We start from the raw sequence: 288,358 nt of genomic DNA, 5'->3' as shown, positions 1-288,358 counted from the left end.
AGAAGTTTTCAGAGATATTGAGCCCACTGCTGGTGAGGACATTTAATGAAGCAAGAGAGAAGGGAGCCCTCCCCCCAACAATGTCGCAGGACTCAATTTCATTGATCCTGAAATGGGAGAAGGAACCAGAGTCATACAGGCCAATTTCTCTACTGAATGTGGATGCCAAACTGCTGGCTAAGATACTGGCCACAAGGATAGAGGATTGGTCCCGGGGGGTGATAGGGGAAGACCTGACGGGATTTGTTAAGGGCAGGCAACTCAAGGCCAATGTTCAAAGGCTTCTAAATGTTATTATGATGCCCTCAGAAGGAGAGGAGGTGGAGGTGGTGGTAGCGATGGATGATGAGAAGGCTTTTGATCGGGTGGAGTGGGATTACCTGTGGGAGGCGCTGGGAAGGTTTGGTGAGGGGTTTATTGACTGGGTGCGGTTCCTCTATCAGCCACCAGCAGCGAGTGTGTGTACGAACCGGCTCAGGTCGGGGTATTTTAAACTACACCGAGCGACGAAGCAAGGCTGCCCCCTCTCCCCGTTACTGTTTGCTCTGGCCATACAGCCATTGGCCATGGCGTTAAGAGCCTCTGGGAACTGGAAAGGGCTGGTTCGGGGGGGGGGGGGGGCACCAGGTCTCGCTTTACACAGATGACCTGCTCTTGTATATTTCAGACCCGTTGGAAGGGATGGGGGAAGTTATGTGAATCCTGGAGGATTTTGGTCATTTTTCGGGGTATAAATTGAACATGGGGAAAAGTGAGATGTTCGCGACCCAGGCAAGGGGGCAGGAGAAGAGACTGGGAGAGCTGCCGTTTAGAATGGTAGGAAGGGACTTTCGGTATCTGGGAATCCAGGTGGCCCGTGAATGGGAGGCAGTGCACAAGTTAAACCTATCCTGGTTGGTAGAACAAATGAAAGGGGACTTTAAGAGATGGGACATGCTCCCGCTATCACTGGCAGGGAGGATACAGACTGTGAAAATGAGGGTGCTCCCCAGATTTCTGTTTGTCTTTCAGTGCCTCCCCATCTTCATCCCAAGGGCCTTTCTCAAGCCACTGAATAAAATTATTGCGGACTTTGTGTGGGCGGGTAAAACCCCACGAGTGAAGAAAGTGTTGCTGGAGCGCAATCGGGGTGAGGGTGGGTTGGCATTGCCGAACTTTTGCAATTACTACTGGGCAGCTAATATAGCCATGATTAGGAAGTGGGCAGTGGGGGAGGGGTCAGTGTGGGAGCGGATGGAGGCAGGGTCATGTAAAGACACAAGTTTGGGAGCACTGTTTTTTTTATAAATTTAGATTACCCAATTATTTTTTCCAATTAAGGGGCAATTTAGCATGGCCAATCCACCTACTCTGCACATTTTTGGGTTGTGGGGGCGAAACCCACACAGACACGGAGAGAATGTACAAACTCCACACAGACAGTGACCCAGAGCCGGGATCGAACCTGGGACCTCAGCGCTGTGAGGCGGTTGTGCTAACCACTAGGCCACCGTGCTGCCTTGGGAGCACTGTTATTGGCACCTCTTCTGTTCTCGCCGGCCCGATACTCCACAAGTCTGGTAGTGGTGGCGGCTTTGAGAATCTGGGGGCAATGGAGGAGATATAAAAGAGTGGAGGGAGCATCGGTTTGGACCCCGATTTATAATAATTATCGGTTTGTACCGGGTAGGCTGAATGGTGGTTTTCGGCGATGGCAAAGGGCAGGAATTAGAAGGCTGGGGGATCTATTTATAGATGGGAGCTTTCCCAGCTTGAAAGCCTTGTAGGATAAATTTGAATTGGCAGCAGGGAATGGGTTTAGGTATTTGCAGGTGTGAGACTTCCTGAGAAAGCAGCTTCCGGCCTTTCCTCTGCGGCTGCCATGGGGGATACAGGATAGAGTAGTTTCCAGTACCTGGGTGGGAGAGGGGAAGGTATCGGATATTTACCAAGAACTTTTGGATGCGGAGGAAACTCCGGTGGAGGAGCTTAAGGGCAAGTATGAGGATGAGCTAGAAGGAGAGATAGAGGCGGGTCTATGGGCGGATGCCCTAAGCAGGGTTAATTCCTCCTCATCATATGCCAGGCTTAGCCTGATACAATTCAAGGTCCACCAGGCACACATGACGGTGGCGAGGATGAGTAAGTTCTTCGGGGTTGAGGATAGGTGTGCGAGGTGCGCGGGAAGCCCAGAAAATCATGTCCACATGTTTTGGGCATGTCCGAAGCTTAGAGGGTTTTGCCAGGGTTTTGCTGAGGTAATGTCCACGGTACTAAAAACACGGGAGGGGCTGGGTCCGGAGGTAGCGATCTTTGGAGTGTCGGACGAGCCGGGAGTGCAGGGGGCGAAAGAGGCCACTGTCTTGGCCTTTGCCTCCCTGGTAGCTTGGAGTCGGATCTTGTTAATGTGGAGGGACTCAAAGCCCCCGAGTGTAGAGACCTGGGTTAGTGACATGGCTGGGTTTCTCAGTCTGGAGAAAATAAAGTTCGCCTTAAGAGAGTCAATGGTTGGGTTCATCCGGAGGTGGCAGCCATTCGTCGACTTTCTCGGGGAAAATTAAAATGTCAGCAGATGCAGAATTCCAAAGGGGAGGGGGGTGGGGGGGGGGGGTGAGAGGGCCGGATTGTTGTTTTATGGTTGGGGTGCGTGAAGATTGTGATGGGGGTGGAAATGTTTATTGTACCATGTTTATGTCGTTGTTATTGTTATTATTATAAAAACTTGCAAATACCCTAATAAAAATATTTTAAAAAAATAAATAAATACAAGTTGTTCTTGGTAGCAGTCGCTGAACAGGAGCTGACCTCAGTGAGTGAAGTCAGCACTCGTGTCACGCAATCGACGGTCATTAACTGGTCCCAGTCCGGCTTTCAACAAGTAACTTGTGAGCCCTTGAACTAGGAGGTGGAGGACAATCTGTCAGGTTTACGACCCTTGATCATCTCGTTGATATCAACTTGACAAACTAGATCTAACCATTGAGTGGACAATTGGCCGGGTAAAGTAGACTGTTTGGTCTGCCTGGAACTTGCTGGTTCCCTGGTGCAAGGAGACTGGACATTCCAAGGTTCTTCTGGAAGTGGATGCTGAGGACATACAAAAGGCTCAATGGGGAAGGCCATAGCCTAAAGCCCTCCTGCCATAGTACACTGAGGTGCTGGAAACCAGTGTAAAATCTCTCCGGCCGCATGCATCAGAAGATGTATTAAAAGCACTATAAATCATAAATACAACTTGCACTGTGAGCACAGCGAGGGACATTAGGGTGATATACACTGTGTTAAACTAAATTGAGCTGTTATACTCTTTACGTAATGTCGCACTTGAACTGTATTGAAAAATATCCTCTATGGATAAAGTACCTTGGGAAGAACAATCCTTTCATTGAAAGATTGATTCTCACACTAATGAATCAATACAACACCAATACTTTCTTATCCTCACTATCAGCACATGTCTCATTAGTTATTCAGAAGTCCACAGTGGATGCCTGCAGGCCTGGAAGAGTAACAATGGGGCAGGTTTCTGTTACAACAACAACCACTTGCATTTGTAAAGCGCCTTTAATTTTTTTTTAAAATTTAGAGTACCCAGTTCATTTTTTCCAATTAAGGGGCAATTTAGCGTGGCCAATCCACCTACTCTGCACATCTTTTGGGTTGCGGGGGCGAAATCCAAGCAAACACGGGGAGAATGTGCAAACACCACACGGACAGTGACCCAGAGACGGGATCGAACCTGGGACCTCGGCGCCGTAATGCAGCAGTGCTAACCACTGCGCCACCGTGCTGCCCATATCGCGTCTTTAATGCCATAGAATACCCCAAGGTACTCCACAGGAGTGCAACCAGGCAAAAACCGCCACTGAGCCAAAAAATGGGATATTAGGATAGATGCAAATGCTTGCTCAAAGGAAGTAGGTTTTATCTTAACTTGGAGGGAGGCTGCCAGGTTTTGGGAGGAATTCCAGAGCTTCGGGCTACTGCTGAAGGCATGGCCACCAATGATGGGGCAATGAGAATCAGGGATCTGCAAGAGGGCAGAATTGGAGGAGGGCAGAGTTTCTGGAGGACTAGAGGAAGCACAAATTGACTGCTTTGATCCTACAAAAGTAATTAATTGGGACATACCGTCGTCATGAAAGGCACTGTACAACTGCAAGTTTGATCCTCTTGTCTTTGTTTTTTTTAAATTAGAGTATCCAATTCATTTTTCCAATTAAGGGGCAATTTAGTGTGGCCAATCCACCTAGCCTACACATCTTTGGGTTGTGGGGGCGAAACCCACACAAACACGGGGAGAATGTGCAAACTCCACACGGACAGTGACCCAGAGCCGGGATCGAACCTGGGACCTCGGCGCCGTAATGCAGCAGTGCTAACCACTGCGCCACCGTGCTGCCCCTCTTGTCTTTGTTATGAATCCTTTCCAAAAATATTGCTTGGGCACCTAAATCCTTTTGCCTTTAATGCTGTCACCTAGCAACGCTGGTAGCCCACTTTCCATTAACACAGTTTACATCCAGAATTAGTGAGGCAGCAAATCTGTCCCACGATAATTCATTCATTAATATATTAAGGTAATTCTGCACATTCTGACATTGTGTGGAATTCGGAAAATCGGGCAGACAAAGTAAAGTAGTCTGCAATTTGATACTGAGGATCTCAGTAGGCTGTCTGAAAACGAAGGTGGTCCATGAGGAGAGATGTGAGCATTGAACTGCAAATCACTGATAGCTGTCAGAACACATTACCATCACTTGTTTATCCGGGGTCAACAAGAGGCCACAGAAATGCTGTTAGCAATGAGCACCACATAGAATTCAATTAAAAATAAAGAACAACAGCTGAAAATTTGGAATAAAAATAAAACAGATGCTGAAAGTACTCAGCAAGTACGTGGCCAACTGGAAAGATAAGGACCGGGTCAAAATCTCTGAACTGAACAGGGTAGTAAACTAAAGGTCAACTTATTTTGTTGCTAATGAACATCTTATGGATGTGGGTATCTTCTTATTCTGAATAGAAACATAGAAAACATAGAAATAATAGGAGCAGGAGGAGGCCATTCGGCCCTTCAAGCCCGCCCAGCCATTCATTACGATCATGGCCTAATCCCGCTTTCCCCCTTTATCCTTTCATTCCCTTCGTCCTAAGTGCTATATCTATATGCTTCTTGAAACCATACAACATTTCGGACTCAACTACTTCCTGTGGTAACGAATTCCACAGGCTCACCACTCTCTGGGTGGAGAAATTTGATCAATCTGATTGAAATGCTCCTTATTAAAATCACGATTGTATCTAAAGTTAAACAAAGAACATACATTTATAAAGCACCTTTCCCAGCCTCCAGGCTGCTCCAAAGTGCTTTGCAGCCAATGGAGTACTTCTCTTGAAGTGCAGTCATTGGTGCAAAGCACACAGTAAGATCGACAAACAGGGCTGTCATAATGAACAGATAATCTCTTTTAGTGATGTCGATTGAGGGATAAACATTGGGCAGGAAACCAGGGAGAACTCCCTTGCTCCTCTTTGAATTAGTGCCAGGGACTTTCTACATCCACCTGAAAGAGCAAATAGGGCCTCAGTTTAACAGCTCACCCAAAAAATGGCACCTCCGACTGTGCAACACTCAGTCAGAGCTGCACTGGAGCCGAGACCCAATCCCACAACTAAGTCTGGTCTCTTGCGGGCAGCACGGTGACATTATGATTAGCACGGCTGCCTCACGGCGCCAAGGACCCAGTTTCGACCCCGGCCCCGGGTTACTGCCTGTATGGAGTTTCTCCCCGTGTCTGCGTGGGTCTCACCCCCACTCCCAAAGATATGCAGCGTAGGTGGTTGGCCATGCTAAATTGCCCCTTAATTGGAAAAAAAAAGAATTGAGTACTCTAAATTTACTTTTTTTAAAGTCTGGTCTCTTGCTCTTCGACAACTGCAAAACATGGAAGCAAGAACCTGGAATTCCTCAGGCAGCACAGTGGCGCAATGGATAGCACTGCTGCCCCACGGTGCCGAGGTCCCAGGTTCGATCCCGGTTCTGGGTCACTGTCCGTGTGGAGTTTGCACATTCTCCCCGTGTCTGCGTGGGTTTCACCTCCACAGCCCAAAAGATGTGCAGGGTAGGTGGATTGGCCACACTAAATTGCCCCTTAATTAGAAAAAGTGAATTGGGTACTCTAAATTTATAAATAAATAAAAAAAGATCCTGGAATGCCAAGGCCAGACATAGTTCCTCAACAGCAACAACTGGCATTTATAAATAAATACCTTTAATGGTAATAATGCATCCCAGGCACAACACAGGAACATAATCAAACCACATTCGACACCAAGCCACATAAAGAGACAGGTGAACAAAAACTTTGTCAAATAGGAAGGTCTTGAGGAGCACCTTAAGGGAGGGGAGTGTGGTAAAGAGGTTTAAGGAGGGAATTCCAGAGCACAAGGTCTAGGCAGATACTGTACATCATCAGTGCCATCCTGTGAAAAGCAAACCCGGGGCGGAATTCTCCGACCTCGCCCGGGGCCGGCGTCAATCCCGCCCCCGCCGTGTCCCGAATTCTCCGCCCCCGAGATTCGGCGGGGGTGGGAATCGCGCCGCGCCAGTCGGCGGGCTCCCCGCGACGATTCTCCAGCCCTCGATGGGCCGCAGTCCCGCGGCTGACAGGCCTTTCCCACCAGCGTGGTTTAAACCACCTCTCTTACCGGCGGGATTGGCAGCGCGGGCGGGCTCCGAGGTCCTGGGGGGGGGCGCAGGCTGATCTGACCCCGGCGGGGTGCCCCCACCGCGGCCTGACCCGCGATCGGGGCCCACCGATCCGTGGGCGGGCCTGTGCCGTGTGGGCACTCTTTTTTCTTTTGCCCCCACCATGGCCTTCACCATGGCGGAGACGGAAGAGACCCCCTCCCCTGCGCATGCGCCGGTATGACGTCAGCAGCCGCTGATGCACCGGTGCATGCACGGACCTACGCTGGTCGGCGAAGTCCTTTTTTTTTTATAAATTTAGATTATCCAATTATTTTTTCCAATTAAGGGGCAATTTAGCATGGCCAATACACCTACTCTGCACATTTTTGGGTTGTGGGGGCGAAACCCACGCAGACACGGGGAGAATGTGCAAACTCCACACGGACAGTGACCCAGAGCCGGGATCGAACCTGGGACCTCAGCGCCGTGAGGCGGTTGTGCTAACCACTAGGCCACCGTGCTGCCCTCGGCGAAGTCCTTTTGACCCCGGCTGGCGTGGCGCCAAAGGTCGTTCACGCCAGCCGGCGGAGCGGGAACCACTCCGGCGCCTGTCTAACCGCTGGTTTAGCTCACTGAGCTACATCGCTGGCTTTTAAAGCAGACCAAGCAGGCCAGCAGTACGGTTCGATTCCCGTATCAGCCTCCCCGGACAGGCGCCAGAATGTGGCGACTAGGGGCTTTTCACAGTAACTTCATTGAAGCCTACTCGTGACAATAAGCGATTTTCATTTCATTTCATTTCATTTCAATGTGAGGGTTTGGCCCCTCAAGGTGCGGAGAATTCCGCACCTTTGGGGAGGCCCGAGGCCGGAGTGGTTCACGCCACTCCGACACGCCGGGACCCCCCGCCCCGCCGGGTAGGGGAGAATCCCGGCCCTGAATTCAATTAGGTCATTCATTTTTGAAGCAGTATTCAGCCTGGATCAAAAGGTTTTCCTCAGATCCCTGGACAGTAAGAACCAGCTTTAGACATTTTCTTGTCAGCTTTTTCTCCCCTTTTCCTGACAGAATGTGTTCTTTGCCGAACCATAGAATACCTACAGGGCCACTTGGCCTCTTTGAGTCTGTGCCGACTCGCTGAAAGAGCATCCCACCTGGGCCCAATCCCTCACGCTTTCCTTGTAACCCCACCTAGGGGCAATTCAGCGTGGCCAATCCACCTAACCTGCACATCGTTGGACTGTGGGAGGAAACCGGAGCACCCGGAGGAAAGCCACGCAGACGCGGGGAGAAAGTGCAAACTCCAAGGCACCCGAGGTCGGAATCAAACCCGGGTCTCTGGCCCTGCAAGGCCGCAGTGCTAACCACTGTGCCACTGCCCTGCAAAGTACCTGGGGGAAAAGTGCCCTGCCAAAGTGACAATTCCTCAGAGGTGAACGTTGTCAAAAAGCTCATAAAACTAATTGCAAGAGGTGGTCAGGGGTACAGTGAGTGGACATCATTCCATCCTCATTCAGTAACCCGGTGTGAACATTTCTGGCATGGATCATCGGAGAGCAATTAGACACTGGAATTTTGGTCAATTTTCTTCTCTATAATCTAGAGGTGCTGCTCAGTACAAATTGTAATAATAATAATAATAACAATAATCTTTATCACTGTCACAAGTAAGCTTACATTAACACTGCAATGAAGTTACTGTGAAAATCCCCTAGTCGCCACACTCCGGCGCCTGTTCGGGTACACGGAGGGAGAATTCAGAATGTCCAATTCACCGAACAGCACGTCTTTCGGGACTTGTGGGAAGAAACCGGAGCACCCAGAGGCAACCCACGCAGACACAGGGAGAACGTGCAGACTCCACACAGACAGTGACCCAAGCCGGGAATCGAACCTGGGACCCTGGCGCTGTGAAGAAACGGTGCTAACCGCTGTGCTACCGTGTATCACTGCTATTGCAGCCACATCTTAGTTTATCACACATTGGACATTGACCTTCCTGTTCACTATAGCTGAGACAAATTGCTGAGCCATCAAAGAAAACCCAAACCATATTGATTAAACTGCAATTCTTGATGAAGAACCAGCCTATTGAAAGAACCCCTGGGAGTGTGGGAGCATATTCGATTGTCAGGTTATTTAAAGAAAAATAATTAATTAAAGAAAAAACTTGCATTTATATACTGCCTTTCAATGACCTCAGGAAATCTGAAAAAGATTTACAGTGGAGGAAGTAATTTGGAATTGTTGTTTTGCAAGCATATTTTGGACCTAATATGGAAATCGCTTATTGTCACAAGTAGGCTTCAATGAAGTTACTGTGAAAAGCCCCTAGTCGCCACATTCCGGCGCCTGTCCGGGGAGGCTGGTACGGGAATTAAACCGTGCTGCTGGCCTGCTTGGTCTGCTTTAAAAGGCAGCGATTTTGCAGAGTGAGCTAAACCAGCCCCTATGTGAATAGCAGCATTATAAACTATCAGGTCCTGGGTCACTGTCATGTGGAGTTTGTACATTCTCCCCATGTCTGCGTGGGTTTCACCCCCACAACCCAAAAATGTGCAGGTTGGGTGGATTGGCTACACTAAATTGCCACTTAATTGGAAAAAAATAATAATTTTTTATTATTTTATTTTATTTAAAAAAAATAAACTATCAGGCAACCTATTCTGAGCAATGTTGGTTCAGGGACAAACGTTGTTCAGGATACCTCACCTGTTCTCCTTTGAATGGAGCCACAGCCTGCTTCACACCAAACCCAAGAGGCAGAGAGGTTTTTTAAAAAATTTATTCAAGGGATGTGAATTCTGCTGGTTAGGCCAGCATTTATTGCCCATCCCTAATTGCCCTTGAGAAGGGGGTGGTAGGGCAGCACAGTGACGCAGTGGTTATGACTCCAACCAGCAGAAAGCTTGCCCCTTGTTTCCCATTGGCTCCAGTTTAGCTCGGGCTCCTCGATGCCACACTCGGTCAAATGCTGACTTGATGTCAAGGGCAGTCACTCTCACCTCACCTCTGAATTTCAACTCGTTTGTCCAAAGCTGAAATGAGGTCAATAACTGAGAGGCACTGGTGGAAGCCAAGCTGAATGGCAGAGAGCAGGTTACTGCAAGCGCTGCTTGACAGCACTGTTGATAACCCTTTCCACCACTTTGCTGATGATCGAGAATAAAGTTTCTTCCTGTCTACTCTATTTATACCCCTCATAATTTTATACATCTCAATCATGTCCCCCCCTCAATCTCCTCTGCTCTAAGGAAAACAACCCAAGTCTCTTCGTAACTAAAATTCTCCAGCCCACGAACATCCTGGTAAATCTCTTCTCCACCTTTTCCATTACTATCACACCTGTCCTCTAATATGGATCCAGAAATGCACACAACGTTCTAGTTGTGGCCTAACCAACTTTTTATACAGTTCAAGTGTAACCTCCAAGCTCTTAAACACTATGCCTCGTCTAATAAAGACATGTATACCATATGCCTTCTAAACCATTTTATCCACCTTAAGGGATCGGTGTACATGCACGCTAAAATCTCTCTGACCCTTGGTATTTCCCAGGGTCCTGCCCTTCATCATGTATTTCCTTGCCTCGTTTGCCCTGACCAGTTTGCCCTGCACACTTATCCAGATTGAATTCCATTTGCCATTGATCAGTACACCTGGCCAGCCTATCTAAATCCTCCTGCCCGTATCATCCACGGACTTACTGATCAACCCTCCTACATTCAAGTCGAAATCATTTATATAAACCACAAACTGCAAGGGCCCCAACACTGGATAAGGGCTATCATCCAGTCCTCCAGCACCTCCCCTGTGGCCAGAGAGGAATTTAAAATTATTGCCAACGCCCTTACTATTTCCTCCCTTTACTCACTCAGCAGCCTGGGATACTCTGGTGATTTATCGACTTTTAGCCAGACTGCTCACAACCTCCTCTCTGCCAAATTAAACAAGAATTATCACAGTCCTTCGCCCTGATTTCTATACCCACATCGACCATCTCACTAGTGACGCAAAGTATAGAACACTACCCACATCCTCAACTCCACACACAAATTGCCACTGTGGTCCTTGATGGGCCCTACTCTTTCCCTTGTTGTCCTTTTACCCTGAATGTACTTGTAAAACAACTTAGGATTTTCCTTTACTTCACCTGCCAGTATCCTTTCATGTCCCCTTATTATTCTCCTAAATTCCTTTTTATTTCCCTCTTGCACTTCCTATACTCCTCCCAGGCTTCTGCAGTTTACAGCTCTCAACACCTGCCATATCCCTCCCTTTTTCTCATTACCCAATGTCGTTTCTCGCTGGATATCCAGGGCTAGAATCATAGAATCTACAGTGCCGAAGGAGGCCATTCAGTCCATCACGTCTGCACCGGCCCTTGGAAAGAACACCCTACTTAAGCCCACACCTCCACCCTATCCCCGTAACCCCACCTAACCTGGACACTCAGGGCAATATAGAATTACCAATCCACCTAACCTGCACATCTTTGGACTGTGAGAGGAAGCCGGAGCACCCGGAGTAAACCCACGCACACACGGGGAGAACGTGCAGACTCCACACAGATAGTGACCCAAGTCGGGAATCTTTTTTTGTTAATAAACATTTTATTGAGGTATTTTTGGTTTTACAACAACAAAATAAACAATGTAGATGAATCTATAAACATAGTGCAAAAGCCGACTTCCTCCCTTACAGGTCCCACCTTTATTAACCCCCTACTCTAAGCTAAACTAACCCCCCCCCCCCACTTCTGCTGACGATTAATTTTCCGCAAAGAAGTCGACGAACGGTTGCCACCTCCGGGCAAACCCAACATTGACCCTCTCAAGGCGAACTTGATTTTCTTCAAACAGAAAAAGCTAGCCATGTCCGATAGCCAGGTCTCTGACCTCGGGGGCTTAGTGTCCCTCCATGCTAATAATATCCGTTGCAACTGGCCCTAAATCAATACAGAAGGCATTACAAATAGCGTCCACAAATCGAAAAACGAGAAAATCTTTCAACATGAACATTGCAGCAAAGTTCAAAAGTTCTCAGTCCTTTCCTTTTTGCGAAGTCCAGCACTTCCTCAGGCGACTCAAAATAAAAGTGTTGCTCCTCGTACGTGACCCAGAGACAGGCAGTCCAAACTTCACCTTTTTCTTAAAAAGGGTCGACCTGATCTGGTTATACCCCGCTCTTCTCCTGGCCACCTCCGCACTCAGGTCCTGATAGATCCACAGGATACTGTTGTCCCATTTACAGCTCCGTGTCTGCTTGGCCCACTGTAGAATGCGCTCCTTATCCAAGTACCTGTGGAATCTCACCACCATTGCCCTCGGGGGATCTCCCATTCGTGGCTTCCTTGCTCTGTGAGCCCTGTGCATCTCTAAGGGTCGGGAGAATGCCCCACCCCCAGCAGCTTCTCAAACATGTCTGCGATGCATGCCCCAATGTCTGCTCCTTCGGACCCCTCCGGGAGCCCAACGATTCTCAAGTTCTGCCAGCGGGACCTATTCTCTAGGTCCTCCACCTTGTCCAGGAGCCTTTCCTAGTCGGAAATCTAACCCGGGTCCCTGTCAATGTGAAGCATCAGTGCTAACCACTGTGCTACCATGCCGTCCCCAGTGCCCACTGATACTTGAATGCTAATTTTATCATTGTATTTTAGAGACAGTGGGTGGGATTCTCCCACCCCGCGGCAGAGTATCCACGCCGTCGTAAACGCTGTCGTGTTTTACGATGGCGTGAACGGGCCGCTGCCAAGAGTAATTCTGGCCCCTACAGGGGCCCAGCACGGCACTGGAGCAGTTCATGATGCTCCAGCTGCTGATCCAGGCGTGAACTGGGCACCGCGGGATCCGCGCATGCGCAGTGGCGCCTACGCGCACATGCGCCGGCGCTAATGCGCGCATGCACGCTGGCCTCCTTCAACGCGCCGGCCCTGACGCAACATGGCGCAGGAATACAGGGGCCAGCGCGTAGGAAAAGAGGCCGGGGGGCAGAGAGGCCGGCCCGCCAATCGGTGGGCCCCGATCACGGGCCAGGCCACATCGGAGGCACCCCCCGGAGTCAGAGGCCCCCCCCCCCCCCCCCCTCCCACAGGCCGCCACTCGACCCTTGCACGTAGAGTTCCTGCCGGCTGCGAGCAGGTGTGGACGGCGCCGGCGGAACTCAGCATTTTAACAGCGGCCGCTCAGCCCATCCGAGGCCGAGAATCGGCGGACCGGCTGCGTAGAGGGGCCCGCGACCAGTGCCGCGCCAAACACGCAGGCGCCAATGGCGCCGATTCTCCGCTCTGTGGAGAATCGCGTGCCGGCGTCGGGGCAGCGTGGCCACGTCGCGGGGATTCTCCGGCCCGGCTCCGGGCTGAGAGAATCCCGCCCAGTACATCCAAAACTACTGCTCTCTCTCAGGGCTGTACTTAAATGTCAACCTAGATTTGACAAGTCTTTAAAGTGGAGATTGTGCACATTCTCCCCGTGTTTGCGTGGATTTCGTCCCCACAGCCCAAAGATGTGCAAGGTAGGTGGATTGAACACGCTAAATTGTCCCTTAATTTGAAAAAATGAATTGGGTAGTCTAAATTTAAAAAAGAAAAGTGGAGATTGAATCCACAACTTACCGACTCAAAGTTTTTAAAAATAAATTTAGAGTACCCAATTATTTTTTCCAATTAAGGGACAATTTAGCGTGGCCAATCTGCACACCCTGCACATCTTTGGGTTGTGGGGTGAAACCCACGCAGACACGGGGAGAATGTGCAAACTTCACACGGACAGTGACCCAGGGCCGAGATTCAAACCCAGGTCCTCAGCGCCGTAGGCAGCAATGCTAACCACTGTGCCACTGTGCTGCCCTTACTGACTCAAAGTTACCATGGAGCAAAAGTTGGCATCAAGTTAACAATAATAATTTTTATTGTCAGAAGTAGGCTTACATTAACAGTTACTGTGAAAATCCCCTCATCGCCACACTCCAGCGCCTGTTTGGGTACACTGAGGGAGAATTCAGAATGGCCAAATTACCTAACAGCACGTCTTTCGGGACTTGTGGGAGGAAACCGGAGCACCCGGAGGAAACCCAAGCAGACACAGGGAGAAGTTGCAGACTCTGCACAGACAGTGACCCAAGCCGGGAATCGAACACTTCTTATCATTATGAGAACCCTCGCGATTATTGCAAAGTAAGTCTTACGGTAATGCAGTTAGAGGAATTTATATTAGCTAGCTAATAATAGAATTTACAGTGCAGAAGGAGGCCATTCGGCCCATCGAGTCTGCACCAGCCCTTGGAAAGAGCACCCAACTTAAGCACACGCCTCCACCCTTTCCCCATAACCCAGTAACCTCACCTAACCTTTTTGAACACTAAGGGCAACTTATCATGGCCAATCCACCTAACCTGCACATCTTTGGACTGTGGGAGGGACCCGGAGCACCCAGAGGAAACCCACGCACACACGGGGAGAATGTGCAGACTCCGTACAGATAGTGACCAAGCCGGGAATAGAACCTGGAACCCTGGAGTTGTGAGCTGTGAAGTAACTGTGCTACCGTGCTGCCCTAATGGCAATCATGTGTTGTGGAAAAGTTGAAAGTAGTGCTGCAATTTTAAGTTCACCCTCTAAAAGATATACAGTAGTCCCCCTTTATAACGCGGGTATTGGGGTCCAAGACCCCAACACCCGCGTTGTATCCGAGCCGCGGATATCCATGATGGGGGTTTTAAATTTATTTTAAAATCTATGCTAGCACTTCCCATTGTGAGTCTACGGGGGGGCGGGGGGAGAGGTCAGACCCCCGTAGACTCACAATGGGAAGCGCTATCATAGATTTTAAAATAAATTTAAAACCCCCATCGTGGATCCAATTAAAATTTCAGCGGCCGGCTCACTTTGATCCGGAGAGGGAAGCTGCTCTCAGTGAAATAATCAGCCGGCCGCTGAAATTGACACTGTCCGCTGCTCTCTCCCTCCAATCCAACTTTTAAGTTTTAATGTTTCTGATTGGAGGGAGAGAGCAGCCGGCAGTGTCAATTTCTTTTTTTTTTCCTCCGGCTCGCCCCCTCTCCCCCCACATCCTCCAACTAGACCCCTCTCCCCCCACACCCTCCGGCTTGCCCCCTCTCCCCCCCAACACCCTCCGGCTCGCCCCCTCTCCCCCCCAACACCCTCCGGCTCGCCCCCTCTCCCCCCACACTCTCCGGTTCACCCCCTCTCCCCCCACATCCTCCGGTTCGCCCCCTCCCCCCCCCCCAACACCCTCCAGCTAGCCCCCTCTCCCCCACACCCTCCTGCTCTCCCCCACAGCGTCCAGCTCGCCCCCTCTCCCCCCACACCCTCCGGCTCGCCCCCTCCCCACACCCTCCGGCTCGCCCGCTCCCCCCCCTCTCCTCCCCCGTCCCCCAACACCCGCAGGGCCCTCCTCTCTCCCCCAACACCCGCAGGGCCCTCCTCTCTCCCCCAACACCCGCAGGGCCCTCCTCTCTCCCCCAACACCCACAGGGGGGTCTCCCCCACACCCCCAGGGGGGTCTCCCCCACACCCGCAGGGGGTCTCCCCCACACCCCCCCCCCTCCTCTCCCCCCCACACCCGCCCCCCCTCCTCTCCCCCCCACACCCGCCCCCCCTCCTCTCCCCCCCACACCCGCCCCCCCCTCCTCTCCCCCCACACCCGCCCCCCCTCCTCTCCCCCCACACCCGCCCCCCCTCCTCTCCCCCCCACACCCGCCCCCCTCCTCTCCCCCCCACACCCGCCCCCCCTCCTCTCCCCCCACACCCGCCCCCCCTCCTCTCCCCAACACCCGCCCCCCCTCCTCTCCCCCAACACCCGCCCTCCTCCTCTCCCCCAACACCCGCCCCCCCCTCCTCTCCCCAACACCCGCCCCCCCTCCTCTCCCCCAACACCCGCCCACCCTCCTCTCCCCCAACACCCGCCCCCCTCTTCTCCCCCCCCAACACCCGCCCCCCCCTCTTCTCCCCCCACAACACCCGCCCCCCCTCTTCTCCCCCCCAACACCCGCCCCCCTCTTCTCCCCCCCCAACACCCGCCCCCCTCTTCTCCCCCCCAACACCCGCCCCCCTCTTCTCCCCACCCAACCCCCGCCCCCCCCTCTTCTCCCCCCCCAACACCCACCCCCCCTCTTCTCCCCCCCAACACCCACCCCCCCTCTTCTCCCCCCAACACCCGCCCCCCCCTTCTCCCCCCCAACACCCGCCCCCCCCTCGGCAGTGTCAATTTCAGCGGCCAGCTGATTGTTTCAGTGAGAGAGCAGCTTCCCTCTCCGGATCAAAGTGAGCCGGCCGCTGAAATTGACACAACTGACAGTTGGGGTCCATAAGCCCCCCCGCGATATATCGCGAACCGCGGTATTGCGGAGCGCGGTATAACGGGGGACTACTGTATATATATAGATATTGTGATGGTGTCAGCTCCACTTTCCTGTCTGTACCCTCTCCCCCCCCACACAATAACTATTGACTCCCTCTGATGCGACCATCAATTCATTCAGAGACACGAGTTGAAGTAAACTGTGGCTTCAATCGGCTTACAACTGAGCCTGCCTGCGACTATGCTGAACCGAGGGCGGACTCGCAGGACCGCAGCACTTATACTTCCTACTGGGGGCGGAGCACTGTACATGCTCCTCATCTCCCCCTGTGGGCAGAGCCGCGCAACGGCTCACAGATGGAGCCCACAGGGACCCAGTAATGTACAGTGTGAATTATAGTGGTTACACATTCACCACGCCCTCGTCTATTAAAAATCTATCTAACTCGACTTCCGGTGGCGGCAATGCGGAGCTAAGCCGCACGTTCGGCAGCTCCCACTTTAATAGGACTTGTGGGCTCTTTTAAGGGCCCCAAACGGCGCTGATTCGACGATTCCCGGTGGATAAAGGGGTCTGGAGCAAAACCCCCCGGGATTTATGGTGCGGACTCGGAGTGGGGCAAGGAGAAAAACGGCAGCAGCTCCCCTGGAAAAGCGGGGGAAGGTGGACAGAATGGCGGCCGGTGGAGCCCCTGAGGAGTGGAGGCAGTGGGCGGAGGAGGAGCAGGCGGCCCTTCTGCGCTACTTTACGGAGCTGAAAGTGGAGTTTCTGGACTCTCTGAAGGTTACGACAAGTAAGCTGCTGGAGACCCAGACAACCCAGGGTGCAGCGATCCTTGAGTTGCAGCAGCAGGCCTCTGAGTGTGAGGATGAGGTTTCGGCCCTCGTGGGGAAGGTGGAGATACACGAGGCGCTTCATAAAAAGTGGCAAGATCGGTTCGAGGAGATGGAGCTTCGATCACGGAGGAAGAACCTGCGGATCCTGGGCCTCGAGGAGGGGCTGGAGGGGTCGGACCTGCCGGCCTATGTGGCCGTGATGCTGAACTCGCTGGGGGGGGGGGGGGGGGCAGGATCCTTCCATCTGCCCCTGGAGCTGGAGGGGGCCCACAGAGTACTGGCCAGGCGGCCTAAGGCGAATGAACCCCCGCGGGCGGTGCTGGTGCGGTTCCATCGGTTCAGTGACCGGGAGTGTGTTCTCCGATGGGCCAAGAAGGTGAGGAGTAGCAAGTGGGAGAATTCGGTAGTGCGTGTCTAACAGGACTGGAGTGCGGAGGTGGCCAAGCGGAGAGCCGGGTTTAACCGGACGAAGGCGGTGCTCCACGGAAAGCAGGTGAAGTTCGGCATGTTGCCGCCTGCGCGCCTGTGGGTCACCTACAAGGACCGGCATCACTACTTTGAGTCCCCAGAGGAGGCGTGGGCCTTTGTGCAGGCTGAAAAGTTGGACTCGAACTAGAGATTGGGGGCTGTGGGAGTTTTTTCTATTTCTGTATCACTGTTTATGCTGTTGCTGGTTATTCTGTTTGTTTCTGTTTTTTCTCTCGCTTTCGGATGATGTTGGTTATGGTTTTGTGTTTTAAGTGGGGTATTGGGGTTTGTGGTTGATCTGTGTCTTTGTTTGTATGGAGTTGGTGGATGGGTTGGGACTGCTGTTTGGGAGCTGCGTTGGTGGGGTGGGGCAGTGTGAAAGCGCGGGCTTTCCTCTGGTTCCCCGCGCTGCGGGACGAGGGGGGTGGAGCTGGTGGCGAGGGCCGTGGTTATCAGATCCGTTTTCCCGCGCTGAAGCGGTGCCAAGGAGCTGATGCAGGGGAGGAGAGGTGACCTCATATCGGGAGGGGTCGGAGTTAGGGCGGGAGCTGCCGGGGTCAGCAGAAGGCAGCTGGCTCACGGGAGTACTGTGGAGGGAGCGTCGCGGCTAGGAGGGGTCCTAGCCTGCGGGGGGATACCGGGTTGCTGCTGGATTGTCCAGGGAGGAGTTGGTGCGGGTTGGGGGGGTTGGGGTGGGGTTCTATCGCCGTGGGAAACGGGCCGAATGGGTGCTGGCCAGGGGCGAGCAGTCGATGGGCTATGGCTAGTCGACGGGGGAGGGGGGCGGGGTGCCCCCCGATCCAGCTGATTACATGGAACGTGAGGGGGTTGAACGGGCCGGTTAAGCGGACCGGGTATTTTCGCATCTGAAGGGGCTGAAGGCGGACGTGGCCATGCTCCAGGAGACTCACCTGAAGGTGGCGGACCAGGTCCGTCTGAGGAAGGGGTGGGTGGGGCAGGTTTTCCATTCAGGGCTCGACTCGAAGAACCGGGGGTGGCGATCCTGGTGGGGAAGAGGGTGGCGTTTGAGGCGTCTGAGGATGTGGCTGATAGTGGCGGAAGATACGTGATGGTGAGCGGTAAGCTGCAGAGGGAGAGGGTGGTCTTGGTAAATGTGTACGCCCCAAATTGGGATGATGCTGGTTTCATGAGGTGTATGTTGGGCCGCATTCCTGACCTGGAGGCGGGGGGGCCTGATCATTGGGGGGGGGGGGGGAGACTTCAATACGGTGCTGGATCCCCTACTGGATCGTTCTAGTTCAAGGACGGGCAGGAGGCCAGCGGCGGCCAAGTTGTTGAGGGGGTTTATGGACCAGATGGGAGGAGTGGATCCCTGGAGGCCGAGGGCTCGGGAGTACTCTTTTTTCTCCCATGTGCACAGGGTTTATTCCCGCATTGATTTCTTTGTTCTGAGTAGGGGACTGGCCCTGAGGGTGGAGGAGGCCGAGTATTCGGTTATTGCGATTTTGGACCATGCTCCGCATTGGGTGGATCTGGAGATGAGGGAGGTGCGGGACCTGCGCCCGCTTTGGCGTCTGGACGTAGGGTTGTTGGCTGATGAGGAGGTGTGTAGGTGGGTTCGGGGATATATCAATGTCAATGATACTGGGGAGGTCCAGGTGAGGATGGTGAGGGAGGCTCTGAAGGCAGTGATTAGGGGGGAGCTGATCTCCATCCGAGCCCATAGGGAGAGGGGGGAGAGTGAGAGACTGGTGGAGGAGCTGTTGAGTGTAGATAGGAGGTACGCGGAGGCCCCGGAGGAGGGATTGTTGGGGGAACGGAGTAGCTTGCAGGCCAAGTTTGATTTATTGACCACCAGAAAGGCGGAGACACATGAGTATGGAGAGAAGGCGAGCAGGATGCTGGCGCATCAGCTTCACAAGCGGGACGCGGCTAGGGAGATTGGTGGAGTGAAGGATAGGGGTGGGAATGTGGTGCGGCAGGGGGCAGAGGTCAATGAGGTCTTTAGGGACTTTTACAGGGAACTGTACCGGTCGGAGCCGCCGGCGGTGGGAGGGGCAATGGAGAGCTTTTTGGACAGGCTGCGATTTCCAAGGGTGCAGGAGGAGCAGGTGGAGGGACTGGGGGCGTCGATCGAGTTGGAGGAGCTGGTCAGTGGGATTGGCCACATGCAGTCGGGGAAGGCGCCGGGACCGGATGGGTTCCCGGTTGAATTTTATAAGAAATATGCGGACCTGCTGGGCCCCCTGTTGGTCAGGACCTTTAACGAGGCATGGGAGGGGGGTGTTTTGCCCCCGACGATGTCTCGGGCGCTGATTTCCTTGATCCTGAAGCGTGATAAGGACCCCATGCAGTGCGGATCATACAGGCCAATTTCACTGCTGTATGTGGACGCCAAGTTGCTGGCGAAGATCTTGGCCACTAGAATAGAGGACTGGGTGCCGGGGGTTTTTCATGAAGATCAGACGGGTTTTGTGAAGGGGAGGCAGCTGAACACTAATGTGCGAAGGCTGCTAAATGTGATAATGATGCCGGCAGCAGAAGGAGAGGCAGAGATTGTGGTGGCATTGGATGCGGAGAAGGCCTTTGATAGGGTTGAGTGGGGGTACTTGTGGGAGGTGTTGGAGAGGTTCGGATTTGGGGTGGGGTTTATTAAATGGGTGAGGTTGCTGTACGAGGCCCCGATGGCGAGTGTAGCGACAAATGGGAGGAGGTTCGAGTACTTCAGGCTCCATCGTGGGACGAGGCAGGGGTGCCCCCTGCCCCCCTTACTTTTTGCGCTGGGAATTGAGCCTCTTGCCATGGCTCTCAGGGAGTCGAGGAGGTGGCGGGGTTTGGTGCGAGGTGGGGAGGAGCACCGAGTGTCGCTGTATGCGGCCGACTTGCTGCTGTATGTAGCAGACCCGGTGGGGGGAATGCCGGAGGTGATGGAGATTCTTGCTGAGTTTGGGAGTTTCTCGGGCTATAATTTGAACCTGGGCAAGAGTGAGCTGTTTGTCGTACACCCGGGAGATCAGGAGGAGGGGATTGGTAGGCTCCCGCTAAAGAGGGCAGTGAGGAGTTTTAGGTACCTGGGGGTTCAGGTGGCTAGGAGCTGGGGGACTCTGCACAAGCTCAATTTTACTAGGTTGGTGGAGCAGATGGAGGAGGAATTTAAACGGTGGGACATGCTGCCGTTGTCGTTGGCGGGTAGAGTACAGTCCATTAAAATGACGGTGATCCCGAGGTTTTTATTTTTGTTTCAGTGCCTCCCCATTTTCATTCCGAGGGCCTTTTTTAGGAGGGTGAACAGCAGTATTCTGGGATTTGTTTGGGCGCACGGGACTCCGAGGGTAAGGAGGGTCTTTTTGGAGCGGGGCAGGGATAGAGGGGGGCTGGCGCTGCCCAACCTCTCTGGGTACTATTGTGCGGCTAACGTCTCGATGGTATGTAAGTGGGTAATGGTTGGGGAGGGGGCAGCATGGAAAAGGATTGAGATGGCGTCCTGTGGAGGCACGAGCCTGAAGGCACTGGTAACGGCGCCGCTGCCGCTCCCTCCAACGAGGTACACTACGAGTCCGGTGGTGGTGGCTACCCTCAAAATTTGGGGGCAGTGGAGGCGACACAGGGGGGAAGTGGGGGGCTCGGTGGAGGCCCCGCTGCGGGGGAACCACGGGTTGGCCCAGGGAACATTGATGCCGGGTTCTTGAGGTGGCACAGGGCTGGCATTAGGAAGTTGGGAGACCTGTTTATTGATGGGAGGTTCGCGAGCCTTGGTGAACTGGAGGAGAAGTTTGAGCTCCCCCCCGGGGAATATGTTCAGGTACCTTCAGGTTAAGGCGTTTGCTAGGCGGCAGGTGGAGGGGTTCTCTTTGCTTCCCCCGCGGGGGGGTAAGGGATAGGGTGCTTTCGGGGGGGGTGGGTCGGGGATGGGAGGGTGTCTGACATCTACCAGGTGATGCAGGAGGTGGAGGAGGCGTCGGTAGAGGAGCTGAAGGTGTTAATTCCTGGTTAATTTGCTGTCAGTCTAGATTCAATAAAATCTGAGATGGATTTGCAGGTATCATATCATTTAATAATAACTAACTTGCAAGGCTGCATCAATCCATAGAGCTACAGGACACACATACTGTCTTCTGTAGCAGCCAGGAGTAAGAGAAAGAGAGACAAAAGCTTTTCTCCAGATATATTCAAAATCACAGTAAGATTCACAAATAAGCTTCCCTTGGTCATTCTGTACACCTCCTGACCTGGCCCTATATCCTAATTGGTCACTTTGCATTGTAACCCCAGCATCCTTTTCACCATGCTCACCATGCGGTTACCCTCCCCCGAGGATCTCAAACAGGCTTTTGCTTTGTCCTTTGTCTCTTTGTCCTTTGTCTGTGAGCTCACGACCATCAGACCGGCCCTATTATCTATACTATTTTAACTAATAATCCTATTTTTATCACATTCATTTATCCATTTCCTCATTCCCTCCTTTTATCATTTCATGATAACCCATCATTCCTAGCTGTAGTTATGGCCCTTCAACTAAGAAAACTCGTTGCTGCATTGCTAAATCCTACTGCAGCACCTCATCGGCCGCTGCATGCTCGTGGATCCTAACAGTCAAGACTCTAGGGGCGGCTATCTGTTCCAGCGCATCCTGCATTTTACCCATCACGCATTTAAGGATGGCCATGCCCTATTTATCTATACTATTTTAACTAATAATCCTATTTTTATCACATTCATTTATCCATTTCCTCAAAGGCTAAGTGGGAGGTGGAGCTGGGGGAGCAGATTGAGGAGGGGACATGGGCCGACGCCCTGGAGAGGGTGAACTCCTCCTCTTCATGTGCGAGGCTTAGCCTCATCCAGTTTAAGGTGCTGCACCGGGCCCACATGTCCGGGTCTAGGATGAGTAGGTTCTTTGGGGGTGAAGACAGGTGTGTCAGGTGTTCGGGGAGTCCAGCGAACCATGCCCATATGTTCTGGGCATGCCCGGCACTGGAGGAGTTCTGGAAGGGGGTGGCGCGGACGGTGTCGAGGGTGGTAGGATCCAGGGTCAAGCCAGGCTGGGGACTCGCGATATTTGGGGTTGGGGTGGAGCCGGGAGTGCAGGAGGTGAAAGAGGCCGGTGTGCTGGCCTTTGCATCCCTAGTAGCCCGGCGGAGGATCTTGCTGCAGTGGAAAGATGCGAGACCCCCAAGCGTGGAGACCTGGATTAATGACATGGCGGGATTCATTCAGCTGGAGAGGGTCAAATTCGCCCTGAGGGGGTCGGTACAAGGGTTCTTTAGGAGGTGGCAACCTTTCCTCGACTTTCTGGCTCAATGATAAGGAACTAGGTCAGCAGCAGCAGCAACCCGGGGGAAAGGGGGGGGGGGGGGTTTAGGGGGATTGTGTTTAAGTTAATTTGCTTATTGTTAATTTATTTTGTTGTTTATTGGGTTTGGGGGGGTGGGGGGGTTTGTTATATGCGTTGTTACGGGTGCCGGGGGTGTTTATTATTGTTATTATTGTTCCGTTGATATTTATTTTTTTTAAATTCCAATAAAAATTATTTACAAAAAAAAATCTATCTAACTCAACCTTGAATAAATAGTGATCCAGCCTTTCTGGGAAAGAGAATTCCACAGGCAAATGAAAATCTCCTCCCCTCAGTCTTAAAAAGGGAGACCTCATATTCTTAAACTTCTACTTCTAGTAGATTTATCAATCTGCCATAAGAAGGGGGAATTGCTTCCTCCCTTTCTGAAGTGCTAAATCTTGACACACAATGTTTGATAATCAAATTACATGAAAATCAGGACGGGGAGACTTTAAGAGTCATCATTTTTCTCACCTTTATCTGTCAGTCATGGCGGGCAAGGGAGCTTTAGAGGATTAAAGTATTAGGAGCAATGAACTGAGCAAAGTCCTCGACACAGCAGGCGTTTTTAAAAGAAGTAATAGAACCCTTATCGTGTGCAGTTGGAAAACACTCCAGCTTGATTTCCTGTTATACATTAGCAGAGGGTCAAAAAAAATACTCTATGCAAAATCAATCACTGCTCGCTGATGTGTGAATGAAAATGTGCCCTTGGCTGTTAGCCTGCAAAGGAGCCTGAGTGAGGTGGCATGTCAATCCCCTTACTGTCACTGCATGCTATTCACAGAGGTTATTTTGCTAGGCATGGCCAATTCAGAATGGTGGGGAAGGTCAGTCTGCACAAGCTACCGCCTGTCTCAAAGGCATTTCATCCCACATTTCCCACAGCTCAATCAGCTGCTTCAGCTGACATTGATCATGTGACCACCGTCATGTGACTTCACAACTAGCTCTCCAGCTTCGTTAATCAGAATCAGATCTATTCGCTTTTAACTGGCAGCAACGAGCAGGGGATAGATATCAAAGGAACATTAGGTTTCCCGGTTTATGGGCCATTTTTAACTTGCTTGGCAGAGTTAAAGCTCACACTAGACCAAACTGGAATGGAGCAGGGAGACTGGGGGAGGGGAGAGATGAGTCCTGGAGGGCTTTTGAAGGACGCTTCGCCATGTGACTCCTATGAATTCACCTGTTTTGAGATGCAGTTCAGATAGTGCTGTTCAGTTATTTTACCTAATATGGCCTTACACAGCCACCAGGAAGCTTAAGCGGAGTTGTTATGTGATTCATCAAGGGCAGCAGGCACAAGGAAAACCTATACTCCAGCCACTTTTTGCAAACTGCTTGAGTTAGGTTATACTCCTAGGCAAATGCTTCCTCTGTATTCTTTGACCGAAAGCACAATAATTTATAATAATCTTCATTTTTGATCCATCGGAGGCAAAATGAACCAGTAAATCAGGAGGTTCAAGCAGCACGGTAGCATAGTGGTTAGCACTGTTGCTTCACAACGCCGGGGTCCCAGGTTCGATTCCTGTCTTGGGTCACTGTCTGTGTGGAGTCTGCACGTTCTCCCTGTGGCTGCGTGGGTTTCCACCGGGGTGCTCCGGTTACCTCCCCTAAGTCCCGAAAGATGTGCTTGTTAGGTGAATTGGACATTCTGAATTCTCCTATGTACCCGAACAGGTGCTGGAATGTGGCGACTAGGGGCTTTTCACAGTAACTCTATTGCAGTGTTAATGTAAACCTACTTGTGACAATAGAGTGGACGTGGAGAGGATGTTTCCAATTGTAGAAAAAATTAGAACTAGAGGACACCATCTCAGACTAAAGGCACGATCCTTTAAAACAGAGATCAGGAGGAATTTCTTCAGCCAGAGGGGGGTGAAGCTGTGGAACACTTTGCCGCAGAAGGCTGTGGAGGCCAAATCACTGAATGTCTTTAAGACAGAGATGGATAGGTTCTTGATTAATAAGGGGATCAGGGGTTATGGGGAGAAGGCAGGAGAATGGGGATGAGAAAAATATCAGCCATGATTGAATGCGGAGCAAACTCGATGGGCCGAGTGGCCTCATTCTGTTCCTATGTCTTGTGCTCTTACGGTCTAATAAAGATTATTATAAGAAAGATATAATAAACGAATGCGAGGGTAAATTCACCAATCCCTCATTCCTGCTAGGCAGCTAGTTTGAGGGGGCCGGGCTACAACATTGATCCACACTGGCCTTGATTACAATTATCCACTGAGATTGGTGGATTTACCCAATCCGTTTTTTAAAAAATGAATACCTTAATTAATATCTATAGTGCTTCACCAGGTCAGAATGTCACAGAGCACTTCCTGCAATGGATAACTATGAAGTGTGCTGTTATGTAGTCAAATGCAGCAGTAATCACCCACAAACAGCAATTTTCTGGTGGTTTGAGCTGGCCTTACACTTCCTGCTTCATTTTAAATGGTTCATCTGAGCCACCCAAACAAGTAGAAGGGGCCTTTCTCAATCAAAGACCCACGCTGGAATGATCCTCCACTCACTAACTGCCTAGTTGGATATAGAAACATAGAAGATAGAAGCAGGAGGAGGCAATTTGGTCCTTCGAGCCTGCTCTGCCATTCATTATGATCAAGGCTGATCATCAAGTTCAATACCCTAAACCCACCTTCCCCCCCCCCCCCCCCCCCCCCCCCGCCATATCCCTTGATCCCTTTAGCCCCAAGAGCTATATCTAACTCCTTCTTGAAATTACACAATGTTTTGGCCTCGAATTCCACAGATACACAACTCTCTGAAGAAAATTCTCATCACCTCAGTCCTAAAAGGTTTCCCCTTTTTCCTCAACCTATGCCCCCTAGTTCTGGACTCCCCCCACCATCGGGAACATTATTTCTGAATCTACCCTGTCTAATCCTGTTAGAATTTTGTAAGTTTCTATGAGATCCCCTCTCAATCTTCTGAACGCCAGTGAATATAATCCAAACCAACTTAGTCTCTCCTTATGACAGTCCCGCCATCCCAGGAATCTCCCTCCATTCGTCATACATCATTGGGAAATGTACAACTGAGCTGTGACTTTAACCCTGACAAATCTCAATATTTCCACATTTTATTTCGCCCAGGAATGGGGAATTAGCTATCTTTTAACATCTTTTTGTAAGATTAGGCTGTTCTAAAACAAATGCAATAGTATACAATATAAACGTAATGTACTCCAGCTGGAACAAGTATCGCCTCACAAAATGTTCACCAGTAAATGTATATTTAAAAATATTTACAGGTGTGATGACCCACATGCTGGGGAAAGCTTTGCTTTTTTTTGCAATGATCCTCTAAGAACAAAGTGGGCTGGGGAGTATTCTGATTCTGGCTTCCTGATTATTATAGCATTGGTTCCAAGAAATGTCCAGGTGCCCTGAGGTTGCCATGGGAATGAACAACTAAGAAGCGACAGGTGAATGGAGAGCTGTGGGCCAACCAGTGTTTTCTGCCTGGCAGTTCCGAGCTCACTGAAAATTCATGTAATGAGGAAACTAGCAAAGTTCTTTCTGAATGGAATAGTTTTCTGTTTGCCAGCCTTCAAACAGATTAGGTATTGAAGCAGATCACCTGACAATAGAGCTGAGACTGTGTTATTGGGTGCGATACAATTGAAATGAGAGGAGAGCTGAAGACAGTAATGTGGATTGGACAAGCCCCTCGCTGCTATTACGGTGTTGCCAGAGCCCACCAGAGGGGGTCAGAGGAGGGAGTCTCTGGGGATTCTGTGCCATCAGGACTGCCATGATCCAAGGGAGGGAGAGTTTGTGGATGAGCATCTTGACAGTGGTAACCATGTCCAGGGCCATTAGATGAAATACTGTTGCTGGTGAATGCAACTCAAAGACCAAAATGATTGAGTGGGAAGTGAAAGGCCCTACATAGCAGAGGTCAAGTTGCAATATTTATGTGGTGGATATTCTGAGTGTTCGTAACTACGTGAGGTATATCTATGTTGGATCAGCTATTTAAAGTGAAATTTACCCTTTTATTTGAAATGTCCTTCACCTCTTTTTAAAAAAAATTTAGAGTCCCCAATTCATTTTTTTTTTCCAATTCAGGGGCAATTTAGCGTGGCCAATCCACAGAGCCTGCACATTTAGATTTAGATTTAGAACAGTACAGCACAGAACAGGCCCTTCGGCCCTCGATGTTGTGCCGAGCAATGATCACCCTACTCAAACTCACATATCCACCCTATACCCGTAACCCAACAACTCCCCCTTAGCCTTACTTTTTAGAACACTACGGGCAATTTAGCATGGCCAATCCACCTAACCCGCACATCTTTGGACTGTGGGAGGAAACCGGAGCACCCGGAGGAAACCCACGCACACACGGGGAGGACGTGCAGACTCCGCACAGACAGTGACCCAGCATACAACCGAACCTGGGACCCTGGAGCTGTGAAGCATTGATGCTAACCACTATGCTACCTTTGGGTTGTGGGGGCAAAACCCACGCAAACATGGGGAGAATGTGCAAACTCCACACGGGCAGACACCCAGGGCCGGGATCGAACCTGGGACCTCGGCGCCATGAGGCATCAGGGCTAACCCACTGCGCCACCGTGCTGCCCTCTCCTTCACCTCTTAATTAATGTTTGAATATTGTTGATTTTAGTTGGTTTGTTACAGTAAAAGTTTTAAAGTGAAATCTTGTCCGTTGCATTTCTTTCCATGGCTTCTTAGGGATTCCTTTTTTTTCCAAAATGTTATCAGTCTCTACAGGGATCACAGCACAGGATATCTGGGGGCGGCATAGTGGCACAATGGTGGGCACTGCTGCCTCACAGTGCCAGGGACCCGGGTTCAATTCTAACTTTGGGTGAGTGTGTGGAGTTTGCATATTCTCCCTGTGTCTGCGTGGGTTTTCTCTGGGTGCTCTGGTTTCCTCCCACATAAGTGATTATTATGTGTTGGTTAAGTCGATTAGCCATATCAGATTGCCCCTTAAGTGTCCAAAGGTTAGATGGGGTTACGGGGATTTTGGGGGGGGCGGGGGGGGGGGGTAGGAGTGGGCATAGGTAGGGTGTTCTTTCAGAGGGTCGGAACAGACTTGATGGGCCAAAGGGCCACCTTCTGCACTGTAAGGATTCTATGGAGTCTATATAGCTCTGCAGTCTGGCTTTCCGTGTAAATGTATCATGTGTTGTTGAACTGGTGATGTTAAAACGTTTTCAAAGTTCTACTGGCTGTGTCCTAACTCACACCAAATTTGTTTACCCATCACCCCTGTGCTCATTGACCTACGTTGACTCCTGGTTCAGCAATGTCTCAATTTAAAATTATTTAATCCTTGTTTTCAAATCCCTCGATGACCTCATTGCATCCTATCTCTGTGACCTTACAGTCCTCAGAGTCTCAGTGCTCATACACATGATCCCTGATTTCCATTCCTCTACAATTGACGGTGGTAATTGCAGTTGCCTTGGCTCCAAATTCTGGGATTCCCTCCCTCCCTCTAAACGTCAGCCCTTCATTCACCTCCCTATGATGCTCCCTAAGTCCGACCTCTAAAGCCAAGTTTTAAACATCCTTATGCAGCTTGGTGATAATCTTTGTGTGAAGGATGCTTCACCATGTTAAAGGTATTGTTGAAAAAATGCACATGGTGTTGAAGCTTTTTGTCTTGCAGTCATCAGGACAATTTGCAAGAATACTAAATGCAAAGGGAACAATTTATGCTGCTTGAGAAGGGAGTGCTGATTGCTTGGCAAGTGGACTCTGTTTTCATTTCCATTTCATTTCCAAACATATTGATAATGCTAAAGTGAGACACAGTCCCACGATTTAGCTAGCGTCTATGCACAATTAGATTGAATAGATTGGTAATGAGGTTATTAATTTACGCTAACCCCTACACAGCACTTGTCTGAGGTGCACAAATTTCTTTCATTTTTCAGTTTTACCTGTTTATGCTGCTGTATTGCCTCAGTAGATGACCGCACCATAAACTATATTTGTTTGAAAAATACCTGCACTGTAAACTTATTTAAACGTAAGCAGTTTGGCAATGCAATTAATTATGCTATCCGACATGTAATAAGCCTCTCTGACCATGGCCTCCATTAAAGTGAGGAGTTTGTTCTTGTGCATGGTTTCAATTTTGATGTGCTTTCATCCCACATCAAACAAGAGGAGATATTTGCTGAGTTGGAACTCTACTACTCTCAGCTATCCCACCACAAACCAGAATCCACTGAAGACGCTGAATCCTTAAAAGCCCAACTAGCTGATCCTACAAATACATATTGTAGGATTCCAAATGACTTGGCTGATTTTCACGCACAACACAAATGTCTGGTAGCGTTGTGAAGCCTCAAGGCCAACCCAGGCATACATATCTGTAAACCTGACAAAGGGACTGGAATAGTCAATTCTTAACAAGTGTGACCACATTACCAAACTTCATCCCATTCTTAATGATGGGTCCAAATTTGTACCTTTGGACCAGCTGCTCGTCATAACCCAACAGCCTTGCTCAAAAGCAAACTAATGTAAAGGTTTTAAGGCTGCTGTAAGAGCAACAATATATGACAGGATTCATCCTCATGACTCACTTCATCCGTGTATGTATGGGCTTCCCAAGACACTGAGAAGTGATATCTCTTTACGCCCAGGTCGGCGGTGCAGACTCGATGGGCCAAACGGCCTCCTTCTGCCTTCTAGGGATACAATGATTCTGTGAATGGTGATTTACACCTGGTTCTGATGACTGGTTCTGCACAACATGAATTGGCCAAATGGTCGGGTGAATTGCTTCAACTAGGTTTGAGCAAGTTTTCCACATAAGCAGTGAAGGATTCCTTCACATTTTCAAAGACCATATAGGAATTGCATATCAATAGTTATGCTCTGTCTATGTGCTCATTTGACATTGCTAGCCTATTCACCAATGTGCTGCTGAAGGAGGCCAGAGACATTTCACTGTATTTTAGGACGGAATGGTGGCACAGTGGTTAGCACTGCTGCCTCACAGCGCTAGGGACCCTGGTTCAATTCCAACCTCGGGTGACAGTCTGCGTGGAGTTTCCTCCGGGTGTTCCGCTTTCCTCCCGCAGTCCAAAGATGTTCAGGGTAGGTGGATTGGCCATGCTAAATTGCCTCTAAGTGTCCAAACGGTTAGGTGGAGTTATGGGGAAAGGGCGGGATTGGGCTTAGGTAGGGTGCTCTTCCGCAGGGTCGGTGCAGACTCGATAGGCCAAATCGCCTCCTTCTGCCTCGTAGGAATAGTGATTTACACCTCCGCCATTGCGTGAATCAGCATTAATTGAATGAATAAACTCAGCAACTTGAACAGTTGAGTCGGTTTTATCAGCACCATCTATGACCAAAAAGATAGTGTTAGGGCAGCACGGTGGCGCAGTGGGTTAGCCCTGCTGCCTCACGGCGCCGAGGTCCCAGGTTCGATCCCGGCTCTGGGTCACTGTCCATGTGGAGTTTGCACATTCTCCCCGTGTTTGCGTGGGTTTCGCCCCCACAACTCAAAGGGTAGGTGAATTGGCCACGCTAAATTGCCCTTAATTGGAAAAAATGAGTTAGGTACTCTAAATTTTTTTTTTTTTTTAAAGATGATGTTGCCATTTGATCCCCTCTAGGCCCAGCTCGCGCAAATATATTTGTTGGGTTCCATGAGAATGGAATGGAATTTGGATGTGAGTTACTCAGTACGATTCAATATGATTCATGGATAAAACATTTCTAGAGAGAATCACACACCCAATGTGTGTCAATACTGGCGCCCTCACAACAAACACTGTGGGATGAAGATATACAGGACTTTAAACTGTAGAAATGGGAAAAACACACCTAATTACACACACATGCAGACCATTTCCAACAATACCCTGAATTTTCCTACAAACTGTGAGGATAAATTAAACCTGCTCTGTTAAGTAGAAAGGAATCATAATAAATACTCGATCACCATTATTAATGGGAAATTAATTGATTGGATCCTGTCATGTTGAGGGCCCTGTATATTGGGTTTGGTACTGGATTGTATACAAAGAAGGGGGCTTGCCGCCACCATCAGGAAGCAATCAGGGATGGGCAGTATGTACATTCTTTCTCGTGAGTTCACATTCCAAGAACAACCAACTCTTTTTTGCTATTTAAATTCAAGCCCAATTATAGTATTTAGTTACAATTGAATATATTTGAAGCAGAAGACAAGGGCACAAAGATTAGAGGAGTTGGTGCTCATTAAACCCACCTCTCTCATCTTCACTTATAATAGAAAATACGCTTTGCAAACTGCACAGGACTTTGCAAAGTAGCCAAGTAACCACCCAGTGTTCACAACAACAGTGCAAGAGACAACAACAACTGTTTGTATTTGCATAGTGTGTGTGTAATGTAATGGAACATCCCAAGATGCATCACAAGAGCATTATAAAACAAAGTATGACACTGAGCTACACATTGGGTCAGATGCCCAAAGGCCCGGTCAAAGAGGTAGGTTTTAAGGATTATCTTAAAGGAGGGAAAGCAAGGTAGTGAGGTGGAAAGGTTCAGGGAGCTATCCCAGAGCTTGGAACCTAAGCAACTGAAGACATAGCCACCAACGGTGGAGTGACTATAATTGGGAATGCACAAGAGGCCAGATTTAGAGGAGCACAGAGGGTTGTGGGGCTGGAGGCGATTCCAGAGACAATGAGGGGCGAGGCCATGGGGGAATTTTGACACAAGGGTGAGAATTTTAAAATCAAGATGTTGCTTGGCTGGGACCCAATGCAGGTCAGTGAGCACAGGAGTGATTGGGGGACGGGACTTGCTGCAAGATAAGACAGAGCAGAAGAGCTTTGAATGACTTCAAGTTCATGAAGAATAGAATGTAGGAGACCGGCTGGGAGTGCATTGGAATAATCAAGTCCAGAGATAGCAACGGCATCAATGAAGGTTTCAGCAGCAGATCAGCAGAAACAGTGGCGAGGTTCAGCGATGTTACAGATGTGGAAATAGGCAATCTTAGTGATGGCAGGAATGTGAAGTCGAAATTTCATCGCAGGGTTAAACATGACAGCAAAGTTGTGAACAGATTGGTTTCATCTCAGACTTTTGGCAGGGAGAGAGATGGAAATGGTTGCTAGGGAACAGAGTATACAGTGGAGACCAAAAACAATGGGCTGGATTCTCCGTCGGGAGGATCCTCCCCTTTGCCGGCAGTGCACTCGCGCCGTGGATTTCCCGATGGGGTGGGGGTGCCCATAATGGGGAAACCCCATTGGTCGGCTGTCGGGTCGGAGGACCTCACTGCTGGCGGGGGCGCACCGTACCGGAAAATGGGTGCAGCGGGATGGAAAATCCCGCCCAATGGCCATAGTCATCCCAATATTTAACTGGAGGAAATTGTTGCTCATCCAGTACTGGATGAAGGATAAGGAGTCTGATAATACAGCACCGGTGAAGGTAGAGCTGGGTGTTATCAGCACACCGGTGAGAATTAACACGCCTTCGCATGATGTCGCTGAGAAATAGGAGAGGGCCAAAGAACAAAGAAAATTACAGCACAGGAACAGGCCCTTCTGCCCTCCAAGTCTGCACCAACCATGCGTCCCGTCTAAACTAAAACCCCCTACCCTTCTGGTGACCACATCAAAGAAGAACAGTACAGCACAGGCCCTTCGGCCTTCCAGGCCTGCGCCGATCATGTGTCCTACCTAGACCAACTGCCTGTATCCTTCTAGAACATAGAACATAGAACAGTACAGCACAGAACAGGCCCTTCGGCCCTCAATGTTGTGCCGAGCCATGATCACCCTACTCAAACCCACGTATCCACCCTACACCCGTAACCCAACAAACTCCCCCCCCCTTAACCTTACTTTTTTATTAGGACACTACGGGCAATTTAGCATGGCCAATCCACCTAACCCGCACATCTTTGGACTGTGGGAGGAAACCGGAGCACCCGGAGGAAACCCACGCACACAGGGGGAGGACGTGCAGACTCCACACAGACAGTGACCCAGCCGGGAATCGAACCTGGGACCCTGGAGCTGTGAAGCATTTATGCTAACCACCATGCTACCCTGCTGCCCCCCATGCTACCCCATTCTATACCCCATCTGCCCCCCATTCTATACCCCATCTGTTCATATGTCTATCTAGATAAGTCTTAAAAGGTCGCTAACGTCTCTGCCTCAACCACCTCACTTGGCAGGATCAATCCTTGGGAGACATCAGGGTTAACGGTATAGGAACAAGAAGAAAACCAATTGCAAGTGATTCTCCGACTAGGATTAGATGGGTAAGAATGGAAGCAAATAAGAACAATCCCACCCAGCTGGATGACAGTGGAGAGGCATTGGAGGAGGGTGAGGTGGTCGACTGTGTCAAAGGCTGCAGACTGGTCGAGAAAGAAAACATATGAACATACTGTTGCTCGTTATGCTTTCCCTTAATTTGCTCTGTTTTAATTACCTTTGCTCAAGAGTCGCCAGGTATCTTTCTGATACCACGACAGGGTTCAAAGCCGAATATTGATCAATGACTTGTTACTCCAGTTAGTAAGTTTGAAATCAATACACATTTATTTACACAGTCAATTATTACTCATGCATAAACTCTATTTGCTAAACTACAACTACTACTAAAAGTCTATGCTTAGCTGCGAGTGGCCCACTCAGTCAGAGGAACAATGGCCGTTGTCCGGTTCTGATACTGCTGGCTTCAAAGTAATAAGGAATAGTAGCTAGGAGCGCCTATCTCCTAGCGTGCGTTGACCTTAGACTTACTTGGCTGGTGCTTGGCGGCCTCTCGTCGCTGAGAGCCAAATGCCAAGTTGAAGATGGAGAGGAGTCAGGGTGAGAGACGAGAAGAGCGAACTGACCTTGGGGACTCTGTTTTATAGTCCCCAGGGGTTTCGCGCCCTTCTGGGTGGACCCCGGACTTGGTCCCAATTAATTGGACCATGTCCCAATCGTTCATATTGATTTTCTCCAATACCGGAGTTGTTCCCTGATCGTTGGGCGGGCCCTATGTAACCGTTCGCCTGCCTTTGTTTTAGCTCCCACTGGCGCCGGGGAGTCTGTCCTGGTCTCGGTTGTTTCAATGTTTCCTTTTTGTCCCCGGAGATAGCTCATTAATATGCTAATGGCTATTGGCTTCAGTTCTGTCTGGGTTTTGCAAATCTTAATACACAGGAAACCTTGCACCTGCTTGTTTTCTCTAGTGTTGTCCATTTTTCCCTGCACTCCTTGCGAGTGTCCATTTTGGAATCGGGACGTGGCCACCCCAGGTGGCTACAATACATAGGAACAAACATATGAACATACGAGTTAGGAGGAGGAATAAGTCGCAGCTCCTTGAGCTTGCTCCACCATTCAGTAAGATCATGGCCGATCTGATGTAACCTCAACCCCACATTCTTGCCAACCGGCGATAACCTTTAACCCCCTTGTTAATCAACCATCTATCGAGCAGTGCCTTTAAAGTATTCTAAGACTCTACTTCACCGCCCTGGGAGGACCAAGAGGCACTCGCATTCCATGCCCAGCTCCAAGCCAGCGAGACAGACTTCTTATTTATTTAAAGTTTGAGAACAGGTTGAGATTTTTTCGACCCCAAGACCTCGAATCATTTGCTTTACCAGCGTGTGGAAGAGCACCAGCCATCCTTTTTTTATTTTTTTTTATTTTAGAGTACCCAATTCATATTTTCCAATTAAGGGGCAATTTAGCGTGGCCAATCCACCTAGCCTGCACATATTTGGGTTGTGGGGGTGAAACCCACGCAAACACGGGGAGAATGTGCAAACTCCACACGGACAGTGACCAGAGCCAGGATCGAACCTGGGACCTCGGCGCCGTGAGGCAGCAATGCTATCCACTGCGCCACCGTGCTGCCTCATCCTGAAGGAAACATCGGAGGGACCAGCTACTAGATGGTTCGATTAGTCTTTTGCCCCTCTGTCAAGGTCGGACGACCTATTTGCACATCAGGACCACTGAGGACCTCCACCTGAGCTTCCTCTGGTTTTGCCCTGCCCAGGCATAGTTCATCATCTTTCGGGTCCTCGCACATATCAAGGTTTACCTTTGTCATGGTGGATGTCATTTGTGGCTTTGGTAAGAGCTGCTTCTGTGGCAGGGGTAGATACCTGATTGGAGGGATTCAAGCATAGAGCTTGAGGAATGACAAGACTAGATTTGGGAGAAAGGCAGAGGCTCTGACTTAAGGGACGCCACTCCACATGAAGCGGAGCTGACTGAGTTTCTTCTACTCACCATAGACTGGATTTGCAGGTTGATAATCAACCTGTTTTACCACATTATGACCCACCTTCACAGCTATAAAGTGGGACTTGAACCTGGGAGGCAGGGAGGCTACCTACTGCACCACAAAACCGTACATTTATTTTTTAATTTTTGCCTCGTTTCATCTTGATCCTATTTTTAATTTCCCTCTCATTTTCCTTTCTGCAACTAATTTGGCTCTGATTCACCCTATTTTCCTCTGTCATTTTTGTTTGTCTATCAATCCTTAAATCTCAATGGTTAAGGAGATACACTTTTAGTCCTGCGGCTCATCAAGGTCCCAGAAGCCTTCACTGTTATCAACACACACTTCCAGCAAGTCACATGACAAAATTCTTTTGGTAAAAAATTCCAAATATCAGGACACATTGCTGAACAAATTCTGAGTCATTGTTTTCCAGAAATTAATAATTTGGTCCATCAGCTTATGCTGGCTCTTTGAAAGTGCAGTCATGACCCACATCTGGAACCGTAGCATCATAGAGTTTTATTGCACAAAAAGAGGACCTTCGGCCCATCTTGTGTATACTGGCCATCAAGGACCAATCTGCTCTAAGCTCATTTTCCAGCACTTAGTCCGTAGCCTTGTATGCTGTGGCGTTTCAAGTGCTAATCTAAATGCTTCTTAAATGCTGTAAGGGTTCCCGCCTCTCCCACTCTTTCAGGCAGTGTTGCAGATTGCCACTACCCACTGGGTGAAAACGGTTTTTCTCAAAACCCTGCCCCTTGTCTTAAATCTATGCCACTTCTCCAGTTGGTCCTTAACTATTGTAAGTTACTTGTCCTCAAGTTTCCCTTACCTTTCAGGGGTTGTGGATGGATTTGTTGCCAATCCTGAATGGCCTTGAACTGAGGGGCTTGCCAAGAGTCAACCATACGATGACACGGGGGAGGTCTCAGCGGCGACCCTGTGGGAGGCGCTAAAGGCAGTAGTGCGGGGGGAGCTGATTTCAATTGGGGCCCACAGAGCCAAGGCAGACAGGGTAGAGATGGTAATCTCTGGTAGAGATTGGTCAGGGAAATGGGTCGGATAGATGAAGAGCACACGGAGTCCCCGGGGGAGGTTTTACTCAGGGAGAGGCAGAGACTACAGGCGGAACTGGGGGCACTATCCACGAGTAGGGCCGTGGAACAGCTTAGGAAGGCGAGGGGCGTGGTGTACGAGCATGGGGAAAAGGCTAGCAGACTGTTAGCGCAGCAACTCAGGAAGAGGGAGGCGGCCAGGGAAATAAGTAGAGTGATGGATGGGGAGGGGCGCAAAGTGGAGGACCCGGCAGGATTGAATAAGGTATTCCGGGACTTCTATCGCAAGCTGTATACTTCAGAGCCGCCGGAAGAACCGGAGGGGATGAAAAGGTTTCTGGACGGGTTAACCTTCCCAACAGTAGGTGGGGGGCGAGTGGATGAGCTGGGGGCCCCGATTAGAGTGGAGGAGGTATTGGGGGGCCTAAAGGCCATGCAGTCGGGGAAAGCCCCGGGGCCGGATGGATACCCAGTAGAGTTCTATTGGAAGTTTTCTGAGCTGGTGGGCCCGGTCTTGGCGAGGGTTTTCAATGAGGCAAGGGACAAAGGGACCCTGCCGCAGACAATGTCGCAAGCCACTATATCACTGATATTGAAGCGGGGTAAAGACCCGGAGGCGTGCGGGTCCTACAGGCCAATCTCCCTGATTAATGTTGATGCTAAGCTCCTGGCAAAGGTACTGGCGGTACCTTAAAATGGAGGACTGCGTACCGGAGGTGATTGGGGAGGGCCAAACTGGGTTCGTGAAAGGTAGGCAGCTGGCGGCCAACCTGAGAAGATTACTTAATGTGATAATGATGCCCCCGGCGGGCAGGGAGGTGGAGGTAGTGGTGGCGATGGACGCCGAGAAGGCCTTTGACCGGGAGGTGCTCGGACGGTTTGGGTTCGGGGAGAGACTGGTGAATTGGATCAAATTATTATATCAGGCCCCGAAGGCCAGCGTCAGGACTAACAGAGAAGTGTCGGAGTACTTTAGGTTGTACCGAGGGACCAGACAGTGCTGCCCGCTCTCCCCGCTGCTGTTTGCGCTGGCCATAGAACCACTGGCAATTGCGTTGAGAGCCGCAGAGGGATGGAAGGGGATGGTAAGGGGCGGGGTAGAACATAGGGTCTCTCTTTACGCAGACGACCTGCTCCTGTACGTGTCGGACCCAGTGGCCGGGATGGGAAGTATACTGGGAATATTGAGGAAGTTCGGCAGTTTTCAGGATACAAATTAAATACGGCCAAGAGTGAAATGTTTGTGGTACAGGCAAGGGGCCAGGAGAACAGATTGAGAGGGCTACCGTTTAGGCTGGTTGAGGAAAATTTCCGGTATTTGGGAATCCAGGTGGCACGAGACTGGGGCAGGCTGCACAAGTTAAATTTGGCCAGGGTGGTGGAACAAATGAAGGGAGAGTTTCGGAGATGGGATGCACTCCTGCTGTCGCTGGCAGGGAGGGTGCAGACTGTAAAGATGACAATCCTCCCTAGATTTCTGTTTATTTTTCAGTGCCTCCCAATCTTTGTCCCACAGTCCTTCTTCAAAAGAGTTAACAGGATGATCATGAGCTTTGTCTGGGCGGGAAAATCCCCGCGGGTGAAGAAGGCGATGCTGGAGAGGAACCGCAGCGAGGGAGGGCTGGCTTTGCCGAATCTGATTAATTATTACTGGGCGGCCAACATCGCTACGATAAGGAAGTGGATGGTGGGTACAGGGTCTATCTGGGAGCGGGTGGAGGCGGCTTCGTGCAGGGCTCCAGCTTGGCAGCCCTGGTCACAGCTCCTCTACCGCTGCCGCTGGCCAAGTACACCACCAGCCCGGTAGTGGTGGCGACCCTGCGGATATGGGGCCAGTGGAGGAGGCATGTAGGGGAGACAGAGGCGTCGGTTTGGACGTCAATCTGCGACAACCATCGGTTTGCCCCCGGGAGTATGGATGGGGGGTTTCGAGCATGGCGGCGGGCGGGGGTGGGAAGGGTGGGCGATATGTTCCTGGAAAGGAGCTTTGCGAGTTTAAGGAGCTTGGAGGAGAAATTTGGGTTGGTAAGGGGAAATGATTTTAGGTACCTACAGTTGTGGGACTTTGTTCGTAGACAGGACCCATCTTTCCCACGCCTCCCGCCAATGGGGATCCAAGACAGAATAGTCTCTAGGGGGGAAGAAGGGGAGGGTAGAGCCTCTGATATTTATAAGGTGCTCATGAGGAAGGGTCCCAGACGGAGGAACTGAAACTTAAATGGGAGGAGGAGCTAGGCGGGGAAATGGAGGACGGGCTGTGGGCAGAGGCCCTGAGTAGGGTAAATTCGACCGCGACATGTGCCAGGCTCGGGCTGATTCAATTTAAGGGTCGTTCACCGGGCCCACATGACGGTGGCTCGGATGAGCAAATTCTTTGGGATAGAGGACAAATGCGCTAGGTGCGTGGGAGTACCAGCGAACCACGTTCACATGTTTTGGGCATGCCCTAAGCTGAGGGGGTACTGGGAGGGATTTGCGGACGTCATGTCCCGGGTGCTAAAAACAAGGGTGGCGATGGGTCCAGGGGTGGCAATTTTTGGGGTTTCGGAAGACCCGGGAGTCCAGTGGGAGTAATAGGCCGATGTTTTGGCCTTTGCTTCCCTGATAGCCCGGCGACGAATACTATTGGCATGGAGGGACTGAGTTGTGGCTTGCGGATATGTCGAGTTTCCTGGGTATGGAAAAGATTAAGTTCGCCTTGAGGGGATTTGTACAGAGGTTCGCCCGGAGGTGGGCAACCATTTATTGACTTCTTTGTGGGAGAGTGAGCGTCAGCAGGGGGGGGGGGGGGGGGGGGAGTGAGCGTCAGCAGGGGGGGGGGGGGGAGTGAGCGTCAGCAGGGCGGGGGGGGGGGGTAGAGTAGAGTAGAGTAGGAGGGCTAAAATAGCGGGTAGTACCGGTGGGAGAGGAGCGGGCTTGTGCAGTATGCTACGATTGAACGTGGATGTTTGCACATTTTTGCCTTTTTTGCTTTCTTTCTGTTGATGTCTGTAACTGTTTACAAAGCCAAAAACTACCTCAATAAAATTGTTTATTAAAAAAGAAAAAAAGTCAGCCTTACCGGGCGGCCTGGTAGCACAGTGGTTAGCACTGTTGCTTCACAGCACCAGGGACCCGGGTTGGATTCCCGGCTTGAGTCACTGTCTGTGCGGAGTCTGCGCGTTCTCCCCGTGTCTGCGTGGGTTTCCTCCAGTTTCCTCCCATAAGTCCCAAGAAATGTGCCTGTTAGGTAATTTGGACATTCTGAATTCTCCCTCAGTGTACCCGAACAGGCACCGGAGTGTGTCTGGTTTAGCACAGTGGGCTAAATAGCTGGCTTGTAAGACAGAACAATGCCAGCAGCACGGTTCAATTCCCGTACCAGCCTCCCCGAACAGGCGCCGGAACGTGGCGACTGTGGGCTTTTCACAGTAACTTCATTGAAGCCTACTTGTGACAATAAGCGATTATTATTATTATATGGGGATTTTCGCAGTAACTTCATTGCGGTGTTAATGTAAGCCTACTTGTGACACTAATAAAGATTATTATTATTATAAGTGGGGGTCACCCTGCTAGCAGGTACGCTAGTTAACGGGAGTGGAGCAGGGAGAGGGCTACAGCTGCAAACCTGGGGGAGGGGGGTGATTTCTGTTTTGTTTATGGGGTAAGGTAACGAGCCTAGGTTGGCTGGGGGGGATCCACGGAGGTTTGGATACAGAAGAGAGAGGGAGTTTTCTTTCTTCTCACACATGCACCGTGTCCACTCCTGAATAGATTTATTTGGGTTTTATTTTGTTTTTGTTTTTTAAAAAAATAAATTTAGAGTACCCAATTGTTTTTTTTCAATTAAGGGCAATTTAGTGTAGCCAATCCACCTAACCTGCACATCTTTGGGTTGTGGGGGTGAAACCCACGCAGACACGGGGAGAATGTGCAAACTCCACACGGACAGTGACCCAGAGCTGGAATCAATCCCTGGTCCTCAATGCTGTGGGAATAGATGTATTTGTGGTGGGGAAATTGTTACTCCTGGGTTGGTGGGGGCTGGGTACCAGGCAATTGTAATATAGGACCACACCCCACACATTATGTGGATATGCAGCTGGAGACTGGCCGAGCCCAGTGCCCTCTGTGGAGGATAAGGGGTTTTATGAGAAGGTGGCTTCGGCAATCAGGAGCAATATTGGTTTGAGCAAGAATGGGGAGGTCTCATACTCTCGGAGTTGTTGAAGGTGGTGGTCATTGTGGAGGGGGTGGGGGAAGAGAGATAATTTTGGATAAGGTTCACAGGGATAAGCTTGAAAGGGCAAAAAGACTTGGTTGGAGTTGGTTGACTCCATTCTGGAGGTGGGGCCCGGCAATACTCCATGGCTCTGATGGCAGAGCTGTTAGCGGAGAGGAAGAGGCTACAGATGGAGTTTGAGCAGGTGAGCCAGCTTCATTGTTTGCATGGGGCATTTTCTGAGGACGCTGAGAAGGCCAGCCGTTTATTGGCTCACCAGTTGAGACAGCAGGCGGCTGCACGGGAGATATCCCAGGTTAAGGATGAGGGGAAGGGTTACTGCTCCAGATAAGATTAATGGGGCATTTGAAGCTTTCTACTGGGGGCTGAATAAATCAGAGCCTCTGGAGGGTGACGTGGGGATGGAGCAGTTCTTGGATGGTTTGGACTGTCCAGTGGTAGTGGAGGGGGAAGAAGAGGCAGGGGTTGGAGGCACCGCTGGAATCGGAGGAGATTATGGACTGTATTGGTTCCATGCAATCGAGGAAGGCACCGGGGCAGGATGGTTTCCCGGTGGAATTTTTTTTTTTTTTTTTTTTATTGGAATTTTTTGCAGAAAATATAACAAAAAGTATAGCAAAAAGCAGTAATATGCAACTAACAGCCCCATGACACCCACAATTCCCCCCATACCGTAACATCACATGTATCACATTCCCCCACCCCCCCCCAAACAAGAGAACTTAACCATAAATTAAAATTAGATAAATCAAATTTAAATAAAATAAGCTAACATAATCAACGTCTCCCCCCCCCCCCCCCCCCCCCCACCCCCGGGTTGCTGCTGCTACTGTCCCAGTACCCTATCGTTGAGCCAGAAAGTCGAGGAAAGGTTGCCACCGTTTAAAGAACCCTTGCACCGATCCTCTCAGGGCGAATTTAACCTTCTCAAGCTTAATAAAGCCCGCCATGTCATTGATCCAGGTCTCCACGCTTGGGGACCTCGCGTCCTTCCACTGTAGCAAAATCCTTCGCCGGGCTACTAGGGACGCAAAGGCCAGCACACCGGCCTCTTTCGCCTCCTGCACTCCCGGCTCTACCCCAACCCCAAAGATCGCGAGTCCCCATCCTGGCTTGACCCTGGATCCCACCACCCTTGACACCGTCCTCGCCACCCCCTTCCAGAACTCCTCCAATGCCGGGCATGCCCAGAACATATGGGCATGGTTCGCTGGACTCCCCGAGCACCTGGCACACCTATCTTCACCCCCAAAGAACCTATTCATCCTCGTCCCAGTCATGTGGGCCCTATGCAGCACCTTGAATTGGATGAGGCTAAGCCGCGCACACGAGGAGGAAGAATTTACCCTCTCCAGGGCATCAGCCCATGTCCCGTCTTCGATCTGTTCCCCCAGTTCCCCCTCCCACTTTGTTTTCAGCTCCTCTACTGACGCCTCTTCCTTCTCCTGCATAAGCTTGTAGATATCGGATATCTTCCCCTCCCCGACCCAGACCCCCGAGAGCACCCTGTCACTCACCCCCTTCGCGGGGAGCGCAGGGAATCCCTCCACCTGCCGTCTAGCAAATGCCTTTACCTGCAGATATCTAAACATGTTTCCCGGCGGGAGCCCAAATTTCTCTTCCAACTCCCCCAGGCTCGCAAACCTTCCGTCGATAGCCCGGTGGAATTTTTATTAACAGTTTGCGGCCTTGTTGGACAGTTTGCACTACACTTATTGGAGATGTTTAACAACTCTCTATCTCGGTGAGGTGCTGCCGGCTACGTTGGTGCAGGCGTTGATCTCTTTGATCCCGAAGAACAACAAGGATCCGTTCACTGTTCAATGCTGACGCAAAGATGTTAGCTAAGGTGTTAACTGAAGGAGATAGTGAAGAAATTTCAACTCCCGAGGAGGGGGAGTTGGTTTAGTTATTTGCAGGAGCGAAACATTGTTCTTGAGGAACTGTCTTTGTTCCTTTGGTTACCAGGATGTACACTTATGGGCAGGGTGCTATCTCGAGATGAGATAGGGAAAGGGAAGATATCCAATATTTATGAAGGGTTGTAGGAGAAAGGGAGAAGTGTCATGGGGAAGTGGGAGGAGGAGCTGGGCCTGGATAGAGGGGTGTGGAGTGAGATCTTGCACAGGGTGAATTCCACCTCGTTGTGTGCCGGGTTGATGTTGATACAGTTTAAAGTAGTTCACAGAGCACATTTGACAACAGTGAATAAGTGGGTTCTCCCCTGGAATAGAAGATAGGTGTGAGCGTTGTCTGAATTGGCCAGTGAACCATTCGCACATGTACTGGTTCTGCCCTAAGCTATTTACGTTTGATTTGATTTTTTGATTTGATTTGATTTATTGTCACATGTACCAAAGTACAGTGAAAAGTATTTTTCTGCAGCCGAGGGAACGTACACAGTACATACATAGTAGACAAAAGAATAATCAACAGAGAACATTGACAAATGGTACATCGACAAGCAGTGATTGGTTACAGTACGGAACAAGGCGCCAAACAAAGCAAATACCTGAGCAAGAGCAGCATAGGACGTCGTGAATAGTGTTCTTACAGGGAACAGATCAGTCCGAGGGAGAGTCGTTGAGGAGTCTAGTAGCTGTGGGGAAGAAGCTGTTCCTATGTCTGGATGTGCGGATCTTCAGACTACTGTACCTTCTGCCTGATGGAAGGGTCTGGAAGAGGGCAAAGCCTGGGTGTGAGGGGTCTCTGACAATGCTGTCTGCCTTCCTGAGGCAGAGGGAGGCATATACAGAATCAATGTGGGGCTGGCAAGCTTGTGTGATGCGTTGGGCTGAGTTCACCACACTTGCAGTTTCTTGCAATCTTGGACCGAGCAGGTGCCATACCAGGCTGTGATGCAGCCGGAAAGGATGCTCTCTATCGCACATTTGTAGAAGTTGGTGAGAGTCGATGCAGATATGCCAAATTTCTTTAGCTTCCATAGGAAGTAGAGTTAGGCTTTCCTGACTGTTGCATCAAGGTGAGTGGACCAGGACAGACTGTTGGTGATGGTGACCCCCAGGAACTTAAAGCTATCGGCCATCTCCACTTCGGAGCCATTGATGCAGACAGGAGTGTGTGTCGTGCTACGCTTCCTGAAGTCGATGATCAGTTCAAACATTTAGAGAGAGGTTGTTTTGGGTCGTTTTTGAGATTGTTGGAGATTGTGGGGCTCAGTGACTCATCGGCTCTCCTGTAGGGGAGGAAGGCTGATATTGTGGCCTTTACAAATGTGAGGTTATCCATTTTGATAGTAATAGGTGCAATAGGTGATTAAGAAGGCAAATCGAATTTTGTCCTTCATTGCTGGCGGGATGGAGTTTAAGACTAGGGAGGTTATGCTGCAATTGTATAAGGTGTTAGTGAGGCCACACCTGGAGTATTGTGTTCAGTTTTGGTCTCCTTACCTGAGAAAGGACATACTGGCGCTGGAGGGTGTGCAGAGGAGATTCATTAGGTTAATCCCAGAGCTGAAGGCGTTGGATTACGAGGAGAGGTTGAGTAGACTGGGACTGTACTCGTTGGAATTTAGAAGGATGAGGGGGGGATCTTATAGAAACATATAAAATTATGGAGGGAATAGATAGGATAGATGTGGGCAGGTTGTTTCCACTGGCGGGTGAAAGCAGAACTAGGGGGCATAGCCTCAAAATAAGGGGAAGTAGATTTAGGACTGAGTTTAGGAGGAACTTCTTCACCCAAAGGGTTGTGAATTTATGGAATTCCTTGCCCTGTGAAGCAGTTGAGGCTCCTTCATTAAATGTTTTTAAGATAGAGACAGATAATTTTTTGAAGAATAAAGGGATTAAGGGTTGTGGTGTTCGGGCCGGAAAGTGGAGCTGAGTCCACAAAAGATCAGCCATGATCTCATTGAATGGCGGAGAAGGCTCGAGGGACCAGATGGCCTAATCCTGCTCCTAGTTCTTAATTCGGCTCTCTGATAGCCCAGAGGCAAGTCCTACTTAGATGGAGATTCTCATTCTTCTGAACTCCAGTGAATACAATCCTAACCAATTCAATCTTCTCTCATATGTCAGTCCCACTATCCCAGGAATGAGTCTGGTGGTGGCACAGTGGTTATCACTGGTGCCTCACAGCTCCAGGGTCCCGGGTTCAATTCCAGCCTTCCTATCTGGGTGGAGTTTGCACGTTCTTCCTGTGTCTGTGTGGGTTCCTCCGGATGCTCTGGTTTCCTCCCACAGTCCATAGATATGCAAGTAAGGTGGATTGGATATGCTAAATTGTCCCTTAGTGTCCAAAAGGGTACGTGGGGTTACTGGGTTAAGGGGATAGAGCGGAGGTGTGGGCTTGAGTAGGATGCTCTTTCCAAGGGCTGGTGCAGACTCGATGGGCCAAATAACCTACTTCTGCACTGTAATGGTTCTATGCAACTTTTGCTGCACTCCCTCTAGAGCAAAAACATCCTCTCTCAGATGAGATCAAAACTGCACAAAAAATTCCAGGTGTGGCCTCACCAAGGCCCTGTATAATTGCAGCAAGACATCCCTGCTGTGCTCAAATCTTCTTGAAAGGTCAACATACCATTTGCCTTCTTTACTACCTGCATGCTGTATCTGCATGCTTACCTTCAGTGACTGGTGTACGAGGACACCCAGGTCTCGTTTCACATTGCCCTCTTCTAATTTATGGCCATTCAGTTAATAGTCTGTGTCCTCCTTTTGCTACCAAAGTGGATAACCTCGCATTTCTCAAAATTATATTCATTGTCCCACTCACGTAACTTGTCCAAATCACACTGAAGGATCTCTGCATCTTCCTCACAGCTCACCCTCCCACACAACACGGTGTCATCCGCAAATCTGGAGATATCACATTTTGTTCCATCACCTAAATCATTAATATATATGAATAGTTGGGGTCCTAGCACCACTAGGAGTGGGCCTAGGTACGGTGCTCTTTCAGAGGGTCAGTGCAGATTCGATGGACCAAATGGCCTCCTTCTGCACTGCAGGGATTCTATGGAAGTTGAAATCTTCCATCCTTGTCTGGCCTAGCTACATGTGACTCCAGAAATGGCCCTCGGAGGGCAATTAGAAATGGGCAACAAATGCTGGCAATGCCAGTGATGCCTACATCCCATGAAACAAGAAAAAGAACAAATCAAGTGGATGAGTGGAGTCAGGAATGGGACCTGGGAGCTTTTAATGACTAAGTGGCTGTCAAAGAGACTCAGCTCACAACATAATGAATCACAACAGTTGGCAGTCGCTCAGCAAGTTAGAAGCTGGTGAGAAATGTTTGAAATTCTTGATGACTGAGGGCTGTTTTTCAGTTTGGCCGTTATGTAAGTACAGTACACAGTTCATGTGGATGCGTGTGATTGCAATGGGAGTGCCCTCAGCACATGGACTGAGTGGGGAAATGAATATGCCCCTCGAAGCGCTTCTGCTATGGGGTCTTACTGACGGCATGCCCTGTTGGAGGGTCTTTCAGAGGGTCAGCTCTGTCTCTCAGCTGGAATATTTACCCTTTCAGCTGGACAAAGAAGTTGGATTTAAAGAAGGGGGGGGGGGGATTTTACCCCCTGGAATTCTTCAACCAAGATCAATGAAACAGATCGGATGGCTGTGGTCACAGTTCTGTTTGTGGGATCTTACTGTGCGAGAATTGGCTGGGGTGTTCCTTACATGACAACAGACCTTTCTGGGTAACCTGGCCTACACTGCCTTGAGCAGGCGATGCGCGGAAATAATATTTTAGATGGCACGCCCTCTGCCTCGCGTTGCTACCAAAAGAAGTGAAATGGCGGTGGAAATGAGGCGGAGTTTAGGACATTATGGCCGACTCCGGGTTTAAACTTGCTGCAATCTTTAGGCATTTCCTGACAGTGCGAATCACAGTTCTGCCCCTCCCACTTTGCGGGGAAGGTCATTCCCGAGGGAGGTGAGGCCGTTTAACGAAAGCGCAAATAATTAATTAAACAGCGCATCGCACACGGATATTGTTCGCAATCCTCGGTCTGCGCTGGGCTTGGCCTAATTCCGCAAGTGCTGACTGAGAATGCCCGGGAAACAGTGACTGCGGTAAGGAGTGTGACTACAGAGTGAGTCACTCCCGGAACAGGCCTCTTGCCCACAGGGAACCTCTTTGGGAAGATCACACAGCCTTCATTCCACACACCCACACTGAAGATGGCCATCTGAGACTAACAGGAACTCATGAGTGACTAATCCCCCTCCCGGTGATTGTACAGAAAGGGGCTCCACCCTCCCCACAATTCATTCCTGGTGCATTTTTTTTTCTGAAGGGCATGAAACAAATGCCTTCCCACTTAAATATTTCAGCGCTTACCTTTGGGACCTGAAAGATTTGGACAAGTTGATTGACTTGGAAATGAATGGCAGGTGCAGTATAATGCGGATACATGCGAGCTTGTCCACTTTGGTATCAAAAACAGGGAGGCACATTATTATCTGGCTAGAGATTTAGAACGGGGAATGTGCAACGAGAGATGGGTGTCCTGGTACACCAGTCACTGAAGGTAAGCATGCAGATGCAGCAGGCGGTAAAGCAAGCAAATGGTATGCTGACCTTCATTTCGAGATGATTCGAGTACAGGAGCAGGGATATCTTGCTGCAATTATACAATGTCTTGGAATATTGTGACGTTTTATTTTCCAATTAAGGGGCAATTTAGCGTGGCCAATCCATCAGCCCTGCACATCTTTGGGTTCTGGGGGTGAGACTCAAGCAGACATGGGGAGAATGTGCAAACTCCACACTGGGCTGGGATCGAATCCAGGTCCTTGGTGCCATGGGGCAGCAGTGCTAAACCACTGTGCCACGCTATTGTGTACAGTTTTAGTCTCTTGATCTGAGGATGTATTTTCTTGCTATAGAGGGAGTGCAGAGAAGGTTTACAAGACTGATTCCTGGGACGTTTATTAGGAAATTGAGTCGGTTAGGATTATATTCACTGGAGTTCAGAAGAACAAGGGGGAACCTGATAGAAATCTATAAATTCTAACAGCACTTTTTTTCTAATTAAGGAGCAATTTAGCGTGGCCAATCCACCTACTGTGCACATCTTTGGGTTGTGGAGGTGAGATCCACGCAGACACGGGGAGAAGGTACTAATTCCACATGCGATGGTGATCCAGGGGCGGGATCGAACCCGGGTCTTCGGCACCGTGAGGCAGCAGTGCTAACGATTGCACCACCATAAATTCTAACAGGACTAGACAGGGTAGGTGCAGGATGTTTCCGATGGTGGGTGTGTCCAGAACCAGGGGGTCACAGTCAGAGGATACGGGGTACTCCATTTAGAACACAGATGAAGAGAAATTTCTTCATAATTCATTACCACAGGAAGTAGTTGAGGCCAAAATATTACATCAACTTCAATGTTTTAGATATAGCACTTAGAGCAAAGGATGTGGGGGGTGGGGTGAAAGCAGGATTAGGCTATTGAGTTGGATAATCAGCCATGATCATAATGAATGGCAGGGCAGGCCTGAATGGCCTTCTCCTATGTTGAGCTTCTTCAGTGTTGGAACCCCACTCATCCTCACATATGCAAAGTATTCCACCTCAGCCTGACTTGTCCTCTGGCATCTTTAGGCATGGTTCGGGCAGATTGTGGCACACTGGGCATGGTTCAAGCTGATTCTGGCACTCTGATGCACTTCTCATTAAATCATACGTTCAAACTTAAAATAATCCCCCCCGCCTCATTTTGTAATAGTTAAGACAATTAATAATGTTCAACTTAACTGTTTGAAAGGAAGAAACATGAGTTACAATGGGCAGGATCTTCTGGTCCCGTTGAAAGTGACCCCCATAGCAGGGCGGGTGAGCCATGAAACGCTATAGGTAACAGCGGGACCAGAGATTCCAGTCGGCGGCCAATGGCAAGTTATCTCTGCCACAGGATAACACTTCAAAAGGCGGAACATTGGTCAGGCTGATTTTGATGCACTGAAACTATCCAAATTTGACAAATCTAAGAAAGAAGATCAATGCGAGATGTCCATAAATGCATTTAAGAAAATAGAGAATCCTTTATACCCTGAGCTCTACTTTCCAAAAAAAGATAGCCATAGAGAACTAACGAGTTAAGACATATCAGAACTAAAAGAGAAAGCATGCAAAAACAAGTAGGTATTTGTGATTGGGCAGAGGGTGATAAAACAGACAGTAAGAGCTACAAGTAGAGTATGAAAAGAAACTTGGAAAGATACCAATATACTGCAGGAACTGGCCAAAGCAACACCTATCAAACTCATGACCGCTACCATCGAGAAGCACAAATGCAGTAGGTGCTTAGGTAACACCACAATATGCAAGTTCCCCTCCAAGTCACACACCATCCTGACTTGGTACGGCATCGCCGTTCATTCATGGTCGCTGGATCAAAATCCTGGCACTCACTCCCTAACAGCATCATGTGTGTACCTACACCACAGGGACTTCAGCCGTTCATGAAGACAGCTCACTACCACCTTCACAAGGGCAATAAATGCTGGCCGAGCCAACAATGCCCATATACAATAAAAATCTATGCAAAAGTTCATCCTGGGGCAATGTGGATGCTCCTATGTGAATACTGTCAATGAAAATAAGGAAATAGACATGCTGAATAATTACTTTGTATTTATTTGCAGTAAATACTGATACAATTTTATGTTGGAAGATGAAAACTTATTAAATGTTGCATACGAATTAGGAGCAGGCCACTCGGCCCTGGTGATTGCTCTGAATTCAATAAGATCATGACTGATCAGATTATAACCTCAACCCCATTCCTGCCCAACCCGCGATAACCTTTCACCCCATGTTAATCAAGAATCTCTCTAGCTCGGCTTCTAGTGCCTTGAGAAATCCTCTGGGAGCAAAAACTTATATTCATTTCATCTTCATGATCCCTAGTTCTAGATTCTCCAACAAGAAACGTCCTCACCAAATCCAACCCATCAATACCTCAATGGTTTTGATCAAGTTGCCTCTAAGTATTCAAAACTCCAGTGGATACAAACCTAACCTCTGCTACGTTTCCTCAGAAGACAAGTCACTCATTCCTGGTATTGGTCAATTAAACCTTCTGCGATCTGCTTGTAATGCATTAACATATTGCTTGTAATGCATTAACATATTTCCCTAGATAAGGAGGGCAAGACTACAGTCAGTGGCACGGCAGTGGTTAGTACTGCTGCTTCACAGTGCCAGGGACCCATGTTCGATTCCAGTCTTCGGGTGACTGTGTGCAGTTTGTACGTTCTCCCTCCCAGTCATCGTGGGTTTCCTCCCACAGTCCAAAGGTGTGCGGGTTATGTGGATTGGCTATGCTAAATTGCCCCATTGTGTGCAAAGACGTGCAGGTTAGCTGGACAGGCCATGATCAATGCACAGGGTTACGAGGATAGGGTAGGGGAGTGGGCATGAGCAGAGTGCTCTTTTGGAGGGTCAGTGAAAACACAAATGGGCCGAATCACCTCTTCTGCTCTGTAGGGATTCTGTGACTACACAAACAATGGCATTCTAATAACCTCCCTAATTATGTGCTCTACCTGTGAATAACACACTAGGATGCTCAGATTCCTCCATACCTCTGAAATCTCCCACTGTTTACACATTTTATTCTTCCTGCAAACAATCGAGATCCGGCATGCAGTCCTGGCACGCACACTTCCAAGTTGTTGATGGGCTGATTTTTGCCCTGGATCCTCTACTAATCTCTTCCATGGAGATGGCTGCACTGACCAGCCAGGAGCAAAAGTCCAAAAAGGTCAGTTTGCAGAAATCTTTGTGGACAGTATTGATGCTGACTGGAGCATTGGTAGTCATAGAATGGTTTTGATTTATTGGTGTTAAATAAATTAACTTTGCCTCAAGCAAGTCAAAGGATTTTCTAGCTTGCCCCACTCTGAACTATTATTAGTCCCACTCCACTGCTGACCTATATCCAATATTTTGGATACAACTCACCTGTTAGTTACATTTGTTACTTTTTTTCATTTAAAAAAAACACAAGTCAAACCTCTTTCAAAGTAAGCTTGTGAACATGGACACTAGGTAAATACATGCATATGATACAATGTTGTGCTGTAAATATTTGATTTCCCTCCCTTTCAATTTTAAACCACCAATACATATCCCAATGTCCATGTTTGCAGCACAAGGCATCAAATCACCTGACTGTCAAACCTTCATTACAAGTGCACTGTAAGCAAAAGGTAATTTTCTCAGCCAACAAAATGCAATGGCCACCTTAAACATTAACTCTATGAAAACTATTTATTCACCCACCATAACATCAGCAGCCTTTTCCACTAGCTTACTTCTCAGCCTCAACATTAATCAAAGTTAGAAGCAAAATGTTTCAATAGGACCTACTTAGCAGCCTATTCCAATTTCATGCATTTGCTGGATTCAGGAAAAAAAAAAAGCAGACTGGATCAGCACCACACCCACCTTAATACTTGCTGCCACTCACCTGTCCACAACCTACATTATGCAATGCGGAAACTCAGAGGGTCCTCAACAGCATCTTTTAAACCCACAGTAACTTATAAAGTCAGCTAACTATCCTGAATTGGAATTATAATTGCTGTTCCTGCATTGTCACTGGCTCAAAACCCCAGAACTACTTTTAGTTTACCTACACCACAGGGATAGCAGCAGTTCATCACCTTCAAGGGAAATTAAGAGATGGCATAGCCAGCAACACTTCCAGTAAAGCAACTACAACATCCTATTATTGAAGTTTACCAAAGACACAAATGCTCAACACCTACGCTTCTGCAACTAGGCAGAAACTGATTTTTAATCTGACAAGACCATGACAATTTTGCTTTATTTGGCCTCTGGTTATTTTGCACTTCAACAGAAAAATTCTCTTATCCTTCAACAGATCACTTTGCATCACATGGAAGCTCAAGTAGATGTCAGGAAAGGTCAAGCACTCAACAGTAAATAGTACATGCACAGTTGGTGCTTCAGAATTTCACACCATTCCAAACAGCTAGTTAATCCAAAGCACTAGCTTCTTTTGGCAGCTACAGGTCAAGAAACCTGCCATACACAAGCTTACAGCCAAAGGGATTTTAATCTAATTGCAGCACTAGCATAAAGGCAAAATTAGTAGTAAAAAAGTTTCAATTCAGCCAAGAGGCCATTATATTCACTTAAAAGTTTATTATCTGGATCAGAGACTGGCCATAGGTATACAGCAGAAATCATGTACCGAATTGTTGACATCTAAATCAATGCTTTTCGGCTGTTAAACGTACATAATCATGCAAGTGGAACATTGCAAGATTACCCAGTCTAATAGCACATAGCTGAGTCAGCAATGAGAATCTGGATCTACACAACTTAGAATGCTTACCGAGCTAAAGACAAAACAATCCACTGAATTTTGAGCAAAGCTTCTGGCATGGACTGCTCTTATTGAAGTAGAGAAGTAGCTGACACTGTGCAATATTAACTCTCAACTAGAGTAGACATGTCTACCAACAGACTTACAACACTCCAATACTAACCTATGTTTAGGGTTACAGAATTGTCTTTTGAACTAAACAGCATCTGTAGAACTGCAGCAGTGGACACTCAGGTGAATGTGGAATTCTGGAACAGTACTTTCAGAAACACATGGGGAAGTTAACCAATAAAATGCACTCACCAATACCAGATCCTACTGAAACATAAATAAAGACGACAATCATTTACACTGTCCTTTATTTTCTTTAGTTACAGTAATTTAAAAAGATCAGTTGGATGAAGTGATTTAGTCCCATCAGCATGGAATGACACTAAGTTTAGAGAATGATTGTGGTCACTTACAATGGTCGGTTCACAACCCAAACTAGCAGATAGATACCAGATTGGGCCCCCATAAATAGGTGTAACTTAACAGTCCATGAATGTACAAGATATGTTACAAGTACAACACTGGTTCACACAACATTGACGTCTGTGACCATTTAGACATACTTCTTGAACTCATCATACAAGACTAGCACAAAAGCACCACCCATGCCTCTGAGCACATTGGACCAGGCACCCTTGAAGAAAGCTCGGCCGCCTTCATCTCGAAGGATCTTCTTCCAGCAGTCAATAGTTCCCTTGTACATGATATCAGCTGAAAGCAGAAACAATAATCTTGGTCATCTGTCTACTTCAACATTAGAATTTAGAACTAAGTGCCCTCCAACAATTAAATGTTATATGAATAAAGCAAAAGGCATTTTCAACATTCCAGTGTACTGAGAATTGAGAAAAGCCCTCTGCCACTACAATTCCCTTGGACCTCCAATAACTGTTCCCTCCTCCACTTAGTTTGGATAGTTGAGAAGTTAGCATATATCTGCAACAGTATGATGTCATGACTATTACCACTATTCAAGTCAGTCTTGACATTGAACTATACTGCCACTCCATCACAGGCACTGGGTCAAACTCCCAAGTTCCTTTGTTAATAGCACTGTGGGTGTTCCTACACCACAACTATAACAGTTCAAGGCAGCAGCTCATAACCTTCAAGGGCAGGTTATGGCTGGCATTGCCAATGATGCCCACATTCATTATCCACATTCAATAAAAAGCATCCATGGTTGACCTACCTCCTCTCCGACCAGACTGCATCATCATACGACGGCGAACTGTGTCAAATGGATAGGAAGTCACACCAGCAACAGCTGTTACACTCTGAGCTATCATCCAACTGACCATAATGTGGGTGTTCTGGGGATCTGGGAGCATTCCTGTGGAAAAGGGAAAGATATCACATTAGAAAGAGAACAGTCATCACATTAGAAATATGAAAGATGCAGCTGAAAGTCATGAATACATTTATTTTTAATGTGTACCTTTTGCAGTGTCATAGATGCCAAAGTACGCAGCTCTGTAAATGATGATGCCTTGTACAGATACATTGAAGCCCTGGTACAGCCCCCGGAAGCCATCAGACTTGAAGATCTTGGTAAGACAGTTACCCAATCCTGAGAACTCTCTCTCTGCTGAAGACTTCCCAACATCAGCAGCCAGGCGCGTTCGGGCAAAGTCAAGGGGATAGACAAAGCAGAGCGACGTAGCACCAGCAGCACCACCAGAAGCCAAGTTACCAGCAAAGTAACGCCAGAATTGTCTCTTGTCAATACCACCAAGGAAAAACTGTTTGTACACATCTTTGAAAGCAAAGTTGAGCGCCTGGGTGGGGAAGTATCTGATCACATTGGCCAAATTACCACGCCAGAAGGACATGAAACCTTGCTCTTTTGGGATGCGTACAACACAGTCAATGATCCCTTTATATTGCATCTCTACTGCGATCTGTTTGCTTGCATGTTGCACCTGCAGTGAGATAAAACAAATTGTCTGGGTTACCACAGTGGTCATTAAATCATATGTAATCCAGTTTGCACAGACATAGCTTAGGAGTGAAGTGCCCAGACAGATGCTGCAGAAACAAGTCCAACTTCACTGCCAGCTACATTCAAAGTTCAATAGTTAAGATGGTGCAATAGGACTTTGGGGCTCAAAGGAACTTCTTCAATCAAGACTGCAGGAGAGGCAGGTCATGAGATGCAAGACATGAACTGCCCTCAGGAATTGGTTCAATCAAAAGGCACCCCAACCAAAATGCACTACTTCTGTAATAGTGATTTCCTCATTACAATTAGCGAAGTAGATGACTTATCCATTAGGCTATGGGGTCACTGCTGCCTTGCCCGCCAGAAGATGGTACTTAGCTGCCTTTTTGAACTCCTGCAGTCCCTATAGTGTAGGTATCCCCAGGGGAATGCCAGGATTTTGATCCAGCAACAGTAAAGGTAGATCAGTGAAGGAAGAGCAATACCTCAGGTGTCTGACCAGAGGAATACTGCAGATGGAGGAGTCTCAACGCTGCAGCCCTTGACTTTACTAGAGTGGCAAGGTGACCCTGACTTCCGAGTGGCCTGGCAAATATTATCTTCAAAAATAGAAATGTTGACTTCTTTGCTCCTGGCACAAGATGCATTTTACACAGAATAGACAGACATGAAACTACAGCGCCAAAGGAGCGGGTGAACCCCGCAGTGGCACTCCATCTTCAGGGTGACCTTCGAAGGCGGACGGGGGAAGGGTTGGGAAAGATTTCAGAGAGAATACATCGCGGCTCTTACGCCATTGCGGATAAAAATACGGCGGTATCTGGCGAAAATTTCACCGCGCCAAAATAGCAGAATGTCGCCCTGCCACGATACACCGTGCGAGGGGGACAATTTTATTTCGAAATCCTAACATTTGCAAAGGTTAAGATGTGGGAGAAGCGGTCTAAAATGGATCTGTGCTGACGGTGCGCGCATATCTGCGGAATGGCGGCCTCCGCATCGGATGCGGAATCCGGAAAACAGAGGCCAGGAACAATGGCCACTTTCTCCGAGTGCTTCATCCGTTAGCCCGGCTCTCCCTCTGCTAGGTTAGTCCCGGGGAAACATTCCTCCCAATTTCCGCTCCGGGGGGCAGGCGATGGGCAAAGCGGGGCCTCCTCCCCATCAGTAATCCTCCTCGCCCTAGGCCGCGCTCCTTCTCCTTGTCACGACCTTGATGGCCACCAGCCAGGTTCTTTAATCACCAGTTCTCTATTTCTTTCAATAAAATGTTTGGAACAACAGTGACCCACAATTAAATAATTCATTTGCATTAATACAGAACAGCCGCTGACCGCCCGCACTGGCAGGGGTCACATTCATTCCGGGGGGGGGGGGGAAGAGGAGAGCTCCATTTTGCATCCGCTCCAGATTTGGTCCAGGGTAGGAGATTGGGGGGTGGGGCGGTAGGAGATTGGGTGGGTGGGTGGAGGTGGTAAGGGTAGGAGATTTGGGGGGGGGGGGGGGGGGGGGGGGGGGGTGGGGTGTAAGGGTAGGAGATTGGGGGTGTAAGGGTAGGAGATTGGGGGGGGGGGTGTAAGGGTAGGAGATTGGGGGGGGGTGTAAGGGTAGGAGATTGGGGGGGGGTGTAAGGGTAGGAGATTGGGGGGGGTGTAAGGGTAGGAGATTGGGGGGGGGTTGTAAGGGTAGGAGATTGGGGGGGGGGTGTAAGGGTAGGAGATTGGGGGGGGGGGTGTAAGGGTAGGAGATTGGGGGGGGGGGGGTAAGGGTAGGAGATGGGGGGGGGGGTGTAAGGGTAGGAGATTGGGGGGGGGTGTAAGGGTAGGAGATTGGGGGGGGGTGTAAGGGTAGGAGATTGGGGGGGGTGTAAGGGTAGGAGATTGGGGGGGGGGTGTAAGGGTAGGAGATTGGGGGGGGGGTGTAAGGGTAGGAGATTGGGGGGGGGGGGGTAAGGGTAGGAGATTGGGGGGGGGGTGTAAGGGTAGGAGATTGGGGGGGGGTGTAAGGGGAGGAGATTGGGGGGGGGTGTAAGGGTAGGAGATTGGGGGGGGGTGTAAGGGTAGGAGATTGGGGGGGGGTGTAAGGGTAGGAGATTGGGGGGGGGTGTAAGGGTAGGAGATTGGGGGGGGGTGTAAGGGTAGGAGATTGGGGGGGGGTGTAAGGGTAGGAGATTGGGGGGGGTGTAAGGGTAGGAGATTGGGGGGGTAAGGGTAGGAGATTGGGGGGGTAAGGGTAGGAGATTGGGGGGGTAAGGGTAGGAGATTGGGGGGGTAAGGGTAGGAGATTGGGGGGGTAAGGGTAGGAGATTGGGGGGGTAAGGGTAGGAGATTGGGGGGGTAAGGGTAGGAGATTGGGGGGTAAGGGTAGGAGATTGGGGGGGTAAGGGTAGGAGATTGGGGGGGAAGGGTAGGAGATTGGGGGGGTAAGGGTAGGAGATTGGGGGGGTAAGGGTAGGAGATTGGGGGGTAAGGGCAGGAGATTGGGGGGTAAGGGTAGGAGATTGGGGGGTAAGGGTAGGAGATTGGGGGGTAAGGGTAGGAGATTGGGGGGTAAGGGTAGGAGATTTGGGGGGGGGTAAGGGTAGGAGATTGGGGTGGTGGGAGAGACCCCATTTGCAAACCCACTTCTCTCCGTGTTTCCCATCAGAGGCGGCGTTTTTCACTCGCAGTTTGCGCCGACATTGTAACGAAAGCAGCAGAGTAGCTACATCGAATCATTGGTGAGACTGGGAGGGAACAGAACGGGCTTTACCTGCAGCAGGAGCTTCACTCTCTCGATGGGAGCCACCGCCGTCTTGGAAATTGCAGCAGCCACGCCGCCAGCCAGGAAATCCTTACCGAAACTTATAAGCTTGTCGGTCGCCATTGCTGGTTTTTATATTTCCTCGTTAATTTAAACGCTCGGGGTATTTTTTTTTGTAAATTTGCTTCGCTTCCTTTTTTCTTTCCTCAACCACCTTGGAGCGGAGCCCAACACCCAACTTTTAAACTACTGCCGGCGCCGACGAAATGGCCGATTTTGCAGCGGAAGTGCGGCTTTAAAGCGGCGCAGCTACCGCGAGAGCGCCCGCCTCCCGGGGCGCGGCGGCCGCGGCGCCGATTGGGCGAACCGGCGGGGCGGGGTGGGGGTGGGGAGGGTGCGTCCCCGCCCGGGGGGCTCGCCGCCGCCGCCAGCTGACCCATTGTCCCCCGGAGCCTCCAGCGAGGTGACAATGTAGCAAAATGTAACCCCCGGAGCCTCCCAGCAACTCCGCAACTGTAACAATTTCCGCCAAGACCACTGAATCACAATGTTACCGCGGAGGAAACCCTCAGTCACAGGCTGGATAGGGAAGGAATCAGTCGCACACCCCAAAAAAATCCTTGAAGGTCACATTGCGACCGGGTGGCACTTTTCCTTATCCCCGTTCACTATTCAAGTCAAAGCATCATTTAGCGATTATACGGTGGTAATCTATTTCCATCCAATTCAATTTCACTTGATTGAATTCATTTCGGGTAACATTAGAGAAAGTGACAGAGAGAGTGTTGTTTAAAATACACTTAATAATAATAAAAGAAAGAGCAATTCCTCATCAGAGATCTTGCACCCTTTCCCCTGAACTCATCCAACAATGAAACTGAGATACGGGGTGATTCTCATTGTTCATGGTTACTTTCATCAAAAATCTTGGAGAACAGGTTTTATCAACAAAGATCTGCTCATCCAATATCCTTCCCTAAATAATCTCCGTACCGTTCAAAGGCCTGCTTCCCTAAGGCAACAGTCCAAAGGTGAGACATCCTAAGGGCTCAACTACAGCCGTGGGGAAGATGATTGCAAGATCTACTGGAAAGATTTTAATTTTATGAGATAATGTATGGAATCGCATATGTCCCTTGGCTATCACACTGTACACTGTCCCCCTCCAATTCAATTTATTATCTATTTTGACACCTAGGTACATGTAATGTAGTTAGCCATTTCAATGTCCACATCATTAAGGAGGGTAACTGCAAGAGGAAGTCAGTATTCTCTTGGCCTTCAGTTTTGAGCCACGGGAATAGATAGCTGCTTCAAAACATTTAAAAAAGTCTAACAGTTCAAGTATTGTTTTCTTTTGGTTTACATTCCCAATGTCCAAAGATGTACAGGTTAGGTGGATTGGCCATTCTAAATTGCCCTTAGTGTCCAAGGGGCTGACAGCTGACTTGTAATGCAGAATAATGCCAGCAGCATGGGTTCAATTCCTGTACCAGCCTCCCCGAACAGGTGCCGGAATGTGGCGACTAGGGGCTTTTCACAGTAACTTCATTGAAGCCTATTTGTGACAATAAGTGATTATTATCATTTATTATTATCATTACAAAGGTTAGGTGGGGTTACTGGGTTACGAGGATAAAGGGGATAGGGTGAAGGAGTGGGGCTGAAGTAGGGCGCTCTTTCCAGAGGCCAGTGCAGGCTCGATGGGCTGAATGGCCTCCTTCTACATTGTAAATTCTATGATTCTATAATACTACTGTTCACAAATATGTTTTGTGTGATTATACTTGGCCTACTGAGTCAAGACATGTAACTACTGACCAGCCTTTTCCATACAATTTTATTTTTTTAGTAGCTGCTGCTGTTCCTTGCTCTAATGGGATGTCAGCTTCTGAGGGGTTCTGATCAACATTGTTATTGGCATTCAATCTTTGCACTTTCCATGTGAGTGTAGTCAAAATTCTTATTCTTTTTAAAAAAATATCCAAACCTTTTTTTTTCTCCATATCAAGAGGCAATTTAGCATGGCCAATTCACCTACTCTGCATATCTTTGGGTTGTGGGGGTGAGACCCAGGCAGACACAAAGAATAAAAAACAAAGAAAAGTACAGCACAGGAACAGGGCCTTCGGCCCTCCAAGCCTGCGCCGACTATGCTGCCCATCTAAACTAAAATCTTCTACATTTCCGGGGTCCGTATCCCTTTATTCCCACCCTATTCATGTATTTGTCAAGATGCCCCTTAAATGTCACTATCGTCCCTGCATCTACCACCTCCTACAGGCACCCATTACCTTCTGTGTAAAAAACTTACTTCGTACATCTCCTCTAAACCTTGCCCCTCGCACCTTAAACCTATCCCCCTAGTAATTGACCCCTCTACCCTGGGAAAAAGTTTCTGACTATCCACTCTGTCTATACCCCTCATAATTTTGTAGACCTCTATCAGGTCGCCCTTCAACCTCCGTCGTTCCAGTGAGAACAAACCGAGTTTATTCAACCTCTCCTCATAGCTAATGCCCTCCATACTAGGCAGCATCGTGGTAAATCTCTTCTGCACCCTCTCTAAAGCGTCCACATCCTTCTGGTAGTGTGGCGACCAGAATTGAACACCATACTCCAAGTGTGGCCTAACTAAGGTTCTATACTGCTGCAACATGACTTGCCAATTTTTATACTCAATGCCGCAGCCAATGAAGTCAAGCATGCCGTATGCCTTCTTGACTATCTTCTCCACCTGTGTTGCCCCTTTCAGTGACCTGTGGACCTTTACACCAATATCTCTCTGACTGTCAATACTCTTTAGGGTTCTACCATTCACTGTATATACCCTACCTGTATTAGACCTTCCAAAATGCATTACCTCACATTTGTCCAGATTAAACTCCATCTGCCATTTTGCCGCCCAAGTCTCCAAACGATCTAAATCCTGCTGTATCCTCTGACAGTCCTCATCGCTATCCGCAATTCCACCAACCTTTGTGTCGTCCGCAAACTTACTAATCAGACCAGTTACATTTTGTGACCTCCTCAAAAAACTCTATCAAGTTAGTGTGACACGACCTCCCCTTCACAAAACCATGCTGCCTCTCACTAATACGTCCATTTGCTTCCAAATGGGAGTAGATCCTGTCTTGAAGAATTCTCTCCAGTAGTTTCGCTACCACTGACATAAGGCTCACCGGCCTGTAATTCCCTGGATTATCCTTGCTACCCTTCTTGAACAAAGGAACAACAGTGGCTATTCTCCAGTCCTCTGGGACATCACCTGAAGACAGTGAGGATCCAAAGATTTCTGTCAAGGCCTCAGCAATTTCCTCTCTTGCCTCCTTCAGTATTCTGGGGTAGATCCCAGCAGGCCCTGGGAACTTATGCACCTTAATATTTTTCAAGACGACTTCCGCTAGCGGCCATGACCAGCTAAGTCGCATACACGACAGCTCCTGCCGGGACCGGGATTTCGGGCCGTTAAACGGGGCGGGGGCGGCACTTGAGGGTGGGTACCGGCGTGGGAACAGATGCTGGAGAGGTTCTTCCTGGTGCTGTATGGAGGGAACCAGGAGCGGGGCCGTTAAACGTGCAATTGCCGGGAGGAAGACAGAACGGGTCCGGGAGGACAAAATGGCGGCCGGCATGGATCGAGAAGCGTGGGCCAGAGAGCAGCAGGACCTCTTGAGGAGCTGTTTTGCGGAACTAAAATCGGAGATGCTGGCCCCATGACGGCCTCCGTGGAAAATATGGTGGAGGTCCAGAAGGCACAGGAGAAGGCGATGTCTGAGAACGAAGAACGGGCCTGGTGATCAGGGTGGAGGTGCACGAGACCTTACACAAGAGAGGGCAGGAGAGGCTGGATGACCTCGAATATAGGTCTCGGAGTCACAATCTGCAGATCCTGGGCCTCCCTGAAGGTGCGGAGGGGGCGGACACGAGCACGTTTGTGACTGCAATGTTGGGGACGCTGATGGGCGTGGGGGCCTTCCTGCGGCCCTTGGAGCTGGATGGGGTGCATAATCATAGAATTTACAGTGCAGAAGGAGGCCATTCGGCCCATCGAGTCTGCACCGGCTCTTGGAAAGAGCACCCTACCCAAGGTCAACACCTCCACCCTATCCCCATAACCCAGTAACCCCACCCAACACTAAGGGCAATTTTGGACACTAAGGGCAATTGATCATGGCCAATCCACCTAACCTGCACATCTTTGGACTGTGGGAGGAAACCGGAGCACCCGGAGGAAACACGCACATACAGGGAGGATGTGCAGACTCCGCACAGACAGTGACCCAGCGGGGAATCGAACCTGGGACCCTGGAGCTGTGAAGCAATTGTGCTATATGCTACCGTGCTGCCCTAATGTGGGAGGGTGCACTGTGAGGAGCATATAGCGATCCTTCAGTGTTATTTAAACAAGTTGAGGTGGGTGGGCAAATGAATGGCGGATGCAGTTTAATGTGGATGGATGTGAGATTATCCACTTTGGTCGCAAAAACGAGATGGCAGATTATTATCTGAATGGCTATAGATTAGGAGAGGGGCATGTGCAGCGGGACCTGGGTGTCCTCGTACACCAGTCGCTGAAGGTAAGCATGCAGGTTCAGCAGGCGGTAAAGAAGACCAATGGTATGTTGGCCTTCATAGCGAGAGGATTCGAGTACAGGAGCAAGGATGTGTTGCTGCAATTATACAGGGTCCGAGCCAGGAAGCCGAGGGCGAACGAACCACCGAAGGCGATGGTGATAAGGTTCACCGCTTTAGAGACAGGGAGCATGTCCTGCGTTGGGCAAAGAAGGAGCGGAGCAGCAAGTGGGAGAAGGGCGAGATTCGCATTTACCATGACTTGGGAGCTGAGCAAGCAAGGAGGCGTGTGGGTTTCAACCAGGCTACGGTGGTCCTCCACAGCAAAGGGGTGAGGTTCGGGCTCGTGCATCCGGCGAGACTTTGGGTAACGCACAAGGACAGGTACCACTATTTTGATAGACCGGATGAGACGTGGACATTCATTAGGGTGAAAAGCTGGGCTTGAACTAAGGGGCAGCTGCACGTGGGTGTAACGCGTTGGCGGGAATGTGTAATCGGGGGTTGGCCTGGTGTAAGACTATTTGTAGAATTAAGTTTGTTTGCTTTGCTGTTCTTGTTTTTTGTTTCGGGGGCGGGGTGACACCCGGGTTGTGTTGTCCGGCGCTCCAGAAGGATCCGGATGGCACTAATCCCTCTTACCCTGCAGGGGAGGGGGGGCTGGGGGCCCGAAGAAGGAGACAACAGTAAGATTGGAGATAGAGGCGGGAGCAGCCAGGGTCAGCATGGGTCAGCTGACTTACGAAAGCGCAATGGGGAGGAAACCAGTGCTGAGCGGGTGCGTGGCGGGGGGAGGGGGGGGGGGGGATTTGGGGGGGGGGAAGGGGTGCTGCTTTGCTGACTGATGGGGAGCCAGTTGTTGGGGATGGATGGAGAGTTGGGTTGGGGGGCCTCCGGTGGGAGGGCTGGAGCGAGCGGGGGGGCGCGGGCACGTGGCTGGCCGAAAAAGGGAGATGGCTAGTCGGCAGGGAGGGGGGGGGGGGTCAACCCCCCGTCCAGGCTGATCAAGTGGAATGTGAGGTAACTTATTGGGCCGGACAAGAGATCCCGCGTGTTCTCGCATTTAAAGGGGTTGAAGGCGGACGTGGCCATGCTGCAGGAGACGCACTTAAAACTCACTGACCAGTCGAGGTTAAGGAGAGGATGGGTGGGCTCGGTGTTCCATTCGGGACGAGACTCAAGGACCAGAGGGGTGGCAATTTTGGTTAGTAAATGGGTGGCGTTGGAAGCAGGGAGCATCGTGGCGGACAAGAGGGGTAGGTACATAATGGTGAGTGGCAAGTTACAGGGGGCCTGGGTGGTGTTGGTGAACGTGTATTCCCCGAACTGGGATGATGTTGCGTTCATGAGGCGCATGCTGGGTAAGATCCCGGACCTGGAGTCAAGTAACTTGATTATTGGGGGGGGGACTTTAATACTGTCTTGGATCCGGGGTTGGACCGGTCTAAGTCCAGGTCGGGAAAGAGTCCGGCGGCAGTCAGGGCCCCGAGGGAGTTCATGGATCAGATGGAGGGAGTGGACCCGTGGTGATTCGGGTGGCGAAGGGCAAAGGAGTTCTTCTTTTTCTCCCACGTCCATAAAGTCTACTCGCAGATTGACTTCTTTGTGCTGAGCAGGGCGTTAATCCCGAGGGTGGAGGGGGCTGAGTATTGGGCCATTGAGGTCTTGAACCATGCCCCGCACTGATGGACCTGCGACTGGGGGCGGAGCGGGGGCAGCGCCCTCTCTGGAGACTGGATGTGGTCCTGCTGGCGGATGAAGAGGTGTGTGGGCGGATAAGGAGGAGCATTCAGAACTATGTGACAGCGAATGACACAGGGGAGGTAACAGCGGCAGCTGTTTGGGAGGCTATGAAAGCGGTCATCAGGGGGGAGTCAATCTCTATTAGGTCCCACAGAGAGAAGAGGGAGAGGGCGGAGAGGGAGAGGCTGGTGGGAGAGATGCTTAGGGTAGACAGGAAGTATGCAGAGGCCCCCGAGGGGGGTCTGCTAAAGGAGCGCCGGAGATTACAGGCGGAGTTTGATTTGCTGACCACGGGGAAGGCGAAGGCACAGTTGAGGAAAGTGAAAGGGGCAGTCTGGGGAGTATGGGGAGAAGGCGAGTAGGATGCTGGCGAACCAACTGTGCAGGAGGGAGGCTGCCAGGGAGATCAGGAGAGTTCGGGATAAGGAAGGTAACACGGTGTTGAGCCCAGAGAGGATCAATGAAGTCTTCAAGGAATTTTATGGGAAGCTGTACGAGTCGGAACCCCCGAGGGGAGGGGAAGGGTTGAAGCAATTTTTGGATCGACTGAGGTTCCCAAGGGTGGATGAGGAGTGGGTGGAGGGACTGGGGGCCCCAATTGAGCTGGAGGAGGTAGTTAAGGGGCTGGCAAGTATGCAGTCGGACAAGGCCCCTGGTCTGGATGGCTTCCCTGTAGAATTTTATAAGAAGTTCTCGGAGCTACTGAGCCCGCTCCTGCTCAGAACGTTTAACGAGGCAAAGGAGAGAGGAACCCTCCCCCTCTGCCGATGTCGCAGGCATTGATCTCGCTCATTTTGAAGAGGGAGAAGGATCTGCTTCATTGTGGGTCTTGCAGGCCGATATCGGTCCTGAATGTAGATGCCAAATTGCTGGCAAAAATTCTGGCCACCAGAATAGAGAACTGCATCCCGGGAGGAGGACCAGATGGGTTTTGTTAAGGGCAGGCAACTGAACACAAATGTGAGGAGGCTCCTGAATATTATTATGATGCCCTCGGAGGGAGGGGACGCAGAAGTAGTGGCTGCAATGGATGCGGAGAAGGCCTTTGACAGGGTGGAGTGGGAGTACCTGTGGGAGTGTTAGGTAGGTTTGGATTTGGGGAGGGGTTCATAGGGTGGGTCAAGCCACTGTATCAGGCCCCCGTAGCGAGCGTGTCCACGAACTGGCTGAGGTCGGAGTATTTCAGGTTGCACCGAGGGATGAGGCAGGGGTGCCCCCTGTCCCCGTTGCTATTTGCCCTGGCAATTGAGCCGTTGGCCATAGCGCTTAGGGCTTTAAGGAACTGGAGGGGGCTGGTCCGGGGGGGGGCGTGGGGAGGAGCACCGCATTTCCCTCTACGCGGATGACCTGCTGTTGTATATCCTGGGCCCGCTAGAGGGGATGGGGGAGGTCATGCGTATACTGGGGGACTTTGGGAGCTTCTCGGGGTACAAGTTGAACAGGGAAAAGTGAGCTGTTTGTAATCCACAGGAGGAGAGACTGGGGAAGCTCCCACTCAAGATAGTGGAGAGGAACTTTCGATATTTAGGCATACAGGTGGCTCGGTTCTGGGATGCCCTACACGGGCTCAACTTATCTCGGCTTGTAGAGCAGATGGAGGGAGACTTTAAAAAGTGGGACATGCTCCCACTTTCACTGGCGGGAAGAGTGCAGACTGTGAAAATCACGGTTCTCCCCAGATTCCTGTTCGTCTTTCAGTGCCTCCCCATTTTCATCCAAAAATAATTTTTCAAGCGGGTGAACAGGATTATCACGGGATTTGTGTGGGCAAATAATTTTTCATGAATGTTTTCAGATACCTCCAGGTTCGGGACTTTCTCATGAAACAGATGGGGACATTTTTGCTGTTACCCCCTCCAAGGATACAGGACAGGGTTGTGTCTGGCATCTGGGTAGGAGAGCGGAAGGTGTCGGACATATATCAGGAGCTGCAGGAGGCGGAGAAAGCCTCAGTGGAGGAGCTGAAGGGCATGTAGGAGGAGGAGCTGGATGAGGGCCTGTGGGCTGACGCCCTGGGCAGGGTGAATTCGTCCGCATCATGCGCCAGGCTCAGTTTGATTCAATTTAAGGTGGTGCACCGGGCTCACATGACGACGGCAAGAATGAGCAAGTTTTTTGGGGTGGAGGACAGGTGCGCGAGCTGTGCAGGGAGTCCAACGAACCATGTCCATATGTTCTGGGCATGCCCGGCGCTTAAAGAATTCTGGCAGGGCTTTGCGAGGGCTATGTCCAGGATTTTGGACACGCGGGTGGAGCCGAGTACAACAATAGTGATATTTGGGGTGTCAGAGGATCTGGGAGTGCAGGAAGCGAAAGAGGCTGAAGTGTTTGTAAATGTGACTGAATTCCTCATGCCATTGGGAGGCACAAAGGGAGGCAGCTTCCCTTGTTAATGTGGGGGGACTCGAAACCGCCGAGCATGGAGACCTGGGTTAGCGATATGGCTGCGTTTCTCAGCCTGGAGCAAATAAAGTTTTCCTTGAGAGGGTCCTTGATGGGGTTCTCCTGGCAGTGACAACCTTTCCTTGACTTTCTGGAAGAGCAGTAAAGTGTCAGCAGCAGTGGCAACGTGGGGGGGGGGAGGGCTCAGGTGGGGGGATCTGTTGTTATAATGTGTATTTTCGATTTGTATAATGATAGCAGCCACCTTGTTTTGTTAAATATTTTTCGTTTTCTGTTTTTCTTTTTGTTATGTAAAAATCCCGGTTGAAAAAAGCTTTAATAAAAATAATTTTAAAAAAGATATATTTTTCAAGACGCCAACACCTCGTCTTTTTGGATCTCAATGTGACCCAGGCTATCTACACACCCTTCTCCAGACTCAGCATCCACCAATTCCTTCTCTTTGGTGAATACTGATTCAAAGTATTCATTTAGTACCTCGCCCATCTCCTCTGGCTCCACACATAGATTCCCTCCCCTGTCCTTCAGTGGGCCAACCCTTTCCATGGCTACCCAGGGAGGGCACGGGGAGAATGTACAAACTCCACATGGACAGTGAGCCGGGGTCGTTCGCGGGTCCTCGGCCCCATGAGGTAGCAGTGCTAACCACTGCATCACCTGTCACCTTGAATTCTTATTCTTGATAGCATTCTTGCCTGTGTGTCAGAAAGTTGTGTATTTAGGTTCCACTTCAGGACATGAAACATTTTTCTTTTTTTGTTTTAAAAAAAAAATTTAGTAAACCCAATTATTTTTTCCAATTAAGGGGTAATTTAGCTTGGCCAATCCACCTAGCCTGCACATCTTTGGGTTGTGGGGGCGAAACCCACGCAGACACGGGGAGAACGTGCAAACTCCTCACAGACAGTGACCCAGGGCCGGGATTCAAACCCAGGTCCTCAGTGCCGTAGGCAGCAATGCTAACCACCAGGACATGAAACATAATCAATGGTGACCCCATTGTCCCCGGATAGCCATGAGGTTATACATTGGTGTGCAAATAAATGTTCATAGAGTCATATCAACACTGCAGGAGGCCATTTGGCCCATAAAGTCTATTCCGGCTCTGTGGATGTATCCAGTAGATTTCATTCACCACTATATGATCTCAACAAACTCGATGCATTCAGTGCCTTCCCAAGTAAAGCTCCATTTTCATTTGGTCACAAGCCAGGGGCCCCAATGAGTCAGCAGGGATGTTTGATCTCTTCAGGGATGCTTTGAGGATATCCCTAAAGTGTTTCTGCTGTCCTCTTGGGAATCTCTTGCTCTGACTTGAGTTCTGAATAGAGCAGTTGATTCAGGAGTCTGGTGTCAGGTATAGGCGTGGAGCTGGTTTTGAGTGTTTAGCATCTCAATGCAAGTTGTCTGGGGAGAGGATGCTGCTGTTGGACCACCTTTTTCCAAACAATTCCAATTAAGGAGCAATTTAGCGTGGCCAATCCACCTATCCTGCACATCTTTTACCTGATCATTTATCGTCTTGTGTAGGTTCTTTCTGTTTGTGAAAAGATTGACACATTTGGTAACATAAACAGTAGTGATGTCAAATTCATCAGTCACTCCATAGTGATGTTTATTCAGAGGGATCAATGATTGCACGGTACGGTAGCACAGCACGGTAGCATTGTGGATAGCACAATCGCTTCACAGCTCCAGGGTCCCAGGTTCGATTCCGGCTTGGGTCACTGTCTGTGCGGAGTCTGCACATCCTCCCCGTGTGTGCGTGGGTTTCCTCCGGGTGCTCCGGTTTCCTCCCACAGTCCAAAGATGTGCAGGTTAGGTGGATTGGCCATGATAAATTGCCCTTAGTGTCCAAAATTGCCCTTAGTGTTGGGTGGGGTTACTGGGTTATGGGGATAGGGTGGAGTTGTTGACCTTGGGTAGGGTGCTCTTTCCAAGAGCCGGTGCAGACTCGATGGGCTGAATGGCCTCCTTCTACACTGTAAATTCTATGATTATCAGAAAATCTTTTGTTTTGGACATCTATGTATGCACATATTATAGAATGTAGACATTTAATACTGAGTAAACTATAAGTAAACATACTAATATCTGCTTGTTGATGCTCCAATAAAGTATTTGGAAATGATTTTTGTAAATAAATAATTTCTGTCATTTTGCCCCATGAGTATATGAAATTTAATTCTCCAAGATAAAGCTTTTAATTCTATCACATGTCAAATGATTGTGTAAATTGAAAACCTATAAATAAAGTTGTCTTTGTGCCTTTTAATGCCATCATTTTTTTTCAAGACTTGGCTTCCAGAATAGTGACTGTTGAGCAAAGCCAGATTTTGATTTGATTTGATTTATTGTCATATGTACCGAAGTACAATGAAAAGTATTTTTCTGCGGCCAAGGGAATGTGCACAGTACGTACACATACGTACAGAGGAGACAAAAGAATAATCGACAGAGTACATTGACAAATGGTACATTGACAAACAGTGATTGGTTACAGTGCGGAACAAGGAGCCAAACAAAGCAAATACCTGAGCAAGAGCAGCATTGGGCGTCGTGAATAGTTTTCTTACAGGGAACAGATCAGCCTGAGGGGGAGTCGTTGAGGAGTCTAGTAGCTGTGGGAAAGAAGTGGTTCCTATGTCTGGATGTGCGTGTCTTCAGACTTCTGTACCTTCTGCTTGATGGAAGGGTCTGGAAGAAGGCAAAGCCTGGGTGGGAGGGGTCTCTGATAATGCTGTCTGCCTTCCTGAGGCAGCAGGAGGCATATACAGAATCAATGTGGAGGTGGCAAGTTTGTGTGATGCTTTGGGCTGGGTTTACCACACTCTTCTGAACAGTTGCCATACCAAGCTGTGATGCAGCTGGATAGGATGCTCTCTATGGCACATCTGTAGACGTATGTGAGAGTCAATGCAGACATGCCGAATTTCTTTAGCTTCCATAGAAAGTAATAATAATAATAATAATCACTTATTGTCACAAGTAGGCTTCAATGAAGTTACTGTGAAAATCCCCTAGTCGCCACATTCCGGCGCCTGTTCGGGGAGGCTGGTACGGGAATTGAATCTGCGCTGCTGCCTTGTTCTCCATTACAAGCCAGGAAGTAGAGACGTTGTTGGGCTTTCTTGACTGTTGCATCAACATGAGTAGACCAGGACAGACGATTGGTGATGGTGACCCCCAGAAACTTAAAGCTATCGACCATCTCCACTTTGGATACATTGATGCAGATGGGGGCGTGTGTTGTGCTACTCTTCCTGAAGTTCCTTAGTCTTTCCAACATTTAGAGAGACGTTGTTTTCGTACACCATGCAACCAAGTGATTTATCCCCCTCCTGTAGTCTGATTCGTCGTTGTTTGAGATACGACCCACCACAGTTGTATCATCCGCAAACTTATAGATTGAGTTGGAGTTAAATCTTGCTACACAGTCGTGTGTGTATATGGAGTACAGCAAAGGACTGAGCACACATGCTTGCGGGGCCTCGGTGTTGAGGACTATTGTGAAGGAGGTGCTGTTGCCTATCCTGACAGATATCTGCAGCCTGAGAATGTGCACAATGCCCTCGGATGGAACACTAAGCCAGCCCAATGAAGAAAAGCTTCTCACTAAAGCTCAAACATAACCTCTTTGGTTGTCTCTCAAAATAATCTGAAGAAAAATTGGAAGACGAATTTCAAAAGCTGGCTGCAGGTGAGAATGAATATTGAGTGTATTTTTAAATGTACATGCTCTGCTGCTGCAGCAAGGTGCAGAGGTTTCCTCTGAAAACGCGGTTCTCGTTTCCTGAAGCAAATAACCTGAACAGAATCATGCCTGCAGGCTTGAAGATGATCATTGATATTGCCACAGGATAAGCACTGAAAGAGGGTGGGGGGGGGGGGGGATCATCTTTGTGCCACCCAAGGATCCTGACGGCCAATACGTGGTTCGAACCATGCCGTCGGGAACTCGGCTAGTTTTCCCCAGAGAATCGTTGGGGGGGGGGGGGGCTGTGTCAATGGCCCCCCAGCCTCGTTGCGTAACCCGCGCATGAGCGATTCTGACCGGAGAATCGGGGGAGCGACGCCGGCTACGATTTTCGCGTAAAGATCGATTCTCTGCCCCCGTGCCAAATGCGATTTTGGCACAGGGCTGCAGAGAATTCCGCCCATTGTCCTTGATGGATATTGCAGGCAGACTGAGTCCACTCCAATTCATTAGAATGCGGAACATGTAGCAATGCAAATTGGGGTTAGCCACTTGGGTTGTGAGTTGAAGTCACTTTAGGCTTTGTACTTATTAAAAAGTCCGTTTCACAGTTAAGACAGTTACATGGGCAGGGTGCATATTGAGGGATATGGGCCAAATACGGGCAAGTGGGACCAGCTTAGTGATAGAAACTGGGTGGCATGGACGAGCTGGGCCAAAGGGCCTGTTTCCATGCTGTAAACATCTATGACTATATGACTCTATTCAGGTTTCCAGCCGGTGGATTAAAGATCAATAACATGACAATATGGATCAGATTAATGCCAACAGAATGGGATTCCGATCTGCCTTCCAGCTGAGGTAGATTTGGGGTCTGATTCCTCACCGTACCTATAGTTAAACAAATTAGCACTTTGCTGTGGATTTGTGCATAATTGCTAAGGACATGCCTTTGGAAAGAGAACTCACGAAGACAAGGTGCGGGCAGCACGGTGGCGCAGTGGTTAGCACTGCTGCCTCACGGCACCGGGGCCCCAGGTTCGATCCCGGCTCTGGGTCACTGTCCATGTGGAGTTTGCACATTTTCCCCGTGTTTGCGTGGGTTTCGCCCCCACAACCCAAAGATGTGCAGAGTAGGTGGATTGGCCATGCTACATCGCCCCTTAATTGGAAAAAATGTATTGGGTACTCTAAATTAAGAAGAAGAAAAAAAAAGAAGAGAAGGTGAATGTTGCACTTGGTAGTGAGTTTTAGACTATAACCAGTTCACCTAATGCAACAATGTAATCTTACACATTCTTCTCAAACAAACAACAATATCAAAACCCCTTTGTAAGTAATTACGATCTTCTCTCCTGTCAATGCAGCTCCAAAAGTTTGGAAACAGAATGGGCTTGAATTCTTTTTGATTTACTCACCCTTCCTAAGAGGGAGATCTTCTGGCATCCCTGTCTCTAAGCCACAAGCTCTAGGCATGAGTCCCACCTCAAAACATGACAAAGAAAGGTGTGTTCCTAACATGACCAAACAGGTTGTTTATCAACCTGCAAATCCTTTCAATACATACGTAAGCAGTAAGAGTGGGAGAGATTCCTGGACAGCCGTGTTTCGGAAAGAAAGTTGGAGCCTATACCATCACTATCCATAGCCCCAGACTACAACATGCATGTAAAAGGACATATTACCACAGTAATTCAGACTTCTGAGTGATGGAATACACCATTATATCCCTTCCTACAATGTTCTGCCAGTAAATGAGGAATCTAACGGATAACAAAGTCCTATTGGCACTATTACCTCTCCCACAGCACCAGTGGAAACAAAATTGGTGACAAACGAATGCAGGACAGAACAAAAATGTAGCACAGTGGCTAGCACTGTTGCTTCACAGTACCAGGGTCCCGGGTTCAATTCCCGCTTGGGTCACTGTCTGTGCGGAATCTGCACGTTCTCCCCGTGTCTGCGTGGGTTTCCTCCGGGCGCTCCGGTTTCCTCCCACAAGTCCTGAAAGGCGTGCTGTTTGGTGAAGTGGACATTCTGAATTCTCCCTCTGCGTACCCGAACAGGCGCCGGAATGTGGCGACTAGGGGCTTTTCACAGTCACTTCATTGCAATATTAATGTAATGTGACAATAATAAAGATTATTATTATTAAAACACAAAGTGGAAGCATTAGAACTGGGAAGGTTCAGAGGCAAAATGAGAACAAAATCCCCCAGAAGGTAGTCAGCATCGCAAATCATAAACCTGGTTACACATCATTTTAAAAGTAACACCCAAGCCAGACAGGCTGGGGTCACAAAAAGAACCTAACCATACAGCTAGTTCTATCATAGAAGAGGAATGATGTTTGTGTATTACCAAGGTGATAATTCCACTCTGGTGTCATGTAATCGTCACTGTGCATGTGTAAACTATACAATGTGGCCCAGCCCTGAAACTGCCTGCAGCAAAAATATTACAAAAGAGCTTAAAAATGCTGGAAGCTGTATTTACACTGTACTTTTGGGGGTTGCTAACAGCAGTGACTCCTAATGGGTGGAATCTGGCGTGGCTGGTGCATCACTGCGGAATGAATAAATCCAGAATCTATGCTATGGGGATTCCCTTGCTTGTACATGGTCTTTCTGTGAGTAAACACAATCCAGTGGTATAAGAACTAGCATGGTCTGCACTGAGTTTGCTGAATAAATTGAAAAATGCTGTTATAAACATCAATGTCAATGTTCTTTGAATGAGGGAAGGGAAAATATCAGTCAACATTCATCATGTTGGGTTGCTCTCCAGAGAGATTTCACATAAAGCTACCTGATCAGCGGCACAATGGCACGGTGGTTAGCACTGCTGCCTCACAGCACCAGGGACCCGGGTTCAATTCTGGTCTTCGGTGACTGTCTGCGAGGTGTTTTCACTTTCTCCCCATGTCTTTATGGGTTTCCGCCGGGTGCTCCGGTTTCCTCCCACAGCCCAAAGATGTGCCGGTTAGGTGGATTGGCCATGCTAAATTGCCCCTTGGTGTTCAATGGTTAGGAGGGTGTGGTAGTCACCACTGTTGTATGTATATCACATATGAAGTGTAATACGGTACGGGAGTAGATCCCTGCCTGCTGGCTCCGCCCAGTAGGCGGAGTATAAATGTGTGGGCTCACCGAGCTGCAGCCTTTTCGGCAGCAGCTGTGGGAGGCTCCACATCTCTGCGTAATAAAGCCTCGATTACTCTCTACTCTCGTCTCATCGCAATTGATAGCTCCATCAATTTATTAAGACGAGATTTTTATAGCGATGGACCTACGCATCAAGCCGGATTGCCTGCAGCTGCACCCTCAAGCAGACAACGCCAAGTCAGCCTTAGCACATTGGCTAGCTTGATTTGAAATCCACATCGGATCTGCAACAGAACCACCCTCAGAGGCACAGAAGCTCCAGATCCTTTATACGCGGCTGAGCTCCGATATCTTTCCCCTCATCCGGGACACGCCTACCTACGCTGTGGCCATGGCGCTACTGAAAGAGAACTACACCCAGCAGACCAACAAACTCTATGCCAGGCACCTCCCGTCCACGCGGCATCAAATCCCCGGTGAGTTTCTGGAAGATTTCTGACGTGCCCTGCATGCCCTGGCGAGGGACTGCGATTGCCAGGCCGTTTCAGCCATTGAACATTCCGAACTCCTAGTCAGGGATGCTTTCGTTACGTGCATCGTGTCGGCGTACATCCACCAGCGCCTCTTAGAAGGGGCTACCCTCAACCTCGCGGCGACCAAGAAACACGCAATCACACTAACGGTTGCCTCCCGTAATGTACAAGTGTACGCCCCCGACCGCACGGCCCCAACCCCTTCCTGGACATCATAGACCCCACCAGCGAACACCCCATCGTGGACCCCACCAGCGACCGCCCCCAGCCAACCCCAAGTCTGCGCCGCGCGACAGCCAACCAATCCCGGGGAACCCAAGTGCTACTTCTGTGGACAGACAAAGCACCCCCGGCAGTGCTGCCCGGCGCGGAGCGCGCTCTGCAAGGCCTGTGGGAGGAAAGGACATTTCGCTGCTGTGTGCCAGGCCCACACGATCACCGCTGTAACTAGGCCCATTGTCCCTGCACCCCCCACGTGCGACCCGTGGGCGCCGCCATTTGTGCCCCGGCAACCCTTGTGTGGCCCGTGGGCGCCGCCATCTTCCTCGCCTCAGACCACATGCGGCCCGTGGGCGCTGCCATCTTCCTCGCCTCACTCCACATGCGGCCCGTGGGCGCTGCCATCTTCCTCGCCTCACTCCACATGCGGCCCGTGGGTGCTGCCATCTTCCTCGCCTCACTCCACATGTGGCCCGTGGGCGCCGCCATCTTCCTCGCCTCAGACCACATGCGGCCCATGGGCGATGCCATCTTCCTCGCCTCAGGACACGTGTGGCCCATGGGCGCCGCCATCTTCCCCCCATCAGGCCTCGTGCGGCCCGTGGGTGCCGCCATCTTTAACGCCGCCCACCACGAGCGCCCCGTGGGTGCCGCCATCTTCCCCGCCTCAGGACCCCTGCTCGTCGGGCACCTCATCGGGCCGCTCATTGCCTGCAACCGCCGCCGACCAGCCAGGGGCCTTCCAACACCAGCCACGCCTCACCTCCATCACGATCGACCAGTCCCAACTGCACAACCTCGTGACCGATGACAGTAAAGGTCGATGGGCAAAAGACATCATGCCTTCTTGACTCCGGGAGCACTGAGAGCTTCATCCACCCCGATACGGTAAGGCGCTGCTCCCTTACGGTACACCCCATTAACCAGAGAATCTCCCTGGCCTCCGGATCCCATTCCGTTGCGATCCGGGGGTACTGAAATGAATGAAATAAAATGAAAATTCCTTATCGTCACAAGTAGGCTACAAATGAAGTTACTGTGAAAAGCCCCTAGTCGCCACATTCTGGCGTCTGTTCGGGGAGGCTGGTACGGGAATTGAACTGTGCTGCTGGCCTGCCTTGGTCTGCTTTAAAAGCCAGCGATTTAGCCCTGTGCTAAACCAGCCCCTGCACCGCCACCCTCACCATCCAGGGCGTAGAGTTCAGTGACTTCTGGCTCTACTTCCTCCACAACCTCTGCGCTGCCTTGCTACTCGGCCTGGACTTCCAGTGCAACCTCCAGAGCCTAACCCTGAAATTCGGCGGGCCCCTACCACCCCTTACTGTCTGCGGCCTCACAACCCTTAAGGTCGACCCGCCTTCTCTGTTTGCAAACGTCACCCCGGATTGCAAACTGGTCACCACCAGGAGCAGACGGTACAGTGCCCAGGACAGGACCTTCATCAGGTCTGAGGTCCAGCGGCTGCTACGGGAAGGCATCATCGAGGCCAGCAACAGTCCTTGGAAAGCCCAAGTGGTAGTTGTGAAAACTGGGGAGAAAAACAGGATGGTCGTTGACTACAGTCAGACCATCAACCGGTACACGCAGCTCGACGCGTACCCCCTCCCACGCATATCTGATATGGTCAATCAGATTGCACAGTACCGGGTCTTCTCGACAGTGGACCTGAAACCTGCCTACCACCAGCTCTCTATTCGCAAGGCAGACAGCCCGTACAACGCGTTTGAAGCGGACGGCCGCCTTTACCACTTCCTTTGGGTTCCCTTCGGCGTCACTAACGGGGTCTCAGTCTTCCAACGGGAGATGGACCGAATGGTTGACTGGTACAGACTGCGGGCCACTTTCCCGTACTTGGATAACGTCACCATCTGCGGCCACGACCAGCAGGACCACGACATTAACCTTTCCAAATTCCTTCACACCGCCAAACTCCTCAACCTAAAGTACAACAAGTAGAAGTGCGTGTTCAGTACCAACCACTTAGCCATCCTTGGCTATGTGGTGCAAAATGGAGTTCTAGGGCCCGACCCCGATCGCATGCGCCCCCTCATGGAACTCCCTCTACCCCACTGCCCCATGGCCCTCAAACGATGCCTGGGGTTCTTCTCATACTACGCCCAGTGGGTCCCTAACTATGCGGACAAGGCCCACCCACTCATTCACTCCACTGTTTTCCCACTGACGGCCAAGGCTCACCAGGCCTTCAACCGCATCAAGGCCGACATCGCCAAGTCTGCGATGCACGCGGTCGATGAGACGCTCGCCTTCCAAGTCGAGAGTGATGCATCAGACGTCGCTTTGACCGCCACCATCAACCAGGCAGGCAGGCCCGTGGCATTCTTTTCATGCACCCTCCATGCCTCCGAAATTCGGCACTCCTCCGTCGAGAAGGAGGCCCAAGCCATCGTAGAAGCTGTCCGACATTGGAGGCATTACCTGGCCGGCAGGATATTCGCTCTCCTCACTGACCAACGGTCGGTTGCCTTCATGTTCAACAACACACAGCGGGGCAAGATCAAAAATGATAAAATCTTGAGGTGGAGGATTGAGCTCTCCACCTACAATTATGAGATTTTGTATCGCCCCGGTAAGCTCAACGAGGCCCCCGATGCCCTACCCCGAGGTAAATGTGCCAGTGCACAAGTGGACCGACTCCGGACCCTAGACGACGCCCTCTGTCACCCACGTGTCACCCGGTTCTTCCACTTCATAAAGGCCCACAATTTACCCTACTCCATTGAGGAAGTCAGGGCTATAACTAGAGATTGCCAGGTCTGCGCGGAGTGCAAACGACACTTCTACCGGCCAGTCCGAGTGCACCTTGTGAAGGCCTCCCGCCCCTTTGAACGACTCAGCGTGGATTTCAAAGGGCCCCTCCCCTCCACCGACGAAACCTATTTCCTTAACGTGGTCGACGAATACTCCAGATTCCCCTTCGCCGTCCCATGCCCCGATATGACGTCTGCCACCGGCATCAAAGCCCTCAACACCATCTTCGCTCTGTTCGGTTTCCCCACCTACATCCACAGCGACCGAGGATCCTCATTTATGAGCGATGTGCTGCGCCGGTACCTGCTCAGCAAGGGCATCGCCTCGAGCAGGACGACCAGGGACTGTCTGTGTGCAGCTTACACGTTCTCCCCGTGTCTGCGTGGGTTTCCTCCGGATGCTCCGGTTTCCTCCCACAGTCCAAAGATATGCAGGTTAGGTAGATGGGCAATTGCCCCTCAGTGTCCAAAATGTTAGATGTTAGATGCTAGGGCAGGGGAGTGGACCTTAAGTGAGTTGGGTGAGGTGCTCTTTTGGAGGGTTGGTGCAGACTCGATGGGCCGAATGGCCTCCTTCTGCATTGCAGGGCTTCTATGATTCTATGAAAAGTGAGCAGTGTTACAATATGGGTAAAAACAAGCAGGCTGGGACAGGAAGGGACACAGAGCTAAACAGTAATTCTGCATCACGAGTAAAGTCCATACAGGGAATAGTAGTAAAAAAATGACATTAAAGCCTCTTTATTTGACCGCGTGAAGCATTCACCATAGGACAGAACTAGTGGCACAATTGTGATAAATGCTTTTGCTCTAATTGGCAGTCCAGAGACATGGTTACATAGTGACCAAGGTTGGAACATAAATATTCCAGGATGCACAATATTTCAAACAGAGGGGCAAAATGGCAAAGGAGGAGAGGTAGGTCTGATTGTGAAGGATGACTTAAGGACATTAGTGAGGAAGAATTCTGACCTGGAAGATCATGAAATAGAATCAGTATGCATGGAAATTAGGAATAGCAAGGGTCAGAATACTGGTGGGAGTAGTTTATCTAAACCCCTTCCCCATAGAACATGAAACAAGAAATGGTTGGAGCATGTGACAAAGACAATGTATTAATTATGGGGGACATTAATCTTTATATAGACTGGACCAAATTGGCAAGTGTGGTCTGGAAGATGGGTGGCACAGCGGTTAGCACTGCTGCCTCACAGTGCCAGGAGCCCAGGTTAGATTCCGTCTTCGGGAGACTGTCTAGATGGAATTTGCACTTTCTCCCCATGTCTGCGTAGGTTTCCTCTGGGAGCTCCGGCTTTCCCACACAGTTCAAAAATGTACAGGTTAGGTGGATTGGTCATGCTAAATTGCCCTTTAGTGTGTCTAAGATGTTAGGTGGAGTTACCGGGATAGAGCAGGGGTGTGGATCTACGTAGGATGCTCTTTTGGAGGGTTTGTGCAGAGCTGATGGGATGAATGGCCTCCTTTTGTACTGTAGGGATCCTATGATTCTGTGAGTTTGTAGAACGTTTCTGTGGCAGTTTCCTGGAACAATATGCTGTGGAACCGACTAGAAATAAAGCTATTTTAGATCAAGTATTGTGCAATGAGGTACGGTTAATTAGTAATTTCATAGTAAAAGATCCACTGGGAAATAGTGACCATGGTAAAGTTAAATTCCATGTTAAATTTGAAATTTGCCTGCGCCAATCTCAAACCAGAATCCAAACCTTAAACGTGGGCAATGACATGGGTATGAGGGAAAACTGGCTACGGTTGATTGATTAAATTGGCTAATTTAAATAAACAGTAAATAAACAACAAATAAACAGTGGAAACATTCATAGAAGCTATTCAAAATTTTCAATGAAAATGCATCCATTGAAAAGCAAAATTTCAGGAAGAAAAATCCATCCGTGGTTTAATCAGGAACTTAGGATGGTATTAAGTTAAAAGAAAAAGTTTATACGATAGCAAAGAAATAATAAAATGAGTCTGAGAATTGAGAATGTTTTAGAAACAAGCAAAGGGCCACCAACAAGAGAAATGAAAGCAAACTAGCCAGGAATATAAAAACAGATGAGCTTTTACAAGAATATAAAAAGGAAGAGAGTAGCTAAAGTAAACATCGGTTTCTTAGAAGTAGAGATATTTTTTTATTAATTTAGAGTATCCAATTATTTTCTTCCAATTAAGGGACAATGTAGCGTGGCCAATCCACCTACCCCACACATCTTTGGGTTGTGGGGGTGAGGCCCATGCAGACATGGGGAGAATGTGCAAACTCCAGTGTCCCAGAACCCAGATCAAACCCGTGTCCTCAGCAACGTGAGGCAGCAGAGCTAAACACTGTGCCACCGTGCCACCCTAGAATCAGAGAAATTATTCTGTGGAATGAGGAAATATGCAACATTGCGCAAATACTTGTGTGTCTGTCTTCACAGTCAAAGAGACAAGGTGCATACCAGAAATAGAGGGTTACTGAGGTCCGAAAAAGAGCGAGGAAATTAAGATCAGCAGATAAATAGCTGCAGAGAAAGAGAGTACTCTGGCTATGATTTTTCCAAAATTCTCTTGATTCTGGAAAGGTCCCAGTAGCATGGAAATGAGCAAGTGTAACACAGCTATTCAAGACAATGGGGTGTTTGTGGGGTGGGGGGGGGGGGGGGGGGAAGAGAAATAAAGTCAGTTAGCCTGACATCTGTCGTCAGGAAAGTACTGGAATCTAAGGAAGTTTTAGCAGTTATCTGGAACACTGTGCAGTCCCATTCTCCATATTTAAGGAAGAATATATTTGCATTGGAGGCAGTAAAGGGGGAGGTTCATCAGATTGGTCCCTGGGTTTAGAGGTTGGACCTGTGATGAGGGGCTGAGTAAATTGGGCCTGGATTCTTTAGTTCAGAAGAATGAGAGGTGGTGCCTTATAGAATTTACAGTGCAGAAGGAGGCCATTCGGTCCATCGAGTCCACACCGACTCTTGGAAAGAGCACCCTACTTAAGCCCACTCCTCCACCGTAACCCCACCTCACCTTTTGGACACTAAGGGCAATTTATCATGGCCAATCCACCTAACCTGCACATCTTTGGTCTATGGGAGGAAACCGGAGCACCCGGAGGAAACCCACGCAGACACAGGGAGAACGTGCAGACTCCGCACAGACAGTGACCCAAGCCGGGAATAGGACCTGTGACCCTGCAGCTGCGAAGCAACTGTGCTAACCACTGTGATACCACACTGCCCTTATCTCATTAAAATATACAAGATTCCACAGAGATTTGACTGGTAGACACTGAGAGATTGTTTCCACTGGCCAGGGCAACTAGAACCTTGGGCAGCACGGTAGCATTGTGGATAGCACAATGCTTCACAGCTCCAGGGTCCCAGGTTCGATTCCGGCTTGGGTCACTGTCTGTGCGGAGTCTGCACATCCTCCCCGTGTGTGCGTGGGTTTCCTCCGGGTGCTCCGGTTTCCTCCCACAGTCCAAAGATGTGCAGGTTAGGTGGATTGGCCATGATAAATTGCCCTTAGTGTCCAAAATTGCCCTTAGTGTTGGGTGGGGTTACTGGGTTATGGGGATAGGGTGGAGGTGTTGACCTTGGGTAGGGTGCTCTTTCCAGGAGCCGTGCAGACTCGATGGGCCGAATGGCCTCCTTCTGCACTGTAAATTCTATGAACACTAACAGTCTCAGGATAAGGAGCTGATCATTTCAGACTGAGATGAGGAGAAATGAGATGAGGAAAATTTCTTTTTTGTGAATCTGTGGAATTTAAAACAAAATTCATTTATGGGATGTGGGCATCGCTGGTTAGGCCAGCATTTATTGCCCATCCCTAGTTGCCCTTCAGAAGGTGGTGGTGAGTTGCCTTCTTGAAACACATTAGTCCATGAGGTGTAGGTACACCCACTGTGCTGTTAGGGAGGGAGTTCCAGGATGTTGCCCCAGCGACGGTGAAGGAACGGCGATATATTTCCAAGTCAGGGTGGTGGGTGACTTGGAAGGGAACCTCCAGGTGGTGGGGTTCCCAAGTATCTGCTGCTCTTGTCATTCTAGATGGTAGTGGTCATTGCTTTGGAAGGTGTTGTCTAAGAAACCTTGGTGAATTACTGCAGTGCATCGTGTAGATGGTACACACGGCTGCCACTGTTCGTCGGTGGTGGAGAATTTGAATGTTTGTGGAAGAGGGAGCAATCAAGTGGGCTGCTTTGTCCTGGATGGTGTCAAGTTTCTTGAGTGTTGTTGGAGCTGCACTCATCCAGGCAAGTGGAGAGTATTCCATTACTCTGCTGACTTGTGCCTTGCAGATGGTGGACAGGCTTTTGGGGGGGGGGGGGGGGGGGGGGGGGGTCAGGAGGTGTTACTCGCTGTAGGATTCCTCGCCTTTTACCTGCCCTGGCAGCCACAGTATTAATATGGTTAGTCCAGTTCAGCTTCTGATCAATGATAACCTCCAGGATATTGATTGAGGGGGATTCAGTGATGGTAATGCCATTGTGAATGTCAAGAGGCAATGGTACAATCCTATCTTATAAGAGATGGTCATTGCCTGGCACTTGTGTGGCACAAATGTAAATTGCCACTTGTCAGCCCAAGCCTGGATATTGTCCATGCCTTGCTGCATTTGGACATGGACTGCTTCATTATCTGAGGAGTCACTAATAGTGCTGAACATTGTGCGTCATCTGCAAACATCCCCATTTCTGATCTTACAATGGAAGGGCGGTCATTGATGAAGCAGTTGAAGATTGTTGGGCATAGTGCACTACCCTGGGAACTCCTGCAGTGATACCCTGGAGTCAAGATAATTGCCCTCCAACCACCACAACCATCTTTCTTTGTGCCTCATTTGTATCAAGGGCTGTTGCAGGTTACAACAGGACATTGACAGGATGCAGAGCTGGGCTGAAGTGGCAGATGGAGTTCAACCTAGATAAATGTGAAATGATTAATTTTGGAGGGTTGGATTTGAATGCTGAATGCAGAGTTAAAGACCGGATTAATGCGTGGACGAACAGAGGGATCTTGGGGCCCACGTACATAGATCCCTAAAAGTTGCCATCCAGGTTGATAGGATTGTTAAGGAGGTGCATGGTGTGTTTGCTTTCATTAACAGGGGGATTGAGTTTAAGAGCTGCAAGGTTTTGTTGCAGCTTTATAAAACCCTGGTTAGATCACACTTGGAATAGTGTGTCCAGCTCTGGTCACCTCATTATAGGAAGGATGTGGATGCTTTGGAGAGGGTGCAGAGGAGATTTACCAGGATGCTGCCTGGACTGGAGGGCATGTCTTGTGAAGAAAGGTTGAGGGAGCTAGTGCTTTTCTCACTGGAGCAAAGAAGGAAGAGTATTGACTTGATAGAGGTGTACAAGGTGATGAGAGGCATGGATAGAGTGGGTAGCCAGAGACTTTTCCCCAGGGCAGAAATGGCTGTCAAAGGGGAGATAATTTAAGGTGACTGGAGGAAGGTATAGGGGAGAGGAAGGTTCTTTACACAGAGAGTGGTGGGTATGTGGAATGCACTGCCAGCAGAAGTGGTGGAATCAGAGTCATTAGGGACATTTAAGCAACTCTTGGACAGGCACATGGACAGCAGTAAATTTTTTTTTAAAAATTTAGATTAGCCAATTATTTTTTCCAATTAAGGGGCAATTTAGCGTAGCCAATCCACCTACTCTGCACATTTTTGGGTTGTGGGGGCGAAACCCACGCAGACACGGGGAGAACGTGCAAACTCCACACGGACAGTGACCCAGAGCCAGGATCGAACCTGGGACCTCAGCGCCGTGAGGCGGTTGTGCTAACCACTAGGCCACCGTGCTGCTCTTGGACAGCAGTAAATTGAAGGGGTGTACGTTAGATTGATCTTAGATTAGGATAAATGGTCGACACAACATTGTGGGCCAAAGGGCCTGTACTGTGCTGTACTGTTCTATATAACTCCAACCAATGAAGAGTTTCCCCCTGATTCCCATTCAGTTTAGCTCGGGCTCCTTGATTCCATACTCGGTCAAATGCTGCCCTGATGTCAAGGGCAGTCACTCTCATCTCACCTCTGGCATTCAGCTCTTTTATACATGTTTGAACCAAGGCTGTAATGAGGTCAGGAGCTGAGTGACCCTGGCGGAACCCAAACTGAGCGTCCGTGAGCAGGTTATCGCTAAGGAAGTGCCTTTGAAAGCACTGTTGGTGACTCCTTCCATCACCTTGCTGGTAATGGAAAGTAGACCGATAGGGCAGTAATTGGCTGGCTTGGATTTGTCCTGTTTCTTGTGTCCACATTGCTGGGTAGATGCCAGTGTTATAACTGGAACTGGAACAGCTTGGCTAGGGGTGGGGAAAGCTCTGGAGCAAGAGTCCTATTGCTGGAATATTATCAGGACCCAGAGCCTTTGCCGTATCCAGTGCCTTCAGCTGTTTCTTCATATCAGCTGGAGTGAATCGTATTGGCTGAAGCAGACATCTGTGACACTGGGGACATCCAGAGGAGACTGTGATGGATCATCCACTTGGCACATCTGACTAAAGATTCTTGCAAATGCCTCAGAAAGTTGTGGATATTGCATTGTCAAATACATTTGATGTTGGGATAGAAAGACCTTTGGTGCCTCAGGGAACGGAGGTATATGGAGAGCAGACAGGAAAGTGGAGATGAAGGCCAAGATCAGCCGTGATCGTATTGAATAGTGGAGCAGGCTCAAGGGCCCATATGGGTCAACTCTTACTTCTATCTTTTGTGTTCTTGTGGGTCATATCTTTATCACATTTCAAACACTGGGGGCAAATCAAGTTCTTGTATACAGAATGCATGCAACTCGCATAAATGTCACCATTTCCCAATAATCAAAGCTGTGATGAGCACAGCCGCTGATATGTCAACTTAAGTGTGACACTGACAGGAGAAGTATACGGTCTTGGAAGTGAAAGTTCTTTTGAGCAACGAGGTAAAGGACACGATATGAACAAATATCCTGTCAGAGGTCTCTACAGTTGCGTGGGGGTTTGAAATCCTGAAGGGGAAAATGGTGACATTTTACTTGCCGCCATTTTGTTGGTCGTGTGTGTCCATCGAAGGTTCCAATGCAAGTAAGAATGCCATGATGATTTCAGATTAAACTACCAAGTGATTTAATGGTGGGATCATAATTTAAAAACCACCATTTCCAATGGCGTTTAGAAAATCAGGAAAATGGGAGAGCAAAGTCATACCATGTTACACAAGTGACAAACGTCACCAACTATTGGGCTGTGCCACATCTTGATAATACATGTGTGAGGTGAATGATTTGTGGACTAAACATTGTACAGGTATACAGAGATAATCTGCAATAGACAGCGAATAAATGTTAAACATTTATTAGGTGCAATAGGCATGCAAATTAAAGCATCATTAAAAATGAGGAACGCGATTGGAAAAAATTCTACCTTTGGTCTCATTATGGATATAAAAAAAGTGGTTGACTTGGAGGATTAGAATCTAAATGTAATATTGGATTCAATTCTCAGTCAGTACAGTGCATGATTCTGTTATTGCTTGAACACAAGTGAAACTGACAGATCACAGGGTAATCTGTTCTAAAAATAAAATCTATAATTTCATACTCCTCTGTTACAGAGGAGGGAAGCCTAAATGATTAATTCAAGTTTGTGCAAACAAATGATCAGGATGTGGGCCGATGAGAGTTACCCAGTATTATGAAAATTGCTTATCGTCACAAGTAGGCTTCAAATGAAGTTACTGTGAAAAGCCCCTAGTCGCCACATTCCGGCACCTGTTCGGGGAGGCTGGTACGGGAATTGAACCGTGCTGCTGGCCTGTTTCAAAGCCAGCGATTTAGCCCTGTGCTAAACAGCCTGCATTATGGACTGGTATGAACACTTGCTCACTGTATCAGTCCAAAATGTAATCCTTGTATTCTTTGGTTCCTTTATAATTTGCTTAAGCTTCAGGTTTTGTGCTCAGAGTATCATAAAGTGGAACTCTGATGACCAGAGAAACTAAAAAAGATCATCTACAAACGTGGAGTTCAGTTACTCCCCCTGTACAACTTGGTTCACTAGACAATTTTTTCTGTTGCTGCTGAGTTCATCTGTAAACATCAGTGCTGCGATACAAGAGTATTGCATTCTCTCAGAATCTGGAAAATTGTTACACCTGCATATCTTGGATGTACACGCTCCCACATTCTAATCTCTCTATGGTTCACATCAAATTGGCCATTCTTTCAGTGAAGCGACATTTTTCCATGTTAAGGCACAATGTAAAATGCGAGTTTCTTTTTTTTTTGTTTTACAAATGATTTTAGTGTCACTTCGCCCTCATATCCGTTTTAATGCTGGCACCTTGAATACCACCCCACTGTTTCTTGTTACCAGCTACCGATTCATGGACGCAGTCGACACCCACATTTCATGTTGAGAAGACGAGGATGAAAACTAACTCGTACATTATCATGTAAATAGCTCAGGAAATCACAGGATAAGTCATTGAAGTTTGAGGCTTGCACGTAGATATTGGCCTGCCCCACTCATTCAATAAGGATCCAAGTTAGCTCAGTAACAGATAATCTTTCCGTTATTCAACTGGATGATATGTCAACTTAAGTGTGACACTGACAGGAGAAGTATACGGTCTTGGAAGTGAAAGTTCTTTTGAGCAGCGAGGTAAAGGACACGAGATGAACAAATATCCTGTCACAGGTCTCTACAGTCCGTTTCCTCAGCCCCACCATTTAGTGCCCAGTGCAGACTGGTTGGTCTCAAAACTCTTCTCTCTGATCAACCTCCTCAGTTCCTGGAGTTCCTCGGTCCCCAAGCTCTGGTCCACCCCTGGGCGGGGTCGATAGCTCAGGGGGGACACGATGTAGCCATTGTTGTATAGGCACACCCGCTTGCAGAACTCGAGTGTGCTGAACATCAGACCATAATACGGAATGATCTGTGAATGAAGAGAAGTGATTAAAACAGGCGGGCAAAGGGCAAAGGCTTAAAAATGAATATGACGGGTCTCCCCCCAACAAATGTACATAAAAGTCATGTGTGAGGATGTTTTACACGCTTGCCCATTGCTGTGGCAGCTATAATATTTAGCTTGTAGAGCACGTTTACGCAGCACTGATGGGCACAGGACAGCACGATGAGGGGCTGCTCTTGGGATTGCAAAGAGGCTTCACACAGATAATTCAAAAAGCTTTTGATCCATGTCGCTTTCTATCGCAGCGGCCGATCAGCTGGGCAGCACGGTAGCATTGTGGTTAGCACAATTGCTTCACAGCTCCAGGGTCCCAGGTTCAATTCCGGCTTGGGTCACTGTCTGTGCGGAGTCTGCATATCCTCCCCATGTGTGCGTGGGTTTCCTCCGGGTGCTCCGGTTTCCTCCCACAGTCCATAGATGTGCAGGCTAGGTGGATTGGCCATGATAAATTGCCCTTAGTGTCCAAAATTGCCCTTAGTGTTGGCTGGGGTTACTGGGTTATGGGGATAGGATGGAGGTGTTGACCTTGGGTAGGGTGCTCTTTCCAAGATCCGGTGCAGACTCGATGGGCCGAATGGTCTCCTTCTGCACTGTAAATTCTATGATAATCAGGGACTGCCTTTACGTAATTTAAAAAAACGCTCAAGCCTAATTCGGAACTCCAATCTGGACATTGTGACACCCCTCTTCCCCCCCACCACACAAATACACACGGTAAACTTTCCATTTCCTACAACAGATCGCACCAGAGTCACGCTGCACTTCAGAGTACTGGGCACAGTTCCTATTTCCAAATTATTTATAAAAGACACAGTGCAAAAATAATTTGCAAGAATGATACCAGAACCAGGTGATACCAAATATCTGCAAAGATTGAATAGTTTTGGGGTTTTTCCTCTTTAGAAAAGAGAACACTTTTGATAGAGGTCTTGACAGAGTAGGTGTGGGCAGAATCTTTCCAATTGTGGGAGAATTCAAACTAGGAGGAATGCAAGCTGGATCCAATAAATCCTCCCAAACAGGGAAATGAGGCAACGTTTTCTCAACCCAGGGAGTGGTTAGAATGGAGAGCCCGTTATCATATGAAGCGGCTGAGGCAAACAGCTGATTTGCTTTTAGCAGGAAACCACGTGCATGAGAAAAAGGGGAATAGAAAGAGATGTTGAAATGAGGCAAAGGGAATGGGAGGAGACACGTGTGTCATGTAAACAATGGACTGAATCAGCTGCTTCTGAGCTGCAGTTTCTATGGGACCACCTGTTCCTCTCCAAGACCAACGGTGTAATGGCAACATGAATCAAATTGAAGGTAATTCTATGCCTTAAACTCATTAGGAAAATGAGTTTGAGCCTGTGCTGAAATGGAGTCCTAGCCAAAAGTCCAGGACCCGGAAGCGATAACCTATACCTAGGCCTCAAGTTAGAAGCTTTGCATAAAGAGAGAAAAAAAGTCAACATCAAAGAACAGTTTGTCAACACTCATGCTCGATTATTATTCATTCTGTCAGGTGAGAGTACCTTTAAGAAATGGGTGTTTAAGAAATGTACCTTTAAGAAATGGGTGTTTATTACTGCAGTGAGGTCAGAGAGTGGGTGGAGCTGGGCTCTGTCAGCTTTTTACTTTCATTTTAGGCTGTTTGCTGTAAGGGTGTGTTTTAGTTTTGTTTTCAGAGCTGGATAGCTGCAGTCACAGCCAGAAGGTGTATTAGAGTCTCTCTGTAATCTAAAGACTAAATCGATCCTGGTGATTTAAAACTAATAACAGTAGTGCCTTTAACCTGATGTGCTTCAGGTAAAAGGTGTTTTAAGTCTTATGGATGTTAAAAGGAAAGCTTAAAGGATTACTTGAGGGTTGTATTTGAATTAATGGTTGCTAAGATGTTCACTGTATGTTTTGAAAAAGTTAACTTGAGTTCATAGAATAAACATTGTTTTGCTTTAAATAATACTTTTCCATTTCTGCTGTACCACACCTGTAGAGTGGGCCGTGTGGCCCCCATACCACAATCTATTAAAAGTTTTGGGTCAGGTGAACTCCATGATACACTTTGGGGTTCTCTAAACCCTGACCCATAACAATTCCACCTTCTATATTTCCGTCAGACTCATAGAAAACACTTTTAGATACATTGCTGTTTGCTGTTAATTCCGTGCTGCCTACTCCAATCAGAGGTCATGCAGTTTTTAAAAAAAAAACTCGCCTCACAGATGCAAAAGCTGATATTGACTTGAATGTGGCCTGATATCATCAGTGTAAATCCTCACACAGCAGTTGAAACTGTTGTGGCAATGAACTTCATCCCGAGATTGGTGTCTCACAACAGTGACCTTAATGTGGGCCACTGTGTCCACTTATACAAGCTGCAATTACAATTTTTTTTTTCTTTTTTATTTAGAGTACCCAATTATTTTTTACAATTAAGGGGCAATTTAGCATGGCCAATCCACCTACTCTGCACATCTTTGGGTTGTGGGGGTGAAACCCACGCAAACACGGGGAGAATGTGCAAACTCCACACAGACAGTGATCCAGGGCCGGGATTCGAACCCGGGTCCTCAGCGCCGTAGGCAGCAATGCTAACCACTGTGCCACCGTTTTGTTGTTGCTGCTCTCCATGCCCTTGCCCTGCCCCCCTCCCCCACTCCGCAACTCCCACCGAACGTCTTTTCCAGCTCTGTGACTTTTCACCCATCGCAGAACAGGCTCGAGAGACTGATGGGCCGACTCCGGTCGTGGGGAGAATGGAGAGCGCAGAAAACTACTGTTTCTTGAGGAGAAAGAAATGAACAGAAGGATATGTTGATAAGGTTAGAAGGAGGCCTGTGTGGAGCATTAACCTTTGCTATAGACAAGTTGGGTTGAATGGCGTATTTCTGTGTAATCCTGCAATCTTCCTGCATGTTGACAAACTCCTCAGCTCTTACGTGTATTACAGACAAGTAAAACTCCCATCACGTGCTTTTGAGTTGGGTGGAGGGAAAGGGAGGGCGTTGAGGGGGGGGTTCCTGGACAGTGAACAGGAGTGAAAACCCTGGCTGATTTTACCCCCCTTCTCTAATCCAGGTAGCAATGCCCATCAGTGAACCAGACCCTACAGTGACCAGCAACCACATCATGGACACGCGTGATCCATATGGGTTCAGTTGTGCACCCAGTGCTGCTCTTAGTGACAGAGCATTTGATGGAGCCATCATCCCCCTTCTTCATGTATCAGGCCTTGGCTGGTCACAAGCTGTGTTATTGAGGTTGGTTGAAGGGGTAAATATGGGCCAGGTTACCAGGAGACCTCACTTGTCTTTCGCTCATGACATCTTTTTGACATCCGCCTGACAAGGCAGGCAGGGCTCCGGTTTAACGTCTCATCTGTAAAGTGGCAGCTCCCCCAGCTGAGCACCTGTCAATACTGCAGTGACGATTCAGCCAAGAGTTGGCCTTTTAACCTACAGACTCAAGAGGGGAGTACCACCAAAGCTGAGCCAAGGCTGACACCTTGTTCAGTAACCTTCACAATGCAAGTCCTTGGCGAGTGCCTGAAAACTCCTCAAATTATTAATGAAAACATTTCGATCCTTGCTCTCTGATTTTCTGCCCACACCATTTCTTGGGAGAGTATCAAATCCTAACTTGCATTTGTACAACAAGGTGCTTCATGGCAACGGTATCTAAACAAGAATTTATCAAACCACATCTGGAGATCTTAGGACAAGAGCTTGGTCAAAGAGATCAGTTTTAAGGCGCGTCTTACAGGCTAAAAGAGAGAGGGAGGAGCAAGGGAAACAGGGGGGGGGAGGGTGCGTGCTGGAGCATGGCGAGAGACTGGCCCTCATCTCCAAACCTGTGCAATAAATGCCAGTTCAGAATATACTGGACACCAATTGAAACAACAGAAAGATAGTTTTTCCTGCCTTATGAATGGTTGCCATTTACATGAGGGAGGTGTTATATTGCCTGCAGTAGTTGCATTGAGCACAGAGAAATCAAGGACAATGTGATTGTTGCATTTCAATACAATCAATACATTTCTCCAGCTGCCTGTCCATCTATTAACTGCTGGATTTCCAGAATCAGTTATCACCTTTAGTAGATTGGCTGAGAGACCATTCCAGAGGCTCAGGACCCCTTTCGTCTTCATAATTTGCCTGAAGCAGTCCACAACACCAGTAAAATGAACATCGACACCTCCATAGTGGGGGAGCAGGGAGCTCTGAGCCTATAATGAGAGATAAGGTGTTCATACACTGAAAATATGAATGAACTCACACAAATTGCACTTAAATGTCATCTGTACTGTAACAAAACGCTCCACAGAAATACAATCAAGGAATAGAAGTAATCGAGCTCGGTCAACAGGGCCACAGCTCGGTCAACAGGGCCGCAGCTCGGTCAACGGGGCCGCAGCTCGGTCAACGGGGCCGCAGCTCGGTCAACGGGGCCGCAGCTCGGTCAACGGGGCCGCAGCTCGGTCAACGGGGCCGCAGCTCGGTCAACGGGGCCGCAGCTCGGTCAACGGGGCCGCAGCTCGGTCAACGGGGCCGCAGCTTGGTCAACGGGGCCGCAGCTCCGTCAACGGGGCTTTAAGCAAGTCTGAAAAGGGGCAGGAAAGGTGTGGAATGGGAGAAAGGTTTAGAAAGGGAATTGCAGAGTTTCGAGACCAGGCTGCCAGTGAGGAGAACGGAAGGAAAACTGGAATTCTGGGCGGGTTGGAGATTACAGAGGATGGAAGGTGCAAGGCAGAGGACGGCTCAAAGAAAACTGGAATAACTGTCGTGAGGCGAGGTAAACACAAACAAGGGTTTCAGCAGCAGTCAAGAGGAGCTGAACAAAAGTGAATGATTTCTTGGCCTGAATGAGGTGGGCAATTGAATTCTTTCTGCTTTGTCCATATGAATTAGAGTGTGATTTAGGTGGAAATTATTCTGGTTATTAAACCTGATTAAATTGCAGTTATATTGCAGGGACACCACAGCGACAGATCACAGGCCTATTTTTACCTTAGTGAATAATTAGAGGTCAGCTTGACATGGAACTCCTGTTTGTCACTGCAACGTCGATGGTAGAAAAACACTTTCAGCTTCCAGTGCTTGGAAATTAAATCCATTTAGGTGACTGGGAACATCGAGGCAATGGGGAGAAATACTGTGTACATGTTAGTTTATCGCCCCCGGATATTCCTCAATATCCAAAACTGCATTGCTACCCTGTATGGGTGCGCTGAGTGTTCATTAAGCTACCGCTGGTAGGACCATTTAATTTTGCTGCACCTTCAGAAATGGTATTGATGAGAAACTTGATAGTAATTTAAAAAAAAAAAGAATGAATCTGACTTTGCACCTACATTGACCTCACTAATGAGGCACATTTTAGTTATACTGGCACTGGTTTCAGCACACTAAACATGGCTGCTGTCTGCCAGCTATGACTTGACTGACCTTCAAAGCACTTTATAATCAGGACCCCTGAATAAAAGAGGACCCCTGAGCATGGAATCCCATCCTCCTGATGTTCAGCCAGTGAAGAAAGGCTTCAGCTGCATCACACTATCATTTACTGCAAACGCAGCAAGTAACTAGTTCATAAAACATTAAGCAGCTGCTTTTATTTTTAAAAAAGCCGATGGAACGGACTGTGGGCAGAGGAATGGTCCAACAGCACAGACTGGTGGACGTTGCTGGGAACACATACACACATTTAAAACATAGAGGGCGGGATTCTCTGATCCTGAGGCTAAGTGTTGACGCCGTCGAAAATACCGTCGAGAAACGCGACGGCGTCAACATGGACTCAGGAGCAGCGATTCTGACCCCTACAGGGGGCCAGTACGACACTGGCGCAACCCACGCCGCTCTAGCTGCCGATCCCGGCGTCAGATGGGCACCACGGATCTGCGAATGCGCAGTGGCTCCCTTCTCTGCACCGGCCCCGACGCATCATGGCGTGGGGGTACAGGGGCCGGCGTGGAACAAAAGGGGCCCCCAGCCAGAGAGGCCGCCCCGCCAATCGGTAGTCCCCGATCGTGGGCCAGGCCACAGAGGAGCCCTCCCCTGGGGTAGGACCTCCCTCCCCCCGCACCAGGCTGCCCCCAGGTGCATGCACACCGAGGTCCCGCCGGGTAAGACCAGGTGTCAACGGCGCTGACGGGACTCGGACTTTTTTGCATGGCCGCTCGGCCCATCCCGGGCGGACAATCGGCGTAGGGGCCGTGTAGAGTGGACCCCGACCGGCGCCGCGCCAACCCCTCCGGCACCAATGGTGTCGATTCTCCGCTCTCCGAGGCGGCATCGAGCGATATTCGCGACCGTCCCGGCAATTCTCCGGCCTGGCCTGGGCTGAGAGAATCCCACCCAGAATTCCTACAGTGCAGGAGGAGGTCATTCGGCCCATCGAATCGGCACCTACCCTCTGAAAGAGCGCCCTACCCAGGCTCACTCACTCCCCCGTCCTATCCCACCTAACCGGCACATCCTTGGACACTAAAGGGCAATTTTAGCATGGCCAATCCTCCTAACCTGCGCATCTTTTAGGCTGTGGGAGGAAACCGGAGCACCCGGAGGAAACCCACGCACACAAAGGGAGAACGTGCAGACTGCACGCAGACAGTCACCCAAGGCAGGAAGCGAACCTGGGTCCCTGGCACTGTGAAGCAACAGTGCTAAAAAAGGCGAGAGAATTCACAATTAATGGGTATGAAGGGATGAGTAACTAGCACAAAGAAAAGTGAATTGCTGAAGTTACTGATCAGACGTACCGGGGAAAATATACCCAGCCATACAGTGTAGATTAAGATCACAAGCACGGCTCAGATCACGATTCATTTTCACAATGATAGAAGCACAGCTCAGAACTCACCTGCATCTTTCTTTTTACAGTTTCAAACGGGAAGGATACGGTCTGTGCAACACCTGCTGCCAAGCAGCCATTCCCAAAATTCTGGAGAGGCGTGTGTTTCACGCTGGGCTTGTTCCAGAGTCTATCCAGGTTGATATAGACTAAAAAGGAACCTGCGGAAAAGGGTACTGCGCCTGCAAAAGGAAATACAGGAATTTTCAGATCAAAATTAGAACAAGGTGATCTAATTGAAACAGAAACAATTCATACGGAGCTCGACAAGTTGGATGCTGAGAAAATATTTCCCTTAGCCGGGAAATCTACAACATGGAGTCACAGACTCGGGGTAAGTGGTTGGCCATTTAGGACGGAGATCGGAGAGAAATTGCTTCACTCAAAGGGCTGTGAATCTTGGGAAATCTCTGTCCCAGAGAGCTGCAAATTCTCAGGCGTTGCATATATTCAAGAGTGAAATCGATAAGAATTTTGGATACAAAGGGAAGCAAGGGAAATGGGGATGTGGTGGCGTAGTTGTAATGTCATTGCACTAGCAACCAAGAGGCCCTTTGGTGCTTTTGGGATACAGGTTCAAATCCAACCACGGCAGCTGGTGGCATTTATAATTCAATTAATTAAAATATGGAATTGAAAAAATAGTGTCAGTAATGATTTTTTTGTTTTGTAAATTTAGAGTACCCAATTCATTTTTTCCAATTCAGGGGCAATTTAGCGTGGCCAATCCACCTACCCTGCACATCTTTGGGTTGTGGGGGCGAAACCCACGCAAACACGGGGAGAATGTGCAAACTCCACACGGACAGTGACCCAGAGCCGGGACCGAACCTGGGACCTCGGCGCCGTGAGGCAACAGGGCTAACCCACTGCGCCACCGTGCTACCCTGTGTCAGTAATGATGATTGTGAAACTATCATCGATTGTTGTAAAAATCCATCTGGCTCACTATGATGTCCTTTCAGGGAAGGACATCAGGGGCAGCACGGTAGCATTGTGGATAGCACAATCGCTTCACAGTTCCAGGGTCCCAGGTTCGATTCCGGCTTGGGTCACTGTCTGTGCGGAGTCTGCACATCCTCCCCATGTGTGCGTGGGTTTCCTCCGGGTGCTCCGGTTTCCTCCCACAGTCCAAAGATGTGCAGGTTAGGTGGATTGGCCATGATAAATTGCCCTTAGTGTCCAAAATTGCCCTTAGTGTTGGGTGGGGTTACTGGGTAATGGGGATAGGATGGAGGTGCTAACCTTGGGTAGGTGCTCTTTCCAGGAGGCGGTGCAGACTCGATGGGCCGAATGGCCTCCTTCTGCACTGTAAATTCTATGATCTATGACATCTGCCATCCTTACCCGGCCCAGCCTACATGCGTCCTCAGATCCACAGCAAACTCCCAGCTGCCCTCTGAAATGGCTGAGCAAGCCAATCAGTTCAAGGGCCATGATGTGGAGATGCCGGTGTTGGACTGGGGTGGGCACAGTAAGAAGTCTTACAACACCAGGTTAAAGTCCAACAGGTTTGTTTGGAATCACTAGCTTTTGGAGCACTGCTCCTTCATCTGATGACTTTAACCTGGTGTTGTAAGATTTCTTACTGTTCAAGAGCAGTTAGGGAGAGGCAAGAAATGCTGGCCCAGCGATGCCCACATCCCATGAACGAATAAAGGATTACAAAAAAGACACTAAGGAAGTGCAGGAAGGTAGAGTCAAGACAGATCAGCCATTATCTTATTGAATAGCAGAGCAGGCTCGGAGGGCCAAGTGGTCTACCCTTGCTCTTATGTCTTGGGTTATTAAAATAAGTGATCGGGCAGCACGGTGGCCTAGTGGTTAGCACAACCGCCTCACGGCGCTGAGGTCCCAGGTTCGATCCCGGCTCTGGGTCACTGTCCGTGTGGAGTTTGCACGTTCTCCCCGTGTCTGCGTGGGTTTCGCCCCCACAACCCAAAAATGTGCAGAGTAGGTGGATTGGCCACGCTAAATTGCCCCTTAATTGGAAAAAATAATTGGCTAATCTAAATTTAAAAAAAAAAGGAAAAAAAAAAAAAAAATAAGTGATCAGCTTAAATAAAAACATCTTGGTCTAAGTGGATGCTGAAGCTCTGTAAGATATTCGTTTAGCATTTCAATCCGAGTGGATAGTTGCTGCCCTGTTTGTATCAAGTGGCAGATCTCAAACACACGATTCACTCGTTTATGCATTCTAGCCTTGGGAGGAATCTTTCATGCAGTCAACCCTTCAATGCCACCAATGGAGAACTGACTGGAACATAACTAACCAGACAAAAATGAACAGGAGGATTGAGAACACCTTTGAAAGGATTATTAAGGTTGAAAGTTACTGCCAGTTTATAAAGAAAGGGAAGGACTGATTTTTTTTGATCTCATGACAAACCACATTACAGAAATCAGAGTTCCGGTTGGGAACTGCAGGTAATGCTCCCCACCAAAAAAACTCAGCTTTTCTCGGATTTACTTTCTCAAAATCATCTTCACTTTTCAAAGCATGCCCACAAATTCACACTCACATAAGTTCCTTTTGCATCATTCCCCACCTAAGCAGTGCAGAATCACAATAGGAACCCAAATTTCTTGGAGGTTTGTCGGGTTGGAGAAAGTTACAGAGCTAGGGAGGGATTAAATTAGTTAATTAGCTAATGTCTGCCAAATCTATTGGGTAGGATTTTCCGGCTCCACATGACGTCGGGATCATCTGCTCCCACTGGACATCAATGGGCTTTTGGATGGGCCATCGAATTTCCCGCAGTAGGTCTCTTTCCCCCCCCCCCCCAACCACTCCCACACCCACCCCCCCACCACTCCCACACCCACCCCCCCACCACTCCCACACCCACCCCCCCACCACTCCCACACCCACCCCCCCACCACTCCCACACCCACCCCCACACCACTCCCACACCCACCCCCCCACCACTCCCACACCTACACCCACCCCCAACCAACCACTCCCACACCCCCCCCCCCCCACCAATGGGGCCCCAAAAATCCCAGCCAATGTTTCTGGTCTGGGTCTCTAGTCCCTCACTGTGGAGGACGAACAAGACAATCCTGGGAACGCTCATAAATCCCAGCACACCCCCAAGAACCAACCTTATCCCAACTTCTGGACCAGGGTGTTAACTACTGACAAAAACTCAGTTCTCTCATTGTTGAATAAGTCACAGATTGTTATTGCAGCAACAGAACTAACTCGGTTATAAGCTAATAAATGCGGAGAAATATGGAAAACGCAGTTCTTAAGACACCCGGCTTTCAGTGCTTCTCCTTCAAATTGCCAGATTGCCTTTAATTTCCTCGAGAATACTGCCTCAAATCTGATTGACCAGTGGTTAGCACTACTGCCTCAGGACGCCGAGGTCCTGAGTTCGATCCCAGCCCCAGGTCACTGTGTGCAGTTTGCACATTCTCACTGTGTTTGCGTGGATTTCACCCCCACAACCCAAAGATGCGCAGCGTAGGTGGATTGGCCATGCAGAAATTGCCCCTTAATTAGATTTAAAAGAATTGGGAGGGCAGCATGTGGCGCAGTGGTTAGCACTGGGATCGCAGTGCTGAGGACCCGGGTTCGAATCCCGGCCCCGGGTCACTGTCCGTGTGGAGTTTGCACATTCTCCCCATGTCTGCATGGGGTTCACCCCTACAACCCAAAGATGTTCAGGTTAGGTGGATTGGCCACGTTAAATTGCCCCTTAATCGTAAAAAAAGATAATAAATGGGTACTCTAAAACAATAAAAAAGAAAAAAAGAATTGGGTACTCTAATTTTGTTTTTAAAAATGGAAAAAGGAAAAAAAAAAGTCTAATATACCAACTTGAAAACAATGTGTTAATGTGCACAGAATCAGCAAATGGAACAGTAATCCCATGGTAGGCCAAAGCCTATCCTAAGAGAATGTTTTCTACTTTCTCACCCATTTCTTTTTTCTCCGCACTCATTTGCAAATATTTTCCTCCTCTTTCCTTCTCCCCGACCAGGCTCTGCCTGAGAACCAAGTAGGTGCGAATATTCAGCTGTAACCAGTGGGGATAAAGCTCCATTTGGAGGGGGAGGATAGCTGTGAAACCTTCTCTCTGTGGGGGGGAACCATGTGATGCGGGCACGGAACTAGCTGCTTTACCGTGGTCTCTGCCGCTTCTCAATTTTTAATCCTTCTTTTATCCTGTTTGCCTGTCATGTGCTTGCCCAATCTGGGCCTTAATATTGCATAGTTTTTCCCCAGAAGCTTTTTGTCCGAGTTTTGTGGGCAAAAAATGCTGACGGTTCTTAAGAAGACGGGCGATAAAAGGGAGCAGTCGGATGCAATGGGGTGGAGCTGCCTTCTCAATATGGCAAATTGATCCTCGAGTGGGCTCTTGACCCGGCACTTGCAAAGGCGTTGCAAATAGTGACTGCGAGTATTATCAGAGTAATAGATGACAAACCCAGCTTGTTGACGCAGAATATAAATACTCGCGAGACCGAGCTGCAGAATTTATAAAAGGCTCAATGAAACAAAGGAAAGAATCCTGAATGTCGAAAATGTTGCTCCCTTGGGCAGCACGGTGGCTCAGTGGGTTAGGCCTGCTGCCTCACGGCGCTGAGGTCCCAGGTTCAATCCCGGCTCTGGGTCACTGTCCGTGTGGAGTTTGTAAATTCTACCCCTGTTTGCGTGGATCTTGCCCCCACAACCCAAAGATGTGCAGGGTAGGTGGACTGGCCATGCTAAATTGTCCCTTAATTGGAAAAAATGAATTGGGTACTCTAATTTAAAAAAGAAGAAAAAAAGAAAATGTTGCTCCCTTGGCTGAAGCTCACATTTAACCCTAGGAAGACCAACTGCTTGGTGTGTGAAAAATCCTGGAGATCCTGGAGAACCAAGGCCGGAAAAAGAATGTCCGGGCTGTCGGTCTGCCGGAAGGAGTGGAGGGTAAGATCCCTGTTGTTGAGAGCTGGCTACCATTTCTCCTGAAGCTGGATGTGAAGGCTGGGCGTTTCAAGCTGGAAAGGGTACAACCTATACTGTCTTTCAGACTTAGGGTCAATCAACGTTCCAGGCCCATTATCCCCAGCTTTCACAACTTCAAACGTTGCCAGAATGTTCCGGAGCTAGCGTGGCAAGGCAGGACCTAACTCCATGAGGGGCGAGGATATCATTTTTCCACGACTTCTTGGGACGACACAGCTGAAGTATAGAGGCTTTGATGAAATCAGAAAACCCTTCAAGGCAGGTAGAGTGAATTACGCCCTGCTTTAACCCATGGCCCTGAGGGTTATATCTGATAACGCTGTTACGTCTTTAGCTAATCTGGCTAGTGCCCCTTTACCTTCGTAAAGTTCACAGGTGGCCAGGATTTGGGCTGACAGTTTGTAGATTGATGACATTTGGACTTTCTCCCTGTTATAATGCCGTTTATCTGATCTTACATTGTCATCTATCATGTTTATTGAGAGGTGTTAACAAATGAGCAGTATGCTGAATGTTTTATCCTTGAGAATCTCACGGACCTTCATTTATGATAGCTATGCTGCATGTTAGTTACGGATTCGCATTGGCCATAGAAGCTCTGGCAGAGGCCATTAGATTGGATCCTTTGGTTTTTGGGCTGCATAGTGGAGGGGATGCAACACAAGGTTATGTTTTATGGTGGCGATGTTGTTTGTATCAAAGCCGGACATTACTGTTCCTGTGCCCCCTAGTAATTGACCCCTCTACACTGGGAAAAAGTCTCTGACTATCCACTCTGTTTCTGCCCCTCATAACGATGAGGAGACATGGGCTAATAGATGGGATTATGCCATTAAAATGATGGTATGTTATAGAGTGAAGGAGATTCAGTTCAAGATACTGCATATCAGGACAGTTTGAGACACAGATTTGATCCTGTCATAATTCCCGAGATGCCTCGTGTGTCTGTGAGTCAAGGGTGATTATATACACTGCATATGGACCTGTGTCAAGATTCAATTCTATTGGCCTGGTGTAGTTAAGGAGCTTGAGAGGATATTTGGAAGGGCCTTAGTGCTTAATCCTTTGTTCCTAATTCAGGGTCTTCCAGATGGGAGAATTGTTGATGTTGATGATAAAAAGGCTGTACAACATCCTAACTTTGCAGCTCGTAAAAATATCCTCTGCTCCTGGATCAGTGATATTTTCAAAACTGGCATAATCGTCATGGAGTGTATCCCTTTGGGATTCCTGACGTCTGTGCTCCATTCTAAGTCTGATACATTCCGTAAAGTGTGGGATTCCAATCTCAAATTTATAGGCTGCACTCTGTCTAACCTGCTGCTGCAAAATTTTCCATGAGCCAGGTTGCAAATCTTGATCACACTATATGTAAAGTCGTGCATTTTACTATGTCACTCTATTTGTGTGGCCTTAACTCTCTCTCTATACCTCTACCTACCCCACTCATGCCCCCATTTTTGGATTGATCCATTGTGTAATTAGAGGCACTAGTTCTTAAGGATCATTATTCTGAAATCATCCCGTCTTTCTCTGTTCTTACATTTGCAGAAATAATTGTTCTGTGCTCTACCAGTTTGTGTTTTAAAAGTTTGTTGCGTTTTCTGTAAAAAATTCTAAAACTCTGAAATCTATATTTTTTAAACTTCTCTCCAATTCTCCTTTTCACCAGGAGCTCTTTTCAAGTGGTGTCGCCCACAGGCAGTTTTGCTAAAGACCACAAAGTCATCAAGACCCAAAGTCCTCCCCACCAGAGTGACAGATCTTGTTAGTATTATCAGCGACATGACCCTTCTAGTTTCTTCTTTCAATTGCTCTATTTCCCCAAGCACATTTCTAATCAATTTTCACCCAGACCGTCTCCTCGCCTAGATACAGGTGGCCAAGTGAGTGGTCATCACATGACCACATTGACAGCGAGTGTTGACCGTCAATTTTTAGAGGAGGGGATCAAGGTCAAGACCCATACTGTTTTCACTGTACTTGGAACAGGGTTTGATAATAACAGAGCGTGGGAGCTTCGGCTGAACTACCCATTTCTAATTGATTAATAAAAGGCTAATTGTAGAGTCCCCTAAACATGCCCAGTTGAAAATCTATACACAATTGAGTTCTCTATCCATTAGTTCTGTTCAATATCCATTGGGTGAAACATCAACTTCAGGAAGCAAAATACTGTACACATCCCTGTCTGCATCAATGGGGAGATGATTGACAGCTTCAAATTCCTAGGTGTGCACATCACCAAGAATCTATCCTGACCCACCCACGTCGACGCTACCACCAAGAAAGCACAACAGTGCTTTTACTTTCTCAGGAAGAAAGGAAATTCGGCCTGTCCACACTGACTCTTACCAACTTTTATAGATGCACCATAGAAAGCATGCTTTCTTTTTAAAATAAATTTAGAGTACCCAATTCATTTTTCCAATTAAGGGGCAATTTAGCATGGCCAATCCACCTAGCCTGCACATCTTTGGATTGTGGAGGCAAAACCCACGCAAACACGGGGAGAATGTGCAAACTCCACACGGACAGTGGCCCAGGAAAGCATCCTATCTGGCTGCATCACAGTCTGGTATGGCAACTGCTCTGCCCAAGACCACAAGAAACTTACCATCACACAAATTTACTTCCCATACTATCTACACCTCTCGCTGCCTTGGGAAAGTGGGCAGCATAATCAAAGACTCCTCCCACTTGGCTTACTGACTCTTCCAACTACTTCCATCGGGCAGGAGATACCAGAGTCTGAGAACATGCACAACAGATTCAAAAACAGCTTCTTTCCCGCTGTTACCAGACATCTAAACGACCCTCTTATGGACTGACCTGTTTAATACTACACTCCTGTTTGCTTCCCAATGCCGGTGTCTATGTATTTACATTGTGTACCTCGTGTTACCCTATTATGTGTTTTCTTTTCATGTACTAAATGATCTGTTTGAGCTGTTTGCAGAAACATACTTTTCACTGTACCTCGGTAAACGTGACAATAAACAAATCCAATCCAAACTAAGCGTCTTCAGCAACAATCCTCCTGCTCCTCAGCAAATCTACAAAAACAGGACATTTCTCATTATATTGAAGGTCTTAGTCTACCTACCTATTATTGTCAGTGAGGCTCCACGATAAAGTGCTAGGAATCCCTCCTTAGTGTAGACAGTGAAGAACGCATGGACAATCCCTCTGTAGGTGGGAGCTGCACTGTTCTGAACAATCAGGCGGGTCTCGATCAGTTCCGCTGGGTAAGTCAGGATAGCAGCCAAGATCCCAGCCAGGCTTCCTGCTACAATGGCACTCCAATGGGAGATGTGACCAAAGTCATCCATGGAGAGACTCACAAACCTAGGAAACAAACAATGTCTCAGAAGGGGTGCTGGTAGCAGTTGTCATTTGTGCAGCCTGAAAAACTGATCCATCTAAAATTCTTGGCTATCAATAGGTAGTGGCACAATTAAAAACGGTGTGTGATAAATGTAGGAAATTATATATTTTATTGCAGTAATGTTATTAGAAACCCGAGGTTAAAACTCACAGGCTGTATCTACAAAAGCTGTAATTAAGTGTAGTAAAAGTGAGGTAATTACTAATTCTAATCATTTATTTGTTTACTTATAGATGGTTATTGGAATATTGTTTATATTTGGACAGTTCCCTAGGGCATAGATAATTTGAGGGATGGTGTTTCATCCTAGCTAAGCAGGTCATACATAGGATGCCTTAGTGGGATAGAGATTATGTAATTTGGAGGAGACAGGTCTGTCTGTAGTTTTAAAAAAAAATTTAGTGTACCCAATTAATTTTTCCAATGAAGGGGCAATTTAGTGTGGCCAATCTACCTAGCCTGCACATCTTTGGGTTGTGGGGGCAAAATCCACGCAAACACGGGGAGAACGTGCAAACTCCACACAGGCAGTCACCCAGAGCCGGGATTGAACCTGGGACCTCAGTGCCGTGAGTCTGCAGGACTAACCCACTGCGCCACCGTGTTGCCAGGTCTGTCTGTAGTTTACGATTTGAGTCTGACAAGGCAGATCGATTTGTAGTTTACTGAAAGGGTCCCTCACCAAAGTCTCTACACATAGGACAGCAAGTAAACCTGTTTTGTTAACTTTATTTACAAATGGCATTTAAATTGTATTGGGTTGCTTGGTTGGAATATTTATAGTGAAGGGGTAAGGGTATTGGTTAAAACATTTCTTTTTATTTAAGAACTGTTCAATTGTTAATTGTAAAGCTATTTCTTTGATGATTGCGTTTCTAAATTGAAGTTTGTTTGAACTCAAAAGATACCTACTGGTCAGTGCAATCACTCCTGGGGTGAAGTATCCTTTCCTCGCAGTTTTACAAATTGCAAATTGTTTGAGGCCTGGTCCAGTATCCTGACATAAATTGGGTTAAGATCCGATGTCCTAACCTTTGCCATTAAAATGACACCAGCGATGTGGAACATTAGTTATATGCAGACACTGGAGTGAAACTGGAATTGTTTCCCTTTTCAGGTGAAAATTTTATAGAGGTGTTCAAAACAAATAATGGTGTCGACAAGATAAATAAGTAGAAACTGTTCCCAGTGCCTAAAAGGTCAGTAAACAAAGGACATAGACTTATGGGAATTAGCCACAGGGCTAGATATAGAATCATAGAATCCCTACAGTGCCAGAGGGGGCCATTCGACCCATCAAGTCTGCACTGACCCTCTGAAAAAGCACTCCACCCAAGCCCACTCCCTCGCTCTATCCCACACACCTTTGGATACGAAGGAGAAATTTAGCCTGGCCAATCCACCTAACCTGCACATCTTTGGACTGTGGGAGCACCTGGAGGAAACCCACAATGACATGGGGAGAATGTGCAAACTCCACACAGACAGTCACTCAAGGCTGGAATTGAAACTGGCTCCCTGCCGCAGTGCTAACCACTGTGCCACCATGCCACTCCATTATTAGGGCAGATGACCAACAGCTGGGTCATATCGGTATGTATTAAGGAGTGACTTTAAATAAAATAGAGCACGCGCAAGAGTGAGAGCATTTCAGAGCATAGGCCTGGGTTGGCCATCAATGGTGATGCAATTAAAAATCAGTTACATGCAGAAGGTCAGAGTTGGAGGGATGTAGAGGGTTGCAGGACTTGGGAAGTTTACGGAGATTTTTTAAAAAAGTATTTCATTTCTATAGCGCCTTTCAGGACGGCAAGATGTCCCAAAATGCTTTATAGGCAATGAAGTACTTTTGGAATGTAATGTTAAGAAATGGGGGAAATTAAGATTAAAGGAATTAAATTGGGATGAAAAAAAATAGGGAGTTGATAAGGGCATCTGTCTGAAGAGATTTTGGAGATGTGAATTGGCATGTCAGTGAGAAAAGGAAGTGGTTACTTATGTGGCTCGGGGAAAACAATGGGGTATAGAAGAGGTAACTTCAAAGTGGAAATATAAGGAAATTTACATGTTATGCTAAAAGTTGGATCAACAGGGGGGATAACATCAAAGGGAAAGAATGATATATCCACAGCACAATGATTAGGAAGAGACACAGTAGCGGCTACCTCACAGCCACATCCAGCTGCAGAAAAAGTCTCCCAAAAATAAGTTATTGCTGAACAGGCAGCTGGTTAAGATCGAAACCTTGAACCAAGCAGCTTTTACCATCCCTGAAACTGAAGATGGGTTTTCCCCGAATTGTCCATGCGTGGTAATTATCTGCTGGATTTAACTCAGTTATATAATATTGGATGCTGCTTGTGAACAAAGGGACGTCTCAGAGTTCAGGGAACGTAGGTAGTTGGGGACCAAAGGGGTAACTTCATGTAATACTGGGCATGCATAGCCATCGGTGTAATTAGGAGTTGTAGTGTATTATAATCCTTCTTGTCACGTGTATTTGTTTAAGTTAATAAATATTCTTTACTAATTGTTCACACAACTGGACTATCCCTCCCTGGTTCACATATTTTTCTCTCAGTACACCAAATTGAAAATATACATCACTAAGAACTTGTGTTCCAAGTTACCCTTCTGGGTTTGGGGATACCCTCACATTTAACATCAGCGGGGTCCTTAACAGTAGTCACTGTTGGAATGTGGTACAGATGAGGAATGAGCCCAAAAGATGGGGAGGCGGTGTAGAATTTGGAAATATGGATAATGACTTGAAATTGACACCCCTTTTTGGATGGTGAAATACCCAGGTGGCAGAATGGAAAGTAGCAAGTTCGACATGGAGGCTTCTGAGAATGATTTTCACAGGGTTCCAAAACCCTAGCTAAGCAACAATCAAAGTTCCATTGTTAGTATTAACAGCTATCAGCCACCAAACACAAAGTTATTCATTTTTAAAAGTGATACATCTGAAATGCAAATCCTAGTAGGAGGGAAACCCTTACCACCCCCCTGCAATTTCTCAGAGGCACGGTAAATCCGTATCTGTAATTCTGTAACACGTGTTAGTTTTTCATATCACTGGGACTGTCTTCTGATACTTTGTCACTTGGCTAGTTTTAAGACCATAGACATAGGATCAGAATTAGACCATCGGTCCATCAATTCAGCTCCGTGTCATGTAAGAATACCTTTCAGAAATGGGTGTTTATCAATGGGGGGGGGGTGTATATAAATATCTGTAGTGAGAGTACCTTTAAGAAATGAGTGTTTATTACTGCAATGATGTCAGAGAGTGGGTGGAGCTGGGCTGTCTGTCAGCTTTTTACTTTCGTTTTAGGCTGTTTGCTGCAGGGTGTGTTTTAGTTTCGTTTTCAGAGCTGGATAGCTAAAGTCACAGCCAGAAGGGGTATTAGTCTCTCTCTCTGTAATCTAAAAACTGTAAATTGATCCTTTGGTGATGTAAAATTAATAACTGCTCTCAGTAGTGACTTCTGTTTGAAGGTTTTTATTTAAGTCTTCTGGATGTTAAAAGGACAGCTTACGGATTACTTAGTGTTGTATTCTTTGGGGGTTGTATTTGAATTAATGGTTGCCAAGATGTTCACTGTTTATTTTAAAAAGGTTAACTTGAGTTAGTAGAATAAACATTGTTTTGCTTTAAAAAATACTTTTCCATTTCTGCTGTACCACACCTGTAGAGTGGGCCATGTGCTCCCCCATACCACAATCTATTAAACGTTGTGGGTCAGGTGAACTCCATGATACACTTTGGGGTTCTCTAAACCCTGGCCCATGACAAATTGGGGGCTCGTCCGGGATAAAAGTCTATCTATTGGATTGGCTTTGTGAACTTAAAGACAGTGAGGAATGACATATTTTGGTTGTTTTTCACGTGTGGTATTCTAGTTTAAGTAACGAGTATGTTGTGGTCAATGGCTCTTTCAGAGGCTCTGATGTTTTTGGGGGTGGAGACGGTCACACGCAGTACCCTACGGACAGAGATTAAAAGACTGTTAGATTTGGCAAAAACATTGCAGTTAACATTACCTGACAAAATGCGAAAAGGTGAGGTAATTATGGCAGTGGCTAAGCATTTAGAGTTGCCCGAGATACAGTTTGACTCATTGGAAATGGCAAAAATTCAGTTACAAATTAGACAAATGGAACACGAAAAAGAATTAAAGCAGCTTAAATATGAAAGCGGTAGAGAGGAAAAAGAAAGAGAAAGGGAGATATAGCTCTGGGAAGAAGATAAAAAGAGAGAGTTTGAACTTCAGAAAGTGGCCATGAAACATGACAGTCAGTTAAAATTGGCAGGCGTAAAGGGAAACGTACAGTTGGATGACAGCAAGGAGGATAGTGAGAAAGAGCATCATAACCAAAGGCTTGGTGGGGATCTATTTAAATATGTCCAAGCATTGCCAAGCTTCGATGAGAAGGAGGTAGAAGCCTTTTTCATTTCATTTGAGAAGGTAGCTAAACAAATGAAATGGCCACAGGACATGTGGTTATTACTGATTCAAATAAAGCTGATAGGTAGGGCTAGTGAAGTATTTGCATCATTATCAGAGGAGGTATCTGAGTCATATGAGGAGGTGAAAAAAAATCCATCTTAGATGCGCATGGACTAGTGCCTGAAGCCTACAGACAAAGCTTTAGAAATTTAAGAAAACAATTTGGTCAAACATACATGGAATTTGAAAGGATCAAACAGAGTAATATTGATAGGTGGATAAGGGCTCTGAAAATAGACCAATCATATGAAGCTCTCAGAGAAATTATACTTTTGGAGGAGTTTAAAACTTCAATTCCTGATGTAGTGAGAACTCATGTGGAAGAGCAGAGGGTTAAAACTGTGATACTAGCAGCAGAAATGGCAGATGATTATGTATTAGCTCATAAATCAAAGCTTGGTTTCCGACATCAGTTTCAGCCGGTGAGGGATAGAAACTGGGGACATGAGAAATACTCGTGGTAAAGGTAAAGGTGATCTGATGGGAGATAATAAGGAGAGTGTACCTCAGACTAAAAAAGAAATCCAGGACAGTGGAAAAGAAATGAAAAGTTTCACATGTTTTCACTGTAATAAACTAGGCCATGTAAAGTCACAATGTTGGTGGTTGAAGAAAAGTACTGGGAAGGCTGATGTGGTAAAACAGGATAAGATAGTGGGGTTTGTTAAAGCGGTAAAGGAATGCCCAAAGTGAAGCGAAGGAGGTGCAAAAGATTGTACAGCCTGATCAAGAGGTGATTGATAAGAAGGTGCCAGATGTCTTTAAAGAATTTACTTGTGTGGGTAAAGTTTACTTTTGTGTATCAGGAAGAGCAGGTAAAGTAGTCACAATTTTAAGAGATACGGGAGCTAGCAAATCTTTAATGGTAAGAGATGAGGTGTTATGTTTTTTGGGAAGAATGTTGCCAGAAAAGGTGGTAATATGTGGAATTCAGGGTGAGAGGAGTAGTGTTCCATTATATAAGGTATGGTTGGAAAGTCCAGTGAAGAGTGGTGAAGTGGTAGTAGGAGTAGAGAAACTACCTTGTCCAGGAATACAGTTTATCTTGGGTAAGGATATAGCTGGATCGCAGGTGGGAGTGGTGCTTACTGTAGTTGATAAGCCAGTGGAAAATCAGACAATTGAAGGGTTGAAGGATGAATATCCTGGGATTTTTCCAGATTGTGTAGTAACAAGGTCGCAACGTCACAGGTTACGACAAGAGGAGAAACCAAAGAGTGAAGATGAAGTTGAAGTGCAATTATCGGAAACGGTTTTTTATATCAGATGGTTGAAAAACAACAAGAACAGGTGGAGGATGAGGCAGATATTTTGTGTTCAGGAAAATTGGCGGAGTTACAACAGAAATATGTAGAAATAAACCGAATGCATCAGAAAGCATACACGGAAGAGGAATCTGCGTGTTTACCAGAGTGTTATTACCGAAAAAGTGATGTCTTGATGAGAAAATGGAAACCTTTACATATGCAGGCGGATGAAAAGTGGGCAGAAGTTCATCAAGTAGTATTGCCGGTATGGTATAAAAAGGAGGTGTTGCGAGTTGCACATGAGGTACCAGTGGGAGGTCATTTGGGAAGAAGGAAAACTCAAGCTAAAATACAAAAACATTTTTATTGGCCTGGACTACATAAAGATGTCGTTAAATTTTGTCAATCATGTCACACATGTCAAGTGATAGGGAAACCTCAAGCAGTGATAAAATCAGCGCCCTTAATACCCATTCCAACATTTGAGGAACCTTTTACAAGGATCCTAATTGATTGCGTAGGACCGCTTCCTAAAATGAAAAGTGGTAATCAATATCTCTTGACTATAATGGATGTGTCTGCTAGGTTTCCAGAGGCCATTCCAGTACGTAATATTACAGCTAAAAAGATAGTGGAGAAGTCACTTAAATTCTTTACTAGATATGGACTACCCACAGAAATACAATCGGATCAAGGATCAAATTTTACCTCGAGGTTATTCAAAGAAGTAATGGATAGCTTAGGAATGAAACAATTTAAATCAACTGCGTACCACCCAGAATTGCAGGGAGCGTTAGAAAGGTGGCATCAGACATTAAAGACAATGTTCAGGACTTATTGTCACGATTTTCCAGAGGATTGGGATAATTCGTACTGTTTGCAATTAGGGATGCACCTAATGAGTCAACCAAATTCAGTCCTTTTGAACTCATTTTTGGTCATGAGGTAAGAGGACCACTTAAATTGATTAAGGAAAAATTGGTGAGTGAGAAATTGGAAATTACATTATTGGATTACGTGTCAAAATTTAGGGAACGATTAAATAGTTGAATTGGCTAGACAACATTTAAACGTTGCACAAAATGTGATGAAACAAGTAGCGGACAAGATATCCAAAGTTCGTAGTTTTGCCAGTGGAGATAAAATTTTAGTATTGTTACCAGTGGTAGGTGAGCCTTTAAAAGTAAGGTGTTGTGGACCTTATCAGATTGAAAAGAAATTAAGTGAGGTGAATTGTGTGGTAAAAACACCAGATAGAAGGAAGACTCACCGTGTGTGTCATGTGAATATGTTTAAAAGGTACTTTGAAAGGGAAGGAGAGACAAAGGAGGTTTTAATGATTCTAACTAAAAGTTACAAAACTAATCCAATGACTGTGAATTTGACATACCCCAAATTAAATTGGAAAACGAGGATGTTCTTAAAAATTGGGATAAATTGTTCCAGAGTTAAATAAATTGTTCAACCTTCCAGAGGAAAAACGGACTGACCTCAAAGAGTTATTGATATCACATGGGCAAGTTTGTAGAGATAAATTGGGAAGTGTTAAAATGGCTGTACATGATGTAGATATGCGAAATGCTGTTCCAATCAAACAACATCCATGTAGACTTAACCCTTTAAAATTGGCACAGTTTAACAAAGAGATTAAGAGTATGCTTAAAAATGGCATAATTGAAGTGGGTTGCAGCCAATGGAGCTCACCCATAGTGATTTTGGATAGTCAGAGGCTTTTCCCCAGGGTAGAGGGGTCAATTACTAGGGGGCATAGGTTTAAGGTGCGAGGGGCAAGGTTTAGAGTAGATGTACAAGGCAAGTTTTTTTTTTTTTTTTTACACAGAGGGTAGTGGGTGCCTGGAACTCGCTGCCGGAGGAGGTGGCGGAAGCAGGGACGATAGTGACATTTAAGGGGCATCTTGACAAATACATGAATAGGATGGGAATAGAGGGATATGGACCCAGGAAGTGTAGAAGATTGTAGTTTAGTCGGGCAGCATGGTCGGCACGGGCTTGGAGGGCCGAAGGGCCTGTTCCTGTGCTGTACTTTTCTTTCTTCTTTGATGGTGCCTAAACCAGACGGTAGCCATTGGTTATGTGTGGACTATAGAATGGTTAATGCAATTACAAGAAATTATCCTATAAGACTCTTATCCTATCCCATGTTTGGAGGTTTTCATTGAGAAAATGAGGCAATCAGCTTTTATTTCCAATCTGGATTTACTTAAAGGTTACTGGCAGGTACCTTTATCCGAAAGGGCGAAGGAGATTTCAGTTTTTGTGACTCCAGATGATATATACCAATTCAAAGTTATGCCATTTGGCATGAAAAATGCCCCAGCCACATTTCAACGGTTAACTAACAAAGTTGTTTCAGGATTACCCAATTATGCGGTATACATCAACAATCTGGTAATTTTCAGCCAGACATGGAAAGAACATTTAAAACATCAGATGGAGTTATTCGATCGACTTCAGGAGGCAGGTTTGGTGGTAAACCTAGCTAAAAGTGAATTTGGAAAAGCCCAAGTCACTTTCCTTGGCTCGACAATCGGACAGGGTCGAATGGTCACACGGGATGTGAAATCAACAGTTATTGAGGAGTTTCCGATACCTCAAGACGAAGGGAAATAATGCGATTTCTTGGCATGAGTGGATTTGATCGAACATTTGTGCAAAGGTTTTGTAGCGTGGTTGCTCCACTGATGGACTTGCTGAAGAAACATCAAAAATTTCAATGGACAGCGGAGTTTCAACAGGCATTTGACTGCCTGAAAGCTGTGATAACCAATGCTCCTGTGTTGGAGAATTGCCAGGGACTCTGTGATCAGATTGAACAAAAGTATCTGACTTTAAAGAGAAATGCCGAGGCGTAGAGAAATGGACGGATCGTGCAGAGACCTTATTGTTCAAAGAGACTGTCAATCGAGAAGGATTTCAGTTGCAAGGAAAACAAAATATTAACTATATTGCCGTTCCTGTTTGTGTGTTTTTTTTTAAAACAAAAAGTATATTTACTGTGTGCATTTCTTAAAGGATAGTGAAAAGGTGAAAAATGAAACCATCTTGAAGTTGATGATTTTTTTTTCTTGGGGGGGGGAGGGAGGTATCATGTGAGAGTACCTTTATGAAATGGGTGTTTATCAATGGGGGTGTATATAAATATCTGTAGTGAGTGTACCTTTAAGAAATGGGTGTTTATTACTGCAGTGATGTCAGAGAGTGGGTGGTACTGGGCTGTCTGTCAGCTTTTTACTTTCATTTTAGGCTGCTTGCTGCAGGGTGTGTTTTAGTTTCGTTTTCAGAGCTGGATAGCTGCAGTCACAGCCAGAAGGGGTATTAATCTCTCTCTCTAATCTAAAAACTGTAAATCGATCCTTTGGTGATTTAAAACTAATAACTGCTCTCAGTGGTGACTATAACCTGATGTGTTTCTGTTTAAAGGTTTTTTAAAAAAAAAGTCTTCTGGATGTTAAAAGGAAAGCTTACGGATTACTTAGTGTTGTATTCTTTGGGGGTTATCTTTGAATTGATGGTTGCTAAGATGTTCACTGTTTGTTTTAAAAAGGTTAAATTGAGTTCATAGAATAAACATTGTTTTGCTTTAAAAAATACTTTTCCATTTCTGCTGCACCACACCTGTAGAGTGGGTTATGTGCTCCCCATACCACAATCTATTAAAAGTTGTGGGTCAGGTGAACTCCATGATACACTATGGGGTTCTCTAAACTCTGGCCCATAACATCTGCCATTTAATCATGGCTGATATGTTTCTCATTCCCATTTTCCTGCCTTCTCCCAATAACCCCTGACCCCTATTAGTCAAGAATGTTTGCTTTCCACAATTGGTGGAACTCAATATGGGTGGCACTGTAGTTAGCACTACTGCCTTACAGCACCAGGGACCCGGGTTCAATTCTGGCCTTGGGTGACTGTGTGGAGCTTTCACGTTCTCCCTGTGTCTGCGTGGGTTTCCTCTGGGTGCTCCGGTTTCCTCCCACAGGTCAAAGGTGTGTAGGTTAGGTGGATTGGCCATGCTAAATTGCCCTTTGATGTGCAGGTTAGGCAGGGCGCTCTCTCAGAGGGCTGGTGCAGACCTAATGGGCCGAATGGCCTCCTTCTGCACTGTAGGAATTCTAATAGCTATTGCAACTAGGCTCAAGCAGCACAACAACGGTAAACTCAGCAAATACGCAGCTCTCTCGTGATTCAGAGTGTCTTAATTTGGGATTAATCAAAGCTTGGTTAACCAGGTACTCATTTGAATGAAGAATATATTTAAACATATTGCAGGCAGTGGTGCAGGGTATAAATGGGGCAATTTTAGCTTTCTATTTATAATATTACATGTGCAGGAACAAAAATGGAAAACATTCAATTCCTGTACTGGAAATTGTAGAAGCTAAAAATAGTAAATGTTCAACCATAAAGAAAACATCTTTTTATTCTGATGGGGGGGGGGGCCTGTGTGAATTTATTTTTCTATTATAAAATATTTCTCATAAACCAATGCCAGAGAGATGCAAGGTACATAAGTTGGTTGAATTTATGTTGTCCGAGTTACTGTGTAGCAAGCATATCCCACTCGCAATTAATCACTCACAGTTAAAACAGGGCATAATTATCGGACGATGTGAACCACACCTTTTTTATTCATTTACAGGACGTGGGTGTCACTAGCTAGGCCAGCATTTATTGCCCAATCCTAATTGCCCTTGGGAAGGTGGTGGTGGAGGACCACTGCAATTCATGTGGTGTAGATACACCCACAGCGCTGTTAGGGAGAGAGTTCCAGGACTTTGACCCAGTGACAGTGAAGGAGCGGCGATATATTTCCAAGTCAGGATGGTAAGCGTCTTGGAGGGGTACCTCCAGGTGGTGGTGCTCCCAGGTTCCTCTACTCTTATCCACATGGTAGTTAACTGTGGACCCATTCATTCTCTGTAGTTAATCCCTTCTTTCCTGAAGACTGACTCTTCCTTGGATATATGGGAGCCACTGTATCTTACTATTCCCAGGCGGGTCTCAGCAGGATTTTGACCATGAAGGGTATCATAGCAATGCACAATCTCATCCCTCCCACTTTAAGCAGTAACTTTTTCTCTCCAGCCCTGGCCATTGAAACTAACAAGGAAGTTATCTTCACACAGACCAGGGATTGAACCTATGCCTCCCAGTGTCTGCAATGTTGTTACACCAGAGTGCTGTTTCAATCCAGGCCATCACCTGAAAAAGTATTTATTTTCTTTATCATTTTAGGAGATGTAGATGTCTCTTGCAAACATTTGCTGCCCATTCCCAATTGCTCTTGAACTGAACATTCCAGAGGGCAGTTAAGAATCACTCAAGTCACGTGTAGGCCAGACTAGGTAAGGACGGCAGATTTCCTCCCCAAAGGATATGAGTGAACCAGAGGTAATTTTATGACAATCATGATAGATTCATGGTCACTATTATTGAGGCTACCTTGACATGGACAGATTTATTGATTTAATTTAAATTCCACCAGCTTCCATTGAATTAGCCCCGTGTCATTAACCCGGGCCTCTGGAGTACTAGTCAGTGACATACATTACCACTTTGCCACATCGTATTGTGAGGTTGAATTTTCCCTTCACATATCTGATCATACATTCAACAGAGAGAGGCCATTTGGATCCACATCCTGATGTTTGCACATAGCACAGCAAACCTCTCCCTTATATTTTGTAACTTTAAAAAACCCCAAAATCTGTCTGCTGAACATTTTTAGAGATTATTTTAAAGTAGATCCCTCTAAACTATAGTGGTTGCGGTTGGGAGCAAGCTAGTAAAAGAGAGTTATCAAAAGTGTGAAATAAATTTCTAGACAGTAGTGTAGCAGAGGGAAAAACGCCTGGAATCATTGAATCAATGTCTGGAAGGGATAGGGCAGGTAGGGAGACCCATTCCTCTAGTAGGGGCAGCACAGAATAATGGGAATTAAAACTCACTGGAATGCAATCAGGAAATACTTGGGTCACACAAAAGATAATTGAATTCTCTTCCGCCAACAGATTCCAGCTGCTGGGGTAAATTAAGCTTTTAAGATGGAGAGTGATAGATTTTTATAAAGCAAATTACAGGGGATGCTGGAATCTGAGACAAAAGCAGAAAATACCGGACAATCTCAGCAGGTGTGACAGCATCTGTCAGAAGGGGGGTTAACGTTTCGAGTCTGGGTGACTCTTTGCCAAAGGTAAAGTTGATAATTTTTTGTTGGGCAATGGGATCAAGGGATAAGGAGCAAAGGCAGGGAAATGGCACTGAAGTGTGGGTCAACCATGATCTACATTGAATGGCCTCCTGCTCCTGTTGTTAGCTATGCAGCTGCACGGAAGTGCTGATGGATGTTATGTACAAGACAGGAAGTGTACACAGGAGCGTCAGCACCTGTGGGAAGGCAGATTTATTTTAAGGGGAGGAGAAAGGGGAGGGGGATATTAACCCTTTTGCTGCTATCGAAATTTGAAACCGCAACTTCTCATTTTTAACCCCACCAGCTCGCTATTTAAATGCTGTCTATTTATATCCATTTGCAGATGGGTCCTCCCTACCCGGAAGCTGAAACAATCCGTCAGTATCTGCTGAGCGACAATCAGCCGGGGATTGGATGTGGAGGAAGGCGTGATCACACAGCCAATCCCCTGGCAAAATATCAATGAACGGACTTAACCTCCCAGCTCCCAAACGCTGCCATCTGGAGCAACAGAAAGCAGATCTCTCCAACCCTCCCTTTTATTTAAATCCATTCTTCCAAACAAAAAAAAACTGGCTGTTAAAAAGTGGCAGAAATTGAAAAGTATGTTTGGGTTCGTTGGGAATTAACATGTCAATTGGATAAGTAAAGATCACCTCACCCCCCCCCCCCCCCCCCCCCAGTCGCAATTTCAAACTATGTAACTTGTAACCATTTTTTAAACATTGCTCCCGTTTATTATCCATCCCTAATTGCCCTTGAACCCAGTGGCTTGCTTGACCATTTCAGAGGGGCAGTAGAGTCTGGAGTCAGGTTGAGGACTGATTGGGTAAAGGCGGCAGAATCCCTTCCCTGAAATGGACATTAGTGAAATGGACAAGAAGCTAGTGACACTGAGGGAGGAGGAGGGGGGATATCTTCCTTACTTGTTGTAAGCGGCCAGCTGGACGGTGCTATGCGGGAAGAGCCGCATGCAGGCGATCCAATTCCCCTTCCACAGAGCTCGCACCCCCTCCGCCTGGGCCAGCGTCCAGAAGGTGCTGAGGAATCCCCTCTTGCTGTGGAAGGTCCCCACTTGGCTCAGCACCTTGACCACGTCCAGCGGGCAAGTGAGAGAGCGGCTGAGGAGCCCGGCCACTGCCCCGCAGCCCAGGCTCTGGCAGGAGGTGATCCTGGAGTCCCGCTTACCCAGCACCATCCTCCCCTCCCGGAGCGGCAACTCCAACCAGCCGCCCCCGGAGGCCGCTTGTTTGGACTCATGGGGGCAGGAAGCCGCCGCTGATGATGGGGCATTGGAGGCTGGACTCGGTGACGTTCAAAGCTCGGTCCATTTGCATTTTACATATTTCAGCTGTTAGAGGGGAGGGGAGGAGGCAGAAATGCTAATCCCGTCTACTGCTATTTGAAACGGCGACTCTGAGCAAGTTTGCTCATTCCTGCCAGCACAGCGAAATGTATCAGCTCTACCTTACAGGTAACCGCAGGGAAAGTCCCTGGGTCGGTTTCTGGGACATTGTAGAAATTGTTCCAACTGACAATCTCTTATTTTACTGGTGCAATAACTATTCCATAAAAATACTATTCCATGAAAGAAACATGACGATGTAAATATTTAAGAAAGAATTGTAACGTAAAGAGGGATATGTGTATAATGTCATCCCAATTGAATGGAAGAAAGTCAAGGGAATCGTTCAAAGCAGAAAGCAGATCTCTCGAACCCTCCCTTTTATTTAAATCCATTCTTCCAAACAAAAAAAAACTGGCTGTTAAAAAGTGGCAGAAATTGAAAAGTATGTTTGGGTTCGTTGGGAATTAACATGTCAATTGGACAAGTAAAGATCACCTCACCGCCCCCCCCCCCCCCCCCAGTCGCAATTTCAAGCTATGTAACTTGTAACCATTTTTTAAACATTGCTCCCCTTTATTATCCATCCCTAATTGCCCTTGAACCGAGTGGCTTGCTTGGAGAGGGACAGTAGAGTCTGGAGTCAGGTTGAAGACAGACCAGGTAAGGGCGGCAGAATTCCTTCCCTGAAATGGACATCAGTGAAATGGACAAGAAGCTAGTGACACTGAGGGAGGAGGGGGGATATCTTCCTTACTTGTTGTAAGCAGCCAGCTGGACTTTCATGGAAATGTAGTCAAGACAATTCAAAATGTTCTGTAATGTTTATTATAGATTTTATGAAGAAAGTATATTTTTTGAAAAAAATAACTATTCCATAAAGAAAACAATAAGAGGTCTTACAACACCAGGTTAAAGTCCAACAGGTTTGTTTCGAATCACTAGCTTTTGGAGCACTGCTCCTTCCTCAGGTGAATGAAGAGGTAGTTTCCAGAAACATATATATCGACAAAGTCAAAGATGCAAGATGAGACTTAGAATGCGAGCATTTGCAGGTAATTAAGTCTTTACAGATCCAGAGGTTGGGGTAACCCCAGGTTAAAGAGGTGTGAATTGTCTCTAGCCAGGACAGTTGGTAGGATTTTGCAAGCCCAGGCCAGATGGTGGGGGATGAATGTAATGTGACATTAATCCCAGGTCCCGGTTGAGGCGCACTCGTGTGCGGAACTTGGCTATAGGTTTGTGCTCGGTGATTCTGCGTTGTCGCGCGTCCTGAAGGCCACCTTGGAGAACACTTACCCGGAGTTCAGAGGCTGAATGCCCTTGACTGCTGAAGTGTTTCCCGACTGGAAGGGAACATTCCTGCCTGGCGATTGTCGCGCGATATCCGTTCATCCGTTGTCGCAGCGTCTGCATGATGTCGCCATTGTACCACGCTTTGGGACATCCTTTCCTGCAGCGTATCAGCCTCAGTCCAACGTCGGTATCTCCACATCATGGCTACCACCGACACCGCAAAATCACCCTAGTCCAACGCCGGCACCTCCACATCATAAAGAAAATGAACTTTGATGTAAATTACCCCAGTCTCCCCCCCGGCCCCCTCTGTTAGATCTTCACCAGCAAAAGCGAACTGCCACACGATACAGCTCATTGGACGCAAATGCTGATCTTGTCATCAACTTGTCATAGAATCCCTCAAAGATCTATTGCTCCACAGCGCCAGGGTCCCAGGTTCGATTCCCGGCTGGGTCACTGTCTGTGCGGAGTCTGTACGTTCTCCCCGTGTCTGTGTGGGTTTCCTCCGGGTGCTCCGGTTTCCTCCCACAAGTCCCGAAAGATGTGCTGTTAGGTAATTTGGACATTCTGAATTCTTCCTTTGTGTACCAGAACAGGCGCCGGAGTGTGGCGACTAGGGGCTATTCACAGTAACTTCATTGCAATGTTAATGTAAGCCTACTTGTGACAATAAAGATTATTATTATAAGAATCCCAACAGTGCAGAAGGAGGCCATTCCGTCCATTGTGTCTGTACGGAACCTCTGAAAGTGTACCCTACCTTGGCCCACTCCTCCGCCCCATCCCCATAAACCCACCTAACCTTTCGACATTAAGGGACAATTTAGCAAGGCTAATCCACCGAACCAGCGCATCTTTGGACTGTGGGAGGAAACCGGAGCACCCAAAGGAAACCCACGCAGACACTGGGAGAACGTGCAGACTCACCCAAGGCTGGAATTGAACACAGGTCCCTGGCGCTGTGTCATCTCCAGTCCAGGTTTGCCAACCCTCCAGGATTGGCCTGGAGTCTCCAGGAATTGAAGATTAATCTCGAAGACACTGCTGTGTGTAACCCTGGAGAAATATCATAGGGACAAAAATGCTGTTTGTGACATTTTCTTTGAATATTTCTCATTACCAGATACAAATATATTGAAAACGGTTGTTTGACTGATTGGGTAGTAAGTTTTTTGGGGGCGCTAAGTAGAATGCTGCAGCAGAATCGTGCTGGGCCTGCAATCTAGAGGTCGATGAATCAAAACCATTCTCTGCTTGCTATCGAACAGTACACCTAGATTTACCTTGTAATAAATGTAGGAAGGCCATCTGTCACAAGGATGAATTTGTTGGCCAACTATTGGCTGGTGTGGGGGCATGAATCACGTGATGAAACCTTCCGGAATATATTTAATCACAGTTGGCAACCCTATCTTCAGAAGATGTGAATTTAAGATTCCTGACCTTGATCACAATGATCAACGTTGGCTCTGTAACGTGTCTCTGAGTCAGAAGCTTCGGCGTTCAAACCCCTCTCCACATATTTAAGCACAATATCGAGGCCTGAAGCTTCGGGATTGTACTATCGATGTAGCAGCCAAGCCTGCCCTCTCTGGATTAATGTAAAGAGCCAATGCCATTGGTTTCAAAGAAAGGTTGGTCAATTTGCGCTTACTATAAGATTACACAAGCTGCAGACACAGAAAGACCAAAATGGCAAGAAAGACGTTGGAAGACTTCGCTGATTTACTGCAATTTGGACCTCCACCGCAGCTGGCAAAAACCGGTAATTTAAGTAGCAACTGGAAAAGCATTAAACAAATCTTCGAGATATGTATCGTAGCAAATGATATGAACGCAGTCTCTGACGCAACAAAAATAGCGCTGCTACTCGCAACAGAGGGACAGAAAGCTAGAAAAATCTATAATTGCATTAAACACTTGAAAGGTGAAGACAGCACCAAATTAGAAGTAATACTGAAAAAACTTGAAGATTACCGTAACATCAGTAACAATGCTGCTTTAAAACATTCAATGCCCAGAGACCAAATTGCACAGGGAATGAGTGATGGAAAACTCAAACAATCAAAACCAGAACAGAAAGGGATAACTCTGAAAATCGCGATTAAAAAAGCCAGATTGAAAGAAAAAAAGTAACTTTAATGTCTTACAAAGCAAAAATGCGGAAAAACACTGTAAAATGACGTCAGAGCACATTTCACAGTCTCCGTGGAACAAAAGACCGAAATCTGCGTCTGTGCATGCGCAGAAAACCGAAGCCACACATGTGCAGTGGACACAAAAACGCAGAGTAAAGGAAGATCAATTTGCGCATGCGCAATCGAGCCCCACGCATGACGTAACAAACACCATGATGTCAGAGGACCCAGACCACGCCCACTTAAAAGGGAAATGCCCGTAAATTGAAAACAAGAAACTTAAAGCTGTAAAACCCAATTTCCGTACCTCAAAAGACAGACCAATGCCTGAACTTATACCAGCAGTGGAAGATAACGTTCACACTGGAACAAGTAGTCTGCACCACCCAAAGTGAAGAGAACGATAACAAATCCGAAACAAAAAAAGATGATTTGTTTTTCGAACAATGCTACCCAGACATGGCTGAGTCATTCTGATATGCTGATCACAGCATCAGCAACACGGTTGCAAAGCTCAACACGACTCTACTCGTGGTAGATGAATCCAATACCATGATGCCATGGCAGATCGTCGAGACATTGGATGACAGCCATACCCAAGAAGAAGACGACACCACACAAAGAGCACAGAATGATTCCATTGAGAGAGCACAGATTGACTTCACAGAGAGAACACTGCACAACTCCACAGAGAGAGCGATGAAAGACTCCACAGAGGGAGCAACACAAGCCTCCATGGAGAGCTCGTTGACAGGCTCCAAAAGGGAAGCAAGCAAACACTCCATACCGAATGCCATGCATGATCAAGACCATGACGGTCTACCCACCGTATCTGAGCAACCACAAGCAGACTACGAAAGTCCATCAAGCTCATATAATCAAGAAGAAGACAATGTAAGTCTACCCACTGTATGCGAAAACAGTGACAATGTGATCACAATCGACATACAGGATGTGCAGGATCACAGCAAGACTGACAGAACTCAGCTCATCTGTACAGAAGCACTCAACAATCAGAGTAGGAATACCCAAGAGTCCAGAGAGACCACGTCAATTGCAATCTTGAAGGTTTTGACTCCAGAAGAGGAGCACCAAGAGTCCAGGGAGACCACATCAATAGAAATCGTGAAGATTTTGACTCCAGAAGGGGAATACCAAGACCCACAAGAGAATGAAATCGTGAAGATTTTGACTCCAGAAGAGGAGCACCAAGACCAACAAGAAAATGAAATCATAAAGATTTTGACTCCAGAAGGAGCACCAAGAAAGCAAAGACGAGGAATCAAATCCACCACAAATGACTGATGTCACCAACATCAATGCAACATCAGACCATTCTCTTGAAGAAACGCGCAATGTAACAAATACCATAAAGGACACTCACACCAATGACTATGACAATTACTCAAATTATCCACACGGAACACTCATTGAGCGCAACAAGAAAAACAAAAACCACAAGAAGCACAGCAGAAACAAGAACAACAACAGCAACAACAAAAACTACAAGAACAACAAGAAGCATAACAAAGACAACAACAAGCACGACAAGAACAACGACGAAAACAACAAAAACAGAAACAACAAGCACGACAAAAACAACAACAAGAACGACAATGAAAACAACAAAGACAGATACGACAAAACAGCAACAAGAAGTACAATGAAAACAACAAAGACAGATAAGACAGAAACAACAACAATGAAACAACGACCTGGACAAAATGGTACAACTCTGCACATGAAGGACAATGCCACAGCACACTGCAAAACAATGACAAGTCTACAAACTTGCCATGGCATGACAAAGAATCTCACAAATTCACATCTGCTCCAGAACAAGCAAGCAGACCAGCTTTCAAGGCAGATGACACACTAAATCGATACCACAAGTACAAAAAAATATCCATGTCAGTCAACATCAGTGGTTCGACCATTCAAACACCTCAGGATGACTTGTGGGTTACTTAAAAACAAAAACACCGACAACATTGACAACGGAGTTGCAATATCAATATCACCGTGTCAACAACGAAAAGGAGAAAAAACTCAACAAACAAATTCATCAAGTTTGGACTCATAAATGTTTTTTATTAAGATTGGACTCATAAATATTAATTGGCTTTGTAAAATATCCAATATCATCACTTATACAGATACACGTATCATAAGTAATTTAACTGTTTTGTACAATTTTCATTAACACTCTACAGGAAATATGGAAAGAAAAAAGGGAGGATGTGGTGATTGTATATCTCAGTAGATGTAATACAACTGAGCAAGCACTAGAGGGAACACGGGAGAGGTATAAATACACATGAACAGGAAGTCAGGACACAGTTCACAGGAACGGGAGCTGGTAGCAAGGCACAGACTGGCAGCATAGATGTAACATGGTTTAAGCACTGAAGAGAGAACAAACTCACAATAAAGCATCTACTTCAACTTTAAGACTACTAGCATTATTAAGACACAAGGAACAACACAGAGGAGACCTGCTTGAGACAAACATGTTTCAAACTGATATGGTCTTGGAGAGGACAGTGTGAAACAGACTGGTAAGCTCGAGGAGATACTTGTTAGGAAGGAAGATGTGTTGGGCGTTTTGAAAAACTTGAGGCTAGACAAGTCCTCCGGGCCTGACAGGATATATCCAAGGATTCTATGGGAAGCAAGAAATGAAATTGCAGAGCCGTTGGCAATGATCTTTTCGTCCTCACTGTCAACAGGGGTGGTACCAGGGGATTGGAGAGTGCCGAATGTCATGCCCCTGTTCAAAAAAGGGAATAGGGATAACCCTGGGAATTACAGGACAGTTAGTCTTACTTCGGTGGTTGGCAAAGTAATGGAAAGGGTACTGAAGGATAGGATTTCTGAGCATCTGGAAAGACACTGCTTGATTAGGGATAGTCAGCACGGATCTGTGAGGGGTATGTCTTGCCTTACAAGTCTTATTGACTTCTTTGAGGAGGTGACCAAGCATGTGGATGAAGGTAAAGCAGTGGATGTAGTGTACATGGATTTTAGTAAGGCATTTGATAAGGTTCCCCATGGTAGGCTTATGCAGAAAGTAAGGAGGCATGGAATATTAGGAAATTTGGCCAGTTGGATAACGAACTGGCTAACTGATAGAAGTCAGAGAGTGGTGGTGGATGGCAAATATTCAGCCTGGAGCCCAGTTATCAGTGGCGTACCGCAGGGATCAGTTCTGGGTCCTCTGCTGTTTGTAATTTTCATTAATGACTTGGATGAGGGAGTTGAAGGATGGGTCAGTAAATTTGCAGATGATACGAAGATTGGTTGAGTTGTGGATAGTGAGGAGGGCTGTTGTCGGCTGCAAAGAGACATAGATAGGATGCAGAGCTGGGCTGAGAAGTGGCAGATGGAGTTTAACCCTGACAAGTGTGTGGTTGTCCATTTTGGAAGGACAAATATGAATGCGGAATACAGGGTTAGCGGTAGGGTTCTTGGCAATGTAGAGGAGCAGAGAGATCTTGGGGTCTATGTTCATAGATCTTTGAATGTTGCCACTCAAGTGGATAGAGCTGTGAAGAAGGCCTATGGTGTGCTAGCGTTCATTAGCAGAGGGATTGAATTTAAGAGCCGTGAGGTGATGATGCAGCTGTAAAAAACCTTGGTAAGGCCACATTTGGAGTACTGTGTGCAGTTCTGGTCACCTCATTTTAGGAAGGATGTGGAAGCTTTGGAAAAGGTGCAAAGGAGATTTACCAGGATGTTGCATGGAATGGAGAGTATGTCTTAAGAGGAAAGGTTGAGGGTGCTAGGCCTTTTCTCATTAGAATGGAGAAGGATGAGGGGCGACTTGAAATGAAAAGAAAATGAAATGAAAATGAAATGAAATGAAAATCGCTTATTGTCACGAGTAGGCTTCAATGAAGTTACTGTGAAAAGCCCCTAGTCGCCACATTCCGGCGCCTGTCCGGGGAGGCTGGTACGGGAACTTGATAGAGGTTTATAAGATGATCAGGGGAATAGATAGAGTAGACAATCAGAGACTTTTCCCCGGGTGGAACAAACCATTACAAGGGGACATAAATTTAAGGTAAATGGTGGAAGATACAGGGGGGATGTCAGAGGTAGGTTCTTTACCCAGAGAGTAGTGGGGGCATGGAATGCACTGCCTGTGGAAGTAGTTGAGTCGGAAACGTTAGGGACCTTCAAGTGGCTATTGGATAGGTACATGGATTATGGTAGAATAATGGAGTGTAGATTAATTTGTTCTTAAGGGCAGCACGGTAGCATTGTGGATAGCACAATTGCTTCACAGCTCCAGGGTCCCAGGTTCGATTTCGGCTTGGGTCACTGTCTGTGTGGAGTCTGCACATCTTCCTTGTGTGTGCGTGGGTTTCCTCCGGGTGCTCCGGTTTCCTCCCACAGTCCAAAGATGTGCAGGTTGGGTGGATTGGCCATGATAAATTGCCCTTAGTGTCCAAAATTCTATGATCTATGATTAACCGAGGACAAAAGTTCGGCACAACATTGTGGGCCGAAGGGCCTGTTCTGTGCTGTATTTCTCTATTTACTATGTCTTGATAAAAGACAGGCACCTCCTGCAAAGCTGGGTCATGACTATGCAATCTGGTGAAAAGGGGCTAACATTCACAACCCAGGCATCTGGTAGAAGGAGATTGTAGCCACCATTTGGGTGGATCTCCAATATTTCTGTCGGGTTTCAAACTGAAAAGTCAAAACCATAGGACTACCGCGGGAACCGATCCACAGCAGATGCTATCTCTCTGGCCCTACAATCAACTCTCAAACATCTCGACAACAAGGACACCTACGTCAGACTGCTGTTCATAGACTAAACACCATTATCCCAACAAAACTAATAGCCAAACTCTGCAACTTTGGACCTGACCCCTCCCTGTGCAGCTGGATCCTTGACTTCCTCACCAGCAGACCGCAATCTGTCGGGATAGGTAACAACACCTCCTCCAATAGTCCTCAACACCGGGGCCCCACGAGGATGTGTGCTCAGTCCTCTACTGTGCTCCCTCTACACACACGACTGTGTGGCGTGATTCAACTCCAGTTCAATCTAAGTTTGTGGATGATCCGACTGTGGCGAGTCGTATCTCAAACAATGATGAATCAGACTACAGAAGGGAGATAGATCACTTGGTTGCATGGTGTACCAAAAACAACCTCTCTCTAAATACTGGAAAGACCAAGGAACTGATCATCGACTTCAGGAAGCGTAGCACGACACCCACCTCCCCTCCATCTACATCAATGGCTCCGAAGTAGAGATGGTCGATAGCTTTAAGTTCCTGGGGGTCACCATCACCAACAGTCTGTCCTGGTTCACTCATGTTGATGAAACAGACAAGAAAGCCCAACAACGTCTTTTCTTCCTATGGAAGCTAAAGAAATTTGGCATGTCTGCATCAGTTCTCACAAACTGCTACAGATGTGCCATAGAGAGCATCATATCTAGCTGCATCACAGACTGGTATGGCACCTGCTCGGCCAAAGATCGCAAGAAACTGCAGAGTGTGGTGAACTCAGCCCAACGCATCACACAAACTTGCCACCCCCACATTGATTCTGTATACACCTTGCGCTGCCTCAGGAAGGCAGACAGCATTGTCAGAGATACCTCACACCCTGGCTTTGCCTTCTTCCAGACCCTTCCATCAGGCAGAAGATACAGAAGTCTGAAGACCCGCACATCTAGACATAAGAACAGCTTTTTCCCCACAGTTAGTAGATTCCTCAACGACTCTCCCTTGGACTGGTCTGTTCCCTGTAAGAACACTATTCACGACGCCCTATGCTGCTCTTGTTTGGCCTTGTTCCGCACTGTAACCAATCACTATTTGTTGGTGCACCATTGTCAATGTACTCTGTCGATATTCTTTTGTCTACTATGTACGCACTGTATGTTCCGTTGGCCGCAGAAATATACTTTCTGGGTTATTGCTGGGGAAAGGCAATTATGATGCGATGAGGCAAGATTTAGGATGCATCGCCTGGAGAGGAAAACTGCAGGGGATGGACACAATGGAAATGTGGAGCATGTTCAAGGAACAGCTACTGCGTGTCCTTGATAAGTATGTACCTGTTAGGCAGGGAGGAAGTGGTCGAGTGAGGGAACCATGAGTTACTAAAGCAGTTGAAACACTTGTCAAGAGGAAGAAGGAGGCTTATGTGAAGATGAGACGTGATGGTTCAGTTGGGTCGCTTGAGATTTACAAGTTAGCTAGGAAGGCTCTAAAGAGAGAGCTAAGAAGAGCCAAGCAAGGACATGAGAAGTCTTTGGCAGGTAGGATCAAGGATAACCTTAAAGCTTTCTATAGGTATGTCAGGAGTAAAAGAATGACTAAGGTAAGAGTAGGGCCAGTCAAGGACAGTAGTGGGAAGTTGTGCGTAGAGTCCGAGGAGATAGGAGAGGTGCTAAATGAGTATTTTTCATCAGTATTCACACAGGAAAAAGACAAAGCTGTCGAGAAGAATACTGAGATACAGGCTACTAGACTAGAAGGGCTTGAGGTTGATAAGGAGGAGGTGTTAGCGATTCTGGAAAGTGTGAAAATAGATAAGTCCCCTGGGCCGGATGGGATTTATCCTAGGATTCTCTGGGAAGCTAGGGAGGAGATTGCTGAGCCTTTGGCTTTGATCTTTAAGTCATCTTTGTCTACAGGAATAGTGCCAGAGGACTGGAGGATAGCAAATGTTGTCTCCTTGTACAAGAAGGGGAGTAGAGATAACCCCGGTAACTATAGACCAGTGAGCCTTACTTCTGTTGTGGGAAAAGTCTTGGAAAGGTTTATAAGAGATAGGATGTATAATCATCTGGAAAGGAATAATTTGATTAGAGATAGTCAACATGGGTAGGTCGTGCCTCACAAACCTCATTGAGTTCTTCGAGAAGGTGACCAAACAGGTGGATGAGGGTAAAGCAGTTGATGTGGTGTATATGGATTTCAGTAAAGCGTTTGATAAGGTTCCCCATGGTAGGCTATTGCAGAAAATACAGAGGCATGGGATTCAGGGTAATTTAGCAGTTTGGATCAGAAATTGGCTAGCTGATAGAAGACAAAGCGTGGTGGTTGATGGGAAATGCTCTGACTGGTGTCCAGTTACTAGTGGTGTGCCACAAGGATCTGTTTTGGGGCCGTTGCTGTTTGTCATTTTTATAAATGACCTGGAGGAGGGCGTAGAAGGATGGGTGAGTAAATTTGCAGATTACACTAAAGTCGGTGGAGTTGTGGACAGTGCAGAAGGATGTTACAAGTTACAGAGGGACATAGATAAGCTGCAGAGCTGGGCTAACAGGTGGCAAATGGAGTTTAATGCAGAAAAGTGTGAGGTGATTCATTTTGGAAGGAATAACAGGAAGGCAGAGTACTGGGCTAACGGTAAGATTCTTGGTAGTGTGGACGAGCAGAGAGATCTCGGTGTCCATGTCCATAGATCCCTGAAAGTTGTCACCCAGGTTGAGAGGGTTGTTAAGAAGGCGTACGGTGTGTTAGCTTTTATTGGTAGAGGAATTGAGTTTCGGAGCCATGAGGTCATGTTGCAGTTGTACAAAACTCTGGTGCGGCCGCATTTGGAGTATTGTGTGCAGTTCTGGTCGCCACATTATAGGAAGGATGTGGAAGCATTGGAAAGGGTACAGAGGAGATTTACAAGAATGTTGCCTGGTATGGAGGGAAGATCATATGAGGAAAGGCTGAAGGACTTGAGGCTGTTTTCGTTAGAGAGAAGAAGGTTAAGAGGGGACTTAATTGAGGCATACAAGATGATCAGAGGATTAGATAGGGTGGACATCGAGAGCCTTTTTCCTCGGATGGTGATGTCCAGCACGAGGGGACATAGCTTTAAATTGAGGGGAGATAGATATAGGACAGATGTCAGAGGTAGGTTCTTTACTCAGAGAGTAGTAAGGGCGTGGAATGTCCTGCCTGCAACAGTAGTGGACTCGCCAACACTAAACGCATTCAAATGGTCATTGGATAGGCATATGGACGATAAGGAAATAGTGTAGAGGAACTTTAGAAGGGTTTCACAGGACGGTGCAACATCGTGGGCCGAAGGGCCTGTACTGCGCTGTAATGTTCTATGTTCTATGTTCTGTACTTCGATACACTGCACTTCGGTACATGTGACAATAAATATCAATCAATCATTCAGTCCATCTTTCCTGTGCCAGCCCGAGGAGACCCAGGTGCCCGCTCTAATCCCACCTTCCTGCACCCGGTCCATAGCCCTGCAGCTTACAGCACTTAAGGTACAGATCCATGTTCTTTTTAAAGTTTAGGGTCTCTGCCTCCACCACCAACTCGGGCAGTGAATTCCAGAATCCCAGTACCCTCTGCCTAAAAAAAGTTCTTCCACAAGTCCCCTCTACACCTTCTACCACTATGTCCCCTGGTTCTAGAATTCTCCACCAAAGTAAACAATTTTATCCTGTCCACTCTCCTCATAATTTTGTCCACCTCAATTAAGTCACCCTTCAGCCTTCTGTGTTCCAAGGAAAATAACCCCAACTTATCCAATCTCTCCTCTTAGCTACGCTTTTCTAGCCCTGGCAACATTCTTGTCAACCTCCCCTGCACTCTCTCCAGAGCAATAACTTCCTTTCTGTAACGTGGTGACGAGAACTGCACACAATACTCCAGTTTTGGCCTCAGCGGTGTTTTATACAATTCCAACATAATATCCTTACTTTTATATTCTATACCTCTGCCAATGAAGGACAGCATTCCATATGCTTCCTTAACAACCTTGTCTACTTGAACTGCTGTCTTTAGGGACCTGTGTACTTGTACGCCAAGAACTCTCACTTCATCTACCCCTCTTTTTAAAAAAAATTTAGAGTACCCAATTAATTTTTTCCAATTAAGGGGCAATTTAGTGTGGCCAATCCACCTAGCCTGGACATCTTTGGGTTGTGGGGGTGAAACCCACGCAGACACGGGGAGAATGTGCAAACTCCACACGGACAGTGACCCAGAGCCGGGATCGAACCTGGGACCTCAGCGCTGTGAGACAGCGGTGCTAACCCACTGCGCCACTGTGCTGCCCTCATCTACCCCTCTATATTCCCATTTATTGTGTACTCCCTATAACGTTTTGAAATCCCTAAATACATGACCTCACACTCCTCTCTATTAAACTCCATCTGCTTCTTTATCGCCCACTCCACCAACCCATCTATATCGCATTGGAGATTATAGCTATCCTCTACACTGTCCACCACTCACCCAGATTTGGTCATCTGCAAATGGAGTAGTGGATATCCTCCGGATGCTCCGGTTTCCTCCCACAAGTCCCAAAAGACATGCTGTTATGTAAATTGGATATTCTGAATTCTCCCTCAGTGTACCCGAACAGGTGGCGACTAAGAGATTTTCACAGTAACTTCATTGCAGTGCTAATGTAAGGCAACTTGTGACAATAATAAAGATTATTATTATTATAAATTTCCCAATCGTGCCCCCCATGTTCACCTGGGTGGGAAGGCACTGACCGCCCTCCTGTTGCTCTTTTTAATGAATGGAATACTATCCCTCCAGAGTCAACAATAATGTTGCTCTTTCGGCACCGGAGTAATGTTGCCAAATTAACTAGATATGGCAGTTCTTAGTGACAATATTGCTTTTCAGAGTCACCAGGTATCAAATGATACCACCACAAGGCTTTACCGGATATTGATCAAAGAACCAAACAACCAGTTAGTCAGTTCAAGTTCACAGATAGTTTATTTACACACAAGGATTACTTCGACATGCAACATAAAACACTACAAGTTAAACTACACCTAACAACTACAATAACCTATACTTAACTTCAGGACAACCGGCTCTTTGCAGATGTACAAGGCCTTTGTCCAGATCTTGCGTGGCTGGGTGGAAGAAGTGGCTCTGTTTCTGCTGGGCTCATCCGTCTGGTAGCGATCGTTGGTCTTGAACTTGTCAGTCTGGTCGTTATGCTGCACTTGGGTTGGCATAGGCCTATCCAAGAGAGACCGAGCCGATGGCTGTGTCTCTTCTTATCCCTCTGGGATTTCACGCTCTTTAGGGCGGTCCTTTTCAAAAAAATAAATTTAGAGTACCCAATTATTTTTTCCAATTAAGGGGCAATTTAGCATGGCCAATCTACCTATTCTGCACATCTTTGGGTTGTGGGGGTGAAACCCACGCAGACACGGGGAGAATGTGCAAACTCCACACAGACAGTGACCCAGAGCCGGGATTCGAACCCGGGTCCTCAGCGCCGTAGGCAGCAATGCTAGCCACTGTGCCACCATGCTGCCCTTTGGGGCGGTCCTTAACGTGGGCCCAATAATTCGACACGCTTCGATCACTGCCTTCGATTTTGGCCAATAAAGGGGCGGGTGCCTTGATGGCTGGGCGTGTCCTGAGCAGTCATTGACTTTGGCTGTTTGGGCTTTCTTAGCAAAGGGAGTGGCACCAGTTAGTCTGCATCTGTATCGGTTACCTGAGTACAGTCCTTCTGTTCTGGGGCAATGGGCCATTAGAATGCAAACCACCGGGGGTTTCGATCGCGTCTAGCTATCTGGGTTGCAAATACACACTGATGGAACCATCAATTCACGAGACACGTGCTTTAAGATATGAACAGTGGTTTTAATCTACTTACTACAGAGCCAGCCTGTTACCCGTTGAACTCTTGATGAACTGCAGGCTGGCTCTGGACACGGTTATTTATACAGCAGTCAAGGGGGAGGAGTTGTGGGCGGAGCCAAGGGTGGAGCCCTGTACAAACTCCTGAGCATTCCTAGAGCTACTCCCCCTAGTGGTCGGATAACGCTACTGCGCTTACAATGGTATTGGTAAATACAGTGTGAATTACTACGTTACATTCACCACACACACACAAGCTCTGAGTGTGTCTGAATCCTGGGTTGGCCATAATTCCCATGGTCCTTTGCAGGTGGCCATCTGAGATGGCTACACTCCCTAACTGAGAGACTCAGAACTGTGACTGTAGTTTGTAATCAGTTGTTCCCTGTACGGCAGCACTTGGAGCAGCCTTCTCCAGCACTCTAGTCAAGCAGGACTTTGACCATCAGCTCTTATTAGTTTGCCATCCAGGCTTCCTCAGTAGGTTGACTATCAGACACTGGAGGTAGTTGGTGTTCCAGGCAAACGGCTACAGCTTTTCCAGCAAAGGTTCCGCCCACCTGGAGTTTAGAACATCTTCCCTGATTAATGCCTTTGGAGGACATGGCAGCGTACACTTCCGGACACTCGCACATCCTCGGCAAATTAACAGGAGCGGGGGGGGGGGGGGGGGGTTCGTGAGTATGAGGAGCATGTTACCAGCATGGCCAGAGATCTATACACCAGCTCACAGCCAACCAGTGTTTCCGGAGAGGGATCTAAACACAGAACATTCTGACTCAGAGGTAAACGTACTTCCAACGGAGACACGACTGATGTGGTGATTTTGTTTACAGAAAATAAAAGTTTGCGCTGTCATGTGGCCGGTGAAGGAAAAACTAAAGACTTGCATTTATCTCAAGCCTCGTTTGACCTCAGGGTGCCTCAAAGCACTTTACAGTCAATGAAGTACTTTTGTAGGATAATAAAGGAATAAAGGAAACTTGGCAGCCAGTTTGTGCACAGCAAGATTTCAGCAAATAGCAACACGATCATTTTGTTAGTGATTTTGTTTGAGGTTAAATATTGGACTGAGCTCCTTTGCTTTTCTTTGAAACAGTGCCACGTGATCTATAATATCCACCGGAAATGGCAGGCAGAACCTCCGTTTCGCATTTCGTCTGGAATCCAGCTCCTCTGACAGTGCAGCACTCCCTCAGTCAGGAATAATAGGATGTGGGCCTGTGCCAGATGATGTGTGATCATAATTCAACTGCCTTCTCGATGGAGACGTCAAGTAGAAGGCAGACCACTTCCGAGTGCTGTTGGTGAACAGTGCCAGGGCAATATCAGCCAGCTATAGAACGATGAGAGACAAGGAGGGTCGCGAAAGGTGACAATCACCTAAAAACTGAAATTCTGCCGGTTGCTAATTTCTATCTGAAACGGTGTGGAAAATGGAATTTTAAAGGTTTGACATTTTCTTCAGATTGGGAAGCTGGTTTAGCTCAGTGGGCTAGACAGCTGGTTCATGATGCAGAGCGAGGTCAGCAGCACGGGTTCAATTCCCGTACCGGCTGAGGTTATTCATGAAGTCCCCCCCCCCCCCCCCGCTTCTTAATCTTGCCCCTTGCTGAGATGTGGTGATTCTCAGGGTAAATCAGCACCAGTCAGCTCTCCCCCTCAAAGGGAAAGCAGCCTATTGCCATCTGGGATTATGGCCACTTTACATTTACCTTGCATCAGATGTTCATGGCCTACAATCGGTCACTGTCAAAGCATTTTGGTGAAATTTGGCCCAGGGACAGTGAGGAGGCTGCAGACTGTAGCACCACCTCACCAAATCTTACCCCTGTTTGACTGGGACTTTCCAATTGGCCCAAAGCTTAAAACCTCCCTCAGGAACCTGCGACTCACACTCTGAACCGTCTCACGGAAATCCCGTCAGTGTACCGAGGGGGTTCCTGAACGGACTTTCCTGCCCACTCTCCGCTCCATTGCCCTCGTCTGCTGCATGGATGTGTCCTGATGTTCCATCTCGCCATCCGTGAATGCCCCGGGTTCGGTCCCATTTTTCAGATGCACCTCGGCAGGCCACCTCTGGAAGAAGTGGGACTCTTCACTGCAGAGTCCTCCACGATTTCATTGAGGATCTGGGTGAAGAGTGTTGCATGGGACAGTCCCGTGAAGCCGCTTTTTAAGCTAATTCAGGGGCTCCCAGGCCACGTGTTTCTTTGTCCGTTCCTGTTTCATGGAATGTGGGCCGCCTCAGTCCGAGTATGTGTCCCACCTGAGAGTCCAGGTCTACAATCATGGACTCCCTACAGTGCAGAAAGAGGTCATTGGGCCCATTGAGTCGGCACCGACCCTCCGAATGAGCACCCCACCTCATCCCGTTCCCCCACCCTAATTTAGCATGGCCAATCTACCTAACCTGCACATCTTTGGACGGTGGGCGGGAACGTTACCCGGAGGAAACCCTGTGAGGCAGCAGTGCTAACCACTGTGCCACCTGACAGGGCAGTTCCTCAATGTTTGGCTACATTTTACCCCATTCTGCTACGGGTGTCCAGTTGGGAGAGAGGTTTGATAAATTGAGGGAATGTCTCATGGGCCTGACTAAATCAGCAATCTGTGGGTCCCACAGGAGTCAGCCACAGGGGGCAGTGAAGTGGGGGGATGGTCTGGCTGTCTGTCTCTGTACCTCAGTCTTATCTGTATCTGGGTGGCTCTTGAGAAGGAACATATTCTGTTCACCAGTAAGGAGAGTCTTGCAAGCCCAAACCGTATTGAAAGTATTGGGTAGAATAATAACTTGAATAATAATAATTGTTTTTTATTCATTTATGGGATGCAGGCTTCGTTGGCTAGGCCAGCATTTATTACCCATACCTAATTGCCCTTGAGTAGATGGTGGTGAGCTGCCTTCTCGAACCGCTGCAGTCCGTGTGGTGTAGGTACACCCACTGTGCTGTTAGGGAGGGAGTTCCAGGGTTTTGACCCAGTGAGAGTGAAGGAACAGTGATATTTTTCCAAGTTAGGATGGCGTGTGGCTTGGAGGGGAACTTCCAGGTGACGGTCTTTCCATGGTTGTGGAAGAGAGACGGTTAGCTCAGTTTGTGCTGGATGGCTGGTTTGTGATGCGGAATGACGGCAGCTGCACGGGTTCAATTCCCGTTAATCATGAAGGCCCCTGTCGGAGGGAAGAAATGGTCAGAGTCCGTTTGCGACCGCGTGGTGTTGGTAAAACTTTTGTTTATTCGAAAAATGTTTGTGTGCACGACAGGAGAACTAGAAGCTGCTGCTGCCTTCAGCTCACATCAGTCTGTTCTGAAAGTTACAGGGATTTCATGCATATATATTTTAAGTTTGTTCACAGTTACAGGTAAGCATTGACGTCATCGATCAATTTCATACAATACAATGATCAGGAGGTATCGGTAGAGATGTTTCCTGAGCCCTTTAATGTGAAACCGATTTATTCATACAATGTGTTTTTGCAAGTTACCAGATCATGTTCAGAATGTTGCCCTTAACCTGAAATTACGCCGTTAGTCCTTGATGAGACGTTACTAGGTTTGCGTTCCCTGCTCTGGGTAGAACAATGAATCTCCTGCAGACAAGCTGGGGCCATAGTCTTGTGACGTGGGTTCCCCATTATAATAATAATAATATTAATAATCGCTTATTGTCACAAGTAGGCTTCAATGAGGTTACTGTGAAAAGCCCCTAGTCGCCACATTCCGGTGCCTGTCCGGGGAGGCCGGTATGGGAATTGAACCCGCGCTGCCTTGTTCTGCATTACAAGCCAGCTGTTTAGACCACTGTGCTAAACCAGCCCCAGAGAATGTCCTGTCGGATTAAATTATCCTGAGTGTAGGTTTTTCTTAAGGTTTCCGGCTGATCCAACAATTTAACCCTTTGCCTACCAGTTTTCCACTCCCTATGTGCTGCTTTTAACCTAGAACATCTTTTTATTAATATATATATTATTTTCTTGCTCACAGCTCCGCCTTCTCAACCTTGCCCCTTGTCCGAAGTGTGGTAACCCTCAGGTTAAATCCCCATCAGTGACCTCTGAGATTGTGGCGATATTTACATTTAGTGGCCGTGGTTATGTTATTCTCTAAGTCTGAATAAAGATTGTAGACTTCCAGTTAACACAAATACTTTATTCATTGGGTTTGTTCTGTTTCCAGAGCTTAATTAGATATAATACAGTCGAGAGGTATGACCAGTGAAGCTAAGATAAGCTGCCTATGCTGAGCTGTCTCTGTCTGCTGCTGCTCACTAGCCCTGTGCTTCTGGAAGAGGCGAATCCTCCCTTGGGCTGGACCCGTCCCTAATGCTGCCCTCTAGTGACGCTGTGGCTGTTACATCTGTCTGTAGTCCCTGGTGTATGTACAGCTGTACAGATCATTACTCCCCCCTTTTATTGGACATGTTTTCTAGACTGGCCTCAAGAAAACTGTACATAACAAGTGGTGAGAATATGCAAATCTACACACTGCGAAAATGATAAAAGTAATACAGAAACAATTAACTGTGTTGTGAGTCCATCGTGAGAAATGTCCATATTAGTCTTGTGCGTGTGTTGAAGTGTCGTTACAAATCTAGCCGGTCGGGTGCCTTACGGCTTCTGCTGGAGCATCTTAATGGTGGGAGTAGGGATGATGGTTTGATGCCATAAGAACATAAGAACTAGGAGCAGGAGTAGGCCATCTGGCCCCTCGAGCCTGCTCCGCCATTCAATGAGATCATGGCTGATCTTTTGTGGACTCAGCTCCACTTTCCGGCCCGAACACCATAACCCTTAATCCCTTTTTTCTTCAAAAAACTATCTATCTCTACCTTAAAAACATTTAATGAAGGGGCCTCAACTGCTTCACTGGGCAAGGAATTCCATAGATTCACAACCCTTTGGGTCAAGAAGTTCCTCATAAACTCAGTCCTAAATCTACTTCCCCTTATTTTGAGGCTATGCCCCCTAGTTCTGCTTTCACGCGCCAGTGGAAACAACCTACCCGCATCTATTCTATCTATTCCCTTCATAATTTTAAATGTTTCGATAAGATCCCCCCTTCATCCTTCTAAATTTCAACGAGTACAGTCCCAGTCTACTCAACCTCTCCTCATAATCCAACCCCTTCAGCTCTGGGATTAACCTCGTGAATCTCCTCTGCACACCCTCCAGTGCCAGTACGTCCTTTCTCAAGTAAGGAGACCAAAACTGAACACAATACTCCAGGTGTGGCCTCACTAACACCTTATACAATCAAGAGTACTGTCTGGTGCTGTGTGGCGAGGAACATCCTGTGGACAAATGGACTCGGTCCAGTCCAGTGTGGGAAATTATGGCGTTGCAGGTCGAATCTCTAATTGATCCCATCGGTTACGGCGAAAAAGTACTCCCGCAGACGGTTTGACAATGTAGGACCGCGGTGGCTCCTGCCTGATCACCGTAGCTGACTCAGACCATCCGCCTTCTGGGTCCCTGATTCTGATGGTGTCACCTATTGTCAGTGGCTTGAGTGGGATTGCATGTTGATCGCAGTATAGTTTTTGTTTGGAGCATAGTGCCCGCATGTCGTCGAGAACTGGTGCGTTGCCAGGGTCTCGGAATTGCTTTGCCGGTAGGGTTGTCTGGATGTCTCTGCCAAAGAGCATTTGCGCTGGCGACAGTCCTGAGTTCAATGGGGTTGCTCGGTATGATAACAGAGCTAGGTTGATGTCAGAATGTGACTCGGCTGCTTTGCTGATGAGTCGTTTAATGATGTGGACACCTTTTTCCCCTGTTCCATTTGATTGTGGGTAGCGAATCTGTGTCGTACCGTTGTCTGATCTCGACTTTTTCCTGTGTTTGTGGTAATGATTCTGTGTGTCATAGTTCGTGAAAGCTGTTTTGCTTGTTTGTTCTGGAGCAGATGTGAATTCATGAGATTCTTTATCATGCCATGGCATGTTTGTAGTCTTGTCATTGTTTCGCAGTGTGCTGTGGCATTGTCCTTCATGTGCAGAGTTGTACCATGTTGTACAGGTCATTGTTTCATTGTTGTTGTTTATGTCGTTTCTGTCTTTGTTGTTCTCATTGTCGTTCTTTTTTTTGTTTTTGTCGTTTCTGTCTTGGTTGTTTTCATTGGCGTTCTTGTTGTTGTCGTTCTTGTTGTTATTTTTGTTGCACTGGTTGATTCTGTTTTCGTTGTTTTTGATTTTATTCATGTTCTTTTTCTTGTCGTGCTTGTTGTTTCTGGGATGCTTCTTGTTGCTTTTGTCATTCTTGTTGCGCTGCATGTTGTTTTTGTTGTTGCTGTTGTTGTTCTTGTTTCTGCTGTGCTTCTTGCGGCTTTTGTTCTTGTTGCGCTCAATGAGTGTGCCATGTGGATGATTTGAGTCATTGTCACAGTTATTGGTGTCAGTGTCCTTTGTGTTATCTGCTACATTGAGCGTATCTTCTTGAGAATTGTGAGAATGATCTGATGTTGCATTGATGTTGGTGACATCAGTCATTTGTGGTGGATTCGATTCCTCTTCTTTGCTTACTGGTTCACTTGAATTATCATTGATTTCTTGGTGCTCCTCTTTTGGAGTCATTTCAGGTTCATTTGAATCATCTGTGATCTCTTTGTGCTAATTTTCTGGAGTCAAAATCTTCATGATTTCCTTTTGTTGTGGGTTGTAGTGCTCCTTTTCTGGAGTCAAAATCTTCATGATTTCTATTGATGTGGTCTCTCTGGACTCTTGGTGCTCCTCTTCTGGAGTCAAAATCTTCAAGATTTCCATTGACATGGTCTCTCTGGACTCATGGGTGGCCATCCTCTGATTATTGAGTGCTTCTGTGCAGACGAGCTGAGATATGTCAGTCTCGCTGTGATCCTGCACATCCTGTATGGGAATTGTGATTTCTTCGTCACTTGTCTCACACAAGTGGGTAGACATTCAGTGTCTTCTTCTGGTGGCTCAAATAAGCTTGATAGATCTTCATAGTCTTGTACATGCATGGCATTCGCTATGGAGTATTTGCTTGCTTCCATTTTTGAGTCTGTCATCGAGCTGTCTGTGGAGGCTTGCGACACTCTCTTTGTGGAGTCCTTCATCACTCTCTCTGTGGAGTTTGTCATCGCTCTCTGTGGAGTTTGTCATCGCTCTCTGTGGAGTTTGTCATCGCTCTCTCTGTGGTGTGTCATCGCTCTCTCTGTGGAGTCTGTCATTGCTCTCTCTGTGGAGTCTGTCATTGCTCTCTCTGTGGAGTCTGTCATTGCTCTCTCTGTGGAGTCTGTCATTGCTCTCTCTGTGGAGTCTGTCATTGCTCTCTCTGTGGAGTCTGTCATTGCTCTCTGTGGAATCTGTCATTTCTCTCTTTGTGGAGTTGTGCAGTGTTCTCATTGTAGAGTCGATCTGTGCTCTCTCAACGGAGTCATTCTGTGCTCTCTGTATGACGTCGTCTTCGTCTTGGGTATTGCTGTCATCCAATGTACCGACGATCTGCCATGGCACCATGGTATTGGATTCATCTATCATGAGAAGAGTCGTATTGAGCTTTTCAACCGTGTTGCTGATGCTGTGATCAGGATCTCTGAATAACTCAGCCATGTCTGAGCAATATTGTGTGTATTGTTTGTTGGACAAATCATTGCTTTTTGTTTCGGAGTTGTGATCGTTCCCTTCATGTTCAATGAACAAATCATCTTCTTGTGTGGCTGGGACCCTTCGTGGTGCGTGGACCACTCTCTGTTTCTTGGCATCAGGCCGCAGCATAATCCTGCACTCACGGGATGTCATATATGCTGGGCTGGGCTGAAGGTTCCCTATTCCAAAGAACTCATTGTCGGGGTCTTCACGGTACACCACCTCTAGTTGCAGTTCGGATTTGGTACTGGGGTAGCCATCTCCCAAGATGAAATCTTTGTCTGAGTTGTAGTCAACAAGGACCATATCATCTTCTAGGGCGGTGCTAGCTGCTTGTTCCAGGTGTTGTGAAAGTTATTTTCAACTGCTGGTGTAAGTTTGGGCATTGTTCTGTCATTTGAGGCAAGAAAATTGGGTTTTGCAGCTTTAAATTTCTTTTTGTTCATTTTCGTGCATTTCCCTTTTAAGTGGGTGTGGTCCTGGTCCTCTGACATCATGACGCTCGTGACGTCATGCCTAGGACTCGGTGCCCATGCGCACACCGAGTTTCCTGTACTGTGCCCTCTTTTCGCAACTGAGCATGTGCGGCTCCTTTCTCAAGATGGCTGCCGCTCAGCACCTCCTTCTCTCCGATTCAACCCTGCCTCTGCCTCATGGTGAGTGTTCGTGCCATTTTTACCGATTTTGTATTCTAAATGAAGATTCTGTGTTTTGCAGACACTCAACGTATTGAGTTTGTTTTTGTTTATAAGCAAGGCATTTTTGTATAGCAAGTTCTAAAGTTAGATACTTATTTTGTGAAAGTTCTTCCCTCAAATTTTTATCAGATAGTCCAGAAATTAATTGATGCAGAAATTAATCAATGTCTCTGAAATCAGCATAATCACAGCTTTGTGGTATTAACTTGAGATTTGTAATAAAATCAGAGATGGGCCCTCCGTTTCTCTGACAAGAGTTAAATCTTTCCAGATATCACCGGACTGATTGTTACAGCGTTCAGCAAATTGTTTGAGTATAACATCTACTTTGGTGTTGTCCTCACCTTCTAAATAATTAAAGCAATTATAGATTTCTCTAGCTTCATGCCCTCCTGTTGAGAGCAGTAGGCCTATTTCTGTTGCGTCAGAGGCAGTGCTTAAATCATTAGCTGTGATAAATATTTGGAACAGCTGTTCAAACATTTTCCAGTTATAACTTAAATTACCGGTTGTTTCCAGCTGCCATGGAGTTCCAACAATTTTCATCGAATCAGTTAGTCGTCGAGGATCCATTTGCTGCGACGTCTTCCACAGTCGAATATCCGGTTTAAGTTTTTCTTCTCTTGCTGGTGTCTAGCTAGCTTTCTGAAATCACTCCTGGTATCATGTGTTATTCTCTAAGTCTGAATAAAGATTGTAGACTTCCAATTAACACAAATACTTTATTCAATGGGTTTGTTCTGTTTCCAGAGCTTAACTAGATATAATACAGTCAAGAGGTATGACCAGTGAAGTTAAGGTAAGCTGCCTATGCTGAGCTGTCTCTGTCTGCTGCTGCTCACTAGCCCTGTGCTTCTGGAAGAGGCGGATCCTCCCTTGGGCTGGACCCGTCTCTGATGCTGCCCTCTAGTGATGCTGTGGCTGTTACATCTGTCTGTAGTCCCTGGTGTACCTGCAGATGTATGTACAGATGTACAGATCACTACAGTGGGTTCGGAAGATGGTGTGTAAGGAACCTTGGTGAGGGCAGCGGGGTGGCACAGTGGTCAGCACTGCTGCCTCACGCACCAAGGTCCCAGGTTCAATCTCGGCTCTGGGTCACTGTCTGTGTGGAGTTTGCGTGGGTTTAGCCCCTACAACCCAAAGATGTGCAGGCTAGGTGGATTGGCCATGCTAAAATTGCCCCTTAATTGGAAAAAATGAATTGGGTACTCTAAATTTATTTAAAAAAGGATCCTTGGATACTGTCACTGTGTCGGTGGTGGAGGGAATGAATAGAAACATAGAAAATAGGAGCAGGAGATAATTCGGCCCTTCGAGTCTGCTTTGCCATTCAATATGATCATGGCTGATCATAGAATTATAGAATCCCAACAGTGCAGAAGGAGGCCATTCAGCCAATTGAGTCTGTACTGACCCTCTGAAAGAGCACCCTACCAAGGCCTCACACTTATCCACGTTATGCTGCACCTGCCACGCACTCAATTTATCTAAATCACCTCGAAGCTCAACATGCTCACATTATCACCAAGTTTGGTATCATCAACAAACTTGGATAAATTAAATTTGATTCCCTCATCCAAATCATTGATGTATATTGCGAATAGCTGGGGCCCAAGCACGGATCCCTGTGAGACCTGACTAGTCACCACTTGCCACTCCAAAAAAGACCCATTTATTCCTACTCTCGGTTTCCTATCTGCTCAGTCCATGCCAATCTATTACCCCCCCCCCCCAATCCTGTGTGCTTTAATTTCACACACTGATCTCTTATGTGGGGCTTTATCAAAAGCTTTCTGAAAATCCAAGTACACCACATCCATTGTTTCCCCCTCGTCTATTCTGCTCGTTGCATCCTCAAAAAAACTCCAGTATGTTTGTTAAAAAGATTTCCCTTTCATAAATCCATGTTGAATTTGGCTAATCCCATAGATACTTCCAGTTATCCTGTTATAACATCCTTCATAATAGACTCGAGCATTTCCCCTACTACTGATGTGAGGCTAATCGGTCTGTAATTCCCTATGTTCTCCCTCGCTCCTTTTTTAAATAGTGGGGTCACATTTTTCACCCTCCAATCTGCCGGGACCATTCCAGAATCTACGGAATTTTTGAAGGTGACAACCAATACATCCATTGTACTCTGGGATGTAGATTATGAGGCCCTGGGGATTTCTCAACTTTCAAGCCCATTAATTTCTACAGCACTATCTCTTTAATAGTTCTAATTTCCTTCAATTCCTCCTTCTCACCAGACCCTTGGTTCCCAGAATTTCTGGGAAATGTTTTGTATCTTCCTCCGTGAAGCCAGAATGTGAAGACAAAAGTATTTGTTTAATTACTCTGCCATTTACTTGTTTGCGATTATCAGTTCTCCCGATTTGGAGTGTAAGGGACCCACATTTGTCTTCACCTATCTCTTTCTCTTTATATACTTATAGAAGTTTTTACAGTCTGCATTTATGTTACTTACAGGTTTACTCTCGTACTCTATTTTCCCCTCTTAATCAATCTCTTGGTCCTCCTTTTCAGAATTCTAAACTGTTCCCCAATCCTCAGGCTTGCTACATTTTCTAGCAACTTTATATGAACCTCTTCGGATCTAATACTATCCTTAATTTATTTTGATAGCCATGATTCAGCCGCTTTTCTTGTGTTTTTGCACTGTTGCAAAGCATACATTCTTTCCTTAAATATTCAACATTGTTTATCAATCGCCATGACTTTTAATGAAGTTCCTCAATCTATCTTAGTCAACTCATGCCTTGCACCTTCGTAATTGATTTTTTTTTAGATTTGGGTTAGGGGATAGGATTGAGGTGAGGGCTTAAGTTGGTCAGTGCAGACTCAATGGGCCGAATGGCCTCCTTCTGCATTGTATGTTTTATGTTCTATGTTCTAGATTTAAGACCCTAGTTTCAGGTCGCACTACTTCACTTTCCATCCTAATGAAGAATTCTGTCGTGTTATGGTCACTGTTCCCTAAAGGACCTTGCACAACAAGATTATTAATTAACCATTTTACATACCTGGGAACCCCACCACCTGGAGGTTCCCCTCCAACTCACTCACAATCCTGACTTGGAAATATATCGTTGTTCCTTCACTGCGGCTGGGTCAAAATCCTGGAACTCCCTCCCTGACAGCACTGTGGGTGCGTCTACACCTCAGACTGCAGCAGTTCAAGAATGTAGCTCAGAACCACCTTTTGAAGGGAAACTAGGGATGGGCAATAAATGCTGGCCTAACCAGCGATGCCCACATCCCGTAAATTATTATTGTTTTATGTTGCACAATACGAAATCTAGGGCAGCCTGTTTGCTAGTTGGTTCCTCAACATACTGGTCTAAAAATAATCTTGTGCATGCCCCAGGAATTCATCCGCCACCTCGTTATTACTAATTTGGTTTGCCCAATCTATATGTAGCTCAAAGTCAACCAAGACTACTGTAGCACCCTTGTTACTTGCATCTCTAATTTCCTGTATAATGCCATCCCCTATCTTACTGCGACTGTACGAAGGCCTGTAGACCACTCCCACTCATGTTTTCCACCTCTTGTTGCTTCTTAGTTGTGCTCTGACTGATTCTATATCTCGATTTTCTGAGCCAATATCCTCTCCAAATATTGCACTGATTACATCCTTAACCAACAATACCACCCCACTCCTTTTCCTTTTTGCCATCCTTCCTACATATCAAGTAAGCTTGGATATTCAGTTCACAGCTTTGGTCATCCCGCATGTCTCTGTAATCGTATCGTACTCATTTACATCTATTTACGCTGTTAATTTGTCTACCTTATTGCAAATACTTCGGCATTCAGATGCAGTGCCTTTTGACTTGTCTTTTTAACATTTTTACACATCTTTGTTGTACCATGATCCTATTTACTGCTGGCCCTTGTTTCCTCTGCCTTCCACTTTTTGCTTTCTACTCCTCCGTCTTTCATTTCTATCTTTGTTTCCTTCTCTTGTGTCTCCCTGCTCAGTTTCCAAACCTCCTGCCTCTCTGGTTTAAACCTTTCACAATATCGGCAAATAACCTCCAAGGATATTAGTCCTGGTCTTGCTGGGGGGCAACCCATCCAGTTTGTAGAGGTATCCTCTTCCCCAGAACGATATCAATGCCTCAGGAGTCTAAATCCCTTCCTCCTCCATCACTTCTCCAGCCATACACTCATCTGGTCTATTCTCCTATTCCTGATCTGCACCTTTTTTGCCCAGGACACATTTTTAGCAACCGCCCATCCTTCGCGACCCATGCCGGCCGACCTTCGCGATCCACAGCAGCCAACCCTTCGTCACCCAATGCCAGCCAAGGCTCAGGCCAGCCAACCTTCGTGACCCACGCCGGTCGAACTTTACCATCCACCACTTTTGCTTACCTTTAATGTGACAGGTGAGCCTGCTTGGGCCTCAATCTCACTTGTTTTGTTGTTCAGTGTTACATTTCTGCTAAGGACTTCAGCTGATGATTTAAGATCTCACTGCAACCATTGAAAAAAAATAGAGGTTTGTCCTCGAACTCTCCATGCTTAGTCTTCAAATGCCTTTGAAGTATTGAGGGTTTAATCTGTCATTTGCCAGTACTTCCCTGCATATAACGCACACAATCTTTGCATCCTGATTTGCAGTGGCACAATTAATAAACCCATTCCTCAATATATCATCTTCATGCTGCTTTGTTCCTGTTTTCAGCTTCTTCTTCAAGGGTTGTTCACCAGAGGCCCTGGAGCTCACACCAGCACTGCTGGCAGCTACGATAATAATAATAATATTATTCGCTTATTGTCACAAGTAGGCTTCAATGAAGTTACTGTGAAAAGCCCCTTGTCGCCACATTCCGGCGCCTGTTCGGGGAGGCCAATGTGGGAATTGAACCCCTGCTGCTGGCCTTGTTCTGCATTACAAGCCAACTGTTTAGGCCATTGTGCTAAACTAGCCCTAAAATGTAGGAATCTCTCTCGCGCCCAGAGCACGTGATGCCAGTGTACGAGGCACGTGACCTGCTCTCTGCCGCCACTCAAGGCAGGAAGAATGTATCTATTTAGGAAAAAAAAACTACTATACTCCTTATACTCCCCTACTATACTCCTTATACACCTATGACTGTGTGGCCAAATTCCCCTCCAACTCGATTTTCAAATTTGCTGATGACACCACCGTAGTGGGTCGGATTTCAAACAATGACGAGACAGAGTACAGGAATGAGATAGAGAATCTGGTGAACTGGTGCGACGACAATAATCTCTCCCTCAATGTCAACAAAATGAAGGAAATTATCATCGACTTTAGGAAGCGTAGTGGAGAACATGCCCCTGTCTACATCAATGGGAATGAAGTAGAAAGGGTCGGGAGCTTCAAGTCTTTAGGTGTCCAGATTACCAACAACCTGTCCTGGTCCCCCCCCATGCCGGCACTATAGTTAAGAAAGCCCACCAACGACTCTACTTTCTCAGAAGACTGAGGAAATATGGCATGTCAGCTACGGGCCTCACCAACTTCTACAGATGCACCATAGAAAGCATTCTTTCTGGTTGTATCACAGCTTGGTATGGAGCCTGCTCTACCCAAGACCGCAGGAAACTACAAAAGGTTGTGAATGTAGCCCAGTCCATCACGCAAACCAGCCTCCCATCCACTGACTCTATCTATAATTCCCGCTGCCTCAGGAAGGCAGCCAGCATAATTAAGGACCCCACCCATCCCGGACATACTCTCTTCCACCTCCTTCCGTCAGGAAAAAGATACCAAAGTTTGGGGTCACGTACCAACCCACTCAAGAACAGCTTCTTCCCTACTGCCATCAGACTTTTGAATGGACCTACCTCGTATTAAGTTGATCTTTTCTCTACACCTTGCTATAACTGTAACATTATATTCTGCAGTCTCCCCTTCCTTCCTTATGTATGGTATGCATTGTTTGTACAGCATGCAATACTTTTCACTGTATATTAATAGATGTGACAATAATAAATCAAATCAAAATCAAATCAAAGGGGGCATTCTGAAAGCCGGTCGCGGCCGGCATTTGTAAAAGCCGGTTGCAGCCATTGGGCACTTCTTCCTGCAATCAGGAACGCCACGACCGATGGTCCCACGACCCTCCCAACACCCACCCACGACTCCCCCATGGGTTGCGACCCTGACTTTGAAAATGACTCCACTAGCATGTGGCACTGGGAGTAATCCTGAGATTACTGTCTTTGAGATCCTGCTTTTTTATGTATTTCCTAGCTCCGTCTATCCTGCTCGCAGAACCTCATCCCGCTTTTTACCTATGTTGTTGTTACCAATATGGACCATGACTTCTGGCTGTTCACCCTTCAGAATGTCCTGCAGCCACGCTGTGACCTCCTTGACCCTGGCACCAGGGAGGCAACATACCATTTTGGTGTCACGGCTGTGGGCACAGAATCATCTGTCTGTTCCCCTTACATTAGAATCCTCTATCATTCTTGTTCTCCCCTCCCTGTGCAGCTGAGCAATTTGTAATGCCACACACCTGGTCCTAGCTGCACTCCTCTGAGTATCCAAAACAGAACATCTGTCAGAGAGGGAGATGGACCCATGGGATTCCTGCACTACCTGCACAGTGCTTTTGCTCTTTCTGGTGGTCACCCATTACTTTTCTTTTTAAAAAATAAATTTAGAGTACCCAATTCTTTTTTTTCCAATTAAGGGGTAATTTAGAGTGGCCAATCCACCAACTCTTTTGGGTTGTAGGGGTGAAACCCACGAAAACATGGGGAGAATGTGTAAACTTCACAAGGATAGTGACCCAGAGCCAGGATCGAACCTGGGACCTTGGCGCCGTGAGACAGCTGTGCTAACCACTGCACCACTGTGCTGCCCTTCCCCATTACTTTTCTACCTGTGCACTCTTTACCTGCGGTGTGACCACCTCACTGTCCATGCTATCCACGAAGATCTCATTCTTGTCGATGCTCCACACTGATTTCAGTCACAGTTGGAATTTCAAAATGTGGATTTCGAGTAGCTGCAGTGGAGACATCTAAATGTTCCTGGCTTCCCACATTGAACAGGAGGAGCATTCCTTTTACTTCCTCTAATTTAGAGAATATTAAGGACTGTGGAAATACTCACCAGGTCCTACTTACCAAGGCCGCCACTGCTCTTCTTCCTCTGGAAATGTAGAAAATGAAAGGAACACTTTGCTCCTTCCTCACCAAATTCTCTCAGATCTTTGAAAGTGACAACACAAGTGGACCAGGTAGTCAAGAAAGCAAACGGAATGCTTGCCTGTATTGGACGGGACATTTATGAAAACTGCCAAGTCATGCTACAGTTGTATAGAACCTTGCTAAAGCCGCACTTGGAATATTGCGCACAGTTTGAATACAGCCAAAGACAGTACTCCAGATTTGTGGATAGGGTGCCAATCAAGCAGGCTGCTTGATCCTGGATGGTTTCAAGCACCTGGAGTGTTGTTGGAGCTGCATTCATCCAGGCAAGTGGAGAGTATTCCATTACACTCCTAACTTGTGCCTTGTAAACGGTGGACAGGGAGTCAGGAGGTGAGTTACTCTTTGCAGGGTTCTGAGCCTACCTATTTGTTGGAAAGGTATCTGGTTTTGGTGGTACTTATTTTGGCATCTCTTCAGTTTGATGTGTCCTAAAATAAGCACTTCTGATAATGATTATTGTTTAGCTCCTGTGGCTCAGCCTGCTGTATCACCCTTTAGCCCCTCAAAACAAAGTCTCACTCCAGAGGCAAAAATGGTAGGCTGGCAGGACTGAGACCATGCTACACTGTCAGAGGAGCCGCCCTCAGATCTTTAATTCTCCATCTTCCTGGATGAATGCAGCTCCAACAACACTCAAGCAGCTTGCCACCACTGAGGACGAAGCAGCCTGCTTGATTTTCCCCCTTTCCACCACCTTCAACATTCAATCCCTCCACCATTGACACACAGCGGCAGCAGTTAGTGCCATCGACAAGATAAAAGGCAGCAATTCACCTCCAACAGCACCTTCCAAACCCATTGCCATCACCATGTGGAAGGAGAAGTGAAGCAGATGTGAACATCACCACCTGCATCCCCCCCCCCCCCCATCCTGACCTGGGTCAAAATCCTGGAACCCCCCTCCCTAACAGCACTGTGGGTGTACCTACACCACATGGGCTGGCAGCGGTTGAAGAAGGCAGCTCACCATCGTCTTTTCAAGGGCAATTAGGGATGGGCAATAAATGCTGACCTGGCCATAAGAATAAGAAACACTATTTGACTTTATTCTGGGGCGGAGTTTAAGGTATTTAAGAGACTCGGGGGATTGCAAAACATTCTCAATCACTGTTGAGTTAAAAAAAAACCCACACACAGGAACCTGCTGCGGCAACCTTGGTAAGGATGAAGAAATTGGCAGGTCTGAGAGAAGGTTCCCAATCCTGCTCACAGTGCCTTTGCACTGCAGAGGAGCAGGAAGAGGAGACACTGCGCTTGCTCAGTCCGTGTGCAGTTACAACCCTGACCCTGGGGGGCTGGCTGGCTGGCTGGGGATTTCCTGGTCATTTCTTCTGCCTGTTGCAATCAGCTGGGGAGGTGCTGTTTTATTTGCAGGAGGCCGGTACGAGTTGGTCGCTGAATGTTCGCTTGAGGAACTACAAATGGAGAGAGAATGAAATCCGGCTGTCAGCAGACACAGCCAGTGGCGCTGACCCGGACTGTGGTTCTGTGCAGCGACTGAATCTTTTTTTTTAACCGCTGCACCCCCCCTCCTCCTCCCCCCCTTTGTTGGTTAAAAAAATATATTATTTCTGCAGGCGGTCGCTGGATGCCAGACAATGTGAACAACATCGGGCGTCCGAAGTATGAATGGATTTCTGTGCAAAGGACAGTGAACAAGGGGAGTTATGCTCCTGTATGTGAGTGTCAGGCCTTTATTAAACCTCAGGCAAGTTGCACAGACTTTGCTATAATACGGTAACATGGTGCGTTCACTGATCCGGGTCAGGGCGTTTGGTGTAGGCAACTGTGTCAGCACACTTGCTTAGAAAAGGCAATCTTGTGGAAAGGGTCCTACCAGAGTGGTGGGTTGGGGTTTGGGGGGGGGAGGAGTGGGGTTGCGTGCCCCTGGGTTGGGGGAAAGGCTACGATGCGTGTGGGGCAAGACAGTGGGTCAAGAGGATACAGTATTGACCCGAATAGTCTGCCAACTCCAGTTGCACACTTGAATAATGCCCATTTCGAGGCAAGTCAGCTCCCACGGAAGGATATCCCAGTTAGAAGTCAAAAATCAGGGTCAGGAAAATAAAGAGAAACCTGTTGTTGCGTGACTGTTGTGCATTTTACAATCTGCAGAGCTGTGAAACTGTGTAATTATATTCACTCGTGTTATTTCTGGTATCGTGTAAATTGAAGCCACATTATAATCCAAATAATTATTATTGTCAAGACTGGGGAAGTGTGATCAGGCAAAGTAATTGCTGGGAAGCGGTAGAGTTTTGGGGCTGAGTTCACTCAAAGTCGCTTATTGTCACGGCTTCAAAGACAGCTGTTATGTGTGGTGTAGGGCGAGTTTTTAAAAGCAACATACCTGGCACTGATTTCGAGGTTGCTGTTACACTGGTAGTTTCAAATGGTGCAAAGGTTAAGCAACCATCGAAGAACAAGAGGTAATTATTCATGAATTCCAATCCAGTTGGAGATGGTTACAGCTGGAGTTAGCATTGACACTGGTTCAATGTCACAAATGGCTTCCCCTCTGTACTGTCATTTCCAGGTTGTTGGTGCCTCTACTTTGCGTCCCTGAGAACATTGCAGAAAGTTAAATATTCGTATCAGCAATCGAGTTCAATTGTTATGGGAAATGGATGTGTTACCGATGGAGCCACCGTCAGACAATAGGGTTACTTTGCATTTATTGAATTTAACTTTAAAAAAATGATATATCACTTTTTTTGTACATGGCAATGCCAAATTACTTTTCTCTTAAAATAAGCTTAAATTGGGATATCAATTTTCAGATTTAATTCCCCAAAACTTTGAAATAAAAGTGGCGATAAATTTTTAAAAATCCAGATTGTTTAAAACCACAGTGGAGATATCGATGTCCTGCTTGTGAATGGAAGGATTCAGTCATCTATCAATCCAAGGGAAGTTTATCAAATTTTATTGCCATGCAATATTTACAAAGCACAGGTTATGGATTTATCTCAAATATTTTCAAAAGTATTGTTCCCGAATCTGTTGTACAAATTTTGGATAGGTTTCATATTTTCCAAAGTGTTACAAATGAGCGTGACATCCTGTTGTACATCCTGTTGTACATTCTGTGATTTTGATAACTTGTTTCCTTACAGGAGATAACTTGTTAGTAACTTATTGTGATATCTGGGAATGCCAGATTTTCTGATTTGCTCCTATTGCGATGGTGTTCTCACTTCTGAATTTTCATCTACATTGTTGCAGTATGCACCTCTCTCCCGAGATAGTTCACAGATATATTTTAAAGTGGACAAAAGAATATTTATTCATTCAATGGCAAAGCCAGCATTTATTGCCCATGTCCAATTGCCATTGAGAATGTGGTGGTGACCACCTCTTGACAATTGAGTGCTTTGCCTGGCTGTTTCAGAGGGTATTTAAGAGCCAAACATATTGGACCAAATTATATGAGACACTGGAATCCCCCAATCCACAACCCCCACACCCACTAAAGGTCAGACGGGCCCCCACTGAGGGCAACACCAGATCCCCCTCATCTATTTAACAGCTGGCCCTCAATAGATTTGAGAGCCTCCAGCCAATCTGAGGCTGGCAGCCTTCCAGAATTTTGGAATAAAGATGTTGGTGTTAGTTTGAGGTTTGGGGGTTGGGTTTGGGGATTGGATTGGGGGTTGGGGTTTGGGGGTTGGATTGGGGTTTGGGGGTTGGATTGGAGTTTGGCGGTTGGATTGGGGGTTTTGGATTGGGGTTTGGGGGTTGGTTTGGTGGTTGGTGGTTGGATAGAGGGTTGGATTGGGGTTTGGGAGTTGGTTTGGGGGTTGATTTTGGGTTTCGAGGTTGGATTGGGTTTGGGGGTTGGATTGGGGGTTGGATTGGGGTTGGGGGGTTGGATTGGGGTTTGGGGGTTGAATTGGGGGTTGGGGATTGGGTTTGGGGGTTGGGTTGGGGGTTGATTTTGGGTTTCGGGGTTGGAGTTGGTTTGGGGGTTGGATTGGGGATTGGGGGTTGAATTGGGGTTGGATTGGGGTTGGGGGTTGGATTGGGTTTGGGGGTTGGGGTTTGGCGGTTGGATTGGGAGTTGGGGTTTGGATTGGGGGTTGAGGTTTGGATTGGTGGTTGGGGGTCGGGTTTGGGGGTTGGATTGGGGTTTGGGGGTTGGATTGGGGTTTTGGGGTTGGTTTGGGGGTTGGATTGGGGGTTGGTTTGGGGGATTGGGAGTTTGGGGGTTGGATTGTGGTTTGGGGGTTGGTTTGGGGGTTGGGGGTTGGATTGTGGTTTGGGGGTTTGGATTGGGGGTCGGGTCTGGGGGTTGGGTTTGGGGGTTGGATTGTGGTTTGGGGGTTTGGATTGGGGGTTGGGTTTGGGGGTTGGGTTGGGGGTTTGGATTGGGGGTTGGTTTGGGGGTTGGGGGTTGGGTTGGGGGTTGGATTTGGGGGTTGGGAGTTGGGTTTGGGGTTGGGTTGGGGTTGGTTTGGGAGTTGGGTTTGGGGGTTGGGTTTGGGGTTGGGGGTTAGGTTTGGGGGTTGGATTGGGGTTTGGGGGCTGGATTGGGGGTTGGGATTTGGATTGGTGTTTAGGACACTTGTTTGCTGCCAATTTGCAGACTGGGCGAGGAAGTTTGGGGAAAGTGGGATTTGTGAAGTCATGGAAGGAGGGTGACATGAGGGCATGTAAATCCCTGGTGGAACACTCTTTTGGAGCTTTGGGGGCTCCGCAAGGATGGGCTGTCCCTGCCTCCCACAAGCCCTTACAGGGAAGCCTGTGGGACTGGATGCTTGGCCTCCCGCACCAGAGATGACAGCAGGATGAGGCCTTAAGTGTGAAATAACTGCCCATTCAAGTGCATCAATTGACTCACTGGTGGACAGGTCACACATTGCCACCCCCATCGCTGGTATAATTGTAGTGGAGGCAGGGGTGAGTAGATGGTGGGCTGTCCGCCTGCTGGAGTTAACTAGCCCCCATCAGTAGGGGGAGCGTAATATCCAGACCATTGCACTGGGGCTGTGAGGGCAACAGCGTCCCTTCCATGAAGGACTTTCATGACTCCGATGTATTTTTAATGAGATTCTAATTATTTCATGGTCACCGTAGCTTTTCATTTGAGATTGATTTAATTATCAGAACTTGAATTCCCCAGCTGAAAAGGGATTTGAACTACTGTCTCGGGTTCATTAGTCCAGGCCTCTGGACTACTGACCGCAATTCTACCAATGGCAGCAGTGAAATGTTAAATGACCTGGAGTGTTTGGGACCCTAAAGCATTCTGGAATATCTGATGGATTTGGGAAATTTCACACTTTGAGCATTTGACTGATTCTTCACCCACTAGATGACTTCCTCAGATGGAAGGGTCTGGAATCCAGGAATAAAAATGTATTTTCTGTGAGGCAGCTCAGCATAATGTTTGTTAAACCGATTCAATGCACTAGATATTAATCGCCTTAAATACCTTAGGTGGGTTCAGCTACAAGACAGTGGAGGAGAACACAGTTTTGAGAGCAAAATACTGCAGATTCTGAAAATCTGAAAGGAAAAAAAAAGCAAATGCGAGAAACGCTGAGCTGGCCCGACAGCATCTGCAAGAAAGAAGCAGAGTTAATATGCCAGATTAATGGTGAATGGTCAGATAGCAATTACATGTAGTTCTATCAATTTAGATATCACTCATGAATCACTTACTATCAACATCCTTGGGGCCTCCATTGACCAGAAACTGAACTGGACCAGCTATATATATATATATATATACATGGCCAAGCTAAATTCCCCTTTAATTGGAAAATGAATTGGGTACTCTACATTTATAGAGTGGCTAGGGTGGTGCAGTGGTTAGCACTGATCCCTCATGGCGCCAAGGACCTGGGTTCGATCCCGGCTCTGGGTCACTGTCCGTGTGGAGTTTGCACATTCTCCCCGTGTCTGCGTGGGTTTCGCTCCCACAACCCAAAAATGTGCAGAGTAGGTGGATTGGCCGTGCTAAATTGCCCCTTAATTGGAAAAAATAATTGGGTAATCTAAATTTATTTTTTTTAAAAAGCTCAACACCAGGTCGCACCCCCACAACCCAAAAATATGTGCAGGTAGGTAAATGGACCACGTTAAATTGCCCCTTAATTGGAAAAAGAAATAATTAGGAACTCTAAATTTATTTTGACACCATCCAGGAAAAAGCAGCCCATTTGATTGGCACCCCTTCTACAAATATTCACTCGTTCCACCGACGTACAGTGGCAGCCGTGTGTACCATCTACCAACAGTCCTTCGGCAGCATCCTCCAAACCTACGACTACAAGCGTCTAGAAGGACGAAAGCAGCAGATACTTTGGGAACATGACCACCTGGAGGTTTCCCCTCCAACCCTCTCATCATCCTGACTTGGAACTACATCACCATTCCTTCACAGTTAGAATCTTGGAACTGCCTCCCTACCAGCTCCGTGTGTGTACCTACACCCCAGGGAATGCAGTGGTTCAAAGGCAGATCACCACCACCTTCTCAAGGGTAACTAGGGACTGGCAATAAATGCTGACCTAACCAGCAATGCCCTCGTCCCGTAACTTAATTTTTAAAAATTGTGTTTTACATTAGGGAGACCAAATGTATTCTGGGTGATGGTTTTACAGAATACCCAATTCAGTCCGCAAGCATTACCCTAATCTTCTTGTCACTTGGAATTTTAATTCTCTACCTTGTTCTACTCTGACCTTTCTACCCTTGGCCTGCTACATTGTTCCACAAGCTTGAGGAGCAGCAACCCATCTTTCCATTAATCACTCTACTAGACTCAGCATTGTGTTCAAAGATTCCCTGCATCATGAAATATTTTCTGTCCTGCACTCCCCACCCCACCCCACCTTCTCCTTTGTTCTTTTTCCCACCGTCCACCTTGTGCTTGAAATCTAGAATATAAAAGCAGTCTGTACAAGCTTCTATAAGTATGTAAATGAGAAAAATGAATGAAGATAAATGTAGGTCCCTTTAATGTCTGAAATAGGGGTATTTATGATAGAGATCAAATAAATGACAGGGAGATGAAACAACTACTTTTGTTCTGTCTTCACGGAGGAAGGCACAATCTTCTCAGAAATGCTAGCGAATCAATGGTCTACTGAGAAGGAGGAATTGAAGGGAAGCAGTATTACTAAAAAAAAATAGTGCTGGAGAAGTTAATGGGACTGAAATCTGCTAAATCCCCAGGGTCTGATACTCTATATCCCAGGGACTGAAAGAGGTGGCCATGGAAATAGTGGATGCTTTGGTTGTCATCTTCCAAAATTCTGTAGATTCTGGAACAGCCCCGGCAGATTGGATGGTGGCAACTGTAATCCCGCTATTCAAAAAAGGAGGGAGGGAGAACACAGGGAATTACAGACTGGTTTGCCTCACATCAGTAGTAGGGAAAATGCGAGGGACTATTATAATGGATGAGATAACAGGGCAGTTAGAGAATGTCAACGGAATCCGACAAACTCAACAGTGATTTATGAATGGGTGGCACAGTGGCGCACTGCTGCCTCATGGCGCTAAGGACCAGGGTTCAATCCTGGCCTGTGGTCACAGTCCGTGTGGCGTTTGCACGTTCTCCCTGTGACTGCGTGGGTCTCACCCCCACAACCCAAAGATGTGCAGGCTGGGTGGATTGGCCACGTCAAATTGCCCTTAATTGGAAAAAAAGAATGGCCACTTTAAATTTAAAAAAAAAAAGAAAAAATAACAATGATTTATGAAAGGGACAATCATGTTTACAAACCTACTGGAGTTTTTGAGGATATGACCAGCAGAATTGTTTAGATAGAAACTGTAAATGTGGTGTATTTCAGAACGTTTTTGATAAAGTACCACATAAGAGGTTAGTGTGCAAAATTGAAGTGCATGGGATTGGGGATAATTGGCACGGATTGAGAATTAGTTTGCAGATAGGAAACAGGAAGTAGTAAAAATGGGTCTTCTCTGGAGTGGCAGGCAGTGACTAGTGGGATCCTGTAGAGATCTGTGCTTGGGCCCCAGTTAATCATAATATACATCAGTGATATGGATTCCAAGTTTGCTGAAGACGTGAAAATTGTTGGGAATGAGAGTTGTGAGGAGGATGTTAAGACGCGTCAAGATTTAGGCAGGTTGAGTGAGCGGGCAAATACATGGCAGGTGCAGTTGTGGGTTAGCACAGTGGTTAGCTCTGTGACTTCACAGCACCAGGGATTTGGGTTTGATTCCTGGCTTGGGTCACTGTCTGTGCGGAGTCTGCACGTTCTCCCCATGTCTGTGTGGGTTTCCTCCGGGTGCTCCGGTTTCCTCCCACGAGTCCCGAAAGACATGTTTGTTAGGTGAATTGGACATCCTGAATTCCCACTCTGTGTACCCAAACAGGTGTATTTTGGTGATTAGGGGATTTTCACAGTAACTTCACTGCAGTGTAATGTAAGCCTATTTGTGACACTAATAAAGATATTCTCTTATGTTAATGTGGATAATTGTGAAGTTATCCACTTTGGTATGGAAAACAAAATGGTGGAGTATTATTTAAATGCTGATAGATTGGGAAATGTTGATGTGCACAGGGAGCTGGGGGTTCTTGTAAACCAAGTCACTGAAAGCAAGCATGCTGTGCAGCAAGCAGTTAAGAAGGCAAATGGCATGTTGACCTTTGTTACTAGAGGAATGGAGTACAGAAGCAAGGGTGGCTTACAGCAGCTGTACATGGCCTTGGTGAGTATTGTGTGCAGTTTTGGTCTCCTTGCTTAAGAGGGAATATACTTACCATAGAGGGAGTGCAGCGAAGGTGCACCAAATTAATTCCTGCAATGGCAGGATTGTCCAGAGAGGAGCGATAGGGTCAGTGAGGCCTGTATTCACTGGAGTTTAGAAGAATGAGAGGGTATCTAATTTAAATGTATAACATTCTGACGGGGCTGGACAAACTGGATATAGAGATGTTTCCTCTGGCTGGGGGTTCTGAAACCAGCGGCCAAAGTCTCAGGATACAGGTAGGAGGCCATTTAGGATTGAGATGAAGAGGAATTTATTCACTCAGATGTTGGTGAACTTGTGGAATTCTCTACCACAGAAGGCTGCGGAGGCCAAGTCATTGTATATATTTAAGAAGGAAATGGATAGATTTTCAGACTCTAAAGCTGTCAAGAGGTATGAAAATGAAAATCGCTTATTGTCACGAGTAGGCTTCAATGAAGTTACTGTGAAAAGCCCCTAGTTGCCACATTCCGGCGCCTGTCCGGGGAGGCTGGTACGGGAATGGGGCTGGGCTGGTATGGGGAGAACACAGGAGTATGGCATTGAGATAGAGGATCATTCATGGTTATATTTTCTCTGTTTCTAAATTTTCATAGTTCTGATGGAAGTTTGCAGACCTGAAACATTAAGGGTGGGATTGTCTGCACTACTCGTGTGCTGAGCGCCTGGGACTTCTGCTCCCGCCATTGTCAATTGGGTTTCCCGTTGATGCACCTCTTGCTGCCAGGAAACCGACGGCAGGGTGCACCATCGGCGAGACCGGAAGATCCGTCAGCGTGAATATCTGCGTTGGGGGGGGGGGGGGGGGGGGGCACCAGATAACATTTCAAAATAACAATCTTGGCTGTTATTTCTTTTGTTTTGTTAGTCCATAAGGTCAATGACAGAGACTTGACTGCTGCACCAACATAGAACAGCTAAGTTAGTAGAGCTTGTGTATCATACCTGGGACTCCTGACCAATAAGACTTGCACTAACTTTGTTCTGCTGAGAGAAACATTCTAAAATAGCCAGCAATATTCTTATATATGTTAACAAATGTTGAGCGGTTTAATTGGTAATGTTTTTGTAGATAAACTTGCGTTGCAATGAGAATTGTAGGGTCCTTATTACATAGAATATACAGAACTGAAACAGGGTGTTCCGTCCACCATTTCTATGTTGGTGTTTGAGCGCCATTTGAGCCCCTCTCACCTTTTTCATTGAATGTCATCAAATGTATCCTTCGATTCCTCTCTCTCCTGTTCTTTTCTAGCTTCCCCTTGAATTCTTTTCTGCTATTTGCCTCGACAACTCCATTTGGGAGCAAATTTCACATTCTAAACTTTGTCCTGAATTCCTTAATAAGTTATTTATGTGCTTGTTTCTTTTTTTTTAAAGTGTTGCATTGTTACAAGCGAGATTAAATTGAGAGAAGGTTGAATATCTGGATTAGTATCTAAAGGTCCCATTTAGACAGATGGTGCAGTTATTTAGTACACTACATCGTGAAATGCTGAGCTGTCAGTTCCTAACTGAGATTCCTCTGACACTTTGTTTCAAGCATTAGCTGAGGTCATTGAGGGAAACCATGAGACATAGGAGCAGAAGTAGGCCATTCGGCCCATCGGGTCTGCTCTGCCATTCAATGAGAATCATGACTGATTAGATACCGTCCTCAACTCCACTTTCCCGCCTTATTCCCATAGCCCTCGATACCCGTACTGATTTGTCTCAGCTTTGAACATTCTTCACGACCCAGCCTCTACAGCTCTCTGTGGTAAAGAACTCCACAGATTCACTACCCTCTGAGAGAAGAAATTCCTCCTCATCTCTGTTTCAAATGGGCAACAGCTTACTCTAAGATGATGCCCTCTGGTCCTAGACTCTCCCACAAGGGGAAACAACCTCTCCGAATCTACCCTTATTATGACTCCCTGGGTGGGTGTGCAGTCAATTCCAGCTCCACTTGGCCAAAGAGTCGCAACACAATTGAATTAACCAATAATTCTTAGAAAAATACCTCAAGTCTTTTGACCTTGGCTGCCCAATAATCACAGTCACCAGGTTTGTAAATTTAAACACTATTACTTTCTATTTATAACAAGAACTATAATGAAACATAGAGCAAACGCAATTAACTATTATCTAATTCCTAAGCCACTCATCTTTTTTCTTTAAACTTCTTTTTAGACTACTCAATTATTTGTTTTCCAATTAAGGGACAATTTAGCATGACCAATCCATCTACCCTACACATCTTTGGGTTATGGGGGTGAAGCCCACGCAGACACGGGGGAGAATGTGCAAACTCCACACGGACAGTGAACCAGGGCCAGGATTGAACCCGGATCCTCGCGCCTGTGCTAATCACTGCACCACCGTGCCGCCCCCAAAACCCTCATTTTAACTTGCCCCAACCATATATATATATATAAACACACACACACTGGTTTAGCTCACTGGGCTAAATCGCTGGCTTTTAAAGCAGACCCAGCAGGCCAGCAGCACGGTTCAATTCCCGTATCAGCCTCCCCAGACAGGCGCCGGAATGTGGCGACTAGGGGCTTTTCACAGTAACTTAATTGAAGCCTACTCGTGACCAGAAGCGATTTTCATTTCATTTCATACACGTCAGACAAAGACAGAGGGGAGGGGAGGAGAGGAGTGAAAATCATAGGTAAAAGGAAAAAGAGACTTTGATTCAGATGGTTGCCTTTAAGCACCTTTTCTTCTCTTCACACTTTGCTTTCAATTTGAGGTTTTCACTGTAGATTCATTCAGGTTTCTGTAGGTTCAAATTACATCCACTCAAAGCCTTTTTGGAGAGAGAGAGAGAGGGAGAAGCAGGTCCTTTTCTCTGTGTGACCCGGTCATTCCTTAGGCCTCTAGAAATCATCCCACTCCGGCAGGATCCAATCACCACCAGGCAGAATTCTGCCTTTTGGCCAATTCCTTGATGACCAGCTAATTAATTGAACTGAGTCCAACCCCATTGCTTGCTGCTGAGAAGTCTGCGTTTTGCTATCCAAAGCTAGCAGCACCATAAACTATGTTGCAGCTTCTTCAAATCCTCCTTTCTGCTGCTTGACTTAAAGACACACGTCTATTAAGCATCCATGGATCAAAAATGATAATGGCAAAAATAAAGAAAGGGGCAATAAGAGATCATTGGATCACAAACACATATCCATCCATCCTTCCCCATTATACAAATTCCTTTCCCAGTCTCTACATTGGTAACTGGTCAGCCCTTAAACACGTGACAATGAATCCGCAATCACATTTTCCTTTCCGGGAACGAGTAGAATTTTAATATTGAACTGTTGTAATAATAAACGGCAATGGAATAATCTTGCGTTCCGGGTTTTAAATTTCTCTATAAATGCAAATGAATTATGGTATAAACTAAGCTTTGTTTATTGTCATGTCAGACATATACTTCAAAGTGCTGAAGGGCTAGTAGTACTCCCCCTACCCACCGGGCACTGGCATCTGTGACCATGTTAATGGTCTGCATGGGTCTGGGAGGCCAGCACCGGTTCACCCACTAACATGGCCTGCAATTTCCTTAACTCTACTTGGTGTTCTGTGGACCACAATGTTTCTGTTTCTTTTCACACCATATCCAACATGCACTGTATTTCAGTCTCTAACTGAGCCAGTCTCTGTGGCTTTAGTTGAGACAGATGTGGCTTTATTGGTTCAGAGTTTCTTATGTCTACTATGACTAGTTATTGGAGTTGTCCCCTAGTGTTTTCCTGCAACTCTGTCTGTATTCTTTCAGTATCTTTATTAGCTCTTCTCTCCGTTCTTCTGCTGCTGATAGGTTTGCAACTTTGGTTACTTTGCATAACTGATACCTTCAAACAGTGACTTCTTTTATCTCTTCTTCCAAGTCAAAGGCAATGTGCTTGCCGTTGTCAGGTTTCTGATCGCTCAATGAATGTTTATCCAAAGTTTGAGGAACATCTGCAGCCAAGCTACAAGCAGTATTATCATTGCTGAGGGAAATATTTGGTTCATTTTTAATAAATAAACACAGCTCTTATCTCGATTTAGTAATACAGACTTATACAAGTTGTGCTTTCCTGATTTCTATTTTCCTTCTTTACTTTCAGATATATCAAGGTGAAGACTGTGGCTAGGAGCGTCCATGGTGGGTGTGTCGAATTGAATAGACATTGTTCCTTTTAAATGGTGGAAGCCTGTAACTACTTTCCACATCATTATCAGAATCCAAGAATAGCACCTTATTAGTTCCATGGACTTTCTGTTTTTCGTTAACCAATGTGGTTGCAGAATCACGAGGTGGTTCTCCACCCACCTTCCCCATAAATTTTAAAAGGAATTTTTTGCAGATTTGCATCCTTTTTCCTTCAAGAGGCACTGTGGACCTTTAAAAAGATGTGGGTTAACCAGCTGTTTGCTTGGTGTCACTTCACAGTCTTCGCTCTCCCTGCCCTGACTAACTAATGCCGTGCTATCATGTATATTTTCCTTCAAAGCAGGCATGCTCTGGGAAGTATTTGCACCCGGATTGATTGTCAATGTGTTTACTGCACAAGGCTGTAACAAATTACATTTAGAAAAGTCCAGTTCACTTTCTTCTCCCAATTTGCTGTCTTCTTTCCTAGCTCTAGAAGAATTACTTGCTATTTGTTCAAGATCAGTTAGTGTCAGCTGTTTATCATTATTTCAGAATCAGAACCAAAATTAAATTCAGAACTCCTGTCTGATTCCTTATCCCTGTTATTACTATTAGATTCGGACTCCTCTTTCCTATGGTCACGTGTGGTCTTGGAATTCTCAGAATCCGATTCTCTGCTACTGCCATTTGATAATGTCTGTCAACATTTCTTTCTTTGAGCCATTTAATGCCCAAACAATTTTCCTAGTTCCCACATGCCCTACTGTTGGTAATTCATGTGTTAACTGTATTACTTGCCTCAGACTCTCTGTAATCATGGGTGGAGCTCCAACCTTCACTCCTGCCAAAAGTAAGTCTGCTCTATCCACTGGGAATTTCTTAACCACCCCGATGACTAATAGATGCGTCACTAAATCACATTCCAATTGTACCTTATTCAATGCAACAGGGATATAATCCCCACCAATCTCATTCACTACTACCTCCGTTTTCATTGAGCTCTCTGGCGGGAAAACCAAATCCTTCTCCAGTAAGAGAGTTTGAGTCACACCAATGTCCCTGAAGATAGTCATGGGTTTGGCTACATCAGTTGAGGAAAAGGGAGTGACCTTCCCCTGAGACACCAACCCAGCATATCTCTCACCTATTCCATTCCTCGTACCTACTCCTGCAGCAGCGTTTACCTCAGGTCTCCTAGATCCAGTTAGAGCTCCAGGCTGCCCTGTAGTATTCTCTAAATTTGTTCCCTTTTTATAATCCTCCTTATGAACCCCCACAAGTCCCATGGACTTTCCTTGCAACTTCCAACATGCTGAATGCACGTGTCCCACTTTATTACAGTGGTAACACCTCAGCTTCCGAATCTCACTTTCACCCACTGTACCTCCCTTCCTGGTCTAAGACGGAAATCTCGCAGTATTCCCAGCTATCCATTTATTACCTTAGCTACCTGCCTTCCTTTCACTCTCCCATTTCCTATCCTTTTTATATATGGAAGTGAGGGAACAAAGGTTTAAATTTATGGATTAACTCATACTTGTCGGCCATAATTGCCTTGCAGTTTTCACCCTCTGCTCTTCAACATGGGTTCTTATTATAGAAGGTAGGAAATTCTTAAATTCCTCTAAGAAAGTGATCTCTCTCAGAGCCTCATAGGTAGTTGCAACTCCCAATGCTCGTACCCATCCATCAAAATTATTCTGCTTAACCCTTTTGAATTAGGCATACGTCTAGTGCGCGGTCAATTCCAGCCCCACGTGCCCAGAGTCACAACACAAGTGAATTATGCAATAATTCTTATAAAAATACTCAATGTCTTTGGCCCCTGGCTTACCAATAATTACAGTCACAAGGTTTGTAAATAAATACAATTACTGTTTATTTATAACAAGAACTATAATGCAATATGCAGCAAATACAACTGGTTAACTTGCCCCCATCATGTATATACACAAAAAATATATATATATACACACAATACAGACAAACACAGTGAAGTGGAAAGGGGTAAAAATCATAAATGAAAGGAAGGGAGTCATTGTTTCAGATGATGGTGTTGAGCACACTTTCACAGCAAGTTGGCAGATTAAAGTCTTTGGTTTACAGATTGTAATGATCTTCTCTTTAGGTTTATTCATTCAGGTCCTCTGTAGTTCAGAGATGTATTACTCACAGCTTATCTGGAGAGGCACCTTACTTCTGTTCAAACTTTGCTTTCAGTTTGTTATTTGTATTCAGGCATGTATGGTTTCAGGAATACAGCACCCACAAACTTTCTGGAGAAATATAGCAGGTTCCAGACTTTGCTTGCAAGAGCCCATAATGGTCCTCCTGTAAATAGATTCGTCCAGGCTCTCTGGCAGATCAGAAACACAGCCCACACAGCTTTTCTGGAAAAACCCGGAGAAGAGAGGATAGCAGGACCTTTCTCATCCCGTCAGAGAGTTGTACAGCAGAGAAAAGGCCCTTCGGCCCATCGAGTCTGCCCCAGCAATAAGTACCCTTAATGTCGCGCGAATCCCGCTTACCAGCACCTGTGCCATATCCTTGAATGTGAAGGTGTCTGAAGTGCTGATCCAAGAGCTCTTTACAGGTTGCGAGGTTTCCAGCCTCCATTACCTTCCCAGGCCGCGCGTTCCAGATTCTCACCACCCTCGTGAGTGAAATATCATGGGCAGCACGGTGGCGCAGTGGTTAGCATTGCTGCCTCACGGGGCCGAGGTCCCAGGTTCGATCCCGGCTCTGGATCACTGTCCGTGTGGAGTTTGCACATTCTCCCCGTGTTTGTGGGGGTACCCAAAAGATGTGCAGGCTAGGTGGATTGGCCACATTAACTTGGCCCTTAATTGGAAAAAATGAATTGGGTACTCTAAATTTATTTTTAAAAAAGAAGAAAAATCGTTTTCTCAAATCCTCTCGGAATCTCCTGCCCCTCACCCATGCCCCCCTGTGATTGACTCCTCAACTGCGCTGCTTCCTATTTACCCTGTCCAAACCCCTCATAATCATAGACACCTCAATCATATCCCCCACAGCCTTCTCTGCTCTTTAGAAAACAACCCAAGCCTATCCAGTCTCTCCTTATAGTTCAGATGCTCCATCCAGGTAACATCCTGGTGAATCTCCTCTGTACCCTCTCCAGGGCAATCACCTCCTTCCTATAGTGAGGTGAGCAGAACTGCACACAGTACTCCAGCTGTGGCCTAACCAACGTTCTGTACAGCTCCAACATAACCTCCTTGCTCTTATATTCTATGCCATGACTGATAAAGGCAAATATCCATATGCCTGCTTAACCACCCTATCCATCTGCTCTGCCACCTTCAGGGATCTGTGAACAAGTACTCCACAATCCAGCTGTTCCTCTGAACTTACTCGCGTCCTGCCATTCATTACATACTCCTTTCTCCTATTTCTCCTTCCTAAGTGCATCACCTCACGTTTATCAGGGTTAAAAACCATCTGCCACTGCTCTGCCCACCTGACTAACTAATCTGTATCTTTCTGTAAACTACTACCATCTTCTTCACTGTTGGCCACCTTACCAATTTTGGTGTCATCTGCAAACTTATCAAGAGGAAATTAATTCTCTCCTTCAGAATTTTCCCCAATAGTTTCCCTACCACTGACGTGTAATTTCCTCTTTTTATCTCTAATACCCTTCTTGAAAAGTGGAATAACATTAGCTGTTATCCAGTCCTCTGGCACTTCCCTTGGAGCTGCCAGGGTCAAACTGAAACCTTGGGACTCTGAAAAGCATCTCACTGGGATAGGATCCAATCACCATATATTACCGGGCAAAGCACAGCCTTTTGTGCCAACCCCATCTCTCTCGCTGGTACCGAAAAGTCTGCAACTCCTGCAACACCAGGGCAGCAGGGTAGCATGGTGGTTAGCATAAATGCTTCACAGCTCCAGGGTCCCAGGTTCGATTCCCGGCTGGGTCACTGTCTGTGTGGAGTCTGCACGTCCTCCCCCTGTGTGCGTGGATTTCCTCCGGGTGCTCCGGTTTCCTCCCACAGTCCAAAGATGTGCGGGTTAGGTGGATTGGCTATGCTAAATTGCCCGTAGTGTCCTAATAAAAGTAAGGTTAAGGGGGGGTTGTTGGGTTACGGGTATAGGGTGGATACGTGGGTTTGAGTAGGGTGATCATGGCTCGGCACAACATTGAGGGCCGAAGGGCCTGTTCTGTGCTGTACTGTTCTATGTTCTATGTTCTACCAGCAAGTGACCTCTCCTGTAACTTATAGATTCTTCTGCTTGAGTTAAAGATACAGGCTGCTTGCCTTAAAGCGACATGTCCAAATAATAACAGCAAAACAAAAGAAATAAGGGAATAAAGAGGAAGAACCCTTACACTTCTCTCAGCATCCTTGGCTGTATATTGTACGGTCCTGGTGTCTTATCAACTTTAATACAGACAGTCTATCCAATGCCACCTCCATATCAATTTTAAACCCTTTTAGTGCCCTAATTATCTCCTCTTTCACTGTTACCTGGGTGGCATCACCTTTCTTAGTAAATACAGATGCAAAGTATTAATTTAATATCTCAGCTATGTCTCCTGCCTCCATGCATAAATCCCCCTTTCGTTTCAAATTGATCCTATTCCTCCTTTTGTTATCCTTTTACTATTTAGATGCTTATAGAAGACTTTGGAATTCCTTTCTATGTTGGCTGTCAATCTCTTTTCATACTCTCTCTTTGCTTCTCATTTGCAGGGCAGCATGGTAGCATTGTGGATAGCACAATTGCTTCACAGCTCCAGGGTCCCAGGTTCGATTCTGGCTTGGGTCACTGTCTGTGCGGAGTCTGCACATCCTCCCCGTGTGTGCGTGGGTTTCCTCCGGGTGCTCCGGTTTCCTCCCACAGTCCAAAGATGTGCAGGTTAGGTGGATTGGCCATGATAAATTGCCCTTCGTGTCTAAAATTGCCCTTAGTGTTGGGTGGGGTTACTGGGTTATGGGGATAGGGTGGAAGTGTTGACCTTGGGGAGGGTGCACTTTCCAAGAGCTGGTGCAGACTCGATGGGCCGAATGGCCTCCTTCTGCACTGTAAATTCTATGATAACATTGTATATTCGGCCTGGTTTTCATCTGTATTTTTCTTCCTGACATCTGTCATAAGCACACATTTTCTTCTTCATAATCTCTTACTCTTGTCATCCAGGGGACTCTGGGTTTTTTAACGCTACCTTTCCCTTTGGGGTATGTACTCTTTCCATTCTGGGGAATATACCTTGACTTTGCCCAAATAATCATCTCCTTGAATGTAGGCTGTTGTTTGGCTACCACTTCTCCTGCCAACCTTTGACTCCAATTGATTTGACTCAGATCTGTTCTTACGCCAATGAAGTTGGCCTATTATACTGTTCTTTGTCCTTTTCCACAGCCAACCTAAACCTTATGACACAATGATCACTGCCCCCTAAATATTCTCCAAGACCCAAGAATCATACACACTGCTGCAGCAATGGGATAAGCATTTCACTTTTCTTTCCTCGCTCCAGCCATTCCTTTTGTCCAAAGCATGAACTTGGCGTTTGGTGTAAGTAATGTGCCGTGTGTTTCGACCCACTGGGGTCGATAAACAATAATTCTCGGGATGTGAATGTCATAGACAAGGCCAGATGTATTGCCCTCTTTATTTGCCTTGAGATGGTGTGGTGAGCTGTCTTCTTGAACCGCTGCAATCCATTCAAATTTCAGGAACCTTGGATAACGAGAGATATTGTAGGCCTCGTCAAAAAGAAAAAGGAGGCATTTGTCAGGGGTAGAAGGCTGGGAACAGACGAAGCCTGTGTGGAACATAAGGAAATAGGAAGGAACTTAAGCAAGGAGTCAGGAGGGCTAGAAGGGGTCATGAAAAGTCATTTGCAAATAGGGTTAAGGAAAATCCGAAGGATTTTTACACATATATAAAAAGCAAGAGGGTAGCCAGGGAAAGGGTTGGCCCACTGAAGGATAGGCAAGGGCGCCAGAGGAAATGGGCGAGGTACTAAATTAATACTTTGCATTAGTATTCACCAAAGAGAAGGAATTGGTGGATTTTGAGTCTGAAGAAGGGTGTGTAGATAGCCTGGGTCACATTGAGATCCAAAAAGACGAGGTGTTGGGCGTCTTGAAAAATATTAAGGTTGATAAGTCCCCAGGGCCTGATGGGATCTCCCCCAGAATACTGAAGGAGGCTAGAGAGGAAATCGCTGAGGCCTTGAACAAAAATCTTTGGATCCTCACTGTCTTCAGGTGATGTCCCGGAGGACTGGAGAATAGCCAATGTTGTTCCTTTGTTTAAGAAGGGTAGCAAGGATAATCCAGGGAACTACAGGCCGGTGAGCCTTACGTCAGTGGTAGGGAAATTACTGGAGAGAATTCTTCGAGACAGGATCTACTCCCATTTGGAAGCAAATGGACGTATTAGCATGAGGCAGCACGGTTTTGTGAACGGAAGGTCGGGTCTCACTAACTTGATAGAGTTTTTCGAAGAGGTCACAAAGATGATTGATGTAGGTAGGGCAGTGGATGATGTCTATATGGACTTCAGTAAGGCCTTTGACAAGGTCCCTCATGGCAGACTGGTACAAAAGGTGAAGTCACACGGGATCAGAGGTGAGCTGGCAAGGTGGATACAGAACTGGCTAGGTCATAGAAGGCAGAGAGTAGCAATGGAAGGGCGCTTTTCTGATTGGAGGGCTGTGACTAGTGGTGTTCTGCAGGGATCAGTGCTGGGATCTTTGCTGTTCGTGGTGTATATAAATGATTTGGAGGAAAATGTAACTGGTCTGATTAGTAAGTTTGCAGATGACACAAAGGTTGGTGGAACTGCGGATAGCGATGAGTACTGTCAGAGGATACAGTAGGATTTAGATCGTTTGGAGACTTGGGCAGAGAGATGGCAAATGGAGTTTAATCCGGACAAATGTGAGGTAATGCATTTTGGAAGGTCTCATGCAGGTTGGGAATATACAGTGAATGGTTGAACCCTCAAGAGTATTGAAAGTCAGAGAGATCTAGGTGTACAGGTCCACAGGTCACTGAAAGGGGCAACACAGGTGGAGAAGGTAGTCAAGAAGGCATACGCCATGCTTGCCTTCATTGGCCGGGGCATTGAGTATAAAAATTGGCAAGTCATGTTGCAGCTATATAGAACCTTAGTTAGGCCACACTTGGAGTATAGTGTTCAATTCTGGTGCCACATTACCAGAAGGATGTGGAGGCTTTAGAGAGGGTGCAGAAGAGATTTACCAGGATGTTGCCTGGTATGGAGGGCATTAGCTATGAGGAGCAGTTGAATAAACTCGGTTTGTTCTCACTGGAACGACGGAGGTTGAGGGGTGACCTGATAGAGGGATACAAAATTATGAGGGGCACAGACAGAGTGGATCATCAGAGGCTTTTCCCGGGGTAGAGGGGTCAATTACTAGGGGGCATAGGTCTAAGGTGCGAGGGGCAAGGTTTAGAGTAGATGTACGAGGCAAGTTTTTTTACACAGAGGGTAGTGGGTGCCTGGAACTCGCTGCCGGAGGAGGTGATGGAAGCAGGGATGATAGTGACGTTTAAGGGGCATCTTGTCAAATACAAGAATAGGATGGGAATAGAGGGATCCAGACCCAGGAAGTGTAGAAGATTGTAGTTTAGTCGGGCAGCATGGTCGGCACGGGCTTGGAGGGCCGAAGGGCCTGTTCCTGTGCTGTACTTTTCTTTGTTCTTTGTTCTATGTAGGTACACCCACTGTACTGTTAGGGTGAGAGTTCCAGCATTATGACCCAACGACAGTGAAGGAACGCTGGTATGATTCCGAGTCAGGATAGTGTATAACTTGGAAGTAATCCTTTAGGTGATGGAATTCCCATAGATCTGCTGCCCTTGTCCTTCTAGATAGTAGTGGTTGTAAATTAAGAAGGTACAATTGACACTGTCGAAACTCATTTCCAGGAAGACCCTTACAACCAACTGATGGGGAGGTTATGGTTTTAATATTTAGGTGCAAAGCTGCAAAGATGGAAGGTCCATGTCTATCTCACTCCTCCATTTACCTAAATGCACACAGAATATGTAGCTGTCAGTGAAAATAAATAATAGTCTACAGACCTTGGATGGGTTATGACACGATGTCTACTGGTCAGTGATGATAATTTTATGTGCAGGAGACTTTACGAATGTAATTTTATTTCTTACAATTGTTTTACTCTTTTTTTTTTTTTTCCCCTCCAGAACTTAATATTGCTATGGCAGCCACAAGACTGTTTGATACTTCTGATGCCGTGGAACTCTTTGCTCCCCAGTGTCTTTACTTAAAGCCAATTGCAAAGCTGACAATCAGTGTGGTATTTCCCGAGTTCAAGATATCCCCAAGGCTCATTTCAAACTGGGAAGTGATGGAGATTCTGAAGAAAATGGCGTACCCAGATCAGATTACATCACTCAAAGTCTCACGAAGTACAATGGACTTTATTCGCTTTGAAGCAGAAGTTGAAAATAAGAACCAAGTTCAAACCGTGTGGGAAAAGTTTAACAACAAAACCATTAAGGTGAACGGTATCAATGAGACAGCGAAGGTTCTGGCCGTTGTAACTCAAGTCAACTTTCCAAGCCCGTGTGACTGGGAGTCCTCCTTTCAGACTGCTGACCGCATGAGTGAGGCCTTGCCCGGTGAGAGGCCTGACACTATTCATATCGAGGGGCTGCCATGTAAGTGGCTTTCTTCAAAGCAGCTCAATAGGGAGAAGCCAATGGAAGAGATCCTTCAAAAGGTATTTGGACGATTTGGAGACATTCGAAATGTTGACATTCCCATGTTGGATCCCTATAGAGAGGAAATGACAGGAAAGAAGTTCAATACATTCAGTCTTGGCGGTCTCCCCACCTTTGAAGCATACATCCAATATCAGGATTGTGCGGGCTTTGTGAAAGCGATGGAGTCTTTACGGGGAATGAAGTTGATGCACAAAGGGGATGATGGAAAGGCACTGGCATGTAACATAAAGGTATAGTGTTAAAATACTTGCATTTCTTCTATATGGATGTGGCTACATTATCCCTCAGCATCCAGATTCGATGACCAGTGTCAGCGGTACGTCAGGTGGTAGCAGCCGTCTCTTTGAGTCACAAGATTTCAGGTTCGGGTCCCACTCCAGAAATTAAGCTCAAGAATCAAGACTGAAACTCCAGTGCAGTACTGAGGGAATGCTACACTGTCAGAGGTGCCATCTTTTGCATGTGGCGTTAATGTTCATAGGTCTTTGAAAGTTGCCACTCAAGTGGTGGGGGGATGTCAGAGGTAGGTTCTTTACCCAGAGAGTAGTGGGGGCATGGAATGCACTGCCTGTGGAAGTAGTTGAGTCAGAAACATGAGGGACCTTCAGGGGGCTATTGGATAGGTACATGGATTACGGTAGAATGACGGGGTGTAGATTAATTTGTTCTTAATCTAGGACAAAAGTTCGGCACAACATCGTGGGCCGAAGGGCCTGTTCTGTGCTGTATTTTTCTATGTTCTATACCGTGCCCCCTCTTCTGGGTGTAAGACATCCTATGGCATTGTTTTGAAGAAGAGCAGGGAAGTTATCCCTGGTGTGCTGATTAATAACGATTTCTCAATCCACAAAAAGAACCAGCAGATCTGGTCATTATCACACTGCTGTTTGTGGGAGCTTGTCGTGGGCAAATTGTCTGCATATTTCCGACATAACATCCTAAGACATAGGAGCAGGTCCATTCTGCACCTGGAGCTTGCTCTGCCATCCGATAAGATCATGGCTGATCAGACTGTGGCCAAAGCTCCACCTTTCTATCTGCCCCACTAACCTTTGCCTATCAAAAATCCATCCAACTCTTACCTTTGAGTATCAAAAAACAGAAAATGCTGGAAATACCCAGCAGATCCAGCAGCATCTGTGGAGAGAGAAAATAGAATCGACATTTTGAGTCCGTGTGACTCTTCAGTGATTTCATTTCAGCCTTGAGTATATTGAATGGTGTATCCTCCACTGCTTTCTGGGGAGGAGAATCCCACACATCTTTGACTAATGACAACATCAACCACACTTTAAAAGTATTTTGTTGGTTGAAAAGCACTTTGAGATGTTTTGTGGTCATGAGTAACACTTTATAAATGCGAGTCTTCTTTTTGTCAGTATGAGCTGCTGCTTAAAAGTGCTTTCTTTCAGTGGAGGCTGATTTATATAAAGGTGAAAAAAGATATTTAGTCAAGGGACAGGAACATTATTAGGCTTTGATTCCCTATTGACTGTCCCAAGCTTCCTTCAATTTCATTAATTAGTTCTTCTTTCACCTTTCTGTATATTGGCTGTCGAGGGCCATGATCAGTTTGACTCTGCGCTAATTGGCTGATTTCTTTGTGCCCCTTCTGATGAACAAAACCTTTATCCCTAACGTGTGTTTGCTTTAAGGTGCAGTAACTCGTACAGGGACCAGTCTCCTACTTTCTCTTCCAGGTGACCTTTGACACAACCAAGCATCTTAGCGACTCGGCCATCGAAAAGCGGAACCTGGAAAGGTTAAAGCTGCAAGAGCTTGAGAAGCAGCGGGAAGAGCAGAAACGAAGGGACAAGGAAGAGGAGCAGGCCAAGGAGGCAGAACGGTAAACCAGGATTCCATTTTTGGCAAATGTCTGATAACAACAACATCATTTTTTAAAACTGGGCCCAGGCTGGTGAAGTGCTCAAATAGGAATAAGTATAAAATTAACTTGAAAGAGAAAGGGAAAATGCTGGAAAATCTCAGCAAGTCTGGCAGCATCTGTAGGGAGAGCTAACATTTCAAGTCCAATGACTCTTTGTCAAAGCTAACAGACAGAGAAAGTGGGAAATATTTATACTGTGGAGGGAGAATGAAAGATAAGTCATAGCTACAGAAACCCAGGGGAGAGAGTGCTAATGGAGTCCCCAGAGAGAGCAAAAGGTGTGAGAGGCCAAACAGCAGAGAAACTACCAGAAGGATGTGGAGGCTTTAGAGAGGGTGCAGAAGAGATTGACCAGGATGTTGCCTGGTATGGAGGGCATTAGCTATGAGGAGCGGTTGAATAAACTTGGTTTGTTCTCACTGGAACGACGGAGGTTGAGGGGCGACCTGATAGAGGTCTACAAAATTCTGAGGGGCATAGACAGAGTGGATCGTCAGAGGCTTTTTCCCAAGGTAGAGGGGTCAATTGCTAGGGGGCATAGGTTTAAGGTACGAGGGGCAAGGTTTAGAGGAGATGTACGAGGCATGGTTTTTTACACAGAGGGTAGTGGGTACCTGGAACCCGCTGCCAGAGGAGGTGGTGGAAGCAGGGACGATAGTGACATTTAAGGGGCATCTTGACAAATACATGAATAGGATGGGAATAGAGGAATAGAGACCCCGGAAATGTAGAATATTTTAGTTTAGATGGGCAGCATGGTCGGCACAGGCTTGGAGGGCCGAAGGGCCTGTTCCTGTGCTGTACTTTTCTTTGTTCTTTGTTCTTTGTTTTAAACTAACATCACAGGCTAAACTGTGACAGATGTAGATGTGGGGGGAGGGGAAGGGGGAAGCAAAGGGGAGAAGAGGTAAAGAAAGGTGGATAAGATGGGATTCAATATATATTAAGAAAGAAAGAAATTGTAAGAGACAGTTGAAATGAAATGGGATGAAAACAAACGGGTCAAGGTGGGGTAGAGCTAATCATCTGAAGTTGTTCAATTCAATGTTAAGACCGGAAGGCTGTAGCGTGCCTGACTGGAAGAGATGTTGTTCCTCCAGTTTGCATTGAGCTTCGCTGGAACATTGCGGCAGGCCAAGGACAGATATGTGGGCATGGGAGCAGGGTCTTGTGTTAAAACGGCAAGCTACAGGAAGGTCAGGATCCTGAATGCGCACAGCAAAGCGATCACCCTGTCTGCGTTTGGTCTCTCCGATATAGATGAGACCACATTGGGAGCAGCGAATGCAGCCGACCAAGTTGGAAGAGATGCAAGTGAAACGCTGCTTAACCTGGAATGTGTGTTTTGGGCCTCGGATGTTAAGCATGGAAGAGGTAAAGGGGCAGGTGTTACACCTTCTGCGATTGCATGGGAAGGTGCCATGGGTGATGGGAGAGGTACTGGGTATGGTGGAGTAGTGGACTAGATTGTCTCGGAGGGAACGGTCTCTGCGGAACGCTGACAGAGGGAGTGAAGGGAAGATGTGTTTGGTGGTGGCATCACGCTGGAGTTGGCAAAAATGGCGGAGGATTATGCTTTGCATACGGAGGCTGGTGGGATGAAATGTGAGGACGAGGGGGACTCTATCCTTGTTCTGGGAGGGAGTGGAGGGGACGAGGGTAGTGGCGCGGGAGATGGACCGCACACTGTTGAGGGCCCTGTCAACAACTGAAGGTGGGAAATCACGGTTGAGGAAGAAGGAACACATTTTCAAAGCACCATTTTGGAAAGTGGCATCAATGGAACAAATGTGGCGGAGGCGAAGGAGTTGAGAGAAAGGGATGTAGTCTTTACAGGGTGTAGGGTGCGAAGAGCTGTTGTCCAGATAGCTGTGGGAGTTAGTGGGCTTGTAGTGGCTATTAGAAGATAGTCTATTGCCGGAAATGGAGACAGAAAGATCAAGGAAGGGAAGGGAAGTGTCTGAGATGGACCAGGTGAAAGTGATGGAGGGGTGGAAATTGGAAGGGAAGTTGATGAATTTTTCCAGGTCCGGACGAGAGCATGAAGTGGCACCAAAATAGTCATCAATATACCGGTAAAGGAATTGTGGGAGAGGATCCGGCTAGGCCTGGAACAAAGAATGTTCCACATATCCCATTAAAAAGGCAAGCGTAGCTAGGACCCATGCGGGTACCCATTGCTACACCTTTGATTTGGAGAAAATGAGATGAGTTAAAGGAGAAGTTGTTGAGTGATAGAACGAGTTCAGCCAGACGGAGGAGAGTGGTGGTGGATGGGAATTGTCCGGGCCTCTTTTCGAGAAAGAAGCAAAGAGTTCTCAGGCCATCCTGGTGTGGGATGGAGGTGTAGAGGGATTGCACATCCATGGTGAATGGAATGCAGTTAGGGCCCGCGAACTGGAAGCTGTCAATATGTCGCAGGGCATCAGAAAAATCCTGGATGTAGGTGAGGAGGGAATGGACCAGAGGAGTGAGGATGGAGTCAAGATAAGAGGAAATAAGTTTGGTGGGGCAGGAGATTCTGACACAATGGGCCTGGCGGGACAGTCCATTTTGTGGATTATGGGAAGTAGGTAAAAGCGGGCTGTCTGGGGTTGGGAGACTATAAGGTTGGAAGCCGTAGGGGGAAGGCATCCGGAGGAAATGAGGTCACTAACGGTGTTGGAGATAATGGCTTAATGTTTAGTGGTCTGGTCATGGTCCAGTGGGAAGGTAGGAGGAAGTATTTGAGAGTAGGCACTCAGCATCTGCGAGGTAGAGGTCAATACGCCAGATGACAACAGCACCCCCTTTGTCGGCAGGTTTGATGACAAAGTCGGGGTTGGACCTGACGGAGTGAAGAGCAGAAAGTTCGGAATGAGAGAGGTTGGAATGTGCTCTTTTCTCTCCCTGCAGACGCTGCCAGATCTGCTGAGATTTTTCAGCATTTTCTCTTTCGTTTCAGATTCCAGCATCCACAGTAATTTGCTTTTATAAAATTAACTTTTTCAATATGCAGTCAGAAAAAATTAGCGTTGGAAGCCCATTGTATTCGGAATAGCTCTGTAGGCGGTGGTTTAGTCCTGTGCATAGTCCTGTGGTTCGTGAGCGGCTGCCTGTGAGGTATGGTGCTGGGACGTACGGGATCTGGCAGTGGTTAATGTCGCTCTGCCCTGGTGCCTCCCAACTTTGGCGCTTTGATGTTTAACTTGCCTAACTGCTGGGTTGGAGAGGCTAAATTTTACTTTTGTTATTTAAGTTGACTTTTTTTTGTTGTTGAACCGAACACCAGAGGCAGGGCTGAAGGTTTAGGTGTTGTAGAAAGCAGCGGCTGAACCGATTTGAGCTGGCGGAGGACAATCACCATCGGGTTTTCTGGATTCATGTCAGCAGAAGCCATCAGCCACTTCCAAAATTCGTCAGTAAATGATCCATGATGGCATTTGAGTTGGGTGCCTATTTCCAATCTGCTCCACTGCCAGAGAGCAGTAGAATGATCTATACAGGTTGAGGAAGGACTAAATTACATCTTAAAGCTTACAGTACACACAAACGTACTTAGACCATGAAGCTAAAATCAAATAGCTAAAAAATTGATATCCATTTTAACATCCTTTTTGGTTTTTCTCCTTGTGTGTGGGATATAATTGTATAAATAATAAATGTTGACTGCGTTCCTGGGAATTAATTTAGAGGATTTGTTGGCTAAATCTGGGCAAGTAGGATTTAGCTGAGGAATTTCAAATAAATAGATTCAATTATGAAGTCAAACACCAATTGCTGGGTGACTAAACACATGGATTAATGGGCACTGAGTTATAGAGAGCGGGGCTATGCTGAATTAGCACTCCCCAAAGTGTGGAGAGTTTTCACCTGATTCCCTTGACTCCCGCTTAGCAAGGGCCCCTTGATGCCGTCAAATGCTGCCTTGATGTCAAGGGTAATCACTCTCCCCTCGAGTTCAGCTCTACAATACCAATACCACATGGACTGCCGCGGTTCAAGAAGGTGGCTCACTACCACCTTCTCGAGGGCAATTAGGAGTGGGGAATAAAATTGCTGGCCTAGCCAGTGACGCCAATACCCCTTGAAAGAATAAGAGAGTCAGAAAGGGAATGCGAGAATTAGATTTCACATTTACATATTAGACAGAAAGGGAAATTGGGAAGGTTTCTTTTGCTTCTGATTGCTATTCCAGTGGCTGTTGCTGATAGATGCTTGTGTGGATGTTAGATGAGGACAGAATCAGATTTGGTTTTAGCTACATGTCGAAGAGGCGTAAGTCCACGGGATGCAAGTGAAAGTGGCAAGTTTGCTCCAAAATTGACTCGAGAGGCTGGAAGGAAAGGATAATGGTTGCTGGGGGGGGTTTTGTGCCTGAAAGGCTATTACCAGTGAGGTTCCGCAAGGTTCAGGACTTAGTCCCTTGCTTTTTCTGGCACATATCAAACTGTTGGACTTGAATGTAGGGGATATGATTAAGAAGTTTGCAAACGATACAAAGTTTGGGTGTGGTTGGGCAATGAAGGTAAAGCTGTTGAAGCTATCAATGGACTGATCAGATAGGAGGCAAAATGGCAGATAGGCAATGGCAAACATTGGAGCACATGGGTGAACTGCAACAACTGTTTATTCCTGTCTAATGCAAAACTAAAATGAGAAAGTGTGGCCAATTTCCTTTTCTTTGGACTTTATTTGGACTTCCAAAAGGCTTTCAACAAAGTCCCGCATAAGAGATTAGCATGTAAAATTAAAGCACATGGGATTAGAGGTAGTGTATTGAGATGGATAGAAAACTAGGAAATATGAATAAATGGGTCTTTTTCCAGGCAATAACTAGTGGGGGACCACAGGGATGAATGCTGGGACCCCGGGGGCTTTCACTGTATATATTAATGATGAAATGAAGGCACTAAATGTAATGGGCGGGATTCTCTGACCACCCGCCAGGTCGGAAAATGGCCACGGGGCGGCGTGAATCCCGCCCCGCCGCTGGCTGCCAAATTCTCCGGCGCGGTTTTTGATAGGGGGGAGAGCGTGGATCACGCTGCGCCGGTCGGGGGCCGTTGGCAGCGGCCCCTCCGGGCCCCGATGGGCTGAGCGGCCGCCCGTTTTCGGCCAGTCCCGCCGGCGTTTAATGGACATGGTCCCACACGGCGGGACGTGGCTGGGGGGCCGGCTGGTGGAGGCCTCGGTGGGGGGGTCGGGGGGCTGGGGAATCTGGCCCTGGGGGGGGGGGGGGGGGGGGGCTCCCACGGTGGCCTGGCCCGCGATCGGGGCCCACTGACCTGCGGGTGGGCCTGTGCCATTCCTTCCGCGCCGGCCTCTGTCGGGCACTGCCATGGCCGGCGCGGAGAAAAAAACCCTGCGCATGCGCCGGAACGCACCAGCCGTTCTGCGCATGCGCGGGACCACGGCGGTCCTTCGCCGCCGGTTGCTGCGGTTCCAACCCCTCGCCGTCGGCCTTGTCCTCGGAAGTGTGGAGGATTCCGCGACGCCGGAATGGTTTGAGCCGTTCTTAGCGCAGCGCGGGTCATCGCGCCAAGTGCGGGAGAATCCCGCCCCAGATCTTCAAATTTGCAGATGACACAAAGTTGGGTGGGAAGGTGGGCTATGAGGAGGATGAAGAGATGCTTCGGTTTAATTTTGAGCGAATGGGAAATGAATGGCAGATGCAGTATAATTTGGATAAATGTGAGGTTATCTACTTTGGTAGCAAAAACGGGAAAGCAGATTATTATTTGAATAGCCATAAATTAGGAGAGGGGAATGTGCAACCAGACCTATGTGTTCTTGTAAACCTGTTAATGAAGGTAAGCATGCAGGTACAGCAGGTGGTAAAGAAGGCAAATGATATGTTGGCCTTCATATGGAGAAGATTTGAGTACAGGAGCCGGGATGTCTTGCTGCAATCTTTATTATTGTAGGCTTACATTAACACTGCAATGAAGTTACTGTGAAAAGCCCATGGTCGCCACACTCCGGCGCCTGTTCGGGTACACAGAGGGAGAATTCAGAATGTCCAATTCACCTAACAAGCACGTCTTTCTGGACTTGTGGGAGGAAACCGGAACGCCCAGTGGAAACCCACACAGACACGGGGAGAACGTGCTGACTCCACACAGACAGTGACCCAAGCCGGGAATCGAACCTGGGACCCTGGCACTGTGAAACCACAGTGCTACCCACTGTGCTACCATGCTGCCCTGAAAGCATGTTAAGGGTATGGCCAACTACGGACCAACATGGCAATCTGTTTGTGGAGCCGGATGATGTAGGTGAGGTCTTAAATGAGTACTTTGCATCTGTGTTCACGATGGAGAAGGATGATCGAGGTGTAGAAATCACGGAGGGGGACTAATCAGCTCGGGAATCCTTCTACCACTATGCACACAATTGAGGCATAACCGGTGCTTCATACAGCTTCATCATAGCCTATTGGCAGGCAGCCGGGACGAGGATCCTGCTGCCGGCAAGGGGGGGAGGGGGGGGGGGGGGGGGGGGGGGGGGGGGGGGGGGGGGGGTGGGGGTATGCCACACAAAGTAACATTGAGAGGGGTGAGTTTTTAGTGGGTTTAAGAACTGAATTAATCTCCAGGCCCAGATGAGATGTATCCCAGGCTGCTGTGGAAGGAAAGGGAGGAGATTGTAGAGGCTCCGACAATGTTCAAATCCTCTCTGGCCGAGGTGCCAGAGGACTGGGGGATAGCTATATGTGGCACCATTATTCAAGAAGGGCGGTCGGGCCAAACCACAAAATTACAGGCCAGTGAGTGTAACTGCAGTGGTAGGGAAACTATTGGAAAACATTCTGAGGTACAGAATTAATCTCCACGTGGGAAGGTAAGGATAAATCGAGGATAGTCAGCATGGTTTGTCAAGGGAGATATGGGCGGGATTCTCGGTCCTTCCGCACACGTTTTCTGGTGTGGCGGCACCCCCCCCCCCCCCCCCCCCCCCCCCCCCCCCCCGGCAACGGGATCCTCCTTCCTGGCAGCCTGCCAATAGGTTATGATGGAGCTGAATGAAGCATTGGCTATGCCACAACTGTGTGCAGTTCTGGTCGCCATGCTATAGAAAGGAAGTGATGGCACTAGAGAGGGTGCAGAGGAGATTCACAAGGATGTTGCCTGGGATCAGACAGATTGGATAAGGTGGGGTTGTTTTCCTGGGGGCAGAGAAGACTGAGGGAGGAAGGACCCGATTGAGGTGTAATGGGCACAGATGTGGTGGGGCAGCACGGTAGCATTGTGGATAGCACAATTGCTTCATAACTTCAGGGTCCCAGGTTCAATTCTGGCTTGGGTCACTGTCTGTGCGGAGTCTGCACATCCTCCCCGTGTGTGCGTGGGTTTCCTCCAGATGCTCCGGTTTCCTCCCACAGTCCAAAGATGTGCAGGTTAGGTGGATTGGCCCTTAGTGTCTAAAATTGCCCTTAGTGTTGGGTGGGGTTACTGGGCATGGGGATAGGGTGGAGGTGTTGACCTTGGGTAGGGTTCTCCTTCCAGGAGCAGGTGCAGATTCAATGGGCCGAATGGCCTCCTTCTGCACTTTAAATTCTATGGATAGGAAGGAACTTTTCCCTTTAGCGGAGGGGGCAGCGGAGGGTATGAAAGTTAGAGGGGATTTGTAGAAAAACCATATCACCCAGAGGCTAGTAGGAATCTGGAACTCACTGCCTGAAAATGGTACAGGCGGGAACCCTCGCAACATTTAACAAGGATTTAGATAAGCATCTGAAATGCCAGAGCACGCAAGGTTACAGACCAAGTGGAAAATGGGACGAGAGTAGATGTTTGCTGGCCGGCACATATACATACGATGGGCTGAAGGGCTTCTTCCCATGCTGTAAAACCTCTGACTCTCTATGACAAGGTCACACATCATTCACTTCCACTGCTACATTTCCTTTTCAGCGTATCCTCACAAACGCACTTTTTTCCCTTTTTGGGGAATAGTGGTAGGAGAATCCCCAAGCTGATTATCAATCCGTTGAACCATATTACAAACGCTCCTTCTGTGGCCAACAAATCCTGGCATTGGACTTGAAGCCGGAGCTTCTGGCACAGAGGTAGGGATAGTACCCACTGGGCCACAAGGTGACCCCGCTGTAACACTATGCTGCACTTATAGAATGCCTTTAGCACAGGCAAATGTCCCAAGGAGGCACTTTGTCGCGGTGTAATAGGCCAAAAATGGACTTAAGTCAAAGAAGGAGTCATGAGGAAGAGCAACCAAAGGCCCAGTCAAAGTGGTAGATTTTAAAGAGAGTCTTGAACATTATTTACAGTAACATTCGCCACCATAACTCTGTATGATGTACTGTGTCCTCCGATCTTGCACTTGTCTGCTTAAAACAGAACCGTGCTGAATTTCCTGGATTTTCTTAATTCTGTCAACTTAATTTTAAAGAGCAGAATACACCAGCCTGTAATGTAATTCTTTTTCATACAAGATAAATGTGGTTGCTATGTTAGCTGACATGTACAATTGTGTTCACAAGGTATTTGAAGATAACTCTTCATTGAGGGGGAACTCTCTTTTATGAATTTTTAAAAATATATTTCTTTATTTTCCTCCTTTTTCACATTTTCTCCCAAATTTGCACCCACCAACAATAAACAATAATCAGTAGCAAATATGTCAATCCCCCTATCAATAACAACTATCCCATCCTCCCTCCAAACCCCAAACATTTGCCCGCATATTCACACAAACAAATGACAAAAAGGAATCAGGAATCACCTATAGCCACCATTAACACACACCACCCCCCTCCCCCCAACCCTTCCACCCCCTCCCCCCAACCCTTCCAACCCCCCCTGCAACCAATGTTCGATGTTATCCAGTTCTTGAAAGTGCATAATGAATAATGCCCATGAATTGTAGAACCCCTCTATCCTTCCCCTCAGTTCAAACTTAACCTTCTCAAGAGTCAAGAATTCCAACAGGTCCCCCCGCCACGCCAGGGCACAGGGTGGAGAGGTTAATCTCCATCCCATCAGGATCCACCTTCGGGCGATCAACGAGGCGAAGGCTACGATATCTGCCTCTGCACCCGTTTCCAACCCCGGCTGGTCTGACACCCCGAATATGGCCTCCCGGGGGCCCGGGTCCAGTTTCACGTGCACCACTTTAGAAATTACCCTAAACACCTCCTTCCAGTAATCCTGTATCTTTGGACAGGACCGGGCAGCACGGTGGCCTAGTGGTTAGCACAACAGCCTCACGACGCTGAGGTCCCAGGTTCGATCCCGGCTCTGGGTCACTGTCCGTGTGGAGTTTGCACATTCTCCCCGTGTCTGCGTGGGTTTCGCCCCCACAACCCAAAAATGTGCAGAGTAGGTGGATTGGCCACGCTAAATTGCCCCTTAATTGGAAAAAATAATTGGGTAATCTAAATTTAAAAAAATAAATAAATAAAAATCTTTGGACAGGACCAAAACATATGAACGTGATTAGCGCCCCCCCCCCCCCCCCCCCTCCCCCCTGCAACGTTCACATACATCTTCTACCCTTCAAAGAATCGGCTCATCCTCGCCATCGTAAGGTGTGCTCTGTATACCACCTTCAGCTGTGTCAGCCCCAACCTCACGCACGAGGTGGAGGCATTCACTCTCCGGAGCACCTCACACCAGAACCCCTCATCCATATTCTCTCCCAACTCTTCCTCCCACTTTGCTTTGATCCCTTCCAGTGGTGCCCTCTCCTCTTCCAAATTAGCTCCGTAAACCGTCGACAGTACCCCCTTCTCCAGTCCCCCTGTCGACAGCGCCTCCTCCAGCAATGTGGAGGCCAGTTCCTCCGGGAAGCTCTGTATCTCCTTTCTGGCAAAATCTCAAACCTGCATGTATCTAAACATTTACCCCTGCTCCAGCCCATACTTCGCTTCCAGCTCCTTCAATCCTGAAAACCAAACCCTAAGAAACAAATCCTTTAGTGTCTTAATCCCCTTCTCCTCCCATTTCTGAAAATTTCCATCCCACCTCCCTGGCTCAAATCTGTGGTTCCCCCGAATCGGCATTTCCCTTGACCCTGCCCCCAACCCGCAGTGTTGGCGAAACTGCCTCCAAATTCTCTTTTATGAATTTCAACCTAATATTTAAATAATCATTGTAGAAACTCAAAATGCCCAGGTTGGTTCTGTGTGAACGCGCGTTGACTTTCTGGACTGTTGCCTTCAGGAAACGTAGGGAAGACGAGCGGGAAAGAGAGAGGAGACGGAAAGAGAAGCTCAGGAGGAGGGAACATAGGCAGAAAGAGCGGGAGGAGAGACGCCACCTGCGCAAACAGTGGAAGATAAAACTGGGGAATGAAAAGGAGCAGAAGGAGGCGACTGCATGGGAGGACAGGAAACTGGTGCTAGCACAGAGAAAGCTGGACTCGTACAGGCTTCTCACGGAGCTCTTACACAGTGCAAAAGTAAGTATCTGGTTTTGAGTGAATTTCTCAATCACCCTTGCCTTCCTGTGCCAACCTCTCATTTCTCCCCTCCTGGCATTGTCATTCTCCGGAAACGGACACTGACCTCTGCGGGGTTACCGTTTCGTCACTTGGCTGCTGGTCAAGCAATGGCTTCATTTTTAAATTCACATCCTTGTTTTCAAATCCCCTTATGGCCGACCCCTTCCCCAACCTTTTAAACCCCCCCCTCCCCCCGCAGCGCTACAATTGTCTGAAGATATCTGTGCCCATCTAATCCTGGCCTCTTGTAAACACCTGATTTTTTTTAAACCATTGGTTACCATGTCTTCAGTTACCTTGGCTTTAAGCTCTCAGATACTCTCCGGTCACCTCCCTGCCTCTCTACCTTGATTCTACCTCCTCATGCGGCTTGACATCATTAAAGGCTGTCGGGGGGGCGGGGGATTTTCCACCTTCCCCACGGTGAGTTCTCGGCGGCAAGAGTCAGCCCGCAGTTGGCAGGATCTTTTGCTCCGTCACAGTCAACGGAATTTCCCATTGAATCTAACCTCCGCCGCCGGAAAACGCACGGCAGGGGGATGCACGATCAATTACACAAAGACAAGAGTTGGATGCAATCGAGGCTTTAATACACTGAGATTCGTGGCCTCTTGCAGCAGCTGGCGAAGTGGCTGCTGTACTGGGAGCACACATATTTATACTCTGCCTACTGGGCGGAGCCAGCAGGCAGGGAACTACCCCCATACCTGTAATACAGGGCCTTACCACAAATCACTTAATATATACATCAGTGGTGACTACCACATTCACCCCCTGTTAAAATTGAGTCCAGCGGGGTGGAGGAGAATTATACAGAAGGATGATGTTTCAAGACTCCCGATCAAGTTACAGGTTCAGTCGGTCCGGAGCCTTGAAATGCCGCTGGGAGCGCCGCAGTGGTGATGGTGATTCCGGTGATGGTCTGGTCCTCGGTGACTCTGGGAGCGTGCCGAAATCCTCGTCATCCTCGGGCGTGGGCAGGGGGAGGACGGATTGTCCTGGGGCGGGAGCTGCGGCTGGGTGCGCCGGGGAAGGGGAGGGTGGTGCTGGGCCGGAGGGGTGTGTGTGTGTGTGGAACCTGCTGGTGCCAGGTCCCTGAGGGAGACAGTATCCTGGTGGCCGTCGGCGTACGCCACGTAGGCATACTGGGGGTTTACATGGAGCAACTGCACCCTCTCCACCAACGGGTCTGCCTTGTGGTGTCGGTGGAGGGGAGGGGCCCTTTGAAGTTCACGCTGAGGCGCTCAAAGGGGCGGGAGGCCTTCACCAGGCGCGTACGGTCCGGCCAGTAGAAGTGCGGTTTACACTCCGCGCAGACCTGGCAGTCTCTGGTGATTGTCCATATTTCCTCGACGGAGTAGGGTAGGTTGCGGGCCTTGATGAAGCGGTACAAACGTGTGACTCCCGGGTGACAAAGGTTGTCGTGCAGAATCCGGAGTCGGTCCACCTGTGCGCTGGCACATGTACCTCGGGGTAGGGCATTGGGGGGGGGCACGTCGAGCTTACCGGGGCGATACAAAATCTCGTAGTTGTAGGTGGAGAGCTCGATCCTCCACCTCAAGATTTCATCATTTTCGATCTTGCCCCGCTGTGTGTTTGTGGTGAATGTACATTGCGTAATTCACACTGTACAGCATTGTGTCCTTGTGGGCTCTGTCTGTGAGCCATTGCGCAGCTCTGCCCACAGGGGGAGACGAGGAGCTTGTACAGGGCTTCACCCTTGGCTCCGCCCATGGCCCCACCCACTACCGGCAGTATAAAGTGCTGCAGCCTTGTGAGTCTGCCCTCAGTTCTTCTGGTCGCAGGCAGGCTCAGTTGTAAGTCTATTAAAGCCACAGTTTACTTCCCATCGTGTCTCGAGTGATTTGATGGTCACATCAATTTAATAGACTTAAGAAAACCACTATGGAATCAGCCCTCAAACCTGATCGACTAGAACTCGACCCACAGGCTGCAGAAGTGAAGGAAATCTTTCTACACTGGCTTCGTACTTCAAGGCCTACCTGGCTGCATCGACTACCTCCGCTACTACAGATGAGCAGAAACTCCGTCTGCTGCACGCACGGGTGAGGCATCGCATCTCTACACAACTCAACTGTACCGACTCGTACTCCAAGGCCCTCGCTATGCTCAACCGACTGTACGTGCGGTCTGTAAAAGAAGTCTACGCGTGGCATATTTTTGCTACCCGCCGCTAGTGCCCCGCAGAGTCGCTAGAGGACTACCTGCGCGATCTAAAAGCCCTTGCACGGGAATGTAACTTTCAGGCTGTAACTGCCTCCCAGCATATGGAACTCGCTGTCCGTGATGTGTACGTTGCAGGGATCCGGTCTAATTATGTGCGCCAACGCCTCCTCGAGAAAGGGGCCCAGAACGTGGAGGACACGGTAGCGCTAGCAATCTCAGTGGAAGTCGCGTTTCAAAGTCTTAACTCATTCCCCGCAGACCATCGTGGACCCCCGACCAGCAACTGCCCCAGGCCTGCGTCACGCGGCCACCCACCCACTATCGAGCGCCAGCGTGCCATTTTTGCGGTCAGCCCCAACACCCACAGCAGCACTGCCCGGCCCGCAACGCGACCTGCAGCAGCTGCGGTCGAAAAGGACATTATGCTAGAGTATGCCTGTCGAAATCGAAACCCTCTAACTCCCCCGTGGTCCACAGCAATCGCTCCCAACACGCAGCCCCGCAGACCCCGTAATGTTGCAGCGTGTCTGCCGCCTCCGCCCGACATGTGCGAGTCATGGGGGCCGCCATCTTGGGCGCCATCTTCCTCGCCGCCCGCCACGTGCGATCAATGGGTCCGCCATCATGGCCATCACCCGATGTTCACCTCGACGACTATGACCTCCGCGGACAGTCATCACGGGGCCACTCCAGCACCGCTGATCGAGCCACCGACTACCCGCAACTCAACGCAGTCACTTTGGACGAGTCGCGTCCAAAGCACCTCAGGAGCTCGATGATGTCTGTTCAGGTCAACGGATACAAGACACCATGCCTCTTCGACTCCGGGTGCACCGAGAGCTTTGTGCATCCAGACCTAGGGCACTACCACGGGGGTTTCGCTCCCATCTTGGTTGAGGACACCGGGCCCGGTTCTCCACCGGAACCACATCCGGACACATAAAACGGACCTACTAGTAGAAAGGGTACTACTGCTACACTCGAACCCACACTACGCCTTTATAGAACACCACGACGGCCGTCAGGACACCGTTTCCCTCCGTTTCCTATTGTGTCTCGAGTGACTTGATGGTCACATCAGTGTTGTTAAACATGAAGGCTGCCAACCATTGGTCAGTGAGGAGAGTGAATCTCCTGCTGGCCAGGTAATGCCTCCAATGCCGCACAGCTTCAATGATGGCTTGGGCCTCTTTTTCAACGGAGGAGTGCCGAATTTCGGAGGCATGAAGGGTTCGTGACAAGAATGCCACGGGCCTGCCTGCCTGGTTGAGGGTGGCGGCCAGAGCGACGACTGATGCGTCGCTCTCGACTTGAAATGGTAACGTCTCGTCGACTGCGTGCATCGCGGCCTTGGCGATGTCGGCCTTAATACGGTTGAAGGCCTGGTGAGCCTCGGCCGTCAGGGGAAACAGAATGGATTGAATGATTGGTGGGCTTTGTCTGCATAATTTGGGACCCACTGGGCGTAGAAAGAAAAGAACCCCAGGCAACGTTTGAGGGCCTGGGGGAGGGGGAGTTCCATGCGGCGGCGCATGCGGTCTGGATCGGGCCCCAGAACTCCATTCTAGACCACATAGCCGAGGATGGCTAAGCGGTTCGTGCTGAACACGCACTTCTCCTTGTTGTAAGTTAGGTTGAGGAGAGTGGCGGTGTGGAGAAATTTGGCACGGTTGGCATCATGGTCCTGCTGATCGTGGCCGCAGATGGTGACATTGTCGAGGTACGGGAAGGTGGCCCGCAGTCCGTACCGGTCAACCATTTGGTCCATTTCCTGTTGGAAAACCGAGACCCTGTTGGTGACGCCAAAGGGAACCCTGAGAAAGTGGTAAAGGCAGCCATCTGTTTCTAAGGCAGTGTATGGGCGGTCCGCCTTACGGATGGGGAGCTGGTGGTAGGCGGACTTTAGGTCCACAGTTGAGAAGACCCGGTACTGTGCAATCTGATTGACCATATCAGATATACGTGGGAGGGGGTGCGTGTCGAGCTGCGTGTACCGATTGATGGTCTGACTGTACTCCACGACCATTCTGTGTTTCTCCCCAGTTTTCACCCCCACCACTTGGGCTCTCCAGGGGCTGTTGCTGGCCTCGATAATGCCTTCCCGAAGCAGTCGCTGGACTTCGGACCTGATGAAGGTCCTATCCTGGGTGCTGTACCGTCTGCTCCTGGTGGCGACAGGTTTGCAACCTGGGGTTAAGTTTGCAACTAGGGAAGGTGGGTCGACCTTTAGGGCTCGCGAGGCCGCACACAGTAAGGGGTGGTAGGGGCCCGCCGAATTTCAGGGTTAGGCTCTGGAGGTTGCACTGGAAGTCCAGGCCGAGTAGTAGGGCAGCGCAGAGGTTAGGGAGGATGTAGAGGTGGATGCCGCTGAACTCCACGCCCTAGACAGTGAGAGTGGCTATGCAGTACCCCCGGATCGCCACGGAGTGGGACCCGGAGGCCAGGGAGATTCTCTGATTGGTGGGGTGTACCCTGGGGAGCAGCGCCTTACTGTATCAGGATGTATGAAGCTCCCGGAGTCCAGCAGACAGGAGATCTCGTGCCCATCGATTTTCACGTTTGGAGAGGCGGTTGCTAGGTTGTGTGGGCGGGACTGGTCAATCGTGATCGAGGCGAGACGCGGCTGGTCGTCCATGGTGGCAGACGATGGGGTGCCTGGGGGAGACAAGATGGCGGCGCCCACGGGCCGCACATAGTGGGGGTTGAAAATGGTGGCAGCACCCACGGGCTGCACGTGGCCTGTGGAGGGGAAGATGGCGGCGCCCACTGGCCGTACGATGGGGGGGTGGGGGTCAGAACAATAGCGGCGACTGAGCGGGTCTGGCACACCGCAGCGAAGTGCCCCTTCTTGCTGCAGGCCTTACAAAGGGTGCTCGGGGCCGGGCAGCATTGTCGGGGGTGTTTTGGCTGCCCACAGAAGTAACATCTGGGGCCCCCGGGGTTGGCTGGTTGGCGCGTGGCACAGGCGTGGGGTTGGCTGAGTGGGGTCCCCGATGGGGCGGCCGTTTGCGGAGTCCACGATGCTTAGGAGGGGGCCGCTCGGCCGGGCGTGTCGGCCTGGATGTTGCGCTGAGGCGATCGTCAGTGAGGAAGTGCAAGCTTTTTGGTTGCCATGAGGTCAAGCATGGCTCCTTCTAAAAGGTGCTGGCGGATGTAATCTGACCTTATCCTCGTAACAAAAGCATCCCTCATAAGCAAGTTTGAGTGTTCCGTGGCCGTGACGGCCTGACAGTCACAGTCTCTGACTAGGGGGATTAGAGCACGCCAGAAATCTTCTACTGACTCACCAGGGAGTTGACTACGAGTGGAGAGGATGTGTCTGGCGTAAAACATGTTAGTCCGCTGAGCGTAGTTTTTTTTCAGTAGCGCCATGGCGTTGTCGTAGGTCAGCGCGTCCTGGATAAGCGGAAAGACGTTGGAGCTCAGCCGCATGTAGAGGATCTGAATCTTCTGAGCTTCCGGAATAGGGTCTGGAGCAGACCCAATGTAAGCTTCGAATCAGGCTAGCCAATGTTCAAAGTCCTTTTTGACGTTGCTTGATTGGGGATCCAGCTGCAGGCGATCCGGCTTGATGCGGAGGTCCATCTTCTGAAAACTTTAGTGTATTAAATTGATGCACGATCAATTACACAAAGACAAGAGTTGGATGCAATCGAGGCTTTAATACACTAAGATGTGTGGCCTCCTATAGCAGCTGGCGAAATGGCTGCTGTACGGGGAGCACACATATTCATACTCCGCCTACTCGGCGGAGCCAGCAGGCAGGGAACTACCCCCGCACATGTAGACAGTGAATTTGCCGGCAGAGTGCCGGAATTAAGGCCCAAATATTCCCATCGAGATCAGAATCCTTATTTCCGACCTGCAACAGACAGAAAAATAGAAGCTTACCTTCCTCCGACTTTCCTGAGCAATGTTCAGATGGAGGATCCTTCCAAACTGACTCAGGGCAGCAGACGTTAGAGGGAGCAGAGGAGAGAATCCGCAGCGAAGACACGCTCCCTTTTCTGGCAATAACAGCCGTATTCCAGGTAGTAAATAGTTTGCCTGAAAAGCTACAGAGAGAGAAGGCAAATGTAGGATAGGGTGGGGGAGGGAATTGTTTGGGGAAGGGGAGTGGGTGAGAGTAGGGTGAGGTGAGTAGGTGGCAGGTGGGTGAATATGTAGGCAGGTCAGGGGGCAGTCAGAGTGGAAACTAGTCAGGTTGGGGGTGGGAGCTAGTCACATCAGGGGTGGGGAGTTGGGTCTGGAGGGAGTCATCAGATTGCGTACCAGTCATGTTGGGTCGGTTGCAGGGGAGGATTAGGGGGTGGGAGCCAGTCCCGTTGGGTCAGGGGGGAAGACAGTGTGGGTGATTGAGATGTCACCTGAATGGTTACCTAGATGTTAGACTACGATTTTTCTATCGCTTCCTGGGTAACCATCCAGGTAAGTAAGTTGGAAAGAGTTGGAGACTTTTTCAAAGGGTCCGGGGAATACAGGAATTGACCATCAGAGTTTTAAACTTCCCGGGAAATCTTGCATGAGGACTTCCGAGAGATCCCGTGGCATATCCTCCAGGTACCGTGGAGACGGGAGGATCTGGACCTATTGTCTCAACCCTTTCCTCACTCAAGTTGACTCAGTCTTGCTGAGAAAGTTTTATTTATCTAATCAATTCTTAACTGGGCCACTAGGTGGAGCAAGTCAGCTACATATGAAAACCTTTGTTCCCTGCCCAAGATCCCACACTGTCCAAGTTTCAAGAATCCTTCACTCACATCATCGCCGAAATGGGGATTACCTGGCTACTTGCTATGTGTAGCAAACACCCTGCTGTGCACAAATTAGTTTCTGTGCTCCCATGGCAAATAATAATAATCTTTATTGTCACAAGTAGGTTTACATTAACATTGCAATGAAGTGACTGTGAAAATCCCCAAGTCGCCACATTCCGGCGCCTGTTCGGGTACACAGAGGGAGAATTCAGAATGTCCAATTCACCTAACAGCACGCCTTTCGGGATTTGTGGGAGGCAACCGGATCACCTGGAGGGAACCCACGCAGACACGGGGAGAATGTGCAGACTCCGCACAGACAGTGACCCAAGCCGGGATTCGAACCTGGGACCCTGGCGCTGTGAAGCCACAGTGCTAACCACTATGCTACCGTGCTGCAACTCCTTCCTTCCCAACTGAAAGGGGAGAGTAACAAATCACATGCCACACATCCCATACTATAATGTTTCGGAATGATCCTCATTATTGTTAGGACACACACAAACGTTCGAAGGCTCCTCAATGTCATTATGATGCCGGCTGTGGAAGGGGAGGCAGAGATAGTGGTGGCATTAGATGCGGAGAAGGCCTTCGATAGGGTTGAGTGGGGGTATTTGTGGGAGGTGTTGGAGAGGTTTGGGTTTGGGGAGGGGTTTATCCGGTGGGTGAGGCTGTTCTACGAGGCCCCAATGGCGAGTGTAGCCACAAATAGGAGGAGGTCGGAGTACTTTCGGCTGTACCGGGGGACGAGGCAGGGGTGCCCCCTGTCCCCCTTGCTCTTCGCATTGGCGATTGAGCCCCATGGCCATGGCATTGAGGGAGTCAGGGAACTGGAGGGGCCTGGTGCGGGGTGGGGAGGAGCATCGAGTGTCGCTGTACGCGGACGACCTGTTGCTGTATGTGGCGGACCCGGTGGGGGGGATGCCGGAGATGATGAGGATTCTTAGGGAATTCGGGGGTTTCTCGGGGTATAAGTTGAACCTGGGCAAGAGTGAGGTGTTTGTGGTGCATCCGGGGGATCAAGAGGAGGGGATTGGTAGGCTCCCATTGAAGCAGGCTGGGAAGATCTTCAGGTACCTAGGGGTCCAGGTGGCTGGGAGCTGGGGGCCCTGCACAAGCTCACCTCACAAGGTTGGTGGAGCATATGGAGGAGGAGTTTAAGAGGTGGGATATGTTACCGCTGTCACTGGCGGGGAGGGTGCAGTCCGTTAAGATGACGGTGCTCCCGAGGTTTTTGTTCCTGTTCCAGTGCCTCCCCATCCTTATCCCGAAGGCCTTTTTTAGGAGGGTCAACAGGAGTATCACGGGATTTGTGTGGGCGCATGGGACTCCGAGGGTTCGAAGAGTGCTCCTGGAACGAGGCAGGGATAGGGGGGGGGATGGCGTTGCCCAACCTCTGTGGGTACTATTGGGCTGCCAATGCAGCGGTGGTGCGTAAGTGGGTAATGGACGAGGAAGGGGCAGCATGGAAGAGGATGGAGGCGGCGTCTTGTGTGGGCACGAGCTTGGAAGCGCTAGTAAAGGCGCCGTTGCCGCTCCCTCCAACGAGGTATACCACGAGCCCGGTGGTGGCGGCTACCCTCAAAATTGGGGGCAATGGAGACGGCACAGGGGAGAAATGGGGGGCTCGATGGAGGCCCGGATACGGGGGAACCATCGGTTTGTCCCAGGGAGCATTGATGGCGGATTTCTGGGCTGGCACAGGGCAGGGGTTAGGAGGTTGAGGGACCTGTTTGTGGAGGGGAGGTTTGCGAGCTTGGGGGAGTTAGAGGGGAAGTTTGGGCTCCCCCCGGGGAACATGTTTCGGTACATGCAGGTTAGGGCGTTTGCCAGGCAGCAGGTGGAGGAGTTCCCTCTGCTGCCCCCACGTGGGGTACGGAACAGGGTGCTCTCGGGAGTGTGGGTCGGAGGAGGGAGGATTTCGGACTTATACCGGGTAATGCAGGAGGTAGACGAGGCCTCGGTGGAGGAACTGAAGGGTAAATGGGAAGAGGAGCTGGGTGAGGAGATTGAGGAGGGGACGTGGGCGGATGCCCTGGAGAGGGTGAATTCCTCGTCTTCCTGTGCGAGGCTTAGCCTCATACAGTTCAAGGTGCTGCATAGGGCCCACATGACTGGGTCGAGGATGAGCAGGTTTTTCGGGGAGAGGACAGGTGTGCTAGGTGCTCGGGGAGCCAGCGAACCACGCCCATATGTTTTGGGCGTGCCCAGTGTTGGGGGAGTTTTGGAAGGGGGTAGCAAGGACGGTGTCGAGGGTGGTAGGATCCAGGGTCGAGCCAGGCTGGGGACTCGCAATTTTTGGGGTTGCAGTGGAGCCGGGAGTGCAGGAGGTGATAGAGGCCGGGGTCCTGGCCTTTGCGTCCCTAGTAGCCCGGCGGAGGATCTTGCCCCAATGGAAGGATGCGAGGCCCCCAAGCGTGGAGGCCTGGATCTCGGATATGGCGGGGTTCATTAAATTGGAGAGGGTGAAATTTGCCCTGAGGGGATCAGTACAAGGGTTTTTCAGGCGGTGGCAGCCTTTTCTGGACTTCCTGGCGGAACGGTAGGGAAATAGGCCGATAGCAGCAGCAACCCGGGAGGGGGGGAGGGGGGGGGGGGGGTAAGGATTGGGGGGGGGGAGAACTGTGCACATGGGTTTGTGGGGGGTGATATCTCTTTCCCTTTCGTTGTCTGGGTGCTCTTTTGTTTTTTTTTGTTTTTGTTTTTGTTCTTTCCTTTTGTTTAAAGTTGCTCTTGAAGCTGGGGGGGGCATTGTTTATGGGGTGTTACCGCGGGTGGTTGTTAATAGAGTTCAGATGTTTATATTTTGTATTTTGTAAAAATTTCAATAAAAATTATTTTTAAAAATAAAAATTATTGTTAGGACACTATCCAAACATAACAGATATATAACAGAGGCGGCACGATGGCACAGCGGTTAGCACTGAAGCCTCATAGTGGCAGGGACCCAGGTTCAATTCCGGCCTTGGGTGACTGTGCCGAGTTTGCACGTTCTTCCTGTGTCTGCGTGGGTTTCCTCCGGGTGCTCCGGTTTCCTCCCACAGTCCAAAGATGTGCAGTTCAGTGGATTGGCCATGAAAATTTTCCCCTAGTGGCCAAAGGGTTAGGTGGGGTTACTGGGTTAGGGCGGGAACATGGGCCTAGGCAGGCCGCTCTTTCAGAGGGTCAGTACAGACCCGATGGGCGAAGTGGCCCCCTTTTACACTGGTAAAGTGTATTCTATGATTCTATTAAACTCTCTCTGGCAGGGTTTCAAACAAATAGCCCATTCGATTCAATCAGGTGAAAAAGACCTCAGAGAATGTGTAGGTACTATCAATGTTTGCTACCAGGACACATTTTACCCCCAAATATATTTCCAGACATTGTCGATTTAGGTTCATTTCAGATGATCAATTCTTAATTGGGCAGCACGGTAGCATGGTGGTTAGCATAAATGCTTCACAGCTCCAGGGTCCCAGGTTCGGTTCCCGGCTGGGTCACTGTCTGTGCGGAGTCTGCACGTCCTCCCCGTGTGTGCGTGGGTTTCCTCCGGGTGCTCCGGTTTCCTCCCACAGTCCAAAGATGTGCTGGTTAGGTGGATTGGCCATGCTAAATTGCCCGTAGTGTCCTTAAAAGTAAGGTTAAGGGGGGGGGGTTGTTGGGTTACGGGTAAAGGGTGGATACGTGGGGTTGAGTAGGGTGATCATTGCTCGGCACAACATCGAGGGCCGAAGGGCCTGTTCTGTGCTGTACTGTTCTAATTCTAATTCTAATTGAGCCACTAGGTGGAGCATTGAAGCTGCAGATCAGAACCTTTTGAGGTCAGTTAGCTGAGTGAGTTTCAAAGCAGCGACATTCAGTAACTTGTCTTTTGTATAGCACCTTTAGTATAATGAAATAAAGCATTGCAAGGCATTATAAAGCACACGTTGGCACCAAGCCATGTTAGGCCCCGTCAGGGTAAATGGATAAAAGTTTGGCACAAAGTTCTTCATGCTCTGCCTGTGTCTGTGTGGGTCTCCTCCGGGTGCTCCGGTTTCTTCCCAAAAGACCGAAATACGTGCTTTTAGGTGAATTGGATATTCTGAGTTCACCCTCTGTTTACCCAAACAGGCGCCGAAATATGGTGACTAGGGGATTTTCACAATAACTTAATTGCAGTGTTAATGTAAGCCTACCTGTGACAATAAAGATTATTATTATTCTGCCTCCCTCCTTCCTTGAATAATGGAATAATGGAATATTGCCTATTTTCCAGGATCCCAAGAAATTTTTGAAGATCACAACCAATGCATTTACTATCTGTGCAGTCACTCGAGTGCAGGGCATCCTGTTCTGGGGCCTTGTTTGCCTTTAGGTCTAATTGTTTTCCTTGAACTTTTTCTCTGGTGATGGTGATTGCTTAAAGTTCCTCCCTCCCTTTCACCTCTTGAATTTTAACTATCTTTGGGAAATTTTTCAAGTCTGTCACAGTGAAGACAGACACAAGATATCTGATCAATGCCTCTTCTGTGTCCTTGTTTTCCAAACTTACCCTCGAGATGACCAACAGTAACTTTAGTTGCTATTTTCCTATTTAAGTAATTGTAGAAAGGCTTACTATCTGGTCTTATATTACTACAGGTAGCTAGCTTTCTCTCATACTCTACTTTCTCCCTCTTTCGTTTTTTAGTTATTATTTGCTATTATTATTAAAAGCTGATCAATCTTCTGATCTACCATGAATCCTTGCAGATTTTTAGTGTTTTTTTCAATTTGATACAATCCTTAACTTCCTAATAATAATCTTTATTGTCACAATTAGGCTCACATTAACACTGCAATGAAGTTACTGTGAAAATCCCCTAGTCGCCACACTCCGGCGTCTGTTCGGGTGCACAGAGGTAGAATTCAGAATGTCCAATTCACCCAACAAGCACGTCCTTCGGGACTTGTGGGAGGAAACCGGAGCACCCGGAGGAAACCCACACAGACACGGGGAGAACGTGCAGACTCCATACAGACAGTGACCCAAGCTGGAATCGAACCTGGGAGCCTGGAGCTGTGAAGCAACAGTGCAAACTGCTGTGCCACCGTGCTGCCCACTGTGTTCCTTATTCAGCCACGGATAATACATCCTTCTCAAAGAGTTTTTCTTTCTCAATGGGATAAATCCTTGTTGAGGGTTATTAAATATTTCCTTAAAAGACTTCCACTGCACCTCTAGATCTGCTTTCATACCATCATTCATGTTTAAAACACTAGTCCTAGACTCACACTTCTCCCCTTCAAACAGAACGTGAAATTCTATCATATTATAATCAGTGTAACGTAGAGGCTCCTTTACCAAAAGGTTACTAATTTATCCTATCTCATTACTCGTTACCAGGTCCAGAACAGCCTGCTGCCATAAGAAATAGTAAAATACTCTCCATTAACTCCTGTTTCAGGCTACTGTTGCCGATCTGATTTGCCTACTCTACGCGAAGTCACCCGTGATTATAGCTGTACTTTTCTTACAGGGTCCATTTATTTCTTGCTGCATGTCCTGCCCCACTGCGTCACTACTGTTAGGGGGCCGAGAGACTGCTCCCACATGTGACCTCTTACTTTTCCTATTCCTTATCTCTACCCAAATGGATTGTAAATCTTACCTTTGTCCTCTCTCACTCCTGTACAAATGACATCCTAAATTAACAGTTACCCCACCACCCTTTCCTACCTCCCTATCTTCTTGAAACATCAAATGCCCTTTAATATTCAAGTCCCAGCCGTGGACACCCTGCCACCATATCTCTGTACTGTCCATCACGTCATACATATTTATTTTGACCTCGCAATTTGCCTATTTTGTTAAGAATCCTTCATACATTCAGATACAGATCCTTTCATTTTGTTGTCTTAACCTTTTTGCACTTTCAGCCTTACCCACTGGTTCATTCTGAAGTTTGTACTCTCCACCCCCCCCCCCACCCCACCCCTCCCCCCCCCCCCCCACCCCTCCCCGCCACACTCTATTTCTCGTTACCCAAATAGCTACTCTGCTGTGTTGCCTTATTGTTTGTGTTTGATTTGCTACATATCCTCTTGCACTTTACAATAAGAGGGGCACGAGAGCAGGGAGTAGTCTGGCGATGAGGAGATAAAGGGAAAGCTGAAGAAGGTGCCAAGGCAGAGGGAGCTGTTTCGGGTGATGTTGGCTGAATGAGCAGCTGCCAGTAGCGAAGTGAATGGATTGGGGTCCAGGAACACCCCAGGGAAAGCTGAATGAACGGTGAACATGCGGAGAGAAGAGGCAAGAGGAAATAGCTAAGGAAGGGTGGAATATTGTATGAAGGGATTTGAAAACATGAAATCAAATGAAATAAAACCAGCTCTTTAGATGTTGGAGGTGGCAGGGATGGCTGGAGTGAATATCTTGGCACAGATGCAGCTTGTAACATTTTGAATAGGTTGGGTTGAAGCAGCGAGCCAGGTGAGCCAGGTTGGAGTTCTCTAGGTAACTTAAGGCACAGACTGGGGTTTTGTTGGGCTTGGTAGGAGCTATGGAGGTTAAGCATTGTGAAGTGGGGAAAAAGGTAGGGGCTGGTTTAGCACAGTGGGCTAAACAGCTGGCTTGTAATGCAGAACAAGGCCAGCAGCGTGGGTTCAATTCCCGTACCGGCCTCCCCGAACAGGCGCTGGAATGTGGCGACTAGGGGCTTTTCACAGAAACTTCATTGAAGCCTACTTGTGACAATAAGCGATTATTATTATAAGTGGGGTTGATGACTGGCAGTAAGCTGAACCTGGGGTCGAATGGAAGTCAAAAGTTCTACACGTCCCATCTCTAATCATAGGCAGCTGGGGAGGTTAACGGGAGTCGAGAGGGAGGCAAGAGGCAGCCGGAAATCAAGATCTGCTTTTGTTGACACTGTGCTGAGGGGGCTCTGGTTCATCCAGATCATGATCTTGAGAAGGCTTTATTCTTCAGGGTCACCAAGTGTCCTGCATTGTCAGCCTGTGAAAGCTAACATCAGGATTAACACAGCACCTTGGAAAGATGGGTGAAGAAAGGAATGGTTCACTATGGGTTTGCCCATTGTCCAATCTGTGCCTGGATATAATGTGGTGGATGGCACAAAACAAATTGTGGACAAAACAGATCAGCACCAGAGGTGGTATCACAACGTCCTGCTCAGCTTCTCCCCAGCACAACTGTGTGAGGAACTACTGCCTGAAAAGCACAGAACTCAAATGTGGGAGATTATGCAGGGGAATGTGCTTGTGTAGAATACTCTACATGTGGTATGCTGTTAATGGGTCATCGGGACTCTTCCCTGTCACATTGTTTGTAAAGTAACTGCCCCAATGGGTGGCACGTTGGCTAACACGTTGCCTCACATTGCCAGGGACCCGGGTTCCTAACTGGCCTTGGGTGACTGTGTGGATTCTCCCCGTGTGTGCGTGGGTTTCCTCCGGGTGCTCCGGTTTCTTCCCACAGTCCCAAGATGCACAGGTTAGGTGGGGTTACGGGGATAGGGCAGGGTAACGGGACTAAGTAGACTGCTCTTTCGGAGAGCCGGTGCAGACTCAATGGGCCGAATGGTCTGCTGCACTGCAGGGATTCTATTTCCTACTAATGCAGGCTCTGATCCCATTCCTCTCCATGGAAAGGACGGGGATGTGAAACTCATGGCGACATGGAAAAATGTTAGTTATGTTCCCTATTGTGGAATATTTTCAACCATTCTAAGCAGAACAACCTGCCGAACACTTGTACTGTCATTTTTCCATATCAGTTGCAAATGGAGTAAAACGGAGCCCACCAGTTGAGGTTTGTAGAATTCTTTTGCAAAGTTTTCACCAGGAGCCATGGATAATATTTAATCACCTTTGAAAACCAAAGTTCTGATGTGATTTGTCCACTCACCGAGTTTGGCGTCAATGTTTTAACAGGACACACCCTCTTCCCTTCCATCAATTGAGTGTACAAACATCAGTGGCCGATATCTTGCCATATTTAAAATGCCACGCTAATCCTATACAATCAAGAAATTAAATTAAATCAAATAAGTAAATTATCTTCTGGCTGTGTATGTTGGATGACAAAAGTGACTGTTTTAAGTAAGGCAAAAGATACCTTTCTTTATACAGAGTACAAGCCAAAAGAAGTGACACCTTTGTAAGTACATTATGTGGTGCATTACCATCACGCTGGTCTCTTTTGCATATGCACTTGAGTTGTTGCTGCCTGTGTTGCCCTGATAGTGGGTGTCACATCATTTACCTTGGCACATTGTTAGGATGTTGTCATATTGTGCAACATCCTTTACGCAAGGACTCAAAGTCTTTCCCAGGCACAGCTCGACCTCAGTATATTTCTATGAAGGATATTACCAATAATAGAGAAGTTGCTCTAAGTGCGTTATAACTTATAATAACAATCTTTATTATTGTCACAAGTAGGCTCACATTAACACTGCAATGATTTTATTGTGAAAATTCCCTAGTCGCCACACTCCGGCACCTATTCAGGTACACTAAGGGAGAATTCAGAATGTCCAAATTACCTAACTTCTTGCAATATGTTGGCTCTTAATTAAAATAGGCAGCACGGTGGCGCAGTGGTTAGCCCTACAGCCTCACGGCGCCGAGGTCCCAGGTTCGATCCCGGCTCTGGGTTACTGTCCATGTGGAGTTTACACATTCTCCCTGTGTCTGCGTGGGTTTCGCCCCCCACAACCCAAAGGTGTGTGGATTGGCCACGCTAAAATTGCCACTTAATTGGAAAAAATGAATTGGGTACTCTAAATTTTTTTTAAAAACAAACAAATACTTTGCAACACTGCAGAATCATTCAACAGAGTAAGAGGCCATTCACTCCATAGTGCCTGTGCTGGATGTTTGAATTAATTATCCAATTAGTCCTTCACTTGCTCCTGCCCCACAGCCCTACAAGCATTCCCACCACAAGAAATAACCCAATTTCCTTTTTGAAAATGATTACTGAATCTGCTTCCAGCATCCTTTCTGGCAATACATTCCCAATCATAACTTGCTTCATTTTTTTTAACAAGTCCTTGGACTGGATTCAGCACCTTTTATTTACTCTTCCATGGGGCAAGACCAGAATTTGCTGCACATCCCACATTCCCCTTGAGCCGAGTGGCATGCTTGGCCATTTTTGAAGTTGGTTAAGAGTCAATCACAATACTAGAGTCACATGTAGAATAGACTGGGTAAGGGTGTCAGATTTCCATCCTAAAGGGTTCTAATAACAATCAACATTAGTTTCATGGTCATTGTTACTGAGTTTTCAATTCCAGGTATTTCATTAATTGCAAAATCATATTCCATCATCTGCTGCGGGAGGAATTGGACCAATGCGTAAGCCTGGGCCTACGGACTGACGTGTTAGTCTGGGCCTACGGACTGACACGTTAGCCTGGGCCTATGGACCGACACGTTAGCCTGGGCCTATGGACTGACACGTTAGCCTGGGCCTATGGACTGACACGTTAGTCTGGGCCTATGGACTGACACGTTAGCCTTGGCCTATGGACTGACGTGTTAGCCTGGGCCTATGGACTGACACGTTAGCCTGGGCCTATGGACTGATACGTTAGCCTGGGCCTATGGACTGACACGTTAGCCTGGGCCTATGGACTGACACGTTAGCCTGGGCCTATGGACTGACACGTTAGCATGGGCCTATGGACTGATGTGTTAGTCTGGGCCTGTGGACTGACACGTTAGCCTGGGCCTATGGACTGACGTGTTAGCCCGGGCCTATGAACTGACACGTTAGTCTGGGCCTATGGACTGACACGATAGCCTGGGCCTATGAACTGACACGTTATTATGGGCCTATGGACTGACACGATAGCCTGGGCCTATGGACTGACACGTTAGCCTGGGCGTGTGGACTGACACGTTAGCCTGGGCCTATGGACTGACACGTTAGCCTGGGCCTATGGACTGACACGTTAGCCTGGGCGTATGGACTGACGCGTTATTATGGGCCTATGGACTGACACGTTAGCTAGCCTGGGCCTGTGGACTGACACGTTAGCCTGGGCCTATGGACTGACACGTTAGCCTGGGCGTATGGACTGATGTGTTAGTCTGGGCCTATGGACTGACACGTTAGCCTGGGCCTATGGACTGATACGTTAGCCTGGGCCTGTGGACCGACACGTTAGCCTGGGCCTGTGGACTGACACGTTAGCCTAGGCCTGTGGACTGACACGTTAGCCTGGGCCTATGGACTGACACGTTAGCCTAGGCCTGTGGACTGACACGTTAGCCTGGGCCTATGGACTGACACGTTAGCCTGGGCCTATGGATTGACACGTTAGCCTGGGCCTATGGACTGATGTGTTAGTCTGGGCCTATGGACTAACACGTTAGCCTGGGCCTATGGACTGACACGTTAGCCTGGGCCTATGGACTGACACGTTAGCCTGGGCCTATGGACTGACGCGTTAGCCTGGGCCTACGTACTGACACGTTAGCCTGGGCCTATGGACTGACGTGTTAGCCTGGGCCTATGGACTGCTGCGTTAGCCTGGGCCTGTGGACTGACACGTTAGCCTGGGCCTATGGACTGATACGTTAGCCTGGGCCTATGGACTGACACGTTAGCCTGGGCCTATGGACTGACACGTTAGCCTGGGCCTATGGACTGACGTGTTAGCCTGGGCCTATGGACTGACACGTTAGCCTGGGCCTATGGACTGCTGCGTTAGCCTGGGCGTATGGACTGACACGTTAGCCTGGGCCTATGGACTGCTGCGTTAGCCTGGGCCTATGGACTGACACGTTAGCCTGGGCCTATGGACTGCTGCGTTAGCCTGGGCCTATGGACTGACACGTTAGCCTGGGCCTATGGACTGACACGTTAGCCTGGGCCTATGGACTGACACGTTAGCCTGGGCCTTTGTACGAATGCGTAAGCCTGGGCCTAAGGATTACTTATCACTATGCCACTGTCTCTCACTGAACCTACACCACACAGTCTGCAGCGGACCAGGAAGGTGGCTCACCACCATCACCTTTTCCAGGGATATGAAGGATGGGCAGTAAGTGCGGGATTTCCCAGCAATGACCACATCCCAAGAATGGTAAAAAGGAATGTCAGATGTTTGCTTTGTTTTGTACTGACTAACAGCTGTATGCCAACACCGATTTGAAATGGGCCTAATCACTTACTTTACTGTTTTTGTTTGTTGATAGTTGTTCTTGCAGAAGGAAGGGAGATTTTGGAAGAGACAGCTTCCACAGAGCCACACAACAAACTGCTACCAGAAAAAGGTCAAACGTCAGCATGTGGAAGAAAAGGAGGAAAGGAAACCAGGTGAAGATGTGGCCGGAAAGAAAAGCTTTAAAAAAATGGAGACTGAAGAATGGAAGAAGATTAAGATGCTGCACAAAAACCCTAATGAGGAGAAGCACAAGTCGCTGGCTGGAGCAAATGAACCTTTGACATCACAAACCTACAATTTTCCTTTCACAACCTCACTGATAGACGTAACTCCTGCTGACTCTAAAGAACGACATGGCCCCGTTAGGGGAAAGGACACCACATCTCGCGAATTTGGATCATTGCAAATCACCGTGACGCAAGATTGTGGTGCACACATACATAATAATTACCCGTTCAATGGTCACTTGCGCAAGGTCACCACTGTGGACCGGCAGATTCGCCATCAGCTTTACGACTATGAGGATTTTGTCAGTTGTTTGCTGGATTACCACCAGCTCGCTTGCCCCCTGAATCTCAGTGGTGCAAGCATCTGCCACGGCACCCTCGGCGACCACTCCGAGTGGCGGAGGATAGTCTCCGACGACGGGGAAAGCTTCCGAATTGATTTGAAGAATAAATCGAGCCGTCTTTGCACCAAGGTAAGCATCACACCACAAAACAGATGGTGCGATTATGACCACGATAGCAACTACAGATGGACCATCACTATCAGCGAGTCTGGCGCCAAGCAGAAAGCCTCCAGCAGTGGTACCAACCCTCATCTGAAAGAATACGACCGAGAATTCCATCTGCATTGGAAGGATTCAGGCAGCCAGTTGGATTTTCGGAAAGATTTTGCTGGTGTGAGCCAGCTACACTTAAAAGATATAGTTGGTCACTCAGAGAAAAGTTGTGCCTTCTCTGTCCATGACCTTAAGAGCCAAGAGGGGAAATATGTCAGTAACCCCGAGAAGCTATATTCCAGCACCAAGGATCTATGGATACCTTCCCATTCAGGCTCCAAAGAGCCATGGAAAAATCCCACTACCAACTGGAGAATTTCAATTAAAAACTCTGAGAACGATTTGGCTCGACCAACATTAGAGGATAGTGACCAGTCCTGGAATTCAATCAGAGAGTACAACAGCCAACTGAAATCTCATTGCAAGGTAACCAAGATTGAACCAGATCCCAATCAAGAAAGCACGGATGAGCTGAAGCAGTCAAATAAAGCATTAAGGAGCGTTCATAAGGATAACAATTGCGAGTTCAGTGCTGTGCACAGCTGGTCAAATTACGAGTCAAGAATTCACCAGGAAGCCTCGAACCACAAGCCGAACAAAAAATCTCATTCATACAGCAACCATGTACAGGCGGCTGCCGGCGGATTCAGGAGTGAACTAAAATATCCTTGGAAAGAACAGGAAATCAATACTAGCAAACCTTGCCCTAGGTACCAGAGGGAAGACTTATGGAATGGTGCAGGATCTGGGAAAAGGCTCGGCAATGAGTTGGACGTGGATGATCATCTGTCTAGTTGCTCCGAGGTCATCATAAGTGATGAAGCAAAGCACAGAAAAAAGGAAGGCAACGCACTGATCACAGTACATCCCAAAGACCAGCACTGTAAACGTAAGCATCATCTCATGGATTCTAATAGAGATACGAAAATCCATTGGGAAGGCTTTCCTGCTTCATCCCAGCCCACAAAGGATGAACATATAGATAATTATTGCTCCTATGAGAGGGGTTTTGGCATTCACCATGGTTGCTATGGAGATTATTCTTGGCCTCACGAGAGAGATTTTGGACATCATTTCCGTTCTCAAATAGGAGCAAATGGAAACCAGACATACTTCCCCAAGGTGCTCGGTTTTGGTCATGGGCTTTATGACGATAATAGAAGTGAGCAAAAGATGAAGAAGCTTGAAAATGATACAAATAAATTTCTTCACCACAAATAAGCGAAAGGATTAAAGTGAATAAAGATAATTTAGGTCTAAGTACAGTGAAACTCCTGCACCATCAGATCTTCTATAAGTTAGTAACCTAATCTGCTAAGCTTGTCCTAAGCACCAAACCATAAAAATGAATTCTTATATGACTTGTGCCGTTTTAATAAAATCCATTTGCTTTTCTAGGTCAAAGCACTTCAATTAATCTGATTTGAGCAAAGTAGCACCTTAAACCTAGCTTCGATATGAATTGACATATGGTTGAGTAAATGCAGTACTATACGACCCATTTGTGTGACCAGCAATTATTCACTCTGTGTGAACATGTTTGAGAACAAATTCTGTATTTGGCAGTCAACATAGAAAAGTACGGATATGCTCCAGATATTTGGCAAGCAAAACAAAAAGAAACAACAACAATGTTTCCCCAAAATAAAATTTAAGCTGATTGCTTCTCAACGGTATTTTGTCCCGTTTCCCCCGTGGAAACATATGATCCACGTCACTTCTCTCTCTCTGCTTTCCTGGGAGCTTGCTGTGCACAAATTGCCTGCCACGCTTGCCTGATGTTTCCACAGTGGCAATACTGAAACAGTTAATTTACTATGAAGTGCCTTGTGACGTCCTGGAAGGTGCTGTATGAATGCAAGTTCTTTCTTCAGTGATGCAACAGGATTTGGACTGCCACAGAGGATGGAAATTTTAATTATTATTCTCTAGGCCTGGGTCCGACTTGAACTCTTATATTCCAGTCATTTTGAATATAATCTACAGCCTTCATTAGCTTTGTTTGCCTAGAGTGGTGAGCCTGTGGAATTCATTACCACAGGAAGTAATTGAGGCCAAAACATTGTTGGTTTTCAAGTGGCAGTTAGATATAAGCACTTAGGGTGAAGGGAATCAAAGGATATAGAGCGGGGCAGGGGAAAAGCGGGATTAGGCTATTGAGTTGGATGATCAGCCTTGATCATATGAATGGTGGAGCAGGCTCGAAAGGCCTTGTCCTGCTCCTGTTTTCTATGTTTACTGCATACGCATGTTCAGATGAGATGACAACCATTTGAATACAACACAGCTGGTAAATAATCGCTAATCTGTATCCTCTCCTGTTTTCCCTTTTGAAAAATGGTGATTTTTGCTTGGAACTAGGAGCTTTAGTGTTGGAATGTTGTGTTCAATTCTGGTCACCACACACTACCAGAAGGATGTGGAGGCTTTAGAGAGGGTGCAAGAGATTTACCAGGATGTTGCCTGGTATGGAGGGCATTAGCTATGACGAGAAGTTGTATAAACTGGGTTTGTTCTCACTGGAACAGAGGTTGAAATCGACCTGATAGAGGTCTACAAAATTACGAGGGGCATAGATGGAGTGGATAGTCAGAGACTTTTTCCCAGGGTAGAGGGGTCAATTACTAGGGGGCATAGGTCTAAGGTGTGAGGGGCAAGGTTTAGAGAAGTACGAGGCAAGTTTTTTTGCACAGAGGGTAGTGGGTGCATGAAACTCGCTGCCGGAGGAGGTGGTGGAAGCAGGGACGATAGTGATGTTTAAGGGGCATCTTGACAAATACATGAATAGGATGGGAATAGAGGGATACGGACCCAGGAAGTGTAGAAGGTTTTAGTTTAGACGGGCAGCGTGATTAGATTATCATAGAATTTACAGTGCAGAAGGTGGCCATTTGGCCCATCGAGTCTGCACCAGCTCTTGGAATGAGCACCCTACCCAAGGTCAACACCTCCACCCTATCCCCATAACCCAGTAACCCCACCAACACTAAGGGCAATTTTGGACACGGAGGGCAATTTATCATTGCCAATCCACCTAACCTGCACATCTTTGGACTGTGGGAGGAAACCGGAGCAAACCCACGCACACATGGGGAGGATGTGCAGACTCCGCACAGACAGTGACCCAAGCTGGGAATCGAACCTGGGACCCTGGAGCTGTGAAGCAATTGTGCTATCCACAATGCTACCGTGCTGCCCCCAAATCGGCGAGGGCTGAAGGGCCTGTTCCTGTGCTGTACTTTTCTTTGTTCTTTGGCCAAGAGTTGAAATTAATTTTTTAAATCTCAGACTGAAGTTCAAAGTGAATTTTATAAACCCTCCGAATGGAAACAAGACTAAACGGCTGCAGAATTTACACCCCAGTCTAAATTGCCAGTAGGTTCAGCTCAGCTGCAGTGTGATTAGTGATATCGACAATATGAATGATAGACCATTTATCGCCTGCAGAGAAACTTTCCTTAGTGTCACATTCCCTTTGCTGGCAACTCCAGGTTCAAACTCAGGCCAAGTTCAGAGGCACGTTTTAAAAGTATAATTATTAGAATTCCAGACTTTGTTGAACTGCATTTGTTCAAAGCAGGATTAATTTTAAACATGCTTTTTAAATGGTCTGATACACAGACTTGCGAACTAACAGTGCTCGGTTGTATGGTTGGCCCTGCAAAGTTCTGTTTTGATAGGTGCAACTCTGAATGATGCTCGTCGGTCTGTTCACTGATCTCCAAACACTGGTGACATTTTCTAATGTTATGAGAGCTTAACGAGTTACAGAGATAACTTCTGGAAACTGTTTAAGATGAAAATGGACTTGGCACTTGTACCACAGCCAGTGTAGAACCAAAGCAACTAGAGACCTACCTGATTGAGACCAGCGTCATTCCAGACGAACAGAACCTTGTGTGAAAGAGCTGCAGATGTATTACGGATTGTGCGCTGCCTTAGTTTGCCACTGAGGGAAAGTGGGGCACTGTTTTTTTATCCGTAAAATCTTTTATCTATTTGTATTGTATCAATGTAACATTATTTTGCTGTCAATATTAATGAAACTGCAAGACTTGTGGTGAAAGTAGCATCTTTTGCATTCTAATTCAATAAAGACAAGGCCACGGTTAAATATTTTGTACCATATTTAAAGATTTGTCAATCTGTTGTGAAATTCTCTCCATATTTCCTTTCTCCTTTACAATGCTCCTCAAAATCTACCTCTTTGACCTGTCCTAATATCACTGCTCAGTGTTAAATTTTGTTCGCTCATGTGAAGCACCCCATGAGAGTTTCACTATGTTAAAGGTGCTGTACAAATGCAAGTTAGTGTTTGTAGTGTCACTAACCAGTGTGGTTGGAAGGCAGCAGGTAACTGGACTAGGGCACGCAGACAATGGAAAGAAAATCAATCGCTACGAGGCAATTGCAATGTTGCTGGATTGGAGCTGGAAAATTGTACTTACTGAGCAACAGGGTTTGTTCAAGATTGATCCTTGGTCAAGATTCAACAAGTGAGAATCAATTTGTTTATTTCCTTATCCCCAAAATACTACAGCACTTGCTCACTGCATTTCATCCTTTGCAGCTTTTCTCAATTCACTCAAAGGTTGACTGACAATGTTTCCAACTTTAACTTTTTGATTAAAATATTTATTTTCAGCCACTCAGTTAAAAAAACCCCAGCAATCGAAATTGAATCATAGAATTTACAGTGCAGAAGGAGGCCATTCGGCCCATCGAGTCTGCACCGGCCCTTACAAAGAGCGCCCTACTGAAGCCCACTATCTACCCTATCCCCGTAACCCCCACTTAACATTTTTGGACACTAAGGGCAATTTAGCCTGGCCAGTCCATCTAACCCGCGCATCTTTGAAATAGTTTTTGTTCAGATTTTCAATTGGTGTACTTTCCAGATTGGCAATTGTACTCCTAATCCAGTCAAGGACTGCCTCGTTTGACACTGAATCCTCACTGGCAACCAGTTTGGATTGCTCAGTTACTCCACAAAACTTGACCTGGTGTTTTGATAATAGTAAAGGGTAGATCCTCAAGGTAACAGTACGAGGTACGAGAAGCCATTCCAGATGTTTTAGATAAATGGGACCGAAACCTGGTCTCACTGGACTAGACAAGCACAAGCAAATTTTTGAGATTGAGTGAAGACATGTTAATTTAAAGGTGTCTCCTTTTTTCATATGGAAATCTGCACCTCCATAGTAAAATGAAGCTCCCGATCTCAACTGGAAAGTGTGAAGCTGCAGAGCAGAAACAGACCTTTCCATTTGTGATAGCAGTGGTTCACTCACCCAATTTGTCACTAGGCTGCAATGATGAGTTCTTTAATTATTGTGCATGTTGTAATTGCAGAGCAGGTCAAAATATGAGAAACTTTTGTCTCAAAGAGCAATGATTTTTTGTAGATCTATCACAACAACTTACAGGTTTGGTTCATTTTTAAAATAATCTTTATTATCGTCACAAGTAGGCTTACACGAACACTGCAATGAAGTTAGTGAAAATCCGCTAGTCGCCACACTCCGGTGCCTGTTCGGGTACATGGAGGGAGAATTCAGAATGTCCAATTCACCTAACAAGCACGTTTTTCGGGACTTGTAGGAGGAAAGCGGAACACCCGGAGGAAACTCACGCAGACACGGGGAGAATGTGCAGACTCCGCACAGCAGTGACCTAAACTGGGAATCAAACCCAGGTCTGTGGCGCTGTGAAGCAACAGTGCTAACCACTGTGCTACCGTGCTGCCTATCATTCACATAATTTGTCACTATCACAGATGGAAAATTCCGTTTCTGTTCTGCACTTTCACAACATCCAACTGAAATTGTGTTTTGTTTTACTGTGGGGGTGCAGTTTTCCGTATAGAACATACAGTGCAGAAGGAGGACATTCGGTCCATTGAGTCTGCACCGACCCACTTAAGCCCTCATCTCCACCCTATCCCTTTAACCCAATAACGCTTCCTGCTCCTTTTGGACACTAAGGGCAATTTAGCATGGCCAATCCACCTAACCCACACGTCTTTGGACTGTGGGAGGAAATCGGAGCACCCGGAGATAACACACGCAGACATGGGGAGAACATGCAGACTCCGCTCAGACAGTGATCCAGCGGGGAATCGAACCTGGGACCCTGGAGCTGTGAAGCCACAGTGCTGCCCTATATAAGAAACAACTTTAAACTGTGTTTACTAAATCACCAAAAAATTGTCTGTGCTGGTCTGGTCCGATGGGACTTGGTTTCAGTCCCATTTGTCCAAGTGTAGCTCAAACATCTCCTGTAATGGCTTCTCATTGCATCTTCATACTGCTACCTCAAGGATCTACCATTTACTACCAAAACACCAGGTCAGCCTCCACATACAGTCCATGTCAACCAGCTTAACCTCCCCCAACTTCTCAATTGCCTTTGTATTGACAGTTTCGCAAACATCCAATCATGAATGCATCTTGCTCCTGTTGCAACATCAGGAATACTAAACATACCTTTGCCCCCATCACAAATTCCACTCCTGATTCTATTCCCACTCTTGGGTCGAATCCAACTTTGGAATTATTTCAAACAAACCATGTATCCTCTTGAACACAAAGACCATATATACTTCCATTTGTGTAACGTATTTCCTGCCTGCTTGTACCCCAGTTCACTCACCACCATGCTGTAATCTTCACTCCAATCTCCCCCCACCATCCTCCACTCTTCTCCAGAAATTCTGCTGCATGTAGCTTACCGTTACCCCTTTCTTTCATTCTCAGCAACTAGATAAGGGCCTACCTGAGTTGTTCTATGGCTGAATGACTTGCTAAGCCACTTCAGAGGGCATGCAAATCCAGCAAAGACCTTTCACATCAATTCGCTATAAAGTCTTGGAAATGTGGGGGGTGGGGTAGGGTAAATCAATAAAAAGGATCAATCTCTACCCAATATTGGCCTGTAAGAAGTGGATCCTGAAAGTAGGATTGCTGTAATGACACATTTATGCAAAACATCATCACCAGAATAGTATTCACATATCCCAAGGCACAACATGCAGTGCCAAATTCTGAGCTAAGTTCCTGAAGCACAGGTTTGGGGACTGTCAGACACTCTTCCAACCTGACCAGCGGTGGCAAGAGAAAACAAATGGTGATTCAAAAAGAGGTACGACAACAAAATTGACTTTTCTTTTTACACGTAATAGGAACAGGCCACCCCAAGATCACCTCTGATCAACATCCAAAATATCTGAGCAAGGAAAGTGCATTTAGGACTTAAAATGGGGATGGAACAAGAAAGGAGTGAAAATCAGCACCAAGATGTTAATGTGCTTCATACTATGAACAAAGCAAAACAAACAAAATGAGAAGCTGTAATAATCACAGCTATTAAGAAAATAGATAGTGCACTCAATGATCGTTTTTTACAAATAAATTTAGAGCACCCAATTATTTTTTTCCAATTAAGGGGCAATTTAGCCTGGCCAATCCACCTACCCTGCACATCTTTGGGTTGTGGGGGCGAAACGCACGCAGACACGGGGAGAATGTGTAAACTCCACACGGACAGTGACCCAGGCCGGGAGTGAACCCAGATCCTCAGCGCCTGAGACAGCAGTGCTAACCACTGCACCACCGTGCCGCCGCTCACTCAATGATCCATGGGCTGGTTTAGCTCACTCGGCTAAATCGCTGGCTTTTAAAGCAGGCCAGCAGCATGGTTCGATTCCCGTACCAGCCTCCCCAGACAGGCGCCGGAATGTGGCGACTAGGGGCTTTTCACAGTAACTTCATTGATGCCTACTCGTGACAATAAGCGATTTTCATTTCATTTTCATTTCATTCATGATCCTAAAGCAATTGTCACATCACATACTGCAAAATTAAATTTTAGCATCAACCTTCAGACAGACATTAAAAATTAGTGCAAAATGATGTACTATTTTAAATGAACATTTTAGCAGACAGCACGGACGAGCAGTTCATTCAAATATTAGAAATGTATTTTGTTGTTAAAATAGCTCGTGTTTTGTAATCAAGGTTACTTATCACAATAGAGCACCTGTCTTTTTTGTACAGTATTTTGTAGTAACCAAGATTAAAACTGATTTTTCCTGATTACCGCTTAAAATGTAACCGAGTGTTTTATTTAAACAAAATTTCAATACTAAGAACAAAGACTGAAGAACATTTGGAGACAAGGATTTCGAAATCAGCAATAAAATTGAAATTTAAAAGGTCCATAACCTCAAACTACAAGGTCAATTAGCAGACATGGGGGGAGGGGGTTGTGGAATAAATGGTGCGGGAAGTTGCCGGAGGGATTTTTATTTATAAAAATTTAGAGTACCCAATTCATTTTTTCCAATTAAGGGGCAATTTAGCGTGGCCAATCGACCTACCCTGCACATCTTTGGGTTGTGGGGGTGAAACCCACACAAACACGGGGAGAATGTGCAAACTCCACACGGACAGTGACCCAGAGCCGGGATCGAACCAGAGACCTTGGCGCCGTGAGGCAGCAATGCTAACCACTGTGGCCTGAGGGATATTAATAAATTATTTGAGTTTCTAACATGAATCCTGCAGTTTAAAGCTTCCTTGCAAGGTGCACCAGTCACCATGACTCATTGAAAACAATTTATTAACTTGACTTTGTGGAATTTCAACAGCTTCTGTTCTGCTGGTCCGATACCAGAACCAAGACACTACTGCACCCTTAATCTGCATTAAGAATATCTACTAAATGGGCCAGAGTAGTCATGATAAAGGATCACACATTGTGATCTTTATTGCAACAGTTCTCATTTTTGTTTTTAAATTTAGAGCACCCAATTGTTTTTTCCTCAATTAAGGGGCAATTTAATGTGGCCAATCCACCTATCCTGCACATCTTTGGGTTGTGGGGGTGAAACCCATGCGGACACGGGGAGAATGTGCAAACTTCACACGGACAGTGACCCAGGGCTGGGATCAAGCTGCAGGCAGCACTGCACCACCCTGTCAGTTCTCATTTTTACACTATTAAATCAACATGCTTTGAATTCCAAGTAGTGACATTCTTTATTTCAACAAAAGTAAACATAGATGCCTTACAGTATCATCTGATGTCCATTTGTACAGATTCAATCAAACTTTTGTTAGTACACAACATTTAACCTGGTTAGGCATATATTTAATGCAAACATGGGATTCGAATTCCTTTTAGAAAGCACATTTCTCTGAAGAGGTCACATATCAGCCTTCCACTGGTGACGGCTGTTGTTCAAGAATTATACAATGACATAGAAACAGGTCTTCTGATCCCTACAATTAGAAAAACTACAGAAGCAAAACAATCTGCTTTTTCATTGGTTAACTGCTGGAATGATTTCACATGCATATTAAAACGGTTTGCTTCGTAGGCCCAATATTTTAAAGAGAATGTGGTTTTAACTGAGCTTTGCCACACATTTCCTCTGAATCTCAATCTTCAAGGTAATCTGTTCAGTTATTGCTACATACCTTCACTGAGGGACTGCGCCTGATAAGAAGGGCTCTGTTGCATTCATATGAGGCAAGCAACAACATTTGAACAGAATTAACTGCTGACCGTATAAAACTACGCAGCTGTAAACTGCAGCTGCACATCTTTCTGGACCAGAAACACTGCTAGAAGCCCAACTTCAGCTAAATAAAGGTTAACTCTGCAGGAACGTGATTAATACTATTTGCTCACATGAAAGGTAAACATCAACCTGCACTGGTTGGGCTGAATGGCCTGCATCCCTGCTGTACCATTAATGCGTTTCTCTAAACTTAATTTCTAATGTGTAACGGTCGCTATGCCTTCTCCTATTAGAGAGAAATGAGGAAAACATTGGTTACATATTTTCAAATTATGCTGCCTGAATTGAGTAGCTTGATTCAGACTAGGCAACACTGCCTTGGCTGGGACAAGTGTCACATTGCAGTTTTACAATATTTGCAGCTTAGTGCTTTTTTTAGAATGATGCTCCCAGCATACAACTTCCCATTCACCCTTACTCAATGCTGTACCCCAAAACATCAGTCAAAGCAATGAGACTGAACAGTTGCAATAATCATACCCTCCCCACCCCCACAGAAATCTTACTTCAAAAATTCAATACAATGTTGTTGTTGCGTGATCAATTCTACAAAAATAGGTCTCTCCAAACTGTAAAACTTCACTCCTTTTTCAATTCTTTAGCCTCTTTTCCATCTTTTGTATCTTCTTCATCGGTGTATTCTGTGGGCTCCTCTCCCGGTTTCAGGAGTTTTCCGACATAATAATACTTCTCTGAAAAGGATTGGGAAACAAGAGAGCATGACTTTTGAAAGGTCTTTACATTAATTAACATTCCAGTCTTGGGAAATGTCCCAACAAACATCCCAAAAAAGGTGCAATATTTAAGAGCGCTAGGACACTGCAGTGTGCCCCAACGCACACAGAAGGAAGCTCATCCTCCCTCATCTCACCTTGTTTCGCTGGTAAATCGTTCCATGGCGCATATACACAACAGTGAGTGTTTGAGAGAACAACCACACCCTCTCTCAGCTCACAATAAATTTGATCTACACAGATCAAGCCAAACAATCTGTGTCAAATCTTTGATCCTAGCAAACCACACAAGCCACACCTTGGGGCTTGGATTATCAAAGCACTCCTCCCACAAACATATCTGAAGTATCAATGAGAAAACTCAAGATTGGTAATAATAAAGGTAGCAAGGAAACAAAATTGTAATTTTACTCATTTAAACCTGATGTATTTGTACCAACAGTAAATTTAGCAAAAACAAAATTCTGCAGCTGTTTTTTCTCACAACAGGGATTAAGGTGATTTGAATCATGAAGTACTAGGACAAAATGGATAGGAACAGATTGATTATGGAGCGTACAACAAGGGGTCATAGGTACAAGAGAAACAAAAAGAGATGGATGTGAGGCTTTGAAATGCACTATCAGAGTTAGCAATTTTGTTTTTCCTAACTTTACTCCTCGGAGAAGAATGTGAAGGAATGAAAGGTTTCAGTTTCACAGACCACAAAGTGAGTGTTCCTTCCAAGGTCATATCCAGCTTTATACTAACCCCTGGGGTAGTTCATTCTTATTGGTGGACGATGTTTAATGGGCTCCCACATCACACACGATGAAAAACAGCTTATCGTACCCAGCAGACAGGAGCATCCTACTGGATGTCAGAGTGGAGTTCTAGTCTTCACTCACCAGGACTGACTACTGGAACCCTGCACATTTTGACACAGAGGCAGGAATGCAAGCAGCAGTCAAGGCTCACTTTAACAGAGTTAGTGATTGAAGTTGAAGCCATATGTAAGGGTTTAGTAAATAAGTGATTGTAATCGCAATGTAAGTGTCAACAGGACCTTGAAGAGAGAGTGAGAAACCAAGTATCAGAGTTGCTACAACAACATACTTACAGGCATAGAACAACCGGAAAGGCCAATATTCATTTCAAAAAATGAATTAGGACTGGTAAAATTAGTTGATAGCTAAAACTTGTATTGCTGGGTTGAGCTGTAAAGTAGTTTTATCCAATTTACTATATGCAAGCATAAGTATTTGCCAAAAGTATTGAGAACTACACAGCTATATCTGCTTCAGTATTAAAAGTTGGACATATTTCCAGTGTGTTTTTCTTCTGAGGATGGCACAAGAAGCATTAGCTGTTAAAGATGAGTGCTCTCATTGCTTCACAATCACTTCTGTGGTAAAAGGTTCTTTATCTACTCTGCACAGACACTTCCATCCTCTAATTCAATTCTGCTAGAAGTCTCAGGAACCAAGCACAAATTAAAATTCAGACCATTCGGGGAATGTAGCAATTTCATCACTTGTGGCACTGCTTTTGGTATTTATCCAAACCAAACACAATGCTGCTACATACAAGAACATAATAAATAGGAGGCCATACAGCCACTCAAACCTTCTCCGCCATTCAATAAGATCATTACTGATCACTGACCTGAACTTCACTTTCCAGCACTATCCCTATATCCCTGGATTCCTTTGGTATCCAAAAATGTATGCCTTTTATACATTTGTCTCCTCCACAATGTCAACTATAAAATTTGCGTTTTCCTCAGTAAACAGGGCAGACTCAGGAGAATCAACTAAATGATGCTTGACAAATCTATTAGAATTCTTTGATGATGTAACTAGTAGAGTTGACCAGGGAGAACCAGTGGATGTGGTTTATTTAAACTTTCAGAAGGCTTTTGACAAGGTCTTGAAGATTACAATGTAAAGTTAAAGCACAAAGAATTACGGGTAATGACTAGAGGTGATAGCAGACAGGAGCAAAACGTTGAATAAATGGGTCTTTTTCTGATTGGCAGGCAGTAACTAATGGGGTACCGCAGGCATCTGTGCTCGGACCCCAACTGTTCAGATGCTATATTAATGATTTGGTCAAGGGAACTAAATGCATTATCTCCAAATTTGCAGATGATACAAAGTTAGGTGGGAGGGTGAGCTGTGAGGAGGATGCAGAGATGCTCCAGTGAGATTTGGACAGGCTGAGTGGATATATGCAGACACAGTATAATGTGGTAGCAAAAATTGGAAGGCAGATTATTAATTGAGAGAGATACTTAGCGAGATATTGCTGTCCTCGCGCATCAATTGAGGAAAATGAGGAAGTATAGCAGGCAGGAAAGGCGGCAAATGGTATGCTGGCCTTCATAAAGAGAGGATTTGAGTATAGGAATAGCGATGTTTTACTGCAATTGTATAGGGCATTGGGATGTTTGGGGGGGGGGGGGTTGGAGGCTGGATCAGGGTATTGAACTTGATTTGATGATCAGCCACAATCATAATGAATGGCAGAGCAGGCTCCTAGGGCCGAATGGCCTCCCTCCAGCTTCTATTTTCTATGTACATCAAATAGAATATCATAACTTAGTGACATCCAAAAGAAATTTCAGTTTTAGGTGATGAACATTCTCTCCTTCCGGGAAAGGAAGCAAATACCAACTGACAGTAAACCTTTACTGGCAGGAATTTGGGCCTATTAACTTACAGTTGAATGGTCAAAAGCTTTTAAGGATTGTAGATCAATAACTTTTTTGCAATAGGCAGCTAGCATATCTTATTAAATTATATATGAAGATATTTGTTAACAAATGAATTCTTTAATATACTGTGGAATGAGAAAACATTAAGCAGAGGATTAATGCAAACATTTTGGTGGTTATACAACAGAACAGAGCTTAATTCTGTCCATGGTTCCTCCTCTCTACTGCATTTCCCTGGATTTGAAATGAGGGATTAGAATAGCCTGGTCTAGACAACATAAATCGAGGTTCAAACTTCCGCCATCAAACCACGAGAATGCTTACGGGTGAACTGCATCTCCCACTCCTGAATGCTTTCCAGCTGCATGGTATCGAGATCAGACAAGTCGTCATATTCATCCTTCAGCGTCTCCTTATCCAGGCAGAATGTAGCAAGGCCTCTTGACGCATCCCTTCCAGCAAATATGCCATAAGGTCCCTCTAGACAAAATAAAGTAATTTATTAATGTAATCGTTTCTCCAACTGATGTTTCACCTCTCTTGCAATTCTTTACTTATAAATGATACTGGAGTTTTGGAAAATTACCTCACAAAACAAAGGCACAGCCCCATGGCAATTAATTAGTGCATAATTGTTCTGATTAGAAGCTGTAGGAGTTCTATTTCAGCTAAGTTTTTGTTCAAAAGTGGAATCAATTAAACAATATGAAATTGAGAAACGGTGACAACTGAAGGAAGACACAGTTCTTCCAGGAAGCAAAGCCACACATGTTTAAACACAAATAGGAAGAGATTTCCTTCTGAAATTCAAACTAATCTCTGACCTTGAAAAATTATACTGAGATATTAATATGGAGTAGCCAACATGCCATAGGAAATCCCAGTCTGAAATATTAACACATATGTTAAATCAGCCCCATTAACCAGGCCAACGCCAAAATACACAGCATATTTTCAAGGCCGGAGTTTTTACTTTTAACTGATAATGGTATGTATTTTAACATATTAACATACGAATTAGGAACAGTACGTCACACAGCCTGCTCCACCATTCAATAAGACCATGGCTGATCTGATTGTAACCTCAACCCAACATTCCAGCCTACCCCGAAAACCTTTCACCCCCTTGTTAATCAAGAATCTACCTAGCCTTGTCATAGAAATATTCAAAGATTTTGCTTCCACTGACTTTTGAGGAAGAGGGTTGCAGAAACTCAAGACCCTTCTGGAGAAGAAAGTCTCCTAATCTCGGTCTCAAAATGAGCGACCCCTTATTTTTAAACAGTTCTAGATTCTCAATAAGAGGAAACATTATCTCCACATCCACCCTGTCAATACCCCTAATGATCATAAACATCTTCAAAATGTTAATTGTAGTGAATTGTCCATTTTGCATCAGGCAGTTACTTACGTTGCATTATAAATTAAGTGATGTGCGTTGTTGCATATGGCAGAAAAAAGTCATTATGAAACAAAGTTTGCACTTGAATTCTGTCTTCTTTGCGCTCTTGGTCTCTTTTATATGCTTGTGTCTGTTGAATTTTTCATCCATCATTCTTCAGAAGAATATTATACCATCAGTATTATATTGTCAGATTGGCCTTCCTGAAAGTGAACCCTCGGAAAGCGACGGGACCGGTCGGGGTCCCTGGTCATGCACTCAGTTCCTGCGCGGACCAGCTGATAGATGTGTTCGCGGACATTTTCAACCGCTCCCTACTCCACTCCGAGGTCCCCACCTGCTTCAAGAAGACCACCATCATACCGGTACCAAAGAAGAACCAGGCAACGTGCCTCAAAGACTACCGTCCGGTGGCCCTGACATTAATCATAATTAAATGCTTCAAGGGTTGGTCATGAGGCACATCATCTTCATACTCCCAGGACGCCTTGATCCACTGCAATTCGCATACCGCTGCAACCGGTCCACAGCAGACGCCATCTCCCTGGCCCTACACCCTGGAGCATCTCGACAATAAGGGCTCCTACATTAGACTCCTATTTGCTGTCGACAGCTCACTATAATCCCAGCACCATAATCCCAGCCAAGCTCATGTCAAAGCTCCAAAACCAAGGACTTGGCTCCTCACTCTGCAACTGCATCCTCTACTTTCTGACTCATAGATCCCAACCAGAAAGAATAAACAACACCTCCTCCAGAGTAGTACATAATATCAGGGCCCTGCAAAGCTGCCTACTTAGACCCCTACTATACTCCTTATACACACACAACAGCGTGGCAAAAATTGGCTCCAACTCCATCTACAAGTTTGCTGACGACACCACCATAGTGGGTTGGATCTCAAACAATGACGAGTCAGAATACAGGAGGGAGATAGCGAAGGCATTGGAGTGGTGCAACGACAACAATCTATCCCTCAATGCCAGCAAATTTTTTTTGCCCCTTAATTGGACAAAAATTAATTGGGTACTCTAAATTTATATTTTTAAAAAGCAGCAGACATGCCTACTGTGAATCTGACCACCCCAGTTCCACCCACTCTTCTCTCTACCAAGGAGGATTTTTCAGCTCCTTATCAGTGGCTGCTCTAGCTAAATGTCAAAAATCAATAGGAGGGGAGTGGAAATAATGTTCTTTAAGAAAAACAAGCTTTGCTAATTTATCAATGAATAGATTTTTCATTAAATAATCAGAATAGCCTTATCTTCAACTTTCGGTCTTTGCTTCATCTCAGTTGGACAGTCTTGAGGATACAATTAAATAGTTGTTTAGTAGTACAGAACACTGAATTGCTGAGTGCTGCTAAAGCTTTTCCTCTTGCACTCACCAGAGCAGTTCGTAAGAATAGTAAAGGGAACAACAATTTACACTGTATGAGAAGAGAATGCTGGTTGGTTGGCAAGTGGACTCTGGTTGGTAGAGGTATTGTCATGGAGAATGCACCAGGGAGCAGTTAACTGCTAAGTTTTTGTTCAAATTCAAACCAGGTAGGTTGACTCTGATTGGTCAAGACATTGCCATTGATAATGAACCAGGGAATAGCAGTTCCCCCAAACTTTTGATCGCTGAAAAAAAGGCACAATGCGCGACATGTTCCTTCTGTCTAAAAAGGAGGGTCCTGTGAATACATGTGACTTCCAGCATGTGGGCGGCACGGTAGCACAGTGGTTAGCACTGTATTTCACAGCTCCAGGGTCCCAGGTTCGATTCCGGGCTTGGGTCACTGTCTGTGCAGAGTCTGCATGTTCTTGCTGTGTCTGCGTGGGTTTCCTCCCACAAGTCCCAAAAATTGTGTTGTTAGGTGAATTCTCCCTCAGTGTACCCAAACAGGCGCCAGAGTGTGACGACTAGGGGATTTTCACAGAAACTTCATTGCAGTGTTAATGTAAGCCTACTTGTGACAATAATAAAGATTTTTATTTGTAACTGAGCCATACTGCTAGTCTAATTGATACTTTAAAAAAATAATGGATATATATTTTTTTTTTTATTTAGAGTACTCAATTTCTTTTTTCCAATTAAGGGGCAATTTAGCATGGCCAATCCACCTAACCTGCACATCTTTGAAATCCACACAGATACGGGGAGAATTTGCGAACTCACACGAACAGTGACCCAGGGCCGAGACTGAACCAGTGAGGCAGCAGTGCTAACCACTGCTTCGCCCCTGATTGATAATCTTAAAATGGTTTACAGTGTAATTCTTAGCACAAACAGGACTGTCCAAACATGGAATCACATCTAACGTTGGACAGTGTGTTTTGAATTTTTCAAGCATGGTTAGGTACGATGCCAGATGTGTAGGTTTTACATCTCAACAGCACATCCCTTCAGCTGGTTGCAAAGTCAAAATACAGACTGTACTCAAACAGCCCTTGAAACTGAACTGGAGAAGCAAGTCAGAGGCTGAGAATTCCACAGTGGGTAACTCTCCTGACTGGCCTTAGCCTGCCCGCCATCTGCAAGCCACAAGTCAGGGGTGTAATGAATACACCCTACTTGCATGGATGAGCGTAGCTCTACCAAGACTCAAGAAGCGGGGCAGCACGGTGGCGCAAGTGGTTAGCATAGTTGCCTCACGGCACCGAGGTCCCAGGTTCGATCTCGGCCGTGGCTCACTGTCCATGTGGAGTTTGCACATTCTCCCTGTGTTTGCGTGGGTTTCGCCCCCACAACCCAAAGATCTGCAGGGTAGGTGGATTGGCCACGCTAAATTGCCCCATAATTAATTGGATACACTAAATTTATTTTTTAAAAGATTCAAGAAGCTTAATACCATCCAAGACAAAGCAGCCTGCTTGATTAGCACCCCAACCACTTCCTCCACCACCGTACAGTGGCAGCAGTGTGCCACCTACAGGTCACACTGTAGGAACTCACCAAGGTTCCTTCCGCAGCACCTTACAAATACATGACCTCTACCATTTAGAAAGACAGCAGGTGCATGGGAGTACCATCGCCTGGAAGTTCCCCTCTAAACCACTCACCATCCTGACTGGGAAATACATTACCATTCCTTCAACGTCGCTGGGTTAAAATGCTGGAACTCCATCCCTATCAGCACAGTGGGTGTACCTACAAGTTCAAGAAAGCCGCTCACCTCACCTTCCCATGGGCAATTAGGGATGGGCGTTAGAAATGCTGGTAATCAGTAATATCCATGCCCCTGTGAAAAAATATAGTAGTACTGTCGCTTGTTAGGTGAATTGGGCATTCTGAATTCTTTCAGTGTACCCAAACAGGTGCCGGAGTGTGGCGACTGGGAGATTTTCACAGTAACTTCATTGCAGTGTTAATGTAAGCCTACTTGTGACACTAATAAAGATTATTATTAGTGATGTTTATTCCCATATCCCAGCTCAGCAGCAGCTGTTGGTACTGAAGGATAGCTGAATTGTACGACAGCAAGGAACACTGGACAAAACAATTTAATTACGATACTCCAGTAACAAGTTTTCTTTAGGATTTCAGTTAAAACAGTGGTTTCCACAACATGGGGAAATTATCACTTTTAGTTTTTGTTTTTATAAATTTAGAGTACCCAATTCATTTTTTCCAATTAAGGGGCGATTTGACGTAGCCAATCCACCTAGCCTGCACATTTTTGGGTTGTGGGGGCGACACCCACGCAAACACGGGGTAAATGTCCAAACTCCACACGGACAGTGACCCAGAGCTGGGATCGAACCTGGGACCTCGGCACCGTGAGGCTGCAGGACTAACCCACTGCACCACCGTGCTGCCCTTATTTTTAATTTTAATTATAGTTTTAAAACTGAAAGGATTTGGACTGAATCAAGATGTTTTAGAGAAGATGTACAAATGTCTGGTAGTGAGTATTTGAACATTCAACATGACAGCCTGGTATGATAACCCGAGTGTGGAACGCAGACTGGCCAGAATTGGCAACATTGTGGGTAAAAATCATTGGTGGACAGCAGACACAGCTCTATAATTTATTTAACGCAATTAAGATGAAAGTTCAGGCCTTCTTCGGTGGTCCCTCTCACTCTTGCAATATGTTTATATGGTATAGATGTATGTTCTATATGCACTAATGCATGAATGTAGGATACATGAAATATTTACTATTAACGAGTGATTGTGTGTTAATCTAGAGGTGACATATGTCCACTTTTGCATGGACAATAAAGCTCTATTCTGTAAGTCACAGTTCGAAACCATTGAGAACAATTGAATCATACAGTGCAGAAGAGGCCCTTCGGCCCATTGAGTCTGCGCTGACACATGAAAAACACCTGACCTGCCTAACCCCATTTGCCAGCACTTGGCCCATAGTTTTGAATGTTATGACATGCCAAGTGCTCACCCAGGCACCTTTTTAAAGGATGTGAGGCAACCCGCCTTGACCACTCTCTCAGGCAGTGCATTCCAGACCGTCACAACCCTCTGGGTAAAAAGGTTTTTCCTCAAATCCCTCCTGAACCTCCTGTCCCTCACCTTGAACTTGTGCCTGCTCATGACTGACCCGTCAACTCAGGGGAACAGCCCCTGCTTCCTATCCACCCATTCTATGCCCCATAAAATCTTGTACACCTCGATCAGGTGTACAATCCTACCCTCAATCTTCTCTGCTGCAGTGAAAACAACCCAAACCTATCCAATAAATGTTCCATCCCAGGCAACATCCTGATAAATACCTCTGCACTCCCTCCAGTGCAATCACATCCTTCCTACAATGTGGTGACCAGAATTGCACAGTACTCCAGCTGTGGCCTATACAACTATAAAACTCCAACATGACCACCCTGCTTTTGTAATCTATGTCTCGGTTTTATAAATTTAGAGTACCCAATGATTTTTTCCAATTAAGGGGAAATTTAGTGTGGCCAATCCACCTAACATTCACATTTTTAGATTGTGGGGGTGAGACCCACGCAGACACAGGAAAAATGTGCAAACTCCACACAAACAGTGACATGGGAACGGGATTGAACTCGGGTCCTCAGCGCCATAAGCAGCAGTTCCACCGTGCCGCCCTATGCCTCAATTGCTAACAGCAAGTGTCCCATATATCTGTTTTTCACCACCCTAATAAACTGCCCTTCTACCTTCAGAGATCTATGGACAAACCCGCCAAGGTCCATTTGTTCCTCGGAACTTCCCAGTGTCATGCCATTCATTGAATACTTCCTTGTCAAATTACTTCTTCCAAAGTGTATCACCTCGCATTTTTCAGGGTTAAATTCCATCTGCTACTTATCTGCAAATTTGACCAACCTTTGTGTCATCTGCAAACTTACTGATCATACCCCCACATAGTCATCTATGTCATTCCATGCCAAGAACTTGCATTTAATAATCTTTTAGATGTAGCCGTATAAATGAGTGACCAAATTCCCAGCAAATTTGTATTGAAGTATCCAAAGTACCTAGAAACAGATTTTTCCCATACAAATAATATATGTTTGCAACAGTATTGTTGATTGCACACACAACATTGAACAGGTCTCCCCACATAAAGTATTATCCCACCTCCAGGTGTCACAGAAAGGAAGGCTGGACAAACATAAAGGGAGTTTTAGCTTTAAAAGTTCTCTCATATCCTCCACCATTATCTGGTGAATTATCCAATAGACAGCATTAAAGCAATACTGATTGAGGCAGGAAACTGATCGCATACTCCTCTCCAAGTGGATTGAGAGACAAAGGGGTAGAACGTAAAGAAATTTCTAACACAATCTCAGACTATGAGAGGTATACCGCCGGAAGGGAACTTAACTGTCACTGAATTTAAGCAGGGTTAATCAGAAAGGTTAATAGGAGACGCAGCCAGTTACAAAAATGGAACCATTAAAGAAAGTCCATCAGGATGAGGAGGGGACAAAAATGGAACCGTTAAAGAAAGTCCATCAGGATGAGGAGGGGACAACGGATGTCTCTTACAGGATGGCCTGTGTTTGCTTTGCAGTTCAAGACAATGACACAATGCAGTCAAACTAAATATAGGGAGAATTTGCCAGATTGGATGCATCAAGAGCAGCTATATTAGATCATAGTTTTAGATCTAATCAACCTATTCTTCTAAATGCTAACATATGTTGTGTTTACTAAGCTGGATGACTTTGTAAAAATTTCATGGAATATGGGCATCGCTGGTTGGGCCAGCATCTGTTGCCCGTCCCTCATTACCCTTGAACTGTGCGTCTTACTCAGCTATTCAGGAGGGCATTTAAATGTCAACCACATTGCTGTGATCTGGAGTCACATGTAGGCCAGACGATGTTCGGGCGGCAGATTTCCTTCCCTAAAGGACATTAGAGATCTTTATTGATTTCTCTAGCTCAGTGATTTTCCAAATGGGGATTGCGACCTGCAGATGGGTCATGGGATGGTGTAGAATGGGTCATCAAAAATGATCCCCAAAGATCGCCTGACCATTTTTTCCGTTTTGTGTCTCGGTAAAATCTCACTGCAGTGCTGTGAGGCCTCTCCAGGCCAGTGTAGTTGGGGCAGATTGCAGTCAGTGACCTGTAAAATTCTCTTTGGGAGGCACTTGCTGCTACTGCGTTCAGCGTCGGGATCTGTAATATTTCTCTTTTTTTAATATAAATTTAGAGCATCCAATTATTTTTTTTCCAATTAAGGGGCAATTTAGTGTGGCCAAGCCACTTGCCCTGCACATTTTTGGGTTGTGGGGGCAAGACCCACGCAAACACGGAGAGAATATGCAAATTCCACCTGGGCAGTGACCCAGAGCGGGGATCTCGGCGCCGTGAGGCAGCAGGGCTAACCCACTGCGCCACTGTGCTGGCTGGGATCTGTAATATAGTGTTACCACAAAACCCTGTGCATCCTACATCATTCTCTCAGTTAACCTGACATACATCCACCTCCACCCCTACAAGAACCTATGTCCACACCTTCCACTTCCGAATTCTCTCGCCAAACTGGGGTTCTTGTCCTTCTAGAACACTTTTTTCAATCATCTCTCCCGCCGCGATCCCCCCCTCTTCACAGGTACTCGTTGCCGTGTGGCTACATGGACTCCCATCAGCTGAAACGGTTCCCGAACCACAAGGACTTTTGCTTCTTGCTTTATTGTGACTTCAATTGTTTGCCAAGAATGGTATTGGCTGGCAACTAAACTACATATGTATAGAGAAGCCGGTAAAATGTTGCAGATGTATGGAATGGAATACATCAGCACGTTTGCCTATTGGTCAGCTGTGTTGTGCCCAGCATTGTTTTTTTTAAAGCATATTTTCAGTCTGTTACATATTTACCTGGGAAACGTTACTGACAGGCATCCAGTGACATTCTGTCTGACTGTTTTTAGTTCAGCTGTTAGGGTTCCTGTTTCTGAAGTGTGAGTTATAATTTAATTTCCTAGCCAACGTCATGTTAGATTTTGAACGAGTAATCATGATGTTGTTAATACTGTGTAACATTAAGCAAGTTAATCTTTCCAGCGCTTGCACGCAATTATCCAAATGCTAACGATGGGTGCGGAGATGTAAAATAATCAAATTATCCTGAGTTACACCCTTTAGCAAGGCGTCAGGATAGAACTGTCCTTTAAGGTGAAACAGCAGCGCAATTTACAATTTAATAATACAGAAGTGCCAACAATGAGTGTGACATTTTAAAAAGTAACTATGGAGAATCTATTGCGAATGTGGCGTGGGTCGCGAGAGTTGGCCATTTTGTAAAAGGGATCGCTGGAAAAAGTTTGAAAAACATTGCTCTCGCTGACAGTAAGTTTTATAATTGCAACTGTGCACCACATTTCCACACCTGAAGTCATATTGAAGTAGATTTAGGCATACCAACATACTAGGTTAAATAAAAGTCCCAGGTTGTTCAATTTATTTCAGTTGTAGGTGGATCAAAATACGTCATCACCATATGTATGCAAGAAAAAAAAGCACATAACTGAAGCACCTTGAAATTAAGTGGAAAGCAGCCATGCGCCAACTCCATATTGCAACCAACTTAATTTGTTTTGAATATTGTGTATAGATCAGAACACTGACTCTTACCAACTTTTACAGACGCACCATAGAAAGCATCCGATCTGGCTGTATCAAAGCCTGGTATGGCAATTGCTTGGCCCAAGACCGCAAGAAACTTCAGAGATTCGTGAACACAGCCCAGTCCATCACACAATGCTACCTCCCATCCACTGACTCCATCTACACCTCCCGCTGCCTTGGCAAAGCGGGCAGCACTCCCACCCGGCTTACGCACTCTTCCAACTTCTTCCATTGGGCAGGATATACAAAAGTCTGAGAACACGTACAAAAAGATTCAAAAATCGCCTCTTTCCCGCTGTTACCAGATTCCTAAAGGCCCCTCTTATGGACTGATTAATACTACACTCCTGTATGCTTCACCCAATGCCGGTGTCTATGTATTTACATTGTGTACCTTATGTTGCCCTATTATGTATTTTATTTTAATGTACTAAATGATCTATTTGAGCTGCTCGCAGGAAAATACTTTTCACTGTACCTCAGGACTCGTGACAATAAACAAATCCAAATCCAAAACCCATTTTTAGCCATTGGCTGCCGTCCTTAAACAATTCAACAGATCCTCGGACTAGAACCCAGAACTAGCCAGAGTAAACCTGTTAGACGAGGGAAACAAAACTACCAGCTTTGTCTGATCACAGAGAACTGTTCCTCAAAGAGGTATGGCCAGAGAAAATCTCCTGAACCATACCAAAAATACTTTCGAGCACTGCCATGTGTATTTTTGGTGATGGGCCCATTCATAGAATCTTGGTCATCAGGAATTGCCAGCCTGTTAGCTCAGTGATGGATTTCTGTACACAACAGCAGCTGACGATCAAAGATCAGCTGAAATTGTGCAACGCCCGTATCCAAGGCTTATTGGTTTAGATGAAAATCTGAAGCAGTCAAAGTCTTGTTAGAAAGGATGTTTCAAGGTCATATACCAGTCACCACCTCTCATATCTACCATTAATGTGGTTATCCAAATGTAGTAACGGTCCCCATCACCTTCATTTCCACATATTCTTGAATAACCAAAGTCTGCTCTTAAAAACAGGCAATGCTTTGGAATAAAGCTAGGGTCAAAACGTCAGAATTACAGAAACAGGTTCAAGAGTTAGAGGTGGGAACCAAATCACCGTTTAAATGTCAGTGTTTACACTAACATTCACAAAGATTAGCTGTAATCACTGATTATTTGGGAAAGTCTGCAGTGAGTAATCACTAACACAACCAGTATTTCATAAGCTGTTCACAAACAGGACTAGTTTTAAAAATTATTTCCAAATTTAGCTCTGTCACAAAGCAGAGGATGTGGGGATGGGGGGGGGGGGGGCAGGGCAGTGTTCCAGTGCCCACCATGAGGGATCTGCTGAATGGAGAGAGTACTAATTTAAACTAAACTAAATTGCAAACAGTGGAAGTGTTCCAACACAGAGAACATGATCGCAAGCAAGGGTCCACACCCATTACTCCAAACAATCATTTCTAACACTTGCTGAGTAAAAGTAATTTTGGAAGAACCGGTGACGAAAAGGTCACAAGAACTCAAAGTGTTCCTTTTTCACCATTTTATCACAATGACACACTTTCCACCATAGTCCTCAATCACATCACTCTTTCCCTACATACTGCTAAGAAACCCACCCAAATACTTTAAAACCCATTTACGGGTTTTGTTTTTTGTGGGGCAGCGGGCTTCCTGGTAATTTATTCCACATGTCTAATCACCCAACTTTCTTAACCTTTCCCAAATTTCAACAGGCCTCACCTCTTCTTTAGCATAACCAGCTCGGGCAATGCCTTTCATCCAGGAATGTTTCACAGCAAACAACATCTCATGAGATGCTGAGTCAAGCTGCAATGCTAGATCTCCCAGTCCTCTGGCAGTGTTGCACTGTGACCAGCAATGCAGCACTGCCGAGAACAGGCGAGGTGCAGACAGGAGGAAAAAAATCCAATTATTAGAGACCAAACAAAGAACTGGCTTGATTGCATGCAGGATGACAGCACGTGCAATCACTAGGGTGTAGTGTGCTAGCTGTGGTAACATCTTTGTTACACAACATTTCTGCCATCACATCAATGCTCAAGAAAGAGGCAAACAGTCTTTGCAACAGTTAGAGTAGAAGATAGATATTGTAAATTGTATTACTTTTCTGACTTTGTACAGTAACATTTATTTTGGTTTGTTAAAAACTGTAAAATCTTGTTGCTTTATTCTCTTCGTAAGTACCTAGGATCTCAAACTAAGTCTTAAAATGTGACTGGTTCCTCAGAGTGTACCAAAATCTGGGGGTCTGGTCTAGGATCATAAAAAGTGCCTCTGATGGGGAGATGAGAAAATAGCAGGCAGAACAAAGGAAATCGACAGGCAGAAAATCATCAGAACGTTCAATGAGGCTTCTCCAAACAGAATGGTCTCAGGATCAAGACTAAACCCTTCTTACTTTCACTCCCCACTCTGCCATGCAATCTGAAGAGTGTGGGAAGAGTTTCAAAGATTGTGCAATATTTCTAAAGTTTGCAAATGACCGCACGAATGCTGAAAATATCTTGCAAACCGATACTAGCCCCTTCAAAAATCTATTTATTTTAAAAGAAAGACTTGAATTTTTATACAACAGCTTCCACAGCGTCGGAACGTCACAAAAGTGTTTTACAATCAATTAAGTGCTTTTGAAGTGACTTTTGTAACACAGCGGCCAATTTGCACACAACAAACTCCCATAAACAACAATACGAAAATTACCAGATCATCTGTTTTTACTTTCACCTGAAAGCACAGATGTGGTCTCTACACTCTCCCCTCACATGCAACATAAGCTAATAGTCAGGATAGAAAATATTAATCACATCCAAAATAGATCATAAGAGGGCAGGATGAAATGCAGAGCAGAAGCCTAGAGGGAGAAGTGAAGCAGGACCAGAGGGCAGTGTGGCAGAGGCTGGGGAGTGGCCAGGGCAACAAAAGTTAGGGAGCGGTCAGGGAGAGGGGTGCCAGAAGGGAGAGTGGTCACAGTGCTAGTGTTGAAAGAGGGAGCCGTGGCACCATAAAGTTGGAGGGGCTGTCAGGGCGCCGTATGGTGGGATGCGCTATGGTGGGGGGATCAGGGCATCATCGGGTGTGGTGGCGCAGCGTCAGGGCACCAGAGTGTGGGGTGGGGTAGGCTTAGGGCACCAGAGGGTGGGGGAGGTCAGCGTCCGGGTGCCAGAGAGTGGGGCAGGGCAGCATCAGGGTGCCAGAGGGTGGGGTGGGGCAGCATCAGGCTGCCAGAGGGTGGGGGAGGCCCAAGGCACCATGGGGGAGGAGGGGGGGGGGGTCGAGGCTCTAGAGGGTGGTTGATGGGGCACCAGATGGTGGGGTGGGGGTGTGATAGGGTGCCAGATGGTGGGGTGGAGGGTGGTGGGCGCCATACAGTGGGGTAGGGGGGTGATGGGACACCAGATAGTGGGGTGGGGGGGGATGTGATTGGGTGCCAGATGGTGGGGTGGGGGGGGATGTGATGGGTGCCAGATGGTGGGGTGGGGGAGGGTGATGGGGCATCAGATGGTGGGGTGGGGGGGGTGTGATAGGGCGGCAGATGGTGGGGTGGGGGGTGTGATGGGGCACCAGATGGTGGGTGACCAGATGGTGGGGGGTGTGATAGGGCGACAGATGGTGGGGTGGTGGGGGGGGATGTGATTGGGTGCCAGATGGTGGGGTGGTGGGGCACCAGAGAGTGCGAGAGGAGTAGTGTTGGGGTGTCAGAAGGTAGGGTGGGGGGGTTGGTCAGCACGCCAGAGAGTGGGGGGTCAGCATGTCGGGGAGCGTGGGGGGTCAGCATGTCGTGGAGGGTGGGGGTCAGCATGTCGTGGAGGGTGGGGGTCAGCATGTCGTGGAGGGTGGGGGTCAGCATGTCGGGGGGGGGGTCAGCATGTCGGGGGGGGTCCACCCACCTGAGGGTGGGGGTGGGGTCAGCATGTCGGGGGGGTGTGTGTCAGCATGTCGGGGGGGGGGGGGTCAGCTGGCCAGAGGGTGGGGGGGTCAGCCCGCCAGAGGGGGGGGGGGGGGGGCAGCCCACCAGAGGGTGGGGGGGGGGTCAGCCCGCCAGAGGGTGGGGGGGGGTCAGCCCGCCAGAGGGTGGGGGGGGGGGGGGTCAGCCCGCCAGAGGGTGGGGTGGTGGGTCAGCCCTCCAGAGGGTGGGGTGGTGGGTCAGCCCGCCAGAGGGTGGGGTGGGGGGTCAGCCAGCCAGAGGGTGGGGTGGGGGGTCAGCCAGCCAGAGGGTGGGGTGGGGGGTCAGCCAGCCAGAGGGTGGGGTGGGGGTGGGTCAGCCCGCCAGAGGGTGGGGTGGTGGGTCAGCCCGCCAGAGGGTGGGGTGGTGGGTCAGCCCGCCAGAGGGTGGGGTGGTGGGTCAGCCAGCCAGAGGGTGGGGTGGGGGTGGGTCAGCCCGCCAGAGGGTGGGGTGGGGGGTCAGCCCGCCAGAGGGTGGGGTGGGGGGTCAGCCCGCCAGAGGGTGGGGTGGGGGGTCAGCCCGCCAGAGGGTGGGGTGGGGGGTCAGCCCGCAAGAGGGTGGGGTGGGGGGTCAGCCCGCCAGAGGGTGGGGTGGGGGGGTCAGCCCGCCAGAGGGTAGGGTGGGGGGTCAGCCCGCCAGAGGGTGGGGTGGGGGGGCAGCCCGCCAGAGGGTGGGGTGGGGGGTCAGCCCGCCAGAGGGTGGGGTGGGGGGTCAGCCCGCCAGAGGGTGGGGTGGGGGGTCAGCCCGCCAGAGGGTGGGGTGGGGGGTCAGCCCGCCAGAGGGTGGGGTGGGGGGTCAGCCGCCAGAGGGTGGGGTGGGGGGTCAGCCCGCCAGAGGGTGGGGTGGGGGGTCAGCCCGCCAGAGGGTGGGGTGGGGGGTCAGCCCGCCAGAGGGTGGGGTGGGGGGTCAGCCCGCCAGAGGGTGGGGTGGGGGGTCAGCCCGCCAGAGGGTAGGGTGGGGGGTCAGCCCGCCAGATGGGGGGGGTCAGCCCGCCAGAGGGTAGGGTGGGGGGTCAGCCCGCCAGAGGGTAGGGTGGGGGGGGGTCAGCCCGCCAGAGGGTAGGGTGGGGGGTCAGCCCGCCAGATGGTAGGGGGGGGGTCAGCCCGCCAAGGGGGGGGGGGGGGGGTCAGCCCGCCAAGGGAGGGGGTGGTTCAGCCCGCCGGGGGGGGGGGGGTTCAGCCCGCCGGGGGGGGGGGGGTTCAGCCCGCCGGGGGGGGGGGGGTCTGCCCGCCGGGGGGGGGGGGTCCAGCCCGTCAGGGGGGGGGGGTCAGCCCGCCAAGGGTGGGGGGTGGTCAGCCCACCAGAGGGTGGGGTGGGGTGGTCAGCCCACCAGAGGGTGGGGTGGGGTGGTCAGCCCGCCAAGGGGGGGGTGGGTTGGTCAGCCCGCCAAGGGGGGGGTGGGTTGGTCAGCCCGCCAAGGGGGGGGGGGGTTGGTCAGCCCGCCAAGGGGGGGGTGGGTTGGTCAGCCCGCCAAGGGGGGGGTGGGTTGGTCAGCCCGCCAAGGGGGGGGTGGGTTGGTCAGCCCGCCAAGGGGGGGGTGGGTTGGTCAGCCCGCCAGAGAGGGGGGTCAGCCCGCCAGAGAGGGGGGGTCAGCCCGCCAGAGAGGGGGGGTCAGCCCGCCAGAGAGGGGGGGTCAGCCCGCCAGAGAGGGGGGGTCAGCCCGCCAGAGAGGGGGGGTCAGCCCGCCAGAGAGGGGGGGTCAGCCCGCCAGAGAGGGGGGGTCAGCCCGCCAGAGAGGGGGGGTCAGCCCGCCAGAGAGGGGTGGTCAGCCCGCCAGAGGGGGGGGGGGGGGGTCAGCGGGGGGGGGGGGGTCAGCCTGCCAGAGGGGGGGGGGGGGGGGTCAGCCCGCCAGAGGGGGGGGGGGGGTCAGCCCGCCAGAGGGGGGGGGGGGGGGTCAGCCCGCCAGGGGGGGGGGGGGGGTCAGCCGCCAGAGGGGGGGGGGTCAGCCCGCCAGAGGGGGGGGGGGGGGGTCAGCCGCCAGAGGGGGGGGGTCAGCCGCCAGAGGGGGGGGGGTCAGCCCGCCAGAGGGGGGGGGTCAGCCCGCCAGAGGGGGGGGGGTCAGCCCGCCAGAGGGGGGGGGGTCAGCCCGCCAGAGGGGGGGGGGTCAGCCCGCCAGAGGGGGGGGGGGTCAGCCCGCCAGAGGGGGGGGGGGGGGGGTCAGCCCGCCAGAGGGGGGGGGGGTCAGCCCGCCAGAGGGGGGGGGGGGGTCAGTCCGACAGAGGGGGGGGGGGTCAGCCCGCCAGAGGGGGGGGGGGTCAGCCCGCCAGAGGGGGGGGGGTCAGCCCGCCAGAGGGGGGGGGGGGGGGTCAGCCCGCCAGAGGGGGGGGGGGGGGTCAGCCCGCCAGAGGGGGGGGGGGGGGTCAGCCCGCCAGAGGGGGGGGGGGTCAGCCCGCCAGAGGGGGGGGGGGTCAGCCCGCCAGAGGGGGGGGGGGGTCAGCCCGCCAGAGGGGGGGGGGGTCAGCCCGCCAGAGAGGGGTGGTCAGCCCGCCAGAGAGGGGGGGTCAGCCCGCCGGAGGGTGGGGGTCAGCCCGCCGGAGGGTGGGGGTCAGCCCGCCGGAGGGTGGGGGTCAGCCCGCCGGAGGGTGGGGGTCAGCCCGCCGGAGGGTGGGGGTCAGCCCGCCGGAGGGTGGGGGTCAGCCCGCCAGAGGGGGGGGGGGGGGGTGGTCAGCCCGCCAGAGGGGGGGGGGGGGGGGGGGGGTGGCATCAGGGCGCCAGCGGGGGCGGGGGGGGGGGGGGGGGGGCTGGGTGTCCGTACCAGGTCCGTAGAATTTATTTCCTTTGGTGACATCGAAGATTTTGTGATTGACGGCAATGAGGATCCGCGGGTTCTTGTCGCCATCGTATTCCCGCATCTCAGCCGGGGTGAAGTCCCTCCGGATCCGGGGCAGCTCCTCTTGGCGATCTGCCGGCTCCCCCTCAGGCGGCCGGTCACCGCGCACGATCTTATAGAGGAGGAAGAGGCAGAGGAAGAGAAGGCTGACGTTGAGAGGACTGGTGAAGATCTCTTGCAAAACCCCGGGACCGACCGAGCTCTGCACCGCTTCGTCCGCCATCTTAGAGCCGTTCGTCTGAAGCGGAGACTGACAACCACGCCCCCTAGCCTGGAGGACCAGTTATTGCGCCCCTTCGCCTGGAGGACCAGTTTCTCCGTCCCCTATGCTGGAGGTCCAGCTACCGCGCCCCCTAGCCTGGAGGACCAGTTATTGCGCCCCCTCGCCTGGAGGACCATTTACCGCGCGCCCCTAGTCTGGAGGAACAGTTAGTGCCTCTGCTGGAGGACCAGTTATCGCGCGACCTAGCCTGGAGGACCAGTTATCGCGCGACCTAGCCTGGAGGACCAGTTATTGCGGTCCTAACGTGGAGGAACAGTTACCGCATCCCCCTAGCTTGGAGGACCTGTTATCGCGCCCCCTAGCCTGGAGGACCAGTTATTGCGCCCCCTTTCCTGGAGGACGAGGAATGGCGCATTCTGAAGGATCAGTAACCGCGCCCATCATGTTACCAATGACCTGATGCCAGAGAGAATGTTTTATCCGCTCAGCATGCCTGGGCACTAAGGCAATCATCATCTGGTGTGATGCTTTGAAGCCTCAAGGACCCTTGCTGCATCAGTGTGTAATTGGATTGTCAAAGTCTAACATCTAACTCAGTGAAATACTGTGGGCTGCAGTTAGAGCGAAGCAGAGCAAATCCTCCCTACAAACCTCAAGCTGATCCCAGCCTCTTTGTACACAATAGCTGGATATTCACATCTGCTGCTAGTTTGTGTTAATTCAAATGGAAGTATTGAATAAATAACGTGACAAATAATGTCATTTATCAACGTTATCCACTATATTTGCTTTGACAGTAAAGAAAAACCCCCTATTTTCTTCCCAGTGATTTTCCAGGTACAGAAATGTATTAGGAATGATCCGAATCATCACAGCATCCCTACAGTGCCGAAGGAGGCCATTTGGCCCATCGAGACTATGCTGACCCTCTGAAAGAGCACCCTACCTAGGCCCTATCCCCATACCCCACCCTATCCCCTTAACTCCATCTAACCTTTGGACACTAAATGACAATTTAGCATGGCTAATCCGCCTAACCTGCACATCTTTGGACTGTGAGAGAAAACCGGAGCACCCGGAGGAAAGCCACGCAGATTCTGGGAGAATGTGCAAACTCCGCACAGTCATCCGAGGTTGGAATTCAACCCGGGTTTCTGGAGCTGAAAACAGCAGGACTAACCACTGAGCCACCGGGCCATCATAGCAAAGATACCAGCCAAAATATTTTTCTTCAATACAGACCTTTATTAGTAGAAATGTATGAAGCTACTTAGGAGAACATTTGCTCTTCTTTTGGACTCGAGATCTGAAGATAGGTCAGCCGAATTGATGCCTGTTGACTGACTGTCGCATGGAAGTGTTATGGGACAGGCGTTTTTCAGAACCCCAAAATGTATCATGGAGTTCAACCAACCTCCCCCTTTAATGTATTGTTGCTTTTGAAGCACACGGCTCGTTCTCCAGGTGTGGTATTACAATTAAGGACACGTGGTTTTTAAACACAAAACAATGTTTATTTCATGAATTCAACTTAACCTTTTAAATAAACATTGGATCACTTAACACCCCTTACTTCATAGATAACCCCGAAAATAATACAACACTAAATAATCCCTCAAAATGTTCCTTCAAACCTCCAAAAGACTTAACACACCTTTAAACAGACACACATCAGGTTAAAGACATTACTATTATGAGTTTAAATCACCCAAATGATTCAGAGATAGTATTTCATGGCAGAGATCACAGCAGATCCAGCTCACTGCAAACGCAGACACATCCAAGCTCTTTTCCTCAAAACTGAAAACAAAAGCAGAAGTGAGCTTAGCTCAGCTCCCCCCACCCTCTGACATCACTTCAGTAATATGAGCTGCTTCATTTCTTAGAGGTACATTGCTTAAACAACCATTTCTTAAAGGTACTATCACATGACAGAAGCCCAACAACAATTACCTTCTCTCTTGCCTCTTCAATAAAATGGGAAGAAATTGGAGAAAGTTTATTAGATTATTCTATTTATACTATAGCTAAGTTCCACACACCTGAGTGCGGCCTCAACAGGGACATTGGATTCACGTTACATTACATTCACCCCCCGCCATCTGGCCTGGGCTTGCAAAATTTTACCAACTGTCCTGGCTTGAGTCATTCACAATCCATGCAGACGCTGCGACACAGATGAACGGACATCGCGCAACAATCACCAGGCAGGAATGTTCCCTTCCAGTCAGGGAACACTTCAGCAGTCAAGGGCATTCAGCCTCTGATCTCCGGGTGATTGTTCTCCAAGGCTCAACCTGCTCAACCTAGACCTGTAAAGACTTAATTATCTGCAACGACTCGCATTCAAAGTATCGTCTTGCATTTTTGACTTTGTCTATATATATGTTTCTGGAACCTACCTTTTCATTCACCTGAGGAAGGAGCAGTGCTCTGAAAGCTAGTGATTCGAAACATACCTGTTGGACTTTAACCTGGTGTTGTAAGACCTCTTACTTTATTAATAGCGGCATAGAGTACAGGAGAAAAGGAGGCTATGCTGAATTTATACAAGACACAAGTTAGACTCAGCTGGAATATTGTGCACAGTTCTGGGCGCCACACTTTCTGAAGGATGTAAACACATTGGAGAGAGTGCTGAAGAGCTTTACAAGAATGGTTCCAGGGATGAGAAACTTCAGTTATGAGGATGGATGGGAGAGGTTGGCACTGTTCTCCTGGGAGAGAAGAAGGCTGAGAGGAGATTTGGTAGTGATGTTCAAAATCATGAAGAAGTCTTACAACACCAGGTTAAATCACTAGCTTTCAGAGCACTGCTCCTTCATCAGGTGAGTGAAGCGGTGGGTTCCACAAACCCATATATAGACAAAGTCAATGATGCAAGATGATACTTTGAATGCAAGCCTTTGCAGGTAATTAAGTCTTTACAGGTCCAGGTGATGCGACTGGAGAGAGGGATAATCACAGGATAAAGAGGTGTGAATTGTCTCAAACCAGGACAGGGTAGGAATTCGCAAGCCCAGGCCAGACGGTGTGGGGTGAATGTAATGCTGACATGAAACCAAGGTCCCGGTCGAGGCGGTACTCATGCGTGCGGAACTTGGCTATCAGTTTCTGCTCTGCAATTCTGCGTTGATGCTCGTCCTGAAGGCCGCCTTGGAGAACAATTACCCGGAGATCAGAGGCTGAATGCCCTTGACTGCTGAAGTGTTCCCTGACTGGAAGGGAACATTCCTGCCTGGTGATTGTTGCGCGATGTCCGTTCATCTGTGTCGCAGCGTCTGCATGGTCTCGCCAATGTACCACACCTCAGGATATCCTCTCCTGCAGCGTATGAGGTAGACTGTAAAAATATAATCAAAATTTACTTCCAGATTTTAAGGCAGATATTACAGAAACACCAGTTGTGCAGAATCACCAGACCCCTGAACCTCAAACTGGAAATGGTAGTTTTGACATAACCCTATCAAAATCTGAACTATTCAATGAGAACAGAAGACTGTTCTCAGCTCTACAGCAGACACCACAACCTGGAAACCAAGATAGAGTCCATATTCTAAACTTGCGCTCAGGACGCAGAAAACCTGCTGCGGGACACCGCCAAGCAGACGAGACAACGGTACCACCTATATGTCCACCAAGAATAGGAAGCTTGAGAAACTCGGAGTCACCACCAGCAGCAACCAAGCCTCCCCCAGTACCACAATAGAAAAAAATACAGGGAAATCCATTGTCAACTTGTCGGACTACATCCTTCAACCAGACGACATCGAAATGCTCAGCAGAGGGCTTAATTTCTGCACCACCACCAAAAAGGAGTCCATCAGTCTTGCGACAAACACGGAAGAATTCATCAGGCGAATGAGGATCCGGGAGTTCTTCCACAGACCCCAAGAGGCTGACAGTGAACCCAATGAGTCAACCAATGAACAGGAACAGCAGACCAAGAGATCTGCGATGCAGCAACCAAAGAGGAAAGAGTCGAATTGGACCCCACCCCACTGGACGGCTGCTGCCTTGGACTCGACATATATGCTCAAACCGGCAGGAGTCACTCGCATTCACAAGACAGACCCGAACGTCACCCAAGCACAACACAATGCCATCCGTGCTCTAAAGACCAACCGCAACATTGTCGTCAAACCAGCAGACAAAGGAGGGGCCACCGTCATACTGAACAGAACGGACTACTGCAAAGAAGTGTACCAACAACTCAACAACCAGGAACATTACAGACAGTTACCTGCAGATCCGACCAAAGAACACAACAGCCAACTCAACAGACTAATCAAGACCTTGGATCCAGACCGTCAGAGCACCGTACGTGCTCTCATCCCACGTACTCCCCGCGTTGGAGACCTCTACTGCCTCCCGAAAATACACAAGGTCAACACATCAGGCCGTCCTATCGTATCAGGCAATGGGACCCTGTGTGAGAACCTCTCTGGCTACATCAAGGGCATCTTGAAACTCACCGTACAAGGAACGCCCAGCTTCTGTCGCGATAAGACGGACTTCTTACAGAAACGCAGCACACATGGACCAGTTGAACCGGGAACATTTCTCATCACAATGGACAACTCGGCATTTGACATCAGCATCCCCCATGGCGACGACATTTTTGCAACAGCCTCAGTACTAAACACCGACAACTGCCAATCTCCAGACGCAATTCTATAACTCATCCGCTTCATCCTGGATCACAACGTCTTCACCTTCATCCAGACACACGGAACAGGGGATCAAATTCGCACGTCAATACGCCAAGATCTTCATGAACAAGTTCAAACAAGGCCTCTTGGGCAGCACGGTAGCAAAAGCGGATAGCACTGTGGCTTCACAGCGCCAGGGTCCCAGGTTCGATTTCCGGCTGGGTCACTGTCTGTGCAGAGTCTGCACCTTCTGCCCGTGTCTGCGTGGGTTTCCTCCGGGTGCTCCGTTTCCTCCCACAGTCCAAAGACATGCAGGTTTGGCGGATTGGCCATGATAAATTGCCCTTAGTGTCCAAAAAGGTTCGGAGGGGTTATTGGGTTATAGGGATAGAGGTGGAAGTGAGGGCTTAAGTAGGTCAGTGCAGACTTGAAGGGCCGAATGGCCTCCTTCTGCACTGTATGTTCTATGTTCTTCACCACACGACGTTATACACAAGATACATCTATGACATTTTAATTTTTTTTCCCTTTGGACACACGGCGAAGAATCACTGGGTTTCCTCCGGGGGCTCCGGTTTCCTCCCACTGTCCAAAGATGTGTTGGTTAGGTGAATTGGCCATGCTAAATTGCCCCTTAATGTCTAAAGCATTAGGTGGGGTTACTGGGTTACGGGCTAGGGTGGTGGTGTAGGCTTAAATCGGTGGCTCTTTCAAAGGGCCGGTGCAGACACGATGGGCCGAATGGCCTCTTTCTGCACTGTAAATTCGATGATTCTATGATTCTATGAGTGGTCGAGCTGACATTAATGACATTTCGGCCTTGATGACAATGATGCCAACAGTGTTATAGGGCTGATATTTACCTCCATGAATCTGTCCTCACATCTATGTGATATCTTATTCCTGATACAAACGTCGTATTCTTGCAATTATATAATGTACTGCAAATTGATACTGAAATGTGTTCTGTGAGTGTAATTCTTACTTTATCACTTTTTAGTGATTCAAAATCTGGATACATGTGTAACGGCTGAGGTCATTTTCATACAGGTGGTAGATATTACTCATGCTTTTTAAACCTCCCAACTGCTCTTGAGGTTCTCTATGGTTCCTATGGCTGAAAAATACAAACAAATAAAATAGTTTTTCATTTGAGCACTCTTTAGAAGCAAATATTTGAGAGTTTCAATTTTACTGTGTATTCCATGTTAAATATTAATGAGCAACAAAAGAAACTTGCATTTGTGTAGCGACTACAATATCCTAAAACGTCCCAAGGCAATTCATTCGGAGCTATTATCAAACAAAATTTCAGACCAAGCCACTGAGTCGGAGTGGCTTAAAAACCTGGTTCAAGAAGTCAGTTTTAAGGAGGACCTTGAAGAAGACAAGAGGAGGTGAAGTGGTCGGGAGGTTTAGGAGTAAATTCCAACGTCCAATGGTGCAGGAAGGACAATCAGGGATAGGAGAGAGCCTAGAATTAGGAGGGCGCAGAGATCTCAGAGGGCTGTGGGCTGGAGGAGGTTACAGAGGTGGGGAGGGGGAGGCGAGTCCATTGGAAGACCTGAACGTGAATCTTAAAATCAAGGCATTGCTGAACAGTGAGACAACTTAGGGAGCGAGCACAGGGGCGATGGGCTAACGGGACACAGTGCAAGTTAGGATATGGGTAGTAGAGGTTCTGAACTTTTGGGGAGTGTGCGAGGTGGGGGACAGCTGAGGGAGCAGTGAAATAGTTGGTAACAGATGTATTAATGCATATTGGTGCTGCTTGGACGCTTTGTCGTCTAACTGATCAATATTCAGGCTGTGTAATAGGTCACCGTCACCACAACTCTATAATGAGGCTCTGCCTCAAGCACTTATAATAAGGACATGACTTACAAAGGCTGACATTCTGTAAGAATGTAAAAGTGCCATCTTTGACCTTTTAGATGTTGTCAATCCCAAAGGGAATTTAAATATTTAGTCGCCATTCAACAAGTATACACAAGAAAATAAGTGGATTTAGAGCAAGTTACAAAGAAATTCAAAACAGAATGATTTCCTTTTGACTTCCAATGTGGTAACGTTGGTGTGCATAATTTAAGTGAAGTCTTCTGAGTGCACTAAATGAGAGCTTTATTTTGAAGCTTATTAACAGCAATGCAAATATTATTGAACATAAATAGAATGAATTGTGACAGCTGATCTTACCTCTGCCACATTAAAGCAGTGAAGTAAACAGCCATTTACACAGTCTCACAAAATATCTGACGTAATAGTTCATTTCATTGAAGGGATAGGATGGATACTCTGTCCACTCTCTTCTGTCAATGCACTGCATTTAGTAACTTTTATGTTGATCACACTTTTTTGAATGGTTCATGAATTGATCTTTAAAAGGCCAAAAGGAGATGCCATTTGCAGAATATATGAGCAACATTGCAATTTATTACCTTTTGTGATGGTTGGGTTTAATATTTTAACGCAGCTAGTCAAAAAGCAGGAGACGAAATGGCAAGAGCTCATTCTGAGTGGTGAGAATCAGTGAGAGCAATAAGATTATAAAGGTGCGGAGAGGGAATGTGGGAACTGAGTCCCAGAGCATTGGGATCGTAAAGAGGGCGGAGAGGGAATGTGGGATCGCAGTCCCAGAGCATTGGGATTATAAAGAGGGTGGAGAGGGAATGTGGGAACACAGTCCCAGAGCAATGGGATTATAAAGAGGGCAGAGAGGGAATGTGGGAACTCAGTCCCAGAGCAATGGGATTATAAAGAGGGCAGAGAGGGAATGTGGGATCTCTGTCCCAGAGCAATGGGATTATAAAGAGGGCAAAGAGGGAATGTGCGATCATTGTCCCAGAGCAATGGGATTATAAAGAGGGCGGGAAGGGAATGTGGGAACTCTGTCCCAGAGCATTGGGATTATAAAGGTGCGGAGAGGGAATGTGGGAACTCTGTCCCAGAGCAGTGGGGTTATACAGAGGGCAGAGAGGGAATGTGGGAACTCAGATCCAGAGCAATGGGATTATAAAGAGGGCGGAGAGGGAATGTGGGAACTCTGTCCCTGAGCCGTAGTACCCTAGTCAAATCCCACCCTGTCTCTGGTAGCTATAAATCCATAATTTATTTAAGAATTCCGGAGTTACTTCGCCAACCTGTCTCTTAAAGCCTAAATGGTCAAAGTCTCAAATGTGTATGATTAGAATTTAATTCAAGTAATACCGTGAACCGAGGTTTTAACTATGGACATTTAAATAATATGTTGCATTTGTATATGTAACTAGTTTTTTTTATAAAATTAGATCACCCAATTATTTTTTCCAATTAAGGGGCACCTTAGTGTGGCCAATACACCTACTCTGCTCATCGTTTGGGTTGTGGGGGCCAAACCCACGCAAACACGGGGAGAATGTGCAAACTCCACACGGACAGTGATCCAGAGCTGGGATCGAACCTGGGACCTCGGCGTCATGAGGCAGCTGTGCTAACCACTGTGCCACCGTGTTGCCCCTTATACAGAACTGCTTCGGCCTCAGCTGGAGTACCGCCTTCCGTCCTGGCACCAACCTCAGGAAGGCCGTGAAGGCATTGGCAAGAGTTCAGAAAAGATTCATGTGAATGGTTCCAGGGATGAGGAACTTCAGTTATGAAGTTAGATTGGGGAAGTTAAGACAGTTCTTCTCAGAGAAAAGGAGGCTGAGAGAAGATTTGATAAGTGGTATTCAAACCATGAGGGGCCTGGACAGGGTAGATTGGGAAAAGCTGTCCCCAGTCGTGAAAGGATCAAGAATGAGATGGCGCAGATTCAAAGTAATTCATGAAGAAACAAAAGCAATGAGGAGGAACCTTTACACGCAGCAAGTGGTGAAGGTTTGGGATGCACTGCCTGAGACTGTGGTGGGGGCAGGGTCAATTGAAACATTCAGAAGGAAATCAGAATTATCTGTCGAGGAAGAATGTACAGGGTTATGGGGAGAAGGTGGGGTATGGTACCAAATGAGTTGTTCATTTGGAGAACCAGTACAAACATGATGGGCCAAATGGCCTTAATAAGAATTGTTATCACAGAATAACAATTCTGTGATTCTTTTTTTAAAAACTTTTTAAAATATAAGTTTAGAGTGCCCAAACAGTCAGCCCCATCATTGAAATATGTGTCCCCTCCACCTCTCCTGCTGTTGTGACATACCAAACATCAGGGGTGGGATTCTCTGTCGGCTGATGCTGGATCGGGAAACGCAATTGGGCGGAGAATCGGTTTTGATACCAAAAACATGGTGGGCGCTGGTTTCATCCCAAATCGCAATTCTCTGTCACATCGATAGTGGCATCAATGTATTCCAGAACGCACATACAGTAAGCGATGTTGGCATATCATTACTGGGCGAGGCCCAGTATTCTCCAGGCCCTCCTCAATTCTCCGCCTCAAATGGGGCGAATTCCCCACGGCGAGGTTCACTTGTGCTGCTAAAAATCGTGAAACAGCTGCCGTATCTGCTGAGGGAGAGAGAGGGGGTGTGGAAGGTGCACAACATCGCCATAGTTTGCTGACAGTCATGCCGCTGGCCGGGCAGGGGGCTTTCTGGCAGGGTCGGGGGAGTCGTGGGGAGTGGCCAGGAGGTGGGCTGCGACATCTGGGTGGACGGACATGGAGCCGCTGACTGCCTACTGTGAACCTAGGGCCGCAGGCCGTATGGGCCCCCCCCTCCCCCCCCCCACCCCCCCCCCCCACCCACCCACCCACCCACCGCCCCCCCCCCCCCCCCCCACCCACCGCCCCCTCCCCCAGGTGCCCTCTGGCCTCAGCCAACCCATCAGCAGGATGGGCGCGCTCCAGCGCAACCAGTGCCATCTTGTTGGCTGGGATGAGTGTGTGTGGGGAGTGTAATGTGTATATTCGGCTGCAGCCTGTCAGCCTCCCGGGTGTCAATCACGGACCCGGCGAATCCTGCACCATTTCTCATTGGAATTGATTGTGTTCCACGTTACTCCGGTGCTAGCCCCTCAATGGTCGCTGAATCGGTCCAGGTGCGGCGCCAGTTTTGCTGACGTAGAAGTCCGTGAATCCTGCCCCAGCGTTAACACTTAGTCTCAGGAACGGAGAATGCAGCCCCTGATCTATATGCTTCCCTATGAAACCAGTTAAAGAGGCAATTTAAGTTGGATAAAATGTAGGTGCTGACGTCACTGTGTGGGAACCACAGGTTTAAGGCGGGGGGGGGGAAGGTGGATGGGATGTATGGGAAGTGGAGGGAGGCAGGGCTGGAGCGGGTTAGGGATATATTCTCGGAGGGGAAGCGTGTCGGGGTGGATGAGCTGTGGGACAGGTTTGAGCCGCCGAGGGACAGTGAGTCTCGGTATATGCAGGTGCGGGACTTTGCTCGAAAGAAGTAGCAGGCGTTCCCCCAGTGACCGGAGTACATGTTGTTGGAGCAACTGCTGCCCCTTGACGATTTAAGAGAGGGTAGGATTGGGGATATATATATATGGGTGGTTAGGGGAGCAGGGCAAGACACTGGTCGTGAGGAGAAAGCGTAAGTGGGAGGACTGGTTGTGGAGGGATATAGGTTGGAGACACTGCTGTGAGGCGATGGGGTGAGTGAACTCAATTTCCTCCTGCACGAGTTGGGTGAGATAACCACTGTAGTTATGCGTACTTGCAGTAGGGGGATGTATGCCTGTACCTGTAATACAGGTTCCTCCGGTCAGCCCCTGCCGGCTAGCTCCGCCCACAGGGAGCTTATGTATAAATGTATGAGAGCTGCTCAGACCCTTAGTCTACTGTTGCAGATGGAGGGACAACATCGTACAGCAATAAATTGTGGCGCTAACAATTATACTCAAAGCCGAGAGACTAGTACAATAGAGGCTTTATTGTTGTACGATGTTGTCCCTCCATCTGCAACAGTAGACTAAGGGTCTGAGCAGCTCTCATACATTTATACATAAGCTCCCTGTGGGCGGAGCTAGCCGGCAGGGCTGACCGGAGGAACCTGTATTACAGGTACAGGCATACATCCCCCTACTGCAGTACACATCACTACAGTGGTTATCTCACCACAACGAGGATGAACTTGATCCAGTTCAGGGTGGTGCACAGGGTACACATGACTCGGGCGAGAATGAGTGGGTTCTTCCAGGAGGTGACTGCTGGGTGTGGGAAGTGTGGGCGGGGGCTGGCAAATCATGCTCACGTGTTCTGGGGTTGCGAGAAGCTGGAGGGCTTTTGGGACGTTATCCAGGATAGCAGAGGCTGAGGTCAGGCCGGACCCGATGGTGTCGATCTTGGTGGTTTCAGAGAAGCTGGAGTTGCTGGAGGGAAAGGGGGCCGATTTCATGGCCTTTGCCTCTCTGATTGCCCAGCGGAGGATCCTGTTGAATTGGAGGTCTGGTCCACCGCCAGGGGTGGCCGCCTGGCTGGGGGACCTGTATGACTTTCTCCTGCTGGAGAAGATTGAGTTGAGGGGGGGGCAGAAAAGGGTCTCAAGGTGCGGTGGAGACCGTTCTTCACTTCATTTGAGGAGCTGTTCCCCTAAGAAACAAATCTTTTAGTGTCTTAATCCCCTTCCCCTCCTATTTCCGATCAGCGGGCCGGTCTCTCTGTCTCCCGGCCTCCTTTCTTCTGCGCCGGCCCCTGTAATTCTGCGCCAAGTTGCGTGGGGGCCGGCGTGGACAAGGGAACAACGCGCATGTGCGTGTTCGCGCCGGACCCATTGCGCATGCGTGCATCCCCCGGCGCCCATTGCACGGCCGGATCTGCAGCTGGAGCGGCCTGAACCCCTCCAGCTCTGTGCTGGCCCCCTGTAGTGGCCAGAATTGCTGATCCTGGGACCGTGCTGACGCGGTTGAGAAACGCGACGGCGTTTCTGACAGCGTCAACACTTAGGCTCAGAATCTGAGAATCCCGCCCCCTATGCCTGTCTGATGATAGACTGCAGTATCCTTAGCATATTGACATTAATTGGGCAGATTGTAACTTCTTGCCTTTTCTCTCATTACTTCCAAATATTGTGCAGTCGCCTTTTCAATATTTCAATTCGAGGCTCAATGTTCAAATCTAGAGAATTTGGGGAAATTAAGATTAACGGCTTTGCAATTGCCCCACCTTTTACTTTTAATACCCAAAACCATCAGGTCTCGGATTTGTTGATTTTAGTTTCTCTACCATTGGTCTTATATAAAATCCAATAAGTATTTTGTCTGCTTTCACTACTGTGACAATTAATAGATATTCATTTAACAAATCTTCCATCTGTCTGTAGAGTAAACACAACCCTTCCTGCTGTTGGTGCTTGTGGTCTTGTCTAGCTTTAGCTGCTTCATAGGCATCAGCTTGGAAGGTTTTTATAATCAAATTATCTGGGAGATACCCTGGCCAAAAGATTGGGCGATTGCTTGAATTAGCTTTGTTTAGAGTGGCTCTCTGCCTGACTTTCCTTTGTCATCCAATGGAGTTATACCAGGAAGCTAGTGTAATGCAAAAGCTAAACCTGCCCCCATATCTTTAATTGACGGGGGCGATTCTCCCAATTGGAGCCCAAGTGTTTGCGTCGTCGTGAACGCCCACAGGGGGCCAGCACGGCACTGGAGCGGTTCACACCGCTCCAGCCTCCCTTCCTGGCGCCAAATGGGCGCTGTGCCAACCCGCGCATGCGCGGGGGACTTCTTCCGCGCGGTGGCCCCAACTCAACATGGCGTCGATGTTCAGGGGCCGGACGCACTGGAAAGTAGGTCTTGGGGGGGGGGGGGAGAGGCCGGCCCGCCGATCAGTGGGCCCCGATCGTGGGCCAGACCCCATCGGAGGCCCTCCCTCGGTGAAGGATCGCTTTTCCCCGCCCCACAGGCCGCCCCCCGGCCCTTCGCGCAGAGTTCCCGCCGGCAGCGACCAGGGGTGAACAGCGCCGGCAGAGCTCTGTTGTCTCCGCACGGTCGCTCGGCCCATCCGGGCCGGAGAATTGGCGGCCCCGCTGATTCCAGCGGCCCGCGGCCGGTGCCGCGCCAACCACGCCGGCGCAAATGCCGCCGATTCTCCGCACCTCGGAGAATTGCGCGCCGGTGTCGGGACGTTGTGGCGCAGTTGCGGCGAGTCTTCAGCCCGGCGCGGGGCTCAGACAATCTCTCTTGGGTTAAAATTATTCTATGATTTAATTGTGCAGCGAATGCACTTAAACCATTAGCCTAATGTCATTTGTGTGTTCATGTAATCTAAATAAGATCATCTTTTTTAAGAACACCTGAGGAATATTTGCTTCTTCTACTTTAGACGGACAAATAGCTGCAATGACGCCAAGTTTTGAAAATTCCTTTAGTTTTGTCAATGAGGGATGACTGAGTGCACTATAATGCACCATAAATACGTTTAAATCACTTTTGCATTTAAATTTTGTTATTCAATATTGGCTTTTCATTTCAAATGTGACCCTCATTTCCATCAATTTGTCCCAGGAGATGCTTCCGCGCCCCACCCACCCCCAACTTTCAGTGACTACTGAGACATGGCTGATAATTCACCTTAAGATGTCTGTAATGTGTTTTGTTATGACTGTCTGTCATGTGAACGTGTCAAACTGGTGATTATTTACTGTCACAGCACATCCTTCGATCATAGCTTTGTAAATACAGATTACTTCACTTGTGCTTTAGGAAATCTGTCGTAGCATTCTGACCTTGATTACAGTGACAGATGTGGCAGAATATATGGTTCCTAGAGAGGGGAAAATGTCAATTAAGTACAAACAGAATGATATGTCCAATGCACTGAGGACAAAATTGAACCCCTTTTAGTGGGTGCTAGACAAAGGCTAAAAAGCACTAATTTCATGGTCAAGCATTACTCGAAGTTTGTACGATGCCATATTGGGTCGGGCAATATTAAGGCATCTCCAGTAAGCCATTCACAAATGGGGGCATGAAGGGATATGTCAGTCACGAGGCATTTGGAGTTATTTTAACTAACTCCAGAGCTTCATGCAAACCAATGTTCTAATGATTAGTGTCGTCTGACCTCCAGCCTAGCTGACCAGAATGAACTGTAGCTAGCAGTGTCCTTTGCAGTTTGGCACAAGCCCACACATTTCTGTATAGCCCCTGTAATCAAGTGATGTATTGTACAAATGGATGCTCCCATCACTGAACCCAGGTTTCATTAAGGTAACCATCTGGACCTTCAAGAGGTTCCAGCAATAGTTGCCCTCTCAGAGTTCCATTGTGCCATTGGGGTATATCCCCTCTCCCACCCATTTGGCATTCTGTCACTACATGTGTTAAATACCCACCCTCGATATTCCAATAACCATGTCCTGTAGAATTGGCAACAAGGTCATCGGCTAATCACAATGAAGAGTGCAAGATCCGTCCCATGCTGCATTTCTGAGTGTGACAGTGGGACAGAGTGCCCCAGTTCCCGTTGCTCTAATGCTTAAAAACAAAACTGGCGCATAGATATAGAGTGGCATGGGGAGCCTCAGGTGTCAAGGAACTCACGCTGTACAAGGAAGCTATGGTTAATGATATACCATCAATTGAACGCGTGATGAGTTGCTGAACAAAGTATGGCTTTAATCTGCTAGATGTTAGCCCTGCGGTCGATTACAGTAAAAGGACGGCCGCCGGGAGTACTGGGTATTTATACCCCACCCTGGAGGCGGGGTTAACTCAGCCTCTCGACCAATCGAGGAGCCGTCACATGACTGGTCTCAACCAACCGGTCGAGCGGCACATGACCGACCAGGGCCAATGGTAGCCGGTGTTCTGCACCAATGGCAGGCAGCTATGCTAATCATACCACCACAGTTAATTTGTTCAGAGGCGGGAATTTAGAAGACATTGCAAGAGATGGTTGCATGTACCTTGTTAATTAAATATTCCTTCCACATTGTGTGTAAGTAAATCACTGTGGTGAATATATTATACCAATAATCCACCAGTGTATTTGTATCTGTGCTGTTGCCCTTGTGGGCTTCTCCTATGGACCATTGTATGGCATTATCCATAGAGTAACATTTTGGGGCATGTATGGGCTCCACCCGTGGCTCCTCCCCTTGAAGGGAGGTATAAAGAGCAGTCGACATGTAGGCGGTTCTCAGTATTGGATCAGTCGCAGGCAGGCACTGTTCTAAGTTGATTAAAGCCACGGTTTACTTCTACTCATGTCTCGAGTGAAATGAAGGTCGCGTCAATCACACTGCTTGTCGTGACAATGCAGTGCTTAAATGTAAAATGTGAGCCCAGTTCTTCCATCTGTTCCGGAACCTTTCGCCATTCATGTGCAGTTTTGCCGTTAACATTAAAACAGTGGAGACTGAAACAGGAAGAAGCAAATTTGTGCTTATGTATTCACAATAGGGTAGATTTAATGATTTACTGTTCTGGCTGTACAACATTGCCTGGCGATTTATGCTAAATCATAACACTGACCCAAATATAAAATCTGTCTCTTATCAAACAAGGAGAACACCGTAGCTTTTTCAGATGCACCTTGAATGTACCTCAACCTGAATGTACCTCCTACGTGAGGCAGGCATCACATCTTATAAAGGAAATAGCTGGTTACAGTGCTGACACAGCACAAGCTGAAGCACTGAAAAGAAAGACTTACATTTATAAATCACCTTTCACACCTCAGGACATCCCAAAGTACTCTCCAGTCAATTAAATACGTAAATACTGCATATAGGAAGTGAGGCAGGACATTTGGGTCCCACACCCTGCAGCACGATAACAACTGGTTAATCTGTTGTTTTAGTGTTGTTGTTTGATGGCTAGATAGTGACCAGCACGGTAGCATTGTGGATAGCACAATTGCTTCACAGCTCCAGGGTCCCAGCTTCGATTCCGGCTTGGGTCACTGTCTGTGCGGAGTCTGCACATCCTTCCCGTGTGTGCGTGGGTTTCCTCCGGGTGCTCCGGTTTCCTCCCACAGTCCAAAGATGTGCAGGTTAGGTGGATTGGCCTTGATAAATTGCCCTTAGTGTCCAAAATTGCCCTTAGTGTTGGATTGGGTTATGGGGATAGGGTGGGGATTTGTTGTTATTGTCGATTATCTGCTGTTGTAAATTTTGATGAAAATATGAAAAAGGAGAATAAAAATATTTTTTTTAAAATTGTTTTTTACATCCACCTTGATTAAATAGTTCTTGGATAAACAAACAAATACTGATTTAAGAGAATTATACTCACAATCTGTATGATTTTGAAGCGTCTTTGTCTCAAATATAGGAAATCTGTCATCAAACATTTACAGAGAACTTCAGCAAAAGTCAAATACGACTTCCATTCTGCATTGTTCTGTGTCATTTGAGAAAAAAAATTTACAAAAACAAGTTCTTTCACAAAAACATGGTAGGTAATAAAGCGTATCAATTTTAGAATTTGTGCGGGCCTTGTACATTAGGGGTGCGATCTAACGGCCGCTACCCCGACGTGATCTGGCCAGTGAACCTCAGTCTGCCTCACGAGATCTAATGGGATCTTGCGATCGTCACAATGGGCGGGGCCTAAATTTGCATATCCAAGTGAGTAGTTAACCTCAGTTTAATTTTTTTTTAAATGTACTTATTCAAAGATTTTCAATAAGTTTACAAAACCCTCCAAAAAGGAAAATAATACAAAGAAAGACGGGCAACATGCCAACAGAACAGAACAACTTAACCCTCTAAACGATAAACAGTTTAGCAAATTAACACCCAATTCAAAACAGGATAGAGCATGCGCCCCCTACAAAAAGAAAAATAAATCAGCCCCCCCCCCCCCCCCCGGGTTGCTGCTGCTGTTCTTTTTTATTAAGGTTTTGCAAAATTTTTCATATTAAATAGTAATAATCTTAACACAGCAAATTAGTAAACATTAACATAGTGCAGAAAGAGAATATACATCAGCAATCCACTAGACGTTACCCCACCCCCCGCGCCTCAGTCCTCCCACCCCCTCCCATCGGGGCACTCCCCCCCCCCACCATGGATCGCTGCTGCTGCTGACGTTTTAATTTTCCCCGCGAAGTCAGCGGACGGTATTGTGCCCCCGCTCAACAGCGGCAGCTCTGTACACTTGGCAAAGTTGTTTACACACATGTGTAGGCATCCGTTCGTGGTGTTGTCCCTTGCTTCTCCCGGACGGAGTTCGCTGACGTTGTGGTCTCGTGCGCACTTCCGCTTCTGCGGCCCTCCCGTCTTCCCCATTTTCTCTGTTCCTGTGGATGCCAAGTTTGTTAACGTTTCCCTGCCTCCCCCCTCCCCTTCCCTGGCTAACCTCACTTTAATGAGCGGGATTCTCTGACCCCCCCCCCCCCCCCCCCCCCCCCCCACCGGTTGGAGAATCCCCAGGGGGCGGTGTGACTCCCACCCCCCACTCCGACGCCGACTGCCGTATTCTCCGGCTCCGGATTTCGGGTGGGGGTGGGGATCACACCACGCCGGTCGGGGGCAGTTGGCAGCGGTCCCCCTGGCAATTCTCCGGCCCCGATGGGCCGAGCGGACGTCGGTTTCTGGTCAGTCCCGCCAGCATGGATTGGACATGGTCCCACACGGCGGGACCTGGCAGGTTAATTGGCTGGTTCGGTCCTCGGGGGGGATGCGACCCCGGGGGTGGAGGGGGGGGCCCTACGGTGGCCTGGCCCACGATCGGGGCCCACCGATCTGTGGGCGGGCCTGTGCCGTGGTGGCACTTCTTCCTTCCGTGCCGGCCTAGTCGGGCTCCACCATTGCCGGCGCGGAGATGACACCCCCCCCCCCGCGCATGCGCCAGAATACGCCGGCCGGTCTGCGCATGCGCCGAACCACGCAAGCGGTTCTGCGCATGCGCTAACTCGCGCAGTCCCTTTGGTGCCGGCTGGCGCAGCGCCAGCCCCTCCGCTGCCGGCCTAGCTCCCGGAATTGCGGAGAATTCCGCAACTTCCTGTCGGCCCGACGCCAGAGTAGTTCACGCCTTTTTTTATGCTGGCGTCGAGCCACCTCGCTGATCCGGGAGAATCCCACCCAATATGTCTACCCTGGATCTCCCCAGCACCAGGATTCAATCCCCTCGCTTCGAGAGACGCCGAGTTGGCGCCGTTTAGCACTGGTCTCCACAAACGTTGACCAGGTGGAATGACACTTGGGGGTGTCTTCCAGGCAATCAGAGGCCCCCGGGTGATCGGTTTCTGGGAAGGGTGGTGCCACGGCACTGCTGATGCCACTCAGGCACCTTGGCACTGCCATCCGGGTGCCAACCTTGCATTGCCAGGGTGCCCAGGTGTCACTGTCAGGCTGGTGGGGCACTGCCCGTGTGCCAGGCTGGTAGTGCCAAGGTGCCCTGGTGGCATCTTGCCCGTGTTGGGGATTGGGTCTGGGGGTGCCCTATCTTTATGAGGTAGGGTGAGGTGGGGCCTCAGGGCCCCCCTTCGGTACGTTGGAGCATTGGAGTCGTCTGGGTGTTGCGTGGGAGGTTGAGAGATTGGAGTACCATTCAGAAATGGCACCCCCAATCTCTTCCTGCACTGACAAGCGAGTGCAGGAAATGAAGCAAGTGTGGCCTCAGCAGGGTCGTCCTCATCAAGGCCCAAAAAAAGTACAGAGTCCCGTTTAATAGCCGAGCACCCTGCTAAACACGCTCGACACGGGACTCTGTTTTCGTCCGTTAAATTGTGTCCCAGATATTTACTTGTCTGAAAAGGCAGCTGTATTGTCTGGCTGCCTGCCTCCCAAGGCTCCCAAGGATTCAAGGCCATCTTAGTTTACATTTGGCAGCCAGGCAAAGACACAAATACTGGCAGCCATATTTCTAACTTTTTATGTCAAGTTGTATTTCTAATTATTTGCTTGTTTATGCTAATTAACGTTTTACATTTTCATTAATTGTATTAGTTTCTTTGTACTTGGCCATTTCTTTGGTATCCTTAGGATCAGTTCCCAGTGTAAAAACTTAAAATGTGCTATTTACAGTAAATGTAGATGCATTTAATAACTTAGTGGAATTCTAGTCTTCTTCAGTGGATACTCTACAGTTAAATTGAAATTCTGCTAAATGTTTTGACTGAAAATGCTCCAATCTTACGAACAGTGCTACAAAATGACACACTTTATAATTTAACATCGTAGAGAAGTTTTCAATTGCAGAGATCAACACGAGCAAAGAAAAGGGCGGCTCTCATATGAGCAAGCAAAGAAAAAACGTATTTTTAATCAACCTGCATTCAACAACAATAAACAATCTTTATCGTCACAGGTAGGCTTACATTAACACTGCAATGAAGTTACTGTGAAAACATTCCTGTGCCACATTCCTGCGCCTGTTCGGGTACAAGGAGGGAGAATTTAGAATTCTCAGCTGGTATGGGAAAACCCATGCTGTGGCCTTGTTCTGCATCACAAACCAGCTGTCTAGCCCACTGAGCTAAACCAGCTCCTAACACATTGCATTTGTATAGCATCTGTATGTAAATGTCTCGTGCTGCTTATAATCAAATAAAATTGGACGCCGAGCCACATAAGGAGATATTGGGACAGATTATCAAAGGCCTTGGTCAAAGAGGTAGATTTTAAAGCATGCAATATGGATATAAGAAAACTTATGACAGAAAACTTATAACAGGTGTGAAGGAACCTGAATAAAACTGTAACTGGAATAGAGGAATAGCAACTGGAGATTTGCAAGGAGGCTTCCAGATGACGAAGACAAGTTGAGTGAGTGGGCAAGGCTATAACAAATGCAGTACAACGTGGCTAAATGTGACGTTATTGTGGCATATATTGGTTAAGTGGTGATATATTGGGAAGTGTGGTTGTACAAAGGGATCTGGGTGTCCCTGTACACCAGTCAATGAAAATGGAGAGGGAGGTGCGGCAAGCATTTAGGAAGTAAAATGGTATGTTGGCCTTCAATGCAAGAGGATTTGAGTTCAGAAGTAGAGATGTCTTATTGCCATTATCTTATGATCTCGCCAAGTCTTATTGCCTTGGCGAGACCACACCTGGAGTACTGCAAAGCAGATGTGCGGTCTCCCGACCTGAGAAACTATATACTTACCATAGAGGGAGTGCAGCGGAGGTTCACTAGACTGACACTGGATTGGCAGGACTGTTCTCGGAGGAGAGATTGGTTCGACTGGGCCTGTATTCACTGGAATTTAGAAGGATGAGAGGAGATCTGATTGAAACATATAAAATTCTAATAGGGCAGGATAGACTAGATGCCGGGAGGATGTTTTCCCAGCCTGGGGAATCGAGACCAGGGGACACAGTCTCAGGATATGGGGAAGACACCGAGATGAGTGGTATAGCGAAAAGTCCGGAGGATACTTGAAGTCTGCAGAGGGATTTGGATAGGTTAAGTGAATGGGCTCGGGTCTGGCAGATGGAATACAATGTTGACAAATGTGAGGTTATCCATTTTGGTAGGAATAACAGCAAACGGGATTATTATTTAAACGATAAAATATTAAAACATGCCGCTGTGCAGAGAGACCTGGGTGTGCTAGTGCATGAGTCACAGAAAGTTGGTTTACAGGTGCAACAGGTGATTAAAAAGGCAAATGGAATTTTGTCCTTCATTGCTAGAGGGATGGAGTTTAAGACTAGGGAGGTTATGCTGCAATTGTATAAGGTGTTAGTGAGGCCACACCTGGAGTATTGTGTTCAGTTTTGGTCTCCTTACTTGAGAAAGGACGTACTGGCACTGGAGGGTGTGCAGAGGAGATTCACTAGGTTAATCCCAGACCTGAAGGGGTTGGATTATGAGGAGAGGTTGAGTAGACTGGGACTGTACTCGTTGGAATTTAGAAGGATGAGGGGGGATCTTATCGAAACATTAAAATTATGAAGGGAATAGATAGGATAGATGCGGGCAGGTTGTTTCCACTGGCGGGTGAAAGCAGAACTAGGGGACATAGCCTCAAAATAAGGGGAAGTAGATTTAGGACTGAGTTTAGGAGGAACTTCTTCACCCAAAGGGTTGTGAATCTATGGAATTCCTTTCCCAGTGAAGCAGTTGAGGCTCCTTCATTAAATGTTTTTAAGGTAGAGATAGATAGTTTTTTGAAGAATAAAGGGATTAAGGGTTATGGTGTTCGGGCCGGAAAGTGGAGCTGAGTCCACAAAAGATCAGCCATGATCTCATTGAATGGCGGAGCAGGCTCGAGGGGCCAGATGGCCTACTCCTGCTCCTAGTTCTTATGTTCTATGAAGAAGATTTCTCCACGCACAGAGGGTGGTGAACCTGTGGCGGCCAAGTCACCGAATATATTCAAGAATGAGATTGTTTGTTTTTTTCAAATTTAAAGCATCAAGGGTATGGGGAGAAAGCAGGAAATGTGGCATTGAAATCGAGGATGAGCCATCGTGTCATTGAATGGCGGTGCAGGCTCGAAGGGATGAATGGAGTCCTCATGCTCCTAGTTTCTATGAGAAAAATGGAGTGAGCCCCTCCAACTGAGGCAGCGGGATTTCTCATGGAATCTTATTCTTCTTAAAGAAAAGTGTTTTTCCTCCGGCCGTGCCCTCGCCGCCCTCCCACTGATACGCTCGCCTGGGGAAGTTTAATCATTGCAATCGCTGGGGAGCTCCATATAAATGTTTCCCCAGCACTTATTGCAGATCAATGAGAGGGGACGGCAGCATGAAATCCTGCACCGCGTTTCACAGAAGGAGCCCTGACCAGACTCCTGGATGCTTTTCAGCAGAGGCGGGAAGTCCAGAACCCGCAGTCCGCCAGGCGGCCCACCCAACGAGGCAATAGCTGTCTTGGTCAGTGCAGGCACTCTCCAGAAGAGGATGGGGCACAAGTTGCAGGAATAAGATGAACGACCTTCTTCGCAAGGCTAGGCTAAGGTAGATCTGCCAGCTACAGTCTCTTACTGCACCCCCTCGCCCACCCCTCGCACCTCCAAGCTGATCTCTCACCCAGCCACCTTGTGGGCTACCCACAGGTGACAAGGCCTCCCCCCCCTCCCCACCCCCCCATCCCCACCCCCCGCCAGTCTTAACTCTGATCTTCACATTCCCGCTCCCAATCCAGTCCCGCACACGCAATTCCTCAACCATCTGAAGTGGCTGGATTCCTGCCTGCACCATCTAATTCTCCGCAGGACAAACTCGAGCATACCCAACGTGGGAGGGCACTTCCACCCGCTCTCATGCGGGTGCTGTGAAACCTGAGAGCTTTGGAGCTGGTCGAGGAGGAGCAGGATTGGGCCTGTGCTGATGGCGAAGTGGGGGCAATGAGAAAAAGTGAGAACCCTCAAGACAAACAGTTATTCCTCAAGCCTCATGTGAGTAAACATCTGGCTTCATTTATCCCCCATGATGCACTAATACCATCTCCCTTCCCCTTGCAGGACAATCAGACAAGCAGCCCAGACCATCCTCCGGCCCCCTGGGATCACCAGACCCGAGAAGCTGGGGGGACATCTCGGATATAAGCTTTGAAGAAACGTCACATCTGTCGCCCGCCCTCCACCAGCCCAGATTCACACACCTCGATAGAATTAGCGAGGAGGCAGACCTCTGGGTCACTCACTGGCGAGCACCTCATGGCTTCTGATCCACAGCAGGTGGAGGCAGGGAAGTCCCAGGGATCTGACCAGGATTCTGCTGATCCCCTGTCCGGTGACATGTCACTGCTGAAACTGCAAAGGCAGAATCGCGAGAATCAGGAAGGGATCCATCCTCAGACTGTAAGGCCGACTAGAGGAGTCCAATCATCTTCTGTCCAATGCTCAGGCCTCTCATTGCAGCCAGTCTTCTCCCGTGATGAGGTTGCCATGGGCTGACAAAGTGTAGAGAGGCTGACCCAACCCGGAGGTGAGTGGGAGGAACATACCAAGACCCCTGACCTCAAAGGGGACTGTAGCAGATGAGAACTCATCCCGCGTCTCTAAGCCCTGTGATTCGCCCTTCCATTGGCTGGACGTGTTTAGCTCTCTGTCAGGCAGGAGTCAGACACATTGCTGAGGAGGAGTGGAGCATCGCCCTGTCCTCAATACAAGTCTTGTTCATTCTTTTTCAGAGTTCGGCTAATATCATGAGCCCATGGTATCAGGCACCATCAGGGAAACTTACCACTGGCACCACACCAATGCTGAGATTGCAATCTCTATGGTTAGAGATATCCTCACCCGTAGTCCTCCTCATGCCCAAACCTAGAGGCTATGAGGGCCTCCCTAGCCCGATGCCCCAATCAGGCCCTGGCCATGGCCTGAGGTCCTTCCACCTCCTCCTCCATGGGTTGCCCTTCTCAACTTCCTCCTCAACTGAGGCGATGTGGTACTCAACCATCTCCTGCAGATCCAGGTGGTCACTCTGCACCACCAAATTGTAGAGCGTGCAGCAGACCACAATAATGCGGAACACCCTCAGGGGGCGGTACTGGAGGGTACCCCCCACCAAACCGTTGCAGGCACCTCAAACGCATCTTCAACTGCCCGATCACTCGCTCCACCGTCACAAGCGTGAGCCTCATTGCAGCAATTCTCCGCATGAGTTTGTGGCCTCCTCTCTGATGTCATCAGTCACCTCCTTATTGGGTATCCCTTGTCCCCGAGGAGCCATCCCTCCAGACGCTGCTCTGCCTCAAACATGTCTGGGATTTGCGAGTGCTGCGAGAGCTAACTGTCATGGATGTGTCCCAGGCAAAAGACACACACCTGCATGATTCAATCATTGCATGATCCATGATCCATGGAGACCGCAGGGCCACGTGGGTGCAGTCTGTCAAACTGTTCACTTCGGGTATGCCTGCTAATTGGGCAAAACCCATGACCCTAGTGTCTTGACTCTCCTGGTACCGCTCCAAGTTAACATACACGTGGGCCCTTGTATAAAGGGCATCTATCACCTCCCTAATGTATCTGTGTCATAGAGTCATCGAGTCACAGATTATCACAGCATGGAAACAGGCCCTTCGGCCCAGCTTGCCCATGCCGCCCAGTTTCTATCACTAAGCTAGGCCCACTTGCCCACATTTGGCCCATATCCCTCTATACCCACCCTGCCTCGTAACTGTCTAACTGCTTTTTAAAAGACAAAATTGGACCCGCCTCTTTCACGGCCTCTGGCAGCCTGTTCCAGATGCTCACCACCCTCTGTGTGAATAAATTTCCCCTCTGGTGTCTTTTGTATCCCTCCCCTATCACCTTAAACCTCTGCCTTCTAGTTCTGGACTCCTCTACCTTCGGGGAAAGATGCCGACTACCTGATCTATGCTCCTCATTATTATATGGACCTCTATAAGATCACCCCTAAGCCTCCTACGCTCCAAGGAAAAATGTCCCAGCCAGGACAACACGGTAGCGCAATGGTTAGCACTGCTGTCTCATGGCGCCGAGGTGCCAAGTTTGATCCCGGCTCTGGAACACTGTCCGTGTGGAGTTTGCACACTCTCCCCGTTTTGTGTGGGTTTCGCCCCCAAAATCGAAAGATGTGCAGGGTAGGTGGATTGGCCACGTTAAATTGTCCCTTAATTGGAAAAAATTAATTGGGTACTCTAAATTTATAAAATCCAGCCTCTCTCTATAACTCAGACCATCAAGTCCTGGTAGCATCCTTGTAAATCTCTTCTGCATTCTTTCTAGTTTAACAATAACCTTCCTATAACAGGGTGACCAGAACCGAACACAGTATTCCATGTGTGGCCTTACCAAAGTCTTGTACAAATTCAACAAGACGTCCTAACTCCTGTATTCAATATTCTGACCAATAAAATCTAGCATGCTGAATGCCTTCTTCACCACCCTGTCCATCCAACTCCACCTTCAAGGAGCTATGAACTTGTACTCCTAGATCTCTTTGTTCTGTAACTCTCCCCAACTCCCTACCATTAACTGAGTAGGTCCTGCCCTGATTTGATCTACCAAAATGCATCACCTCACATTTATCCAAATTAAACTCCATCTGCCATTCATTGGCCACTGGCCCAATTGGTCAAGATCCTATTGCAATCTTGTATAATCTTCACTATCCACTATGCCACCAATCTTGGTGTCGTCTGCAAACTTACTAACCATGCCTTCTACATTCTGATCCAAATCATTTATATTGTTATGGGCCAGGGTTTAGAGAACCCCAAAGTGTATCATGGAGTTCACCTGACCCACAACTTTTAATAGATTGTGGTATGGGGAGCACACGTCCCACTCTACAGGTGTGATACAGCAGAAATGAAAAAGTATTTTTTTAAAGCAAAACAATGTTTATTGTATGAACTCAAGTTAACCTTTTTAAAACATACAGTGAACGTCTTAGCAACCATTAATTCAAATACAACCTCCAAAGAATACAACACTAAGTAATCCTTTAAGCCTTCATTTTAACATCCATAAGACTTAAAAACAAAACCTTTAACAGAAGCACCTCAGGTTTAACTTCACCACAGAGAACATTTACCACGTTGAAATCAGCAAATGGACATTCATAAGCTTGCAGAGATTCACCCACATCCTGCTGTGATTGCAGCTTCTCCAAAACTAAAATGAAACCAAACCCACCCTGCAGCAAAAAGCATAAAGCGAAAGTAAAAAGCTGACAGACAGCCAAGCTCTACCCACTCTGACATCACTGCAGTAATAAACACCCATTTCTTAAAGGTCCACCCACTACAGATATTTATATACACACCCATTTCTCAAAAGGTACTCTCACAAGAAAAAAAATAAACCATCAACTTCAAGATGGTTTCATTTTTCACCTTTTGACTATCCTTTAAGAAATGCACACAGTAAATATACTTTTTCATTTCAAAAAACAACACACGCAAACAAGTATAATAATATAGTCCATTCTTGTTCTTCTTCTTCCAACTGGAATCCTTCTCATAGACATAGACATAGAACAGTACAGCACAGAACAGGCCCTTCGGCCCTCAATGTTGTGCCGAGCCATGATCACCCTACTCAAACCCACGTATCCACCCTATACCCGTAACCCAACAACCCCCCCCCCTTAACCTTACTTTTATTAGGACACTACGGGCAATTTAGCATGGCCAATCCACCTAACCCGCACATCTTTGGACTGTGGGAGGAAACCGGAGCACCCGGAGGAAACCCACGCACACAGGGGGTGGACGTGCAGACTCCACACAGACAGTGACCCAGCCGGGAATCGAACCTGGGACCCTGGAGCTGTGAAGCATTTATGCTAACCACCATGCTACCCTGCTGCCCTCAATTGACACTCTCGATTGACAGTCTCTTTGAACAAGAAGGTCTTTGCACGATCCATCCATTTCTCTATGCCTCGACATTTCTCTTTAAAGTCAGATACTTTAGTTCAATCTGATCACAGAGTCCCTTGTACTTCTCCAACACAGGAGCATTGCTTATCACAGCTTTCAGGCAGTCAAATGCCTGTTGAAACTCTGCTGTCCCCTGAAATGTTCAACGTTTCTTCATCAGTGGAGCAACTACGCTACAAAACATTTGCACAAATGTTCGATCAAATCCACTCATGCCAAGAAATCACATTATTTCTCTTCGTCTTGAGGGTATTGGAAACTCCTCAATAACTGTTGTCTTCACATCCCATTCAACCCTGTCCAATTGTATGGCCAAGGAACGTGACTTGGGCTTTTCCAAATTCACTTTTAGCTAGGTTTATCCCCAAACCCACCTCCTGAAGTCGATCGAATAACTCCATCAGATGTTTTAAATGTTCTTTCCATGTCTGGCTGAAAATTACCAGATTGTCGATGTATACCGCACAATTGGGTAATCCTGAAACAACTTTGTTAGTTAACCGTTGAAATGTGGCTGGGGCGTTTTTCATGCCAAATGGCATAACTTTGAATTGGTATATGCCATCTGGAATCACAAAAACTGAAATCTCCTTCGCCCTTTCGGATAAAGGTACCTGCCAGTAACCGAAAACTAAATACAATTTGGGAATAAAAGCTGATTGTCCCACTTTCTCAATGCAATCCTCCAAACGTGGGCTAGGGTAAGAATCCGTTCTTGTAACTGCATTAACCTTTCTATAGTCCACACATAACGGTGGGTACCGTCTGGTTTAGGTACCATCACTATGGGTGAGCTCCATTAGCTGCAACCCACTCTCTGAGGTATACAGATATTTATATACACACCCATTTATAAACACCCATTTCTTAAAGGTACTCTCACATGACAATATATATAACAAATAACAGTGAACCCAGCACTGATCCCTGAGGAACACCGCTGGTCACAGGGCTCCAGTTTGAAAAACAACCCTCTACAGCCACACTTTGGCTTTTGTCGCCAAGCCAATTTTGTATCCAATTTTGTGTGTGGCAGATCACTGATGCTGCCCTGAACTGAGCCACTCAGATAGAAATTCAGAGTAGCAGTGACTTTAAAGGCCACAGGCAGTGGGTGTCCTCCCAACTCCTGTGGTGCCAGCACATGGCAAAGGTGGTCCACAGGCACAGTTTTCTCTGACGCTGTGGCTCTGACATTTGTAGATAGGAAGACTGACGTTGAAGACCCTTGGCTGGTACAGCCTCAAAGGGGGCTGTTCCCTCTGTGGTGCTGCTCCCTGTATAGCTAGGGGCTCACCCTCCCTGTTCTTTGCAAGGCGCTGGTCCTGGCTGCGTGCAGCAGCACGTCTCTGTCTCCGATGCCGTTTTATCGCTATGAGTAGAAACACCAACTCAGGGTCAGCGTGGTGGCACAGTGGTTGGCGGTGCGCGCGCGTGGGGGGGGGGGTGGCTGCGGTGTACCCTCCACTCCTGTCCTTCTCAGGTCCACCAGGATTACTCACCTGGACACTCGAGAGTCTCACTGGCACAGTCCAAAGATGTGCAGGTTGGGTGGATTGGCCATGACAAATTGTCCAAAATTCTATGATTAACCTAGGACAAAAGTTCGGCGCAACATCGTGGGCCGAAGGGCCTGTTCTGTGCTGTATTTCTCTATCTCTATCTATTTCTCACAGACCTCCCCCCCCCACCCCACTCCTTGCCTTAAGTGACAGGGGTATTGAGTGGATGCATGGGACCCACGCTTCCGTCCTCATGGGGCACCTCAAAGAAACCCCCCCCGTCAAAATATGTAACGGGGTGAGTAATGATAGACTTCACCGTGAAGCCTTAATTTGGGGGTCACGTCAGTGTGACCTGTGTGATCTAAACTTCTGATTGAGCATTGGGGGTAAATGCTTGGGACTCAAATCAGTGACAGTTCTCTTTTGCTTTTGCATATTTCATTGGCACTGTTAAGTTGCCATTGAAGGGTGAAATTACATTCCAATCAATTGAATGCCTCTTGTGAGAGGTGAGGCACAGCTAATTAGAGTAAAGCCTGCAATGACTATGACAGGCAGACAACTAGACGGCACCCTCACTCTCCCATTCCACAGCCCTACACACTAATTCCTGAGAGACAAACCTCCTAGACTAGTGCAATTGACATTTAATAGAGCTCAACCCCATGAGTTCTGCCTGAGTGTGGGGTTCAACGCACAGTTCAGTTGGGCTTCTCCAAGTGAGAGGGTCTTCATTACTCGTGAGGCAGTGATGCAACCCATTTCTGAGGTATCCACTCTGCCCCTGCAGCCTGATTTCTCAATGGGAACCCCTCCCAGTTACCTGACATTCATCCCAGTGCTGACCCTCGGCATTCACCTCCTCCCACCCACTTCCCAGCTCCCACGAACGACGGGCGCTCCCTCACCAGTGATTTGTCCACAAGCTCAACAAGGAGGATACAGGAAGCGATGCCTGCACGCCAGCCTCCAGACCCCCTTAAAGGAAGGGGCACTCCAAAATGAAGGGAAGGTAAGGCCTATTACTGACCCCTCCCCCCCTGAGATTGAGAGACTGAGCCCCACCCATGCCTGTCCCCTGTGTCCTCTCCGGTGCACCCTGAGCAGTGATGATCCTGGGGAAACATGGCTGCCTGAGCACTCACCTCCCATATCCCCCTCGGAGATGAAGCCACCAGGTTCACCCTTATGTAGACATGTTGTAAATGTCGCTGGCATGATGTCACGCTGGCGCCCGGTGAATATTCCGTGATGGGTGAAGGTCTGAAGAGAGTGCTTGCTAACGACATGCTAAAGTATTGAAATGAGGTTTGCGGGTTCGCATTGCATGGTTCGCATATTCCATTGGAGAGGGCGGGAAATTCCAAATGCCAATCGTGCTGGAGAGATTCACGGTTTTCGCTTGTTTCTGGATTTTGAGCCCATGCCGAGTTTCTCACAAACGGAGACACGGCTCAAAATCGCCCCCTATCATAGAATTTACAGTGCAGAAGGAGGCCATTCGGCCCATCGAGTCTGCACCAGCTCTTGGAAAGAGCACCCTACCCAAGGTCAACACCTCCACCCTATCCCAATATTCCAGTAATCCCACCCAACACTAAGGGCAATTTTGGACACTAAGGGCAATTTATCATGGCCAATCCACCTAACCTGCACATCTTTGGACTGTGGGAGGAAACCGGAGCACCCGGAGGAAACCCACGCACACACGGGGAGGATGTGCAGACTCCACACAGACAGTGACCCAAGCCGGAATCGAACCTGGGACCCTGGAGCTGTGAAACCATTGTGCTATCCACAATGCTACCGTGCTGCCCTATGTTTCCACATGTTGCTAAGGCTCAGGTACAAGATATTGCAGGTTCTGCATCTTCCATTGTGATTCAGCTTCTGGGGTTCATTTATGTATGTTATATAAATATTTGGACACCTCTGTAACCTTTGAACCCGGCTTGCATCTGTGATACATAGGGCGCGTTCTACGCTCCCCACACCGGGTGGGAGAATCGCGGGAGGGCCCCCCGACTAATTTCACGACCCCCTGGCGCCCCCCCCCCCCCCCCCCCCCCCCCCCCCCCCCGCGATTCTCCCACTCCCCGCTCGGAAGAATCGCCGCTCGTCGTTTTTCATGGCGAGCGGCGATTCTCCGACCCGGATGGGCCGAGCGGCCTGCCGTTCGCGACCGTTTCACGATGGAGGCAACCACACCTGGCCGCTGCCGTCGTGAAGTCGCCGTGTGATGCCCGTTTGGGGCTAGTAGGGGGCCTGGTGGGGAATGAGCACCACGACTGTGCTCGGGAGGGGACAGGCCCGCGATTGGTGCCCACCGATCGTCGGGCTGGCGTCTCAATCGGACGCACTATTTCCCCTCCGCCGCCCCGCAAGATCAAGCCGCCACGTCTTGCGGGGCGGCTGAGGGGAAAGACGGCCACCGCGCATGCGCCGGTTTAAGCTGTCAGCCGTCGTGACGTTAGCTGCGCATGTGCGGGTTGGAGCAGGTCAACCTGCGCATGCGCGGCTGACGTCACATAGGCGCCGCCGTCTCGTCACTCTCGGCGCGCCGAGCGTTACGGAGCGCCGCTCCTAGCCCCGAGAGGAGGGGAGAATAGGGGGCGAGGAGCGGCCTCCGAGGCTGTCGTGAAACTCGACCTGGTACACACAGCTGACTGACTGACCATGTAGTGCATTTACCTCAGTGAGGCAGTAGAGGGACCCAGTCAGTGCATTTTATTGCCATAAAATAAAATGACTCAAGAGGAAATAGGCTGGGGAGAGATGGTCCTGTTAGTCTTATTTTGTTGAAAAATTCTGCAGCTAATGATTGGAATGAATAATTATAAAGATAGATAATTATAATTGAGTTTAACCACCTATCTCAGGTTGCATCCCAATTCCAAAGTGGTATTTGTTTTTAAATAATAATCTTTATCATCACAAGTAGGTTTACATTAACACTGCAAAGAAGTTACTGTGAAAGCCCCTAGTCGCCACACTCCGCCGCCTGTTCGGGTACACAGAGGGAGAATTCAGAATGTCCTATTCACCTAACAAGCACGTCTTCGGGACTTGTGGGAGGAAACCGGAGCACCCGGAAGAAACCCACGCAGACACGGGAGAACGTGAAGACTCCGCACAGACAATGACCCAAGCGGGAATTGAGCCCAGGACCCTGGCGCTGAGAAGCAACAGTGCTAACCACTGTGCGGACGTCTATTTGCCAAATTAGAAACTGTATAATTCTGATTTAATCTGGTTCTTTAAGTATCTAAATCAGGCAGTGGGACTCTCAACAGAATTCAGTTCTCTGTGAAAGCCAATATTTCACTACTGAATCTTATCTGCCAGAGTCACTGGGGATAAAGGCTGATGTCTCACTTCACTATCCATGTCCCTTAATGGTTTGGACCATTATTTGTGACTGCTGGGTAAAGAAATCACAATACAAAGGCCATTTGTTAGAATGCTGGATAGTGCCTGATCTAAACCTTTTAGACTTTACTATTCTGTTGTGCTGAAACTATTAGATTATTGTCAATCACAAACCATGTAGTGAACTCAGACATTTCCCATTTCTTGTCACTTATGTAAAGACTCATTTATTTCCTCGTTTCACATTCAGTTTTGAAACAATGCCGATTTTAATTTTACGCCAATTTTCACCACTCTACTTTTGAGCCTCTTGAGCAACCTCGGTTTAAATCTTTCTTCCTTACAACCTACCTCTTTGACCAAGGTTTGGTCATCTGCCCCAATATTTAAAAAAAAACGTTTTTATAGGATTTCACACTTTATGTTGCACATTTCAGTTTGTAAGTTAAATTACAAGTTGCATAACACAAAGCAGAAAACAACCAAGGAAAACATAAAATTACCCAAAAAATCAAAGAGAGGAAAAGAAAACAGAAACAAACAAAGATTATTATCTATATTTACATGTACTTGGCTCCCCTCCCCCTGTGACTGTGGTTCCCCCTTTGGCTGATCTTCCTCTACTGTATTCCCCAGTGTGGCCCGTGTGCATTAACCGGTGTGTTTTTGTTGTTCATTCTGGTTTTCCGCCTGCTCTTGGGGCCCATCCCATTCAGCTGTGTCCCTTGTCCCTCGCGATTGTTTTGTGAGCCTTTGACGCCGTCCCCCCTTCCGCCCCCCAACCCCCCCCCCCCCCCCCCTTCCTTTCCCTTCCCTCTTTTTTTTTTCCTTTATGTTCCGTGGCTCCTCCGTATCCCCCCCCCCCCCCCCCCCCCCCCCCCCCCGCCTTGCCCCTCGCTCTACTGGTTGCTGGCTACGAACAGGTCTCGGAACAAGTTGGTGAACAGCTTCCACATCCTGCGGAAGGCCTCCTCCAACCCCCGGGTGGCAAATTTTATCCTCTCCAGTTGGAGGAATTCCAACAGGTCGCACAGCCAGCCTGCAGCTTTGGGTGGTACCTGTCCCAATGTTGCTTTCTGTAGCTGAGTGTCAAATTTTGTTTGATTATACTTCTGGAAAGCACGTTGTGACATTTCGCTGCAGATGCTCTATAAATACAGTGTTGTTGTTGAATGATTAACAAGAAGTAGGTTTCTGTGCTTATTGTATAAGTGAAAACCATCCTTCTTCTTTGCTAGTGTCGATCTCTGCAATAGAGTGCTTGACAAATGTTGCTTGGGCAGACCAATTTCATTTTGAAGCAACAGCAAAGAGAGGGAAACAATTTTTTCGGCGCAACAGAGAACACATTCATTAAAAATTGTGGCCTCAAAATCTTTACATTTGGAATTACACATCTAGCTGCCACCTAGCTGCATTGACTTATTTCAGTTCAGTTCAAAAAGCCTTTAGGCAGAGAAAGTGGTCTCAATTCTGAGATTAATTGTGTAATTCTCATCAGTTTGTGACAGACTGTGTATATCAGTGGCCAGTCACACATTAATATACTTCATCTTATTCAGCACACTGAGAAGAACATGGAGTGTTTCATTCATACGCAACACTAAAATGCTGAAAAGTTGCCATATTCAGCTCCCTCTGACATCGTAGCACCTTTCCATTATTTCAATTGTTTCAGTTTCTCTGAAAGTTTGATTTTACTGACAACAGCTTCATAAGTACCCCAACACAGTACAGATTCAATCTGACAGTGTAATTCTAATATAATTGACAAGATTTTAAAAATCAGCCCAGTAAGTTGTCTGTGCAGATCAGAGGATGTACACCCTGTTTGCTGTCACATTGAGCGGTGCTGAACATGATCTGGATTCACAATTAATTATGATCTGGCTGAAGGAAGCAGCATGAGTACACCCAGAATGACACAACTATTTGTACACAATTTCAGATGTTCCCAATATCTTACATTGGTTTAAACATTTGGAGTGGAAACCTCATACAGAATCCTAATCAAAGCTGAATAATATCTTAGCTTGTCACAACACTGAGGCACAATCTGCAATGCTTACATTCAATTAGTGTCACCAATTTTCATTGTGGCGATTGTGAACCAGAGTAACTGTGATTCGCCAGGTTAGATCAATAGGCCATAAGCGAAAATCGTTATAAATAAATATTTATTTTTTTAAAAATAATTTTATAATACCCAATTATTTTTTTCCAATTAAGGGTCAATTTGGCGTGGCCAATCTGCCTACCCTGCACATCTTTGGGTTGTGAGGGTGAAACCCGCGCAGACATGGGGATAAAGTGCAAACTCCACACAGTGACCCAGGGCCGGGATTCGAACTGTTCTTGATAATACAGAAAAATGTGTCATTTGAAACATGGAAGTCTGGCAATATCTGGTTTGAGAGGGTACAGGGAAAGATCCCACAAAAGTTTCATAGCAGCTTCAAAGAGCAGGGTTGTAAAATGCAGATTCTTGCTCACAAGCAGGCTAATCAAACACACCAGTCTCATGTGGTAAGCTAAAACAATGGCTCACACCTTCATGGAATGTAACTATCTCAGGAAGCATCTGAAAAAGCATGGATGAGAGTTTCAATTGCATTAAGTGACGAATGTTTAAAACAGGCAAGTCTTTCAAGTCATAACCAAGTTAAATTTTAGCATACCGCTAAAAGCAAAGTTTCACACCTTAATTGAAATAAACTCTCTTAGTAAACAGCTGGAAAGGATGGAAGATACTCAGTCAAATTTGGTGTCAAATTTAAAGTGTAAAATTCTATGAACATCAAACAATTAAAAGAAAATTGGAGACGACCTGTCTACGAGAAACATCATGTAAGTCAAAATCAAAGGCAAAGTTATGAGCTGGGGACAATTGGAAAATTAAACGATTCGAAATTACAGAAATAAAAGTTAACTATTGAAACCAAAGCATTTTTTAATCAGATCTGAGAGGAGACGATATGCCCAAAATGAATAATTAGTTGTAGTAAGATGTTTACATCAAAGATACTTTTAAACTATCAAAGTGAAACAAGCCCATTTACAATAAAGTCGTTAAAACTTAATAACTCTCAGAAAGAGAATATAAACCCAGGGAGCAGCAGCAACAAGGCCAGAGGACAGAGGACAGAGGAAACCAGCAACAGGAGAGAAGGGGAGGAGAACTCAGAGAGAGAGAGAGAGAGCTCGGTCATGGGAAAGACAAGGCAAGCAGCCGAGTTTAAACAGTTATACATCTAAGGAAGACTAGAATTTAAACAGGAGTCAGAGTCAGCTTAGAGATAGCTAGCAGAGCCAGCTCTCACAGCTCGGTGCATGGGAAGAACAGGACACAGCAACCGAGTTCACCAGCGAATACAACTCAAGAAGACCAGATTTTAAGAAGATCGATTGCCAAGGTGGGCCTGAAGCAGCCAGAAGCAAGATCTTTTTTTCCTTTCTGTAAAGAAAGTGTTTGCAGCTTTTAAAAGAAAAAATATAATAATAAAAATAACTTAACCTGAAAAAGTGGTTATTAGCTTACTTCACTTCCTTAATAACGCAGGACCCAGGACATCAATGCTATTAAGGGTAAGTAGGTAAAATTCTTCGGTGAAGGTATGGGTTATACCGGGGGATAACTTGAAAAGATAGTTTGACCTGAATAGCACTCACAGAAGCCTGCACTGGAGTCAGGGAGTGAGAATCCCTGTTCACCACTTAGAATATCAACCTTTTTTTGGTATAGGGGGAATTCTAAGAATAGTGGTGAGTTTTAACTTCAGAACCCTGGTCCTCAGTGCTGTAGACAGCAATGCTAACCACTGCGCCACCGTGCTGCCCTCTAAATAAATAATTTATTGGATTGAATATGTTCGAGTTTGCTGGAGGTATTATTATTGATAGATGTCAATATTTCTCTGCTGTTGTCTTTCTTTCTCTATTTTTCTCTTTCTTCTCTGACCAATCTTCTTAATATACAGGTTCTGATATCTTACTGGAAACAATCAACTTGTTATCCATATGTGACATTTCAGGAAAAATTATACAAGGTAGCTCCCACAATGGTCCAGTCACCTATTCATTAATGCATTGCCAATGTATCCTTGAAACGTGCAGGTCAAAAAGGTGCCATGTGTGATTCTCCGTCAGGCAGCAGACAGAAGTGACCCAGATTGTTTAAGAAATGTGGAAAGGATCACCAGCCAGTGTCCTGCCCCTGTTTGCCATCTTTGGTCTCTTACTGGGAAACCTTGCCGTTCAAATGTTCCTATTTGGGAACTTTGCCATTCAAACAGGGTACTGACACCATTTACATTTGCACACAAAATGTGACCATTTGTATGAGGCATTGGAGGGCCACAGTATTCAACTACAACAATTTGCATTTATATAATACTTTTAATGTAGTAAAATGTGTTTCACAGGAGTGTGTGAGCAAAGAAAATTTGACACTGAGCCATGTGATGAGTTATTAGCACAAGTGAGGCAGGTTTTAAGGAGTATCTTAACGGATAAGAGAGAGAGGTAGGGAGGCACAGAGGGTTGGGGGAGGAAATTCCAGAGCATTGGGTCTGGGCAGTTAAGGGCAGGTCTGTGAGCGATTAAAATGAAGGATGCTCAAGAGGCCAGAATTGGATCAGCGGAGAGATGTCGGAGGGCTGGAGGAGATAGGGAGGGGTGAGTACCTGAAAGGAGTTGAAAATGTGGTTGAGGATATTAAAATGGAGGCATTAGCAGGCTGAAAGCCGATGTCAGTCAATGGGTACAGGAGGTGATGGGTGGATAGGAGTTGTTCCTTGTTAGGATGAAAAAAAATCAGAGTTTTGGATGCGTTCATCCTAAGAATTGTATCCCAGGGTGAGTCAGTGCCTTACTGAGACAGAATTGAATACTTCGGCCAGGGTTTTTCAAACTGCGGGTCGAGACCCACAGGAGGGTCGGGGGCAGGTGTTTCAAATCGACCGGCTACAGCGTTCCCAATCGCAAGAGGCTATTGCAGAAAATAAGGAAGTATGGAATTGTAGGTGATTTAGCGGTTTGGATCAGTAATTGGCTAGCTGAAAGAAGACAGAGGGTGGTGGTTGATGGCAAATGTTCATCCTGGAGTTCAGTTACTAGTGGTGTACCGCAAGGATCTGTTTTGGGGCCACTGCTGTTTGTCATTTTTATAAATGACCTGGAAGAGGGTGTAGAAGGATGGGTTAGTAAATTTGCAGATGACACGAAGGTCGGTGGAGTTGTGGATAGTGCTGAAGGATGTTATAGGATACAGAGGGACATAGATAAGCTGCAGAGCTGGGCTGAGAGGTGGCAGATGGAGTTTAATGCGCAAAAGTGTGAGGTGGTTCACTTTGGAAGGAGTAACAGGAATGCAGAGTACTGGGCTAATGGCAAGATTCTTGGTAGTGTAGATGAACAGAGAGATCTCGGCATCCAGGTACATAAATCCCTGAAAGTTGCCACCCAGGTTAATAGGGCTGTTAAGAAGGCATATGGTGTGCTAGCCTTTATAAGCAGGGGGATTGAGTTTCGGAACCACAAGGTCATGCTGCAGCTGTACATAACTCTGGTGCGGCCACACCTGGAGTACTGCGTGCAGTTCTGGTCACCACATTATAGGAAGGATGTGGAAGCTTTGGAAAGGGTTCAGAGGAGATTTACTAGGATGTTGCCTGGTATGGAGGGAAGGTCTTACGAGGAAAGGCTCAGGGAATTGAGGTTGTTTTCGTTAGAGAGGAGAAGGCTGAGAGGTGACTTAATAGAGACATATAAGATAGTCAGAGGGTTAGATAGGGTGGACAGTGAGAGTCTTTTTCCTCGGATGGTGATGACCAACACGAGGGGACATAGCTTTAAATTGAGGGGTGAGAGATATAGGACAGATGTCAGAGGCAGTTTCTTTACTCAGAGAGTAGTAGGGGTGTGGAACGCCCTGCCTGCAATAGTAGTAGACTCGCCAACTTTAAGGGCATTTAAGTGGTCACTGGATAGACATATGGATGAAAATGGAATAGTGTAGGTCAGATAGGCTTCAGATGGTTTCACAGGTCGGCGCAACATCGAGGGCCGAAGGGCCCGTACTGCGCTGTAGTGTTCTATTCTATTCTATTCTATTCTATAGAAGTGCCCAACAGGCGCGACCAGCTTTTAAATGGACAATGCCGGCCATGTCACTGCAAGTTAGGATAGTTTGGGCAGTACAACAGTGGGACCTCCACCACAGCACTTGGAGAAGTGGAGGGCACTTGAAGATGGGATGCAAGGGCCAGAGAAGAAAACCTGGCCTCACACACGTCCCTGGGGTCCGAGGCAGAAGACAGGAGACTAAAGTGGCTTACCAGGCTCTACTCTCTTATTTACAAACAGCAAACAGGCAAGAGCCAGCGAGACGCCTATTTTGTTCAGCATGGGGATGTGGGGGAACACTGAGCTGAGGTGAGGTGTGGCAGTGCAACTTACTGTCTGAATTTTCTGCCTTTTCTAGCGCTATCCACCTATTTGAGGTGGGAAAGGAAACTAGAATCGAGCCCATTCAACCTAGCAAAATATAGGTTCTGGGTACTTAGATTCATTAGTGGGTTTGTACTCAATGATACATTTGAGAGATTTTGTATGGCTGTGGTGTTTTTATACTTGAACAATAGGATAAATTCTAGTGAATCTCAGGGTGGCACAGTGGTTAGCACTGCTGCCTCACAGCGCCAGAGTCCCAGGTTCGATTCCAGCCTTGGGCTGCTGACTGTGGCGACTAGGGGCTTTTCACAGTAACTGCAGTTTCTCCCCGTGTCTGAGTGGGTTTCCTCAGGATGCTCCAGTTTCCTCCCACAGTTCAAAGATGTGCAGGTTGGCCATGCTAAACTGTCCCTCAGTGTCCAAAGATGTGCAGGTTAGGTGGGTTGAGGGGATATGGTGGGGAAGCAGCGGGCCAGGTAGGCAGACTCGATGGGCCAAATAGCCTCCTTCTGCACTGTAGGGGCAAGAGGACTGTGAAGCTAAATCTTTTTCTTACAAGCAAGAGAGGGCCAGAGATCCAAATAAGCAGAATACCAACTGGCCAGGATCTCAAGACTGAATCTGCTGGAGAGAGCTGCTCAGGACAGTCCAGGCTCTGTACAGAGTTCCAGGGCCTCTGATTAACAGCCAACAACGAAGAAACTTAACTAGAAAACAAAGAGGTATAAAGATGATTTCTTGAGGTATAGTTTTGTCAATTGTGTCAATGCAAATAAGGATGCAAAGCCCATGTGTATTATATGGAGGGATGTACTGGCAAATGTGAGAAATTTCAGATTTTGAAAGAGAATTGGTGGGTGAAAAATTTATTTCGATGTTGAGACCCCAGAATCATTTATTTATTTATTTTTAAAATAAATTTAGAGTACCCAATTAATTTTTTCCAATTAAGGGGCAATTTAGCATGGCCAATCCACCTACCCTGCACATCTTTGGGTTGTGGGGGCGAAATACACGCAAACATGGTGAGAATGTGCAAACTCCACACGAACTGACTCCAAATTAAAAGACGATGCTTGTCTACGTGAACTGTGATACCAGATTAAAAACACGCCAAAAGTACTATGCCATAGTACAGCACATTGCAGCTTTGATGCACAGTGCCACTGTGCTCCCTATTCCACAAATCATGATAAATGTAGCATCATTCTAAAAAAAATAATTGTTGGGATATGGAGGCCAGTATTTTTTGCCCATCCCTAGTTACCCGTAAAAAGGTAACCATGGGCCTTCTTCTTGAACCGCAGTAAACCATGTCTTGGAGGTGCTGCACAATGCTGTTAGAGAGAGGGTTTCAGGATTTTGATTGAGTGACGAAGAATGCACAGCGACATATAAACAAGTCCAGGTGACGTGTGACCAGGAGAGGAACTTAAAGGTGATCACTTTCCCACACACCTGTTCTCTCTGCCTCCTGTGTCATGGGCTGTGGATTTGTTTTCTATTTCTTTTAAAATTTAGAGTACACAATCCATTTTTTTCTTTTTTTGAATAAATTTAGATTACCCAATTCATTTTTTCTAATTAAGGGGCAATTTAGCGTGGCCAATCCACCTACCCTGCACATCTTTGGGTTGTGGGGGCGAAACACGGGTAGAAGGTGCAAACTCCACAGGGACTGTAACCCAGAGCCGGGATTGAACCTGGGACCACGCTTGGATTTGATTTCTCACCATAAAATAAATTTATGAAGATATTATTTTATTTATTTTTTTCTAAATGATTTTATTGAGTTTCTGTATTTTATATCCAACATATATTTAAATTCAAAACCGCGCAAAACGAAGATTTTATTTTGTGAGTCGCCACTGTCCTGATTCCTGCTTGTAGCTGCAATGTTCTGTGGTGATTTGCCTATGGACTATATTATAAATGGATGGTGTGCAACTAAACCATGCGGCCTCAAGACCAAGGTCATGTGACCAGTGACTCCCATATAAGGGGAGACACATGGAGCCATGAGGAGAAGATTGAGAGGGTAATAAGACATACAAGTGAATGGTCAGTGCTAGGTGCAGTTCCAGAGGAGTAATAAGTAGACTCCATGATAAGAGCTCTGTAACAGATTGCTACCTTACCACACGAGATTCAATAAACATCCTGGTTTGGACAGGTCTAGGTGTTTGGTGGATCCCTTCGTAAGGTATAGAAGACAAAACACAACGGGCGGGATTCTCTCAGCCCGGGGCTGGGCCGGAGAATCGCCGTGACCGACGCGAATCGCGCCACGCCGCCCCGTAGAGCGGAGAATCAGCGTCATTGACGCTGGCGCGGTTGGCGTGGCGCTAGCCAGGGACCACTCTACGCCCCCCCCCCCCCCCCCCCCCCCAACGATTCTCTGCCCGGGATTCTCTACCCAAAAACCTCAGTCCCACCAGCGCCGTTCTAACCTGCTTTTAGCTGGCGGAACCTAGGCGTGGAAAGGGCCGGGGGCGGCCTGTGGCGGGGTTGGGGGGGTCTTCTGCTGTGGCCTGCCCCGCGATCGGGGCCCACCATCTCGGACTGGTGGTCTCCTTTCTTCCGCGCCGGCCCCTGTAGCCCTATGCCATGTTCCGTCGGGGCTGGCGCGGAGAAGGGACCCACTGCGCATGCACGCATTGCCGCCGGTGCCACTGCGCATGCACGCATTGCCGCCGGTGCCACTGCGCATGTGCGGATCCCTGCGGCGCCCAGTTGACGCTGGGATTAGCAGCTGGAGCGCCGTGGGTCACTCCAGTGCTGTGCTGACCCCCTGGCGGGGCCAGAATTGCTGATCCTGAGGCCATGTTGATGCTGTCGGGAAACGCGATGGCGTTTACGACGGCGTCAACACTTAGCCTCAGGATCAGCGAATCCTGCCCAACATGTTCCAGTTTGAATGCTCACAAACAGCTGTCAAAACAGCCTGAACTTACAAATTACTGTCTCACTTGCCATCCACTTCCTTGCAGTGCAAATTGATTTGAGCGCACAATGGTTTTAGCCACATTTCCACTTATAGGTTCGAAGGTCCAGAGAATGCAAAGAGCAGTATGATGAGAACATAAAGTATCCTGGTTTTAAAATCACTGCATTACAAGATTTTAACCAAAGGATACCATTTTCCAGAGTTTGACAGCCTTTACTTTCCTAACTGTGGATGAACAAAATTTAATTATGGGTCAACTCTGACAATTGCAGCTTCAAACAGAAAAATCAATGTTTCCACTTAATAAAAAATACATGGACTACACTGTAATTTTCCACTTGAAAAGACTAGGATCGCTTATATTCTATCCATTTATATAATCAAAGTACATTCACAGTGCCAATTTTGAATTATTTTACACTCTTGTGGTTTGACTTGAAATTCATTCGGGGCTTGCAGCTAAATTAACTCAAATCAGTTTCCACTTGCTTCATATGTTGCCTTGTAATCCAGGGACAAAGCAATGGGGAATTTAACTAATTTCAGTTAATTTAATTGACTTGATCTGACTTAACGATTACATTCCTTTTAATGGGACTTTATAAGGCTTCAGTGAGTGTTGTATCATGTGTACACACACAAGCACTATTGCATATATTGCATGGAAAACACATCTGAATGCTCCAAATGTGAAAAGCTATTACACAATAAGGTCAACGTAACATTCAATAATATCTAATTTTAATTTAGATTCTATATTAACCGTGTCATCTCATCTCTGTCGATAGCGTTCTTGCTGCTGATTTAGAAAATTGTGTGTTTTAGCCCAAACCCGTGACTTGAGCCCTCACATGGTCATTACATAAGAACATAGGGAGCATGAGAAGGCCATATGGGCCCTTGAGCCTGCTCTGCCATTCAATATAATGGCTGATTTTCAACTTCCGCTCTACTTTCCAACACGATCTCCCATTTCCATTGATTCCCTTAGAGTCCGACTATCTATCGATCACAGCCTTGACGGAGAATTGAGGGGGGTCCCGAACGTGCTTTCACATTGGCGAGATTTCTCCCCTCGATTGTCCCGATCCCGCCAGTGACATAACGGGGTTCCTGCCTTTATAATACATTACCATACAGGTAGCGGGCCTTCCCGTTGTGTCATCGATCCACGTAGGGAAATCACCGTGATGTCAGCGAGGTTTACAACAGGTTTGTAAAATGGGAAACAGGCGAACTTAGCCCATTGGTGCGCAGAGGTACGTACTGCCCCCAGGGTACTGGGCCGGCACCCTGGCACTGCCCTCTGGCACAGTGCCTGATAGTACCTGGTGGTACCTGGCACAGTCCCTGGTAGTACCGGGGACAGTTCCAAAGTCAGTACATGGGTGGTGCTGGGGGAAGTGCTCGTGGGCAATGCCGGGGTGGGTTTTGTGATTGAGGTGCTGGAAATGCTGCAGTGGGGGTGGGGAGGGGGGACTGCAGTAGTCGGGGGAGGGCGTAGTGGTTGCAAGGGGTACTGAGTTGGTGGTGGGGTGGGGGGGGGAGAGGTTTCGTGGTGGTATGGGGGTTCTCTGTGGTGGTGGGGGGGAGCTTCTGTGGCGGTGGGGGGGGGACTTCTGTGGTGGTGGGAGGGGCTATGTCGTGGTAGGGGGGGAGATTCCATGGTGCTGGTGGGGGTTTCCGTTGTGGTCAGGGAAGGGGCCCGTTTCCGTGTGGTCCTTGATTTTTGCTATTTGTTTTGGGAGCCCTTGTTGCTGGAGGGGCTGGCTCACCAGTGTGCCGTGCCACCCGCCTCCTGGTTTCTTTGGCAAAATGTTTGAAAATATGGCGGAAAGAGCCGGTAGTGCAGCTGGTGGCACTGCCTGAGCACTGACTCTGGAAGTCCCCTGGTACTACCAGGCGCTGTGCCAGAGAGCAGTGCCAGGGCACTGGCGGTGGTCTACACAACGCTTTTCCCACCTGAGTTCAGACTTTGCCAAAAAAAATGGCAAAATTTCACCTTATGTTCTTTAGCTCAAGATCTCCAACCAGGGGAAACAATGGGCTGGATTCTCCTATTCTGGGGCTATGTCGGCGTGGGAACGGTGGCGTTTTAAGCCAGAAGAAATGGCGCAAAACGGGCACCGATTCCACGTTTTGTTGATGGCTGGCAGGATGGCAGCATAGAGCACCTAACTCTAGCTGCCAATAAGCCCCGGTGAATTGCGGGGTCGGTGGCCGCGCTTGCGCACGGCGGCAACCTGCAGCGGCCACGCTGTGCTCCATGGCGGATGCAGCCTGCGGTCTCGGCCCACAAAATAGTGCCCCCATTTGGCCGGCGTGCGTGCCCTGGACCACCCCCCCCACACAGTGCCCCCAGTCCCGAATAAAGTCCCCACTGCCCGCGGACCGGCCCTCCCCCGACTGTGGCGGTGCTGGACTGAGTCCGCAGCCGCCACGCTGAGTTCCCGACGGATAAGACCATGAGAGACCCACGCTGTCGGGAACTCGGCCGGTCGGCGGGGGAGCATCAGGTGGTACACCTCAGGGCAATGTCCTGAGGCTGTCGATAGGTGGCGCGGCGTACTCCTAGAGTACGCGGCTTTGGGGGGGGGGGGGGGGCGCGGCACATCGCGAAAGCGGCACCGCCCCCGGTTCTGTTGGAAACTTGGATTCTCCGGATGTTTCCCGAACACAATTTTGCGTAAGCGACCGGAGAATTCAGCCCAATCCCTCATGCATCTACCCTGTCTAGCCCTCTCAGAATCTTGTGATTCAATGAGATTACCAATCATTCTTCTAAACTCCAGTATGTATAGGTCTATTCTACTTAATTTCACTTTGTAGGGCAGCTCTTTCATCCCTGTGATTATACGTAGAGTAAATATCAATGAGTGTGGGAGATGGTTAAGACTGCAATACTATTTCCAGCATTGTCCCTGGTATGTAGTCTTGTTCAACCTGGCTTTCTGTTGAAAAAGTGAAATCAGTTTCATATACTGCCAACACAGCAACATAAGGTGCATAAAATGGCCGGAATTCTCTGGTCATTGTGATTCAATATTCCCGCTAGAGCACAGCCCCGTCACCGTGTTTCATGGCGGCGTGCGGTGGATACAGTTGGAAATCCCATTGACAATCGGCTGGAAGATAGAACCCAGAGACTATACTAGGTGGTTGCTTGCAGTGCTTCTTTGCTCCGGACCCCTGGTTGTAGCCCTGTGTAGCCATATTGCTGCGTTCGCTCCTCTCCTGTTATTTTCTCTGTTCCTATGTCCCCGTCCGCCGCCTCGAGCGTTGATTGGCTCGTCCGACTGTCTCAGTTCCTGGTCCCTCCCCCTCCTGGTCTCTGTTCGGCACCTGGACTGGCTTTTTCCAGGTATTTTGTACTAAGGTTTGGCGAACGAATTGCCGGGTTTTCTGGCGAGTTTTCGCTAAAAAGTGGCTATTTGACGGATCCACGCGAGGAGTGCCACCTGACTTGCGACTGCTCAGCACATTGTCGTCACTGGAAGTCAACAGCTGTTATACTAACTGGTCTGTAATTTTCCACATTCTGCCTCCCTCCCTTTTTGAAGAAATTTTTCCAATTTTTCCAATCAACTGACACCTTTCCCATGTCCAGGAAATTTTGGAATATTATAACCAATGGATCCAGTATATCTGCTGCCACTTCCAACGCCCCGGGATGTAGGCCTTCAGGGTCGGAGGACTTGTCTGCCCACAATCCCAAGGGTTTGTTGAGTACCGTTCCTCTATTGATGTTGATTGATCTAAGTCCCTCCCTTTCTATTATCTCTGAATTGTCCGTTCCTATCGGAATTGTACTTGAGTCCTTCACGTGAAAACTGAGGCAAAGTATTGATTCAGCATCTTTGCCATTTATGTGTTCCCCACTATTAACTCTGGTTTCATCTTCCAAGGGGCCAACATTCACTTTAGTGACTCTCTTCCCTATTATGTTTCCTACAGAAGCTTTTTCTGTCCTTTTTGATATTTTCCGCTAGTTTTCTTTTGTAATTTACCTTAGCTCTTTTTATTACTTTTTTAGTATTCGTTTGTTTATATTTGAAAGTTTCCCAATCTTCCAGTCTGCCACTGGCCTTTGCAATATAATATACTTTAGTGTTTGGTCTTTATATTGTCCTTGACCTCCTTGTTTAGCCACGGGTGTTTTTTCTCTCCTCTTCCCAACTTTCTCCTTCACTGAAATATATTTGAGTTGTGTGGGATTGAGAATCTCCTTAAGCAACTGACAGTGCTCATCAGCTGTCCTACCGTTTAGCCTTCCTGCTCACCCTACCCGGCCAGATCTGGCCTCATGCCTATGTAATTTCCTTTGTTTAATTCCAGAACACTAGCGAGGGACTCCGCTTTCTCGGCCCAAACTGAATTTTGAATTCTACCACACTATGGTCACTACTCCCGAGAGGATCCTTAACTGTGAGGTCATTAATGAATCCCTCATTAATGAATCCCTCCTCATTACACAATACCACATCCAGAGTGGCCTCCTCCCTGGTTGGTTGCCCAACATACTGCTCCAAGAAACAATCTTGAGTACATTCAATAAACTCTGCCTCCAGGCTACCCTTGCCAAATGTATTCTTTATGTGCATATTAAAATCACCCATGCAGTACCTTTCTTACAAGCCCTCAATATTTCCTGGTTTATATTGTGCCCCGCTGCAGAACTACTGTTTGGGACCCTATAGATTACTCCTACCAAGGACTTCTTCCCTTTGCTATTCTTTATTTCTACCCAGACTGATTCCACATCTCCAGTTCTTGTGCCATTTCTCATTGCAGCACTGATCCCTTTCCTCACCATTGCCTTTTCCTTTCAGCCTATCTTTCCAAAATACTGCGTATCCTTGGATATTCAACTCCCAGACCTGGGGCAGGATTCTCCGCCAGCGGGATGCTCCATTTTGCTTGCAGCCCGGTGGTTTCCCGATGGCGTGGGGCCGCCCCACAATGGGAAATCCCATTGACGAAGGAGCATCCCGCCAGTGGGGTAAAACAGAAATGTGGTGTGGCGGGGCAGAGAATCCAGCCCCTGGTCTCCCTGCAACCACATTTTAGTGATCGCTACCAAATCATATCCCTTTGTTTCTATTTGCGCCGTTAACTCATCACGTTTGTTCCGAATGCTTCGCGCATTTATATACAAAGTTTTCAAATTTGTTCCACTGTTAAATTTCCCTGAACTTCTATAATTCCTTGATGCATATGTCATGTGAGAGCATCTTTAAGAAATGGGTGTTCATCAAATAGCTGCAGTGATGTCAGAGTGTGGGTGGAGCTGGGCTGTCTGTCTTTCACTTTCGTTTTTCAGCTGGCAGCTACAGTGTGTTTAGTTTCATTTTCAGAGTTGGAGCTGCATCCAATCATACAAGGTGTAATTTTGATCTCTCTGGATGAAACGAATGCCTTCAGATCACTTGCTAATTTAAAAGTGATCACTGCTCTCAGTAGAGAATTTAAACCTGATGTCTGTGTTAAAGAGGGCATTTGTCTTATGTATGTTGCTTGGAAAGATTAAGGGTTACTTATAGAGTACTGTGTTCTTTGGGGGGAGTATTTGAATTGATAGTTGCTAAGATGTTTACTGTGTGTTTATAATAATGTTAACTGGATTCATATAATAAACATTGTTTTGTTTTAAAAGTGCTTTAGAACTCTGTTGCATCACACCTGTAGAGTGGGCCCTCGTGCTCCCCATAACCAAAATCTATTAAAAATTGTGGGTCAGGTGAACTCCATGATACACTTTGGGGTTCTCTAAACCCTGACCCATAACACATAAAGACATTCACCCGTTCTGTCCCTCATGTTTATTTCCTGGTAACCATCCACCACATCACTGAGCTGCACTTACCTCCTCCCTTAATTTGGGTTTTGTAATTTCCCCTACAACTGAACGCCCCCACCCCCAAATTCAGTTTAAAGCCCTATCTGCTGTCTGTTCGATGTCCTCAGCCAAGAGGCCGAGGGTTCGCTTGCTGCCGCCTCCTCTGGTTATGTGGTCTGGATTGAGGAATGGGAGGCAGTGCGATGTCTTTCCACTGCCATTGGAACAGAGGAGAGGGTGTCCGGTCTCTCCTCCTGCGAACCTGCCATCCGGTCACTGTCCGGTGTGTCCTTTCATTGCTCGGATTCTACGCTGGGGACTGCAGGAGGGGGGCTGCCCAAATGGACACCTTGGCCCAGGTATTGCAGGCATGTTCTTGCTGCCTGTTGCTGACCTTGTGTTGTTGCTGCCTGTTTGCTGTTCAATATGTATTTGGTACTCTTGTGTAACTGCTCTGTTGTGGTTTTGTGCTTGTACCGTTTGGTTTTGTCCAATTGTAATATTTACCGTTTAGTAAACAAAATATTCTCGAGTGGATTCCCATGCGTAGTCAGGCCATGTCACAGGTGAATGTTACTGCCTGCCTTCCCAATCAGACAGCGAGGCCTGGGCACTTTGCCTGAACACTGGAGGTGGCAACACCACAGAGGCAGCAGCCAGCAATCAAACACCCAAGAATGGCCAGGTCACCATCGAAGGCACGACCAAGAGTACAGCATCGGGTCCGAACTCAACGATCAAGGGTCCCCACAGACCAGCCGGTCACCTCCTCTGAGGATGAGGGGGAGTTTTGGCAACATTGCCAAGTCTGCGGGCGTAGAAAGCGTGGCATGAAAGGCCACCAGAACCAACAGAGAACATGCCGCCCTGGACAGACGGTGACGTCGTTTCGAGCCAGGGCCTCGTATATGCCCCCATCTGAGAATAAAAACACGATGTAATTGAACAGCATCATGGCCCCGAAAGTGGCACTGATTCAAGTTAAACTATAGGTTAATGGTCACCCCCTGGTGTTAGAGACAGACACAGGGGCTGCCGACTCCATCATCGGTCCACAGGCCTTCTGTTGGTTTCAAACGAGAATCCTGCTATTGAACCTGCATGACACCAAGGCCAGAGGTATACTGGGCAACTGTTGTGCATCACTGGAACCACCGTAACTGGTGAGCCATGGACAACAAAGAGTCAGATTGACTTTGATAGTGGTGCAAGGGCCAGGACCAAACCAGTTGGGTTGTGATTGGCTGTGAATACTCTGCTTCGCTTGACAGCACGTTTTCCAGATGGGCACCGGAAACCTGTATGAGGTCCTCAAAGTATCCAGAGGTATTCCAGAAGGGTCTGGGCAAGATAAAAGGAGCAAAGGCGCACATTCCTGTGGACCCAAAGGCCCAGCTCACATATTTCAGGGCACGACCAGTCCCCTGTGCCCTGCTCGCCAAGGTAGATACGGAGTTGCAGCACTTGGAAAGTTTGGCCATCATAGACCCTGTGCGATTTGCAGAATGGGCCACACCAGTGGTTTTAGTGATGAAGCCGAACAAGTCAGTTCGCCTTTGCGGGGATTATAAACTGACTGTAAATGGGGCATCCCACTTGACTCGTTACCACGCGTGGAGGATTTGTATGTGAAACTGGCTGGGAGATGCTCGTTCACCAAACTGGATATGAGCCACACCTATATTCAGTTAGAATTGGACACTGTACCACGGACAAATGTGACTATAAATACCCACAGGGCTGTTTGAATACACTCATCTGCCCTTTTGTGTCTCTTCCGCCAGCGTAATGTTTCGGAGGGTGATGGAAGGCGCCCTCCAGGTGTTACCCAAAGTGGCGGTGTATTTAGATGATGTACTCATCACGGGGACCACTGAAAAGAACACATGGACAATCTGGAAGAGATCCTCCGAATCTTTTCCCAAGTAGATGTCCATCTGAAGAGAGGCAAGTGCATCCTCCAAGCAAAGGCAGTGACATACTTTGGTTATAGTGTGGATTAGGATGCTTTGCACCCTGTGGAGGAGAAAGTCCAGACCACAAAAGGGGCCCTGACTCCACAACATGCAACGGAATTCAGATCACTTCTGGGACTCGTACCGGAAATTTATTCCAAACTTGGCCACTCGGCTGGCACCTCTTCATGTCTTGTTGAAATAGAACCAGAAGTTGGCTTGGCGAGCTCCACAGGAGGAGGCATTCACAGCTGCTGACCCACAATGATCCATCCCGGCCTTTCATTTTCACCTGTGATGCCTCTCCATGAGGCATCAGGATGGTACTGTCCCATAGATGGGACAATGACACAGAGCGCCCCATTGCATAGCTCCAGAACCCTGGCAGATCTAGAACTCCACTATGCCCAGATAGAAAACGAAGGCTTAACTGTGAAATACGCAGTAAAAAATTTCATCAATATGTTTATGGGTGGCACTTTTTTGTTATAACAGATCATAAGCCACTGCTGGGTCTCTTTAAGGGGATTTCCCCTCATAGGCTCAGCCCACATTCAGTGCTGGGCTCTGTTGCTGGTGGTTTACACTTTTCACTATGGCCAGGGGTCCAGATAGCACATGGCGACGCCCTTAGCTGTCTTCCGTTGCCTGTGAGCACCCCCTGCAAGTGCCAGACAATGTATTAATCTTAAATAAGAAATTTTGAAAATCTTTTTATTGGCTTTTCTCACACTTATAAACAGTTGTTGTGTATATACATTACATTTTTCTTGCTCGCGCTAATTTACTTTATTTTACAGAGAGGTTTATTTTGTCCTTCATTTAACATTTTGTTGCCCTCTGGATCGGCCAATGATTCTCCCCCCCCCCCCCCCACTCAACATTGGCGACCATCAATTCACTCGAGACATGAGTAGAAGTAAACCGTGGCTTTAATCAACTTAGAACAGTGCCTGCCTACGACTGAACTAATACTGAGAACCGCCTACAGGTCGACTGCTCTTTATACCTCCCTTCAAGGGGAGGAGCCATGGGCAGAGCCCATACATGCCCCAAAATGTTCCTCTATGGATAATGCCATACAATGGCCCATAGGAGAAAGCCCACAAGGGCAACAGCATAGCACAGATACAAATACAAGGGCAACAGCACAGATACAAATACACTGGTAGATTATTAGTATAATACATTCACCACACTCTTATGTTGTGGTTCCCCCACCTTCCTCATCCTCCCCCTGCACCCTGCCCCCCAGGTTGCGCAATCCTTTGGTTTCTCAGCTATCTTTTTTTTTTCTTAGCTTACTCCTCGTTGCTGGCCTCGAACAGGTTTTGGAACAGGCCGACGAACTGCCCCCAAGTATCCAGGAAGCCTTCCTCTTACCCTCGGATGATGTACTTAATCTTCTCCAGGTGGGGAAATTCCGAGAGGTCAGCGAGCCAGTCTGCAGCTTTGGGTGGTGCTGCCGATCGCCAGCCGAACAGGATTCTCCGGCGGCGATTAGGGAAGCGAAAGCAAGGGCGTCGGCCCCCTTCCCATGTGTAACTCTGGCTGCTCCGAGACCCCGAAGATTGCCACTATTGGGCATGGCTTCACCCTCACCCACACAACCTTGGACATTACCTCGGAGAAGGCTGTCCAGAACCCAGCAAGCTTGGGGCAAGCCCAAAACATGTGGGTGTGGTTGGCCCGGCCCCTCTGGCACCGTTCACATTTGTCCTCCACCTCCGGGAAGAACCTGCTCATTCGGGTTCTGGTCAGGTGCGCTCTGTGCATCACTTTGAGCTGTATTAGGCTTAGCCTTGTGCAGGATGAGGTGGAGTTCACCCTGCTCAGTGCTTCGCTCCAGAGTCCCCACCCTACCTCTGTCCCCTGTTCGTCCTCCCATCTTTGTCTGGTCTCATTCAGTGGTGTTCGAGCTCTGTCCAGTAGCTGTCCGTATATTTTCCCACATACCCCCCCTTCTCACTACTTGTGCCTATCAGGTCCTCTAGCAGTGTGGTTTCTGGGGCCCCGGGGTACCCTACTGTCTCTTTGCGGAGGAAGTGTTTTATTTGGAGGTGTCTCATTTCCTGTCCTTTTGCTAGCCTCCACTTCCTCGTCAGTTTGTCCAGTGTCACCAGTCTGTGCCCTACGTAGAAGTCCCCGGCCGTCAGTGTGCCCCCCGTCCCGCCTCCATCGTTTGAAGGTGGTATCCAGCATGGCTGGGGGGGGGATCTGTGATTGCTGCATATGGGGGACATTTTGGTTATCCCGAAGTGCTGTCTCAACTGGGTCCACGTTCTCAGTGTGGCCGCTACCACTGGGCTCGTTGTGTACCTTGTTGAGGAGGATGGGAGTGCTGCTGTGGCCAGGGCCCGGAGGGTTGTTCCTGATAGGATGCCTCCTCCATTTGCACCCAATCTGTGTTGGGTTCCATCCCCTCACTTTTTCTGCCGTTGCTGCCCAGTGGTAGTACACACACACACACACAAACGCCATGATTAGACTGTCTACGTTTTGGAAAAAGGCCTTGGGGATGAAGATCGGAATGGATCTAAACAGGAAGAGGAACCTTGGCAGTACGTTCATCTTGATCGTCTGCACTCTCCACGCCAGGGAGAGTGGGAATGAGCCCCACCTTTGAAGGTCTTTTCTTCCTTCCTCCACCAGGCTGGTCAGGTTTGGACAAAGTCGTAATGACTTTAAACGTCATGGATACTCTGCCAGTAAAAGCCACACTGGGACGCAGAGTCACCCCACACTGGTGAAGCTTTGCCACATTTTACTGCAGAGCGTATTAAAGGAACCCCCCCACCCCCCCCCCCCCCCCCCCCCCCCCGGCCCACCCCACCCCGCAACCCTATGTTTTGAAACAGCAGGAGCTGAGCGTCGAAGACGGCATCCTTCTGTGGATGGCTTGTGTGGTCAACCCACAGCCATGCCAGGAATTGATCCTGTCAGACCTCCATAGTGGTCACCAAGGTGAAGATGTTGGAAAGGATTTATGTCTGGTGGCCAGGGATTGATGGTGGCATCAAGCGGGTAGTAACAAGATGCCCGGCGTGTCAAGAACACCACGAGCTCCCTCCTTCGGCCTTTCTTCACCCTTGGGAATGGCCAGGGCTCCCCTGGGGAAGGCTGCACACGGACTTCGCTGGACCTTTCATGAGGCCCATGCTCTTAACCCTGGTGGTCCCCCAGCAATATCCCTCTGGAGATTGTCTCAGAAAAGGCGGTCCACAAAACGCTGCATGTCACCCGCTCCAGACCCATCGCTGGCTGAAACACAGCTGCGTGCGAAGTGTCGCAGAAGGTCTCCTCAGATTGAGGCAGAGTGGGAACATTTCGAAGGAGAGGGGTGGGGGGGTGGGGAGGGGTAATAACCCCGGCGAGGCTCACGGGATACCCTGATCGATCCCTCCATGGGACACGTTGGGTATGAGCATCCCCGCCAGTGGGCAGAGGCCTGCCCAGCTGGGGCTCAATAAACTCAGTATAAAGGCCGGCCTGGACAGGGACCGGCATGTTGGTTGTCCAAACGGGTCTGTACTCTGTAAATATATTTGCTGCCATGGACAGTCTTCTTGCCTCTGTAAATTAATCAATGTTTACCTTATCGCTCGACTTCCTGGGTCTTAATAGAGGGGGGGGGGGGGGAGTTAAATGCCAAATGGGAAGTCCAGCAGCTTTAGCGAGTGGGCTGGTGACAGGCAAGGGGGGAAGGATCTTACTGGGCCCATCAGAAGCACCATCCCAAACCCAGCCCCATGCCGGACCCGGACCCCTCACCCCCTCGCCGAGACCCCAGACCTACCTGTGTTCATGTGGGCCTGCCTGAGTAACCTTGGTTACCGCTCCTAGCTGGCACTGCTTGGACGACACAGCTGCCGATTATCCGATTGGCCGGCAGCTCACGAAGTCAGGACTTTGTCCCAATATAGGGGTGGAAGTCTCGCCTTAAAGCAATTAACACTGTTCCCAGATTTAAATTGCTGCGGGGCAGCTGTTGGTATTGTGGACGAGCCCTCCCCTGACTATTTAGCTGCCTCACCCTGTAAATATATCTGCCCAGCAGCAGTAAAAATGTTTCTATTGAACTGGTAAACAACACATGCTGGTACCCAAGGTTACTTTGACATGTGGCAGAGGCCAAAACAGTGCCAAACAGCCACATAGACATCCTGCCTCATAATCCTGTGCATCCGCTTGATTGGTACTCCATCCATCAACTTAAACACTCACTCCCTCCCTCCCACCAACACACAGTGGCAGCCGTGTGTACCATCGACATGATAAACTGTGGCAACTCACTCCTTCGACAGCACCTTCCAAACCAGTATCCTCTACCACCCAGAAGGACAAGGGCAGCAGCAAATGCATGTTCCCGTTGCAAGTTCCCCTCCAAGCCACTCACCATCCTGACTTGGAACTACATCACTGCCCCTTCGCTGTCCCTGGGTCAAAACCCCGGAACTCCCTCCCAAACTGCACTCTGGGTGTACCTACAACGCACGGACTGCAGCGGTTCAAGAAGGCAGCTGACCATCACCTTCTGAAGGGCAAGTAGGGATGGACAATAAATGCTGGCCAAGCCAGCAAAGTCCACATCCTGTGAATGAATTTTTAAAAATATCCTTCACTTGCGGATGAAAGATTTTTGAGTGTGCATATGGTTTCTCTTGGCAGTGAATTGCTTTGCAGTCTCTCACACAGTTACCAGAGTCATAAAAATGTTGTCTTCCGCACATCTGCAGGATAATTGACTCCCAGTAATGTCATCTTACTGGAATATATACTACAAATCTGACCTTTCCAAGCAAGTGCAGTTTACAAGCATTTGGCAACTGATGCAAAAAACAAAGCCATGCGAAAACTATGTAATGCAAAAGGCATGTTTCAGCTGAAAACAAGTTATTAAAAGAACATGTGACTCGAACAGCAAATTAGATACAATCACTGAAACAGCGAACACATTTTGCAAGATGTTACTTGGGAATGCCAATATATTAAAGGATGGCAGCTTTTAAATCCAGTTGAAAATACCCCCGAACAGGCGCCGGAATGTGGCGACTAGGGGCTTTTCAAAGTAACTTCATTTGAAGCCTACTCGTGACAATAAGCGATTTTCATTTCATTTTCATTTCAAATACAGATCAAAGTTGGATAGGGACAGCTGGCGGGAAAACTGACTGTTCCAAAATAAAAGCTACTTTTTAAAACTGGTTTGGAGAGAGTTATTTGTTAAGATTTTGAATTACGCCGTGTAATTTACTGTGTAAAAATATCAACCAGGCATAGGGTAAAACAATAGAGAGGGGTTGTTGGGTTACGGGGATAGGGTGGAAGTGAGGGCTTAAGTGGGTCGGTGCGGACTCGATGGGCCGAGTGGCCTCCCTCTGCACTGTATGTTCTTAAAAAAGGGCAGCATGGTAGCACAAGTGGCTAGCACTGTGGCTTCACAGCGTCAGGGTCCCAGGTTTGATCCTCCGCTGGGTCACTGTCTGTGTGGAGTCTGCATGTTCTCCCCGTGTCTGCGTGGGTTTCCTCCGGGTGCTCCGGTTTCCTCCCACAGTCCAAAGACATGCAGGTTAGGTTGATTGGCCATGATAAATTGCCCTTAGTGTCCAAGAAAAAGGTTAGATGGGGTTATTGGGTTAACAGGATAGGCAGGAAGTGAGGGCTTAAGTGGGTAAGTGCAGACTCGATGAGTTGAATGGCCTTCTGCACTGTATGTTCTATGTTCTAGATGCCAATAGCACATTGTCCAAGGGTGCCCGCTCTCCCCACTGCTTTTTGCTCTAGCGATAGAGACGTTGGCAATGGCGCTGAGGGAGTCGAGAGGGTGGAGGAGGATTGAGCAGGGTGGGGTCGAGAACAGGGTCTCTTTTTATACAGCCGACCTCCTGTCATACACTTCCGACCCAGTGGGAAGTTTTTGATAGGATCATGAGGATTCTGGGAAAGTTTGGTCGTTTCTTGGGATATAAATTGAATATGGAGGAAAGTGAGATGTACCCGATGAATGCCAGGGGGCAGGAGATGAGGCTGGGGTCATTGCCGTTCCGGATGGCGGTTGTGAGTTTCTGCTCTCTCGGGATCCAGGTGGCGTGGAGTTGGCCGAGCTGCATACATTGAACTTGGCGCGCTGATTGCCCGGGCGGATCCTGTTGAGGTGGAGGTCAGTTTCTCCACCCTGTGCCCTGGCGTGGTGGGGGGGGGGGATCTGTTGGAGTTTTTAACACTCGAGAAGGTGAAGTTTGAGTTGAGAGGAATGATGGAAGGGTTCTACAACTCATGGGCTTTATTCATTCTGCACTTTCAAGAGTTGGACGACATTGAACATTAGCGGGGTAGTTGTAGTTGGGGGGGGGGGGTGGATTGTGTATGTTGTTGGTGACTATGTATAGGGTGATGGTGGATTCCCTTTCTTTGAATTTGGATTTAAAATGTTGAGGATTGTTTGGGGGTTTGTGGGAGGAAGGTATTGTTGGCCAGGGGATTGACATTGTATTTGTTACCGTTGACTGTTTGTTGGTGGGTGTAAATTTGGATGACAATGTGAAAAAGGAGGAGAATTAAAGTATATTTTTTAAAATGTTGAACTTGGTGTTGTGTAGGGGTACGGCTTGGGGGCTCTGTTGTTGGCACCCTTGCCGTTCTCGCCAGTCCGATACTCCGTGAGCCCAGTGGTCAGTGTTGAGGGTTTGGAACCGGTGTAGGCAACACTTTGGACTGGAATCATGTCTCTGTGGGTGCCGATATGTGACAACCATAGTTTAATGCTGGCGGAGCTGGACGTGAGGTTCTGGGGGCGCTGGTAGGTGGGGATAGAGTACTTCAGGGACTTGTTTCTGGGTGAAATGTTTGCAGGCCTGGAGGAGCATGAGGAGATGTATCGGTTGCCTAAAGGTAACAGGTTCAGGTAACCGCAGGTGAGGGACTTTGTTAGAAAGTGGGTGCCATCCTTTCCGGAGCTGCCACCTCTGGTTTTGAAGACAAGTTGTTGTCCGAGGATGACATTGGGGAGGGGACAGTGGCGGATATATACATGAAAACCTGATGGATAGGGAGGGCTCTCCTGTGGCGGAGGTCAGACGCAATTGGGAGGGAGAGTTGGGGGCGGGGTTGTGGAGGGATACCCTGAGGAGGGTGAATGCTTCCTCGTTGTGTGCAAGGTTAAGCTTCATCCAATTTAAGATGGTGTACGGAGCCCATGTGACGGTGTCGAGGATGAGCCGGTTCTTTTCGGGCTGGAGGATAGGTGTGTGCGGGAGTGCCGGTGAACCATGAGGATATGCTTTGGGCATGTCCAAGGTGGAGAGGGTTGTGGAAGGGGTTTTTGGATGTAATTCTAGGCACAGGGGTGGCTCCGAGTCCGGAGGTGGCAATATTCGGAGTGTCAGAACCTCCGGGAGTTCAGCTGGGGAGAGAGGAGAGGCCGATTGGCTTGGCCTTTGCCTCCCTTTTTATTTTTTTTTGAGGAAAAACGTTTTAATGCATTGAGTGGTTGGGCTGTGGAATACATTGTCTGAGGAAGATTTGACAGATGAGAATGACTTTTACACTTTGCACGCTATCTTCTGTTTCTAAACTCGAAGTGGCAAGTTCGTGATTTTGCATATGAGCGGGCGAATCCACATATAAAAACAACGTGCATTCATACAGTCCCCCCAAAATAGTAACGCATCCCAAGTCTGCACACCCAAGTGGTGTCTCAAAGAGAAGGAATCGTTTTGTATTTTGTGTTACATGTTGTCAGCTACTTTAGAGTAAATTCAATTTGAATGGTTTAAGCCGCTATGTGGCTTGGAAGGCGATTACTGCATGCAATTGTCTGCAAAACCAAGCTGTGACCATGTATTCAAGAGAAAACATCTGTTCTAAATGGAATTTCTTTGCTTATTTCATTTGTCTTGGTGCCCAACTCATGCTACTTGGTAGCTGAGCAGGCTAATTGAAATGCTAACATATGCAGATTGACACAATTAGATAGAAACATTTAATGTCTCTCATTTTGGCGTGGAGGAAGCATTGAGCATTCGGGCATCCATACTTTACCCCTTAACATGAGAGATACGTCCAAAGGCAAAGTTTATTTATTTAACGTTGAGGAAATAGCTGTCGCATGAAATGCATCTTTGACACAAATTGCAGCCCTAGTTGCTCAAGATTAACAATAAAAGGATGCACAGGAGCAGAACATCTTATCCAATTTGATCCATCTGACCAGCTTCAGAACTCAAAAACAGAATGTACAGAGAACTAAATATATCCCTTGTTGATTTACTTGCCAAAAGCCTATACCAGTTCTTTTTAAATTTGCTGATGTTATCAGGTTCAATCATCTCCCTGGAAAATCTATTCCATTAAAAAAACACCAGCTCTTGCGAAAAGTAATATCTAATCTGCCCGAATTGCTCTTGCAGGGAGCTAGCATGGAAGGAATGGCCGTCTGTGATGTAACCGTTCTAAGATTCTAAGATTTACATTCATTCCTCCAATGTTCACCCAATGCCCTTTTACCATTACTCTCAGAGCATTTATAAAACAAAAGTTGTCAATACTCTTAAGAACCATCAATAGATCAGAATCTCTCCTCAGTTCAAGTGCCCAGTCTGGCCATGTCTCACTTTTAAAATCCTCATCCTTGTTTTCAAATCCTTCACATGCCCTCTGCTCTTCCTTTCCTCTTCAGGCCTATTTGTAACCCCTCTACTGGCCTTTCGCTGATGCCCGCTTTTAATAGTTCCACAGCCGATACCAACTCTTCAGCTGCTGAGGCCCTAAGCACTGCCATGGCCTCTCCACCTTCCACTCCTTGATTGCAATGTTCCGTAAAACTGATATTGCTGAACAAGCTAATTTGCTACCCATCTTAATATCTCCTTATGTGGCTTATAATCAAATCTTGTGTTGTAACGCTCCTATGAAGTGCCTTGGGATGTTTTATTATTTTAAAGGCATTTTATTATGTTAATAATGTCTTATAAATATAAGTTGTTGTTGTGTTGTTCCTTGTGTCTTAATAAAGCTCGTAGTCTCAAAGTTGAAGTAGATGCTTTATTGTGAGTTTGTTCTCTCTTCAGTGCTTAACTTACAGTTACCTCGATGCTGCTTGCCTATGTCCTGCTACCAGTTCCCCCTTCTGTGAAGTGTGGTCTGACTTCCTGTTTGTTTTATTTATATCTCTCCCATGCTCCCTCTAGTGCTTGCTCAGTTGTATTGCATCTACACTGATATACAATCACCACATCCCCCCTTTTTTCTTTACATATTTTCTGTACATTGTTAAAGAAAATTGTACAAAACAGTTAGATTAATTACGATATGTGTATCTATACAAGTGATGGTGCTATTTCATATTTTACAAACCCAATTTATATTTATGAGTCCAATCTTAATAAAAACATTTATGAGTCCAAACTTGATGAATTTATTCATTGAGTATTTTCTTTTTCACTGTTGACATGGTGCTATTGCGATTGCAACTCCGTTGTGAATGTTGTCAGTGTTCTTGTTATATTAAGTAACCAATACGTCATCCCGAGGAGTTTGCATGGTTGAACCACTGATGTTGACTGACATGGACTTTTTTCTGTGCTTGTGGTATCGATTTAGTGTGTCATGTGCCTTGAAAGCTGGTGTACTTGCTTGTTCTGGAGCAGATGTGAGTTTGTGAGATTCGTTGGCATCCCATGACATGTTCGTAGTCTTGTCATTGTTTTGCAGTGTGCTGTGGCATTGTCCTTCATGTGCAGAGTTGTACCATTTTGTACAAGTCGTAGTTTCATTGTTGTTGTTTCTGTCTTTGTTGTTTTCGTTGTCGTTCTTGTTGCTGTTTTTGTCGTTTCTGTCTTTGTTGTTGGCCTTTGCCTCCCCGATAGCCCAGAGTAATCTGAGATAGATTGAGCATCTTTCAGCATTGAAAATGATGGCCTTAGGCCCATTCTGTGTGATATACAGCAAGCGATTACTTAATTGGCGTAGCCACTATCCTGCAGGATGTCTTTGATGCTTCAGCATCAAGCTTGCACAATGAGCAAATAATTTGGCCCGTGTTTAGGAGATTGCCAATAAGGCCAATCTTATAGGTGTGGAACTGTAGGAATCTCAAAGCATATAATGCCCAGTGAAGGTAGGCTTGTGGTAGAATAATAATAATCTTTATTGTCTCAAGTAGGAGGGGTGGGTAGAGTCCTGCACTCCATCCGAGAGGTCTGTGAGGATCAGGATTGCTCTCAGAATGGGCTTGGGGACACAACCATACACGACAGCATCGCTTTGCAAAACATGAGGCCCACTCACTGAACTACAGCGAATAAAGAATCACAGAGAATTCGTCAGATGTGGTTCTGCAAACGCTGGATGCTCAGACCAGGCAGAAGGTAGTAGCGAACCCATTAGTAGAGGGGTAAGGTGTCTCAAAGAATTTGATCAACAGGTGAAGCGAGCCGCTTCACACTGCTACTATGCAATAGCAACACAAGTGGAATTCTCCACTAACAGGATGCTGGCCTCAAGTCAAAAAGACGTTCTGCTTATCATACAAATGAGCAATGTGGTGTGTGAATTTCCGTGCTGGTGTGGGGTATGTAGGCCGTCCTTACACTGGGATGATTGTATCAAACAGCATATCCGTTTGGCTGTTGACAGTCCTGCCCATACCCAACCAGCTTGCGCTCGCAAAACTCAAAACATAAGGCAGATTTTCCCTGCTGAAAATCAGTGGATGTTTGGCTGGGCTATTGAATTCCCATGGTGCGTTCCATGATGATGAGGCTGGAAAACCGCAACATTAGACGTGATTCTGTGATTGGGCAACACCTGCTAAACAACCCTGATTGTGCCAATCCACCTACCCTGCACATCTTTGGGCTGTGGGTCTGAGGCCTACGCAGACACGGGGGAGAATTTGCAAACTGCACAGGGACAGTGTCCCGGGGCCGAGATCGAACCCGTGTCCTCAGCAGCGTGAGGCAGCAGTGCTAACCACTGCACCACCGTGCCGCCTAAGAGGAAACATCCTTGTTAAGACCGTTCAGGATCTTTTATTTTATTTGTCTTCAGGATGTGGATGTCACATAATGGGCCAGGATTTGTTGCCCATCTCTAATTGCCCTTGAACGAGTGGCTTGTTAGGCCATTTCAGTGCAGTTCAGAGTCAACTGCACCGCTGTGTGGGTCCAGAGTCACATGTAGGCCAGACTGGGTAAAGATGGCAGACTTCCTTCCCTGAAGGACATGAGTCAACCACATGGGTTTTTACGACAATCGGCAAGGCTTTCATGGTCATCATTAGACTTTTAATTCCAGATTCCAGACTGCTTGGAGACTATGGACTGGTCCATATTCAAGGCCGCGGCAGCTAACCTGGCCAAGTACGTAATCACCGTCACAGACTTCATCAGTAAGTGTGTCGAGGACTGTGTGCCAAAGAAGACAATACGGGTGTTCCCCAATCGCAAACCCTGGCCCAACCAAAAGATTCGCTCCCTGCTGAAGTTCCGGATGGAGGCGTTGATGAAGGCTGACGACCCGGACCTATATAAGAAATCCAGGTACGATGTACGGAAAGCCAATACCGCATCAAACTAGAGTCCCAGGCCAACGACACTAACCCACAATGACTGTGGCAGGGCTTACACAAGGTCACAGGCTACAATGCGAGGCCAGGTGGAATATCTGGGGCTGGAGCATCCCTACCCGATGATCTGAACAAGTTCTATGCCCACTTTGAGCAGTCAGCCAATGTATCAGTGCCCCAACAGCCCTGGACACACCCATACCCACATTACAGCCTCAGAGGTAAGAGCTGCCTTCTTGAAAGTGAATGTAAGACTGCTGTTCATCGACTACAGCTCCACTTTCAACACCATTACCCCAACAAGACTAATAACCAAACTTCACAATCTTGGACATGACGCCTCCCTGTGCAGCTGGATCCTCGACTTTCTCACCAACAGACCACAATCTGTCAGGATGGGCAACAGCACCTCCTCCAATAGTCCTCAACACCGGATCCCCGCAAGGATGTGTGCTCAGTCCTCTACTGTACTCTGTATGCACACATGACTGTGTGGCAAAATTTAACTCCAACTCAATCTATAAGTTTGCGGATGATACGACTGTGGTGTGTCGTATCTCAAACAACAACGAATCAGACTACAGGAGGGAGATAAATCACTTGGTTGCATGGTGTACGAAAACAACGTCTCTCTAAATGTTGGAAAGTCCAAGGAACTGATCATCGACTTCAGGAAGCGCAGCACGACACACACTCCCGTCTGCATCAATGGCTCCGAAGTGGAGATGGTCGATAGCTTTAAGTTTCTGGGGGTCACCATCACCAACAGTCTGTCCTGGTCCACTTACGTTGATGCAACAATCAAGAAAGCCCAACAACGTCTCTACTTCCTATGGATGCTAAAGAAATTTGGCATGTCTGCATCGACTCTCACAAACGTCTACAGATGTGCAATAGAGAGCATCCTATCCAGCTGAATCACAGCCTGGTATGGCAACTGCTCGGTCCAAGATGGCAAGAAACTGCAGACTGTGGTGAACTCAGCCCAACGCATGACACAAGCTTGCCACCCCCACATTGATTCTGTCTACACCTCCCGCTGCCTCAGGAAGGCAGACAGCATTATCAGAGACCCCTTCCACCCAGGTATTGCCTTCTTCCAGACCCTTCCATCAGGCAGAAGGTACAGAAGTCTGAAGACTCGCACATGCAGATATAGCAACAGCTTTTTCCCCACAGCTACTAGACTCCTCAATGACTCCCCCTCAGACTGATCTGTTCCCTGTAAGAACACTATTCATGACGCCCTATGCTGCTCTTCCTCATGTATTTGCTTTGTTTAGCCCCTTGTTCCACACTGTAACCAATCACTGTTTTGTCGATGTACCATTTGTCAATGTTCTCTGTTGATTATTCTTGTGTCTCCTCTGTACGTACTGTGTACGTTCCTCGGCCGTGGAAAAATACTTTTCACTGTGCTTTGGTACATGTGACAAATCAAATCAAATCAAATCCCTGTTTATTGAAATCAAATTTCATGGTGGGATTCGAACCTGGGGCCCCAGAGCATGCTTGGGGTCTCTGGGTTACTAATCCGGTGACAATACCACTATTGGATTTTGTTTATTGTCACGTGTACCAAGGTACAGTGAAAAGTGTTTTTCTGCGAGCAGCTGAACAGATCATTTAAGTACATGAAAAGAAAAGGAAATAAAAGAAAATACATAATAGGGCATCACAAGGTACACAATGTAACTAGATAACACTGGCATCGGGTGAAGCATACAGGGGTGTAGTTCATGGAGAATTCAAGCAAGCTTTCCTGGAAAAAGTTACTTAAATAATTTCTGTTTGGCAGTTCCATTAACATTCCTTCTGGAGCAGATGCAGTGTCTACTGCAGAGTACACTTTTGAGGTGTGAATCATTTTGTTTAACTGTTAGGTTCCTTGCAAAAATTAAGGTTTGTTATTATGAAAATGCAGCCTGGGATACCAATATATTGCCACGTGTACAACCTGCTAGGTCGGCACGGTGGCGCAGTGGTTAGCACTGCTGCCTATGACGCTGAGAACCTGGGTTTGATCCTGGCCCCGGGTCACTGTCTGTGTGGAGTTTGCACATTCTCTCTGTGTCTGTGTGGGTTTCACCCCCACAACTCAAAGATGTGCAGTGTAGGTAGATTGGCCATGCTAAATTGTCCAGTCCATCACACGAACCTGCCTCCCATCCATTGACTCCATCTACACCTCTCGCTGCCTGGGGAAAGCGGGCAGCATAATCAAAGACCCCTCCCACCCGGCTTACTCACTCTTCCAACTTCTTCCATCGGGCAGAGGATACAACAGTCTGAGAATAGGCACGGACAGACTCAAAAACAGCTTCTTCCCCCGCTGTTACCAGACTCCTAAATGACCCTCTTATGGACTGACCTCATTAACACTATGATGTACCGTCAATTACCGCAAGACGAGAATGGTGAAACAATCGAGGCTTTATTGCACAAGATGTTGTGCCTCCTGCAGCTGGAACCAGAATGGGAGCAGCGCAGGTGAGCACACACTTTTATACGTCACCTGCTGGGAGGAGCCAGCAGGCTGGGATTTACTGTGGTACCTGTAATACAGTGGCAGTACCGTAATACATGTAATGTGTTGCCAGTGGTGTTTACCACATTCACCCCCGTTTAAAAAAAAGTCCGGCGGGGGTGAAGAAAACATTACAGATTGAGTCTGTCGGGGGCTCTGACTCTCTGCTGCGATCGCCTCAGTCCTGGTGGTGGTGTGGGCGCCGATGTGGTGACCTGTGACTCCGGGAGAGTGTTGTCCTCTCCTTCATCACCCCTTAGTGGATCCAGCAGGGGGGACGGTTCCTGCTGGGGTGGGGGCTGCGGTAAGGTTCGCTGGTGGGAGGGTGGGTGGCGCAGGGGTGAACGAGGCAACCGGAGGGGCGAAGCCGTATCAGGTCGAGGGTTGTGGGTGGGGACCCAGCGGTTGCCAGGTCCCGGAGGGAGACTGTGTCCTGTCGCCCGTCGGGATATGCCACGTAGGCGTACTGTGGGTTTGCATGGAGCAGGTAGACTTTTCAAGCAAGGGATCCGATTTATGGCTCCGCACTTGCTTCCGGAGGAAGACGGGTCCAGGAACTGTCAGCCATGTTGGGAGCGAGACCCCGGAAGTGGAATTCCTAGGGAAGGCAAACACACGTTCATGACGGGTCTCATTAGTAGCGGTGCACAGGAGCGACCGGATGGAGTGGAGCGCATCGGGGAGGCCCTCCTGCCAGCGGGAGACTGGGAGATTTCTGGACCGAAGGGCCAGCAGGATTGCCTTCCAGACCGTCCCGTTCTCCCGCTCTACCTGCCCATTTCCCCGGGGGTTGTAGCTGGTCGTCCTGCTCAAGGCGATGCCCTTGCTGAGCAGGAACTGACGCAGCTCATCACTCATAAAGGAGGATCCCCGATCGCTGTGGATGTAGGTGGGGAAACCGAACAGGGTGAAGGTGCTGTGCAGGGCTTTGATGACTGTGGCAGAAGTCATGTCGGGGCATGGGATGGCGAATGGGAACCGGGAGTACTCATCAATTACGTTGAGGAAGTACACGTTGCGGTCGGTGGAGGGGAGGGGCCCTTTGATGTCCATGCTGAGGCGCTCAAAGGGGTGGGAGGCCTTCACCAGGTGCGCTCTATCTGGCCGGTAGAAGTGCGGCTTGCACTCTGCGCAGACTTGGCAGTCTCTGGTTACGGTCCTGACCTCCTCAATGGAGTAGGGCGGGTTGCGGGCCTTGACAAAATGGAAGAACCAGGTGACCCCGGGTGGCAGAGGTCATTGTGGAGAGCCCGGAGTCCGTCCACTTGTGCGCTGGCACATGTACCGCGGGACAGGGCATCTGGGGGCTTCCCCGAGCGATACAAGATCTCATAGTTATAGGTGAAGAGCTCGATCCTCCACCTCAAGATCTTGTCGTTTTTCATCTTGCCCCGCTGCGTATTGTTAAACATGAAGGCAACCGACCGTTCGTCAGTGAGGAGAGTAAATCTCCTGCCAGCCAGGTAATGCCGCCAATTTCGTACAGCTTCCACAATGGCTTGAGCCTCCTTTTCGACAGAGGAGTGCCGAATTTCGGAGGCATGGAGGGTGCGGGAAAAGAAAGCCACAGGTCTGCCCGTCTGGTTGAGGGTGGCGGCCAGAGCTACGTCTGATGCATCGCTCTCCACCTGAAAGGGGAGGGTCTCGTCGACTGCGTGCATTGTGGCCTTGGTGATGTCCGCCTTGATGTGGTTGAAGGCCTGGCGGGCCTCAGCCGTCAGGGGAAAAACTGTGAACTT

At 47.7% G+C, this 288,358-nt stretch overlaps 4 protein-coding genes across 9 annotated transcripts; 1 reads left to right on the top strand and 3 right to left on the bottom strand.

The window, feature by feature from the left end:
- Nucleotides 1–51,826: 51,826 nt before the first annotated feature.
- Nucleotides 51,827–56,499, bottom strand: slc25a5 (solute carrier family 25 member 5). The gene is made up of 4 exons (XM_038774597.1): nucleotides 56,229–56,499; nucleotides 52,974–53,457; nucleotides 52,728–52,868; nucleotides 51,827–52,246 (listed from the first exon to the last, which is right to left on the bottom strand). The coding sequence occupies exons 1-4, from the start codon at nucleotides 56,340–56,342 to the stop codon at nucleotides 52,089–52,091; spliced, it is 897 nt and encodes a 298-aa protein (XP_038630525.1). The 5' UTR covers nucleotides 56,343–56,499; the 3' UTR covers nucleotides 51,827–52,088.
- Nucleotides 56,500–82,361: 25,862 nt separating this feature from the next.
- On the bottom strand, nucleotides 82,362–112,669 carry slc25a43 (solute carrier family 25 member 43). The gene is made up of 5 exons (XM_038775032.1): nucleotides 112,318–112,669; nucleotides 99,135–99,376; nucleotides 91,078–91,250; nucleotides 88,307–88,441; nucleotides 82,362–84,195 (listed from the first exon to the last, which is right to left on the bottom strand). Exons 1-5 carry the CDS (start codon nucleotides 112,587–112,589, stop codon nucleotides 83,977–83,979), a joined length of 1,041 nt encoding a protein of 346 aa, XP_038630960.1. The 5' UTR covers nucleotides 112,590–112,669; the 3' UTR covers nucleotides 82,362–83,976.
- An 87-nt stretch (nucleotides 112,670–112,756) lies between these two features.
- On the top strand, nucleotides 112,757–197,630 carry LOC119951728 (A-kinase anchor protein 17B-like). Of its 6 annotated transcripts, none has more exons than XM_038775029.1 (6): nucleotides 112,757–112,865; nucleotides 155,135–155,172; nucleotides 163,377–164,149; nucleotides 165,620–165,765; nucleotides 175,971–176,208; nucleotides 194,373–197,630. In XM_038775029.1, exons 3-6 carry the CDS (start codon nucleotides 163,391–163,393, stop codon nucleotides 196,344–196,346), a joined length of 3,117 nt encoding a protein of 1,038 aa, XP_038630957.1. In that variant the 5' UTR covers nucleotides 112,757–112,865; nucleotides 155,135–155,172; nucleotides 163,377–163,390; the 3' UTR covers nucleotides 196,347–197,630. The 6 variants fall into 6 exon arrangements, with proteins under 6 accessions (XP_038630957.1, XP_038630955.1, XP_038630959.1 ...); XM_038775031.1 differs by lacking the exon at nucleotides 112,757–112,865 and adding an exon at nucleotides 143,582–143,980 and having other exon boundaries at nucleotides 163,377–163,915; XM_038775025.1 differs by lacking the exon at nucleotides 112,757–112,865 and adding an exon at nucleotides 143,582–143,980.
- Nucleotides 197,631–204,138: 6,508 nt separating this feature from the next.
- pgrmc1 (progesterone receptor membrane component 1) lies at nucleotides 204,139–224,659 on the bottom strand. The gene is made up of 3 exons (XM_038775247.1): nucleotides 224,329–224,659; nucleotides 208,462–208,617; nucleotides 204,139–205,400 (listed from the first exon to the last, which is right to left on the bottom strand). The coding sequence occupies exons 1-3, from the start codon at nucleotides 224,624–224,626 to the stop codon at nucleotides 205,288–205,290; spliced, it is 567 nt and encodes a 188-aa protein (XP_038631175.1). The 5' UTR covers nucleotides 224,627–224,659; the 3' UTR covers nucleotides 204,139–205,287.
- Nucleotides 224,660–288,358: the final 63,699 nt, after the last annotated feature.

The sequence above is a fragment of the Scyliorhinus canicula genome, chromosome 17 (assembly GCF_902713615.1).
Source record: "Scyliorhinus canicula chromosome 17, sScyCan1.1, whole genome shotgun sequence".
Taxonomy (NCBI): domain Eukaryota; kingdom Metazoa; phylum Chordata; class Chondrichthyes; order Carcharhiniformes; family Scyliorhinidae; genus Scyliorhinus; species Scyliorhinus canicula.
The sequence above is the reverse complement of the archived record's forward strand: the minus strand, read 5'-3'. Positions and strand labels throughout refer to the sequence as shown.

Excerpts from the sequence above, each read along its gene's own strand:
- slc25a5 (XM_038774597.1), bottom strand. The coding sequence starts at position 56,342 with ATGGCGACCGACAAGCTTATAAGTTTCGGTAAGGATTTCCTGGCTGGC. Across the intron at positions 52,869-52,973 it reads CATCTATGACACTGCAAAAG|GAATGCTCCCAGATCCCCAG; the intron begins GTACACATTAAA and ends CCTTTTCCACAG. Across the intron at positions 52,247-52,727 it reads GCAGTCTGGTCGGAGAGGAG|CTGATATCATGTACAAGGGA; the intron begins GTAGGTCAACCA and ends TTCTGCTTTCAG.
- slc25a43 (XM_038775032.1), bottom strand. The coding sequence starts at position 112,589 with ATGGTGCTGGGTAAGCGGGACTCCAGGATCACCTCCTGCCAGAGCCTG. Across the intron at positions 99,377-112,317 it reads CAGCTGGCCGCTTACAACAA|GTTTGTGAGTCTCTCCATGG; the intron begins GTAAGGAAGATA and ends TTTGTTTCCTAG. Across the intron at positions 91,251-99,134 it reads AGCCTCACTGACAATAATAG|GCGCAGTACCCTTTTCCGCA; the intron begins GTAGGTAGACTA and ends TTCCTTTTGCAG.
- LOC119951728 (XM_038775025.1), top strand. The coding sequence starts at position 143,931 with ATGGATTTCTGTGCAAAGGACAGTGAACAAGGGGAGTTATGCTCCTGT. Across the intron at positions 143,981-155,134 it reads GGGGAGTTATGCTCCTGTAT|ATATATCAAGGTGAAGACTG; the intron begins GTGAGTGTCAGG and ends CTTTACTTTCAG. Across the intron at positions 155,173-163,376 it reads TGTGGCTAGGAGCGTCCATG|AACTTAATATTGCTATGGCA; the intron begins GTGGGTGTGTCG and ends TTTCCCCTCCAG.
- pgrmc1 (XM_038775247.1), bottom strand. The coding sequence starts at position 224,626 with ATGGCGGACGAAGCGGTGCAGAGCTCGGTCGGTCCCGGGGTTTTGCAA. Across the intron at positions 208,618-224,328 it reads AAATAAATTCTACGGACCTG|AGGGACCTTATGGCATATTT; the intron begins GTACGGACACCC and ends TATTTTGTCTAG. Across the intron at positions 205,401-208,461 it reads GTGGGAGATGCAGTTCACCC|AGAAGTATTATTATGTCGGA; the intron begins GTAAGCATTCTC and ends AATCCTTTTCAG.